This window comes from Eublepharis macularius, chromosome 15, assembly GCF_028583425.1.
Source record: "Eublepharis macularius isolate TG4126 chromosome 15, MPM_Emac_v1.0, whole genome shotgun sequence".
NCBI lineage: Eukaryota > Metazoa > Chordata > Lepidosauria > Squamata > Eublepharidae > Eublepharis > Eublepharis macularius.
The window spans coordinates 43,670,761-43,959,118 of record NC_072804.1 but is presented as its reverse complement, the minus strand read 5'-3'; the positions used below and the strand labels follow the sequence as shown (position 1 = coordinate 43,959,118).

The window sequence follows — 288,358 nt, the reverse complement described above, 5'->3', positions numbered from 1 at the left end:
TGCACATTGCTTGTGACCTGTTCTTTGGCGAAGCAGCCATTCCATGGCATCCAGCTTATGGCGGAGCTTTTCAATGCATTTTATTTATTTCATTGAGATATTATATCCCACTTGACTCTCCAGTGGAGACCCCAAGCAGCATACATTTGTGCTGCTCTTTTCCATCTTAATCCTCACAACAATCCTGTGAGGTAGGTTAGGCTGAGAGTTTGCGACTGGCCCAAAGTTACCCAAGAAGCTTCCATGTCCAAACGAGGATTTGAACCAAGAAGCACTTCTACAGGGCAGTGCATGCTCCAATCAGATTCTGGGGAGAGGGAGATGAGGAGATTGGGGAAAGAAAGGGATCCGGTGCTGCCAAAGGACTTCATTCAACTCAATTGTGTTTTTATTGTACTCTTCCTCCAAGGAACATAGAGTGGCATCCCTTGTTCTCTCACCTTCCGGCTTGTCTCCACAACAACCCTGTGAGGTAGGTTAGTCTGAGAGCCAAGCTACAAGTGACGCCTTACACAGGTTGGACACTTGTCAGCTTCTCTCAAGTTTTGATGGGAAATGTAGGCGTCCTGGTTTTACAGCTTGGCTCTCCAATACAGCTGCAAGACCAGGATGCCTACATTTCCCATCAAAACTTGAGGGAAGCTGACAAGTATCCAACCTGTGTCAGGCGTCACTTGTAGCTTGGCTCTTAGACAGGGCTTTTTTTCAGCGGGAACACAGTGGAATGGAGTTCCGGAACCTCTTGAAAATGATCACATGGCCGGTGGCCCCGCCCCCTGATCTCCAGACAGAGGGGAGTTAGTGGCGTGGAGGGCATCTAAATGCCCCTCTGTCTGGAGACCAGGGGGCCGGGTCACTGGCCATGGGACCATTTTCTCTTTATTTAAGAAATTTGTATTGGGTGAGTATAAATTGCAATTACAAATTTTCCATTAATACCCTTATTTCTAATACCCCCACCCTTTCCCTCCCCCCTTTATCTAGGACTTCCAACAGTTTTCCAACCCTCTGTTAAATTCTATTACCTACATCTCTATTCTTTTATTACATATCCTAATATATTATTATACTGGATAATATCTAATAACTTCAGCATATCTTAACCTCCATCTAATAATAACAATTATAGTTTATCATTCTTCTTCTCTGGTAAAGATCTATATCTCTTCCATTCTACAAAATTAATAATTTTCTAACAACCATAATTTTCCCTTTACGTCCCACTTTTTCTCTAATTACTGTTTTAGTCTCCCCCAGTCATTAAAAAATTCTTCTGGATTCTGATCTCTTAACCTTCTTGTCATTTTGTCCATTTCTGCCATGTACAGCAATTTTTGTATCCAATTTTCAATCGATCATGGGACCATTTTCTCCAAGGGCAACCCACTGAGTTCCACCACCTCTTTTCCCAGAAAAAAAGGCCTGGTCTTGGACAGAGTCACTGGTCCAAGGTCATCCAATGAGCCTCATGGGTGAGCATTGGTTTGAATTTTCAAAGCGCTACAGTAGACAGGCTCTCTCAATGCAACCAACTCTTCTTTCATTGCTTCCCCCCTCCCTTCCTGCAACTCAATCTGTTTTTGCCCCCCTCTCCTTTTAGCTGGGTAGGGCGAGTCCTTGACCAGAGACCTTCCTTTCTAAGACTTTAACTTCTAATGCTACAGGTGGCAGAAATTCAGCAAAACATGGACTGGGAACAAGTGCTTCTTGAAGAAGCTGGAGCGTTTCATTTCCTGCTTACTTGGAGCACTAGAAGCTAAGCACCACTTGAGTCTGAGCCAATGAAATCTCAGCTTTTCTGGCTGGCTTTTGAGTTGCTCTCTTTTCTATTATTTTTTAAAGGACCCAGCTCCTACACTGCCCAATATGCATGAACTCATCAGGTGTTGCTTTCCCCGCTGTTTTTCTCCTTTCCAAGTAATGCTCACCTGCTAAATTTGTGTGCTTTTAAATGCACAAGAGTAGGGTCACTGGCGTTGGATCAGCCCGATGCTTTGGCCAGATTTACATTTGCAGAAGAATGCGGTGGGAATAAAGGAGCCGAATGCTGAGGTGGTAGTAGGCGTGCCATTTTCCTGCCTGCGGTGGGTAAACTGCCAACCTCAGTCCTCCCAATCTTCTGCCCTTGAGAAGCTGAGGAGCAGGGGGGGGAAATGACTTCCATAGTTATGCTCTAGGAATTTCCCCATGTCTCTATAGTCTTTTATACCATAGAGATTAGGGCAATTTCCTAGGTTGACTTTTGGAAGTGATGCCACATCCTTCCTAAATTCCACCCTCCCACCCATTACCCTCAAAATCTGGCATTTTCTGAGGCAGTGCTGGCAACTCTAGCTAGGCTGGCCAAGCACCTGCTTATGGCTGGCAACCTCCCAGCTATCCTTGGCTCTGCCCCACCAATCACTAGCTGATCTTCAGGAGAAGGCAGGCTGGCTAAATGGGGGAGGAGGCATGAACCCATCATCCCTGGTTGTTAGCTCACTTCTGGTGTAACCCGGAAGTGATGGTGTTGCACCAGGGCCAATTCTTTAACAATCGACCCAAATGCTATGTTTTTGGTGGATTGTTAAAGAATTGGTCCCAGCATGACACCGTCACTTCCGGGTCGAACAAGAAGTGGCATCATCAGTCAGGGACAACGGGTGTGTACACACACCCTGATCAGTTCCCGCCATTCCTCCATCTCCCGCTGGTTGTTAGGGGAGACTGGCAACCCTGCACCATTTCAGACTCATCAAGGAGGGTCACACTTTTTGTATGCTCCATTAAAAAAAACCCCTCCTTGCAAATAGAAAATGAGCACATCAATTAGGGTTGCTAACCCCAGACTGAGAAAGTACTGGAGCTTTGGTGGTGGAGCCTGGGGAGGGACCTCAGGGGTGCACAATGCCGTACAGCCCACTCTCTAATGCCGCCATTTTCTCCAGGGGAGCTGATCTCTGTCACCTGGAGATCAGTTGTAATTCTGGGAGATCTCCAGGCCCCATTTGGAGTTGGCAACTCTACAATCCTACCCTCATTTTTCTGGCATGTGTGAGCCAGCCCTGTCTTTGAGGATTACAGGAATTCAAGATTGCCCTCAAGTCCATAATCTGGCCCTTCATATTTATAGGGTAGGGTTTCCAACCTCCAGGTGGCAGGTGGATATCTCCCAGAATTACAAGTGATCTCCAGACTACAGATATCAGTCCCTCTGGAGAAAATGGCTGCATTTGTTGGGTGGGTTCTATGGCATTATACCCTCCCCGCAGGTGTCTTTCCTCCACAAATTGTGTCTCCCCAGGCTCTACCTCCAGATCTCCAGGATCTCCCGGGCTGGAATTGACAACCCTACGTAGAGATGAGTCAGGTCAGACTATTCTGAGCATTTTTCAAGAGAAGATACGGATCTTTCAAGGCTCTTGGGTGGAGAGCCAGTTTGGTGTAGTGGTTAAGAGCGTGGGACTCTAATCTGGAGAACCAGGTTTGATTCCCTACTCCTCCACTTGAAGCCAGCTGGGTGACCTTGAGTTAATCACAGCTCTAGGAGCTCTCTCAGCCCCACCCACCTCACAAAGTGTTGTTGTTGTGGGGATAATAATGACATACTTTGTGAACCGCTCTGAGCGGGTGTTAAGTCGTCCTGAAGGGCGGTATATAAAGCTAACGTTGTTGTTAAAAATAGGACAGCCCATAGTGAGGTGTGCTCTCTTTACTTCAGATGTAGGTTTGTTTCTTAGCTCAAATATAATTACAGTATCCTCCTCTAACAGTATCCTCAAATGTCAACTTTCTATATTTATTTTATATATCCCACACTGTCACCCACTGTGGTTCTCCAGGTGACATAGAATAAAAACAAACACACGCAACCCCGCCCCCTGACAACAGACTCACGTAACTTAAACACTTACTAAAATCAGGAAAAAAATCTTAAAATCTTGTCGAACTGTAATCTTTCATATCAGCAGATCTGACAACAAACTGGTCTACACTAGAAGCAGTAATAATATCATAGTAATAATGTCTTAAAGTTATCAGGGCCGTTTTCACACGCCCTAACCCTCCGGAAAATGCACGAAACTCATGGCATGAAGCGTCTTCCTAGCACGATTTCCCGGCACAATCCTGTTTAATGGCGCATTTTCTGACGTCATCGCACCATTAAAGGGGATCGTGCTGGGAAATTGTACTAGGAAGACACTTCATGAGGTGAAGTTACTCGTATGTGTGAAACCAGCTGAGGTTGAGTAGCATTGGATGAATAATAAAAGCAAGTAGCATCATGCAAAACAGTAACAAATGAATAAATGCCTGGAGGAAACAGTATATTTTAGTTAGTCTTGAAACCTCAGAAGACTTGGAGTCCAGGGAATTCCTAGCTGTGCAACAAAAGATACCTTGCAGACTCTATCATACTTGTGCCATGTATGAATGTTTGTAAAATGAGCTAGAATGTAGATCCATTTTGCTAGTAGAGGCACTTTTCTCCGATGGAACTTCCTCTTGATGCAAGATGCTCAAAGATTTCCTTTGACAGAGGAAATCTTCCCTACCAGAGAAATGGATTCATGGAATTCAACCCATGACCATTTTGTTGTATCCTGTTGCATTTTCCAGCAGTGTTCTTTATGGTGCTTTTACAACACTTTTACAACGCTGTTGAGCTGGCGAGTTATGTCTTGTTTTTCAGCCATAGCCAGTTGCTACTCCTCATCTACAGGAGGAGCCCAGCCCCCCAAACACAAATCAGAATAAAAGGAGAGCTACATTGTTTGAGTGCACCAGTTTCAAGTTTTGCCTTGGATCTTCCAAATAGCTTTTGTAGACGTTAGCATGGAGGGTGTCAGATGGTGTTGGCTGTTCTCACAGCGCAATAGGGTTTCCGCTTGCATTACCAACTAATGTAAGCAGAAGTGGATTTCTAAGCCTTGTGTATCAAAATACTCAAAGTCTCCCTGGAGCAATGGTCTCCACCAGCTGCCAAGTCTCTCTCGGGGGTTCTCTTTAAAATACATTCTGGGGTTGTCCTAGTAACCTAAGACTCTGATTCTGTTCCGCTCCACTATGGCTCCCCTGAGCCATTGTTAGGGGTTTCAGAAGTGAGAATCCAGAGAGGCAATGAAGACGAGAGTAACACTTATCATGTTCTCCATTACGTCTTTGCCTCTCCCTCTCTGTGTACAAGGAATTCTGCTGTGATCTTTATTTGAGCGTCCGTATTCTGCTCCTGAAAGCTCAAGTAATCACAGACCAGGTTTGCCTTTTAGCAGCGACATTTAGAAGATGAGAGGATTTTCTCCATCCCTTCCTTTGTCCTTGGTTTATTTGTTTATTCAGATCGTTTTGACCCTGCCCTTAGGCTCCAAGGAGCGCTGGAAAGTAGCCAATTTAGAAAATAAGTGTGTATGTCAGGCAAACCCCAAGCCTTGACATTAAAATAAATGAAGGAAAAAATATATGAAAAGGAACAGGTATGCAGCAAAAATGCAGAAGCGGCAGTCAGTAGGCTAAAGTACACCATTCAAAAGCAGCAAAGAGAATAAAAACCATCCAAGTGTGTTTCCTGCATGGATGGCGGGAAGCCCCTGATTTAAATGGGCAACATCCACATGATAACCTGCTCATTTTGAGCATGACTTTGGGCCTCCCTGGACCTTCCCCTTTAAATTAGGCCAAAGGAAAACTCTTTTGATCCATTTCAAAGGAGGAATTGTGGGGTGGCTGCAGACGGGGCAGCTAAAGTGATCGTCTCCCAGAGCAGCTGGGGTGGCACATGAGGACATCAAAGGAGCCCTGATGGATTAGTTTTGTGCCCGCCTAGCCCAGCATTCTGTTTCACACAGTGGCCAACCTGTTGCCCTGGAAAGCTAGTGAACAGGGCACAGAGGTCGAGGCCTTGCACTGTTATCCAGAGATTTGCTGCCTCTAGTTGTGGTGGAGGTTCCCTGTAGTTACCATGGCTTGTGGTCATTGATGGGTGTCTCCTCCAAGGATCTGTCTGATTCCCTCTCGAAGCTATATATGCTCATGGCCATGATGACACCCAATGGTAGTGAATGCCACAATTTAATCACTTGTTGGGTAATTAAATTGTTCCTTCTCTGCCTCCCCTTTCCACTGTCCAAAGTGAGAGGGCATGGGGGACGTGCCTAGAAAGGGCACATAGCACAGGGTATCTTGCTAAGCTTCCCTCCTGCTACCAAATAACACCTCTGGTTGGCAGGATATCTTTTGCTTGGGAATACATTCGCTGTAAGGCTTCCTTCTTCCATGGGGTAGTATCAAATAATGATGCTGCTGGTGGATGGCTCTGGACCAGCACATGTATCCCACCCATATGGTAGTGGGATACTGGTACCAGCAATCCCACTACCAGCAATGGTACTGGTACCAGCAATGCTGGAAGGGCTGTCCCTGAGCAGTCAGTTTGGTGTGGTTAAAAATGGCAGGAATCTAATCTGGAGAGCTGGGTGGTTAAAAATGGCAGGACTCTAATCTGGAGAGCCAGGTTTGATTCCCCACTCCTCTGCTTGAGGCCAGCTGGGGACAGTCACAGCTCTCTTGGAACTCTCTCAGCCCACCCACCTCACAGGGTGATTGTTGAGAAGATAATGATAACACACTTTGCAAACCTCTCTGAGTGGGCATTTAGTTGTCCTGAAGGGTGGTATATAAATCGAATGTTATTGTTATGATTATTATTATTGTTAACAACAAGTTTTCTCTGGGCTAATTATTCATCTGGTTAAACAATCTCAGAAGCTGGCCATTGCACAGGCCCCATTACACAGGTGTCTTCCTCCTAAATGGTAAATATTAGGAATTCTTTAACATTAACTGTTTCAGTTCATATCCTGTTCACCAGTTGCAAAGAGAGAGTGGATTTTTCAGTTTGCAGTTAGTATGTTTGTTGACCCATTTGGGGCTGTTTGGCAGGCTGTGGAATGGTCGTGGTGGTACAGCATCCCCTTGGCATGCAGGAAGAACCAGGTTCAATCCCAGGTATCTCCAGTTAAAAGATCAGGTAGCAGGTGGAGTGAAAGAATTTTACCTGCAGAGCCACTGCCGTGAAGAGTAAAAAAAAAAAATTGAATTAGATGGACAAATGGTCTGACTTAGTATAATGCAGTTTTGTATGTTTATAAACAAGAAAATCCGTGACCCAGTTGCGGATCCCATGATTGGCACGTAGAAGGTCACAGGTCCATTCTTCAGCATGTCCACTTAAGATCTCGGTTTGCAGGTCCTAGGAAGGCATTTCTCTGCCCAAGACCTTGGAGAACTACTGCTAGTCAGAGTAGAGAATTCTGAACAAGATGGACTAATATTTTGATTTGATACAAGGCAGTTTCACATATGTTTCACCCAGTAACCTTAGGTCTGCAGGGAGAATAGAAGGGCAGCTAAATCTCCAATATAGTACGTGACCGTTCCATCTGATTGTTTCCAAATAAAAACTAGAAATGCCACACATTCCTTAGGGATCTGTAGAAATAGTTACTGAAATAAAATGTTTCTTGGGCTGACCTACAACCCCTTCCCCCTGCATCGCAGTCAGGTTTCCTAGACAGTTTTGCAAGTTGCCCGTCAAAGCTGAAATGTATAAATCCATTTCTGAATTCTCGAAGGTTATGTGATCTTGAAGCACTCAGCAGGAGATCTGGGTTCAGCGCACCGTTCTAATGTGTAGAGAACAGGCACTGGCGTAAAAACCTGCCCCTCAATTTACCTAAAGTCAGTGGAATGAATGGCATCGCTTCAGTTCATAGGAATTATTAGAAGCTGATCCTTGGTAGAGTTACGCCCTTCTAAGTCCACTGAAGTCAATGGATTTAGAAGGCTGTAAGTTGGTGTGGGGTTGCACTATAAATGTGAGCTAAGCAAATGTGAAAAGTTCTATTAGTAAGAGATGAGATGAGTGAGTGAAAGAAACATGGTTAGAGAAGCCTCGAAGGAAAAGGGGGGAAACCGTCTGTTCCTGGTAGCTGAAAAATATATAGATTGCATGGAAGAGGCCCCCTTTCCAGGAAATTTAACTAGCTCTATAGCAGGTAAAACAAAACTATACTGAAAGAGAATGGACAGCGCAAAGAAGTTGCCCGGACCTTGCTCACAAGAATGGGATTATTATGTACACCTGCCATGAAACATACCACAGTGCAGGGGGCACGGCCAGTCCTCTGGCGCAGGGCCTTGAAGCCGAGTCTTGCCAAGGCGCCACATAATCCTTGGCAGTGCCCTCTGGATGGCCTCCCCTTGCACTCAATGTGCCATTGTTGATTATAACGACATCTCGGCTGGCTAATAATCTCTGCGCTTGGCTCCCAGTGGAGGCAGTTAATACGATCAGGGATCATAGCCACTGTTGTCTTTCTAGAGGGACCCGCCTGCATTTGCCTGTTGCTTCTTCCCAGGAAATGTTTTCTTTATGTCATATCAGACCTTCCCCAGGCTGTCCCATGCATGCTGATCCATGTACTAGAATCTCCTGCTGCCAAGGCACCCTCCATTGACTGCACTCCTATGAGAACTAGCATCATGGGACATATTTGTTACGGATGAGCTAGTGCACTACAGTGCTTAGCAGAGGCGGATTAGTCATAAGGCTGACTAGGCCGAAGCCTAGGCACCCCGCAGAGACTAGGAGCCCGTCAATTTTTTTTTTGCTGAGGCTCACCCCACATAAATTACAATTAATGGATTCTCTTACATAACTTCTATTGATAAGATAATTAACTGCTTCTTTATTGAAGTGAAACAAATTGTCTTATAGTAAAACAATTATCCACAAATTATATATTTTTTATAAATAAAAAATGTTATTCATTTCAAAATATTACAGTACTGAACAGTTATACTGCCAGAATGTACTTTCCTGAAGAGTTCTACTCATGCAATAAAAATATTTTAAAAATTGTGAATAGAATTCTTCAGGAGACCCTCAAGATGGATACAGGGCTATGTACTGCGGCTAGGGTTGCCAACTCCAAGTTGGGAAATTCCTGAAGATCTGGGGGGTGAAACCTGGAGAAACCTGGAGAAAGTGGGGTTTGGGGGAGGGAAAGGACCTTGGCATGGCATAGTTCCCATAGAGTCTACCCCCCAAAGTAGCCATTTTCTCCAGGTGAACTGATCTCTGTGCCCTGGAGACCAGTAGAAATTCTGGGAGATCTCCAGCCACTACCTGGAGGCTGGCAACCCTAACTGCGGCCTAGTACCTACCGTACCAGGTTCAGGCTGTCAGTTGTAGTAGAATGAAAGATTGAAGTGCCAGAGGGAGCCCAAAATACCTGGAAGCCTAGGGGTCTGGCCATGGGTTAATACAGCCCTGGTGCTTAGAGTTCCGGAGAGGTAACCGTGTTAGTCTGTGGTCACAGAGAGTCAGACAAGGATCGGGGAAACCCAGGTTTGAATCCCCACTCTGCCATGGAAACTTGCTGGCTGCCCTTGGGGCAGTCACTCTTTCTCAGCTTGACCTACCTCACAGGACTGTTGTTGTGAGAGGTAGGCTGTTTCCACACAGCTGGTCTTTTCTGCATTTTGTCTGCTTTTTGTGTGTGTTTTGTGGAGTCGCTTCAAAAATGCAGCCTCCACACACACTCCCACTTACTTTGCAGTTTGGGAGGTGAGGTTGGGCACTTTCTTCATTGTCACCCACCTCCCTTTCAATTTTTTTTTTTTTTTTGCTCTGCACATGTGCGATTGCATACTGAGAGCTTCAGGGGAGGAGCTGGGCTGTGACTGAACAATTCCTCAGAGCGCTTTAACCATTCACAAGAAAGCCGAAGAAGCACTTCGTCAGCCTGCAGCAAAAGAAAAGACATGGGGAAGTGCATTCCCAGAAAAGGCACTGAAAAAATGGAAACCAAACACCCTCCAAGCGTTTTGCAAACAGAGATGTCTAGAGTCAAGGTGAAAAGCTGCCAGCATTTTGTGAACGGGCCATCCCTATAAGGACGTGTGGAAATGGTCGAAAAAGAGATTGTAAGCCACTTTGGTCCCTGTTTGGGAGAAAGCAGGGTATAATATCTAAATAAGTAAATTCAGAACAAACCTACGCTCTCATTAACGATCTGCTTTCTTGGCTTTGCTCCAGAGTTCAGAGGCACGGTTGTAAAGACAACACTCCCAACTTGACTGCTGCTGCCGCCAGACCAAGTTTATCCAATCTGAAGCCTGAGACGCTTTTAATATCCTTGGGCATAATCCATGCCCTCCAACATTTCACAGATGAAAATAAGGACACGCTTGTTACGCCTCGCGTTCATAGCAAGGATTACCGCTCCATCCCGCTGTACGCATTGTCAAAGTCTGGCTTTGCCTGCTGCCTTCATTGACTCTGCTACAGCCAATCCTGCAAGTATTTTAAAAGCTGAGAAAAGTGTTTGCTCTTTAGATTAAAGAGAGTTCAGAAAAGGAGTCAGCAATTGGGTACAAAAACAGCCTCGGCAGCAAAGTAAAATGGAGGGCAGCGTGCTGCAAAGCAGTGCTGTATTGATGTGCTTTCATTTACATTTATTTGTTTATGTCCTTCATTTGTCCCCCTACTTTCTCCCCCATAGAGGCTCAAAGCAGTTTACACCATTCTCCATTTCATCCTCACAACAACCCTGTCAGGTAGGTTAGGCTCAGAGGGTGTGACTGGCCTAAGCTCACCCAGGAAGATTCCATGGCAGAGGAATTTGAACCGGGTCCCTCAGATCCTAGTCTGACACTCTAACCACTACACGGTACTTTAGAAATGCATACCCCCATCCTCAGAAATGTAACTTCTATAGACCAGGGGGGCAGGGGTGGGGTTAGACTCTGAACAATGATAACCCTTGCTACTCACATTAATATAATTTAGTCAGGGCATTCTCAAAAGCTAATAATAGGTGCAGGGTTTTACCAGGTTCCAGAAAAAAGGGTCTCCCTGATACAGTTGGAATGTATTTTATTTTCGTCAACCTTCCTGCGTTCATCAATATTTGGTTGGTCATCAGTGGAGAATACAAAGGCCCCAGTCACATCTGCTGAAGGCAAAAAGTCTTTAACAATGAGAACCAAATTCAGTGCTGAGGCTGTTCTCCTGTAGAATGTTAGGACCAGAACAATCCGTTGATGACATCTTTATCTTCTTCTTCAGCTCTTCTTCTAAAGAGCTGAAGAAATTCTGATATCTCACAACAATCCAGTGAGGCAGGTTAGGTGAAGAAATTACCACACGATGAGAAATACCATACAATGAGTTTCAAGGCTAAGCTGTGATTTAAATTGTATTTTCCGGGTCTTAGACTGCACATTACATATTCTTTTGGAAAATATGTATCCCCAGATCCATATTTGTTGTGTATCAGGGGTACTGTGACATGTTTTCAGGGGAGAATGGGAAGACAAGTAGGTGGCCTTTCATTCACCCATTGCTTTCCCACAGCAGTCTCTCTCCTTGGGATATTTTATTCCCCATCATGTTTATTCCCAATGGGATGAGGAAATAGGAACAGATGGGGAGGAAGAACAGGAAGAAGTAATAGAAGGGGAAAGATTATGTGCCACTTTCCATTTAGCACTCATCCCCAGGGCTTCCTACCATTATCAAGCACATAGGAGTCTGGGAACAGCCAGTGTACTGTAGAATTTAGAGTGTCAGACTAGGATCTGAGAGACCCAGGTTCAAATTCTGACTCTGCCTTGGAAACTTGCTGGGGGACCTCAGGCCAGTCACACCCTCTCATCCTAACCTACCTCTTAGGGTTGTTCTGAGGATAATCTGCAGAAGAGAATGATGTGAGCTGCTTGGGTCCCCACTGGGGAGAAAGGCAGGGCATATAAGTAAAATAAAAGAACAAACCATGTGGATTTGCTGGCTGGAAATAAAAGAGCTTTTCGAGACTCTTGTGTGATATTCATCCCACTTGAGAGCAATTAATATAGGAAGAGAAAACAATGCAGTCCATGGAAGAGAAAACAATGCTTACATTCTAGCCACCCAAGGTGTTGCGTTAGTATTTATAGATCTATTGAAGCATAAACAGATTTGAGCATCCCTTGTGAAAATGCCTCCAGGCCTGGTACTCGGTTTTGGTAATCGGGCTGTGAATTACGTGGGAACTGCGCACATTGTCTCAGTAGTGGCAGAGTGATTTGCGTGGCACGCTGACTTGATATCCCTATGGATTTGTTCGCCTTCTTTTTTTCTGTGTCAATCGTTTAGTGGAATATGGGAGTGGTTCCAAGTGGAATCTGATCCGATTATGACACCAACAGCACACTTGTCAACAGTGGGCAGGAAACCACGGAGAGAATGATGGGATGACGCATTTCCACGACAAGAACTGGATTGCTGGGAGGTATGCATTCGTTATGAAGTGTGCACATTTGTAATGACAAATAAAAGACCATAAATGCAAACACAAACAAGTGAAAACCTAGATTTTAAAAAAAAGATGCATGGATGTCTGACAGCACTAAAAACTGCTGTAGGGGAATAGGCACTGTTTATGTATTTAGATATTTATACCCTGCTTTCTCCCCAATGTAGCTAACAACATTGTTCTCCCCTCCTCTCACCACCACAGTTCTGTGATGTAGGTTAAGCTGAAAAAGTGTTACTGGTCTGAGGTCACCCAGCAAGTTTCCGTGGCAGAACAGGGATTCAAACCTGGGTCCTCCATTTTATCCTCCCAACAACAACCCTGTGAGGTAGGTTAGCCTAAGAGACCGTGACTGGCCCCATATTACCCAGTGAGCTTTCATGGCACGGTGGGGATTTGAACCTGGGCCTCTCAGATCCTAGTCCGGCACTCTATTCACTAAACCCAACTTCAGACATGCTGGAGAACGAACTGACATTATACCCAGCCGAGGTATTCTCCAGGAATTTCCCCACATGGACCTGGCAACCTTAAGACAATGAAGTGCTAAGTCCTAAGGTGGTTCCACTTCTAACAGCAAACGCTGCATGAAATTTGAACATCCCCTTCATTTAAAAAAAATTCTCTGCATACAGAAAAGTAGTGCAGCAGGGTGGAAAGATTCTTCCCCTCCTATTTGCTTGCAGTGGTGGTTTTCTCTTTGCAGGGAGTTTTTAACATAGAAGGAACATTCCAAAAGGCAACCCACGATCTGTCCTGGTACAGTCTATTTGTCTCTTCCCATCTCTACTGCCTCATTCTCCGCCGTGTGTGAACCAGTGTTCTGGGAGAGGGAGAAAACGGTCTCTCTGTTCCCCATGCCTAATTTTATAATTTTATGTTCCTCTTTAGTTGTGTGCGTGTGTGTTTTTAATGAGACAGTTTAAAGAGTGAGGATAGAGAGTTTTGTTTTTGAAGGGTAGGAAACCTATTGATCTCTTTCTCTGCTTGCCGGGATTAAGTAGGTAACAGGTGGGTTGTGCGTGTGTGAGGAGGGGAGGTGGATTCTTGACTAATGAAAAGTCACATTACACAATCAGTCCCTGGACAAAGTCCAATATTGTTATCCTCATGAGCTCAGCATCTCCCTTCTGCCGGAGCCCTGCGGGTGTAATTCTGCTGGAAGAAAGAGGAAAGGCGAGAAGGAGGGAAGGGGGGGGATGCTTTTGTTTAACAGCATCCCTAACTGAAATGAAAAGAAAAATCCCCTCCTGACTAGGAAAAACGATGCTTTAGAAAAGCAGCCCCAGGTCCTTCCTCCTGCCGTTTTTCCCCACTTTATCCTTTTAGGGGGTTGCTTACAGACCGAATCAATAGCCGAAATGTCTGCTTGGCATGTGCCTCGCTGCAGCCCGAATGTTAAAGGGATGTTTGTCTGCGGGACAGGGGACCCCCAGCAGGGAGACAGATGGCATTTTACTGCCTGGCTGGAAAGTCAGATTTCTTTTAGAGGAGACTGTGAGCAAACAACTTGGCTTTGCACGTTGTTCTTGGCTGAAATCAGAGGCAGACTTGCAAACAGCCACTCTCCTGGTCGCCTGTGGCAAGTACGGAAATCCTCCAGGTGACCAGGCAAGGTGAACTGGAAAAGAATCTGCTCATTCTACCCCCCCCCCCCCGGCTGAAGGACTGAATTTATTTATTTTTATATACTTTATTTACTGAATTGTTGCACCCTTACTACATATATACTCGCAGGGATTTTTTTCAGCTGGAACGTGGTGGAACGGAGTTCCCGCACCTCTTGAAAATGGTCACATGGCCGGTGGCCCCGCCTCCTGGTCTCCAGACAGAGGGGAGTTTGATTGCCCTCCGTGCAGCTCCAGTGGCACGGAGGGCAATTTAAACTCCCCTCTGTCTGGAGATCAGGGGGCGGGGTCACTGGCCATGTGACCATTTTCACCAAGGGCGATTTAAACTTTAAAAAACTCCCCCCTTGTTCCAGCTGACCCAAAATGACATCATTGTGTGGTCCTGAGTTCCACCACTGAGTTCCACCACCTCTTTTCCCAGAAAAAAAGCTCTGTATACTTGTAACAGTGTAGCTGCAGCCAAGGCCATGCCGTGGAAAAAGGCTATATTAAAAAGACAGGACATTTATCTTATGTCCAGTTGGCAAGTTCTTAATTCTGACTGGCCCATTTAGCTTGAATTTATGATCATATGACATTGTCTTATACCCAGGGCTTTTTTTCTGGGAAAAGAGGTGGTGGAACTCAGTGGTGGAAGTCGGGGACCCATTCCGTTTCTTGTCATGCCGGGAATGACATCATTCTCATGTGACAACAAGGGTTTTGGAGCTCATAGGGGTGCATTCCAGAGCTCCCGGGCCCATTCCCTACACCTTCCTCTCCCGCTGGCCAAGTAAGAGGTGGCAGGAGGCAGAGCCAGGGAGCAGGGAATCCCCCGCCCCCACCAGGTGACTTGGAACTAGGGGTGTGTACGTCGGGAATCCGATTCGGGTAAACTACCTGAATCGGACCTGATCCGGAAAGAAATCTTGAAGCAAAGCTTGCCGCTTCGAAAATCCAGAAGCAAAGCTTGCCACTTCGGCTTGCCGCTTTGGATTTTGGGAATTTCCTAATGGGTAAACCCAAAGCAGGAAATCCGAATATTTTCAGTGTGCACACCCCTACTGAGAACCCTAGATAAAGGGAGCTTTGGCTCTCAAAAGCTCATATCCTGAAAGTCTAGTTGGTCCTTCAGGTACTACTGGAGCACAATCTTGCCCTTGGTACAGTTTGTAACCCTTCATGAAACCCCATAGCGATTCCAGCTAAGATGGGATGACAATCTGAAAAAGGAACACCCTGGAAGAAAATATTCTGGCAGCCTCTTTGGCTTCCATCCTCACTGTCTGCCTTATGCCTCCAAACACCATTGATTGGCCAGATGGTCAGAAATGTCATGGCCTCCCCACTTGCTATTGGTTCAGCTACTGTGATGTCACAGAGGCCTGGAGCTGTTTGCTAATGAGTTCCAGGGAGACAAATAGCATAATCCTATGCAGAGTTGCTCCAGTCTAAATGCCATTGAATTCAATTGGCTTAGACTAGAATAAATCTATATAGGATTGCACTGATTGCAATTCCGAGCACATACGTTCCATAAAATTCAATATGACCTTTCTAAATTGACATACTGAACAGTCCAGGCTGCAAAAAGTTTGACATCAAGGTTCAGGAAGAGGCCTTTGTGAAATGTAACTGCTTTGTCATTCCTAGGTCCCAGATATGTTCCCCTCAAAAGATGAAAAAACAACGAACCTTTTGATGAATCTTGACAGGCAGCACTTGCTGTTTAGGGATGTGATAATAGACTTGAAAGGTGCTTTATGGAACACTGGAACATATTAGCTGCATTCTTAAACATTAATTAAATTTAGGTATATGCCTTTCCAGTTCTTGGCATTGATCCACATTCACTGAGCTGGTTAGGAAGCATCTTTGTTCTTTTCTTTTTCCACCCAGAGTGTTGTGCACATTGTGTGGAACATTCTAAGAGCATTGCTGTTGTGCCAACTGGGAACCCACCCTATTTGTGGCAGAAATTTTGGTCACGTCTGATCTACCATGGGAAGTTTAGAGCCATGACTGGAACACCAGATATTTAATCTGACCCTAAAAATCAGCTATGAGACCCTCCATCTGGGTCAGGGCCATGGCAGACGAGAAGGCAGATCGAAATCTTCTCCCATGTGAAGTTCCATGATTTCAAAAATGCATGGGGAAAAAGACAGGCACGATATGGGTTGCCTGTCTTTTCCCCCCTATAGGGGCTTATCACAGTCTGAAGCAAGGTCAGATTTGGTCAGGGAAATGCTGTGGAATTAATACCCCTTCCCCACCATTGGATCTCCAGTCCAGATAAGGGCCCCATGGCTGCATTTTAGGGCCAAATAACACATACAACGTTTATGGAACTCTAGCATGCTGTGTAGTTTAGTTCTCATAGGAGACCACTTAAGATGGCAGCCATACTCTTTATATGGGGTCAAGGGAAAGTCCCTACTCAGTCCAAACAATAATGATAATGTTACCCAGTGGCTAAACCATATCATGACCATTTCCTCCTCCTCCTCCTCCTCCTCCTCCTTTACTTTAATGTAAACAACAGTTAAGCATTGCAACAGACGAGGCAGTTCAGGTGATCAATCAAGGTGGCTTCTGGATCAGAACAGGGTTACTGTTTGCTTACTAATATCACTGTCAGTTTTGTCAGTTGGCTCTGATGAGGTGAACTTGGGTTTTAAAAAATGCCGTATCTCTATCAGGTGATTAAAAAGGGGACGGGAAGACAATGCGCTGCATCTCAAGTTAAGCTTTCCGCTTCCGGTTTCTTGACAGAATAGGTGTTTAATTCCCTCTTGAAATGGTAACTTGATGAAATTTGTGGAATAAAAATAAAGGACTATTCATACAAGGTCAGAGCATTTGCGGATGACATAATGTTAATTGTAGAGGACCCATTGGAGAACATGCCAAGAGTGATAGATAAGATCAAGGAGTTTGGAGACTTGGCAGGTTTCTTCATTAACAAAAAGAAGTCAAAGATATTATGCAAAAATATGACTAAGCAGAAACAACAATTGTTAATGGAAACAACGGATTGTGAAGTAACAAGTAAAGTGAAATATTTGGGAGTCGAATTAACTGCAAAGAACATAGATCTATTCAAAAACAATTATGAAAAACTATGGACTCAGATAGAGAGAGACTTGATTAAATGGAATAGATTGAATTTGTCATGGTTGGGCAGGATTGCAGCAGTTAAGATGAATGTGTTACCAAGAGTAATGTTTTTGCTACAGACAATACCAATCATCAGAGACTCCAAACAATTTGAAAAATGGCAGAGGAAAATATCAGATTTTGTTTGGGCAGGCAAGAAGCCTCGAGTGAAAGTGAAAGTTTTACAAGATGCAAAGGAAAGAGGCGGAATGCAACTGCCCAATCTGAGACTTTATCATGATGCAATCTGCCTAGTTTGGTTGAAAGAATGGATGACATTAAAGAACAAGAAACTATTAGCCCTAGAGGGATATAAAAAAATATTTGGATGGCACGCATATTTATGGCATGACAAAGTAAAGGTCAACTCGATGTTCCTGCATCACTTTGTTCGGAGAAGTCTATACATAATCTGGAAGAAGTACAGAATTTATCTACAAGAAGGAACCCCTTTGTGGGTGGTTCCATATGAGGTGATAGACCCGAGAGCTGTTGATAATGAACAACAATGTTTAACGTATAAAGAAATAACTAAAACTGAAGCATCCAAACTTAGAATAAAGACACAAGAGGAACTATCACCTAACTACGACTGGTTCCAGTATAGACAGATCAGAGACTTATATAATTCGGACTCTGTAAAGGGAGGTATACGAACAGAGAATTCGGAACTAGAGCAGACCCTTCTTAAAGAAGATAAGAAAAGAATATCCAAGGTATACCAAGTACTGTTGAAGTGGTATACCGAGGATGAGATAGTTAAAACACAAATGGTGAAATGGGCTATAAACTTTAATAAAGAAATAACAATGGAGGCATGGGAATACTTGTGGAAAACTACAATGAAGACAACGACATGTATTAATATCAAAGAGAACATTTACAAAATGATCTATCGTTGGTACATGACACCAAAGAAGATTGCGCTAGGGAATTTGAATACTTCTAATAAATGCTGGAAATGTAAGAAGCATGAGGGCTCCCTCTATCATATGTGGTGGTCGTGTGAGGTAGCCAGGCAGTACTGGGGGGAAATAATAAGAGAAATGAGTGAAATTTTACAATTTCAAATTAATAAGAACCCAGAACTCCTGCTACTGAACTTGGGAATGGAGGGAATTCCAGCCCAACACAGGACGTTGATATTTTATATGACAGCAGCAGCTAGACTTTTGTATGCGCAAAAAAGGAAAGTACAAGAAGTGCCAACTATTGAAGATTGGACTTACAAATTGCTGTATATGGCTGAAATGGACAAGATGACAAGAAAACTGAGAGATCTGGACTCAGGGCAGTTCAACACAGACTGGGAGAAGCTGAAACAATACCTGGAGAAGAAATGGGAGGTGGGAGGAAAACTGTGGCAGTTTGAGAACTACTGAAGTATTGAAGTAGAGGGGGGAGACTTTACCGGGGGGAGAAGAGATAAATGTGAATTAATAAGCAGTCAGATTAATAGATTGACATATATATAGATATATATAGGTTAACAAACAGAACATAGAGAAAATAATTAATTATAAGGACTAAATATAAGGAGCGATTAACTAACAATATTTTCTTTTTTTTCTGACAAGTTTTGTACCAAACTGAATGTCTGAAGATATAGATGGGTCAAATTGATTGACTACGTGAGGAGAGATATATAGAACTATTATAAAAAGATAGAATGAGTAATATATATAGAGAATAAGTCAAATTGTTTGATATAAACGAATGTATGATCTATATGGTTTATGATATATAGAAATACCTGAAATTGAAAAATTGGGATAAATTGTTTATCTAAGATGGAAACAAAGGCTTACAGTTTGGGCATATAATGTTAAAAATAGTTAAGGATGTACTGCTTAGAATAATGGAGAATATATATTTGTTTTAGATAGAGGAAGCTAATAAAAGTAAGGGAAAGGGGACAAAGGGTTGGAAAGCTGTGGGAAGTCAACAAAAAGGGGGGGGAAAGGGAGGGGGTTAGAGATGAAAAAATTGGGGAAAATTGAATGTAAATGTGGAAATAATGGATTCTAACCCAATAAAAATTTTTCAAAAAAAAAAAAGAAATGGTAACTTGGCTGTGCCATGTTTTGTAAGAACATAGGATCAATCTATCTACTTACTTCATTTATACTTCATTCAATGGTGCTTACTCCCAAATAAGTGTTTACGGGGTTACAGCCATAGTGCCTATTCCATTCACAGGCAGAAGAGAAGAAAAATACCCCTAATAATCTGATTCTAGAGCAAAGGTGTATGGGATCTTTGCAAAGCATACAGGCTGGACTTTGTTCTGTTTGGCTGCTTAAAAAAGAATTCTGGTGAAAGTTAAACAAATCATGTTGATCTGACTGGCTCCACCGTGCGGGCCGGATTCTTTACCATCCCTCTTTCTTTACTTTACTGGCTTACCTCCCAGGTGAATACAGACCCTACAAAGGCCATAATTTGACACTCAAACATATTGTTATAGACATTTAATCATTATCACATAAAAGTAATATATTTTAAGCTATGTAACGATGCCTCTTGGAGCCATCCAAGTCACAGCTCTTGCGTTTCCAACAGCTACTCAACAAGCAAAAATTCAACCGAATAATTCAACCGAAAAACCATGTCCCAACACAGAAGCCAATCATGGAGAAAACCTGTTGAATTTCAGCCTGTCACACAGCTGTACCATGTGCACGAGCTGCCTTCGAGATCAAACTTGGCAGGAATCTTTATAGATTTGTTTACTTCATTTATACCCTTCCTTTCTCCATTTAATCTAAAGATCCTCTCACAAATTGGCATGTATTGGTCCTATGGCTTTAGACGTCATTTTAAACAGGGCCCAAAGGGTGTGTAATCAAAGCAGAAACACGTACAAAACAATTAAATATGCACACAAGCGCACAGCAATGGATCAGAGCCAAAAACAAGACCATTCTTGTGCATGTGCATGTTTTGGAGTGCATCGTATGAAGCACCCACATCGTAGGTACTTCTGTTATTTCAAAATTCCAGTACCGAGGGATCTTGTCTGCAGTTTGTTCGGAGGTAAAATTTCATAGCACCAAAGGGGGGTGGAACCATTGCTTCTTGTAATTCCTCACCCTTCACAAGTTGGACTCTGGTTTTACTCGAAAGCAGGAGGGGACGGGGAGCTGTTTCTCCTGCTGCCTTGGCAGGTTAAAGGGGGCTTGCATCTTTAAGCACCCTCCTACTGTGGAGCCGATTTCGTTCCTGGAGTCAGCAGTCTCTTGGGAACAGCATAGCAAATTTACAATTTCAATGGATTTCGAAGAATATACCTCTGTTAAGTCTTTTCTGGACTCAGTTTTTTTTTTCTTAAGCAGAATGGACTTCAACGGACTTTGAAGAGGGTCGAGTTTAGGCTCTCACTGTTAAGACCACTTAAGTTTACTTAAGAGTTGGTCATTTCCACCAGTTCTCCTCTCCCTGGGCACAATACCGCTATGCTGTTCCAGAGAGTCCACTGATCCCCAGGAACAAAATCGGCTCTGCCGTGGGAGAGGGGATCGGCAGAAATTGCCACCCCCTTCAGCAAAAATGAAGGGTGCTTAAATTTTCTTAACTGGGTGATTGGACACAGGCCACAGTCTCCAAGTTGCAATCTGGCAACCTTATCTGAAGGATAGATATTCTTTGATAACTGTTCAGTGCAGTGTCTTACTAGAGTTCCAGCAAGTATGAGTCAGCAGAGATAGACTGCTATCAGTTTCAGCCAGTTTGCTACAATGATCGGAAAGAAATCCAGAGCTGGGCTGAGCTCCAAAGTAAGTAAGGCCAGATACGTATTTATTTCCTTTTCATAGTCTTTGACTGAATCTAGTACATAGACTGCTATACTTTAAGTGTGGAAGTGTATATTGCTGCGCTGTTCTCACAGCACAATATTCAGAACATGGAAGCAACGGAGATATATAGGGGGACAACCTTTTAAAATGGGCTTTACTCCTTTGCCTTTTTCAGTACCCCAACCTCTGGAAATTAAGAAGGTTCAATGACTGGGAGGTGGGGAAACAATTTTGCTTGCCAGATGTAAAAAAACAAACACCACAGCCACTTTTTTCACATGGGTCGTTTCCACACACACTTTTTTATTTATTTATTTTTAATTAGTTTTTTTCCACACGCTCTTAAAGGGATAGCCCACTCACTGAATGCTGGCAGCTTTGTCCCAGGAATCCACACATCTCCGTTTGCAAAATGGCTATGAGCCGTTTGGCTTCCATGTTTTCCGCTCCTTTTCTGGGAATGCACTTTCTGCGCTCTCAAAAAGGCGCCAAAAACAGGGAACCCAAATGGAAACCAAACAGCCCGCTGCTGTCTTGCAAATGGAGACGTGTGGATTCCTGGGGGAAAGCCGCCAGCGTTTCATAAGTGGGCTGTCCCTTTAAAAACATGTGGAAATGGAAGACAGGTGCTTCAAAGTTTAGTCTAATGCGCCATAGGATGCAAGTTTTTGTGCACTAGGACATGTGAGGTTTAATAAGGGAGCTAGGTCCTTTCTTAAATAAATGAGAAGATGGGAAATGAAGATGCATAGCCTGGCTCAGTTCAGATGTCGTACACATCTACGGTCAGTGTGAATGCAGGCTGCTCCATTTACTTTAAGACGTGTCCAACCAGAACCTGAAACCTTGGTTTGCACGTGGCGTATTAACCCTAGTTAAATAGGATTTTGTGCGAAGCGTCCATCCCTCCAATAGACAGCCTCCTCTGTAGCTCTGTTCTCTGTGGTCTCACTTGCAGTCATGAGGTGGGGGAAGATCAGGGAAAGGATATTTTCAGTGGTGGTGCCTCACCTTTTGGGCTCACTTGGCACCATCTCCCATGCCTTTGGGTGCTAGGCTAAAAACTTTATCCAGTCTTTTAACTAGGGAGGCACCAGTCTTATAAAGCTGTTTTTATGTTCCGTTTGGGTAAGTCCTGCCACTCTCCCAGTGGCTATCTTGATGGCTGTTTCCATTTTATGGGATGGGTTGTTTAAGAGGTGGAGCATTTCAGTGATGAGTTTGATGGCCCTTGAGTGGAGGCCAATTATTAGAACAGAGTCAACCACTTGCTCTCCTCTTGTTACTCACCTTGTATTTTTATGAAATGAGTGTTATTTATTTTATTTTTATTTTTGTTCCTTTCTACCCCACCTTGTTCCCAAATGAGGACCCAAAGCAGCTTATGTTATTTTCTTCTTCTCCATTTTTTCCCCTCACAACAAACCCTGTGAGGTAGGTTAGACTGAGAGTTTGTGGTTTACCTCATCAAAACCAGGTGAAGCTCACAGAGCCAATGTGGTGGTATAGCTAGAGTGACAGACGAGGATTTAGGAGACCCAGGTTAGATTCCCTGCTCTGCCATGAAAGCTTACTGGGTGACCTTGAGCTGGAACTTTACCCAGTTTCAATGATATAAATCCTATAGAGTTTCATCGATCGGGGTAGAAATAGTTTCAAGAAATGTCCGGTCACCCCTAAATTGCACACCGTTTTCAGAAAAACACCACGAATTAATCCTTGCGTTTTTCTCCGATCTGAGACTCTGTGTGGGAATTCTTTGTGAACAGCGGTCAACAGCCCTGTCAGTTGGTCTCTTTGGAGATCATTCCAGCATGCTCGGAGTGAAGGCCTTTGCTTCCTTAGGCCAAGCTCAATCCTGACAGCCAGACTTCTTTGAATAGGCGGCATCTAGAGAAGCCAGGAAGTCAGCACATGCGGCTGTCAGAACAGGCACCTGCTACTCTTTCCCGCTGATTAATGAAGACGAAAGCAAGCCTTCCTTACCCCCTGCCCCGCCGGCCTCTCACACACACCCCATGCGCAGTCATATTATCTGCTTTAAGCACATTTTTATGTAAATGATTTGGGCATTCTTTTCAAAAGGCACCAAGCGGGGCCCAGACGAAGAGCCAGAAAGGGGACAACACATTGATCCTTGCCTCAGCTGCTCTGGCAGACAGGCAGAAGTGTGGCTCTGAACAAAAGGGTATGGAAATTGTGAAGAGACGAGACAAGAGGCTGTTTTAATAGCAGCAGCAGTGCCAGGAAACACCCCTTCCCACCAGTTCTTATGGGCACAGAAGGCCTTGGTGCTTGGGCCTATACACAGGGTTACCAACTTCAAGGTGGGACCTGGAGTTCTCCTTGAATTACAACTGATTTCCTGGAGGAATTGGTGGCTTCGGAGGGCGGACTCTGTGGTATGCTATAGAACAGTGGTTCCCAAACTTTTTTGAGCCACCTTGGTTCCATAAACTCATCCTACTATATGAAAAGCATTATTTGGAATAGTGGTTTGCACAACCCACTAAGGAAAACAACAACAATAAATTTCAACAATAATAACAATAAAATTCAACAGATATGGTGACAGCAGTTTCTCAAAATGTGGTATACTGGTCTGACCAGAGGTTTGGTGGCGGGTTTACTGAAAATTCCATAGTTTCCACCAGATTTCAGTGCCACGCAAGGGAGAAATTTGAAGTGAGAAGGGTGTTTTCCTGGTCAATTGTAGATAAGCAAACAACGTGCTTGGAGGGGTCCACCTCCAGTGCCCCCTGCCACCCCCTTGCTGCTTAGGGCCCTCCTAGGTAATCCCACCACCCCTCAGAGGGCAGTTCCACACAGTTGAGGAACCACTGCTATAGAGTCTAAGAGAAATGGAAACCCTAGAGTGGCCCACGTTCCCATTGAGCTCCCCTCCCCAGGCATGACCTCCCCCCAAATTTCCAGGAATTTTCCAAGCCACAGCTGGCAAACCTAATTCAGAGAGGCCTTGGTTTACGTGTGTGTGTAGGTCCTTTGTGTTACACAGTTCTTATACAACTTCAGAGTTGAAAAGTGGATTGGGCCCTGGAGTGTATGGCCACTGCTGTTCTGCCCGCTTTTGTGTGTTTCTTGGTAGAGTATAATTAGATTCCATCTCTGCCTACTTTTTCTTAAATCCACTCCGGATCCATTCTTGTGCCCCTTTTTGTAATGTGCCCCCAACCACCACTTTCTGCTGGGTATTAAACCAAGCCTAATGGATGTATACTTCTATGCACCTGGAGACGTGAGCTCTGATTCATGGAAGCTTATGTTGAAATGTTAGTCTTTAAGGCGTTACTGGACTCCCGTGTAGTAATGCAGTCCTATGCAGAGTTACTCCAATCTAAGCCCATTGATTTCAAGAGATTTAGACTGGAGGTAACTCTGCAAAGGATTGCATTGTAAATAGACTAGGGATTTATAATGGAGGGCATGTGTACCCCCATTTTTTGTGATTACAAATATGGGCGGGGGGCATTTTAGGATTTTGGGGACAAAATGGAGTTTTTACAGAGCTGTCTCTCCCCATTTGCAATAGCTTTACAGACCGCACAGGAGAGTTATTGTAAAGATCTCAACCTGTCCTGAGAATAAAATCCTAGACCACCCCCCAGACACTTAAATACGTGGTACCCTTGTGGCGCAGAGTGGTAAGCTGCAGTACTGCAACCCAAACTCTGCTCGCGACCTGACTTTGATCCTGGTGTAAGCTGGGTTCAGGTAGCCGGCTCAAGGCTGACAGCGTTCCATCCTTTGGAGGTTGGTAAAGTGAGTACCCAGTTTCCTGGGGGTAACGTGTAGATGACTGGGGAAGGCAATGGCAAACCACCCCGTAACAAAGTCTGCCAAGAAAACATCATGATGTGACGTCCGCTGTCCCCCCGCTCCCCCATGTGTCAGTAATGACTTGGTGCTTGCACAGGGACTACCTTTACCTGTGAAATAGAAACCAAATATTAAGAAGTTGATCGACAGTCGTTGGATACAAGGATCTCTTTGAGATTACATGCATATATCATAAATATATCCATATAAATAAAGTTGCCTTGTCTGGAATGCTGCTTTGATGTCCCAAGTTTTTACCCGTGGCTTGGGGCGGGGGTCATTTGATGGTGCTATTGCATATTTGGTGAATGGTAGCAGATTTAAGTTTAAGAACCAGAGAAACAGACCACGGTTTCGATCTACCAGTTTTTACAGTGTGATCCTAAGCAAGACCTTCTTCTAAGTTTGTTGAAGTCAATGAGTTCTGAAGAGTGCAATTCTGTTTAGGGCTGTACCATTAAACCTGTTTCCTGGGCAGGTCAAACGCCTGTTAAATCTACTCCAACAATTTCAACCCCTGTGATGAAAGATCTACAGAAATGTGTTCTGCATCACTGTAATGAATGCGTGAATTGCAATTGACTAATAAAGATCCATGAGGTTGCCGGTAACAACCTCTGACTCGGTCGGTACCTGGTAGTAGATCTCTCCAACCATGACGTCTAAGATACCTTTGCTGCTTTGTTTTCACTTGTGAAGTCATTTGGCAGGACTGCAGAAATGGAAGTTGTGTAAGCCTGGATGCTTGGAGGCAGGGTGTGTATTTGTGCAGAAAGCTGATGCATACAGCTAGATAAGGAATTTACCAAAACATAGTTGCATAACCCTGTTTTGCTGAAACTTAAGCTTTCCCCCTTAGATTAGTCTTTCCTTTTGTTAGTTTTCCTCCTTAGTTGACCCATAAAATTCTTTAATGTTCCAGTCACCCCCATCACCTCATAGCAGGGTTTTTCCCCAACCCGTAAATAACTATTAACGAGTGGTACATGAGTTGGTGAAGTGGCTGTCAAGGAGCGCTGTGGGGCACATATGTTTAAAGTGGCTTTAGGCAAAATGTCTGAAATCCTTAGACGCTCTGCTAGTACTACCATAATTTGGGGTGGGGGGAAGATTCTTTGTGGCATGGATGAACAGCTCCAGAACAGCGTGTGCATGCATATGTGTGCGTATGTTAAAGACCCTTCTCTCCTCTAAAAACAGCATTGGCCAGGCAGCAAGCATTTGGAGACTTCCAGATCTTAAGAACCATTAGTTTATTCTAATCATACAAAGCTAGGCAAATTGATTGTCGTTGACCAATCAGAAAATGGAGGTGGGACCTCTGCAAGTGTTCCTTCCTAAAAGGTCCGGGCCAATGAACTGTTCCTGGAGATCATGTGGGTTTTGCACTCAGCACTTTTGGGGCTGTGTGCAGAGCTACAAGCTGTATAGATATTTCTTGGGCTGTGTGCACCAGTGTTGGATTGGACAAGACTTCCCTACAATGGGCCAGGAAATATGGATGGATTTTCTATAGTCCTTCCCCAGAATGATACCTGGACAGCTATCTGGTCAAAACCTTTGAGGCTTATGCAATTGGTATTATTTATATTATACTGTGTTTTTAGAGCAATGTTCTCTTATTTTGTGTATGATCGCTATCACATTATTTTTGATTGTTCACTTTATGGTGTTCATACTGTAGCCTAGAGCCAAGCTACAAGTGACACCTTACACAGGTTGGACACTTGTCAGCTTCCCTCAAGTTTTGATGGGAAATGTAGGCGTCCTGGTTTTACAGCTTGGCTCTCCATTACAGCTGCAAGACCAGGATGCCTACATTTCCCATCAAAACTTGAGGGAAGCTGACAAGTGTCCAACCTGTGTCAGGTGTCACTTGTAGCTTGGCTCCTAGCGGTTAAGTGGTTGGGTTGCAAATCAGCACTCTGCTGGTTTGAATCCCACTACTGCCATGAGCTCAGCAGGTGGCCTTGGGTAAGCCACTCCTCTCAGCTCCAGCTTCCCAGCTGTATTGTGGGGATAATCACAACATTGAGTGGGGCATTAACCTGTCTAGAAGTGCTGGATATAAGTGCAGTTATTATAATATTAATATTATTTAGTTGTAACCTATTTTGAGTCTCTATGAGAAAAGCAGACTATAAATGAAGTCGATGAATAAATAGAGGTTTGGTCAACACCTCACAACATTGGGCTTTCCTACACAGCATAAAGAGTATTTATTCATTACACTGGCTACATCTATCTCATTTTATTCTACTCTTTCTCCCAGAAGCTCTGGGCAACATTTTATCCAACTGAAAGATAAAGCTTCAGTTGGTGTCTACCTAGACCGTTTTTGCATGAGTGATTTTTGCCACGTTTGGTCCCATACTTCTTCAGGGTTTCTTCTGAATTCCAGACAATTAACTCTGCCTTCAGATTTCAATATGGCATTTCAAGGGTTCTCTTCTGACTTTTCTCCCCGCACAGAAAACGCACAGACAGAAAACTTGGAAGAGAACCCTTGAAACGCTTCATTGAAATTTGAAGGGGGAGTTAATTGTATGGAATTCGGAAGAAAACCCAAAGAGGTTTGCCAAATGTAGCAAAAATTGCCCATGCCAAAAGGCCATATCCCCTGTTCCAGTGTCCCATCAACCCACCACACTAGTGAGACCAATGGAGCAATTCTAGTCAGGTGCATTCGATGGGACTTATTCCAAAGAAAGAATTCATAGGATTGCATTGTTAAGAATGTTGAGACTTGAGTCTATAATGCAGGTGTCACCCTGGGCAGAGAGCAAGTTAGAGCCATGGTGCCATAGTGTTTAGAGCAATAGTTTGAAAACTTTTCTAAAATGGGGCCCACTATCAAGCTTCTTCTTTACAGATCCCCCTGTTCACTGCTTCCTAGCATAAAGCATCTAAATCTCTCAAGTTTAAATTTTATATTTTATATATAGTTATACTTTCTTAATTAACCTAGAGATTTTTTTTAAAAAATACATCCTAGATTGGTGAGGACTAAATATGCCCCCCAAGGGGTGGAATGTTGAGAGATGTTGTCAGATAAAGGCTAAAAAGGTGGCAGAAATAGGAGCCAGCCTCTGAGAGTTTAGAGAATCCTGAAGTGGGAAATATCTTGAGGAGTAGGAGAATTCCAAATCATTCCCTGCCCCATGATTCCTTGCAAATCCCCAGTATGTCCACTCCCATCGGAAAAGTGCTGCACCATACGAGTTCATCTTCACTGTTGTGTAGTGGTTATAGCTTTGGTCTATGACCTAGTTTCCAATCCCGCATGGTCATGAAGCTTTCTGGATGACCGTTAGCTTTCACTAGTCTCTCTACACAAGACATCTTACATGGGGACGCTCAAGGGACTTATTTTCTGTGTGGTCAAGTACACTTCATCTCCCTAGCAGTGCATGTGTATTCACAATGGGGGGAAAAGTGTAAGATCTTTCACTTGAGCGACCCCTGAAAGATTTCTTATGTAGAAATGCTCACTCTTTCTCAACCGTGAGCAGGTTTTCTGGAGGGGCTCGATAGAAATGTTCTAAATGAGTCTAGCATACCTCACAGAGTTGTGAGGATTAAATGGTATGTACTGTTACCACAGCTTAGAAAGCCTCTGTGAGCAGAATCACAAGTGTCAAAAGGCACAGATTGGACACTGGTCAGCTTCCCTCAAGTTTTGATGGGAAATGTAGGCATCCTGGTCTTGCAGCTTGGCTCTCTGACTGCTGTCCAATGGACTTTTCAACTGTCACTTGTCCAACATTCCGTCAAGCTGCCTACATTTCCCATCAAAACTTGAGGGAAGCTGACAAGTGTCCAATCTGTGCCTTTTGTCACTTGTGGTTCTGCTCTGTATCTGTGTAGTCAGAACTATGTGCTGTCCCTTTAACAATTGGTAGTCATGGGAATTGTAGTCCCCCCTCCAACATAGAAGTTTGTTGTAGGTCTTCCTGTTAAAAGTATAGTTTTATGGTCCTCTTGCCTCCTTTGTTCGGCAACTTACCCCCTCAAGCAAGGATGCAACAGTCATCATGAATTTACCGCTAGTCTACGAATAGATCTAGAGCAATAAAGATGTACCTGGCTTCTGACTAAACCGTGTCTTGTTTACTGGCTCCAACTGTAAGTAAGGATTCCTTTAAAATCTGGGTTGGAAGAGGCAGCGGGTTAAAACTACCTGGGAATCAGCCTTTCCTTTCAGCTGCTCCGAGAATAGTAAATTCATGATGACTGTTGCATCCTTGCTTGAGGGGGTAAGTTGCTGAACTACCAGGTGGGAAAGGGTCAGATTTTTTTTTTAAAAAATGTGCTAAATAAATGAACTTTTCAGTGAACACAAACATTTGCCACTTTCCCTTGACAGTGGACATCTTAACCAAATGCCGCCCCCCCCCATGGCATGCCTGCAAAGTAGAGATTCTTCTTCTTTGCCTATTGTTGTGGCTGTGGGGATGGGTGCGCATTTTTGCTGGTGTAGATATCATGAAGACCCTGACCTGGATAGCCCCAGGTGAGCCTGATGTCATCAGATCTCAGAAGCTAAGCAGGGTTGACCTTGGTTAGTAATTGGATGGGAGACCTCCAGCGAAGACCAGAGTTGCAGAGGCAGGCAACGGCAAACCACTTCTCTTGCTCTGAAAACCCTGCCAGGGGTCACCATAAGTTAGCAATGACTTGAAGGTGGCGCTCTCGACCACCAGATATAAAAAACATCTCTTCTCTTTCTAGATTTCTTCCCCCGTTCCCTCTACATGCTGGTGCTGGAAAGTGTTGTCAGGTCATAGCTGACTTACAGCAACCCCTGCTGGGGTTTTCAAGGCAAGCGATTAACAGAGGTGGTTTGCAATTGCCTGCCTCTGCAACCCTGCAGTTTGGTGTAGTGGTTAAGAGCACAGGACTCTAATCTGGAGAACTGGGGTTGATTCCCCACTCCTCCACTTGAAACCAGCTGGGTGACCTTGGGTCAGTCACAGCTTCTAGGAGCTCTCTCAGCCCCACCCACCTCACAGGGTGTTTGTTTTTGTGGGGATAATAATAACATACGTTGTAAAGTGCTCTGAGTGGGCATTAAGTTGTCCTGAAGGACAGTATATAAATTGAATATTATTATTATTCTTAGGAGGTCTCCCGTCCAATTACTAACCAAGACCAACCCCGCTTAGCTTCCGAGATCTGATGAGATCGGGCTTGCCTGGACTATCCAGTTCAGGCCCCCAAACACATACACCTGCTAAAAGACTGCACTCAGTGTTACTTGTTTTTTTAAAAGGCGCCTGCATTGATTTGCACCAATTCTCCCCTCAGGACTTGGGAGAGCCCCTCTCCAAAGGGTCCAGTACTCAGTGTCACTTCAGCCACCACGCACGCACACGCACACACACACACACAGCCCTGGAACCGAACAATTCATTTCCCATGAATAATGCAATTATTCTCAAGGAATCAAAATGTGTTTGACTCTTTGTGGGCCTTTTGCTGACAGATGCCCGTTTCCCATTAAGCCTCCCCCCTCCAACTTGCAGAGAAGCGAGCAATGTTTACTCTGATCTGTGGCTGTTTGTCATTCAAGCTGTGTTCTCTGGTAGTGATTGGTCAGCTGCCACAGGCCCATTGTTCCTGCCGCCCGATTGGAGGAGCAGGTGAGTGCTTCTGCTGCAAAATACCTGCGTGTGTACATTGAACATTCCGTTGCCATAGCTACGCATTCATGCTGCTTTGAAATTCACTTTCCACCAACACAGGTGCCAATAAAACTCACTTTCAGTGTTTGTTAGAATGCTGGTACCAAAGGAACTGGAGGAGACATTTGCTGGCTGTGTTGCCTTTGTGAACTCTGAATTTCCCTTTGCCAAGCCCGCCACATCCGCCCACTCCCATCTTTTCTGTTGCTTGTAATTTTTAAGGACAAATGTATGCATCTGCTATGGGTGAATACTCCATGCATCTGATGAAGTGAGCTTTGACTCACAGAATGTTTATGCTGGAATCAATTTTATTAGCCTCTGAAGTGCCACTTGGCTTCTTTTTTGTTGTGCTGTGACAGACACCTCCTCATTTGGAATTAAAATACAGCACGGCTCCTATTCATTGACTTTTGCTGCACACTTTTTTGGACAACTAATCAGCCATCACTCATGCATGAGTTGTTTGCCTCAGCTTAGATGCTGTTAGGCAACTTGTTTTTTTCCTCTTCTCCACAGGTTCTGTGTATCTACCAGGTTTTCCCTATTTTTCCTATGAACTTTCCCCAACCTGTGTTTTGGGAACGATCACAGCAAATGCTAGAAAACGGGAAACGCTGGGTCTTCCCTGATCAGCACCATCTTTAAGGCTGTAAACTTTATGATTTTATCATAGAGATTCTGGCAATCCCTAGAGAGGTGTGACGTTGAGTCGGGGTTTTCCCTAGACGTGACATCACGCCACCTCCCCCATGTCCCTGCCTTCCCAGTCTCCCACTGGCAACTCTTCAAGGGCATGGAAAGGCAGCCTCCTTGCCACTGAGAAGTGGCAAGTGGTACAGTAACGGGCAACAGGGGCGTTCACACTGACCCATGCTGCTCACTGCCGCCGCCATTGTCCACCCCCTGTTCCTTGCAACTCCCATTTCCTCTTACTTTTCCTACATAGTGCTTGGCAGGGAAAAGGAAAAACAGTCCTTTAAAGGGCTAAAAAAGATGGGGAGTGGAGGGTGCCAGGGACCTGCCATGTGTCAATTTGATGAGCACGTTTTAGCTCCTCTCTGTAGGGGTGACAGAAGCAGCCTCCACACAGACATTCCTCTGCAGCCCTTCAAACTGAAGAAAAACTGCCTCCCTGTCCTAGTAATGGCATGAATCTTACTTGGAATTACCTCAAAGTCATGTGGATCTTGAGAGTTATTACATAATGTAGCTGTGCTGTTATATACATTGAATATATTTTTCTGTTAGTTTAAATCTAATTCAAATGTAGTTCTTGTATAAGCTTCTATGCACTTCCTATTGTTATTCATATCTTTTCTCTTAAATAAAATCTGTACTTTATAAAAGGAAATGTCATGTGGATCTTCCCTTCTTTGCATGAGTTTCCTGCTTTCCATATATAAAAACCCCAGCTTTGGTCAGAGCTGAGAGTTTGGGAATCTATGCAAAACAGTCGAGATTCTGCATCAGGAGGACCGGCAGAAGCGTCCAAGTAAAGAGCTAGATAACATCACATATACCAGTTTGGCGTAGTGGTTAAGAGCGCGGGACTCTAATCTGGAGAACCGGGTTTGATCCCCCACTCCTCCACTTGAAGCCAGCTGGGGGACCTTGGGTCAGTCACAGCTCTCTCAGAGCTCTCTCAGCCTCACCCACCTCACAGGGTGTTTTGTTGTGGGGATAATAATGACATACTTTGTAAACCGCTCTGAGTGGGTGTTAAGCCATCCTGAAGGGCGATATATAAATTGAATGATGTTGTTGTTGTTATTAAAAGCTTTGCAGAGCAAACTGAAGCGAAGGTCTGATCTGTTACCTCTGTGTCACTCTCAGTTTAGAAAATCACGTAGGCACCTGACCCACGCTGTGCGACTGTCCATTCGGGTGCTGTGGAAGGAATTCTGCTTTACCGCATGACGTTATATTAGGTGACCAAACTCATAATGTTCCTTTCCAGTCCTCTAATTTTGTGAAACCTATGAAGTCTTTAAAAGCAGAGAGTGCTTTCCTACGTTGATTGAAAGGGAGGATTGGTCCTGTGGTTGTAAAGTTTTTTTTTAAAAAAATTAATCTTTCCCCCAATGATTAATTTCAGTGCAAGGAAGGTGTTGCTAGATTTGCAAAGATGTTGCAAAGATTTGAATCCAGAACTCCCAGGGAACAAGCTTTGGATCCAGAGAAACATCTGAACTGCGTTTAGAAGTAACACACGGTACCGCACTGAATCCCGCTGTGCCTTTTCAGACTGTTGGTGAGCTATTGTTTATTCACAGTTCTCCCTTGTAACTCCATTGACCTCGATGGACTTAGAAAAGTGTAACTCTGCCTAGGATGAAACTGAACTGGAAGAAGGGCCTTATAAATCATTTAATCTATCTCCTTGCTCACTGCAGGAGATTCAAAGCCAGGAGTGTTGCTATACAATACATGTGACATGAGCTGGGTCTAGGGATCTCAAATCTGACTTGCAGTCACACGTACCACCAGGAGACTCGCTTGCTGAAATGCCCATTTCTCCCAGGAGCTTCTGAGAACTGCCAGGGGGGAGGAAGGGATTCAAGCTTGCCTCCCACACTGTTTTTGCCAGTGGGAATGGCCAGAGGGAGGCTGTGTGGCCCATTCTCTGGCTCCATGTGTCGTGGGATCATGTGCTCAAAGCTTTACTCAAAAACAAAAAACCAAGTATACACTGTACATGGACTGTGTGTGTGTTCACTGTGACGTGTGTACATGGCTGTCTCTTCAGAGCTGTGGATTTATTTATTTTTTTGCCCTTAATTGCTCGAAACAAATCAAAACCTTGCTGTAAAAGGGTTGTCTTTGTCTGGTATGGTGGCTGATGGGCTGTGTGGATTGCTTTCTTTTTTGTTTCTTTCTCTTTGTTTGGGGGCGGGGGATGGCTGTCCTTCGAGCAGATGGCTCTTGGACTCCAGACATGCTTTGAAAGGCAGGTTGTGGAGGAGGGGAATCTTGGATTCCTTGTGTGAACGTGTTCATAGATGGACCCCGGCTGGCCGCAGGGGAATATTTTCTCACTGTTCTTTGTAAAAGTGGGGCTTCCATGAACAAGAATGATTTTCTTGCTCTGTTTCCAGAGCAAGGGGGTGGGTGAGGTGTGTATGGAATTGCTCTGACTCACGTATCATTTAAATTATATTTGGACAAAAGAACCCACCCTCTAGCACAAATAAACAAATCTCTTGTTGCACTTTAAGGAATTACACCTTTTGATTCCAGCATTTGGGGATTAAGAGCTCACTTTGTCACATGCAACGAGTGGATTTTCACTATGCAGTAATTCTACATAGGAGGTTTGAAAAAACAAACAGCCGGACCAAGGGACTGTGAAATGTAATGCACAGAGTGAAATGTAATGTAAAATTTAAACTTAATCCGGAAATATACAGAGTGGGTTATGCTAATACCCATCAAGATTTGCTCAGTTCATTATATGGTGGCAGTGCTTAAGCATCATTTCCTGGCCCCGTACAAATCTCTCTGCCCAAATCTGTTCCATACATACAAACGTATGAATAATGACAGGAAATGGACATCAGTAGGCCGTACCATGGTATTTCATTTGTTGCCTGGGAGAGAGTCCTTTGGACCAGAGTAAAACGTATCAATACTGCTCCCCTTCCTTGCTTGGGTCTTACGGGGTGGGGTTGCCAATTGGCCAGAAAAGAGCCCAAACTGGCGGATGCCTCTATCTAGAATCCAAGACTTATATGCAAAAATCAGTGTTGCAAGGAGAATAAAATAGTCACTGCACAATTAGTACCAACCAAATGAAACAATGCTGCAGTTAAAGGGACAGACTGGTTCAAAAGTTGGTCGCAAAGGAGTAACTGTATTTGTCTGTTGTAGCAAAAGAAAGCAAACATCCTTAAAGACTAACAATGTATTTGTTTTTATTTTATTTATGTCATTTATAGTCCGCCTTTCTCACTGAGACTCAAAGCGGATTACACAATATGAGATTAGTACAGTCAATTTCAAGGACATTTCCATAAACAATGCCATAAACAAATACAATTTTACAAAGATGTAGCATTAGTAAGAATCAAATACAGAGTTGAAGAAATGCTGAAACAGAAGATAAGCAATTCTAGGGCTGACATTAGACCACATGAAGCACAAGTAGCTCATATTAAAGATATCAGGTAGTATGTAAAACAACATAGTGTGATTCCGCACACGTTGGATAATGCACTTCTAATCCTCTTTATAGATAATTTGGAATAGCTTTTTTTGTGTGCGGAACAAAAAATCCATCTAAAATGATTGATAAAGTGCATTGAAAGTGCATTATCCAATGTGTGCGGAATCAGCCATAGTCTATGGTCCTTAACTCATTAGCAAAGCCTCTGAGAGCCCCTCCCTACAATATAAAAGTCTTTTTGAATAACGCTTAATTCTATATCCAGAGGAGTTAGCCGTGTTAGTCTGTAGTAGCAAAATCAAAAAGAGTCCAGTAGCACCTTTAAGACTAACCAATTTTATTGCAGCATAAGCTTTCGAGAATCAAGTTCTCTTCGTCAGATGCAAACTGGTCAAATACAGAAGAGGAGGGGAGAGGGGAGAGAAGGAGAGGAGGGACAAGATGAGTCAGTGCTCACTTCTTCTGATATGTGCAGGGAAGATCATACTGGGAATTCTTCTTATGCGGGTGGTTATGCGGGTGGGGTGGAGACATGAGTCAGAGAGGTTTGGTGTGAGTTGCATTTGGCAGCCTTGTTACGGGGAAAACCCCGATTCTAAACACTTTGACTCGGAATCATGGACAAACGAATTGAAGGGAACTTTATTTCCGAGTGAATGTTTCTAGGGATGCCATTGTTAGGGCTTGGCTGGATGTTGGATTGGAAACCAAGATGTATAATTTGGTATTTAAAAGTAGCTGGAGGGGTGGAGAATCTGAGTCAAGGCTGCAGTGCCGCGGAAGGTTGTGTGTGTAAACTCTGCCCCTACTGTGTTTTCCCAGTCAAGAATCCACTCCCCTTGTCAATGTGAATAAAATGTTATATAGATGTGGTGTCTGGTGAGGTTTAGTGCTTAGAGTGTCTGACTAGAACACAGAGTGACCCAAGTCTGAATCCCCACGCTGATAAATAAATCGTATGTTGGCCCCAGAAGCCTAATTAAAGGATTCCATAGTTGGGCCTTTAGCAGAGTATATTGTTTATGGTGGTGTGAACTGGTTATGCTGGCTGGTGTGAGTGTAGGAGAGAAAATAATAAACCATACACTTGCTTATATTTAGAAAGGAAATAAGAGTTCTTTATTGTAGGAACTCCTGACTGTGATAGGAAAGGAGGTGAGAGAGATCCCATCTACCAATCTAATCTAAGGATGGACATGGATGCCAGGACAAGTCCTGCATCCATGGTTGTAAGATGGAGAGAAGAACAGGTGTGAAGGGGCTGTGACAAAGCCAGGAAGAGAAGGATGTCACAAGGAGAAAGTCTTGAGAATAGCAGTCTACGCATCAAAGGAGAGTCAGAGCAGTAAACAGTAAACAGATACCCTGACCTCTCTAACTTTTTCATTTGAAACTTGAGGAAAGGGACTGCGCTCAGTGCTCCTCTTCTAACACACACTGCCGTGGAAGCTTGTCAGTCATTCTCTCAACCTAACCTACCTCAAGGGTTGTTGTGAGGATAATGTACTGAATGATGCACACTGGCAGCCAGAACTTCTGGGAGGAAGGGCAGAATAAAAACATACGAAATAACCAAATAACCTGTTTTATGCTGGTCTCCCACCACCCCTGTGTTTAAAACAGCCCAGGAAGGGATTTCTGTTTAGGGAGAAGGTAAGTTGGAGCCAGACTAAATTTTCTACTGACAGGAGGCACTTCCATCGGCAGAAGAGAGCAGAAGAGACCTCCCCTCCTCCCACTGCAGTCCACAAATATGTGAACACACATTAAACTGTCCTGTACTGAATCAGAATATCTGTCTTTCCATGGAATAAGCAGTTTTCCAGGGTCTCAAGTAGAGGTCTTTCCCATCACCTACTGCCTAATCTTTTTTAATTGGAGATGCCAGGGATTGAACCTGTGACCTCCGGCATGCAAAGCAGATGCTCTTCCACTTAGCCACAGCCACTCCCCTAATGTTCTCTTCAGGGCTTTTTTTCTGGGAAAAGAGGTGGTGGAACTCAGTTGGTTGCCCTTGGAGAAAATGGTCAAATGGCTGGTGGCCCCGTCCCCTGATCTCCAGACAGAGGGGAGTTTAGATTGCCCTCTGCACCTCCCAGCTGCACGGAGGGCAATCTCAACTCCCCTGTCTGGAGATCAGGGGGCGGGACCACCGGCCATGTGACCATTTTCAAGAGGTTCCGGAACTCCGTTACACCGTGTTCCTGCTGAAAAAAAACCCTGGTTCTCCTTGAAATGCTGCTCTTGGAAGACAGAGGGCCCACAGGAGTGGCATGAAGGGCAAATTGGGCGGTTTGTAGCAGGAAGGGGTGGTGGTGGTGGACAGTGCTCTCAAGTCATAGCTGACTTACAGCAACCCCTGGTAAGGAAATTGGTGAAAATGGCAGCTGCCCTTCTGTTAGTAGAAATTTTAGTTTCGATCCAAACAAATGTGTGGGAAGGAGGGAAGCGTTCAAACTGCCCTTTCCCCACATGGGGGCCCTGATCCAAATTCTCCCCCCATCCGGGTGGCTGTTTTTTACATTCCAAATTAGACATCCATCCGGATTTCTAATTGCAGCATTCCGACACAATCTATAGTTTGACCCATTCGACTTCTTTGCATTTTCCAAACAGGAAGTGTTTCTGCAAAAGACACTAAAGGCCTTTTGTTTTTTCGGTTTATGCATTGCTGCAAACAGATTTCTCCGCTGCCGTTAGCCGTACCGTTTCAGGAGACCACTTAACCCTTCTCACCCGAGGAAAGTTGAGCGTCTTGTTGCAAAAAGTTACCCTTCTAAACTCTTTCTCTCTGCCTTTTATTATTTGGTAGGAGTCAGCGGGTCTCCCAAGAATGCTCTTTAGCTAAGAGTGGGGGAACTCTGCTAATCTTTGGATAGATAATAGAGCTCTTTAGAAGCAGCAGAAATAGCTGGCTGGGTCCCCTTTGTTAGCTATTTAGAGTGTCAAAAGCCGGGAACAACAGAGAATATTGTGTCAAAAAACCACAACAAAACACCCTCCTCCAAAGTGTTTTTATGAGGATGGGTTATAAAGTGTGGGGTCTGCAGCACACAAACTCCTCTAGTGCCCCAAAGAAGCGTTTAGATGTCTTTGTTCAGGAAAAAATAATGTTAAAAATAAAACCTCTGGGAGAGTTGGTCTAGTGATTCTTTATTTTATTCATTGTAAAGCACCAGGAGGTCTCTGAACACACAAATTAAGTTTAAAAAAAATGTGGCAAAACCTGCAGTGGTCTTGATGAGATATTCTTTTCCTTCCTCCTTTATATTGTGATTAGGGCTGAAGATTAGCCTCTTGGGTGACTGGATGTAAAAGGAAGATAGAACTTCTTAATGTGTAATATGTTGACAGACCCAGTGATGTGGTGGTTGGGGTGTCAGACTAGGAACCCAGGTTTGGAAACTCTGTGGGTGACTTTGGGCCAGTCATACACACTCAGCCTCACCTACCTCATAGGGTTGTTGTGAGGATAAAAGGGAGGAGAGGAGAATGTCGTAAGGCACTTTGGGTCTCCAGTGGGCAGAAAAGTGGGGAATTTCCTAGGCTGTGGGGTGTGGATTTGGATCATGACGACTGTGACATATGGGAAGGGCGGGGGGGACCTTCCTCCCTGTGTAATTTTCCCAACCTAAAGCATCCTGTTGTGTGTGTGCATGCTATTTCTGATACTGGAGAAATATATGTACTGGTCCTCAGTACACAGACATGGTTTCCCCAGCAACAGGGAATCTTAACCATAGAGTTATAGGTGAGTCCTAGAGCACCATACTGGCATAATGACATCATTTCCAGCACATGACATCACCATATTCCCGCTCCCTCAATTTCTTTTGCTGCCTTTGCTCCTGGGGAAACTCAAGAGGTCCAGAGCAGGAGGTCTTCTGCTATAGTGAGAGATCTGGCTGCCCTAGACACAAGGAAAATATTAAGAGCAATTAAGACTATAGTTATACCTTCAAAGAGGAGCAGGTTGGAGAGCCAGTGTGGTGTCGTGGATGGAGTGTGGGAGACCTGAATTCGAATCCCCACTCTGCCATAGAAGCTCACTGGGTGACCTCAGGCCAGTCATACACTCTCAGCCTAACTTATTTCACAGCATTGTTTTGAGAATAAAATGGAGGAGGGGAGAATGTTGTAAGCTGCTTTGTGTCTTCAGTGGGAAAAGTGCAGTATAGATGAGGTACATAGATAAAACGTTTTCTTCTCCTGAAGGGTAAATGGTGCTTACTCCATCATAGTGGTTAAGTGGTTGGGCTGCGAATCAGCAGTCTGCTAGTTCGATTCCCACTACTGCCATGAGCTCAGCGAGTGGCCTTGGGTAAGCCACTCCTCTCAGCCCCAGCTGTATTGTGGAGATAACAATAACACTGGCTTTGTTCACTGCTCTGAGTTGGGCACTAATTTGTCTAGAAGAGCAGTTTATAAGCACGCAGTTATTACTACTCAACTGTTGACAGTTAATATCCCCAAACCCACCTTTACCTGGAATGGCAGTCTGACGTGAGGGTTAGCAACGTGTGCAGCTGGTCCTGGGAAGGAGGGACCTGTAACCTGACAGAAAAGCCAGCCAATCACATGATCAAATCTGTTAGTGTTTTAAACTAGAAAAACAGTCTGCTCCTTGGAAAAAGAGCTTACAGAGGAGTTAAACTGGTATTATTATGACCAGGTTGTTCTGAATTTAGTCACTGTGTCCACTCACTGGGCCAATCACACACTGTCAGCCTAGCCTACCTCACAGGGTTGTTGTGAGGACAGAACGGAGGAGGGAGTGAATCATGTATGGTGTGCTGAGCTTCTGGGAGCTCCTAGTTGCACCAGTGATGTCAGCGAGAACTCTTTTTGGTTTCTTATCTTGTGGGCTAAAATTCCAGGAAACCAGCCTTTGAGTTTGAGATGGACTTTATCTCACTAGAGAAGATATAAATAGCAGACTTCCGGGTTTAAGTGTTGTTCTGCAATTTAAGGTGCAACAGGCAGAGAAGCAAAAATTGACTCACAGCTGGGACTTTCACAGAAAGAAATTTCTAGGCAGGGCGAAGGAAAACAGATTGTTCTGGCACACGCTCGAAATAGAACCACCAGCAGCAATACACAACTGAAACCTTGTGACCCAAGAAGAGGCATCTGCCTTCCCCATTTCTGCCAATACCCAAAGAAGGGACTGAGTTCTGTTTTGAAAATGATTTCAGCCCCGCCTGCACATAACTATATTGCTAGACAATTGGAGGAACAGGGGTGGACTGGCAATTAAAGCCACCAGGGAGAGTCTGGGTGTGTGTGATGGCCTGCCCCCCTACCACTGGGGCTGCCCTAAACTCTGGGCAACCCTGGATGCATGGGATAGGAGCCAGCACTGCTGCCAGCTGGTGCCCCTTGTCTAGTGTTGCCAACATCCAGACGGAGCCTGGAGATCTCCTGGAAAGACAGCGTATCTCCAGACTACAGAGATCAGTTCCCCTGGAGGAAATGGCATCTTTGGAGAGTGGTCTCTGTGGCATTACGCCTCATCCTTTCCAGACTCCACATCCCAAATCTCCAGGGATTTCCCAACCTAGAGTTGGCAACCCTATTTTCACCCCACACTCATCGGGGGGAAGCTCAGGAGAGTCTGTCTTTCCAGGGCCAATTTTTCTCTCCGTCTGTCCCTGAATTGGAGCGACACCACTTTATCACTGGTGGTTTTGATCCAGTCACATGAAATATAGGAAACTGCCTTATAATTAATCCAGCGATTGGTCCTGTCTTGCTCAATATCATCTACTTTGATTGGCACTGCAGCAGCTTCCCAGGGCAGAGCAAAGTAATTCTTTAGCACCCGATTCCTGAGGTCTAATCCCCTAATCTGAACTGGACCCATTTACTTCTAGGAAGCATGTAGCTCCTAAGGACGTACCTGGGAAAAGTGTATTGTGCAGTCAGGTCCTAAGTTGGATATGTGTCGGGTGTGTCTTTTGGATTCTTCCTGGTCTCAGGCCAGTTTATGATACTATAGCATACTTCTGAACATTGTAATACACACTTTATGCTGAAATCCTCAAACTTCCCAGGACTGATGGTGTTAGAGGTAAAGGTGGTAAATCTGGCCCTTGTTCAGATTTCTTACTCTGCCGGGCTGCTTTTACCAGTCTGTCCACCTTTCTTTGCCATCAGAACCCAACAGACAAGTTCTGCATTTGACTGGGACAAAAATATTTTTCTGCAAGCTAAGAGGATTGTGTTCATTACATAAGAAGCCATATTCCGTTGCCATAAACTGATTTCTTTCTCAACCACGATTATGCAAGTATGGTGTGGAATGTTAGCCTCGTTGAAAGAAAGAACATGTCCGGTCATTGGCTCCCTTCAGAAATAACAGTGTTTGTGAAAGTAACCAACATGCTGGCATGTTGACGTGCCAGAGATGTTCAGATTACGTAACAGTGGTGCCAGTCTCTCTATGGTCCTACCCAGGGCTTTTTTTCTGGGAAAAGAGGTGGTGGAACTCAGTGGGTTGCCCATGGAGAAAATGGTCACATGGCTGGTGGCCATGTGATGCCATGGTCCCATGGCTGGTGCCAGGGATTGAACCTGTGACCTCCGGCATGCAAAGCAGATGCTCTTCCACTTAGCCACAGCCACTCCCCTAATGTTCTCTTCAGGGCTTTTTTTCTGGGAAAAGAGGTGGTGGAACTCAGTTGGTTGCCCTTGGAGAAAATGGTCAAATGGCTGGTGACCCCGCCCCCTGATCTCCAGACAGAGGGGAGTTGAGATTGCCTTCCGCGCCGAGGGCAATCTAAACTCCCCTCTTTCTGGAGATCAGGGGGTGGGGCCACCAGCCATGTGACCATTTTCAAGAGGTTCCGGAACTCCGTTCCCCCACGTTCCCCCTGAAAAAAAGCCCTGGTCCTACCAACCACCCCTGTGATAACATATTCCTTTCTTATGGGGTAGTTCCTGCTTTGCTCCTGGTTTTTGTGGCTACTGCTTCTGCGGAGCAGGGGTGACCCATGTGGCAAAGTGTAGTAGTTAGAGTGCCAGACTAGGGCCATTTCCACACTGCTTACCTTGGCCGTTTCCACACGGCTTACCTTATTCTGCGAAATAGGGAAATCTTGCGAGAAGATGCTGTTATCGTGCGAAATCATGCGAGAAGACGATGTTATTGCATAAGAAGACGTGATAACAGCATCTTCTCGCAAGATTTCATGCGAGATTTCACTGTTTTCTGGAACAAGGAAAGCAGTGTGGAAATGGCCTAAGTTTGGGGAGGTGAGGGGTTCGAATCCCTCCTCTGCCATGAAGCTTGCTGAGATGACCTCAGGCCAGTCACACTCTCTCAGCTTAATCTATCTTGCAGGGTGATTGTGAAGATGGAATCATGTATACCTCCTTGAGCTTCTAGGAGAAAAAATAGCATAAAACCACGCTAGAGATATCATAGTCACAGATTCAGGGCTGCTATGGGTGACCCATATGGCTATTACTCACCAAATTGCTCAAGAGCACCTTTTAACATTACAAAAGAGACCTTGGGCCAGTTGAGTTTCATGCTGAGGTCTTACAACACCACCCACCCCTTCTTTCATGGGCAGGGTGTGGCGATTCTAGGGTTCAAAGTGACATAAGTCAATGTACGCCTGTAAACAACCCCTTCCCTTCCTTCTCACAGCCTGTTGTGATAGTTGCATTCCCCTTGTGCACTGAATGTGATGTTCTCACGCACCCTTCTTGCCTCTGCAAATCTAAATGGCAAGGCATTGCGCATCAGTTCTCTTTCCATTTCAAGCCATGTGATTTCCAGTTTGTAGAAGGGAGTTTACTTGTTATATGAGCTTCCAGGTGTTAAGGTCCGTACATTTACCATTTCCCGTACAACTCATGTTATTGAAAAATAAATCCTGAGGTTGCCAAAATATGCGATTCCTTTGTCCAGTATAGACATCATTCCAGCTAGTAATGCTTGGTTGTATTACAAAACATGCCCCATTTCCCTGAGAAGCTCTTCTTTGGCTCAGAATGTTAAATGAGAATCGAAGCTGCTTTGGTTTGCACATGTGCAGAAGATCTTCGCTCACATACACTTGGAGAAAATTCCCACCGATGTCTGTGAACTGCATGACCAGACCATTTGGCCAAGTGTGATGGGGTCAATCAGTTCTCTTGATTGTGTCTTGCAAATGTTTTGTGTGGTTATCTTCCACCACCCAGGCTGCTTCCTCATCAGGAAGATCCTCCATTGTGCAATTGTTGCCCCTGCAAATGCAGAGGCATTCATAGTGACAACAGAGCATCTACATGGGGCGATTCTCTGTATTTTCCTTGCTGTTCCTTATGCCTACCCAAACCCACCCCACTACTGCTGAAGGACTTCCTTCTAGCTTTTTAAAGGTGGTAGCTGTTGTGGGCTCTAAGCTGGATAGTCCAGGCTTGTCCTGTCTTGTCAGATCTTAGAAGCGAAGCAGGGTCAGTACTTGATTAGTACTTGGATGGGAGACCACCAAGAAAGGCAAAGGTGGCTATGCCGAGGCAGGCAATGGCAAACCACCTCTGTTCATCTCTTGCCTTGAAAGCCCTACGGGATCGCCATCAGTCGGCTGTGACTCAACGGAGGAAAAAAGGCTATATAGTGATATATAACAACTACCATTTCTTTTTTGAAAAGCTGACAAAAACCTTGCTGGTGATGTATGTGTGTGTGTGGGGGGGGGCTGGAATGCAGGGGGAAATGGTGAGTGTAAAGGGATACTGAGAGAAGATGGTATGGGTAGGGAGTTTCTAAAACCTGCACCTTGCTATCCATATGGTTCTCAGAAAGATCATACCAAAGCAGGTGTGCAGTGAGGGAAGGGAAAACCTGGACAATTCCATGACTGTGTGTGCCAGAGCTCAGGGAAAAAGACAACGTTCTTGCAGTGTGGGAGGTGAGCTGGTGCTCAACATCTCTGCAGAGGCAGCCTTTGGTTTTTTGTTCTGAGAGGGTAGTTGAATTTCCAGGGCTCTCTCTACTGGTGCTGTAGGGTGGGTGCAGTGGAAATGGAACAGAACCAGGGTTCGATGTGAATAATATGCGATAATATTGTCAGCACACGTATCCCAATGAATGGACAGGAAACCAAGTCCTTTGGAACCAAGGTTTTTTTGGAACGCTCGCCCAGAAAGCTCGTAAATTCCAAACGGAGGCAGGGTGGGGGTGGATTTACTCATCAGTAAAAAAAATAGGAAGCTGCAAAGAAAACTGTTTATGACTCTGCTGTAGTTGCACTCAACAACAAGTGGCCCCAGATGGAGGGGGAGTGTCACCATGCACAGCGGAAATTCAGTTAAGTCTGGAATGTGTGAATGTGCAAAAGATTTGCCTCTGTGATGGTCGAATCCTGCATCCGTGTGCAGATCCCCTTTGCTGGACTGCAAGCAGGAGATCTGGGAGGACTCACCTCAGCTCGTGGGGTGTTTGACTTTCCAAACCCCTCCCTGCTACTCAGAGCCAAGCTACAAGTGACGCCTTACACAGTTTGGACATTTGTCAGCTTACCTCAAGTTTTGATGGGAAATGTAGGCGTCCTGGTTTTACAGCTTGGCTCTCCATTACAGCTGCAAGACCAAGATGCCTACATTTCCCATCAAAACTTGAGGGAAGCTGACAAGTGTCCAACCTGTGTCAGGCATTACTTGTAGCTTGGCTCTTAGAGAGAAAAGGGGCCGCACTGTCTCTTTTTCAAGGGAACTTTCCTGGGCCCACAATTAGTTGCTCTTCCACACCCCTGGGCTACTTTGACCTCTCTGCGTGTGCAGTTGATGAAAGAGTTTCTTCCTTTCCTCTGCAAATTGGGAAACCCCTTCAAAGCTCTTTTTTACTTTGGAAAGGAAGCTATTCCTCAGAATTTCTGAATGGAATCGCCTCTGCTTCCCCCTTTCCCTCTCCAGCATGCTGTGAATGACTCAGGGACTCCAGGTCACTTCAATCCAAAGAGGAAGTCCCAGGACTGAAAAAGAAAAGAAACTGCTATATAATTTCAATGTGTGTGTGTTTTGCAGCGGCTTTGATTATGATTTGGAGGATGGCTTGTGTGTGTGTGTGTGTGTGTGTGTGTGTGAGAGAGAGAGGGGGGGACTGCATGAGTGGTGTGGAGGTGTGGATGAATGGTGTCAGTACTTGCCTCATTACCTCTATGTCTTGTTTTCAATCCGTACTGATGACAAAGGTCAGCACAGATGGGGAATAAGCTCTGAATGTGGGTGTATGAATCAGAAACACGGATTGCTCAAAATGTGTCATAGCCAGGCCTGCTGATGTCCGCCTCAAAAGTTATTCATGTGGATGGTTCCTCCAAGAGGAGAACAGCCCCAAACAGCTGAGCATCGCCCGAGCTCTGTCATGTATGGTGCGTTACCAGCACCTGGTGAAGCCACCCAAAATGGTGGCTGCTCATTAGGGTAGGGGCTGGTGGTTCTGTGTGATCAAGTGGAGAGCAAGTGAATGGCAAGTGAACAGGGAGGAATACTCGTGAGTCTGTTCACTTGCCAGGCGAGTGTCATTTGTCACTTGTAGCTTGGTTCTTAGACTGGGCTTAGATTCCAGTCTAAACCTCTGGCTCAGACTGGAGTAACTCTGCTTAGGATTGCACTGTAAGGGTCTGATTCAATATAAGGCAGCTTCATGTCGCTCTAAAGGGGCGACCCAGCAGGTGGGTCTTCATGACCCACTGTAGGGCCCGGATCCATGGGTTGAAGACCCCTGTTCTATTACGCCAGGCTAGCAGCAGCTGAGATGATAGAAGCTTGTGTATGCCATCCATTATTGATCCCCAGTCCTTAGGATCTTTGTCATGGAGACAAAGGTGATTGTGACACTGAGAGATCTCTGAAGATGCCAGCCACAGCTGCTGGCGAAACGTCAGGAACTACAATGCCAAGACCACGGCAATACAGCCCGGAAAACCCACAACAACCATCGTTCTCCGGCCATGAAAGCCTTCGACAATACAACAAAGGTGATTGTATTTACACGCATGCAAAGTTCTGGTTTGATTGTTTCCAGCCAAAGTTCCTTGGCTTGTATAAATCAAACTTAACTTTTATTGCCGGCTGTTAGATGGCAAGGAAGAAACGGAAAGGATCAAGGAAATCCAATCAACAGAAGCCTCCCTATGGTTGCAGAGTCACATATGGCTCAGAACAGAACCCAAGATGGTGCTTTTAAAAAACAAAACTGAAATATTTTTTAAGGTCCTTTAAGACAAGGTATACTGGAGGGGTAGGTGAGATACTAAAATAACTAATATGTGAAGAGAACGGCAGGTAAAGATTTAATGGGACTAGAGGGCTTCTTAGAGATGCTTTACAGAAAGAGAAATGATAAAAGGTGAATCTCTGGCTGATTCCGCACACGTTGGATAATGCACTTTCAATGCACTTTAGCAATCGTTTGAGGTGGATTTTTTGTTCCGCACATAAAAAAATCCATTCCAAATTATCTATAAAGAGGATTGGAAGTGCATTATCCAACCTGTGCGGAATCACTCACTGTCAGGATTCCAATTCAATGAGCTGGGCCCCCACCGGCCAAACAGAGGTGAACACCCTCCCTACTAGAGGCACCCACCATCAAATTTTTTAACCAACTACGCAAGTAGTTTTAATATGACGGAGTAGGTGGCGGACTGATTGATTAACTGACGACTCCTGCGCTGCTTTCTTGCACCTTTTAAAATATTTATATTGCCCTGTTTTATATGGCTGTTTTAAAATTGTAAAATGTAAGTTTTTTTAGTGTGTTGTTTTGCAGAGTGTAATCCGCCCTGAGCCTGCCTGTTCGGGGAGGGCGGAATAGAAATCGAAAGTAAATAAATAAACAAACAAACAAATAAAATGTGCAGATTTATGGCAGTGCACTAAAACAATCGCATAGGCTGCTCTTGTGTATATTTCTGACTTATTGTGAAATCTTGCATGTGCCTAACAAAGCACTTGCAACATGGGTTCTGGTTGCAGAAACTTTTTGGCTTATTAATCTGCATGTCAATCATCGGTAACATTGTCTAGTTTCAATTATGCAAACTTGCTTTTTTATACTAGTTCTTTGTTGATCTTTTGCTCTGAATTTTGTCATAGTTTGGTCTTCAAGCGTCAAAGGTTGCTGACCCCTGCTTTGACCCAAAAGACAAACACTTTTCTTGGCTTTTAAGTAAGCAGAAGGCAGGCTGTTTGCAGAATGAAGGAATCCCAAATAGAAGTCTTGCAACCACGTCCCTACTTTCATCTGGGAAATGTTGGCGGTTAGGAGGCGGGTGGCGGTGGTTAAGCTATCCTCAAGGTTGCTTCAGATCTTTTTATGTCAAGGCTACAGACTTATCGTGGATCTTGTGAAAACAAGGCAACCCAGTTGCGAACGATTGCTATGTATATTGTCGAAGGCTTTCACAGCCGGAGAACGATGGTTGTTGTGGATTTTCCGGGCTGTATCGCTGTGGTCTTGGCGATACAGGCAATATACAGGTGGTCTTGGCGATACCACGGCGATACATCCCGGAAAATCCACAACAACCATCGATTGCTATGTAGTTCAATAACAGTGCCATACCAAACTGCGAGTGAATAATTAGCAATCATAAGAAACACACACACACTCAAGCTTTTTGCAGAACTTTGGGTATCCTGCTCTTTGAGTGGCATTTGGCCAGAGCCTGTCAAGGGGGAAGGAAGTGGTTCTCCTCCTAATTCAGCCGTGAGCTTTAAATCGGTTTGTCGGTACTTCAGTCCTGTTCTCTTGCAAAAGCTGCTCTGGTGTGGAGGGAAAGAACAGCCACTTCTTCCTCTCCGTGCTCAAATTGAATTCTAGGAATGAATAAAAAATGGCCTGCACTTATGTGCCATCTCTCATTTTCCATTTAATCCAGAAAACAGAACTCGAGTCACAGAGAGGTTCCAAAATGACAAGAGTGCGACGTTTGGAATGAGTGTCCCTTCTCTCCCATGCCGTTCTTTACTTTCTTACTCACATGGGAAATTCTCATCATCCTGGGATCTCAAAATGAGCACCCCTGTCCCAAGCCATTGAAGTCAGTAAAAATGGAAACCTGAATTTGTGGAAACTTGTGGAGACCAAATGCTACATAAGCATGGCATATAATGGCTCAGTTCCAACGTCACACAAAAAACCCTGCTTTATTTTAATGATGGCTTGTTTGTAAAATTCAGTTGCAGACGATGAATCAAAACCTGGCTGGCCTTGACAAAATGTGAGTTTGGTGGCCTTCTGTCTGTAGCCTGGGAAGGTATTGCCACTATACTATGTTTTCACTTGTGGTAGGAAATCTCCCAACGGCCCCCTGCTGCCTGCTACTCAGCTGAGGGGCGAGAGGAAACTGGCTGGTAAAATGGCAGGGGCAGAACTGTCACCCCCAATGTGACGATGCAACTTCTGGTGCGACCTGGAAGTGATGTCACCGTGCCACGGGTGACAGTCTAGCACTCACCCCAAACTCGGCTTCAGATGTTCCGTCATTACACTGGGGATGACGATCACATCCTCTCATCAATTCCTGCCTGCCCCATCTCCTACTGGTTGCCAGGCTTAAGTCAAGAAGTCTCCATTCACACATCCTGAAAAATCATCGGCCATCACACGGCAAAGAAGCTCTGTATAGACCTCACTGCCACTGCAAATTCAGAGGCCTTTGCAATGGTAATGGCAATCTGCCCTGCACTTTCTTTACCCCATCACACACACACTCACCCCAGTGACCATCTCCCTCTTCGCCATACCAGATGGCTTTTTCAGGCTTAAAAAGACACCCAGCAATTGCTATATCACAGCACAATAATGATCAATTGCCACAGTCTACTAGCTCCTCAGAAACCCCAGCTTTCTTTTTAAAAAAGTATCTGCAGCCATTTTCATTGCAGATTGATCTCTCCAGAAACAAGTTGCTGGCATTTGGAAATGCTCCCTGCTCAGCTGAGATTGGTTATATACAATCCAGTAACTAGTGCAAGGTCATCCAGTGAGAACAATGGTCAAAAAAGAGGGATTTAAACCCAGGAACCCCAGTCCTAATCTAGCATATTAACTATCTTGGCACTCTCCTTTCCAGTGCAAAATACATAAAAGTTTCACCAAAAAGATGCCGAAGCCTAGAGTGATGCCACTCTGCATCCATAGAGAATTGGGATCCACAGAGGATTTCAGCAGAGCATGAGAGAGTTCAGGCCCTGTTGAAACTTAAAAGCTCTACCAGCAATTTCAATGTGCCGTTTGAAGTTTTGCTTTGTGGCTACAGAGACAGCCCAAGGACGATAGAAAGGCCAGCTGAGATGAACCTGCCGTTTGCTGAGCCAAAGAGACGGGGCTGCTTCTTTTTTTTTCTTTTCAGAATCCGACCGGTTCTGCTGCTGGAGCTCAGCTGTTTTTGCTCCTTTCCTTCAGCTCTCGCCAGCCACTGGCAGCCCAGAAGCGATAACTTTTCTTCAAACCATGCCAGTAGCTTGAGTGCATCGACACAGGAAACGGCGGTGTGGTCGGTTGGGCTGCAGTAAGATCCTGGAGAACTTCAACAAATCACAAATAACGCGGCTGCTTTTCCGGTGAGGCAGGCACGAGAGGGCCTGATGTGATCAGCCTGCTGACATGGAGGGGAAATGGATTCCTATTCCATGTTTATGAGAGAGCTGTCAGCCCTATGGCTCTGTGTAATAAGTAGGTAGGCTTCCCAGTTTCCCACTGGTGGTGGACAATCTCCTGTGGTTTGCCCAGTTTCCCACCAATCACTGGCCATCAGCAGGAGGTAGCAAACCCCCTGGCAATTGCCCACCACCAGTAGGCAAAACTGGAAAGCGTGCACTGGGTGCACTCCCAGCAGGGTGCAATGATGTCACTTCCTGAAGTGCCATCATCGTGCCGGCTGCAAGTGTGCTCCTGCGTTTCACCGGGGCATATTTTAGCCCCCAGCAGGCTGAATTGTCCCCGTGCAAAGCGCAGGAGCATGGCCACGGCTGGAGTAATGATATCACTTCCTGGAAGTGATCTTATCGCAGGAGCGCTGGGTGGATCTAAGGACTTGGCAACCCTATTAGTAGGTGATGTGAAAGGCCTTTTGCCTGAGCCCCTGGAGAACTGCTGTCACTCAGAGTAGCGAGATCGGGCTTGAAATGCCAGGGTCTGAGGCATCTTTGTGTATTCCTGTGAGGGGAAGGGCTGTGGCTTAGTGGTAGAGCATCTTTTGGGTATGCAGAAGGTCCCAGGTTCAACCCCTGGCATCTCCAGTTAAAAGGACCAGGTAATAAGAGATGGGGAAGACCTCTACCTGAGATGCTGGAGAACTCCTGCCAGTAGACAATGCTGATCTGGAAAGACAAAGGGTTCAGCTTTGTGTGTGTACTGTTTGCCTGTGCTTTTGCAGTAAGTTGGGAGGGCAATGTGAGGGAGGAGCTTGGAGGAACAGAGGGATAAAAATGGACGATAGAAATAAAGCTGGAGATCAAAGCCAATGTGAAGAGTTAGCGAAGGTTAGCTGAACTGGACCAGGATCAGGGAGACCCAGGTTTGAATCACCACTCTGAGCCAAGCTACAAGTGACGCCTGACACAGGTTGGACACTTGTCAGCTTCCCTCAAGTTTTGATGGGGAATGTAGGAATCCTGGTCTTGCAGCTGTAATGGAGAGCCAAGCTGTAAAACCAGGACGCCTACATTTCCCATCAAAACTTGAGGGAAGCTGACAAGTGTCCAACCTGTGTCAGGCGTCACTTGTAGCTTGGCTTTCTGTCATGGAAGCTCACTGGATGACCTTAGTCCAGTCTCTCTCTTTCAGCCTCACCTACCTCACAGGGTTGCTGCGAGGATAAAATTGACAAGAAGAGAACGATGTGAGCTGCCGTTGGAGAGAAAGGCAATGTAAAAAATAAAGTAAAATAAATTTTAAAATAAAATGTGCAATAAAAATAGGGCCTCTTTTATTTATTTTTCCTCTCGTTCCTTTCTTTGTCTCAGATGAAGAAAATGCTAGAAATAGCATGCTTAGAACAGACCTCCCCCCATTGCTGAATTGTGGCGCTCAGCAACTCAAATGACCTGAAATATTAGCTGCATCTCGTAGCGGGCAAAATGCTCCGTTCAGGAATTGGTGCTGGCATCACCTCAAGGGCTTCCATGTTTTGTCAGCTTTGGCACCTCAATTAGATTTTGGATAGGGTGCAAATAAGGCAGATTTAGTAGATATAAAAAAAGAAAATCAGTTTTGTGCTCAATGTATCGAGGTCTTTAGAGCAGGGGTTTGTAGAACAGGGAGGCCTATGATTCAGAAACTTCTAGAAAAGAGAATGTTGGAGGTCCAAATTAAGCAGAAGTCTAGTGGCGCAGGTAAATACTAATAAAATTATACCCTCGTGAGCTTTTGTGAGTTAGAACTCACTTCGTCAGGTGCGTGGAAGTGAACATTCATAGGAGATACAGCTAGCTAGCTAGACAGACAGGGGAGTGGGGGAAACAGATGTAGGACTGAGGGCAGAAGGACTCTTTGGCTAATGGGAAATACTAGTTTTGCCAGCTTTCAGGTAGTGGCTGGAGATCCCCTGGACTTACAACTGGTCTCCAGGCCACAGAGATCAGTTCACCTGGAGAAAACGGCTACTTTTGGGGGTGGACTCTATGGAATTATGCCATGCTAAGGTCCTTTCACTCCCCAAACCCCACTTTCTCCAGGTTTCTCCAGGTTTCACCCCCCCCCCCAGATCTCCAGGAATTTCCCAACTTGGAGCTGGCAACCCTAGAAATACCTCTGAAATACATTGTCAATGGAATTTACTTTCTATACTTAGAAATTGGGAGTGGGGGAGGTTTCTATGATGGCTTTAGAACACGTACATCTGCTTGTTTGGCATACTGTTGGTGTTAGGGCAGAATCTGTGTGACAAAGAAAACCTTGTTTGTTATGTAACAGTAAGGGCGGGGGGGGGGAGATTTGTAGGTATGTGGGAGAGCGGTTGCTTAACCTTTACATCCTTTCTGGCCCTGCAGATTCTCCCTTGTAAATCCCCATGATGGTTTTTGTTTTCTGCTGCTATCCAAGATCCAAAATCAGAATAACTCTAACTACAGGGGGAAAGCCCAGAAATTATTTGTACGGGAAAATAGGAGGTGGTTATGGGAGTTTCCCTTCCTATTGATACTTCCCTGAAACCCCCTATGGCTGTTTTCCCCTCTCCAAACTTCAGCCAGGGTCACACAGAAGAAACCTGTCTTTGGAACATTTCCTGGAGACCGTAAGTGGGTGTCAGAAGGGCATTTTCCTGCCTCTTCCCCCATGTAAATGCCTCCAACCAGGGCTTTTTTCTGGGAAAAGAGGTGGTGACGGAACTCAGGACTGCACAATGACACCACTTTTGGTCAGCTGGAACAAGGGGGGAGTTTTTTAATGTTTAAATTGCCCTCAGTGAAAATGGTCACATGGTCGTTGGCCCCACCCCCTGATCTCCAGAGAGAGAGGAGTTTAGATTGCCCTCCGCGCCACTCGGCGGCGTGGAGGGCAATCTAAACTCCCCTCTGTCTGGAGATCAGGGGGCGGGACAAACGGCCATGTGACCATTTTCAAGAGGTGCTGGAACTCCGTTCCACCCCGTTCCTGTTGAAAAAAAGCCCTGCCTCCAACCCTCCATTTATGTCAGTCTACAACTGTAGGAACTCTGCAAAACAAAGCAGTCCTCTGTGTCCAAGAGGTAAAGTTAAATGAGAGCACTTTACTCTCAGATTACCCAGTGACATAACAAGGTGGACTTCCAGTGGAGCCAAAGCAAAGAGTCCCCAAACTGATAAACTGCTAGAACCTGGAACCTCCATTGAAAGTTCATAGAAGTGAAGATTTTTTCCAGAGATCTGCATACCTGGGCCATATGGCGTTGTGATAGCAGTGTTGTGTATTATTGTTCTTGTTATTCTGCTTTCTTATTGAGAAGCAAGGCAAATTACATTCTGCAAATGAATACAATATAATCAATAGCTAGGACATTCACAGACCAAAAATACAATATGATCAACAGGACATTAAATGAAAACAGATACAATAGGGTAGGCAGCAGCAAATTTCAAAACTAGCATAAAGCCAAACACATAGATAAAACCTTTCTGAATTAAAGCGTAAGTAATTGACATGACATCTCTAGCAATGCCAAACTGCTCCGTATGAGTGTATCTACATCAGCAGACAGTACCCAATAGCCTAGTCTATAATCCTCTCCCTTACCAAGGCTTCTCTTTAAGCTATTTCTTATGACACAGCCCTGTAATCGGAGTAGAAAGCCCTCCTGAATAATTCAGTCTTGCATAGTTTGCAGAAAGCCATGAGAGCGGGGCTTTCCTGACCTCCTCAGGTAGGCCATTCCACAAGGTGGGGGCTACCACAGAGAGAGCAGATGTACGAGCAGCTGTTGATTTTGCCCAATTGCAGGGTGGTATTTGCAAAATGCTCCAATCAGATGAGCGAAGCTGCCAGGGCGGAACATAAGGGGGAGAGGTAGTTGTGCAGATATAAGGGGCCAAGACCATGAAGGCCTTTGAATGGGATAGTTATGACCTTGAAACGTATGGACGTTTTCCTGTGGTGTGCCGAGAGAGAGGCCGTTTCCACATGGCTCACCTTGTTCTGGAAAACAGCGAAATCTCGCACAAAATCGCGTAAGAAGACTCTGTTATTGCGCGAAATCATGCGAGAAGACGCTGTTATTGCGCAAGAAGATGCAATAACAACGTCTTCTTGCACGATTTTGTGCAAGATTTCACTGTTTTCCGGAACAAGGTAAGCCATGTGGAAACGGCCAGAAAGTGTTTGAATTTTGATTGAGAATTATTTCGAATTATTATTCACTTTGGTGAACCAATCTATCTGGCCCCGCTCCCACCCATCCCTGCATAATGGGAGCGTAAGGTGGGGGGAGAGGCAGGCGAACAAGTAGGGTTGCCAGCCTCCAGGTGGTGGCTGGAGATCTCCCGGAATTACAACGGATCTCCAGGCCACAGAGATCAGTTCACCTGGAGAAAATGGCTACTTTGGGGTGTGGACTGTATGGAATTATACCATGCTGAGGTCTTTTCCCTCCCCAAACCCTGCACTCTCCAGGCTTCTCACTCCAGAGAATGTAGGCTTGTCAGATACCCTCACTGGGCGGGAGGCAGAAAAACTTTCTAGACATCTTCATGTGCATGCTATGTGCATGCGTGCTCCCTGGGCTGCATGGTGATGTCACTCCCGAGAAGTACAGGGCCTTGTGCCACCCTGTACTCCTCAGCGGGCTGATTTTGGCCTGTTTGGGGCCTAAATTGGCCCATTGTGAAGCGCCGGAGCTCTCCAGGGCCCTCCCAGCAGAGCTCCTATGCTCCGCAGCAGGCCTAATCGTGTCCATTTGGGGCCCAAACTGGCCTGCTGTGGAGCCTGGGTGTGCCCTGCACCACCTGGGAGCATGCCCCAGGTGAAGGGTTGACAGCTACCAGGTGGTAAGCGAAAAAACAAGAGGCGTCCCTGAATTTAGAACTGAACAACTGGGTGGAGCAACCTCAATCGGGGGTAGAAATAGTAATCCAAGACAATAATCAAGTTTTAAAATATTTTATAAATATCTTGTAAACATGTTTCAAAGTGCAAAAGCATTGAGGGAACAACAACCCTAGTCCATGCCCAGTGAATCATCTGAGAATGAGGCTTACCAACTTCAAGTCAGGCCTGGACTTCTCAGAATTGTAACTGATCTCTAGTCAGATCATGGCAACTCCAGAGGGTGGACTCTATGGTATTACCATAGAGCCCAGGAGAAATGGAAGTCCTCGAGTGACATCACATCCCCACTGAAGTCCCTCCCCTCCGCAGACACCACCCTCCTCAGGCACAGACCCCAAATCTCTAGCAATTTCCCAAACTGGAGTTGGCAGCCTTACTTAGAAAAAGCTTTCCCGCCTAAAAGCAAGAGACAAACTTCAGAGAAGCAGCAGCTTTGATTGGGAATTATTCCTCATCCAGATTCCGCACATATATCATTTTGGCAGGGGCGGGGAGGTGGGATATTCTGTGACCCTGAGTATGCTATGCATGGAAATTAGGAGCATGATTTGCAAGCTCTTCAGCAGGAATGAATTAAGGATCTTTATGAGAGGAAATAAAACCTGATTCTGGGCAAGACATTTTCATAACAATTCTGTCCCTCTGCCTGTCTGAAGAGGTCAAGATTGGTGGCTCCTTGCTGGTCAGTTAAGGAGTAATGGATGTAGGTTTCAGGCAACTCCCCCCTCCCGCCCTGTTTCTCAGCATAATTTCCTCCCCCCATCCCATAATGTTAATTAGATCTTCAGGAGAGTCCTGGAAAGCTGATGAAAGAGTTGAAATCCTCACAGAGAAATGGTTGCGGGAAGGAAAGACCAAGAGCTAAAGGCAGCCTGGGCAGGTTTTATTGACAAGCCACAGGGCTTGAGTTCTTGGCTTTCATTTCCCAGCATGGCTTTTCTGCCACACCATGATTTTACATATTACAGGGCTGGAAATTAATTAGTGCCAGTAATTGTCCCCTTTGTGGTGTATCCCGTCCTCTGATGTCCTGTGTTTTGGACAGCTTGTAATAATTAAAAAACGATGCATTGCGCTTCTTCACCTCTGATTGTGTGGAAGGTAGGAAAGGCCCACAGGAGCTTCCTGGAATCCCTTCTCTGCCGAATTTGCAAAAGTCAGGAGCGCTGAAGCGCCAGCAATGCTGGAGCAGAGGGCCCATATTTTATATGTCGAAGATCCTAGGTATTGCCACTTGAAGATTTTCTTAGGGCAGGGCCTGCTTCGGGGAGAATTGCCAGTACAAACTGGAAAAAGCAGAAATAACCGGAAACCAGAGTTGGGCTGTTTCCACACAGCTCCCCGCTGCTCGTAACAACCTGGAAGATCGCGGAAAAAACCCCGGAAGATCGCGCAAAGGTCGCGCGAGAAAACTCAATCTTCCTCATTTTTTGCGTGATCTTCCGGGTTGTTACGAGCAGTGGGGAGCCGTGTGGAAACGGCCCTGCTAAGAACTGGAAATCAGAATCGCTTTGGGGATTTCAAAGTGCTGATAAATATTGGGGGGGGGGCTGCCATCTGCCATGTGCTTGTTTCTGCAGCCTTGTGACACTTGCCTGATGGACGACGTATCTCTACAAGCAAACAGATCCCATTAGATTGGGGCTGTTTCTCAAAACAGTCATAGAAATGACTGCCGGGAGCTGACCAGTTGGGGTTGTGGGTGAGAAAGGAAATTCAGCATGAACTGGTTTGGGTAATGATGACTTGAGTATGGGCAACAGACATCAGTACTACTGCAATGTACTCTACATAGGGCTGCCCTTGAAGCCAGCAGCAAAGAGTGAACTACCAAAAGTTTGGCCTCGGTAGGGCATAGAACTCCAGACGCATGGCACCATTCAAACATCCAGCAGACTGAAAGTCATTCTGCTGTGACTTCTCGATCAAGAGTTGCAACCCATCTAATGTACACCTGCTATTCTCTCCCTTTCATCTCTTTCAAACATACACACACCACGAAGGTCGTGTTTGGTTCTGAGGTGGGAGTTGGGTAAGTTTAGTATTGATGTCCTGTTTCTGTAATCTAATAATAAACATAGTGAAGGTTGTACGGCAGGTGGGCAGTTTGTGTGCGACCTGAGGCCTTGGATGCTTTTGCAGCTTCCTGAGCGGCTGCAGAGACGGAGGCTTTTCTTCTGCTGTCTGCTCTGATTAAGCGTATGCACTTTGCCCTTTTGCTTAATGCCAGCATTATCCTCTTCCTTCTCTCTTTTCTGTTGCATCCGACAGTTTTTCCGTCTCATAACACATAAAGGAAATGAGGGTGTTGCATGTCAGAATCTTCCCACTTTCATTTTTTGTACTTACCCACAGTGAATGTTTTCATCTTCTTTTTCTTAGTTTCCTCCATTTCTTACATTTTAATGCCATTTCCCACTATTTTTATGACACTCCGTTTCCATACCACTGTAATGCCAACTTATGGCCTTTAAACAACTTCCCCCCACCGCCATTTTAATGCCCTTTTTAGACAGTATGCTGTACACCATTTGTACACGAATATAGCTGCCAAAATAGGCATCAATTTTAACATCGGTTTTATAATCTGATGTTATTTAGGTTGGGAGGAAAGGACAGCCACAATTTCATCTGGATCGCTAATTAACCATCCTAGAAACTCCATATTTTTGAAACTGTCACCACAAAATTCAGTAACACAATCTAGTAACACCAAATGAAATAACTGGGCATACAGACGTTGTCAGTATGTGGCCTGTATAGTCCCCTGCCTCTCCTCCAACAAGGCAAATAGCAGCACTAAAAGTTGTTTGAAGCAGGGTTTTTTTTCAGAAGGTACGCAGTGGAATGGGGTTCCGGAACCTCTTGAAAATGGTCACATGGCTGGTGGCCCTGCCCCCTGATCTCCAGACAGAGGGGAGTTTAGATTGCCGTCCGCGCTGCTCAGTGGCGCGGAGGGCACTCTAAACTCCCCTCTGTCAGGAGATCAGGGGGCGGGGCCACCAGCCATGTGACCATTTTCTCCAAGGGCAACCCACTGAGTTCCACCACCTCTTTTCCCAGAAAAAAAGCCCTGGTTTGAAGTATGCCTTTATTCCCTAAATTGGGTTTCTCCTTGGTGGCTCCTATTTACCAACAGTTTGGGAGATTCATCCATGGCTTTCCCTGCGTCATTACGTCTAGCTTGGTCCTTCCAGTGAGTGCGAGCGTAATAAGGGAAAAATAAAATAATGATTTTTTTAGAGGGATTATGTGTTCCCTGGGTTGGATTATAAAATGTTACCAAACATACAGAGATGCAGTTTCTGAGGTGAGTTCGAACTAGTAGGATAATAATAGCCTACCTTTGATGAGGCAAAAGGCAATGATAAACATGATTTGCATATACTCGCTCTGTGCAGGGCTGCCCTTGTGACTGACCTGGAAACTGTAGCTGGCACGTGTCCTTACAGGGACACCACTCAGAGTGTATATCCATCAGGTGCTGAGTCTGCTGAGTCAGATGCATTGGCTCCCAGTTGAATTCCTGATCAAGTTCAAGGTTTAGGTTTGACATTTAAAGCCCTCTACGGACTGGGACCTGCATACCTACGGGACTGTGTCTCTCAATATGTCCCTCAGAGGACTCTGCGTTCTGCTGATCAACCTCTGTTGGTTATACCCTGATCCAAAGGATGTTCACTTGGCCTTGGCCTGAGCTTTTCCAGCTCTGGCGTTAGCCTGGTGGAACATTCTCCCAGCTGAGACCTGGGCCCTGAGGGATTTATATTTATAACAACAACAACATTCGATTTATATACCGCCCTTCAGGACAACTTAATGCCCACTCAGAGCACTTTACAAAGTATGTCATTAATATCCCCACAACAATAATCATCCTGTGAGGTGGGTGGGGCTGAGAGAGCTCTGAGAGAGCTGTGACTGACCCAAGGTCACCCAGCTGGCTTCAAGCGGAGGAGTGGGGAATCAAACCCGGTTCTCCAGATTAGAGTCCCGCGCTCTTAACTGCTACACCAAACTGGCTCTCTGTTTTACAGGTTCCTTTGGGACTGTAAAACAGAGAGGTTCTGCCAGGGCTATGGCTGAGGCGATGGCGATTCTCTTACTGGCCCTTCTTAGATTTTGGCAGATCTCTATTCATTTATCTGCATTGCCTGGATTCTAGTGTTCTTATCTGATTGTTTGCCAGATGCCATAAATTGGATTAGTACTGCTTAATTGGTATATTTTTATATTTAGATTACTGTTTTTACTGTGATTGTATCTTACATTTTTGTATGTTATTTACTCCTATTGTAACCCGCTCTGAGGCTGTTTGTGAGGAGGGTGGGCTAAATATAGAAATAAGTAAATAAATACAGGTCCTGAAGCCAAGCTGTTTTATTCTGTGCAAATTTGGCCCTTCCACCCATATGTTTAGGGAAGCCAACACACAAAACCACAATTTCATTGGTGTGACCTTATGGACACCTATAAGCCTTCTGCCAAAGAATCGTGCCTTGGGCGAACTATTCTAGCAGAAGAGAAGAACCAAAATTTGTACAGTGCCAACTGGCTGGCCCATTTGTCAATCATGTAGCTTATTGCTTTCCTTCTTTCTCAAATTTCCCTGGGCGTAGTGCTGACTGGTTGGTCCTTGTGTCAATCATGTAGCCACTCCTAATTCTCCTTTTAAGACCTGCCTGTGCACAGTGCTGATTGGCTGGCCCTTCTGTCAGTCAGGAAGATGCCTCCCCTTTCCTTTTGGAGGCAGTTTTTAAATGTGAATAAATCATGGGCAAAGTTAAGAACTAAAATCCTGAACAAACATTAAAGTAGATTTTAAAATGCTGGGTGCTTGGGGGTTGGGGGGCTAAAATGCTGTTGGCAGCTTGCTTGGTGCGTTGGAGAGATCTTCCAATCCAGAGACCACATATGTGATCATTGATTAATAAACGCTGAAAAAGTTGCCCTGGCTCTTCTTCGAAAGAATAGCTGTCTTCGCTCTCTCCCTCACTCCCATTTTATCCTCATAATAATCCTCTGTGGGAAGTTGGGCAGTGAAAGAGCTAAATGATACATTGTGAATGTCATGGGTGAGAAAGGATTTGAATGCCCTAAATCCAACAGCACAAGTACACGTTGGGATTAATGCATATATAAATCTTTTCTTGGCAAGTATTTCTGAGCATCAGCAAATCTGTGCATTCGTTGGTGATCCATAGCATTTTGGAAGTTGAGGAAGGACGCTCACATCCTGCCCCAATGTGTCAAAAAAAGAGAAAGTGCTTGGTGCCAATCTGCCCTCCCTATCTATACTAATAAAGCAGAATCCATAAAACTAGAGGCTGGAGTTCAAGAATCTCCGTCGCTGATTGATTTGGTGTTCTTTCCTAACTGCCTTCCCTCAATAATAGGTTAGTGTTTTGGTGAAAAGCTAGAAGGAAAGATCCAGCAACAAAATTCACTCAAGTCCAATGTGCGGCTGAGACTATTAGTCTATTTCCTTCTGTTCTGATCAGCATCGACTTGTTCAAGGACATTCAGTTCTTACTCTGGGACATGGCTGGGTGGATACAAAAGGCATTCTAACAGGAAACGGTATTCTGAGAACTGTGCCCTACTTCCAAAGAGTGTCCTCCTGCGTTCTGCTTATATAAAGGGTTGTATAATCCCCTTTAAATCACTGGGATTGTATTTATGTCATCTGATCAGGGAAAGGCAGTTCCCAAAAGGTAAGATCTCTTAGGTAGACTCTCAGTTGAGCTTAGAGAGGTAACATTTATGGAGGTGTTTTAAATGGCATTCCCACCCCTAAAGGAGCAGGTTTGTAGCTTGGGGGTGCCTGTGGCCCAGGCCTGCAGTTGGATAACTGGAGGCAGAGGTGGTCAGGGATGCTTTTCACCAGTTTTGGCTGGTGAGCCAGCTGCAGCTATTCCTGAGTAGGAAAGATCTTGCCACTGTGGCGCACGTACCGGTAACATCTAGGCTAGATTACTGCAATGCAGTCTACATGGGACTGCCCTTGAAAACTGTCTGGAAGCTACAATTGGTAAAAAAAACGTTGTGGCTCACTGGAGTAAGTTGTAAGGACCACATCACTCCAGATTTGTTCCAGCTATACTGGCTCCCAGTTTGCTTCTAGATCCAAGGCACTGGTATTGACCTTTAAAACCCTTTAAAGCTAGGAGCCAGCATAATTGAAGGATTGCTTACTTCCATATCCAACCACTCTGGTCATCTTTAGAGGTCCAGCTTTGGGTGGCCCTGCCCTGTGAGGCTAGATGGGTGGCAACCCAAGTAAGGCCTTATCAGTTGAATGCCAGAACTTTGCACCTCCCTCCCTCCCCGGGGAGATTAAGCTGTCTCCCTCTATTTTTGCATTCCACCAATGCGTGGAGAGTAAGACTTTAGTTCGGCGTTCCCTCTCTAAACTCTTATTAGCTATCCTCTCTGTTTGTGTGTTTAAGTGTGTTCATGTGTTTTATTTGTTTTAAATATTTTATGTATATTTGTGTATTAAACACTATTTTAATGTTTGAAACATTTTAATGTGCGAAATATTTTAATGTTTGCTACCTCGAGGACCCTGAGTCGGGTGGAAGAGCAGCATAGAAATGTTTTTAAATAAATGTATGATTTAAAATCTAAACACAAAACTGTTGAAGGGGAAATTGCTCTTTTGCATGCAGAGGGCCCCAGGTTCAAACCTCAGCATCTCTTGAATCAGATTTTTTTAAGGGGGAAAGGCTATGAGAGAGTCAGAGAGATAGAGAGGTCAAGGGGTCTGTCCATCCTTCCTTTCTACTGTCCTGCAGCTATTCCTTTGAAGTGTAGATTGTTTTCTCAGGGACTTCCTTCTCCTTGCACCGCACCGTCCTCTCTTTGTCCTTCTCCATCTTGCCATGATGAGAGCAAGACATGCTATCCTGCATGCATCCCTTGGCATCCTAGACTATGTAGACAGAACGAATACTCTCTCTACTCTTTCCTATCCTCAATGGAGTTCTTGCAATAAAAGTTCTTGCAATTTCTTTTCTAAAGTGTAAGCCAAGCTCTGCGCATGAGTTTGTTCCTCTGCATCCACTCTGCCTTCACACCTCGTACGAACTCTGCTGCACATACGCTGCTAACTATCTACAGTTCAAAGGATCAGGTAGGAGGAGATGGGAAAGACCTCTGCTGGAAACCCTGGTAATTGGCTGCCTGTCAGAGTAGACCAGATTAGCCCCGATAGACCCATGTTCTGACTTGGTGTAAGGCAGCTGTGAGATGTTCTGTTTGCATGCGATTTTTGCAGGAGGTTCTGAAACCTGTCTTTTGCACACCCGAGAACCGAGATTCGTCATCAGCCTGAGAAACGAAATTCAGTACTTGTTTTTGTGGGAACTTTTGAGGAAGGTAATCAAAGATTGCTCTGAACAGAGGTGGATTAGGAGGCAATGCATCTGTGTGCTATTTTGAGATGCATACCTTGTCTGGCCAGCGTTACTGACCCAAATGTTACACCTGCTGAACAAAAGGTTCAAACAGTGACACCTTGTGACAGAACGCAGCATTAGCCTCCCTAAGACAAGAGACAAACTGGAAATAGGGACAGTATGAGGAAGAACATGGTATTAGGATTCCTGGGTGTCAAATTATATAAGAGGCTAGGAAACCCATGAAGAGAGCTACCCTGCATTTAAAAAAAACTTACAAATAGTAGTTGTATGTGCCCCGCTCCCCTTCTGATGAGGACCAAAGAATACAGCGTGGTGTTGTGGCTGGAGTGATGGACTTTGTGTCTGGGCAACCCTGGTTTGGTTCCTTTCTCTACCATGGAAGCTTGCTGTGTAATCTTGGGCCAGTTACAAACTCTCAGCCTAACCTTCCTCGCTGAGTTTTGTTGTGAGGAAAAAATGGAGGAGAGGAGAATGATAGAAGCCGCTTTGAGTCCCCACAAGGGAAAAAAGTGGCGTATATATGAATGTAAAAAAAAAAAATACAGCATTGATGGGTGGAAGAGAGGGTAAACTGTTTTCCCCAGGGGCCCTTTCGTAGAAAAAGAGCTGGAGGAACTCAATAGCATAACTCATTAGCATATGCCACACCCCTTGACATTGCCAGAAATGTGTCATTAGCATAACTGATTTGCATATGCCACACCCCCTGACATCACCTATCCAGGCTGTTTTGAACCTAATCCTGGCCATTCAGGGCCGAAAATGAGCCCAAAATGGCAAAAAGGGGCTGAAAATGGCCATAAAGGGGCCTAAAATGGTCAGGATCGGGCCACTGCTGAGCGGGAGAGTGATCCACCACCCGTCAGAGGCCCGATCTGGGCCGTTTTGGCCCCAATCCAGGCCGAAACGGGCTCAAAATGTCCAAGAGTCAGGTGGGGCCACCTGACATGTGACCTCTTTGGGGAACTACCGGAACCACGTTCCTGCGCGTTCCCCCTCAAAATGAGTCCTGGTTTTCCCCATTCTATTTTCACAATCTCAATCACTTTATCAGGCTTGGGTTAATAGTACAGGTCTGTTTCTCCCAGTGAGACAAATAAGGATTTAGAGGGTGGGGACAGCATTAAATCCTCCACCTGAGTCATTCTGAATCAGGGTCCCTTGCAGTTATTATTTACTAGCAACCATCCCCCACAAGCGGTCTCCCAGCATCTCCTTTCCTTTGACCCTAAATACCATAGACAAACCACAGAAAGAGTTATCTCCACTTAACAGCTGGTCAATCCAATATTACCTGTGCTATGAGACAAAGCTGCCTTGCCCTGTGGGAACGAACTGCCAAGTTCAAGCAAACCTTCACAGGGAGATGCCAGAACTGATCCAAGATCTTATGGAAAAAAATTAGTCAACAGTGCTGTCAGAGGCATTTTCATCCCACGGGTGTGTAATACAAATGATCCAAAGCCCACATGGCATAAAGAAAAGGGAAACAACAAACCATATGTGCCTTTGATGGTGTGAACTCGTACTACACCGAGGAGGAGTTTGTGAACAGTGTGAGTTTCAAGTTGGTGAAAACGGAGATCCACAGGCCAAAACAATGTGTAAGTCACTGAACACAATGTCTTCCCTTAAAAGTAAAGCATGCCTTCAAGTCACAAGTGATTCTTGGCCACCTTACGAAATTCCACCTCATGAGGTTTTCAGGGCAAGAAATGAGAAGAGGTGGGCCTATTCTGCACGGCTTACCTGAAGCCAGGACGTTGTGGAACATGCCGGAAAAAACGCGGAAGATCGCGTTTTCTCGTGTGAGTTTTGCGTGATGTCATGCAAAACTCGTGCGAGAAAACGCGATCTTCCGTGTTTTTTCCGGCATGTTCCGCAACGTCCCGGCTTCAGGTAAGCCGTGCAGAATCGGCCGCGGTTTGCCATTGCCTTCTTCCTCTGCACTGCAGCCCCAATCTTTCTTGGTGGTCTCCCATTTAAGCACCAACCCCAATTAGCTTCCAAGCTTTGATGAGGTCAAGCTAGCCTGGGCTACTAGAGCTGCTACAATCTCTTTTCTAAACTAGTCTTTAAGAGGGAGTAACTCACTACATCTTCCTACTCTTGAAAGAGATACTGGCACTGACAATTCTTCTGGGTCCAATGACCATTATTATGAAGACATAAATCCAACCTTTTTTTCCCACAGTAATTCATTCCTATCATTATATTGAAAACCCTATTAGACTAATTATACATAATCCCAACAGTGTACAAATGTTAAATACAGACTGACGTTAATTTGTGGTTCCGTTTTCACCTTTCATAATCAGTTGTATTGGGAAAGGCCTGGTTTGGAAAATCTTGCTGCCAAAGCAGATCTATTTGTCTGATTTAATCCATACTTAGGCTCTTCGTTATTCTTGTTTCCAGAATGGGCAAAAGGGAACTTGTCATCTTTGGTTCCAGTTCCTTAGATGGAGTATACACTGCTATACCCGATAGCAAATCTTGCCACATATGATAAGTATTTCATACAAAGAATGGTTTTGCCCTTAGAGGTCAGTTGATATATAGTGAGAGAGAGAGAGCGTGGAATATTGGTTAGTGCAGTGTTTTCCAACCTTTTTTCCGCAGAGGACAAGAGCCCTAAATTAATTTTTCAAATCCTGAGGAATCCCTACTTATAAAAACATTTATAAACCAGAAAAAGTTGATGTCAGGGAACACCTTTTAATTACTACTAAATTATTGTTAAGAAACTTTATTTGTAAAGAGATGCTCTCTCTCTCTCTCTCTCTCTCTCTCTCTCTCTCTCTCAGGGCCAAGCTACACATGATGAATGACACTTGAACGGCAAGTGGATTGAGTGGAGGGCAAGTGAACAGGGAGAAATACACTTGCTGTTCAAGTGTCATTCGTCATGTGTAGCTTGGCCCTCAATCCACTTACGTAACCTTAATAACCCCGATATTTCAAGGGATATTTGGAATTTTTCGCAGAATTTCAACATTTTTATTTATTCCATGTCTTATGGAACCTTGGTTGGGGAACACTGGGGTGTGTTGGACTAGCCACCAGGAGACCTAAGTTCAGTTCCCTGCTCAGTTATGAAGCTTGCTGGGTAATTTTGGCCCATTACTGACAGGTATTCAACTTTCTGTGAACAGTGCGGGACTATCTTGCTTCCTCCCGCTGCTGCTGCTGGAGCTCCCTGAAATTTTGTTCCAGGTATGGGGGGGTCAGAGGAGCAACATAGAGTGCACAAATTTGGGACAAAGTAGGGACAGTGCCTGACAGTGGACTAGGAAAGAATGATTGTCCCTGGTAAATGGGAACAGTTGGAATGTATGCCGATGTGGCTCAGTGCCCTTTATGTCTAATAAGTACCATTTGCTTGCTTTACTAGGAGGGCTGCCTGCCAAGTGCCAGCAACTGGTGGGAGGCTTGATGGAGCAGGGAGATTCAAACTGCTGTTACTCCAGTGTGGTGTCGCATCAGGGCAATGCTCTAGCATTGTGCAATAGAATCTTAGAGCATCACTCCGGTGTGATGATGTCACTTCTACAGTTGTGCCTGCAAGCCCTATTTACTAGACTGAATAATAAAGTAGGTAGGTAGGTAGCGTTTATTCTATGGGTCAACAGGGCATCGTAGGACACACAAAAAGGAACTTAAACAAACTACAATAAAATTTGGAGATCGATAAAAATGGGTAAACATATTAGTTAGTCTGTAGCAGTAGAAAAGAGCAAGAGTCCAATAGCACCTATAAGACGAACAAGATTTGTGGTAGGGCATGAGCTTTCGTGAGTTCATACCCTACCACAAATCTTGTTCGTCTTATAGGTGCTGCTGGACTAGAGTTGCCAGGTCTCCCTACCCCACAGGCAGGAGGTGGGAGGCCTGGCACTTACCTTAGGTGGCCTCCTTGCACACAAGCTCCCAGCCTGCACAATGATGTCACTTCTGGGAAGTAATATCATCATGCAGGTCATGTGCCACCCTGGGAGTGGCCCTGGGGCACTGAGGAGCACAGGAGCTTCGCAGCCATTTTCTTCGGGGGAATGGATCTCTGTTGTTAATTGCATGAGTGTGTGGGTACAATAAGCTTGGTAGGCGCCACAAGACTGTTTGTTGTTTTGGCTTGCAGTGGATTAAGACACAGCTTTATCTTTGCAGAATTTTTAGTGCTTCAGGTTGCAAAATGTATAGGTTTTTTTTAAAAAAAAATCTGCAGTCAAACCGAGGCCCTGGTTACTGCAAAATGAAAAGGAAACAACTGGAGCCGGTTCGCATGATGATGAGGAAATCAAACTGGCTGCCTTTTGCGGCTGAGCCAAAAATGTGCCCTGTATTTCTGCTGAGCCAGCAGAAGTTGTTCTGCTCCCTGAATGAGCAGCTAATGAGAAATGTTTCAAGCTGCAATCCGCACTCCTGGAGATTAGGAGAACGAAGCCCGAGGGCCTGATCTCCCCTCTTCCTTAAATGCATCAGGTGTGAGCATTTAAGCACCCCCAACAAGATTACACCCAGAGGAGAAACAGGCCCTTGTTCCTGCCCTGGGCAGGCTGCTCCACACTTTTTGCAGTAGTGTCTGTGCCAGGGAGAGTTTTGGAGGGGCAACACAATCGGTTGGAGGTGGAGCATTTCAGGACTGTAGGACAATGTGTTGGATTATACTGTGTACATGTAACATTGGGTACAGTTATTTAGCTAGTTTGGTGTGGATTTCCAGTCAAAGATTATAACTCACAACCAGATACAATCGCTTTACAGCAATGTCGTTGTAAAGAGCTAAAACGGAGTTCGCGGTCCAGTCCTTTTGAGAGTTTTTAAATAGCAAGGCCTTGGGATGAGGGGGTTTACCCACACACTGTTTTTCTAACCTTTGTGTGAGAGGCCATGGCTCAGTGGGAGATAGGGCTGCCAGCCTTCAGATGGTGGCGGGAGAGCTCCTGGAATTACAACTGATCTCCAGGCCACAGAGATCAGTTCACCTGGAGAGAAGGGCTGCTTTGGAGGGTGGACTCTATGGCATTATACCATGCTGAGGTCTTTTCCCTCCCCAAACCCTGCACTCTGCAGGCTTCACCGCCCAAATCTCCAGGTATTTTCTGAACTGGAGCTGGCAACGCTACACTGGGAGAGCACCTGCTCAACATGCAGAAAGTCCCACGTTCAATCCAGTTTAAAGGATCAGGTCATGGGGTGATGGGAAAGGCTTACACCTGAAACCCGGGAGAGTGGCTGCCAGTCAGAGTAAACAATAGGGATCTTGCAAAATAGTAAAGTCCAAGAGCACCTTTAAGACTAACCAGGGCTTTTTTTCTGGGAAAAGAGGTGGTGGAACTCAGTGGGTTGCCCTCAGAGAAAATGGTCACATGGCTGGTGGCCCCACCCCTGATCTCCAGACAGAGGGGAGTTTAGATTGCCCTCTGCGCCGCTCAGCGGCGCAGAGGGCAATCTAACCTCCCCTCTGTCTGGAGATCAGGGGGCGGGGCCACCAGCCATGTGACCATTTTCAAGCGGTTCCGGAACTCCGTTCCACCGCGTTCCAGCTGAAAAAAAGCCCTGAGACTAACCTTTAAGACCTTGATAGACCAAGAGTCTGAGTCAGTAGAAGGCGGATTCTACTGATCTGAATCACTGCCCCAATGTTGTTTCTGTGCGTGTAAACGTTTCACCCCTGTATCACAGTCCTGATCTGAGTGAACTCCAGACTTGGACTCTCCCATCATGCCCCGAAACAGCTTTTTCGAGCCCTCCTTAGCATCAAAACTTATGAGGAGTTTTGTGGGATTTACTTTTAATGAAACTGCTCCTTTGGCCAACAGGCCTTGAGCAATGCCACATAGGGTTGCTGGTCCCCCAGTAGGGGTGGGGATCCCCTGCGCCAAGCCTCCTCCCCCTGCCACCACTCATCTGGCTGGTGGGAGAAAAGTCATGGGAATGGGCCTCCTGGGATGCATGCCCAGTGACGTCATCGCGCAGGCCCCGGGAGTGCTCTGGGCTTCGCGCTGGGCTGATTCGGCCCATTTGGGGGCTAAAATCGGCTTGGTACAATGCCTGGAAGCACTCCTGGGACCCATGTGATGACGTCACTCCTGGAAATGGCATCATTGTAGGGTTACTGGCCTCCAAGTGGTGGCTGGACGTCTCCTGGAATTACAACTGATCTCCAGGTGATAGAGACCAGTTCCCCTGGAGAAAATGGCTGCTTTGGAAAGTGGACTCTATGGCATTATGCCATTCTGAGGCCCCTCCCCTCCTCAAACCCTGCCTTCTCCAGGCTCCACCCCTTAAATCTCGAGGAATTTCCTGAACTTGACCTGGCAACCCTCTTGTGGTGCACCAGTAGGACATCCCACAGGCAAATGTCAGGTCCCCCCGCCGACCCCTGCTGGGAAGGTAAGGGGGCCTGGCAATCCTAAAGCCACGCTGAATATTAAAACAAACAAATAATCATAAAATGGCCTAACATTTACCACACTTAAAATCCTTTCCATTTAATTACAGAGGCGAAAAAAAAATTGGCAACAACCAGTCTAATGTTCTATAGGACTTAGAAATTGTGCACGCACCGTGCTGTGATTTTTTTGTACAAACCAATGACGTCTCTGTGGTATTTTCAATGGGTTTTTTTAATGATTATTTTTCTGCTGCTGTTTTTTAAATATAATCTCTCCTCCCTGCCATTCTGCATTTTAGAAAGTTTATCTTTATTTCTTGATTGTTTAGTTTGTACAACTTGTTGCTGGGCTCGTAACTGGCCATGATTTCCTGTTTTTTTTAAAGCGGTTTATTTTGTACACAATTATGAGATGGTTTAAAACTAAGTTTTGTACTCCACCACGAGGTGCTGGGAAAATAAGTTATACATATAAATATGTCAGTCACACTCTCTTTTCCTTCCTTTTCTGTCTTAAGAGATGAAGAACAAATGCACACGTACTAAAAACCCCAGGAGGCCCCTTTTTATAAGCAAATGTGACACAGGGAGAGGCAATTGTGAGTGTGGAGTGTGTAACTCTCCCCTTGCTCTCTGTTTTCCTACTTCAGCTCTCCCCCAGCCATCCCCTTTTCATTCCTTGTAGGGGGTTTCAAATTTTATTTATTTACAATGATATGTTTACTGACTGCCTTTTGGCCATAATGGCTCCCAAGGAGTTTTATAATTTTTTAAAAAGAAGACAAATGAAAAGCAATTAGCAATGAAAAGAGTCAAGTGAATCAGTTGCGGTGGAAAGAGGCAATTTGCGGGGTGTGTGATAATGAAGTTTCTCTTTCTCTCTCCAGCCCTCTAGAAGGTATTCTGGCTACCTGGGGACCTTTTGCCAGAGTCTGGATAGCCATCTGTGGGGAATATTCTAGCTTGTAGGGGGGTGGATTAGAGGGCTTTAAGATCCCTTCTATTATTTTATGACTCTATCTAGGATGGAAATGGGAGGCAATAATCTGCCTCTAATAACTCAATTACTTTATACGTTCAGTGTAGAGTTAATTTCCGTAGGATTTTTAAAAGAGTGTGTGTGAGAAAGAGTAAGGTGAATAGTTTATGCCTCTGTTACTAAGAATACACCCATTCACATTTGGGTGTATTCTTAGTAATAGAGACATTGGGAAGAGTCAGTTTGGTGTAGTGGTTAAGAGCATGGGACTCTAATCTGGAGAGCCGGGCCGTTTCCACACGACTTACCTTTTGCTGGGATGCAGTGTGTTCTCATGCAAAATCGCGCGGTAACAGCATGATCTCGTGCAAAATCATGTGATAACAGAGTCTTCCTGGTGTAATTTCACGCGCGAAGCGACAAAAGATAAGCCATGTGAAAACAGCCCCGGGTTTGATTCCCCACTCCTCCACTTGAAGCCAGCTGGGTGACCTTGGGCTAGTCACAGCTCTCTGGAGCTCTCTCAGCCCCACCCACCTCACAGGGTGTTTTGTTGGGGGATACTAATGACATACTTTGTAAACCGCTCTGAGTGGGCATTAAGTTGTCCTGAAGGGTGGTATATAAATCAAATGTTGTTATTATTATCATCATTATTATTATTAATTGCTATGAGTTACACTTCCTAATAGAGTGTGGAAGACCTTTTGTTATTGTTACTGCTCCATGTGATATCACCAGGTCACTCTCTAGGGTGGTCAGGCACAGCAGGACACCCAGACGGGGGCAGGAACAGGGAGACCACCTGTAGTGCCTGTATGACATCACTTCCAGGGAAAACCTGGAAGTGACATCACTCCTCTCTAAGAATTATCAGGAATTCTATGGTTTCAGCAATTCCTGGAGATACCCAATGGCATTTCATTTTTTCCCTCCCACCTCTGCTTCAAGTGGCAGCAGGAAATGGGAGTTGGGGGCAGAGCATCTCCTGCCCTCAGTGGAGCTTGGCATCCCTGCCTCCACCTCATAATTCTCAGAGCTTCATATCCTATGGCAACTCTATGAGGAGCAGAGGCCCTCAGCACCAAATCTTCCCTTATAGGTGGAGCCTCTCCTTGCCTGGTCACCAATGGCAACATGACTCAAGTTCTGTTGACAGTTGCAAGAGGCATTGGGAAGTTCAGCCCTTCTCCCCAGCTTTGGCTGCTGCTCTTTCAGACGCATTTTGGTGACAGTAAACATGCATGCCTGAAGTCTTGTGGCTGGAAATCCCAGCACCCCTGGACCTGAAATCAAAACCTTCTGTCTTAGGGTCACTCTAAACATTAATTCCTTCTCAAGTTCTTCATGGAGCCAACGTGAACTTGTGCAGACATACGGCAGCATTGAGGAATGGCATGATAAAAGGAGAGTCCAAATGGGCTCAGAAAGCTGCCATTGGGGAGAGAGAGCTCCTGCCTTCCTCCTAAGCTTCCCCCCCCCCCATGCAAAAAGAGTATTTCCATTTTCTTCTGCTCCACATGGAGATATTTTGGGCATGTGAGGCAGCAGAAATGGGAAAATTCCCCCCCCCTCACTGTTTTTGCATGGAGGGGAGCTTGGGAGAAAGGCAAAAGCTCCCCCCACCCCCGCCCCGGCAGCAGTTTTCCAAGCCTGTTTGGGCTCTCCTCTTTTTAAAAGAAGTCATCCCCCAAAGCTGCTGTGTGTTGGCTTCGTGGAGAACTCGTGAAGGAAGTAACATTTAGAGTGACCCTTAGATTTTAGTTGATTTGCAGGGGGGAAAAGCAATAGCACAAACCGCAATGGGTCGCTTCAACATCAACCCTCCAGCCCTGCCCCCTGCATTTTTTTTGGTTCAAGCATGGGCCAAGAGTCAGAACTGCAATGTCCTAAATATTAGGCTACTCACATTTTGCACACTGTTGGATAGCTGTGTTTGTGCATGCTGCTACCAACGCTTGCGCAAAATGGGAATCGTTCATGTGCAAACATCATTTGTGGGCAATAAGCCCTTTGCTGCTTGTTGGGCAGCCATGGTGGTGTACTGTTGCTTCAATGCATATCCTCTTTCCCCATCTCTCATATCTCTCCCATCCAAGATATTGCCAAAGCCTCAATGTGTGTGCAAACATGTTTAGCTAGATTGCTCTCCACCTCTGTTTCCCTTTTCCTGGAGGGCAGGAGACATAACTTATCCTTGACAGCTGCATCGCATGCAAACAGCCAACCTGCTGTTCATCTTTTGCTGAAGATGGGCAAAAAAACCCGCCTCTGCTTGCTGATTGTTGGCAGGGAGTCTTTCAATGCATCGTCTCCGGACAGACCATGGAAGAACATGAGCAGTCATGACTACTCAGGCTGATGTTCAAAATTATAAACAAAGCACAGCTAATGAATGGGAAATGAAACTTCTCTGGTTGTGTGCACTGACATCACTAACGGAAGCTGAAGGAAGCACAACCCCGCTCTTCACCAACGTCAGGGAAACGTCAATATCTTGGAGTGTGACTCTGGGGAACACATCAGGTGGACCGTTTGGTTCAACAATGTGGTGGTGGTGGTGGTGGTGGTGGAGAGTGCTGTCAAGGCATAGCTAACTTATGGAGACACCTAGTGGGTTTTCTGGGCAAGAGACTAACAGAGGTGGTTTGCCATTGCCTCGTCCTGCAACCCTGGTCTTCACTGGAGGACTCCCATCCAATTACTAACCAAGGCTGACCCTGGTTAGCTTCCAAGATCTGATGAGATCGGGCTTGCCTGAGCCACCCAGGTCAGGCATGCTGGTATGTAGGGATGCCCAGATACCTGACGGATGGGCTGATGCCTGTTTGCTAGTTGTGAACAAGAAGCTGGTTTTCCAATTGTCTATTCATTAATCTGTTTTTGGTTGTCCAGCAGGTTGAGATGTTTAGAATCAGAAGTAAGTATGAGGGGAGGTGTGTTGGACTAGTTCGAACCATTCCCCATGGACCAGACTCAAAAGGTGGCCATTGGAGATCACTTATTTTCATTTATTTATGTTATTTAGTGTTGGCCCTTCTCACTGAGGCTCAAGGCGGATTACACAGAGGGAGTCAGTATAGCTAATTTCAAAGACATTTCAATAAACATGTAAAAGACTATACACGTGCAAATGTGCAAAGATTTAAATCCAGCAGAAATCCAATATAGAGTTGAGAAATGCTGAAACAGAGCACAAGCAATTCTAAGACTGAAATATTCAACAACATAGAGACTACGCAGTTATCATTAGCACGAGAACTATCCTTTGAGGGTTCCGCAGGGTGCAATCCTATCTCTGCACTTTTCAACCTCTGTGTAAAGTTCTTAGGACAAATCATTCATAGTTTGGGAGCCTGGCTGATTATACCTAGCTCCGTAAATCTCCCAGTGAGGTCCTGAATTGCTCCCTGGCTGCGGTGGTTAAACGGCGAAGAGTGAACAACTTGGAACGAAATCCTGGAAAGACTGAGGGAATGCTGGTTGGGAAGGTGGAGATATTAAAGGACATTGTGCTCCCTACTTTCAATGGGGCTCAGCTGATCCAACATTACTGCTGGAGAAGCAAGTTAACGCAGCTGGAAAAAATGCTTTCTTCCAACTCTGTCTAGCCCACAAAATGGCCCTCTGCTTTCACATAGTTGACCTGGTCACTGGATCCACACCAACAGAACTCCTCCTGGAAAACATTATTGTATTTATCAAGTTGATTCAATTGCCCATATCCTTTTTAGATGTCCCCGCTATATTTCACTTTGTAACCAATACATTACTCCCTGGACTGACCGGCTACAGAACATTTCAGAACAACAGAAACGAAAGATGTTACTGTCAGGCAAGATTAAAAAAGTGCACATGTGATTTAGCCATATTTACTTATGCAGTCATAAACGACTTATAAAATACTTTGATGTATGGCTTGTAGGCTGTTGAGTTACAGGGAAAGGCAACATTGAGAGTAGACTACGGTAATGTACTCTGCATACATCTCCCCTCGAACACTTCCTGGTTTGGCTCACGTCTGTTCTCCAGTTGCGAATCGGGGAACAATTTTTTGGACTGTCTCTGTGCCTGTTTGTCAGCCTGCTCACGGCTGTTTGGTAGACTGCTTCAGCTTATTCTTTTCTTCCTCTATAGTATGGCTGATGCACCAGCTATGGCCATTCCTCTAAAACTGTGGCCATGCTTTGATCACATCCAGGTTAGATTACTGTAACGTGCTCCATGCTGGGCTGCCTTTGAAAACCATCTGGTTTAAACCCAAAGCAGCATATATCGTTCTCCTCTCCTCGATTTTTTTCCTCACAATAACCCTGTGAGGTAGGTTAGGCTGAAAGTGTGTGACTGACCCAAGGTCACCCTGCAAGCTTCCGTGGCACAGCAGGGAACTGAACTTGGGTTGCCCAGATCCCAGTCCATCTCTCTAGCCACTACAGCACACTGGCTGTCATTAGTTTCCTTGGACTCGGGAAAGACGGGGAAAGATTATAAGTAAATTATTCTCAATCAATTCTCAGAGGAAGCTGCCTCATACTGAGTCTGACCATTGGTCTATCAAAGTCTACTTTCTGGCAGTGGCATTCCAATATGTCAGGGAGAAGTCTTTCCCATCACTTACTACTTGATCCTTTTACCTGGATATGCTGGGAATTGAACCTGGAACTGTTTGCTGTAGAAAAAGAGCTGGAGGAACTCATTAGCATAACTCATTAGCATATGCCATGCCCCTTGCCAGCACCGAAAATGTGTCATTAGCATAACTGATTTACATATGCCACACCCCCTGACATCACCTATCCTGGCTGTTTTGAACCCAATCCTGGCCATTCAGGGCCGAAATTGGGCCCAAAATGGCAAAAGGGGGGTGAAAATGGCCGAAAAGGGGCCCAAAATGGTCAGGATCAGGCTGCTGCTGAACAGGAGAGTGATCCACCACCTGTCAGAGGCCAGATCCGGGCCGTTTTGGCCCCAATCCAGGCTGAAACAGGCTCAAAATGGCCGAGAGTCAGGCGGACGGGGCCACCTGACGTGGCCTCTTTGGGGAACTGCCAGAACTGCATTCCTGCACGTTCCCCCTCGAAATGAGCACTGGATCCTCTCCCATTCAACCACTCTCCTTTAACTGTATCCTCACTCAGTTCTCCTCTTCCCTCAGTTATATAGAAACTGGTCAATTGCAAAATTGAAAATTCCCCAAGAGAGCCATTATTTTTCAAGAAAGCCAGATGAGGCCGAGATAGCCATTCTTAATGAAATGGTGTGCTATGGCCAGCACTGGTTTCTCACCCATGTAACAGCCTGATTTAAATCCGTTACAGCATCCTGTGCAAGAACTGTTTGTGTCAGGTTCATGCCTAGTATAGTGAACTTTAACAGCAGGACTGGGATCTGAATGGAGGCAGGGGGTCACAAACGCTGACTTTTTCTCAGCCTCTCTTTATTCATTATTCTTTTCTCTGCAGGAAGATCCTTTTATATGGCTGTTGCAAGCATTGGCTTTATACTTCAGTTGAATTCTTGCCCGGCAACAATAACAAGACAGATAAGGGCTACACGCAACGGTGAGATTAAGTCTTTGACATACTAGCTATCCTTGTGTTTAAAGAAGCCGTCACTGGATCATGACCCCCAGGAGATATTCCCGTCTTCCTTTTTTTCTTGCATTAACTGAGCCGCAGCGGCTAAGAACATCCACCCTGTACATCTTGAATAGCTAGGAGAATTTTCAATGCTATTTTGAGCTAGCAAGAGCCTACAGTGTCCCACGAAGGATTTTAGAAGGGAAATCAGAAAACCAACCTGCACGGGTGCTTCCTTTTCAATATCGTCCCATTGGTTGCCTCCATATGGATGATTTTCTCTGCTTTTCTTCCCAACTTCTTCATAACCCAAAGAAACTTCTAGAACCCTCTTGTCTAGTCCATGTATTTGTGCCTAAGAATTGTTCCCTGAAAACCTGTGTGCTTGTGTCTAAGAGCCAAGCTACAAGAGATGCCTGACACAGGTTGGACACTTGTCAGCTTCCCTCAAGTTTTGATGGGAAATGTAGGCGTCCTGGTTTTACAGCTTGGCTCTCCATTACAGCTGCAAGACCAGCATGCCTACATTTCCCATCAAAACTTGAGGGAAGCTGACAAGTGTCCAACCTGTGTCAGGCATCACTTGTAGCTTGGCTCTCAGAATTGTTCCCCAAGAGCTACTGTGGTTGTGTAGTTTGTGTTTGTTTGTGTTTGGCCCACGGCTAGAAAGAGCAGGTTCACACCTTCTCTCCTTGCCATAAAACTCAACAGATGTCCTTTGGCCAGTGAGTCCCCCATGCTTAAGCCTACTGTTGGGAGAATAAAATAGAGGGGTGGGAAAGAGAACCACTGACAACATCCTCAGTTCCTTGGAGACAGGATGAAAGAAAGATGTGATGCATGTCAGAAATGTAAATGCTGAATAAGGACAGTATATCCTTGGAGTATGGAAACACATTCAGACTGATAAGGAACACCTGCCTTAAATAAATAAATACACACCTCCCTTTATGCACCCTGCCACTCTCTCAGTCATGGTAGTTAAAGGGGATTTTTTCCAGACTTTATTCAGCATGACAGAGAAGATAGTGATCTCGAAAAAGATCTGGGTCGGGGAAATTTGGGTAGGCAAATCTGGGCAGGTTGGGTGGATGAAGCTTAAAGAATGAGAAATGGGGGTGGGGAATTGTCAGCTGCTTCTGTTCCTCTAAAACCACACCCGTAAAACCAGCTTTCCTTCCTTAAAAAGGTAATTGCCGTCAGTAATGAGAGACCCTGTCTTTTGAACAAGGTGAGGCCATCCAGTGGTCCAGGTTACAGGACACCACCTGCCTGCATCCCTGTTGGCTTTTCGAAGGCAAGTTTGTGGCAAGCCAGTGTTCACTCTCGAGCTTTCTCTTTGAAAAAATCAAGAACGCAACAGGCAAAATCGCAGGTATCTCAAATAATATTGAATATATTGACTCAGATGCTTGGCCACTGATGAAAAGACTTTTTGTTAGCGGAATGTAAATTTCTCATCTCCCGCCTCCTGCTGCAGCCTACAATGTCCCCCCCCCATGCTTCTCAGGACCTCCAGGAGTGGGGTGGGGGGGAGTTGGAACCCTGCTGTAGGAAAGAGGAAGATGGCAAACCTTACCCACCTTTCTCCCACTAAAATCTGAGGCAGTCCATTATAAGTACACAAATTTAGGTGATACTTGTTTAAGATATTAAAAATCCACAAAAGGTTTCCTGAATTCTAAAAAAAAGTCTCTGTAGATTTCACCCTCTATTGGCTCTATCAGTTTTGCTGTTGTAGCACATTCTAGATCTTTATCAGCCATTCTTTAATCTTTGAGAGGCGCTGCAGAATCACTGCAAGAATATTATCTGAGAGGTGATAGTGGAATATAGTCTGTTAATTTCTATTGTGCTGCTGGACTCCTAGAAATTAGAAACTAGAAAGCCAGTCTCCTGAAGCGTGCAGCTTACAAAGTCATAAAGCAATGGTTTTTTTTTAAAAAAAAGAATATATTTAGGCATCACTCCCAGTAACTCAAAGGGTATTGAATAACACACTTTCAGTTGTATAGTGTAAGATTCCCCCCCGCCTAAAGATACTATTTTTGGGACAGTTCCACCATATATGCATAAAATTTGCATTTGACTGCGAACTCCACCAGCAAATATCTGACCCATTTCCACATATCTTCCAAATCCTCTGGAGAGTTAAATACCAAAGATAAAGAATCAAAAGTTATCTCATGAAAATTCATCTGGAGAAGTGAAGTTTGATTCATGAAAGCTTATAGCGGAATATATTTGGCTAGTCTCTAAGGTACCACTGGACTCCTGTTTTACTTTGGCACTGCGGATGAACACAGCTACCCATTTGAAATTCGAAAGCTAGCCTTTTGAAAAATCCATAGATAGGATCAATCTGTGCTCCAGGGCTTTCACTTAGATCTGTCACTGAATGCTTTCACATGAACCTGCCTTATACTGCCATGAGTCTCTCTATACAAGACATTTCAGCGCATGTTGGTCAAGTGTAGGGAGATGCAATGTTAGACAGGAAGGGAAGTTTAAAAAAACAGAGCTGGCAGAGATCGCTTCTCAGAAGGTTTCTTAATTTTATCTTTGTCTCCTTGAAGGCTTTGTCAATTTCACCTCTCCAGTCTAAAACTGTGTGGGATCGCAACCAGAGGGCAGTGAGGAATGGAAATGGGCTGGAGCTGCCTTCCAGAGCCGGGCTTGGACCTGGAGAGGTTATAATGAGCTGAAGTTTCCCTTCTGGCATTTCACAGCCCCTTCACACATCTCCAGTGTATAGCAAAGCCTTTGCCCTGCTGCCTGCTCTGTCCTTTTAAACTACCCTTCCTGGCTAACATTGCATCTCCCAACATGTGTTCTTCATGCGTCAGATGTCTCATGTAGAAAGACTCTCACACTCTTGATCTATTGAAGTCTGTATTGTTTACTCTGAGTGGCACCGTCTTGGGACTGAGGTCTTTCACTTTACCCCCTGCCTGATTCTTTTAACTGGGATTGAACCTAGGACCTTTTGCATGCCAGGTCGATGTTCTATCACTGAGCCATAGCATCTCCCTATTGATTCCTTCGCTGCTGACTTTTCAAAGGCAGTCTGATTGGCTACACATTTGGCAACTCATGCTTTCTCTGCCCTGCCGCCTTCCTTTTTCATTCATGGATACTTCTTAATGGTATTGCAGGTTGTAATTTTGTAGGTTTTTAAAAAGACGTGGTGATTTGATCCTTTTCGTCTGTCATTTTGCAAAGTCATCTTGAAAAGCACATCAGGATCTTTTAGAATCAATTAATAACTACAGATGATGTTTCTGAGGAATCGCTGTGAAAAGCCTGTATCTTTTCGTTGTAGTTAACCTTGTACGGCATCCCAGGAAGCTATCCTGAACCCACTTACTAGGGAGTAAGTTCCATTCAATTCAGCAGGGCCGTTTCCACATGGCTTACCTCTGCCCATAACGACCCAGTAGATCGCGCAAAAAATGCAGAAGATCGCGTTTTCTTGCGCGAGATTTGCGCGACTTTGCGCAAATCTCGCACGAGAAAACGCCATCTCCCGCGTTTTTTGCACCATCTACCGGGTCGTTATGGGCAGAGGTAAGCCATGTGGAAACGGCCCAGGTCACAGTCTATCAGAGTCAGAAACCATACATTCTCGGAGAGGGGAGGGAAGAATACAAAATGAATAAAGTCCAGCAGTGCTAAAAGAATGAAATGTGACAAGAACCAAATTAACTCTGATTGCATCTATTTTCTAATTATTTCCTTGGCAGTATTCTCCCCCCCACCCCAAGTAGAACAAGGACAATTTGAATGGGAACTTTTAACGTGCACAAGCTTCAGATACTTAAAACAATAGTTTAATTAATCTGAAACTAACAAAGCTGGATTGTTTGGTGGTTGCAAAAAACGTACTATGAAAGGAAATGCCAAAGATTAAGCAAACTTCTTTTTCAACAAGCAACAGAGAGGTGACAGTGTTTATAAAATTAGAGGCAGGAAAAATACAATAATAAATTTGGTGGAGGGGGGAAAAAGGGAAAGAACAGGTCATATGGAAAAACATATCTAAGTTGACAATCTTTCGTGCAGATATGATTTCCTATTCATTATTCATTATATTTTGATACAAAAGCTTTTCTGTTAGCCTGTGTGCCTTGTCTTTAAAAAAATTTTTTTTTTAATGGAGATTGAAATGTTTTCAAAGAGAGTGCATTCATTTAAATGAGGGGGAAAATCTCCAAACACAGATGCATTTCTTCAGACTCTGATATAAAGGTTGAATGATGCTAAAGGGAAGGGGACCCACATTTAATTAATTTTTTTTGCCATACATGGGAATCCTTGATAGCCACTGCCTGGAACATTTATGTGCAAATTGCAGAGAAGGAAGACACAAGGTCTAATTACTCATTCAGAACTGCTGTTTATTATTCCTTGAAAAGGAAACTCAACACGTGAGTAGGAGATACAGAATGAAAAGGCGCTCTTCTGATTGGCCGCAGCTGATCATGTGCTTTAAAATTGTGGTCTTCAACCCGCTCATTGGGACTAAGGTTGCCAACGGGGTCTGGAGAAAAATGTCCTGTCCCTTTTAATAGAGGTTTAATGGGTGGGAACGGGTAGATGATGCTTTTCAATGACATAGAGGTTAATTAGTTCACCTGGTAAATAACAACAACAGTCAATTTATATACTGTCTGAGTGGGCATTAAGTTGTCCTGAAGGACAGTATATAAATTGAGCAGTTTACAAAGTGTGTTACTATTATCCCCCACAACAAACACCCTGTGAGGTGGGTGGGGCTGAGAGAGCTCTGAGAGAGCTGTGACTGACCCAAGGTCACCCAGCTGGCTTCAAGCGGAGGAGCGGGGAATCAAACCTGGCTCTCCAGATTAGAGTCCTGCTGCTCTTAACCCCTACACCAAACTGGCTTCCAATTAAGCCTCTATTAATGGGACAGGACATCTTTTCTAGAGCCTTATTGGCAACCTTAGTTGGAACCCTCATGTGAGTCATTGAGCCCCATTGTTTGGGTCCTGCACCACTACACAGCTGCCGTATTTTGTTGTCTTTTTGAAAGGCTGTTTCCCTCCTTATCTCCCACAGACTCAAGGCAGCGTCCAATGCAACACCAGGTTGCAAGGACACAAAACACAATTGACAAGATTTTTTTTTTTAAAATACTGATTAAAAACACATGGGGTTTAAAAAGAAAATACACAGTATACAGATTAGAAAGATTAGAGCGCACAGAATTTAAAAACACCGTGCTTCCTGTCTCACTTTAAACACACACGGAGAGGAACAGCAGGCTGGTGAGGTGAGGTCAAGTGATGGTACAGAGCATCACCGTTTATATCATGCTCCCCCTTTTCTGCTGTTCTGCTGCAGATGGGGGACTGGAGGGTGGTGGAGACTGCCTGTTGCCACCATAGTAATAGTAAATCTAAATCTCCAGATCATGGGATTTAAACCATTTTTAACCCCCCTCCCATGTATTCTTTTAAGCTTTCTGATTTTCTTGCAAACTCAGGGCTGCCCTCAGGTTTGAAAGAAAGTCCTCTTTGTCTGTCCCTTGTGTCGATTGTTTGATCCACACTCTAGGGACAGGTTCAGAATTGGATCTATTCTAACAGTCAGCAGATCTCCAAAATCTTGGGAAGAGAAAGGTATGCCCCAACACCTTTAGCTGGAGATGACAGCCGTTGAACCTGGTTCCTTCTGTCTGCGTGCTGCCAGTCAGAGTAGACAATGCTGACCTCAAGAGTCCAGTAGACTGACTCAGTAGAAGGCAGCTCCATGTTTCCAAGGTTGGAGGTGAGCAAACTTAGACTCTATAATACTAGAGATTCTATGACTGCTGTCATTTCCAAGGGATTTTAATTGTACTGAGTCGCACATTTCCAGGGTATGAAAAGGGGCGGTATTCTTGCTGGGGTTTCCTTGGGGTGAGGGGAGAAAGCAAGTAAAAATAACTTGTGCAGTATGGCTGGCTCCTTCAAGTTCCTTCCCCCCGCCCTGCATGTAAATGATTAATGGAGGATATTGTGCAAGCAGATGTACTGTTGCCACAGTAACCAAGGTGAATAGGGAGGAAGGCACAGCCAGAATACTGAAGCGGTGTTCCTGCCATGTAATGCAGCTCTTTTTGCCATCATAAGATCCTGGTTAATTATTAACACCAGAACGTCCTTGCCTAGAGAAGCATTGATGAGCAAGACCAATTTTATAATAACCTCCCCTTTCCGTATTTTCTGTTCTGATCTTCCCACTTCTGTAGAATTGGGGGCGGGGGGAGTGTTCTAGCTGAAGGATGCCCTCTGCTTATGGTTTTAGCAGTGGTAAGTCCTTGAATGTTTTGGAAATTAATAATAACTTATTATAATAGAAGGCACACAATTCTAAACTGTGACGTCTTTCTCTGCTCTGGAGGCTGGCTAGCTCGGCTGTTTGGGCGAGTTAAATTTCACAAGGAAAGTATCACTGGGTCAAATCAAGATTTATTGAATTTAAAGGGCAGCTCTTCCTCCTGGAAGGTGAACTTTGTTCGAGCAAAGAGGTGGTCCCCTGAGAGCTAAGCTACAAGTGATGCCTGACACAGGTTGGACACTTGCCAGCTTCCCTCAAGTTTTGATGGGAAATGTAGGCATCCTGGTCTTGCAGCTGTAATGGAGAGCCAAGCTGTAAAACCAGGACACCTGCATTTCCCATCAAAACTTGCGGTAAGCTGACAAGTGTCCAACCTGTGTAAGGCGTCACTTGTAGCTTGGCTCTGAGTTGGCTCTGGATGGATTTAATGCAGGCCTCTTGCGGTTCTAAATTTGCACCGGGGTGGCATCTGTGTTGGCCCTCTTCATTCACCCTGCATTGGTGAACTGGATGAAGAACGGTGTGTTACCTTCCACTTTAGAGGGTTGAGTGGCAGCGTGCGTGCTGATCTCAGGTTCAGTGCATGGCATGTCCACTTTAAGTATCTCAGGTGCTGGGAAAGACCAGGAGATGAATGTAGTAGATGATATGCAGGGCTTTTTTTCTGGGAAAAGAGGTGGTGGAACTCAGGACCGCACAATGACGTCACTTTGGGGTAGCTGGAACTAGGGGGGAGCTTTTTTAAAGAAAATGGTCACATGGCTGGTGGCCCCGTCCCCTGATCTCCAGACAGAGGGGAGTTGAGATTGCCCTCTGTGCCGCTTCAGCGGCGCGGAGGGCAATCTCAACTCCCCTCTGTCTGGAGATCAGGGGGCGGGGCCACCAGGCACATGACAATTTTCAAGAGGTTCCAGAACTCCGTTCCACCGTGTTCCAGCTGAAAAAAAGCCCCGATGATATGTATTTCTTCTATAGCTTTGAGCTGCTCCTTTCCTTGAAACTGGAGAAATAGCAGAATAAGCTAGGAAGAAAGCATGTGGACACACAAAACCTGCTTTAAATAAACACGGGTCTCTCCCTAACCTGCTGCTGGGAGGGCTCTGGAGAGCTCCTGTGCTTCACCGCAGGCCAATATACTCCCTGGAAGTGATGCCATTGTGCAGCCCTGGGGCATGCGTGCATGCAAAGACAACTTCAACGGTGAGTGCCAGGTCTCCCACCTCCCTCCCAGAGGATGAGGGGACCAGGCAACCCTACTGTGTACAGGTAATGGCTTTTCAGAAGTACAGAATAGTTGTTGCTTGTGGTACACATTGCATCTTTAATCCTCTTTGGCTCTCCAGTCACCCAGGGTTTGCTGCTCTCTCAAGCACTACAAATGTTGTGCTTGTCTTTTCAAAGAAACTGGGGACACTGGTTGGCCTGTAAGCCTATCCTCGTAAGGCCAGTTCCCACAGTTCATTCCCCTGATTAAAGGAAGCACAACCATTACTGTCCTCCGTCCTGTTTCTACTGCAAGATGATGCCTGCCAGACAGTCCCAAGCAGACGTTTTTCCTCCAGGCAGCTGCAGGTGAGATTTTATTGCCTGTGGCTCAGTTTAAAAAAAAAGACAAGGAAGGCAGCCTACTGAAAACCTTTGCTGAAAGTTCTATTATTGAAACCCCAGGTATCTCCTGTCCTATACCCCTATCATGTTGTATCTAGGCAACAGTGGGTGTTTTTTTTTGACCCACAAAGGGAACACGTTTGTGCAAAATGAGCAAAGGACTGCCAGGTAGATTGTGCATGAACCCTTGGGAGGGCACTGTGGTGGGAACAAGCCGGAGGAAGGGATTATTAGCAGGCTCTGCAGTTTCTCCCTGATCACCAGCATTTAAGATTCACCTTGCAACTGGCTCAGGAGGGTGGCAAGCAGCCAAAGGCCACTGTCCACGTGCCAAGAGGTTTACCTACTAAATGTAAGGCCATGGCCAGGCTATTCTGACACCTGAAGGGAGAAGAAAAGAAACTGCTTGTTCTTTTTGCTAGGGGTAGAAGCAACTGGTTCATTGACACACACACAAACACAAACACATGAAGCTTTTATACTGAATTAGACCATCAGTCCATCAAGACAAGCAGGGTTTTTTTTCTGCTGGAATGCAGTGGAACGGAGTTCCGGCACCTCTAGAAAATGGTCACATGGCCAGTGGCCCCGCCCCCTGATCTCCAGACAGAGGGGAGTTTAGATTGCCCTGCGTGCCCTCTGTCTGGAGATCAGGGGGCGGGGCCACCGGCCATGTGACCATTTTCACCAAGGGCGATTTAAACTTTAAAAAACTCACCCCTTGTTCTAGCTGACCTAAAGTGATGTCATTGTGCGGTCCTAAGTTCTACCCCCTCTTTTCCCAGAAAAAAAGCCCTGAAGATAAGTATTGTCTATTCAGACTTGCAGTGGTTTTCCAAGGTGGAGGCATTTCACATCACCTAATACCTGATTTTTTTAACTAGATATGGCTGGGGATTGAACCTAGGAATTTCTGCGTGCCAAGCAGATGCTCTGCCAATGAGCCACAGCTCCTCCCCCAAAACAAAATACTTCTGCCATCCCTTTCAGAGAGATTTAGCTTCTAAAGATCTTGGAGTGGGAGTGTGAAGAACTTTGCAGAATGAAAAAGTTAGCAATTCGCACTCATAGCTTTTAAGCAAGGCATTTCCCTGACCAACCTCCATGCCTCCCAAAGGATAAAGTAGAGATACGGATTTAACAGGAACAGGTACTAAAAATTAGAAACTCTCCCTGCTGAATAGGGAAAGATGGAATATATTATACTTTACCATCCCTGTGTCAAAGAATGATTCAGAACTAAGCCTCTGTTTTGCACTGCAGGAACGGAACACATACAATCCCCCTTTGAAACAGTACTAGAACCTCAAAAATCTGGCGATGGTCTCCTAAGAATACACAGAGGATAGCAATAAGGAAACAATTCCAATGAAACAGCGAGGTTTGAGAGTTCATTGAAGCTGGAGAACCTACATGCCCTCCCCCCCAATCAAATAGGAAACGAAGGAACAACATCGGTACAAGGAAGTGTAGCAGGCATGATCTATTTTGCAGGGGAATTATGATGGACTCTAATGAGTAAATAGCATAAAATTCACCAGAAGTATTATTAGAGCCAGGATGGGTGGAAAAGCAGGGGATGGGTGAGGCCCGAAGGTTAGCTTGATTTTAACAGTTCAGGAGATTAAGAAAGAACATTGCTGACAAAGTAACTGATTTTCTTGACATCAGTTTGTGCTGGGAAGATGTCTCCATTGAGACCCTATTTTTCTGGCAATAAAGCTATGTTTGCGAAACTGAGCCTCTCAAAGAGTTCCAGCAGAAGAAACAGACAATTTCCAGAGGTAAAGAGACGCAGCTACCTAAGAAAGAGGATGGAAACAGACAAAGGACAAACTTGGGGATTAGATATATGACATTTAATGGCCAAGCTAGGCACATCCAGCCATATAATAGTGCTACCCAGGGCTTTTTTTCTGGGAAAAGAGGTGGTGGAACTCAGTGGTGGAACTCAGGACTGCACAATGACGTCACTTTGGGTCAGCTGGAACAAAGGGGGAGTTTTTTAAAGTTTAAATCGCCCTTGGTGAAAATGGTACCATGGCTGGTGGCCCCGCCCCCTGATCTCCAGACAGAGGGGAGTTTAGATTGCTCCCCGTGCTGCTGGAGCGGCATGAAGGGCAATGTAAACTCCCCTCTGTCTGGATATTAGGGGGCGGGGCCACCGGCCATGTGACCATTTTCAAGAGGTGCCGGAACTCCGTTCCACCATGTTCCAGCTGAAAAAAAGCCCTGGTGCTACCTAACCCATACTGGATTCCTTCAGGTGGGTGACCATGTTGGTCTGCAGTAGAAGAGCAAGATTCGAGTCCAGTGGCACCTTCAGGACAAATAAGATTTCAGATATTGGATAAAAATTCATGAAGAGATGCCACAGATATTAAAGTTTCGCTTTGTGCTGCTGAATCCTAAAAATATGTTAGTAAATATCTTACCTAGTAATATTACAAAAGTACATAGCAAATTTTTTAAATATATGGTAACGGAGGCGAGGGTAGTATTTGCAACAAAATGGAGGGCAGATTCTTGTCCGGATGTGTCTGAGTGGATGAACAAATGGTGTGAATATGCGTCTACGGCTAAATTAACTTCCTGTATGCGTAACAGACCAATCTTAGAATTTCAGGAAAAACGGAAAGTCCTTTTTGACTATGTAGCTGGTAATTAAGAAAAACAAAGAACAGTTTTTATGGAAGCAGACTAATTAGAAAATTAATATTTTAAAATGTTGAATATAAAATATTGAGTAGAATGCTGAATATAAAATGTTGAGTATAAAGTAAGTAAGGAGATGGAGAGGAGCAATATTTTCTAGCTTAACTGTGCTGTTATGTATTCTGTTTATATTTTTTATGCATTGTTATTGTATTTTTCTTTTCCAATAAACTTTTTATCTGGAGGGAAAAAGACGAGATTTCCAGGGTGTAAGCTTTCAAGAGTCAAGCTCTCCTTCATCAGATATCTTGTATCTAATGAAGAGCACTTGACTCTCGAAAGGTTATACCCTGGAAATCTTGTTAGTTTTGAAGGTGCCACTGAACTCAGATCTTGCTCTTCCAGTGAACATCTCTCAGTGTGAGGTAGGCTGGATGGAGATGTACACTGCAATCCTAAGCAAAGTTACTCCAGTCTAAGCCCACTGAAATCAATAGACTTAGACTGGAGTAACTTTGCTTAGGATTGCACTGTTAGTGAGGGGCACACGGTCACATCATGATCTTCATGGCTGATCTGAACTCTCGTCTCCAGGGCTGGTCAGACCCCGTAAACAAACTAGGCAGTGGCCTAAGGCACCAGACTTGCAGGGGCACCAGATTAAGAAAACATGGATTTCTTTTTTAAAAACTATTCTCTGTAGACTTTGGATTTTTCTCTTTGTGTGTGGAGGGAACAGGGAGAGAAATCATGGTTTGCCTAGAGAGCTTTGCTGGTCTCCTTAGTCTTAATCCAATACCATGACGCTACACGGGCTTTCTTCATTGTCTGAGCAGGGTCTAATGACAGGCTGCAGGATATCATGTGGACTTCACTTCTGCACAAATCTATTGAAAATTTGGAGATCTAGATACATAAAGCTGCTTTCTGCCCAGTCAGACCAGCAATCTATCAAGGCCAGTATCGTCTGCTCTGATCAGCAGCGACTTTCCAGTATCTCAGATAGAGATCTTTCACATCACCGACTAACTGGTGATGCTGGGGATTGAACCTGAGACCATCTACATGCAAAGCAGATGCTCTGCCACTGAGCCACCCCACCTTTCCAAGACAGGAATCTTGAAGTTGGGCTTTTTTAAAGAGGACATGTGCTAGCGGAGGTGTCAAATATATGGGAGAAAGACTGACATCTCTCAGAATGGGGTCAGAAGGCTGTCAGAGCCGAGATGGTTGCACATCTTTCACTGCTTTGAGTCTTCCAATCCAACCCAATATACTTTCTTGCTTCAGCACAGCCATAGCAAATAACAAAAAAAGTATAATACTATTAATACAAATTACTACATGCTAAAATTTAAACCGAAGTTAACAAAACTCCATCTAGAACTCTAAATCCATAAAATCCATACAACATATAATATAGTGTAATAAGTCCTACTAAGAGGAACTTATTATTACCTTTAGGATAAAGCTTGCTTCAATAGTCTTAACTATGGTTGTTGTGGGTTTTCCGGGCTGTATAGCCATGGTCTTGGCATTGTAGTTCCTGACGTTTCGCCAGCAGCTGTGGCTGGCATCTTCAGAGGTGTAGCACCAAAAGACAGAGATCTCTCAGTGTCACAGTCTTTGTCAGGGCTTGCCGCGGCTGCCGCTGGGCGTGGCACTAGGCGGTCAGCTCCTGACATCACAGGGGGGCCAGGGATTCTGCAGGACCCTGCTCTGTGGAAGGAGGGGCAGTATACCTCACCCTGACTCCCTCTCAATCCACTCGCTGGCCTGCTCAACCTGGCCTGCTTACCCCCTACATCTTCCACCATCTCTTCCTCCCAGGACTCTCCTTCAAGCCTCCACTCTCCTTCTTGCCTTTTCCTTGGCTTCTCTCCACTCCAACTCCGCTCCATCACTCCCACTCAAACCCACCACCCCAGAGCTCTTCCCAGCCACCCTTTATAGGGTTTCCTCTCTCTGCCCCGGCCTCCTTCCAGGCTTGTTCCTTCGCCTGACCAGGCCCAGCTGTGCGTTCCTCCAGGTGTTTCCCTCCAACCACTAATCCCTCCTGGGCTCCTTTGCCTTGCTGGTAGGGTGGGGTTGAGTGCGAGCCATCCCCAGCTGAGGGCTCCTTGGCCTTGCTCACGAGGAGCTGCCCCAGCCAGCTTCTGTGCTATTGAGCTTGCCTGGCCTTGCTCATGAGGAGCTGCCCCAGCCATCCTCCGTGCTATTGGGCTTGCCTGGCCCTGCTCATGAGGTGCTGCCTTAGCCAGCTTCTGCGCTGCCTGCTCAGCAATGCTGGGTGGGGCTACCCATCTCCTCCCCCAGAATGCCTGTGGCAGCCCCGCCCCTGGAGAGGCTTGGCTTCTAGCAACTCCTGAGCCAGGCTGCTGTCTTCTAGCCATGGTGTGGCTCTGGGCTGTAGAGGCTGCTTCCTCTCCCTGCCAGGTAAGGGCTCTGCTTGGGCTGCTGCTGCTGCTCCCACATTCCCCCTGCTGTGGCCCTTTCCCTCTGGCCTGCTTAGCCCCTTTTCTTCCCCCTGGAAGGTGGGACTGGCTGGCCTCTCCTTGCCCCCTCCACCCCTCTGAGGTTCTGGCCTTTTGTCCCTTCTCCCTGGAGTAGGTAGGTTCTGGCCCTGGTTGCTGGCTTGGGGGGTGGGGTTGCTGACACCCTTTTGTCCCCTGCTGTTCCCTCTTGTCAAGTCTGGGGGCTGGGGCTCAGACCCTGGACAGTCTTAACTATATTTTGTTTACCAATGTTACAAACTTTGCCTCTTTCATTGTAATCCATTTATCCTTATCTGCCAGCAGCTCCGCTAATTTGTCTTGCTCTGACCTCCCTGGCACCTGTTGCAGAATATTTCTAAGATACTTCTCCTGAATAGTTGCAAATCTCAGGCTTTGAGTGTTTGTGTGACCAGACTTTGAGCAAAGACTCCTTTTTTTGAGCTGCAGTGAGATGGATGCCAGCAGTGGGATCAGATCAGCAGTGCCCACAAACGAGCATGGCTTCCTGTAGAAGGCATGTTGATTTCTACTGATCAGGAAGAAATGAGAGAATCTGTGTTGAAGTCAATCAACGATCTGCAGTGAGATGGGCAAAGCCAGTCCTCTTTCAGAGTTTAAGAGATGTCTGCCGGGCCTGTAAGCAGGTCAAAGTGGCCCTTCCTCCTAACCCAACAGTAGGGTCTGGGTCCAATGGCACCTTTGAGACAAGATTTTCAGAGTGTAATGCGTAGGTTGGGTGTTTGTGTGTTTTGATAAAACACCAGAAACAAAGTAATCTGATTTGCTTTTCTGCAGTGTTTTATCGCTGCTTTCTAAGAATCTTGTTGGTCTTTAAGGTGCCGCTGCTCTCAAACTTGCTGCTGTACTACAGCAAATCAACACAGCTACCCATCTAAAACAAACCCATGCTGAAAGCTGGTAGCATATTAACTAGGTCCTAAACTAGACGTTACATCTGGCTGGAGTTAGATTCTGATCTTTGCTCAGCCAAACATGACACTGGGGAACCAAAGTTCCAGAGTGTACTGGGGCCCCATTCAGCTCAGGACCATGATGTTGAGGAAGGACAGGCTTCAGCCTGTACATTTGGCTGTACAAAGATCAAGGTTGACTTGGGGTTCCTGTGCCCCAGCTCATGTTCAACTTTATGTCTAGCTTGAACCTTCAGAGATCCAGCATCTGAAATTGGCTTCCTTTTGTTTACCTGGGCATAATTCCTTTTCACAATTACCCTTAGGAATGATTCCAGAATTAGTTCCTTTCTCCACTTATTCCTGTTGGTTATTTATTTAAAATATTTATATCGACTGTCTTTCTCTCAGCCGTCTCAGGACCCAAGATGAGCAACAACAATATTAAAAAAAAATTGATAAATTAATAAATATGAAAACAACAGGGTTGTATAGGAGAGCTGTACTGTAGCGAGGGGATCTCAGATGATCCGCAAATGAGTTAGGAACCATAGACTTCACCACTATGTTGTACTGGATTCCTGCTAATGCTATGTCTTTGTGAACTTGTAACTGTTTACCCTATGGCATTGTTTATGGAAATGTTCTTGATATTGACTGTACTAATCTCACATCGTGTAATCCGCCTTGAGTCTCAGTGAGAAATGCAAACTACAAATGACATAAATATTTTTTTAAAAAACCATTCAAAGGGAATCTAAAACAAAATTATGCCCTCATCAGAAGGGTATTCCAGCTTTACTCAGGCGCAAGTTGTCCTAACAGTCCTCTGAAATTATTCAGTATTATAGCCTCACTGGAAAGATAGGAGGTTAGAAGCTCCCTTGCCCTCCACCAGAAGGCGATTCCACATATATGGGGCAGCCACTGGAAAAGCTTCAGCTCAGAATGTTGATAAATGTGTGTGATTCAGAGGGGGTGCTGGCGGGGCCGGCCCATCTCCTAGACATTTGCCTAGGATGCCAGAGGGCAGGGAGCGCCACAAGGTCAAGCAGCAGCCCTGAGCAATGCCCTTAGCCCTGGTGCCAGGACCCAGGTAGCCTTGTTCACCCCCAACAAGCCAAAAAGCACTTCCCCTCCTTGGACCATTTCAGGGCAGGAAAACAGTGAGAAGAAGACTGAATTCTGTTCTTTATGTATGTCACAGTTGCAATCTGAATCGGGCACCATGACATGTACTGAAGAGAAGCCACAATGCATGTGTGACTGTTGCACAGGACACGGGTGGGGATCCCAGACCCAACCTGCGTACTCCGTAATGTTTGCATTAGCAGACCTGGCACAACTTATAATTATCCTCCTTGTTCCTATTCCAATGTTTAGTTGGAAAAATGAATTCAGGAATTATGATTTTTGCTAGGAGGTCATGACGCAAGTCTGTTCCTTGCCCCTCCCCCCAAATGCTGAATCCACAATTTACCTTAACAGCAGTTTACCAAATGCAATTGTTTGAGGAGGTCAATTTTAGTAAGCAGGATCAAATTCAGAAACATATCCATATGGCTTTTCTAATCATATGTTAGTCAAAATGACCAAGTTGATCACAGAAGCTCTTATTTGGTTATGGAAATAGACCTGGAAGATGGTATACAAACCAGAACAGACAAATAAGCTTTAAACATACCACTCCCGGGATATGAATTCATCTCCTAAAGGTGCTTGTTAAAGTTATTTGCTTATTCAAAATCCACCCGAGTCAATATGGTACTGAGAGGCCAGCTTTGTAATCACTAGCACTGATTTAATTTTATCATTAATATGGTTTGCAAACTTCTATTCTTCGGTATAAAGCAACAAGGGTTTTGCGGATGTTTGGAGCACACCGTGTCCTTTCCTGGTACCCTGAGTTTTTAGTGTGGTTTTATACACTTTCCACTGTGTGAAAAGGAGCTCGGTATTTTTGTTCTTCTTGTTGTTGAAGATTTTTCCATTGGCAATGGTTGGGGAGTATGGTAGAATGTGAATCTTCACCTACACGTTACGAAGTCCTCATGGTTATTGTGGAACAGCACAAGCACTTTGTATCACATGTGCAAGGGGAATTTTGTTCTTCCCAGGTGTGCACTTGCTCTTTTCTGTTTGGAACTGCAGTGCACAGGAGGAAGCAACTTTAGCCCCCCCCCCCCGCCCCCATGTTATTTTCATGTCCTCAGACTCCCCTATGGAACTGCTATTGGCTCAGCCACGTAAATAGTAGGACGAGGTTATCACTGCTTCTTCCCGCGTGCCAAACAGAAAAGAGTCGGTGTGCTTTGTGGAGGTCCCAACACCCATTGCTCATGAGATACAAAGTCTTTGTGTTGTTCCCAACAAACATAAGGACTTCATAATGTGTAGCTGGAGCTTGAATTTTTCTTGGTTCATTGTTCATGAGGTATCTGATGACAACCCTCAGTTAACCACCTCTGGAGGTTGCTTCAAATAGCTGCAGCATGAAGGCTAACTACAAACATGACTGACACATCTGAGAAGTGACAAACTAGAGGAATTCACTTGAACACTGAGAGGGGAGGGATTTTGTTCTGTATTTTTTTGGGGGGGGGGTCAGGAAATGGAGTCTGCTGCTGAGAAGTTTTAGCCATAAACTGAGGGCCTAGCTACACAATACGCTATTCCCTGGGCCCTGTCAACAGATGTACTCTGGAAATTCCAAGCCTGGAACTTAATTCCCAGATGTGTGGGGACTCAGTTTGGATTGGGACCATGATGTCTGGGAAAAGAGGGGTTAGTCATTCCCTGCATACCGTTTTCTGGACCTGAAACAGTCCTGAGAGCAGCTATCGGCCATGCTGGGTTAACTTGTGTGAAGCCCTTAAGTTGCCCAGAACTCCCAAAGTACACTTGTCAACAGATGTGGGGATGGCCCCAGAAGCAGTCTATTGTGTAGTTAAGCTGTCGGTATATGATTAAAACTTCAAGTGATAGCTTGCATAGATCAAGCTATCCCTCCCAGGATCTTTTTTTCCCCTCAAAAACTTCCTTGAAGTATGAAAGTTTCCACTTTTCTGTTGCAAGCTACAGGATATGGAGACTGTTTTTCCCTCGCCCTGAGAACAGTAAGCACCCTTTTTGTAAAAGCAAGCAAATTAAGTTCATAAAACTGACAGACAGCTAAAGATGTCATGAAAACCACAGGCATGAGTGTGCAATGCCAGCTGGTGGCGCATGCTGGCTTCCTGACAGAGTGTATAAATTAAATTTGATGCTGGAAATAATAAAAAGTGTGATGGGACCCCATTCACTTTAATGGATTGGCGGCGATCTTATGGCAAGGGATACACTGAAATTTTTTGCTTTGTTTTGCTGAAAATATCTAACAAAACTTGCAAAAGCTTTGTTCACATTGTGTGTGCGCGTGTGCGTGTGCGTACAAGGTGTTCTCCAAAACATTCTTCATCAGGCAATAACTGAAGTTGTGGCATGCAGCCAATGGGAACACAGGTTATCATTGCAGAGGTAAGTAGCCAAGGCAGAGGCTGTGGCTGAGTGACAGATCATCTGCTTTGCCTGCAGAAAGTCCCAAGTGCAATTCTTAGCATCTCTCATTAAAAGGATCAGGTGATATGAACAACCTTGAGCCAAAATCTTGGAAAGCCACAGCCAGTCCGGGTAAACAATGCTGACCTTGATAGCCCAAATGTCTGGCTGAGTATAAGACAGCTTCATGTGCTCTTGGCTCAGTGGCTGAGCATCTGCTTTGCATGCGGAAGGTCCCAGGTTCAAGCCCCAGCATCTCCATCTAAAAAGGATTATGTTACAGGGATAGAAAAGATTCTTCTGTGTTTGAAAACCTGGAGACTTGCAGCCAGTCAGAGTAGACAATATTGACCTTCATAGACTAAGGGTTTGACTTGGTATAAGACAGCTTCATGTATGTACAGTGGCTTGGCGAAAAGGAGGAGGAAGAGAGCTATATCCAGGGCTCATTTCGAGGGGGAACGCACAGGAACGCAGTTCCGGCAGTTCCCCAAAGAGGGTCATGTGTCAGGTGGCCCCACCCACCTGATTCTCGGCCTTTTGGGCCCATTTCAGCCTGGATTGGGGACGAAACAGCCTGGATCGGGCCTCTGATGGGTGGTAGATCACTCTCCCGCTCAGCAGTGGCCTGAACCTGACTATTTGGGGCCCCTTTTTGGTCATTTTCAGCCCCTTTTTGCCATTATGGGCTCAATTTCGGCCCTGAATGTCCAGGATTGGGTCCAAAACAGCCCAGATAGGTGATGTCAGGGGGTGTGGCATATGCAAATCAGTTATGCTAATGAGTTCCTCCAGCTCTTTTTCTACCAAGTGACCCCTGGCTATATCCATAAGGGTTTTAGCTGCAAAGGAAGCCCTGTTCCTGGCAGCACTCTTGATCACTTTTCTTCCTGCAAAGATACTCACAGAGCCTGTAGCTGGACTCTTGATGGCTTATTCACGTGTCCCCAAAAGCTCTGCACAGGCTGTCTTATTTTGCTTTTCTTTATTCTTCAAATTCATGGCATGTTTACTTGCCCCCACCCCCACAAGCACACAAAGAGAGAAACGGTTTAACAAAAGAATACAAAACTAATATTAAAATATTTCAAGGAGCTACGCAAATCACAGCAGCTGTTCAATAACTATCAGCAGCAAACTTCATTTAGCGCCACCTGATACCCCACACTGTCTGAACCAGCCAATGTCTTCACCAAATGGTGACCAGCACACAATGAAGGAGCTTGTCCTTTGGGGGACTTTGCAAAGAGGTGGAATGGAATGTTTTCAGTAAATAACCTAGGCATTCTTATACCGAAGGCCTTGTCTTATGAGACCATCTCAGATGATAAGGCTCGAGGAGGATTAAAAAAACACACACAAAAGCAATGCAAAAAAAAAAAATCTAGTAGAAGGCACAAAATAAAAATGTAGTAAGACGGGTTTGCAGAATCAAATAAAAACCAGTGTAAAACACAATGTACCACAAACAGCGCAAAAACTGCATCACAAAAGTTAGAAAACAAAAGGGAAAAACAAGACCATAAGTTGGAGGTAGGTTAAATCGCCCACCAATGAAAGGCACTTTTATCAGCGGAAGAGAACTTCCCTCCCTCCCTCTTCCCCACTGCATCCCACTGATGTTCCAAAAGTGCTGCTCTTGGAGGGCAGGAAACTCTCAGAAATGGCATGAAGGCTAAATGGGTAGGGGGGCTCAGTAGAAAGGGGGAATTGGAGGAAATTACACCTCCCCTTCTGTCAGTCCGGATTCAGCCCCCTGACAGCCATCTTCCCTCTATCAAACGGCCCACTTGAATAATTCTGTTTTACACATTGTAAAGAATGATAGAACTGTGGGATGGCAGCTAAAAAAAAATAGAACTATATGTTCTAAGTCTATGTGGATGTTTTGCATTTTCTCCTCTTGCTTCTGTTTCTCCCTTAGGGGAATCAAATCCACAACTCTTTCTTTCTACATTGTATGTATAAATAGCCTATTAAAAAAAAAGTACAAGACGTGTACACAATATCAATGAATCTGCACAACCAGCTGTGAAAAGTGGAGAACCAAAATAGCCGGCCCCTAAAAACTCCTCCATAAATATAATAAAGAAACAAAGTAGGAAACATCAGATTATCCCCAGTATGTATCGGGGCATTCGTACCATTGATGCTTGACTAATAATTATTAAGCTCTACAACGCTCAGTTAGCAACATATTGGGGACTGGCAGGAGCTTCCTAAAGGAACAAGAGATATTGACTGTTGAAAGAGGAGGATTCAGCACTGTTCCTTTCCTCAGGTTTCAGAAGGGGACAAACCAAAGAGAAAGAGAGGTCAGGGCACTCTGTTTACTGCTTTGACTATCCTTTGATATGTAGATTGCTATTCTTAGGACTTCCTCCTCCTGACTTCCTCCTTCTCACTCTTCTCTTCCTAGCTTTGTTCCAGGCACCATCTCTCTTCCCCCCCCCCTCTATCTTGCTGTCATCATGAATGCTAGGACTTGTCCTAGCATTCATGTCCATCCTTAGGCAGATAGGATCTGTCTCTCTTCCTTTCCTATCAGAGTATGGAGTTCCTACAATAAAGACCTCTTATTTCATTTCTCAGTATAAGCAAGTGTATACTTTGTTATTTTCTCTTCTGCAAACACCCACACCAGCCAGCAGGACCAGCTCACAACTACCTATAATCACGCTTCCTCTGCTAAACAATAGACTCTGCAAATGGCCTAAACATGGAATCCTTTAATTAGGTTTCTGGGGCCAACTTATGATTTATTTATCATTGACATCATTTGCTAAACTTCTGAGAAGTATTATGAAAAGCTCCCCCCGCCCTGCCCCAATGATATAGACTATTGGTATTGGCAGGCCTTTCCAAAGACAGAGAAAGCTGTCTTCAAAGAGGTGGCAAGCAAGATCATCTTTGCATCTCCAGAGAGAGATGAATGAATGAGAAAGTTGAATGGTAACATATATATAAAATAAAAACACTTTGGCAAATGAGAGTCTGTTGCTAGACCTCTCTCATGCGTCTGATCTTTGACAGTCTGAAATAGAGCTGCCATTTCTAAATAAGTAATGAAGTTTTTCATGCACCTTTCTGTCCTGGAGAGAAGGGTGATGCAAAGGCCTTTCTCAAAACTATGGCAAAGGTCTTTCCCTTTCACATTTATTTCTCTTCTCCTGACTCAACTGGGTATGGAATTAGAAAGGACTCTTGTTGAAATTCAGGGGAGGGTTGCCAGCCCCTTGCTGGGGGTGGGGGGTTCTTTGTCCTCAGCTGCTGCTTCCTACCACTGCCCAGCTGGCTGAAGTGGGGGGAAATGGCAAGAAACGGGGGGAATTATGGGCAGCACAGGCCTTTCCCAGCAATGTCATCATGTGATGTGCTGACATCACTTCCTGTATGCCTGGAAGTGTCCACATCATGTCACTCAGTGAAGACCTGGTATTTGGGCTTTCTCACTAAGGTTTCCAGGCCCCTATATCCTCACAGTGGGAGGGGGAAACCTGGCACTTACCTGCACGTCTCTTTGTGCGCATGCTCCTGGCACCAACATGATGATGTCATTTCCAGGAAGTAATGTCATCACTTCAGCAGCAGGAGTGCTCCTGTGCTTTGTGTAGGTCCAAGTCAGCCCACTTGGGGCAAAAATTGGCCCCTGAGAAGCGTGGGAGAATGCCCGCTAGCAGTGTAACGAGGTCACGTGAAGAAGTGATGTCATTGTGCCCTGCTGGAAGCATACCAGCTGTGCACCTGCCTGGGTTGCCTGCTGTTGGTGGACAATTGTCGGGGTGTTGCCACTAGAGATGGGCATGAAGCAAAATACGAACCAAAATTAAGCATGAACCAGGCTGGTTTGTCGTTCGCAAACCAGTGGTTCATCAGATCCCATTTCTGACGAACCGCCATGAACTTTAGGCTGGTTCATTTGATTTGTTTTTTGGTTTGTCTCTGCAGACAGCCTGGTGCCAATTAATCAGTTTCTTAGGCAACAGGGGATGGACTTCCTGCAGACCTTCTGCTGACCCGGAAGTGACCATCTGCTGACCTAGAAGTGGTGATTTTCTGCCCTGGATGTGCTGTTTTCATGAACCAAATGAACCAGTTCACGAACCAGGGGCAGGTTCGTGAAAGTTCGTGGTTCGTGAAATTTGACGAACCACAAACCACATGGTTCATTTTTTTTCCGGTTCGTGCCCATCTCTAGTTGCCACCTCCTGATCACAGTTGATAACAGTTGTGGGAAAAAAATCGAAAAGTTTGGATAATTGACATTGCAATTCCGGGGGATGCCAGAGTTGAAGAAAAAGAACAAGAAAAAATGATTAAATATAGAGATCTGGCAATAGAAACCACCCAACTATGGATGAAGAATACAACAGTAGTCCCTATTGTCATTGGGGCACTGGGAACTATTTTGAAAAACTTCACAACTTATATGGAAGAACTGCAGCTTTCTGAAATAACACCTACAGAACAGCAAAAGATGGTGTTACTTGGAACAGCGTACATTTTACGCCGATACCTGACAGGTCTCTGGTGGAACCTTATATCAGCTCAGTAAGGCCAATCAATGATAACATGATCTTTATTTATTATTGATTGCGTTGTGTGAAATTTGAATAATAATAATAATAAACTGTGCTTATATATCGCGCTTATATAAGTCTGAAAAGGGCCCCGTAGCGCAGAGTGGTAAGCTGCAGTACTGCAGCCCAAGCTCTGCTCACGACCTGAGTTCGATCCTGGCGGAAGCTGGGTTCAGGTAGCTGGCTCAAGCTTGACTCAGCCTTCCATCCTTCTGAGGTCGGTAAAATGAGTACCCAGTTTCCTGGGGGTAAAGTGTAGATGACTGTGGAAAGCAATGGCAAACCACCCCGTAAAAAGTCTGCCAAGAAAACGTCGTGATGCGACGTCCCCCCATGGGTCAGTAATGACTCGGTGCTTGCACAGCGGACGACCTTTACCTTTACCTTTACCTTGCCAAAGTCTATCCCAAACCAACATTTATACGCCACTTTATCCCTCCTCCCCCTTTCCTCCTCTTCTTCTCCCCTTTAAACAATCCCTACGACTTTGCTTTATTTTCTTCTCATGCCTGCTGTGATGGAAGTGCTGCCAGGGTTCTTTCCAAAGAGAGGTAGTGACTCCTGTGGATAAACATTAGCAAGGGAAGACTGAAGATTCAGAATGAGAATCGCAGCTCTTCTTTGTACAGACCAGTGAGTGATGGCATGGCCTTGTCAGCATTTTGTAAGTGGAGGGTTTTAATATATCGCCTCTTGGGTCAGAGTTTGGGGGGGGGGGGATTGCCTGCTGTCAAGAACTGGTATTGCTGTACAAAGAGTTGCTGAGCTTCAGGCTCTGGTCTTGAGACTCTGAGTTTAGGGCTTATTCTCAGAGCATCAGGCTAAAATTTCAAGGCCTAGAGCTGCCCCACATACTTACAGTGAAATCCTAAGCAGAGGTACTCCAGTCTAAGTCCATTGATTTCCATGGGCTTAGACTGGAGTAACTCTGCTTAGGATGTCATTGTTAGTGGCTTCTTGCCAAGACCTTGGCAGGCCTGTTTGTGGCAACTAATGGCAGTTGTAAACTGGAGGCAATAATTGGGCACAAACTATCATGGGTGAAAGTAGCTTCCAACTGGAGACCCAGGCCCAGCGGGACATATTATCGTTCCGCCGGGCCTGTAAGTCAGAGCTGTTCCGGCAGGCGTTCGGTGGCTGAAGGGGGCGGTGCCATGTCGGCCTCCCACCTTTGGGGTGGGGTGGGTCTCCCCACCATTGCACTTTAATGTATTTGGTTAATTTATTTTATTATTGCTTATTGTATGTTGATTTTAGAATTATTGTTTTCTTGTTTTTATTGATTTTAACTGTTGTTCACTGCCCAGAGCCCCTGAGGATAGGCGGTTTATAAATCAAAATAATAAATAAATAAATAAATAAATAAATAAATAAAATACATACATACATACATACATATATACATACATACATACATACAATCTCTGTTGGTGTTGGGGGGCTCGAAGGAGATGACAGGAGACACCACTTTGGACACTTTCTTACTGATGCTCTATAATGGCCTGCACTTGTTTACTTTCACCCTGGTTCACTATATTTTGCATTTAACAGTTAGTTTCAATGTTGTTGTCTATTTGTGTTAAGAGTTGCTGGATGGGCTCTGGGGAAATACCGGACCCTGGGAGGGTAGCACTCATCCCAGGGTTGATCTTTTGTGTGTGCAAAGCTCATGTGCACTCCCAGCTCCAGCATAATTATGTCACTTCCAGAAGAGATGTCATCGTGCCACTGTCCCCAGCAGTACCCCTCCCTGCCCCAGCTGGCAGCCTCCACTTCTCCTTCCTTCCTTCCTTCCTTCCTTCCTTCCTTCCTTCCTTCCTTCCTTCCTTCCTTCCTTCCTTCCTTCCTTCCTTCCTTCCTTCCTTCCTTCAAGCTCGCCTCCTTTGCTGTGACACCCTCAGGGCTGCCCCTACCTGGCTGGGGCTCCATCTCAGCTGCCCCTTCATGCTGTGGGTGGGGGAGAGTGGAGGGGAATGGTGCCTCAGAGTCACCTGCACCCTCTCTCTCCTCTGCTGTGGCAAAATGAAGGTGCATTGATGGTCTCTCCCTTCGCCACCATGGCTCTTTCTGGGCTCTCCCTCTGCTGCTCCCTCCCCTTTCTCGCTTTCCCCTTCCTCTTCTTCTCCTCTCTCCCCTCCAAGAAAATACTGGATGGTTCGGGTGAAAACCGGACACCTGGCAACCCTAATTTGTGTGTGTGAATATTCCTGGGATAGTTTCCTACCAGCTTTCTCACGAGTGAAAGCTAAAGGAGTGGCCCCTTTTAACTACCCCAAAGGCTGTGTTGGGGATCAGTTTGGTGTAGTGGTTAAGAGCGCGGGACTCTAATCTGGAGAACCGGGTTTGATTCCCCACTCCTCCACTTGAAGCCAGCTGGGTGACCTTGGGCTAATCACGGCTCTCTGGAGCTCTTTCAGCCCCACCCACCTCATAGGGTGTTTTGTTGTGGGGATAATAATGGCATACTTTGTAAACCACTCTGAGTGGGCATTAAGTTGTCCTGAAGGGAGGTATATAAATCCAATGTTGTTGTTGTTGTTGTTGTTGTTATAAACCCACAAGAACAATCAGTTTGGTGTAGTGGTTAAGAGCGCGGGACTCTAATCTGGAGAACCGGGTTTGATTCCCCACTCCTCCACTTGAAGCCAGCTGGGTGACCTTGGGCTAATCACGGCTCTCTGGAGCTCTTTCAGCCCCACCCACCTCATAGGGTGTTTTGTTGTGCGGATAATAATGGCATACTTTGTAAACCACTCTGAGTGGGCATTAAGTTGTCCTGAAGGGAGGTATATAAATCCAATGTTGTTGTTGTTGTTGTTGTTGTTGTTATTATTATAAACCCACAAGAACGAAAGCATCAGCAGACAAAGAATGGAGGAGGAGAATCGTGTGATTAAGGTGAGAGAAAGTTGGATCCAGCCACATAATTTAGGGTGGGTCTCGGCCTATGTTCCTCGTCTGTTGGCCCTGTCGGGGAGCAGATTGGCTTCTTCATGAAACACAATGGTGGTTGAGATGGACCACTGGTTTGATTCAGCAGGCCCCCTCTACTATTCTTGAACGCTGTGAAAGAAAAAGGCAGTATGTTAATGTTTCAAAGCAGTAAATACAGGTGGTTATGATCTGATGCTCGTCTGTTCGGGAACATTATCACCTTCCCCCTTCCAGTGCTGACGGCCTGCTCTTGCTTCCACATAGCTGATTACTCTGATCATTGGCAGGAGAAGGAGCCTCCTCAGAGCAAATTCTTGTGGTGTGGCAATTACCACACTGTCAGGGCTGGAACACGCAGGGAACAGAAACCCAACGGGAAGCTAATGAGGTCAAAAGATGGCATGGAGCCGTCCTCTGAACAAGAGATAGCGGAAGAAGGGGAAAACCGCCTGCCTGGAACATGCCTCAGGAGCTATTGCGTTAAATGGGAGATGGAGCGAAATTTGTTTTAGAGGCCAGACTTCAGATAGTTAGCTTGGTTGTTGACGGAGGAACTAATTAGGTCAAGCTAGGCCTTGTCAATTGGGGAACGGTGCCTATCTTTGTTCTATTTAACTACTAATATTCCACCAGGTAGGAAAGGATGAGATGAGTGAAGTTCATGGCTCCTGTTTTGTTTCTGATGCTTTCTTGTTACAGTGTTTGAACACTCTTGGAAATCTGTCCTTTTGTCTCATCCAGGCTTGAGTTATCTTTTGAGCATTGCCTCCAAGATTAGGGAACGCACAGCACTTCTTGCTTCTCAACCCAGGCCGAGTCCTCATTGAGAGTGTTGTGCTCAGTTTCGTGTACCCTCCTTTTAGAAGACGTGCTGGGAAGGATTCTGAGGAGAGCATTTAGGGAGCTCTGAAAGCTAAGTCAGATGAGGAAAGACACACTTATCCTGCAGAAAAGAAGATTATGGGGCAGAGGGTGTGTGGGAGGATCTTGACGGTCGCCGATCATTTTAAAGTCTGTCAGAAAGGAAAACATGGTTCATACCTACTTGCTGTTTTAAAAACAAAACTATGAATGCAAGAAGAGGAAATAATTATACTTAGCATTCATAAAGTATTCAATGCACATAATATACATCATCTTGTCTGTACAAGAACCCTGTAGGGTAGACCAGCATCATCACTGCCATTTTGCAGCTTGTGTCAAGTTCATAGCAGACCAGGTCTGAACCAAGGAACTCCTTATTCAGAGTTTGGTTACTATGCTAGACCAGCATGCATATAGCAGATGTACTGTGATGGATCTCTCACCATCCTGTTTGGCACTCGCTCTGGTGCCGTGAAAAGAGAAAAGGCAGAGGCCAAAAAGCCCTGTGGTGACTGACGCCACCACTACGAACCTGAGCTTACAAATAAGGCCAGTGTAGTATAGGTGGTCAGCAGCTGTCTTCCTGCTATATGAGATGTACCACCAGAGAGTTTCACGGTGGAATTTATAACCTGGGTGTTTCTGTTGAGCGACTCCTGAGGAAGGGTCATGAAACAAGTCATTAGCTGGCTCCTTGTCGAGTCGCTAATCGTGGGTCATGGCAACCCTTTAACAGCACCTGCAAAAGAAAAAACGAAGACGACCATACTAATAAGATTACTTTTGGTTCGCTCCCAGATTGTGAATACTTACCTTATCTTTATTGCTTGATTGCTGCATATGCTGGAACGCTGACGCCGCTTTCCTCTTTTTTCTTTTTGTAATTGACACAGAGAGGTCTAAGCTTGGTGTAAACTTAATGAATAATTGTTGTTAACTTATTCATTATTCAATGCTGTTAACATTGTTCATTAACTGTTGACTGATTTATTTTGGATTGTTTCTACTATTGACATTTTGATATACATATTGTACATGAGGTTGTTCTTATAAAGTTGTGTAGCACTTTGCACTTTTAGAATTGTTTCATAATACACTTTTTGTAAGACATTTGCATAGTTTCTTTGTTGTAGGTTCCCTCTGCTTTTTTTGCTTTGTGTTTCTGATCTATTGAGGGTTGCTCCTTGCTACAGCTCAGTGTAGTATTGTGGCTAAAATCTTGGGGTGGGACCTAGGAGTCCCAAGTTCGAGTCTCCACTCTGCTACGGAAGCTCTCTGGCTAACCTTGGGCCAGTCACACACTTTCAGCCTAACCTATATCTGAGGGTGGTGATTGTGAGGAGAAAATGGAGGAGGGGAGAAAGATGTGAGTTGCTTTGGGGCCCTGTTTGGAGAGAGCAGTGAGGTATAAATAGCTGAATCAATAAAAAGGACATCTATGACAGAAAATAAATAGCCAGTTGGGCACCTAAGAGTTGTCTTTAATGTAAGGGCGGTGAGAGAGCATCATGGCGTCTGCCAGTGCAACAGTAAGGAGCGCTTTCCTGAGCCAACCTCCCCAGTCATATTCGGCATGCAGAACAGCGTATGGAGGAACTGTGGCAAACGCCAAACGGAGAGGTAGAGTGGCCTGGCACAGACAGCAGAAGGCACGTGTCCAGGTGGTTCTTTGTTCAGGGATTGGCGTCCTTGCTTCTCATCCTGAAGTCCGGATGCTTCCAGCCTGTGCCTTACACAGCTCACAAAGGACACTTGGGGCTATCAGGTGGCAACGTCCGCCAAGATGCCTTTCTGTGCTCACCACAGGAGTATGCTGAGGGAGAAGCACAACCATTTTGTAGGAATGTGTATGAAGATCTGAAACTGCCCGATAGTGAGGTTGCTGGTCTATCTAGCTGAGTATTGCCTACTCTGATGGGCGGCTGCAGCTCTCTGGCAGAGGAAGATCTTTCCTAACTCTTGGTTGTTGAGGTGCCAGAGTGCTGAGGGAGTAGAATGGGCAGACTGCTGGTGCAGGATTACATTTTCAAAGCTCCTCTACATGTAGGGTTGCCAAACTCCAGGTGGTGGCTGAAGATCTCCTAGAATCACAACTGACTCCAAGCTACAGAGACCCTGGAGAAAATGGCCGTTTTGGAAAGTGGACTGTATGGTATTATATATTTCTGAGATTTCTCACCTCCCCAAACTCCACCCTCCCCAGCTCCCCCCCCCCCAAATCTCCAAGAATTCCCCAACCTGAAGCTGGCAACCCTACATACATGAATAAGGCTTGTGGAAAACTAGCACAACATGCCAAGGGACGAGGTTTGAAGTAGGATGCCAGGATTCCACCTAGCTCCCTCGGGAACTTTGAGGGTGGGACAAGGGGTGGACATTAAGTTGGATGTGATGCAATACCCTATTCAAGAGTGTTGGCTGACATGTTGATGTCATGTCCCACTTTTCACCCTGATGTAATGTCGACACATAGTCCATATCTGACCCCGTTTCCCACTGTCCCCAGAAGGAAGGGCTGGGGAGGGCAGCTGTGGGAGAATGCCTGCCCAAAGTGGACGACTGGCACCGTAGCTCAAACCTTTCTACCTGATGTACTAATATTTTAATTGCAAGGAGGTTTTTTTTTTTTTTTACATGAACGAGCCTTAGAAATGTGGCACCTCTCCACCTGTAGTGGTATATCCCATTTTCTCACCTTTTGTTTTTACCCTTCATCATAAACTGGACCTGAGACTCCCAAGCTACAAGTGACGCCTGACACAGATTGGACACTTGTCAGCTTCCCTCAAGTTTTGATGGGAAATGTAGGCGTCCTGGTTTTACAGCTTGGGTCTCCATTACAGCTGCAAGACCAGGATGCCTACATTTCCCATCAAAACTTGAGGGAAGCTGACAAGTGTCCAACCTGTGTCAAGCGTCACTTGTAGCTTGGCTCTACTACTGGAGGTTGAACCCAGGTCTTGCCCTATGGAAAGCTTGAGTTCCACCACTGAGCCATGATCCCTTTCATTTGCCAAGGCTCCGGGCTCTTCTCAATGCTCCCCCCCCCCAAACTAGGCTTCTCTCGATTTATAACCATCAGAATGTGAAAAGGAGCCACATGGCAACTTTCACACCGTACATGTGAAAAGACCCTAAGCTCCTCTCCAGATAGTATTTACTTGAACACATCAAGCCACTTTCTCTTGAGTCAGAAGCTTGGTCTATTAAGGTCAGCAGTGGCTGCTCTGAGGGTCACTCTACACGTTACTTCTTCTACAAGTTCTCCATGGATCCAACCCGTGCTCCGCGCAGACACACGTCAGCTCCAGGAATTGGCTTCTATAAAAAAATGACAGTGCAAATGGGCCCAGCACACTGCTGCCAGGGGAGGGAGAGCTCATGCCTTTATTCCAAGCTTTTTTCCCCATGCAAAAATAATGCAGAGGGGAGACATTTCCCCATTTCTGCTGCTCCATGTGGAGATATTGTGTGCATGTGCAGCAGCAGAAAAAGGGGAAATCCCCCCCCCACACTGTTTTTGCATGGGGAAAAAAGCTTGGGAGAAAAGCAGGAGCTCTTCCTCCCCGGCAGCACCTTTCCAGGCCCATTTGCACTCTCATTTTTTTAAATGGAAGTCAGTCCCTGGAGCTGATGTGTGTCTGTGTGAGCATGGGTTGGCTCAGTGGTGGTGAACACATAAAAGAAGTAACGTGTAGCAGGACCCTGGCTGGCAGCAGCTTTCCGAAGTCTCATGCAGTCTTTCCCATCACTTGTGAACTGGAGATGTCGGGAGTTGAACCCAAGACCTGCATGCCCAGCAGTTGCTCCTCCGCTGTGACACAGCCCCTTCCCTTGAAAAGATTACATGAAGCTACTTCATCCTGGGTCAGAGCTTCGGTCTATCAAGGCCAGCATACCTTATCCTCACTGGCAGCATCTCTCAAGGACCTTAGGCAGACATCTTTCACATCGCCTGCTTCCTGATCCTTTTAACTGGAGCTGCTTTGGATTGAACCTGGGACCTTCTACATGCCAAGCAGATGCTCTACCACTGAGCCATGGCTCCTTTACCTAATGGCACGCATTGTGTTTTAATTTCAAGATCTTCTTCTGCTTGAGGGCCAAGCTACACATGACGAATGACACTTGAATGGCAAGTGGATTGAGGGGAGGGCAAGTGAACAGGGAGAAATACACTTGCTGTTCAAGTGTCATTCGTCACGTGTAGCTTGGCCCTGAGTGTGCTCAGTTCGGTGACCAGGTGGTTGAGACCGCTGGCAACTCTCATCCCCAGGGTGAATTTACTTCACCCGCCAGAGTTCGTGCCAGATCACATCCCCACCCCTACTCCCCCATTCACTGTGGGCAAATGATTCCCGGACCGATAGTGGATGACAGCCTGACGCCTGCTCCTTCTTTTCTTCTTCAGACAGAGGACGTTCAGCCTCCGTCCCATACTATTACTCGATAATAATGATTTTTTTCTCCCCAAATTTCCATTTCATTTCCTTCCTCCTCCCCAGCTTTGCTTTTGTCTCTTGATTCCCTTTACAAATGTTAATTCGAGCTAATATCTCATCTGTAGTCATTTGAGTGCATTGTCATCTCCAAGAGGACTGACTTGGGGTGGGGGATTCTTTTTTTAAAAAAAATTGTACAGAGTGAGCAACATGCAGAAGCAGCTGTGCCGCACAGAGGAGGACTTCAAATAATAAATGATGATGCGGATAATAATAATCTCGTCTACAAAAAAAAAGAAAAAGAAAGAAAAGAAAAATAATTGCTCTGAACTCCAGAGAGTTGCCAGCTGCTCTGAATCTGATTTTGTCTCCGGTGTTCCCACTGTAGGACTTTCTAATATGCTGGAGTCCAAAGATGAGAAAGGTTGCTTTGTCCTACAAATGATTCGGTTGTCCCTACCGACCTCTTTTCTAGAGACGTTAGCTCCTACATCCATACTTGGAGCCTAGCAACCATATGAATACTGAGCTCGCACTGTCCGTGATGTTCCTGATAAGTGTGGTTGCCATGCTATCTGAACAGAGGCACATTTGGCATGTTTGTACATCTACGGTATGCACATACCAGGGTGCTGGAAAAGCCCGTGGCCACTTCATACATATGTAAGTGCAAAATAAATACGTGGACCCTGTTCAGACAACATGGCCACTGCGCATATCGGGATCCGCCCACAGTGGTTGGTCTCCCAGGACACAACATCTGCAAGGGGCTAATGTGTCTTATAATTCTCAGTCCTGGTTTGTGCCTCTTGGGGGTATCTTGTGTTGGGAGATATTCTTAAGACTTAGATGAGCTGAGTTTAGCAGAAATGCGCACTAGATTTAATGAGAACACACGCACTCCAGAGTTAGCTCTACAAAATAGTTTACTACATAAAGGATACAAATAGGGTTACATTGGAAGAAAATAAGCAATGCCTTATTAGCTACATCTTCCTAGCTTCTAGACTCGGAGACTGAAAAAACAACTGACTTGGACTGAACAAAGAGCAATAAAGTTCTGCATATCTTTCTATTTAATTGCCTCCGCACAATAAACTGGTTGTCCAATAGAGAATCCCAATTCTACTTCATTAGGAATAAAGACTCCCCTTTCTATGGCGGGAAACTTAACTTGCTAAGTGGTTACATGCAAATAAGTTTTCTAGCTAAGTCATACAAACAGTTTAATTCTTTCATGACTGAACGTAAACACTTGTTCGTTCCCAACATTTTGCTAAAACTTTGCTGCCATGAGCTGCTAGCATTTTCCCTTCAGGGTTTGGCTCCCTCTCCTGAGGGAAATCTCAAAATGGGGAAGGAAAAATCTCAAAATGGGGAATGGAAGCATCTTGTCTCTAGAGCACATCCCTGTAAATGTGATCGACAAAATGTTGATGGATTTCCCAACTAGGGAGAGCCCTGTGGCGCAGAGTGGTAAGCTGAAGTACTGCAGTCCAAGCTCTGCTCACAGCCTGAGTTCGATTCTGGAGGAAGCCGGGTTTAGGTAGCCAGCTCAAGGTTGACCCATCCTTCCGAGGTCAATAAAATGAGCACCCAGTTTCCTGGGGGTAAAGTGTAGATGACTGGGGAAGGCAATGGCAAACCACCCAGTAAAAAGTCTGCCAAGAAAACGTCGTGATGCGACGTCCCCCCATGGGTCAGTAATGACTCGGTGCTTGCACAGGGGGGTTGGGAAATTGCTGGAGATTTGGGGGTAGAGCCAGGGGAGGGTGGGGTTTGAAAGGGGAGGGCCCTCAGCAGAGTATAATGGCATAGAGTCCGTCCCCCAAAGCAGCCATCTTCTTCATGGGAACAGATCTCTATACTCTGGAGATCAGCTGTTATTCTGGGCGGTCTCCAGACCCCACCTGGAGGTTGACAACCCTATTCCCAGCCCTTCTGTTTCTCTCTGAAAAGCAGCTGGGATGGCCCCTATCCAGGTCAGGGCACCCAGCACAAGGCAAGGAGGCAGGTTGAATGTTTTCTGTTTTGAACTATTCCACCTCCATTCTCCAAAGGTGAGCCTCCTCTCATCAGGTCTCAGAAGCTAAGCAGGGTTGGCCTTGGTTAGTCATTGGATGGGAGAGCTCCAAGGAAGTCCGTGGTTGCAGAGGCAGGCAATGGCAAACCACTTCTGTTATTCTCTTGCTCTGAAAACCCCACCAGAGGTCACCATAAATCAGCTATGACTTGAGGGGCACTCTCTACTACCGGGGGGAATAATAACAAGAAAACAGTTCCCAAATGTCAGGTGGAATAAGATCATCCATTGTTATCTCCAAGGAGCTCAGAGAAGCATGCATGGGAGTCCCCACCTCCATTTTATCCTCACAACAACTCTTAGGTCAGGCTGAGAAAGAGTGAATGGCCAAAGGCCACCCAGTGAGTTTCATGACTGAGTGGGGATTTGAACCTGGGTCTCTCAGCTCCAGTCCCCCATCACACCGCAATAGCTTAGAGGCGTTTACCGAAGGTCTTTACTTTCTTTGAAAAAGAGGTCATAGAAGAGGACACAAGCTTCCTGATGGAGAACATTTCATAGCCCTGGGGCTGCAGCAGAGCAGGCCCTGCTCCTGGAGCAGGATATGCACAGAGAGGAGCAGCTTCAATTACTCTCAGCGGCATCTGCTAATCATCTCACAAAAGGATAGTGCCAGTGGCAGAGCATCCTTGGCAGTTTTTAAAAGACTGTTGGGACAAATCAAAGGGGGCAACTTGGGGATAATGGCAGAAGGCTGAACAGGGCAGCAAAATCAAGCAATTTAAAATATGTTACAACTTCATGTATGCGCATGCATACTATGTGTGACGTTGGTGTTCCGTAAGCAGACCTCCTGATGTGTGTTTTAGCATGTGCAATATAGCCACAAGGGAAACTCGGTCTAGACTGGGGCCATGGCTGTGGCAATGGGGAAAGGGGGTTTAGCTTTTCCCTTTGTTTCATTCTTGATTGAAATCCCAACTGCCTAAAAGTCTCAGTAGGGAAAAAAGACAGGCATAATATAGTTACCTGTCTTTTTAACTTACTGGGATCAAAAAGAAATGTAAACTGTGCCTCTTCTCAGTGCTGGAGACTGCATTTTAAAAACAACTTCCTTAAGCTATGGTCGTGGAAAAAGACCGGCACCATACAGATACCTGTCTTTTGTCACTACAGGGGCCTAGACTGAAAGTTAACCATGCCTCTTTTCTAATGCTGTGAATATCTTTTTAAGACACCCCCCCCATCCACATAAGGAGTTCCAATCATGGAAATGCAATATCACATATTGGAGGAGCCGTCTGTGCAAATCTGAAATTAAAGAGATCGAATCAATTGATATTTTTCTCCATTTGGATCTGCAGAAAAGAAAGTGTGTGAAAAGGGGAACATTTTGGATAATTTGCACATTCTTGCTAGAAGCACAGCAGCACCTCGGGGGGACACTGGGAGATCTTAAACGATTGGATTAGCCACCTCTGTGACATGCATGAAGAATAACTTTGCCTCTCAGCTAATTCAATCGTGGGCTCATTTGGCTTGCTGTTTAATTTGATCAAGACTCCTGGAAGCAGCCATTTGCATTTGCAATATCAAATGGGTCTCACGGCACGGTCTGATCTGTTTAGGGCCTAATTCACTTTTCAGCATTGTCTTAGTACAAAGCCAGGCAGCTGCTGTTGCCCTTATCTTTACTGCACTTGTTTGCACTAACTGGATAAGACTAAGGAAGGTACGTTACAGTGCAATCCTAAGGAGAGTGTGGTTTTTTTCTTTGCTGTCAAGTTGCCTCCAACTTTTGGTGAACACACAGGTAGGGTTCCCAGGTGCCTGCCGGTGGCGGGCAAGCTCCTGGGGGTTTTCAAGCTTGCCCGCTGACCTGCCAGTGGTCAGTGAGAGGTGGCAAGCTCCTGGAGGTTGGCTGCCACTGGCAGGCACCTCAGGAACACGTGCCATGTGCATGCTCCCAACAGGTGCGGCGACATCACTTCTGGAAGTGATGTCATTGCGCCAGCTGCAGGAGCATTCCTGCTCTTCGTTTGGGGCTGATTTGGAGTGCGGGAGCCCTCCTGTGGCCAGCACAATGACATCATTTCCAGAAGTGACACCATCACACAGGCGCTGGAGTGCGCACCAAGAGGACCTCGCCACTGGCACAAAGTAAGTGCCAGGTCCCCCCTCCTGCTGGGAGGGTATAGGGACCTGGCGACCCTACCCACAGGGTTTTCAGGGCAAGAGACAAACAGAGGTCGTTTGCTGTTGCCTGCCTCTGCGTAGCAACCCTAGACTTCCTTGGTGGTTCCCCATCCAAATGCTAACCAGGGTTGACCTTGCTTACCTTCCAAAGTTTATGAGATTGAAGTAGCCTGAGCAATCCAGCTCAGGGATAAGTAGAGTTGCCTACACATGTGCTGGCAAGTCATAGCCATCTCATGGTAGCTTTTGGAAGGGGCTTTCAAGGCAAGTGGGAAGCAGAGGCGGTTTGCCATTGCTTTCCTTTGCAGAGTCGTCCTTGCTGGTTCCCTGTCCAAGTACCAACCTTGCTTAGCTTCCAAGATCTGATGAGATCGGGCTAACCTGGGCTAACCAGGTCAGGAATAAGCAGAGTTACACCCTTCTAAATCCATTGGAGGCAATGGGTTGGATACACACTAAATTTTCCCCTAAAGGAAGGAAGGTGGAATTTCCACCAACTCCCCCTTTCTGCTGCAGGCACATGATTTATCCCCTCAGGACATTCTAGAGGGTTCCTCCCCAGCAGCAGCATTTCAGGGAGATTGGTGGGCTGCAGCAGGAGGGGGGAGTCAGGAAAGTTCTGTTCCAAAGATGGAAGTGGCTTCCGTTAGCCGGACATTTAGTCTGGATCCAGCCCAATAGGCTTAGAAGGGTGTAACTGTGTTTAGGATCTAAACCACGTGCCTCGTTCATTTGTTCGTTTGTTCATTCGTTCCTTCCTTCCTGCCTTCTTTTGCTCACTCGCTCGCTCGCTGTCTACCTTTCTCAGGCCATTTCCACACTACTTACCTTCATCTGGAACGCTGTGGAACGTTGCAAAAACCCCCGCGGAAGACAGCGTCTTCTCGCACGAGTTTTGCGCAACGTCCACAGCGTTCCGGATGAAGGTAAGTAGTGTGGAAACAGCCTCACTGAGATCCAAGGCAACTTACACAGCACAAATCAATACAATATAACCAACAGCTAGAACTTTCACTGAGCAAAATATAATATGATCAATAATTAGGACATGCAATGAACAGATACTATATGGTGCGGGAGCAGAAAATTTGAAAACAAGCATAAAGCCAAACACAGAGATGAAACCTTTCTGAAACAAAGTATAACTAATTAACACAACATCTTTAGCAATGTGGAAAGTACCCAATACGAGCATCTCTATATCAGCAGACAGTACCCAATTGTGGGCTCATTCAGCTTGCTGTTTAATTTGATCAAGAGTCCTGGAAGCAGCCATTTGTATTTGCAATATCAAATGGGTCTCACAGTACAGTCTGATCTATTTAGGGCCTAATTCACTTTCTAGCATTGTCTTAGTACAAAACCAGGCAGCTGCTGTTGCCCTTATCTTTACTGCACTTTTTAATTATAGCATAGTCTATAATCCCTGTCCCTTACCAAGGACTCTCCCTGAGCAATTTCTTATGACATAGCCCTGTAATCCGAGTAGAAAGCCATCCTGAATAAATCAGTTTTGTATAGTTTGTGGAAAGCCAGAAGAGCGGGCGCTTTCCCAACCTCCTCAGGCAGGCTGTTCCAGAGAAAGCACATTGATTTTGCCCAACTGCAGGGTGGTATCTTCAGAAGGCCCTGTTCCAAAGGACCCATTCACAATTCTAAGTAAGCAGGAGGGTGGGCACAGGAATGAAGTGAATTGGGTAACTTTCAACAGAGCTTGCCTGTCCATTAGACAGATCTAGGTGATTGCCTAAGGTGCCGGGGCAGGGGGCACCGTTAGAGACTCAGGACAGGTCCCAGCCAGAGATTAATCAACATGGCATGTGGCAGCCTTTGACCACAGTGCCACCGCCCAAGTGCACTGTATGAGTCCTCCAATGAGTGCCCCCCATTGGAGGACCTGTGTGCTTGCCTGGACTGCACCCCTAACAGAGAAGGGAAAAGGAAAAACAGGCAGCTACCAACTTCACATGAACAACGCTTCCCGCATTTGCATAGCAATTTCCAGTTTCCTAAATGAGCATTAATATTAAACGCCCCCTCCCCCCATGATCTTCTCTCATGCAAAAGCGATTCACTGATGACCAGTGGAGGGGGTCTGAGAGCCAAGCTACAAGTGATGCCTTACACAGGTTGGACACTTGTCAGCTTACCTCAAGTTTTGATGGGAAATGTAGGCGTCCTGGTTTTACAGCTTGGCTCTCCATTACAGCTGCAAGACCAGGATGCCTACATTTCCCATCAAAACTTGAGGGAAGCTGACAAGTGTCCAACCTGTGTAAGGCGTCACATGTAGCTTGACTCTGAGCAACCAGCATTTGAGGTGAACCCATTTCCGTGAACAGGGCGGCACACACAGTTCTCCGCTCTTCCAGTTTATCCTCACAACCACCCTATGAAGTAGAAGAGTGAGATTTGGGTCCAGTAGCACCTTAAAGGCCAACTAGATTTCCACAGCTGAGCTTTCCAGAGTCAGAGAGCACCCTTTGCCTCTTCTTCGACAAACCAATATGGCTACCAACCTATGAAGAACGTTAGGCTACCAGAGAATGAGCAGTCTATGAAGTCATGTAGCCCATGTTCTGCCACTCTTAGTCTAGTCACTATACCTTGTTCACTAGGGGAATAACTTTGAGCTATGTTACTGATTTAACAAAACATGATTATCCACTAGAAAAGAGCAAGAGACCAGTTTGGTGTAGTGGTGAAGAGCACGGGCCTCTAATCTGGAGAGCAGGGTTTGATTCCCCACTCCTCCACTTGAAGCCAGCTGGGTGACCTTGGGTCAGTCACTGCTCTCTCAGAGCTCTCTCAGCCCCACCCACCTCACAGGGTGTTTTGTTGTGGGGATAATAATGACATACTTTGTAAACTGCTCTGAGTGAGCATTAAGTTGTCCTGAAGGGCGGTATATAAATCAAATGTTTTTATGTTATCTTGTAGGTACTACTATAATATAAGACTAATAAAATTTATTGTAGAATATGAGCTTTCATGAGGTAGCTGTATCTCATGAAAGCTCATAACCTACAATAAATTTTATTAATCTTATAGATGCTACTGGTCTCTTGCTCTTTTCTACTACTATAGACTAACATGGCCACCTATCATAATCTATGATCATCCACTGTTTATATTACCCTGGTTAAGGGTGCCTTCTTTTTTTAAAAAAATATTCCAGGCAATGAAGACAAGAGTTTAGTAATAGCATTGTTTAGTACTAAACAGTGCATTAAACAGTATTGTTTAGCAACAGCGTTGATCTTCTTATACCCCACCCCCGCTTCCACTGGAAAAAAAATCGCTAATTTTGCTTACAATTACAATGGTACTTACAGTGTGTGATGTTCTATTAAAGAGCTGGGTGTTGTTGTTATGAAATCTAGCTAATTATCCATGCTCCTTGCTACTCTTTAGTGCTGTGATCTTCTTGATTACATTATATGGCAGTTAATTTTCTGAGCAGTTCTTTAGAAACATGGGTGGGTCCCCCCCCTATTCCTGCAAGAGAAGGTTGAGGTTTATATGCTATTTATACATCCAAATAAGATAACTGCCATTTTCTTTACTATGTGGTTCTACTTTCCACATTTTAAATACCTGCCAACTGAACGGACCCACTAGAGATAGCAGGTGGATGGTTGTTGACTGCCTCCCTTGCAAGGTGAAAGCTAGCATATTGAGGAGTAGGCTAGAACCTAGTTGAGGCAGCAGGAGATATAAAATCTCCTTCTCGGGTCTTTGTCAAACATTAATAGATGCCACACTGGGCAAGGACATGCACACAAAAATGGTATTCGTATGATTTCCGAAATATCTGAACGTGGAATGTGCAGCTGGAACATCTGATGGCAGATAAAGCACTCAGGCCTGGTTGACCCCTGCAGGAGAACAAAGCGATACAGCGGGTTGCATCCTTCAGACTGTGGGTCAACAAAAGAAAACTGATATGGTGGGTAGAGACATTCGAGTTCAGCTGGCTTCCTGCTCTGCTAGATTTCTGCTTATGGGGAGATTCTCATATAAAGGAACGCTCCGAAGTGGGATCCCTCCTCATTGTGTCTGAAGTGGTGCAGTCCATCCAGCCATCTTACTGTCCTGCATACATAGACAAACCAAGCCTGACTCCCGTTGAATGTGCCTGGATATCATGGGGGATAAATGCAGTTTTAGTACCTAGTGAAGCTTGGTCTACCTATATGGCACAAGCCTTTTTCAGACATTGCAGCCACAAAAACTGGGAGCCTCCCAACTAGAATAGATCCTTCCAATAAGCGTAGTCACAGTGTTGTCTGATGTCAGTCCTAGGGTGGTAGTCACTGGCAGTTAGATCCCCAAGCCCTCCACCTCAAGCACTCAGGTGCATTGGTTGAAGAAACTTTATTTAGAGATCCATAAAATTCAGGTATGCACTCAAAGGTAGCAGTTGGCAGAAGTGATTATTCAAACAATAGGACTGCTAATTATAGAGGATGTTCTCCCGCCCTTTGGGACGTTTGCATTCAGTCGCGAAAACCCAAAAAGTTACATGGGAATAAAGTAGTTTAGTCTAGACAAAGTACAGAGTGGAATCATTCTCTCCTGTGAAAAAGAAACATTTCAGTACACAGCTGCAGCTCCCGTCTGAGGACACTCAGAAGTGAAAGTGCATATTTCTTAGAAATAACATAGAGGCCGCTGGCTCCTCTGGAAATTAGTATTAGCAGTCTAGACACCCTCAGGTGACTAATATAAAAAGCATAAGATACAGTATTTAACTTTGGCATTATATCAGTATCAGTGTAAGATGCAGTATAAGATGCAGAACACAATAATAGCATAGATGATTATAACACCCTCAGTATAAGATGCAGAACACAATAATGGCATGGATGCTTGCATACATGACATCCGAACAGGGGCAAGGCACATATTTTGTATTTTACTTTTTTATTCCGCTCTCCCTGCAAGTGGGCTCAGAGCAGATTTATTTTATTTTATTGCAAGTAAACCAACCATTGGATCTTTCAAAGTTCTAGTCCATGTGTGCCAAAGTTATACGCATATGCAAAATACATGCATTTCCCTGTTCAGGCAGCATGGCGACTGTGTGTACCTGGATATGCGCTGTTGCATGGCTTATGGTATGCGTGGATGCAACATCTCTGAAAAGAGCTTGAAGGAGGTGGTAATGAGGTGGCAGATTGCTGAAATGAAAATAAAGAGAAATCAAAATAAGAATAAGTTATCTTGTTCAGGCTGCAGGTGGGTAATTCCTCCCCCAATGTTCCCATGTATTAGGAGAAAAGAAGTAAAAAAATATCATGAACGAATCAATTAATTGATAAAAACCTGTAAGTAGAGCTAACCTAGAACCTTTCTACCTGCTAATTTTGTATTTTCTGGATGTGTTCAGGAAGCAGTAATAAAGACGTGGCCCCGCCCACCTGCAGTTAGAAAGTATACAGTTATCCAGAACCAATGGGTTGAAATTAAATCAAAAGAGTTTTCATCTATACATTAGGAAGAGCTTCCTGACACTTAGAACGGTCCCTCAGTGGAACAGGCTTCCTCGAGAGGTGGTGGGCTCTCCTTCTTTGGAAGTTTTTAAGCAGAGGCTAGATGGCCATCTGACAGCAATGCTGATTCTTTGAACCTGGGCAGATCATGAGAGGGAGGGCAGGAAGGGTTACATCAGTGCTTAGTTCTCGCGGCCCCTTCTTACATGCCCAGGGTAATGCCGATCACCACTTTGGGGTCAGGAAGCAATTTCCTCCAGGCCAGTTTGGCCAGGGATCCTGATGGTGTTTTGCCATTTTCTGGACATGCAATAAGGGTCACTGGGTGTGTGGGGGGGGGGAGGGAGGGGAGAGGTAACTGTGCATTTCCTGTATTGTGCAGGGGGTTGGACTAGATAACCCTAGAGGTCCCTTCCAACTCTATGATTCTATGACCTACTCCTTGTCTGTAGTTCAGGCCTGGGAAAGCTCTAGTGTGAATGCACCTGACTTGACTTCTTGCCAGAAGCAGTGTGCTTTCTGATGGTATGGACAAATGGAACAGCCTGAATCCCAGTAGCCCTTCCAGAACAGCGAAAGAGATTCGGATGAGGCATCAGTGCCTTTGGCAAGCTCTGATTTATTCTGCATAGGAAAATTGGGATGAATGTTTGGTCAGCTGAAGTTAATTGCCAAGCTGTTTGGCTTGCAAGCCACCTAACAGGACTCCTGTTCTATACAGCAGCCACACAGCAAGTTCGAGACTAGCTTTGCTGTCAGGTCTGTATTTGGTTTCTGCAAGTTACATACTGCAGAAGGCTTGCTTGGAAAGTGGAAGTGCTGAAAATTGTCTCTCTCCCCCCCACCCCGCCGCTCTTTTTTTTACCGAGCCAGATCTGCAGCTGCAACTAATTTGGGAGCTCACGATGAGTTCTGTTTTTGTTTTTTTGGGTTGGGTTTTTTTTTGGCAGAATGAAGATTTTTATCTATTGTTTTCTGAACACATTTCAACCCTGCTGCATTTTCAAAAAACAACAAAAATTGGTGCTGTTAAAAAGCTTTCTGTAAAATTAGGCTGCGCGGGAGCAGGATGTACGTTGGTCGCTGATGAGATTTGGCAACCCGCTTGACAGACTTGAGTAAGAGTGGTGCAAAACAGCCCCTTGTGTGGTGGCAACAAAACCACAACCCCATTTGTGGCAAGATGATTTTAATTTTTTTAAGCGACTTAAAATAGATATATCCTGCCTTTTGATTAGAAAAGCTCTCCATGGTGGAGATCTTAACAATCCTAACTGAATAATGCAAAAGCAAATCTCAAAAGAGAAGAAAGCAAACGTAGCCAATTGTCTGAACTGATTGCAGCGACCATTCCAGGGTATCAGGGATAAGCTAATGGGCGCCCAATTCCTTCTCAATCACATTCATAGGTGTGGTGCCATGACAAAAAAGGCCCCGTCTTGCACTGCATCTCAGATGGTGGAGAGCACAGAGCAAGACTTATTGATCCAAAGGTTTGGGTTGGAACAAAGGCAGTCCCAAAGGTGTCTTGTTGGTCTCAGACTGGGGAGGGGTAGTTATTTATTAGCCATTATTTATAGACTGGTATGTGAGGAAGAGACAGCAAGAAGGGAGTAGGATAAAAGCGGCAGCCAACAAGAGGGGAGGGGGAAGAAGTAGAAGAACAGCCATCAGGGTGGGAGGAAGAGACAGAAAGATGAGGGGAGTGGGAGGCAGAGGCACAGCGTGAGCGCTGGGAAAAGGGTAGCGAGAGGAAAAGCGAGAACTAGCAAAGGGTTAGGTATGCCGGCTCCAGCTCGGGAAGTTCCTGTAGATCTGGAGGCAAAGTGTGGGAAGGGTAGGCAGCTCAGCGGGAATGTAATGCCACAGAAGTTGCCAATTCCTCCAGGGAAACTGTAGTCTGGAGATCGGTTATAACTTTAGGAGAAGTATCTGGAGGTTGGTAACCCTAGCATGTTGATAACCCTAGCAAGAGGGAAAGCAGGGGAAGAATCCGTCTTCCTCCCGCTATGCATCTTCATGGATCCCAAATTGTTATGACGCACAAAGCACTGTACAGCTTTCCAAGCAGTTTGTAGCCCTTTTTGTAGCCTGGATGTGAGCGAGTGATCCTAAGAAGATTTTGAGTTTGCTGTTAGGCCAGACCTTTCTGACCACAACTGCATCCAGAGATCGTAACAAATCTGATGGGCACAACCACAGCTTCCTTGTCATGTTCCCTTTCCCTCCTTCCCCTGTGCACAGAGTATGATTGAAAGCCCCTGGGGGTGGGAAGCCTTGACTCAAAGGAGCTATGGCATCCGAATTCAAGCAGTTGCTCAACCTGGAATTTTGTTTCTTCCCCACAAACCGAGATTCAAAATTCCCTCTAGTTTTGATGGGAAATGTAGGCATCCTGGTCTTGCAGCTGTAATGGAGAGCCAAGCTGTAAAACCAGGATGCCTACATTTCCCATCAAAACTTGAGGGAAGCTGACAAATGTCCAACCTGTGAAAGGCGTCACTTGTAGCTTGGCTCAATTGACGAGAGGAGGAGTAAAGAAGAGGACAAGGGGAACGTGTGCATGAACACACCAAACAAGCGGTGTTTGTCCCTGGGGAATTTTCTGGTCGGTTGACCTTGGCTGCTTTTATCTGGTTTTATTTGCCGCTCAATTTTTTGAGGTCCTGCTTTAATCGTTTGCATACCACTTTGGGTATGCCTGTGTAGAAAAGTGATCTATAAGTGTTACAAGTAAAAAGCCTTAGTTACTCAGAAGTGCCATTAAGTTCAATGGAGTCTTGGTCCCAATTTAGCGTGTAGAGGATCGCAGCCTTGGGAAAAGACAGCGGAGGAGATGAGAAATCTCCACATGTGCTTCAGTGAGTGACCTTGGCCTAATCTACCTCACAGGGTTCTTGTGAGGGCTAATCTACTTCACAAGGTTGTTGTGAGGACAAAATACCCTGTTCCAAACTTGCAGAAAGGGGACGATCACAAGATGACTGCAATGGGGAATAATAGCTGCTGTCCATAATAAAGCCATGCTGACCTAACACAATTTCTATGATGAGTTTCCACTCTACAGCTCCTAGATTAGAAATGAAGCCTTGACCTTATGCAGACCAGTGGCTTTAATTGGCTAATCCTCCTGGCTCCTATCTGGATTTACACTCCTGGCATGACTAACTGGGTTATCTACACCTGGAGAACGCTATTACTAGGCTGACCTCTTTGTTTAGCACTAGCTGGGAGTCAGTGATGTTTTCTTGTTTAAGTTTGCCATCTAGTGGTCTGATCTACCCATTGCACCTTTACAAGACGAAAAGGCGCCTTGTGTTCGTATGTACATCAGGAGTCTGCAACCAGGGCCAGAGCTGGTATATTGGATGCTAGAATGGTAGGCAAACATTTTTATGGGGGTAAAAGGCTTCTTGCCCTGACCTGGAGAGCCTGATCTTGTCAGATCTCAGAAGCTGAGCAGGGTCAGCCTTGGTTAGTAATTGGATGGGAAACCACCAACAAAGACCAGGGTTGCTGAGGCAGGCTATGGTAAGCTACCTCTGTTAGGCTCTTGCCAAGAAAACCCTGCCGGGGGGAGTTGCCATAACTCAGCTATGATTTGAAGGCAGAATTTCATTTTTTATTCAAAGGGCTTCTTAGAGATGCTTTACAAAAAGAGGTGAACGATTACTGGTAAGCCAAACATGATCGATGAGCAAAAGTATAGTCAGTGTACTAAAAGAACTGCAAAGAGTGCACCTGTGTATATTGATGGAATTATTGTAAGATCTCACATGCCACTTCTTTAGAAGTTTGAGCGAGACAGGCGAGATTATACTTCTGGTAGAATTTATCAATGGAAAGAGGACAGGTTTCTGAGACCACGTAAAAAAGTTTCTTGGGCGCCCAACATTGCCTCCAACTCTGAGTTGGAAACTACGGAACCCTCAGAGACTGATACCTCTGGAGATGAGGGCATGAGTACCCGTAGTCTCAGGCCACGGAACACTCCATCTAAGCCTTTTTTAGGCAGGGGCCCCTATCGCCAAAGACGCCCATACAGGAAAACTTAGTCTTTAATCTTTCCTCACGGGCTCTCACTGGCTTTGAACTTGCAGCTTTGAATAAAGGTATTGGTTTTGTCCCCACTCCTGGGTATAGTGCTTTTCGCACTAGAGTAGATCTTTTTAAACTGATACGCCTGATTAAATTAAGGCATCTTTTTGGGCCAGGCGATCCTCCTCCCCCTACCTCTGGAATCATTTACAAATCTTCCTTTTGCCCGACAGTAACGGATCCAATGATCGAAAGTTTTGAAAGGGTGGTCTTGCGGGATGTAACCAAATTGGAATCCACACGTTGTTACAAAAGATATAATCTTTCTAAGATGGAATGGGAGGCTTTGCAAGGGCTCCAAAACGACCGGGACATCGTGATTAAAAGGGCAGATAAAGGGGGTGGTATAGTTGTCCAGGATACTGTAGACTATGTACAGGAATGTGAGAGACAATTGGGAAACGAGATGGAATACAGGCGAGCGCCTTATAATCCCACGGTACAGATTCAACGAGTTATTAAAATAGTACTGGATGAAGGTTTAGCAGATAATGAAATAGATAAGAAAACTAGAGATGCTTTAATAAATCCTTCCCCGAGAATACCAGTGTTTTATACACTTCCTAAAATCCATAAAAGAGAACGCCCTCCCTTGGGTCGCCCAATCGTCTCTGGCTCCAATTCCATCTTAGAACCCCTCTCGAGATATCTAGACTATTTCTTACAACCTTTAGTTGCGAGCACTCCTGCCTATTTAAAGGACACTATGACATTAATCTCCCTTATCGAATCCTTAGAGATTCCACCAACAGTATATTTGATGTCACTGGATGTTAAGTCATTGTATACCTCCATTCCACATGATGAGGCAAGATCGGTGGTACAGGATGCCCTTTTACAACGAGAAGTACAACAACCTTCCACCCCATTCCTACTTAATATTCTGGATATCATCCTAGAAAAGAATTATTTTAAGTTTAATGATAACTATTTTTTTCAGCTGAAGGGAGTGGCCATGGGATGTGCTGCGGCCCCCAGCATTGCGAATATTTTCATGTCCGCATTAGAAAAGGAATGGGTGTTTAACAACGAAAAGAATCCCTTTAAAGACCAGTTCATTCTATACCGGCGGTATATAGATGACGTCATTGTCCTTCTAAGACAACGTGAGATTGCTGATGAAGTCGGACAATGGTTTAATTCCTTGCACCCAGACATTGAGTTTACCTGGAATGGGAGCTCCAGCAACCTGGACTATCTTGACGTCACCATTTACCGTGAATTTAATGGATTATCAGTCCGCCCCTTTAAGAAACCGACGGACAGATGCTCCTATTTGCATTATCAGTCCTTTCATCCTAGAAAACTTAAAGACAACATCCCCCTAGGGCAGTTTCTACGCCTAAAACGGAATTCCACCAGTTCCCATTCCTACAATTCTAGTGGTCGGGAACTGGAAGCGAGTTTCGCAACAAGAGGTTACCCCCAGCGTGTGATTGAACGGGCTAGATTGAGCTCAGACGCCACGGATCGGGCAGTCCTTTTAACACCCAGACACAGGAAGGGAGACAATAAGATCAAATGGGGACTGGAATATACCCCACTGGCCACAAAAATAACATCTATTATCAGACAGCATTGGCATCTCATTAGGGACATTCGTGGATGTGAATCAGGGCTGTCAGTCGGATTCAGACGCACGCGATCCATTGGGGATATGATAATGAAATCGGAATTCTCCAGTCACCAGGCTCCCAATAACTTACCTAAAGGCCACTTTGCCTGTGGCTCATGTAACATATGCAGCCATGGTTAGGGCAGAACAGATACTCCCCGATTATCGATTTAATAGACAGTTTTTTTCAAACTGTAAGTCAGAAAATGTGATCTATGTCATCCAGTGCAAATGCCCCTTATTGTATGTGGGGAGCACCACTCGCCCACTAAGGATCAGGATACAAGAGCACCTATCTAGAATAAGGAATCAGGTTTGGGAGGCACCCCTTGTTAGTCACTTTCATGAGTTTAAACACCATCCTCATGATTTTAAAGTTACAGTAATAGACATGCTGGAATGCCCTTTTGCCGCTGATCGGACTAAATTATTATCTCGTTTAGAATCCAAATGGATCTTTCAGACACACTCTCTGTCCCCACATGGTTTGAATTTCGACATTAATTTTTCCTGTTTTTTATGAATGTCCAAATAAAATCCTGTAAGTTTTTCAGCTCTTGCAAAGCCTTTCCTTTACCATGTTTGACTCCTCCCACGGTGGTTATATTAGTAGCAATGGTTACCTTTATGGGCACACGTCCGTGAATTGCGTGTCGGAGGAACGGTGGGAGAACTCGTGGTGCTATTTTCATACTGTGAGTGTGTGGTTTGCTGTTTTAAATATTTATTAAAATTAAATTGAATATATGTTCGTTTATTGTTAATTTTCCTTCACAGTATGTACAGTCCGAATTGCTACACGCCCAGGAGGAAGTGAGGGGTGATCCTCACGAAACGGGTTAATGTTATTTGCCTGCAAGTCCCCGTCGGCGTTTTCTTCTGTATATGTACCTTGACTATATGGACTGCTAATATCCCTTTGGCGCAAGCTCCCACCTACCGATTCTCCTTTGACTTTTTTGGCATTAGCACTTTAATGGATAAGACTTGTTCCGGACAGTGATATTTTGCACAATTATATTTGCTACTTGCTACTTAACTGTATCTATGCACTTGTGAATTCTTCTATATAAATTGGTTTATAATCCATGTATGTATTTTCAGCACTTTTGCACTTTGTATTGTAAACAATAGATTATACTCCAATAATTAACTATATTGTAGCCCTGGTTTGTTGTTTCTGCTAATTTGCACTAGGGTTGCCCTTGGTATTTCTTTTTTTTTTTTACTTCTTTAGAAGTGACAACAGCCAGTGTGTGGACTGCAGAATTTTTAATGGATTACTAATCAACATGTCAACAATCTATAATGTAAAGCAGTACACTTTCAATTACACAAATGAGTTTTCTCATATTGGCTCTTTGTTGATCTCTTGCTCTGAATTTTGATGTGATGGTTCTTTAAATTACAAAAGGTTGCAGACCCCTGATATAAACATGGACTGTATCTGTCTTATCCCACTCCCTTTTGTGGGTTACCTCTGCGGCAGAGCATGCACTTGGCATGCCGCAAATCCCAGGTTCAAGCCACAGCTGCTCTTATTTTAAAAGAATCAGGATGCAGATGATGTGAAAGACTCTGGAGAACTGTTGCCAATCAGGGTAGAAATGCTGCCCTTGATAGACTAAGGCGTGCGTGTATATCAGCTACTGTGCTCAGTTCAGGGTATTGGTTATCACATACAAAGCTCTTCACAGCCTTGGCCCTGCACACCTATGAGACCACTTCCCTCCCTCTGTTCCTCCATGGCAGCTTCGCTCATCTGAACAGGGTCTCCTGCAGGTGCCACCCTGAACATGGGTGAAATCAACAGCAACCCATATGCAGGCTTTCTCTGTGGTGGCCCCTACCCTGTGGAACGGCCTGCCTGAGGAGCCCCCACTCTCCTAGTTTTCCACAACAATGCACAACCGAATTATTCAAAAAGGCCTTTGTATTGTAGGGAGGGGCTCTCAGATGCTTCGCTAAAGAGTTAAGGACCACAGACTTCACCACTATGTTTCCTTACTATCTTAAATACGTGTTCCTATGAGCTACTTGTGCTTCATGTGGTCTAATGTCAGCCCTAGAATTGCTTATGTTCTGTTTCAGCATTTCTTCAACTCTGTATTGGCTTCTTACTAATGCTATGTCTTTGTAAACTTGTGTTTATTTACCCTATGGCGTTGTTTGTGGAAATATCCTTGAAACTGACTGTACTAATCTCACACTGTGTAATCCACCTTGAGTCTCAGTGAGAAAGGTGGACTATAAATGACATAAATAAAATAAACAAGTTCTCCACCTGTATTTTCAAGGCTGTACAAATGTGTTAGCAGATGAGGGATAAGCAACAGCAAACCTACTCAAGCCTTCCCATCTGTCATCACCTCCGTCCTCACTCCACCAAAATCCTGGTTTCCTGAGCTCTCACTTTGCCTTTATCTAAAATGGAAGGAATCAAAGCATGCTCATCGCCTCTGGATGTAATTCTTCTTTATACAACCCTATAACATAATTCTGTTAGCGTGTTTTGGACGACGCACATTTATCCTGGTGCACCTGCACGGGTGCACAAGGATAAAAAGGGTGCCATGGAATGCTGCCTCCAGAGGGTGCTGGTGGTGGTGGAGGGCCGGGCGAGTCTGCCCGGCCCTCTGTGCCGCAGGGCTTTGTAGCCCAGCTGGAGGAGGAGGAGGAGGAGGAGGAAAAGGGCAGCGTGGGAAGGGTGGCAAGGGTGGCGTGCCTGCAAGCCCTGGTGGAGCTGGGGCGGGGGCAAAGTGCCCGCCGCCCTCTGACCCCTGCTGGAGCTACGCCGCTCTGCTTTCGGCAGAGCCAGGGCAATAGTGAGGCGCCTGCTGCCCCATCAGCCCTGCTGGAGCCGGCCACACCACTCTTCATAGAGCCGGGACAACGGGAGTGACGTGGCCCAGCTCTGGTGCGAATCACAGGGCAGTGGGTGCTTCGTCCCCTCCGCCCCGTCCCCCCGGCTCCGCCCAGCAGGAGGAGGAGGAGGGCAAGCCCTGGTGGAGCTAGGACAGGGGCAAAGTGCCTGCCGCCCTCTGAGCCCTGCTGGAGCCGGGGCGCACCCTTCCAGCAGGGATCACAGGGCAGCGGACGCTTTGTCCCCCTGCGTCTCAGCCCTCCCCAGACCCCCTTGCCACCCTACCTGCTGTCCCTCCCCAGACCCCTCCTGCATCTCAGCCCTCCCCAGACCCCTCTTGCCCCCTTACCTGCCATCCCTCCCCAGGCCCCAGATGACTGGGGAAGGCAATGGCAAACCACCCCGTAAAAAGTTTGCCAAGAAAACGTCGTGATGGGACGTCCCCCCATGGATCAGTAATGACTTGGTCCTTGCACAGGGGGACTACCTTTACTTTACCTTAGGGTATATACATGCACGTTTGCAAAGATTTAAAACCAGCAGGAATCCAATACAGAGTTGAACAAATGCTGAAACAGAGCATAAGCAAGTCTAAGACTAACATATTAAACAACGTAGAAGCTACCCAGTTGGATCATACTTACAGCAACAGTAGTAAAGTCACTTAGTAGTAGCAAAGTCACTTCCTATCTCTTCACTGACGCATCTCTTTGAAGCCCCTACCTTATCTTACAGCCCTCCTGAGAAAAAAGCCCTCTTGAATAATTCAGTTTTGCATCCTTTGTGGAAAGCCAGGAGAGCGGGAACTTTCTTAACCTCTTTAGGTACGTCATTCCATAAAGCAGGGTCTCACCACAGAGGATGTGCCGATAATGTATTTAAGACACTACATTATATTAAACTAATAGACACGATTTATATTATTTGAGACAATGACATTATATTAAACCAATATACACTATTTATAGTGAAATCCTAAGCCGAGTTATTCCAGTCTAATACTACATTGTATTAAACCAACAGATACTATATTATCTGAGACAATGACAACATTAAACCAACATACACTATTTACTGTGAAACCCTAAGCAGAGTTATTCCAGGCCAATACTACGTTGTATTAAAGCAGCAAACACTATTTATATTTGAGACAATGACATTATATTAAACCAACATACACTCATTAGAATCTTTTAGATACTACACTGTATTAAACCAATAAGACACTATTTCTAGCACTTAACCGCTCACACGCCCACCCCTACTCCACAGCAATTCCGACCCAGAACCAACACGAGGCCTCTTTCATTCATTCATATTCTGACCCCGCCTCTTTCACCGCCTCCTAGTATAAGCCCCTCCCTCCATGTATCCCAGCCTATCAGACGGCTGGCGTCGGCCGCCGGCTCGCGCAGGCGCACTCCTCCCTCCCCCTCCCGTTCCGTGCCATGCGTTGTCCCGCGCGCGCCGGCTTCGCCCGCTCTTTCTCCCGCCGTCCTTCTTCTCTCTCGGAGATTCTCCTCGGCGGCGCTTTCCTCTCTTTCGGCTGCCGGGCTTTGTGCGCGTGCGCGCCGAGCGGGTAGGCTGAGCGGAGGCTTGTGGCCTGTCCGGGGGGGGGGGGCGCGTCCTGTCAAGCCTGTCGCGGGAAGGGGAGCCCGGAGCTGACAGGGCTGGGGAGGAGAAGGCTGATGCTCAGCATGAAAGGGGACGAGAAGGGACACATTTGCCCATCTTTCCTTCCTTTCCAACCTCAGAATTAGGGTTGCCAACTCTGGGTTGGGAAATTCCGGGAGGTTTGGGAGTGGGGCCTGGGCCTCCAAAGAAGCCATTTCTTCCAGGGGGACTGATCTGTTGTGTGTGTGTTTAGAACCTCTGTGTCCAGAAGCAGTCTACCTCTTAAATACCAGTGCAAGGAGGCAACGTTGGGGGATGGCCTTGGCTGTTCTGTTTGTTGGTCCTCTAGGGTTAGGGTTGCCAACCTTCAGGTGGTGGCTGGAGATCTGAAGTTACAACTGATCTCCAGGCCACAGATGTCAGTTGCCCTGGAGGAAATGGCTGCTTTTGGAGGGTGGACTCTGTGGCTTTATATTCTGCTGAGGTCCCTTCCCTACCTAAACCCTGCCCTTTCCAGGCTCGGACACACCCCAGATCTCCAGGAATTTCCCAACCCTATCTAGGGCAACTGGTTGGCTGCTATGTGAAGCGAGGTGCTGGACTGGATGGAACACAGGTCTGATCCGGAATGGCACTTGTGTATATAAAGCAGACGATGTGATTTGTAATAGATTCTCATCCACAAAAAGCTGCTGTCATAATGTATCCATTCCTGGAAGCTTAGCAGGGTAGGTCAGCAAAACAGCAGAGAGCCCTGTGGTGTCATGATTTTATTGTGGGCAGAAACTTCCGTGAGTCAGCTGGCCTCCCTTGGATGCAGCTGCATCTGATGAAGGGAGATAAAAGACAAAGGGAAGAACGTACGTGAATCCAGTTGCAAGTGAATCCAGTTGCAAGGACGTAGGCTTGGTTTCAGAAGGGGTAAAGTAGCAGTGATTCCTTTTGTAAATTTAAACTTGCCATGTGGACTCCTGACTAGAACCTGATGAAGATCAAGTAGAAGAATCAAGTTTAAAATAAGTTTCATTTGACAAAATTTGCACAGATGTTTCAATAGAAACCTGCAGCTAACAGGGAGTTTCTTGTGCGCTACTGACAATTTAGGTAAATTATTTATGTGTAATGATTTAGAACATTTCCCGTCATTCCAAACTGTTGCCATGTTTAGGATGGTGGGGAGATATGTTTATATTTATTTTTCTCTCGACAAAAGATGTTTTACTAGCTATTTATAGTTACCGTTTTCTTTTTCAGAAAAACAAATGAAATACATCTTGGTAACAGGTGGTGTCATCTCTGGGATTGGGAAAGGGATCATTGCTAGCAGCGTTGGAACGATTCTCAAATCATGTGGCTTGCATGTCACGTCCATTAAAATTGACCCGTACATTAACATTGATGCAGGGACCTTCTCTCCTTATGAGCATGGTAAGATGGGCATAAAAATCCTTTCTATATAGTACTTGTGTGAGATAATTTTTATGTAACATTTCAATTTTAAGAAAGAAACAATTCTGAGGATGTAATTTGTAATACATGTAAAATTGCATTCATACCTTCTCCCTGGAGATGGGTGTTTATATATGTATATATTTGAAATTGCCAGGCACTGACCACAGATTAGTGACAGACTTTTTTCTAGGTAAATATCAGGTATTCTGTTAGTGCAGAATTAAACTGGGGTGCTAACAATATTATTAACTGACCAAGGGGGGAAAAGGCAAGAAAAGATTCATCCCTAAATCTTTTGATATATACTGTCATGTACGTGCTGACAATACTCAGTTATTCTTTTCTTTAGTCAGTTGTCTTTTTGTCAGTCTTTCATCTTGTCATCTTGTCTTTGTAGTTGCCTGTTTGCCTTTTGAATTGTATTTATATAATTGTGTGTTTTATGAATGTTGTACCCCGTCCTGAGCCTGCTTGTGGGGAGGGCGGGCTAAATACCTAATAAAGTAAAGTTTTGAAGCTAAATCTTTCAAAGACAGTATTTCTTATTTTTTCTTCAGGACTCTTCCTGTTCCTTCTGTCAATTTTATAATTGTTACCTTTTTCCTTTTTCATCTAGCTAGAGTTTTTGCTACTTTGAGCCTTCTCTTTAGTTTTTATAATTAAGACTTTACCCTATTCCTTCCCATCATTCAGTTTGTCTCATTATATCTTGATCTGATATACTGAAACTTTTTTTCAAGTCATCCCTCTTCCTAACTAGCCTCTGGTTTCTGTTTGACTTCCTGCTGTATTTTTTTTCTACATATAAATATGATCAAGTTTCTCTGCCCTTGATTTCTTTCTACTGATCTCACCTTTTAATGTGCAGCTTAAGATTCTATTCCTTATCTTTCAATCATTTCCATTCTCTAGCTCTAACTTGTTTGTTTCCCATTTTTTTTTACTCTTTGCTTGTTGAAACTCCTTTTTCCCTTCTGTTTCCTATGAATTCCCGCCCCCCTGCCACACCATCTCTAGGGGAGCATAGCTTTTGAGATACACTCTTTTCTGCATATAGACTTGTCGAATGGACTGGCTGCACAAATAAAACAATTAAGGGAGTTTGATAATGACGTTACCTTTTTTTCTTTCTCAGCAAAGTGGTCTTAGCAGATGAAGGGGACATGGGGGAGGGAGTAGTGACTGTTTCCAAGCATGTCTCCTCATCTTTGTGAGTCTCTGTTCACTGCAGGTGAAGTGTTTGTGTTGGATGATGGTGGGGAAGTGGATCTGGACCTGGGGAACTATGAACGCTTTCTTGATATCCGTCTCACCAAGGACAATAATCTGACGACAGGGAAAATCTATCAGTCTGTCATCAACAAAGAAAGGAAAGGAGATTATCTAGGCAAAACTGTTCAAGGTAAATATTGGAAATGGATCCACTCTTTTTCAGCATTTGTTCCTCAGAGTCATTTCATTTCAATTACGAAAGCAATGTTTTGTTCTTTGTGCTCTTAAGTTAATTTACGGCATGCAATTTTTATGGTAGAGTATTTTATAATTGATTTTGTTTTACCCTGAAGTACTCAGCCCGCACAGGGTTTCCACAACATCCACAAACATTTTAAAAATCTATACAAACGAAAAGATTGCCATTTAAGTGATCAATGTATACAGTATTCAAAGCAACAACAGAGCTAAAAATTCTACCTTAGCAGTTTTAAAACCGCAGAAGGCATTGCTACCCGGTGGTTTATAGATCAAAGGCCTTTCTGAAAAGTTAAGTTTTTGCTTGCCTGAAGAAGCTAGGCAGGGGGTTGGTTACATCCACCTCTCTAAGGAGAGAGTTCAAAATCGAGAATCCTACAGCAGAGCAGTTTTAAGATCTTTTTGCCCCCACCCCCACCCCTCAGAGGAGGTATCTACCAACAGGGCATTCTCTGCAGAACTAAGAACATGTAGTGCAATCTTAACATTGATCCAGAGGAGTTAGCCGTGTTAGTCTGTAGTAGCAAAATCAAAAAGAGTCCAGTAGCACCTTTAAGACTAGCCAATTTTATTGTAGCATAAGCTTTCGAGAATCACAGTTCTCTTTGTCAGATGCAGCAGTTCTCTTCGTCTGACAAAGAGAACTGTGATTCTCGAAAGCTTATGCTACAATAAAATTGGTTAGTCTTAAAGGTGCTACTGGACTCTTTTTGATTAATCTTAACATTGTTTTAGCTGAAAATGCACATTACCTCCGCTCTTAAGCCTGGGCTTACTGAAGTAATGACCTTTGTAATCACTGAATAATTGAATATCTGTAATTTAGTCTAACGATACTTTCCGCTAAGTTTAAACCTGGCTTGGGATATGTTGTTTTCCATTTACTGAGCCCTCTGCCTGGGTTCACTAACCGTATTCTCTTTTTTCTTCAACATTTGTATGTGTTCTTTCCTCATCTAGCTGATCCTTTCTCACTGCCCTCTTTCACACTCTTCTACTGATTAATTGAACAATAGGATTTGCTGCCATGATCATCACATCATTTGAATTTTGGGACACAAGCATTTATGTGCCCCATACTAGTTACAGATGTTCCTTAAGATTATGTGTACAGAGCTGGTATTGTGTCTCTCTGTTCTCTGTATGTGTGCTAGGAGTCTGTGTTTCCAAGGCAACATTATCTCCAGGTACAGTGGATTTTAAGGCTGGTGCATATGCTGGGAAACAGGGCTCCAGTGCGAGGTGTCATCTGACATGAAAGTTACAGCAAATCTCTGTGGGTTAATAGAATTGTGCAGATGTGGAAAAAGTTCTCTCTTGGAGTATGAAGAAAAAGAAGCCTAATAAGCGGAGAAATGCAAAACTCTGGTTTTGTGACGTATTATAGGTTGAGAAGCAGTTTGACTGTATTCCTGATACTTTTTCCCCCTTTATTTTTAGTTGTGCCCCACATTACAGATGCTATCCAGGAGTGGGTAATGAGGCAGGCTCGAATCCCGGTAGATGAAGATGGTATAGAGCCTCAAGTCTGTGTGATCGAGGTTTGTATTTCTTCTCTCCCTCATCTGTTACTTTATAATGGTTCAGGACAGATGAACCTCCTAGAATCATTTTGTCTAGAAGCAGTATTCTGTCCTGAGTTTGGATAGGGATGCTTGAGAAGATTAGCAAAGCACTTGGTGAATATCCAGGTGTTATTCACCTGGTTGCTGTATCCAAATTATGGATCCAAATTATCATTGACGGAAATAAAATTTATGGTCTCTAGCTGCAAAAACTAGTTCTGGGAAGGTAAAACTTCTTTTGCAATCTAAGAGGAAATTTAAAGGGAAGGGTATAGGATGGGTGAAAGCAGAAGCATAAATATGTCAGGAACTTAATCTCTCTGGAATGGCCTTGTTTGCCTGTCTGAACGGGAACAGAAACTACCATAAACGGCATCACCCAGCACCGTGACGTTACGCTCTTAAGCTTATCTGCTGACAGTTCCACAAAGTAACATTGACATGGGCTGTGTGGCCTAAGAACAGAGTACGTGCTTAATTCTAGATATCTTTATTTTAGCTTGGAGGAACAGTAGGAGACATCGAAAGCATGCCCTTCATTGAGGCATTCCGCCAGTTTCAGTTCAAAGTCAAGCGAGAGAACTTCTGTAATATTCATGTCAGTCTGGTACCCCAGGTAAGGCTCTGGGAAACTTTTCATTGTGTGTTTGTTCTAGATCAGTGCCTGGACGTATAAAGCCAATCCACCAAAGCAATTGGGATACAGTTGAATAAAACTGTATAAAAATACTTACTGAATCATTGTGACCCCTTTGAACTAGTTTAGGAGAACTATCAGATCAGCTTAATCCTGCTACAGTTGAGATGATGAGAACTATCCTTGTAAACTGCAAAAAGGGGTTGACATTAATACAATATGAAATAGATGTAGAGGCATAATGGCTTGAGTGAAATCTTCTTTAGGTGGCTATACATACTTGTGAAATACAAAAAAAGAGTTTATTTTAAATTATGCAGATTTTCACCAGGGAAGTCATTTGAGCAGTCAGATTCTATGAAACTGCATTTAAGTAGTGTGATAAGGCTACCCCACTTGATGCACTTCTTCTGTTGCTTAGGAATGCTAACCAATAGGTTAAAATTCAGAAGAACATATGGGATATTTCATGTGTCCTGCTCACTGGAGTGAAGTGGTGGTTATACTGGAGTGAGGAGGTGGGATTCCTAAAATATTAAATATTCAGTGTGCTAGCAGTGGGTCCTGAAATTAAATTATTATGATATATCAGTGAACAGCCATGACAGCAAGACTACAACTTGACAATCTTATCACCTTCCACTTGGGTATTAAAGATTAAATTTGGAAGAGCTTGACTTCTAGCTGAAGGAAACCACAGTATATGTGTTTCACTTATGTTCCATATAGAAGCAATAAGTCACAATCCTGTGTATCCTGGATATACTCCGTGTGTATGTGTGTGTTAGGTGTGTCACACAGAATTATTGCAAAATGCAACTTCTTCATTTGGCTGTTACTGCTGAACATTTCCTTTTAAATGGGTATTTGTTAAAAAATGATTAAAATCTGAATGTGGCATTGTACTTCAGAGAACTTTGATTTGACACACCAATCTAATGTTTTTGGGTACTTATTTACTAGCCAAGTTCTACCGGAGAACAGAAGACGAAACCCACCCAGAATAGTGTTCGTGAACTCCGGGGCCTTGGTCTTTCACCGGATCTGGTAAGAATTGCACGAATAGATAGAAATTGCACACGCTGGTCATTCTGGGAGTTGGGATAGAAAAAGTTGTAACTACACTCAAGGCATTGTAAAAAAATAACCATGCAAGATACATAGTACTCTGTTTGTAGAAACAAAACAATGTATAATTTGGGTAACTTAAGAAATGTCATTAAAAGTTAGATTAAAAGTTGGTGCAGTTTGCTTTACAGTTTCATTGTCTTTGTTTTCTTTACAGATTGTGTGCCGGTGCTCCACTCCTCTGGACACCTCAGTGAAAGAGAAGATTTCCATGTTTTGTCATGTAGAACCAGAACAGGTAAAAACAGATCCAGCATGTTTTGATACCATCAGAATTATAATTGCTTTTACTAGACTTCATGTGTCCATGGTTAGGTTATGGGAGTGGTAGTGCGTGTCCGACTCCTGTATGTGCTTTCCTGCCTTGTCAGATATCCTTTATATTAGACCAAGCGTATCATTTCCTAACTGAAAAAACAACAGTACATCACATTTGTGAATGTGGATTATGTGGATTGTCCACTGCTTCTTAGACAGTACATTTTAAAATGGGCATCAATATGAGATACTCATCAAATGTAGTTTGATGAACCGACAACACAATACCTTTGTTCGATCTGCTGGATGTTTAAAGTTTTGCAAGTTTTTGAACAGAAGATTTTTCTTCACTCTGTTGATCATTTGGACGATCTGGGAACATGGGGTGTCTGAAACGTTGGCTAAATTGTAGCTTGGTTCTTTCACATGTAAAACCTGTCACCTCTTGCTTTCGTCCTTCCTTTATTTGAGCTCCAATGTTAGATTTTGAATTTTTTTTTCATTTTGAGAAGTGGAATTATAAAATAGATTCTACAAATTTCCGGACTTCATGGTTTAGGAATAAACCAGGTATTTAATCCTGGGAGGGAAAAAAATGTATGGGTGTATGTGGGGGAGAAATCCCATCCATTGTGTATTTCTTCCCATCTCTTATAGAAGTTAGCTGTGGGAATAATATGTAAAGTTAACTATTGAAATAAGAATGCTGTAGATTAATATTGCCACATTGTAGTTTGACATCTGTCAAGTCTGTGAAAACAACATGCAAGCGATATTAATTTTATAAATGGCCTGTAGTTTGGTTTGAGTGTTTCATCTCATGGGAAAGTAAAAAAGGTTTTGTGATAGGGAAGAGCTGTTTTTTCCCTTTTCTTTTTACTTGTCTCAGAAACGGTATTCTGAGACCTGGCTCTAGATTCCTCCTCTAGCCTCCTTTCTTCATACCCTCTTAAGTACATTTCACTTCCTAGCTAACAGCACCCACATCACCTTTCAGTGTGGTCTCATTAAGTGCCTTGATTCTAATTGAGCCGGGGGTTAGGAGGAGGTCTGGCCAGTCCATCACCTGGAAGTTCCCTGCCAGCAGGTGTTTTTTTTTTTTTTTGCCAATGTGGTCCCTAAGTAGCATTTCCACTAGTACAAACTGTAAGGGAGTCTCCATACTGCAGTTATATGCAATGAATACTTCAGTCAGCAGAACACTTACAAGGAGTTAAACCCCATGGAATGGGAATTATTCTGAGTAAGTCTGCTTAGGCTTGTTCTCTATGTCCGTGCTCCCAAGCAGAATTACTAGGATTAAGTCCCATTGAACTCTGTGGTGCTTTCTTCTGAGTATTTACTGCATTTATACCCTGCCTTTCTCCCCATTGGGGACCCAAGGAGGCTTACATTGTTCCTCTCTCCTCTGTTTTATCCTCACAACAAACTTGTGAGGTAGGGTAGGCTGAGAGTATGTGACTAGACCAAGGTCACCCAGATCCTATTCCAATACTGTAACCACCACGCTGGCTCTCAGTTAACATGTTTTGGATTTGCAACCTTTTTGCATTAATTGTAGCTTTCTAGTACAGCATAGTGTTGGTTCTACCCTAATAAACATGTCAACCTTTTTAAAGACTAACTGGAATAAAGACAATGAAATTTGCTACCAGTTGGTTTCACTAGTCTTTATTTATTTTAAATATTAACTTTGGAGGTAGCCATGTTGCTAATAGAGAGTGAAGTGTTTTTTTACATCAGGGTGCGGTACAAAATGCACGCATAGTTCTTCTTAGACAATTCAGAATTTATATAGTAAATATTCCGAACTGGTAGCAAAGCCTTGCAATCATGTTCCACAACACAGTTATATTTTGTGGATTGTGATAGTGCCTCTAAATCTTGAGAAGTCAGAGCCACACTTGATCAAGTCTGCTCTGAACTGCCAAGAGAGAGGAATTCAGCTTTTCCACTGGTCTGCTAGAACAGACCTAACTAAGGCATCATTCATAAACCATGCTTTGATCAAACTCCAGTTAGCTGTGATATATAAATGCAGATGAGTCCAACAAACTGGGTGTGTGAAATGGGGATTTCAACCGAGGCTTGAAAAGTCAGAGCCACGTTATTTTGCTTATCACATAACGTTGTATGATCCTATTTTTTTTCTTGTTCTTACTAAACAGGTCATTTGTGTCCATGATGTATCTTCCATTTATCGAGTGCCTCTGTTGCTAGAGGAGCAAGGGGTGGTTGATTACTTTCGACACAGACTTGACCTTCCTATTGAGAAGCAGCCTAGGAGAATGCTGATGAAATGGAAGGAGATGGCAGATCGGTGAGCCACCTTCTGTAGGGAGTGAACTTGCTAGCAGTTTGTTTCACTAACGTTGCTAACAGAGATTGTTTGTTGCTAATGGAGATTGTGCATATGTTTGGATTTCCCGCATTAGTAGTGAAACGGCTAACCAGGAGTGCCATTCCTTTAGACCTCTCAGCACCATTTCTGTGTTGATGAGAATAAATCCTGTTTCTAGCTATTTACACACTGAAGTACTGTAGATCAATTTTACAGGTGAGTTTCGGACTGAGCAGATGTCTGTGCAGCCTGGGCCGATTCCAGACAACTAACCTGAAGGCGCTGCATGCCGCCATGTTCCGGATCGCGACGGGGAAAATATTTCGCGTTTTCCCCGTCGCGATCCGGAACATGGCGGCATGCAGCGCCTTCAGGTTAGTCGTCTGGAATCAGCCCTGGTTTCTATGTTAAACTATACTGCTTGCTGTACTGATTGTGGTGGCCACTGAAGAACTTGTAGTGAAGCACCTGTAATAATAGGTGGATGGAGTTTGTTTTGTTGTAAAGAGAAATGTTGGTGTAGGTAAAAAAGGTTAAGGTAGTCCCCCTGTGCAGGCATCGAGTCATTACTGACACATGCTGGGGAGGTCGCATCACGTTTTTGTGGCAGACTTTTGTTACGGGGTGGTTTGCCATTGCCTTCCCCAGTCATCTACACTTTACCCCCTGGAAACTGGGTACTCATTTTACCAACCTCAGAAGGATGGAAGGCTGAGTCAACCTTGAGCCAGCTACCTGAACCCAGCTTCTGCCAGGATTGAACTCAGGTCGTGAGCAGAATTGGGCTGCAGTACTGCAGCTTACCACTCTGCACCATGGAATTTGTTATGGAATTTGTTGAGGTTTTAGCAAGCTTCACTTCCTATGTAGTAACAGTGGAAGATATCTTTGAAAAAGGGATTTAAAACCTCCTGAATGAAGCCTCATGTTTTGGATAATTACACTAGGAGAGATGTGGGTGGGAACATACAAGCTAGCTGTTGGAGATCCTTGCTTCAGACCATATTTGTGTGGTATGTTTCCAGCTGAAGGCGTCATGCTGACTAGGATTGCTCATTCAGTGTTTAAACTTGGTATACCTAGGTTCTAAACGTGTACCTTGTATTGTGTACTTTTGTTGTTGATGATACAGATATGATCGTTTATTGGAAACCTGTTCTATTGCTCTTGTTGGCAAATATACCAAGTTCTCAGATTCTTACGCCTCTGTCATTAAAGCTTTGGAACATTCTGCCCTGGCTATGAATCACAAGCTTGAGATCAAGGTATGTTTTTTTTTTCACCAGCTTCAGCAGAAGCTTTGTGGCTATGTTAGCCGTAAAAATTAAAACATAGCAATAAATTACTTGTGCATCTTTGAGTTGAAAATGATATTGAAGTTGAGGCGGGGTGCCAATAATTTCTGGTTTTGCTCAAAGTTTTGGTCCCTCTGGGTTGGGGGTGGGAATTGTTTTCTGAAAATAGCAATAGTTGAATTTTCCTTGAAAGGTCATGACTGTGATGTTCTTTGGTATAGTTTGCCGTGAGAAGATCCTATTTTTTTTCAAAATAAACTTTTGAGTTTACATCCTCTTTAGACTGTGTATGCATGGGCTTCATAAAAATTGCTGAAATGTTAAAAGTTTTTGTTCTTTAGGATGTGTGAGCTGTGTTCTCCTTTAGAGGAAGTGGTTATCCAAGAGGACCTAGCTTCTGCTTCTGTTCTTATTTTTGTTTCTTGTGGTGGTTGCATTGACAGGGATGGCAGAAGAACTAATTCTGTGGATTCTTGGATCTTGTGAAGACTGGTCAAGGCTCTAGATTGCTAAAATGCATAAATGATTATAGGATTAACTGTTGCTACTGAACAGTTCACATGTACTTTGCCAGCTGGCTGTGAACATTCAACGTTCATTAGCAGAACAAACATTAAAACAATGCTTGAAGTTTCCATTGTCTTTCTACAGACATATTTGTTCGGATGCTAAAATGGAGCACAGAACCTCCCAAACTTTATGATTAGTGCAGGTTTCAGGGCCCTGTTTTCACACGTAGCTTAAGAAAGCAGCAAGCAAGAACAGCAGAAAATCCTTTTGGTAGTGTTCATTCTCTCTATAGTAATTATAAATGTGGAAGGAAGAATTGCATACATTGCTCTGAGCTCCTTGGAGGAAGGGCAGGATAAAGATAGATGGATAAAGTCAGTGATAAGGGAAAAGGGAAGCTTTCAAGGTTCCTTTGATTCTGCCGCAGTCTCTCATATTTCCTTATGGATTTCTTCCTAGTACATTGATTCTGCTGACTTGGAACCCGCTACGCTGCAAGAGGAGCCAGTTCGATACCATGAGGCCTGGCAGAAACTTTGCAGTGCTGAGTAAGGCATTAGCAACCTTGCTCTTCTCTGACGGAACTGCTGACTTTAAGGATAGCGGCTGGCGTTGGTGTTGGCTTCTCTGAATGCTGTTTCTTGCTTGTCCTCCACTCCCTACTTAGGCTAAGCCCTTTTGAACATAGTGTTAAAAAGATATTCTAGTCTTGCCTTTATCTCAGAGTTTCACGTTCTTCTTTATGTGTTTATGACTTCTTTCCTGTGCTGCCGTTGGCTGATCTATGATCGTACCAGATAAAACTTAACTTGACACTATCTTACGGCCCAAGTAAGCTACACATGTGGTTATTCAATAGCTGCGTGGAAGAGGAGAGAAACTATGTGCTTCCCTTGCGTAAGTGGCAAGGAATGTTGATAGGGTGACTAAAACAAGTGAGGATTTTAAATGGGGGTGAAGGTCAGAAAGTCTGAGTGCTGAAGAAGAAAGGGAGAAGAGCATGTCATGTAGGTAGACAAATGAGAAGAAAGGAAAGGGAGTGTTAGGAGTGGGATTTAACAAGCATCTGGAGAGGTGGCATGTAAATTCCTTAAATAAATTTACCATCTGGTGGCCTCTTAAAATCCTTTGGTGTGGAGAAATTAGAACACCCGCCTCAAGTTTTCCATTTTTCCTCCTGGGCCATCACTGCTCTAATACTTAGTTGGCACATCTACTTTGACTAACAATCAGGGCTTTTTTTCTGGGAAAAGAGGTGGTGGAACTCAGTGGGTTGCCAGCACAGGGGGCAACTCTTGGTGGGAGGTGGTGCCCCTCGTACCACATGTGTGCGCACAAAGTGCACGCATGCTCCCGGGGCCAATGACGTCACTTTGGGTAAGCTGGAACAAGGGGGGAGTTCTTAAAAGTTTAAATCGCCCTCAGCGAAAATGGTGATATGGCCAGTGGCCCCGCCCCTGATCTCCAGACAGAGGGGAGTTTAGATTGCCCTCCACGCTGCTCCAGCGGCGAGGAGGGCAATCTAAACTTCCCTCTGTCTGGAGATCAGGGGGCGGGGCCACCAGCCATGTGACCATTTTCAAGTGGTTCTACCACGTTCCAGCTGAAAAAAAGCCCTGCTAACAATGCTACCAAAAAGGAACATATCACAACCATAATTGGCTCTCTCTGAAGCTTACATTGCTTTTTATGAAAAGTGTCTGTTGTCTGGCACATACTCTCTCCCTACCCTGCCCTATATATTGTGGGTTTTTTTTTTTAGCAGAGCTAGAACGATTTCTGCAGAGGTGTGTGTGTATGTATAGGAAAGCTGATTTAAAGGGGAGAATTGACAGGCAGAAGAGAGGATTAACTCTTCTCCTTGCTGAGTTTCCTGAAGTGTGTGTGCCACATCATGGGGAAAAGGGGCAGTGAGTGGTTCCATACCATTAAGCATACCCTGCTGTATTTGTACTCCAAATCCTGCACCCTCTTTGTTTAGAAGATACCTGGGGTTTGAGATTCTGGGTCTCCATCTAACTTCCAGTCCGGCCCTCTGTGAAATATATTAATATTTATGTAGCTGGGTGTATGGAAGGTTAAAATACCCATCTGAGTATTGAAATAGAGAGAGACTGTGTTTTGGGGGGCGGGGGAAGGATAAGGTTGAAAAGCACTGGCTTGGCTGAATGGACCTTTTGCTCTTTCTGTAGCGGAGTTCTGGTTCCAGGTGGGTTTGGTGTTCGAGGGACAGAAGGGAAGATACAAGCTATTTCTTGGGCAAGAAAACAGAAAAAGCCATTCTTGGGTGAGAGAAATAATGGTTCTTAATGTATGTAGAAACATGGGAGCAGAATTTTGATGTGCTTTCTGGATTCATGCTTTGATTATAAGGCCATACTCTCAGTATGAATGCTGGGTATACTCTCAATATGAACGATGGGTATATGAAGAGCCTTGTAAATGATCTAGGAGCCTACTGGTACATATTTCCCATGGCCTTTTGTGTGGCACCATGGTGATGGGAGGGAGTGGTAGAATTTGGCTAATATGTTTTGCCTGCAAGATCAGAATTGCTAGGGATAGACCACAGAATCAGTGGCCTCTCCCTAAATATTCCTCTTCACCATTGACCCTGGTGCAGATAAATACTGGGAGTCTTACTAGGGAGTTGCAGACTGGAATGAAGGAGGGCGTCCAGCTTTTTTGCTCTCTGTTGCTGTCTATGTACCTTCATTAAATTGTTTCCTCTGATTTTTCCCCCCCCTTTTAGGGGTGTGTTTGGGAATGCAGTTAGCAGTTGTGGAGTTTGCACGCAACATCCTGGGTTGGCAAGGTAAAGGCAATGACAGAAATGTCTCTTGTTGAGGGTTAAAGATACTGATATCCAAGGGGTTTGGTTCCGTAGATTGTGTTCCACTAATGCTGGAACCTTCCTTCAGAGATTTCTGGGATGCAAGGGGCCTTCCGTAAGTGGAACGTGCTTCTTCCACCATGGAAAGATTCTACTGTTAGTGAATGGAACCTTTTAGGTTAAGCCTGTTGTCACAAACACCTGGGTTTTTGCTGTGGATTGGCAAAAATAAAGTACCACTTTTGAAATAGACAAGGATTAGCCATAAAGGAGAACTATCTTAATTATTCCAGTAAAGTCGAGCTACCCACAAGCAAGGCAAGGGTTTCTTTGTACTCAGGAGATCGCCAAGTATGCCTTCCCCAACACTTCTAAAATTAACCAAAGGGAAAAAGCTCCCCAAAATGGCCTGATGATTAGGTACCTAGCATAGCGTGTTGAGAGCAACTGAGTCAATTTTAGAGGGAGGGGGAAACAAACAATGGAATGGGCTTAGTTTCTTCGTGTTTCTGAAGTTTATGGTCTAGTGTATATTGGGCAAAAGGAGGCCACCCCCAGACAGAAAAGAAGTTTCTGCAACCTCTGCTACCCACTGGCCTGATGAAAAACGAGCGTACTCCAGGGGCATGGAATTCTGAGCGCAGCTGAGCATCAGCTAAAGACAGGGATGGAGGGACTGAAGGGGAAATCGGCCTGCTCAGAGTCTTAATAACTTACAGTAGGCTGGAAGGGGAGTTTTAGGTCAGAGGGACTCTCATTCAGTGGTATTTTGTGGACCGCTGTTATCTTGGCTGTGAGTGCTGGGTGGGATGGGATAGGATGGGCAATGGATGGGAAAGACACCTGGTCTTGTGGACAGAATAAGGATTTTTTTTTAAAAGCCCTCATTTTGCTTAGCAAGTGATACTGATTTTTATGTACTCCTGTCTTTAATGTACAGATGCCAATTCTACAGAATTTGACCCCAAGACTCCGCATCCAGTGGTAAGTTGGTTGATTTTATGCCTTGCAGGCCATAACAGCAGTGACACTGTTCGCTAGGAAATCAGAAATATGAAATGAATTAGTCAGTTTGAAAAGGAATTTATCGTGTTTTTCTAGTGTGAAATGTTCTCCGCTGTCTTTGGTGGATACAAAATAGAGAACAGTTGTTTTGACAGATCTCCTTTGCTTTATAATATTGACATCAAATGTGATAAAATATCATCATTGAACATGTGAACTGGTTCTGTGTCGGGAAAGCTGAAGACCTTACTCTAAAGTAAACCTTGATGCAGTTGTTCTGGAGCTAATTTTATTTTTCACTTGTCAAATATCAACTGTTTAAGAATGTGCTTATTTGTCCCTTGAAAAGTTGATGATGCCAAAAAGAACTGTGTGTTTTTCCATGTCAGTTTAGTAGTGTTTGCCCTCTTAGTTCTTTTTCAGTTACAATGCACTCTTCTTCGCATTATCTCCTTTAGGTAATAGACATGCCGGAACATAATCCTGGTCAAATGGGTGGAACAATGAGGCTTGGCAAAAGGAGAACTGTCTTCCAGACAAAGAATTCAGTCATGAGTACTAGACTTGTATTTTTTTTCTTTCCGTCCTCTCTCCTCTTTTGGTTACTTACAGGCTTTGCAAGAACTTTTAGGCTAGGTGTGTGGTAACGAAGTTCAAAATCTCTGTTGGAAAGAGAGGGCTTACTCAACAGACTATCTCCAGGGGTGGAGTTGTATACACTAACAATCTGTTGAGATACTTCCTAATAGAACGGGGGCTTAATGGAGGCATATCATTACAGAAGTTGGATTAATTTGAGCCTCGATGATGGTATTAGGACAACTGTGACATTATCTGAACTGGTTTCTTGTAAGTGAAGGGCTGTATTTTCTTCTTGGTTAGGGAAACTGTATGGCGACGCTGACTATTTGGAAGAGAGGCACAGGCACAGATTTGAGGTACCATCTGCAGTGTTCTGATCTCCCTCCCCGCCCCCCCATACTGAGTTCTCCAAAAACAAGAGATCGAATGATAACAGTTTCCTTTCCATAGGTAAATCCAGAGTTGAAAAACGCTTTTGAAGAGAAAGGCATGAAGTTTGTAGGCCAAGATGTTGAAGGAGAGCGAATGGAGGTGGTGGAGCTGGAAGGTGAGCATTTGAGTTAGTCATCAGGGTCGGGGTGTGGGGGAACTGATAATAGGGTAATGCTTTTATGGCAACCAGCAAAATTGTCACAGAGTAGAAAATAAACTTTTATATTCCCCAGAACTCTTTCTTCACCTGGATGCATCACAGAAAGCAAAACGGGGGGAGGTGAGAGGAGTTGCCAGGCGTGATGGAAAAAAACTTCAGTCCCCTCTATGAAATAGCCTTTAAGAGCAAGTACAGGAAGTCTTTTGCAGAGTTATTTAGTTCTGATTTCTTTTTGCTCCTGGCATGATTGACAGTTGCACCGAAGGCTAACTGGAACAAAGAAGCAATGGTTACTTCCTTTTTGGAACTGTTGAAAAAATGCACTTCTTTGCCCTCTCTCTTAGAGCATCCATTTTTTGTCGGTGTTCAGTATCACCCGGAGTTCCTTTCCAGACCTATCAAGCCGTCCCCCCCGTATTTTGGTCTCCTCCTGGCTTCTGCAGGAAGGCTCCCGCATTATCTACAGAAAGGTTGCAGACTCTCCCCCAGGTGAGTTCAACTTAGTGTCCCAGCTCATTGTGAGGCTGCTAGGCAGGTGCTTTCCACACCATTGGCTGTGCTAGTAAGATATGATCTGTAATGCTAAGCATAAATGCTTTCAGGCTATGCAGTATCACTTTTCCTTGAGCCTAAGGTGCAGGATGCTAATTCCAGATTCCACAGTGAAGCAAGATACTATCATAAAAAATAAAATCATTAATATTCACAACCATTAAAATCCCAATCAGTAAACCCCCAGAACATATAAACTCAGAATACAAAATCAACAGCTGCCCGTACAGTTGCATTCTCTGTGGTGGCCCCCACCTCATGGATAGTCTACCTGGAGAGGTCATGAAAGCTTCCACTCTCCTGGCTTTCTGCAAACTATACAAAACTGAATTATTCAAGAGGGCTGTACAGTAAGGAAGTAGCCTCAAAAACATGCATCAGTAAAGAGATAGAGACTATACACTTTACTGCTGTGTACTGTATTTTGCTGTTTCCGTTTAATATAGCAGTCTTAAAATTGCTTCTGTTTCAGCATTTCTTCAACTCTGTATTGGATTTCTGCTGGTTTTAAATCTTTGCAAATTTGCATGTATATACCCAAGTACATTGTTTATTGAAATATCTTTGAAATTGACTGTACTGAGTCACGCTGTATAATCTGCTTCGAGTCTCAGTGAGAGAGGCAGGCTACACGTAATTAAATAAATAAATGAAATGTGTAGCCATGGTCATCTGTGTCAGCGGAGCAAAACAGTCTAGTGGTACCTCTAATAAAGTGAGCTCTGGATCTCAAAAGCTGGTGGTGGAATGCATTTTGTTAGTCTTTAAGGCGCCCCGGGACCTCTGCTTTACTTTACATAATGACAAGAGTTTCACTGTTTGCGGTGGGATGGTAAAACTGGCACTTGGGCTTTTTCACAAAAGCAGGCACCAAATTGGTCCTTAGGTACCAGTAGTGTATTGAGTCACAGTTGGTCTACAGAGTGCCCAGAACACCACTTTCCTCCTGGATTCTTGATAGCCCTTGAGTTGTTGGGCTTTGCAAAGTGCTCTGGAGACACACACACGCTCTCTCGTGTGTGATGATTCGGTGTTAATTATTGTTTTTAACTAAGTGTTGTGCAGGATATAAACCTTTTAAATACACACCTGAAAGGGGTGTGTGTCTGTGGAGAGAAACTGTGTCTTTTGCTTGGTTCAACTGGTTGTTGCAGGCTATCGTAAGGAGTGGGCTACGGTCACACACTCCTTAATTGACCAGTGACTTGAACAAACATCACTAACAAGCCAGAGACTATTTGGAAGCATATGTGGTTAAATCCCTTCTTTTTCTCATGAAATCTGGATTTTGCAGGGATACGTACAGTGACAGAAGTGGAAGCAGTTCACCAGACTCCGAAATCACGGAATTGAAGTTCACGACAGTTAATCATGAGTAATTGCTGGTAATGTTTCTTTTTAAATGTTCTGATTCCCCTCCCAACATCCCCTCCTCCGAGCATTTCTCACACTAGAAAATAATTGCCCAGTCAAATTCCTGCACCTTTTCTGGTCTGGAGGAGGGTTCCTTTGCCCCAAGCCATGTTGCACTGGGGCAGATAAATCAGATTTAAGTACAACTGGTGTCCTGCCTCTCTGAACAGCGAAGCACCACAAGTACCAGGGAATCATTTCTGAGAACGCTGTTTTTTGATAATGGTGAAATTGTATATTGCCTTGGGTACTTTTGTGGTGACAGATAAATGTGATAATTCCTTTTGTTTGTCGCTTCTGCCAGGGTACACCGTGCAAGCCGAAGACCCATTTATTGTGGACACTGCAGGCAATCTCTCAGCAATAGCTGGGATCCACTCGCTCTTTGGAGTTCCTTAAATCATGTCATCACAGTTTAATTTTGAGGAATCATGTCACGCTTTTGTTCTTTTAATCTATTAATCTATATTCTTTTTCATGTCTGGTTAAGTCTCAGAAGCTGACGCTGGTGCCTAGCGTCGCTCACATGCTTTGTGACTTTTGAAACGAGAACTTCAGGGATCTTGGATTTCTGAAGAGGCTTGAGTTTTGCCAAGAAGAGAGCTTTGCATTTTCTGTTCACTTCTGTTGTAGGAGGCTTTAAATAAGATGTTCCCTTCTTTTAGGGAATGCTGGATGAGAAGCTACACTTAATCCTGGCATGTATTTTAAAATAAAGCGGTGGATTTGGTGCTTCATCGCTACCCTTTTTGTTCCAGGCGTCCTACTTCCTGCTTAGGAAACCTTGGGACCATGGCTTCTAAACGCATCGTGTAACAATGCAATTACTGTATTGAAAGATGTGTCAATGCCCCCTATTTTAGAAATTTAAGTGAAGTCCCGACCCCCCCCCTTTTAAAGTCCTTCCTGGAACTGAGAGGTCTCCTTGCATCAAGGGGGCTGTATATGCAAGGAAGTGACTTTAACAGAAGATGCCTTTGAGACTCTCATTGAGGGATCTGCCTTGGACAGGAAGGTCCGAGGTCCTTATTTTCGTAAGGGAGGCCCTCCTGTTTCTTCCCCTGTTTGCCAGGGTCCTATAGGATGCCACACATATTGCCAGTTTCTGCAGGGGGTGTTCAGCAATGCGTATTTCAGTATTTGCTCCATCCCTTAGCAGAGGAAAGGAAAAGGGGTGGAAGCTTCTAGAAACAAGTGTTTGTAATCTCGCCTTTTGCCAATGTAGCTTGTAAACTGTTACCACTAAATTATTGGGGACTTCGTTTGCTATAGAAAATGTACCATATGTCCATACTGTTTTCAGTTCATTAAAATTTCAGGAAAACGGTTCGTCTCTGTTCTGGTCATCTGTCGGCCTTGATGGTTCTCCCCGCCGCCGCCACCTCCTTTTACAGTGTTGCATCTCTTATTAGTTAGCAGAGAATGAAAGAAGATATAAACAGTTTGTCAGGGAAATTGTGGGAGAAATTAACCCCCTACACTTCATTTGAAGTGAGAATGTGGCACCAGTTGCCAAAGGAAAGAAATTCAGCTTGGCCAGTGCTCCAGTAGGAAGAGAAGCAGGGGGGTGACAATAGAGCAGTGGGGAAAGAAATTTTATTTGACTCCAAGATAACAAAAGTAAAATTTCTTTTCCAACTGTACCATTGAATCTCCCCCGTGCCCTGTCTCTCCCTTACCCTGTCTTCCTTGATTCTGCATCTGTGTGGCTTTCTTTTCTGTAGTGGTCTAGTCGAACAGGTCTAACGCAGCATTCATAAATTCGATCAAGTTGTGATGTATAAATTCAGATAAAAAGAGCAAGAGTCCAGTGGCACCTAAGAGATTAACAAAAGTTGTGGTAGGATGTGAGCTTTCGTGGACCACCACTTCTTCAGCTCATACCCTACCACAAATTTTGTTAGTCTTCCAGGTGCTATTGGACTTCCAGTCTTCCAGGTGCTATTGGTTTGACCATAGGCTGCGCAATAATTGTGGTTTATTGTGATGTCTGAATTCATGAACCATAGTTTTTTTGTGTGAGCATCGTTTGCTCTTCAGACCTGCCTGGCTGCGTAGCCAGCAGAATAGGGACGATGTCCTTCTTGTGAAGAAATAAAGAGGAGGCAAGAAAGACAAACTGGGATTTGTTACTTGGTCTGGTAGACGAACCATGAAGTCTGAATGCAGCTCTAGTGGTGGAACCGAAGCACAACCTGCTTATTGATGGCCGTAAAATCTTTGCTGCAAAAGCACCATCCTGCTGAGACACAAAAGACACAAGAGCTTGGGCTTGAGCTTCTTCTTGGCCTTCATTTCCTTCCAGGATACATGCACGTAACTATTTCGTCTGGTTTGTTGTCGTGCTCTGCGGTCTGTTACACGAGGGCACAGCATCCGGAGCTGGTATCCCGGTGCACGTGCTGCTGCAGCATCTCCTTTTCCTTCAACACGCTCTCTATTTTCTCCTCCAACTTCTTGATCTCCTCTTTCCATTTCTGGGGATTTTACAAAAGGAGAGTCATCCCCTTTCCACCGTAGTAGCAGTCAAATTACTTGTGGTTGGAAAATTTATTTTCTTCATTTATACCTCTCCTTTCTCCCCAGTGCGGACCCAAGGTAGCTTAGATGATTCTCCACTCTTACCATTTTATCTTTACAGCATCCCTGTGAGGTAGATTAGGCTGAGAATATCTGCCATAAGATCACCCAGCAAACTTCCATGGCAGAGTGGGGATTCGAACCTGGGTCTCACAGATCCTAGCCTTTCACCCTAACCACTATACCACACTGGCTCTCTTACTGGAAGGATTGATGGATCTGGGAAATTGACTAGTATTTGGTCAATTTAAGAGCAAGGACAGCGGATACCAATTTTGTATCTGCTGCCTGAAGTCCGAATTCACTATAAAGGGGCAGAATATGTAATGAATAAAGTCCATTGACCGAAAAGGGAACATCAATAGTTAGTAAATGGTCAGATTTTTTCCCCCCTGAACTCCTTACCTATCAGTGTTGGTACTATGGTAGTTGCAGAGGCAATTTACCCAAGGGGCACAGAATCACCTGAAGCTGCTTCATAAGCAGATGATGATTCAAGGTATTTTCTGTTTTGACCAGCAATATTAGGGTCTTCGGCTTTGTTTCACATTTCCTACTTGATCCTTTTAAGTGGATATGCTGGGAATTGGTCCTGAGACCTGCATCCAGAGCAGGTATTCTACCACTGAGCTGTTGCCCCTCCCACCAGCAGCCAATATAAATAGTGGGTAGGGGACTGGGTGAGAGCTGCTGCTTGTTTTCCGCTGACTACAGAGCAAACAAATTATGGAAGTGCCGATCAGTGGCTAAACTACCCTTTGTTTAGCGAAATATAATGTGGAAGAATTCCCCTTGTCAATTTCTGTAGTTTATCAAAGGCCTATCTGAAAACAAAGAAGGCAGTAAAACCTACTGATGTAAAAGAAATGTTTTTTTAAAAAAATTGAATGTATGTTGGACTGATATAAATTGAACAACCATGAAATGAGAAATATCATTGGGAGCAATTTCCAGCTTACTTCCCTGGCAATGAAAACACATTCATGTTGCATTCTGAAACTCTGTGGGTTAGCTTTTAAGCAACCACCCAACCAGGTTCCGCAAGACAATGTTAAAAATTTACCTGTCGACACCACTCTTGGATGGCACTCCCAGAGAGAGGGCCTTGAATACTGCCATCTCGCCGCATGTATACTTCCCCTTGGTCTGTTTCATAAAGTAGTGGCTCCCCGTGTTGTTTGGGAGGATGAACAGTTAACCGGATAACTTTCAGGAAGATGCCGGTGTCTTCAGCTTTGATAACAGGGATGAAACTCAGTGTATATGCTGCTGGAAAAACTTGAGGCTTGAAACCCTTCAGAACCGAGTCGATAAGAAGGCGGACCCTGTCTTCGTCTTTGTGGTCGCAGTGGACTCCCAGCACCAAGCCGTTGTCTTCTACCCCCACAAAAAGGCTTCCCCCTTCACTGTTGAGGAATGCGCACGCATACTTCCGCACATGATGCTTCAGAGTGACTGTCAAATATTCCCCCCCACCACGCTTGAACTCTATGTTCCGTGTCTCATTACCCATGGAAGCTCCATAGAACAGCTGCTCCTTGCCTACGATCTCTTTCTGGACAATGGCGCTGTCTGAACACGTGCCGCTCAGAAAGGCTCCTGGCCGGTCCCTCAGTCTCCAAGTGTGCTGAGCAACCTTTCTGCTGAAGTTAGTCTGGGTTTCACTGAACGGTGGCTTTGTCCGCCTCTCTGGCACCTGCAGCCCTCCTAGACGAGATTCTGACCTGCTTCCTACAGAGTCAGTCTGCAGATGTGACAGAGTAAAAAGGTACAGGGTAAACTTACAAGTGCAGGAATTTGTTGCACAGCAAGGGAGCCTTTGACGCACAACCCATGACAACTGTTAGGTATATAGGGAGAGTGTTATTGTAGTGGCCTATGCCGATGAACCTAATTCTAGATGTGGGTTTGCTGCTGGACAGGGTAACGAGTTCTGTGATGTCTGTTTCTGCCTTCTGGCGTGCCGAATGACTGGATTTAACCCAGGCACTGCCTACGGGTTAGTTCACAGAGCCTTTAAGTATGGGGGAACCTAAATCAATTGCTGAGATTGAGGACAGATCTCATTCATTAGGTAGAATCCTGGGATTGTTGGAGGTAATCAGCCTATGGTGGTGGGAAGTGCCATCAAGTCATAGCTTACTTATGGTACGCCCTGTTGGGGTTTTCAAGAAAAGAGACTAACAGATGGTTCACCATTGCCTGCCTCTGCAACTCTGGACTTCTTTGGAAGTCTCCCACTCCAACTACTAGCCAAGGCTGGCCCTACTTAGCCATACAAGACCTGGCTGTGAGTGGGGGGGGGGGGAGAACCAAAACCATTTGCTCCCCCTCCCCCTTTCTGTTAGGTTCAGGAAAAGAAAACTCAAGGCCACTCCCCCACTCACTGGAAGAAGCGACTTTCCAAACAGGGAGGACCAGAAGCGGACTGAGAGGGCAAACACCTTATGTACAGGCTAGGATCTTTCTTGCCAGTAACGGATATCATCTTTTCCTCTCCGATACCTTGTGGGGATATCAGCGCTGCTGGCATGTGCTCTTGTGTGCTTCTTGCCATCTGCTTGTTAGCTTTGGGCAGTGAGTAGACTCACAACAATTTCTGCCTAAGGAAAAGCAGCAGGAGGATCCTATGCACGTGACACTGCCTGAAGCTTCCCAGCTACCTTGCTGTGAGTTCTGCTGCAATAGTTTCAGAGACTCAACCAACACAGCCTTTGTTGAACAGGCACACGTGCTCTCACAGCAAATATAAACAGAAGTGGGAATGAGTTACGTCTGCTCCCAGAAGTGTCCTAACGGCAGGAAGTAATTCTTATGCGCGAGCAACAGAATAGAATGGCCGGGGAAGACTGTTGAGTAGCCTTCCCTGGAAGTTAGAAAAGGACCATTGGACAGCTGGTTGCTGAGAACGCTTGAGAATAGCATAGCAGCAGCAGGGAGAATTGGATTCAGTTGCTTGGTTTCTTTCGGTGTCATACAGGAGAAAGTATCTGCATGTCTTCTTATAAAAGGGACTGCTAATAAATAGAACAACAATATATTCTCAGGGGCTTGGAGCTGGCCTAAAATTCTGTCCATGGAATATGATTTCACTGCTTCCCCTCTACTGTTGCCTCCAATGCTGCTGTTTGGGGGTGGTGATCAGAGGTCTGCTGTGGAATGGGGAGAATTAGCAAAAATCATCACATGCAGAACTTTTAGGTGGGATCCAAGCCAGAGTGGTTATTTCCCTCCGGCAATGCCTTTAAAATCTTATCATTGTCATTCCCCCAGCCTTATGCAGGGCTCAGTGGGATCTGATGGTTCCAGCCCACACTACAAGACCGTTACCATGACATAGGTTAGTTGTCATTTCAGAAATAAAATAGAACATTTTCTTTCATTACTCATGAGTGTGTCTATATATGGATGTGATCATCTATATGCAAGAAGCTTATATGTACTATGTGCTTATATTGCCAGTTTGTATCGTGTCCAAGGAAATGAGCTTTTGGGCCCTGGCCTTACCTCTCTGCCATCGTTGGTCCCAAACGCACATTTCTTGCCTTCTCCCACAACCAGATTTTTGCCTTTCTTCACCAGCTCCTTGACAAGGTGTTGCTCCGATTCAGACGTGAGCAGCAACTGTTTTAGGACATGCTCCAAGCTGACTTCTGTTGCCACCTGCACGAAAGCATAGGCCTGCCTGCGTTTCCGGATCACTTCGATGTTGTGCCGCTGGAGAGTGACACCGGCCATGCCTAAGATATCTTTTAGCATGCTGCAGATAACTTCCCGTGAGTATTTGGGATTCAAGTTTCCGATGTATAGGACGTAGGAACATGTCGGTCCAGAAGGCTGGTCTTCTTCCTTGTCCGCTGTTGCTTCTGCCGAAGCAGCCAACTCCAGCACAGACACTGACTTGCTCACTGGCACATCACATTCTGTTGCCTCCTCAGAGACCGCTTCCATTTTCAGATCTCAAAACTAGACTCCAGAAGCAGGCTTGGTGATTGCTCCTCTTCTTCATTGGCTGGAGAAACGGGCACGTTGTCTTCTTAATTCTTCACTGGGCTTGTTTTGTCCTTAGTGCATGATCAGAGCTTACTTGGCCACTCCTTTCCAGTTTGTTACTGTGGGTGAAGAAGAGACTGGTAGCTTCCCCTAGAGGAGCTGTGGCTGATAAGGCCTTGGAGCAGTACCATAGCCTGTGGGGAAAACAACCCATGAGAAATTTGAACAGTCAAGATAACGTCCTTCAGGTGAGGATGGTGATTTGATATCAGGACGTTGCTGCCCGTTTGCAAGTGACTGCAACCTGGCTCTCTCTCCCAGGCAGCATGTTTATAAAAATGCACAGAGTTGCCTTTCTGCTACACAGGCCTGTTTGAAACAAGATGCTAGCTCAGGCAAAATATCTTACGCATAGACGCTTGTAGTGTCTCATTTAAATGGTTTTGCTACCCGTGCAAAGTGTGTACTATGATTTTAAATGAACTATATGAGTGCACGGTCCCACTGATGAGGTCTTTTGCCTTAGTCATTCGATTTAAAGGGGATGCTGCCTAGGTGGCCTAGCATTGTTTCCAAGTGTCCATTTATGCATGTGGAAATTCACAAGGGAATGCAATGATGTTTGTCTGCCGCATCTGGCCATGGCGCTATTGCTGCTTCCGAACTGAAGGGGTTTCATTTAGCTGTCATAGCTACTAGGCAGATTCAAGTAGGCAAAAGCCTATTGATCCTTAGTGCGGCATCTTGGAGTAGTGAATTCAAAAACTACACATTTCATAAAGGGATAGCGTCACATAGTGGTTAGAGGGTTGGACTAGGACCAAGACTGGGTTCAAATCCCTGCGTTACCATGGAAGCTCACCAGGTGATCCTAGTCCCGTCAAGCCTAACTTACCCTCACAATGGGTTGTTGTGTTGTGAGGATTAAGTGAAGGAGGGGAGAAAGATGTGGAATGTCGCTTTAGACTCAACCAGGGATAAATCTGTTGCCTATTCCCGGGAGATCCTTGGCACCTATTTCTCTTGGGCGTCGTCATCTGGGAGAGGTTAACACCGTCCACAGATCTGGCTCACTCGTCATTCCTGCTTCCAGCTCACTAAGGAGCAAGTTAGACTGCTTAGCTCTGGGTGTGCAGCAGCTCCAGGAACACATAATGGGCCCAGCAAAAGGACTGAGGTGGGCAGGAGCCCTGCCGGAGATACTGAAGAGCTGCTGCCAGTCACCCTAGATAATACAGGTCTAGGTGGAGTCAGAATATCCCTCTGTAGAAAGCAGCTTTCTCTGTTCAGCACAGAACCCTGTATTTTATTTACTGCTAGCTGGGAGAATATGTTTATGACTACTCTCTTCTTCCTTAAAAAAAAAACACAATAAACGGATTGTAACAGGTACTAGGTACTCGTTATTACCTCAAAGCAGAGGCTCCGTGGCTGTCAGGTTGGTGGCAGCAGACTGTCCCCAGATTACTAAACCTACAACACAGTTTCAGCCAAAGCAAAATTCTTTTCTGCCTTCTCATCATTCCCACCCTCAGAAAATTTCCATTCCCAGGAAATGAAGTTACCATGAAAAGAGCTGCCGTCATGCCAAACTGAGCCGCTCTAGGTTTGGTGTTGAGAAACCTTGCTGACTCCTGCAAGGGCGTTTCTTGCCCTTGAGTCTTTTTGATAGAGCTTTAAATTATGAGGTCATAGATGTCATTGCTACAATTCTAACCTGGGGCAGGTGATGCTGGGCTTGGGAATGGAGACTACGCCTTCCAGGGACAGTCAGAAGTCGATCCCCCTCCGTTACCACCAGAGCAGTAAAGACTACAGCATAGGAAGTGAGCCATGGCGAGTGACGGAACTCCAGGAAGCTCCTACCTGAATCCCAGCAATGAGGGGCGGCAATATCAACTAAACACCCAAGGAGGCCCTTTGGGTCTTACTTAAATGGGACCTCCTCTATTGATAATTAATGCCAAATCAGGCACGAGAGAACAGGTTGGTGGGGAAGCCATATTTGGCCTCCAGAAAGGGGCTGTGATCCCTGGGCAGAGCAGATGCTGTAAACCCATGACTCCAGGCTCCATCTTGGGATTTCTGCTTACAAGCCTTTCAGACAGCAGGTAATGAAAATGACCTTTCTCCTCATGAGAACTGGGAGCGCTGCTGCCAGTTACAGCAGACAGTGCTGAGCTGGGTAGCCCCAGGGAGCTGACATTGGCCTAAGGAGGCATCCATCCCTCAAAGGGGGCAAGCCGGCTCCTATTTAGTATGTTTATGTGGTTTTAGAGGGAGAAGCTTCTCCCATCTTCACAGAACACAAAGCACTGTGCTATAGCACACAGCAGTCATACTACACTGCATGTGTGGGTGAGTTTCCTCCACAAAATTTTTCCCAGTGCAAACTTCCCTTGACTCGAGATGGAACAAGAGACCAATAAGCAGGCACGGTCACAACTGTTGCCACATCTCAGACAGTGTTGTTGCTGAGGGTATGGGAGAGGGAACTGTTTTTTCCCTGTGAAGGCCACAGCCTTTGGCATTTAAGCGCCTGTACAGAGCTGAAAGGCATTGCTGATGCTTGGTGGTAGGGCTTTTTTTCAGGGGGAACGTGGGGGAACGGAGTTCTGGCACCTCTTGAAAATACTCAGCAAGTGCTTGAAAATAATATGATTTCAAAGAATCCCATGTGCTTCTTCCTCATTTTCCTCTTGAGAGTTCCACCACCTCTTTTCCCAGAAAAAAACACTGCTTGGTGGCATATATAATGTTGGAAGATGAACAAGTGAATGACCCTGAGATGGTAAAGCTGGTGGTGTTGGGACCAGTGATTGTGTTGTTGGAGTGAATATCGGAGTAGATTTGACATCTTGGTTTATTGCAGGCCCTGGTCCTAGTGTTTGCACTTACCACCACCAGAGTCTGTTGGCGGTGGGCATGAGCCCTAAATTCCCCCCTCTGCTGGGTGCATGCCATTGGCTTCGGTCTCTTAGTTAGGAGCAGCACCAATCACCACACAGCCACACTACCCACCCTACTTTTTTCCTTTATTTATAAACAAAATCAACAGAATAAGTGCAGGAAAAAAAGACTATGGACAGGGCCTTCCCTGCTACTGCAGGAGGCAGTGCTCACCAAAACTGGTGTTCTGCACCCAGGCAGTCCTATGAAAGAACAAGTAACCCCTTCTTTCTCTCTCCTCAACAGAGGACCGCTCCCTTCTGCCAGCTAGTGGCCAAGCAGCAGCATGCCGTTGCGCTGTACATGAGTTCTTGCTCCTTCCCTGCCACTGGCTTATTGCCAATGAATTTTCATTGCTTCAGCAGAGGCTCCCCCCACCTCAATTCCCCTTGCGTTCTCTTTGATCTTCCCCGCTGGGTCAGTTCCAAGACTGCATCTTATGCAACAGCCTGGAGGAAGAGAGGAAGAGCTATCCACAGGAGAGTTCGCTGTACACTGGAAGGCTCTGAAAGAGCTGCACCATCCTCCCACTTCAAGCTTATTGATAAGCAAGAGTCACACATATCAGCCTTAATGGCTGCAGGATCTCTGTGGCTGCATTCCTAGGAACAAGATGACAGGTGGCTCAAAACTGAGTCTGGGAAGAAAGCCCCTTTGCGTTCTCACAGCCTAGAAAGAAGCTGCTGAGGACCTGGGGCAAAAATGTCAGGGGAGTGCTCACTCGCCACATCTTTTCCATTCTTGCTCGCTGGTAGCAAAACGTTTTCTGCTATGGGGTAAGGGCAGCCCACTGCTCAAGTGCATAAAAATACATACATACAAAATAAATACATCAAACATCCCCCCTCCCCCCTGAAAACATACATACAAAAACAATTCATGTTTCCCATTTGAATTTTTGGAAGGGCAGGCCCTCCCCACCCCCCGCATTGCTGTTTGTGTCTCCCTCCATGAATGGCAACCTGAAGAAGGGCTCTGACAAAGTTAACTGGAGGAATTGGTAGCACTGTGAAGTACAAAACATTTCATTGCCGAAGAAAAAGTTGAAAATGGCTGCCACTTCAAAAGTAAAAATGAAAATATTTCGATGCGGGGAGGGAGAATGCACAGAAAAGAAGTGTGTGTGGCTGGTTGTGCGTCCCTGTCATGTGACATCTGGGTAAAGAGAAACCTGCAGTTTCTTTCTGCCCCACTGGTCTTGGCTCACTTGGTGAGCTGAGAAAAAGGACGGTTTTTTGCAACATGGATGCAGATCCACTGCTATGCGTCTAATTGTCTTCCCTTCCTTATTCCAAATAAATATTAATGCTTTCTGCCCTTACACCAGCAACGTGGGAAACTGTTCGCTTGTACTTTCAATGGCAGAAGAGAAGTTCCAGCACCAACTGAAGAGAGCTCTTTTCCGAGGCGGGTGTGCCTTCCACCCTCCCTCCCATGTACCCAATGGAGTGAACAATCTGGTTAGCAGGAGCAGCACATTTGATGCCAGAGCCGTCCCTGCGGACTGCTGGTCTGTCCTGTATGGCACTAAAAGGTTTTTTTTTAAGGGAGGGGGAGCTCCTGGCACTGTAAGCTTTGAGTTCAAATCCACGCTTTTCATCCAGGGGGATGAAGATTTATCAAAGGGAGGTGGGCGAAAGGACAGTACAACGTGTATCTGACGAGGAAGATAGGTCGAACCACCAGTTCCAACACAAGCTTGGCTCCAGCGAGATCTGCCAGAGTCCCATATGCACAACGGAAAGCATCTTCAATGCTGAAAGGTGGACTGCAGGCCCCAAGTGCCGCTGGGTGACGGAAGGGAAAGCCTCCATCCCTTTTATACCAACCAGACAGGTCGGGCCGTTCAGGGGCACTTCCCTCTTCTCACTGGCAAAGAAGCTCCCTGATGTGGCAGCTGAGGAACGCAGGCACGCCCACCTGCCTGCAAGGGTGAGGAAAGAGTGTGGCTACAGGGGCCAAAATAACACCCGGAGGCTGGTCTCTCTCTCAGAACTTGCCCTGCTTTAGCTTGTCAATGTGGTAGGTGAGCTTCAGCGCTGGCCCCAGTTTCAGGCCCATGTACTTCATCATCATGTCGCTGCGCAGCAGGAGCAAGGCCTTGCCGTCGATCTCCTAGTGCAGCACATAGCAGAAGGAAGGACGTTAGAACAGGACCCTCTGGACACTCTCACTCATCCTGCTAAACCCCTGAGCAAGCATGGCGAGCACTGCGGATTTCGGGTTCCCAGAGGCTCAGTGCCCTAGGGTGTTGGCCACCTTCTAAAAATGCCCCCCTTCTTTCCAGTGCTCATCTCTGCCACTTCCCCCCACCCCCTCTTCATGTCTCCCTTTTCCTATCCCAAAGGTCTCTCTTCCCTTTTAGGTCATAAGCCTGTGGCACAGCTTCCTTTCTCTCATTTCCTGCACAGCACCTTGGTTCCAAGATGCTTTATAAACAATAGTTTTAAAAAGACTATTTTTGAAGAGGAAACTTGGCCAGTTGCTGCTTTTCAAAGTGTTACAGCACCATGACGCAATAAGCTGCACCTTGCAAAAATTTCTTTATTTACCACCACCATTAATGATGGCTGGAATTCTCACGTTAAAAATGGCAAAGCCTCATGAGTGTTTGGGTAAAACTATTAAGTTCAAGCTCTAGTTCTGTTGCACACCTTTACCCAGTGGATCAGATTTTTCTCTTTCCAGGACACTGCATGCTAAAATCAAAACTGTGGCCCTCCCAGTAAAAGCCTGGGACCCAAATTAGGGAAAAGACAGCGGTTCAGTGGGAGAGTTTACATGTTACACCTGCAGACAGTCCCTATAAGGAAGGGCTGAAGAGTTGGGTGCTTTTCAGTTTAGGGGGAAAAGTTGACAAAGAGGGAACACAATAATTAAGTGCCACTAAGTCCCAAGTGACTGATGGAGAGCCCTCAAAGTATTTTCAAGGCAAGGGATGAGGCATTGCCTGCCTCTGCACAGGGACCCTGGACTTCCTTGGCTGTCTCCTATCCAAGCACTAACCAGGGCTGCCTGCTTGGCTTCTGAGCGCTGATGAGCTTGGGCTAGTCTGTGGATAAAGTGTATAGAGAAAACTTTTTCTTCTTTTTCATAATACTTGGGGACTCCCAATAAAGTTCATGGGCAATAGATTCCAGAGGGAGAAAAGGAACTAGTTCCTTACTGAAGGAGTATTTGAGCTGCGGAATCCACTAGCAATGGAAGCAGCAACGGCTCCTATCAAAGATGGCTGTAAAAGGGGGTTCAACAGATAGAGGCCCATCAATGGCTACTAGCCATAATGACTAAAGGAAGAGAACCTTCATTCACATGCTTGCTTTGTATAATGTTACTTTGCCGAATCACAAGGATGAGAAACTATGCAGAGTGGCCCAACCCTGCGCTCCTATCCTTTGGGAGATCTTATTCACACATCTTTCAGCATGTCTTCAGGACCAGGAACCTTACAAAAATGAAAAAGCCCTCGTCCAATAGCTAATTCTATTTACATGTTTTCGGAAGAGGTCAGCATGGGGCCCGAGTTGAGGGTCAGCTTCTCTCACAAACTGCATGACATCTTCCACTGTCCAAGCGGAGGGGTCCCGGGTGCCCAAACGTGATGTATCTCGGGGTCCAAGGTATCTGTCTGAGCCTAGAGGGTAAAGAATAAAGGCTTTGATCTAGGAGCCTTGAGGCAACAGGGCTGTACTTCTAGATATCCCCCCTCCTCTAAATAATCACTTTCTACTGGAAGGGTGTGGCAATAGAGCAGCAAAGATATTGCAATCCTAAGACTGAGAGATCTCTGTCTTTTGGTGCTACACCTCTGAAGATGCCAGCCACAGCTGCTGGCGAAACGTCAGGAACTACAATGCCAAGACCACGGCAATACAGCCCGGAAAACCCACAACAACCAAAATTACTCCAGTTGGCTTGGACTGGAATATCTACTGCACAGGAACGGACTGCAAATTTCTCCCAAGCATATGCCTCTCTCAATGTTAACAAAGCAGGTCTGGAGCTAATGAAGGCATTTCTGCTCTCTTACCCCCAGCACTGAGCCTGTGCAAGGCAGAGGGGCCGCACTGTGAGAGGCTGGAAGGCTGGTGCAGGTGCCTGTATCCCTGCAACCGATAGTCTCTTGCGCTCCTGCTGGGACTGGATGCATTGACAGCATTCAAGGCAGAGTCCATGGGGTCCAGGCGAGGCTCCAGGGCACCTGGCAGTCCATCGCCCAGGATAAATGTTTCACCTGGAAGATACACAAGCAACTGATGGGAGGAGGACAACAAAAAGACAACTTCCCTCCAACTTGCTATAATGGCACAAATGTTTCTGAAACTGTTGCTCATGCGGCATCTTGGAGTGCTTTTTGCCTGGACATAAAAGACAGAAGAGACGAAAACCAAACAAGACTTCCCTCTTACAGTGGCCTGCAGGAGTTGGGTGAGTTCTACCTTCAAGCAGCTGCCTTTTCCTCTGTGGCAAAAGCCAAAGGATAGGGGAGAGCACAGGTGATATTTTTGGCACACCATAGAAACTGTGGCTTCTCCATTTCCAATCTTTGTCTTTAATGCGAGAATTTTGGCAAGCCAATTCAAGATTCTTTGGGGGGGGGCATAAAACAAAATATAAATTTTCAATGAAATAAACCAAGCAGCAATTCTTCTGGTCTGATCTCCCCTTCCCCATTAAAGATGCATTTCATCAGCTCCGAAATGCCAAGCAATTTGCATTTACTATATCTGAACCACTCCAGACATATCCAGCCAGGATGACCATAGAGGTGTGTGGCCATTTTGTTTTGGGAGGGGGCAGGGCCAAAAGGTAAACTGGAAGCATCAAACCACACACTTTGCTAAGTTCTGCATGCCTCTTTTACAATACGACTAGCACAAGGGAAAAGCTCAAAAAGATTCTTTTTGGCCTACCAAGTTGAGTTTTGATCTGCCACAGTGGAAAGAGGGAACAGTTGAACCTTTGAGGGGAAGCTGCCTTTTGCTTCCATGAGAAGGCATCCCATAGGCGTTTACCTATTTACTTCATTTATACCCCACCTTTCTCCCCAAGGGGGACTCAGATTGACTTAAATTGTTCTCCTCTTCTCCATTTTATCCCCACAAAAGCCCTGTGAGATAGATGAGGCTGAGTGCATGCGGCAGAGTGTGGATTTGAACCTGGGTCTCCCAAGTCTTAGAGCCGAAACAGACGTGACGAGTTACCTCAATTCAACCTGGGTTTCCTTGCCTCAAGGTTTGACGGGAAGTGTAGGCGTCCTTGCAGGTGCATCGCTGCATTTCTCCTTCCTCTGCTTGTGTGGCCCGGAGCTACATAGCCGCACGTGCTCTATGGGGCTCTATGGGGGCTCGGCCAGGCGAGGGGGGGGGGGACTGAGCATCACTTCATTTAGTGTACCCTAAGCATCACTTAGTGTACCCTGAGCATCACTTCATCTCCCCCCCGCTCGCCTGGCCCAGCCCCCACAGAGCGACACCAGGCTGCACCGGGTGAGCGGGAGGAAAGGCTCCCGGAGCATGCTGCATCTCCCCCTCACTCGCCCGGCCCCCACCAGAAGCCGCGCAGCCCAGAACTGCAGGGACTGGGCCAGACGAGGGAGGGGGGGGAGATGAAGTGACACTCAGTGCGACGGGCGGGGGGGGGGGGGAGGCAGAGCACGTGCGGCTATGTAGCTTCGGGCCACGCAAGCAGGGGAAGGAGAAATGCAGCGATGCACCTGCAAGGACGCCTACACTTCCCATCAAACCTTGAGGCAAGGAAGCCCAGGTTGAATTGAGGTAACTCGTCACGTCTGTTTTGGGTCTTGGTATGATACTCCTACCGCCACACCAAACTGGCTCTCAGGTGTACAGGAAGCTATGAGAGGATTCCTTCTCCCGCTCGCTGCATTTATTGATATTAAGGTCTGCCTGATGCCATTAATTCAAGTCCTCTTGCCCTCCTCCTTCCTGATAATAGAGGAAGAGTCAGCCCAGAAATTATCTGTGCCCCAGCTACTTTCCCATTATGAGTTTACACTTCTCTGGCATGATACAACATCATCACATGGTTGGTTTGTAGAAATTTTCTAGGCTGCTGTTCCACTGAAGGAACAGAAAGTGACATATTATAAAATCAAAATTAGCAACAGATAAAACAGCTTCAGGTGGGTAGCCATATTGGCCTGCAACAGATGAGCAAGGTTTGAGCCCAATAGCACCTCAAAGACCAACAAGAGTTTTAGGGTACACTAAATGAAGCAAAAGAATAATGATTTTAAAAGACCACAGGAGCAGAGCATCAGGAAAGAACCAGCAGATCCTACATTAATACATAAAGACTATGGACAATTTTTTTAAAAGGCCTTAACTCTGCAACTAAAAATGAGATCAAAGCAAGTGCTTCACCTCCACTGCAGGCCTCAAAAACCAGGCAGGTTTATGTTGCACTGAAAAGATGTATTATGTTGACATGAGGGATATAAAGCAGGGCAGCTGATCAGGTCATGGATGACTATTCAAGTTCCCTTGCTATTCTCTCTCCGCGAGAAATTACTGTCAGGGAACCTCAAACATCTCCAGAGTTTGACAGAGGAATACACTCTCCAGTACACAAGACACATGAACAGATCAGGCAAACGTGGGACTGCAAAAGAGATAATGATTTTTAAGCACAGTGTTCGGGCTCTTTGGAAAAAGAAGGAAAACTCCACTCTTCAAGACATACAGTGATGTCTGGAAGGGGTATAAAAGAACACCTCCACCCCCCACCCCTGGTTTGATTTCAGAAAAAAAATCAGTAAAAGCTGAACAGATAACTCTTGAGCGCATGAAGCAGCTCTATCCTATCATGGTCACTACTGTCTAACTGGCATTAGCTTTTCTGGGTCTTTCACATCACCTACTACACGATTCTTTTAATTAGAAATACTATGGGTTAAACTTGGCACCTTCAGCAAGCAAAGCAGATGCTGTGCCAACTCAGCTAGGACCCCATCTGATTTCAAGGTTCAGAAGCGATCCCTTCAGTTCATATGTATGGGACTGCTTCTGCTTTCATTGGTGTTCACAGCTGATGGGGACCCACACAGCCCTGTACAGCCAGACCTGTGGGAATAACTGCATCTTTTATGCCACCAATCCTGGCTGTGCATTTATGAGTTAATCCAAGTAAGCCGCTGTCTGGTTAAGCCCTAAGCAATGAATGGCCAGACTGGAGGAAGAACACTGGATTTGAACCTGAATGTGTGTCTTCAGAGTGATTGTGCTATGGGCCTCAGTTTCCTTAATCAGTAATCCTCAAAAGCCGAGCTAGGGACCAGACACTGTGCTCACCTTCCAAAGGGTGACGGTCATTCTTTGGTAACTTGGGGGAGAGAGGAGCACTGTATGGAGGGGAATCTTGGGAATATCTCTTTGTACCTCGGCTTGGTCCCTGCAGAGAGCCGTCTAACGAAATGCTTCTGTCTAGGAAGAGAGAACAAGCCTGCTTAGGCATCTTCCTGAGAAATTCAGCCCTGCCCTTAAAAAAATTGCCAGAAGTGCTGCACAACACCACAGCCCGACAGATACCAGGGTTGCAGAACTATTGGAGTTTTGCACTCATATCTGGTCAGAAAAAACCCCACCTGCATGGGCACTTCCTTTCCAGTCCAGTCAGTTCCTCAGAAAGACCTGCAGATGCTTAGTTTCATTCCCTACACCCTTATTATAGATCCTGATCCAACTACAATTACTTCTTGTTCTTACTTCACTATTTCAACAGTAAACCATTCATAATGTTTAAGCAGAATTATGAACGTCAACGCCTCCCAAACTTGTCCTTAAAATGTTGATGGGCAATTGCTGAACAGCCTCTCACAAGGGCTCATTTTTTCTAATTCTCTGAGGTGGTCACATTTTTACCTTCTGTATTTCCTGACAGCATTGCCAGGTCCCCCCACCCCCGGCAACCAGCTGAGGATGGGGGTAGGGGGAAGACTTATCTGATTACAGGGAGAAGACCATCACTGGTGACATCATCACATTACTGGCAACATGCAAGTGATGTCAGCACGTTACTGGGGGTGCTCTGGTATTTGGGCAAAACTATGATTTAACCATAGAGTTTTGCCCAAATCCCAAGATCACAAAACAACCAGAAGGGGGAAACCTCCTATGGAGACTAAAGAGAAATGTTCAAATAACTCATATGAGTCTGAGTTGTTTGAATGTTTCTATTTAGTCTGCATAGGAGGCTTCCCCCTTATGGTTATTTTGTGGCTTTACGGAGACTCCCCTCTTAGCGTTTTGCAAATCCCAAGATACCCTGGCAACGAGCTCATATTGCTTCTGGGAGCACCAGGGAGTGACATCAGCACATCAGGACACTGCTGATGTCCCCCCATTTCCTGCCATTCCCTCACCCTACTGGCCAGCTGAGAGGCGGCAGGAAGTGCCCACTAGTAGTAGGGGAACCCCCACCCCAACTGAAGGAATGGTAAGACTGCTGCCTGAAGAGGGAATAGACATGTTTATAGTTCATGGCACAAACCCTGTGCCACTCACAGAAAAAGTAATCAAATCTATTGTTGAGTGTGATTCCCCATTGTAAATTCATGTATAGCTTACTATCCAGTGTTGATTTTAGGCAGAGGTGCTTTTCAGAGTAGTTTGGAATACAATGCCAGAAAACGTGGTAGGGGAAAATTGAGCTCCTTGGTTCCAGGGCGTATGTTTGAACATAAACGTTGTAAAGAGAATTACTGCCTTTTGAAGAAGGGTAAGAGGCAACATTTACAAAGCAGATCAAAACTACACAAATCTGAGCATTCAAACGTTGCAGGCATTTTGCTACCCATCCCCAGTCTTCTCCCCCACCCGTGACATATATACCTTGTCCCTGGAACTACGTTCAAGATGATGTGTGCAACTGCAGAGGGAAGCATGTACAGAATCTCCTGCCTCACCAGACAGGGCCCTGGGGCAATCCTTCCTTTCATAAACAACTCACACCCCAGCATCAGAAAAAACAGGGTTTCTCACCTGTAACTGTTGATCGTCGAGTCTCTTCTGTGCAGACACACATTGGGACTGCGCAGGCGCAGGCCAGCCGCGGAGAAGATTCTTTTAGCTTCTAGAAATGTGACGGGGACGTTCGGGCCCACCGCGCATGCGCGCCGGTGTTCCCGCCAATTTCGAAGTACAAGTACCCGAACGTCCCCGGCATTCCCTCAGTTCACCTGAGCCGCCTGAGAAAAAACAGGGTTTCTCACCTGTAACTGTTGATCGTCGAGTCTCTTCTGTGCAGACACACATTGGGGACTGCGCAGGCGCAGGCCAGCCGCGGAGAAGATTCTTTTAGCTTCTAGAAATGTGACGGGGACGTTCGGGCCCACCGCGCATGCGCGCCGGTGTTCCCGCCAATTTCGAAGTACAAGTACCCGAACGTCCCCGGCATTCCCTCAGTTCACCTGAGCCGCCTGAGAAACAATGGAGAAACCAAGCACTCACAGCGGGGCAGGTGGGAGGGAATGTGTGTCTGCACAGAAGAGACTCGACGATCAACAGTTACAGGTGAGAAACCCTGTTTATCGTCGTCGTCCTTCTGTGCAGCCCCACATTGGGAGAATAGCTAGCATCTCACCAATGGGGGCGGGTGTGAGTGTCTATGAGAACAGAGAGTGCAGAACAGCCGTGCCAACAGCGGATTCACGGCGTGCATTCACGTCTATGGAATAATGTTTAATGAAAGTGTCAGCGGTAGACCACGTCGCAGCTTGGCAGACGTCTTGGAGTGGCACTCCTCGCAGGAAGGCAGCAGAGGCAGCTTGTGCTCGAGTAGAATGAGCAGTAATCGACAACGGGCACCGAACTCCAGCTTGCTGATAACAAAGTTTAATTGCAGACACAATCCAGCGAGAAATGGACTGGGCAGAAGCTGGCGAGCCCTTGCGAGGGCCAGAGTAACATAAAAACAAGGCAGGAGACTTCCTGAAACACTTGGTGCGATGTAAATAAAACAATAAAGCACGTTTCACATCCAATGTGTGTAGAGTACGTTCCTCTGGGGAAGAGGGTGTAGGAAAAAAGGAAGGAAGGATCACCTTTTGACGCAGGTGAAATTTTGAAACCACCTTGGGCAGGAACTGCATACTAGTGTGGAGCATGACCGTACCGGGGAAAAATTGCAGGAAGGGGGGGTCACACCTCAGAGCAGACAACTCCCCAACCCGCCTGGAGGAAGTGACTGCAACCAAAAAGGCCACCTTCTGTGTGAGCAGAGGCAAGGGACAGGTAGACAGGGGCTCAAAAGGGGAGAGCATCAGACGGGAGAGCACCAGGGTCAGGCTCCACTGAGGAATAGGATGGGCCCTAGGAGGAAAGGACTTTAGTAGGCCCTTCAGGAACTGTTTGGACAGCCAATGTGCAAACACAGTCCTCCCATCAATCTGCTCATGGAAGGCAGAGATAGCAGCCATGTGCACCTTAACACTGGAGAATGCCAGGCCCTGGGAGCACAGGTCCAGGAGGTACTCCAGAATGACAGGCAGCGGGCAAGTGAAAGGGGAAACCCCTTTGGGGGCTAACCACCTAGAGAAACGTGACCACTTCCTCTGGTAGGACAACCTGGTAGACGGTTTTCGGGCATTCAGAATCACATTAAGCACCCTAGTAGAGAGGCCTAGTCTGGGGCGCAGAGGAGCCAGGCAGTCAGATTTAGCACTGCCACATCGTGATGCCACACTCCGTCCCTGAGTAGCAGGTCTGGGGCGTGTGGCAGCGGGAGACACCGCCCCTGTGACAGGGAAAGTAAAAGGGGGAACCAATCCTGGCGAGGCCACCGAGGGGCAATCAGGATACAATGGGTTCGGAAGGCCCTGACCCTGGAGAGGACCTTGTGAAGGAGCGGGAAGGGCGGGAAGGCGTAAAAGAGCCCTGGAGACCAGGGTATCTGGAAGGCATCCCCCAGTGAACGATGGCCAATCCCGGCCCGGGAGCAAAACAGCGGGGCTTGTCTGTTGTGGGCTGTGGCAAAGAGGTCGACCAAAGGCGTGCCCCATGTGCGGAAAACCTTGTGGAGATAAACCGTGTTGAGGGACCACTCGTGCTGGGGCAAAAACACCCTGCTCAGCGTGTCTGCTGCCGTGTTGTTCTCCCCCGCAATATGAATGGCCCTGGGCAGGACGTTGTTGGCAATGGCCCAAGTCCAGAGTGTAGTCGCCTCCTTGCAGAGCTTGAGCGAGACCGTTCCTCCCTGCTTGTTGAGGTAATAGCAGGCTGTGGTATTGTCCGACAGGACCTGAACCCTCCTGTTCCGAATGACATCTGCAAAAGAAGCAAGGGAGTAACGGATCGCTCTAAGCTCTAACAGGTTAATGTGCATGCCCATTTCAAGGGAGGACCAAACACCTTGAGCAGACAGGTGTCCACAACGCCCTCCCCAGCCTAGATTGGAAGCGTCCGTGAAGACGGTGACCTCCGGCAGGAAGGGACCAAAAGGACAACCCTTGGACAAATTCTCTGGGTCAGTCCACCACACCAATGTCCGCTGTATCACCCTCGGGACGGAAAACCCACGGTGTTGACTCATAGTGAGGGGGTTGAAAACCCGAACAAACCAATTTTGTAGAGGCCTCATGCGCAGGCGTGCAAAACACACCACCCCTGTGGAGGAGGCCATAAGGCCTAACAACGTTTGAATCAGGAGGGCAGTTTGGAACCGGTTATGCACGAAGTGGCGGGCCAGGGAGGACAGCCTGCTCAAGCGGTCCGGGGGTAGATAAGCCCGGCCCAGCAGAGAGTCAAAGTGGACCCCAATGAATCTAATGCTCGTACCAGGGGACAGGACCGATTTCCCCAAATTGACCACTAGCCCCAGACCGTCTAGGACGGACAAGGTGAGGGCGATAGAGGCCCGGAGGGAGTCAGAGGAGGGACCCACCAGGAGCCAATCATCCAAATAGGGATAAACAAAACAGCCACTAGACCGTAGATGTGCCACCACGGTGGCCATACATTTAGTGAACACCCTGGGCGCCGAGGCCAAGCCAAAGGGCAAGGCCGTGTACTCATAGACAGCGCCTCCACAGGTAAAACGGAGATATTTCCTGTGGCCCTCAAAGATGGAAATGTGGAAGTAGGCGTCTTTGAGATCCAAAATGGCCATCCAGACGCCTGACTCTAAGAGTTCCAACACCCGGGACAGGGTAAGCATCCTAAACTTCTCCACCTTCAAGTAGGTATTAAGGGCCCGAAGGTCCAAAATGGGACGAGACCCCCCATCTTTCTTATCCACAAGAAAGTATCTTGAGTAAAACCCCCAAGGGGAAGTAGAGACATTGACCACCCGGACAGCACCTTTGGCAACCAACTCCAAAACATTATTTTGTAACACAACATTACAACAAGAAGCACAACGGGGTGGGTGCGAAAGAGGGGGTGCAGTGGTAAACGACAACTTATAACCACGGGCCACAACAGAGAGGACCCAGGTATCCGTAGTAATGAGTTGCCAACGGGGCAAGAAAGGCCGTAGCCTGTCCAAGAACAGGACATTAACAGCGTCCTTGGAGACCAACTGGGAAGCGTCCTGGTCTAGTCAGAAGACCGTGGGCTTCTGCGCTGAAGTCGAGGGCTTGGGCGAAGGAGGCTGCTGTCGTCCCTTGGACCGGCCGGAGCGTCTCGAAGAGTGGCGCTGCTGGCCAGAGTAGGAACGGTGGCCATAGGATTGACCGGAGGGGAACCGTCCTTGGCGCTGGTGGAACTGCTGGTAGGGGGACTGATAGGACCGGAACCTGCCGTACCGATATCTCGGACCCGTCTGCGGAACCGAAGGCGCAACCCCGAGCGACTTGGCCGTCTGCTGGTTCTTCTTCATAAGAGAAAGGGACTCATCCGTTTTCTCTGAGAAGAGTTGAGGACCTTCAAACGGAAAATCCTCGACCTTGGCCTTCTTCTCGGGGGGCAGGGCAGTAGATCGAAGCCAGGCGTGCCGACGCAAGAGCACTGAGGATGCCATCGCACGCGCCGCGGAGTCGGCAGCGTCCTTGCCAGCCGTCATCTGTTGCTTCGACAAACGGAAAGCCTCAGCCTGGAGAGCCTTGACCAAGTGACGGCGATCGTCGGGGAGGTCAGAGAGGTAGGACGACAGACGCTTCCACAAGAAAAGATTGTAAGAGCCCATTATTACTTGGAAATGGGCGATCCGGAACCCCAGGGAAGCTGAAGAATACACCTTCCGACCAATTCCATCCAGCTTTCTCCCCTCCCGATCCGATGGAGCCGAAGAGGAGCCCCGTCGGAACCGAGCCTGACCCTCCTCGGCCACGATGGAAGAGGGCTTCGGATGGGCAAAGAGGTAAGGGCAATCTTCCTGTTTGAGGCGATAATATTTCTCAACCTTCTTGGCCGTAGGCGGTACAGAAGCAGGGGTCTGCCAGAGTGCCAGGGCATTGTCGACGAGATCTTCGACAGGAGGAAACGCCACCGAGGCAGGAGAGCCCGAATACAACGGCTCCAACAGCTTACTCTTGGGTTTGGAGGTCGTGGAGGCGACGTCGAGCTCCAGTGCTGCGGCCATTCGGACCATCTGCTCTGCAAACACCCTGTAATCGTCATTAGGGGACGATGAGCGGAGCTCCCCCACAGCATCATCAGGGGAAGGGTCAGAGGCCGCGTCCGACGAGTACTCAGAAGGAGACGCCAAGCCCTCATCATCCTCGGAGTCGGAGAAAGCTGCAGGGGTCTGCGTCGGAACCGACGGGCGGTCAGCCGGAACCGAGGTAGAAGGCTGGGGTGCCGAAAGATGGCGACGCGGCTGAGTGGCAGGCGGAGCTGGAGGCAGAGTGGAGGGCGCCGGAACCGTGGCCAGGGGCACCGAAGGACCAGGCAGAAAGGAAGCGGACTGCTGAATCCAAGCCACAAAATCCTGCCAGGAGGCCACGTTCCCTAGGCCCGGGACAGGCTGCCAAGGAGGCAGAGCAGCAGGCAACGGAACGGACCGGTGAAACGGCGCTGGAACCGAGAAGACTGGCTGCGATGGAATGGAGACCTCCGCCGGAACCGGAGCACACGGCAGAGAGCGCTCAAACTCCTGGAACGCGTCCGAAAATCCACGGATCGACTCGCAGTCGTCGGGAATCACCGGAGGAGGTGTGTGAGGAGGCGACGGGGTATGGAGGAGACTCCGGACGTCCTCAGGAGGAGGGGCCGGTCCAGGAGAGGAACCAGCCAACGAGGCCGGGGCCGGCGACAGAGCACGGCGCTTGGCCTTTGACTTGGCCTTTGCCTTTTTCGGCGGGGGCTCCGAAGAAGCCTCGGTGGCCACAGGTTTCGAAGAAGGCTTCGAAGAAGCACGTTTCTTCGCCTTTCGACTGGACGGAGCACTCACGGAACCGGAGGCGATCGACCCGTCCGGAGCGGACGCCTCCGTCGGAGCCGAGACGAGCGGTTCCGACGAGTGATGAGGAGCCGGCGAGGGGGCGACAGAGCTGGGCTTGCTCCCGGACGACACAGAGGCTTTGGGCGGTAGAAGGTTGGCGTCCCAAAGAAAGGCCCGGAGCCTGGCCTTGCGGTCGTTCCGCGCTTTCGGAGTGAAGGCCATGCAAAACTTACAGCGCTCCACGACGTGCCCCTCGCCCAAACAGATGAGGCAGAGGTCATGACCATCAGAGTGGGTCATTTTAGTGCCACACTGTTGGCATTTTTTAAATAAAGCGGAATGGGACATAGTGGAGGCGTTTCCCAGTCAGAAGGAAACGGCAACTCACAGCTAGAAGAAAGTTGGAAGACACAAGCGACAGCTGAAGAACCTTTTCGAACGGCGGCGAAAAAGGAACTGAGGGAATGCCGGGGACGTTCGGGTACTTGTACTTCGAAATTGGCGGGAACACCGGCGCGCATGCGCGGTGGGCCCGAACGTCCCCGTCACATTTCTAGAAGCTAAAAGAATCTTCTCCGCGGCTGGCCTGCGCCTGCGCAGTCCCCAATGTGGGGCTGCACAGAAGGACGACGACGATCAATGGAGAAACCAAGCACTCACAGCGGGGCAGGTGGGAGGGAATGTGTGTCTGCACAGAAGAGACTCGACGATCAACAGTTACAGGTGAGAAACCCTGTTTATCGTCGTCGTCCTTCTGTGCAGCCCCACATTGGGAGAATAGCTAGCATCTCACCAATGGGGGCGGGTGTGAGTGTCTATGAGAACAGAGAGTGCAGAACAGCCGTGCCAACAGCGGATTCACGGCGTGCATTCACGTCTATGGAATAATGTTTAATGAAAGTGTCAGCGGTAGACCACGTTGCAGCTTGGCAGACGTCTTGGAGTGGCACTCCTCGCAGGAAGGCAGCAGAGGCAGCTTGTGCTCGAGTAGAATGAGCAGTAACCGACAACGGGCACCCAACTCCAGCTTGCTGATAACAAAGTTTAATTGCAGACACAATCCAGCGAGAAATGGACTGGGCAGAAGCTGGCGAGCCCTTGCGAGGGCCAGAGTAACATAAAAACAAGGCAGGAGACTTCCTGAAACACTTGGTGCGATGTAAATAAAACAATAAAGCACGTTTCACATCCAATGTGTGTAGAGTACGTTCCTCTGGGGAAGAGGGTGTAGGAAAAAAGGAAGGAAGGATCACCTTTTGACGCAGGTGAAATTTTGAAACCACCTTGGGCAGGAACTGCATACTAGTGTGGAGCATGACCGTACCGGGGAAAAATTGCAGGAAGGGGGGGTCACACCTCAGAGCAGACAACTCCCCAACCCGCCTGGAGGAAGTGACTGCAACCAAAAAGGCCACCTTCTGTGTGAGCAGAGGCAAGGGACAGGTAGACAGGGGCTCAAAAGGGGAGAGCATCAGACGGGAGAGCACCAGGGTCAGGCTCCACTGAGGAATAGGATGGGCCCTAGGAGGAAAGGACTTTAGTAGGCCCTTCAGGAACTGTTTGGACAGCCAATGTGCAAACACAGTCCTCCCATCAATCTGCTCATGGAAGGCAGAGATAGCAGCCATGTGCACCTTAACACTGGAGAATGCCAGGCCCTGGGAGCACAGGTCCAGGAGGTACTCCAGAATGACAGGCAGCGGGCAAGTGAAAGGGGAAACCCCTTTGGGGGCTAACCACCTAGAGAAACGTGACCACTTCCTCTGGTAGGACAACCTGGTAGACGGTTTTCGGGCATTCAGAATCACATTAAGCACTAGGGGTGTGCAAGCCAAAAATTTTCGGCTATAGCCGAAAGTAGAAAGCCGAAAGAAAATTCTCTATCGTTAAAGCTGAAAGCCGAAACAAGAATCTCTTTCGGGATTCGGGATTCGGGATTCTTTCGGCATTATTTCGGCATTCTTTCGGCTTTTTTCTATGGGAAAATGCCTCCGTCTTCCAGGACGCCTGGAGGAGGCATTTTCCCACCGAATAAGCCCAAAATTGGTGGGGACCTTCCTCTAACCCTTCTCTAACAACCACCCAAGTTTCAGACAGATTGGACTTTGGGGGGCCATGTTATGGCCCCCCAAAGCAGGTCCCCCCATCCTCCCATAAAGGAGCATCTTCTTCATTATTTCCTATGGGGAAAAAATGAAGAAGCAGGCTTCCTTTGCCAGGGGTGGCATTTTGCATGCAAAATGCCCCCCAGCCCTCAGGGGCCCTTCTCCCACCCCTCCTCCCACCCCCCACCAAGGCTCAGCCTGCTCCCACTTGGGGGGGGCCATTTCATGGCCTCCCCAAGTAGGTGCTCTAATCTCTACCACTGACAGCTGGGGGAGGCTTGTGTTGCCAGGGGTGGCATTTTGCATGCAAAATGCCCCCCAACCCTCTGGGGCCCTTCTCCCACCCCTCCTCCCACCCCCCACCAAGGCTCAGCCTGCTCCCACTTGGGGGGGCCATTTCATGGCCTCCCCAAGTAGGTGCTCTAATCTCTACCACTGACAGCTGGGGGAGGCTTGTGTTGCCAGGGGTGGCATTTTGCATGCAAAATGCCCCCCAGCCCTCTGGGGCCCTTCTCCCACCCTTCCTCCCACCCCACACCAAGGCTCAGACTGCTCCCACTTGGGGGGGGGCATTTCATGGCCTCCCCAAGTAGGTCCTCTCAGCCCCTAAAGTCCACCCCTTACAGCCCCACACAAACCCAATTCCCCCCCAGCTGCCGCACACAGACCCAAATCCCCACATTAGCCCCTCACAGACCCAAATCCACCCCCACCTGCCCCACACCCATAACCCCAGGAACAGGCTGGCAAAGGCCAGCCCTCTCCCTTTGTTCCCTATGCTGGGAACTTCTAAACTCTCTTTCCCTGGGCAATTCTGCACAGCCCAGGGGTGCCACAATGGTGGGCACACTTCTGAGTGCCAGCTGGTCCCTGTGAAAGAGCACCTGAACCACAGACACCCTCCCTCAAATTCCCCCACCACCTACAGAGATAGCTGGCCAGCCAGCCCCATTGTTCCCTATGATGGGAACCAACTGCACAACAAAGAATAAAACAAGAACAACACAAAATAAAGTTTTTAAAAAATTATTTTCTCCCTTCCAAAGTACAAGTAGGCAAAGCATTATGACACATTACACCAGCAGTCCCCCACACAGAAAAATAACACAACTCACTTAACATCAGAGAATCACAAAGCACGATTCCTGTCAAAAACACTTTATTTCTTGAACAGCTTTAGGTTACACAGCAGGGGGGAACACCAAAGGGCTTGGCAGCAGTATCTTACACAAAAATAACACAACTCACTTAACATCAGAGAATCACAAAAGCACAATTCCTGTCAAAAACACTTTATTTCTTGAACAGCTTTAGGCTACACAGCAGGGGGGGGACACCAAAGGGCATGGAAGCAGTATCTTACACAAAAATAACACAACTCACTTCACATTAAAGAATCACCCCAAAAAATTGCTGTCAAAAGCACTTTATTTCTGTAACTGCTTTAGGTTACACAGTAGGAAGGCACCACAGAGCAGGAAAGCAGTGTACTACACAAAAATAACACAACTCACTTCACATCAGAGAATCACACAAACACAATTGCTGTCAAAAACGGTGAAGTGGGTTGTATTATTTTTTGTAGTACATTGCTATCATGCCCTTTTGTGCCCTCCTACTGTGTAACCTAAAGCTGTTCAAGAAATAAAGTGTTTTTGCCAGGAATTGTGTTTTTGTGATTCTCTGATGTTAAGTGAGTTGTGTTATTTTTGTGTAAGATACTGCTTCCATGCCCTTTGGTGTTCCCCCCCTGCTGTGTAGCCTAAAGCTGTTCAAGAAATAAAGTGTTTTTGACAGGAATTGTGCTTTTGTGATTCTCTGATGTTAAGTGAGTTGTGTTATTTTTGTGTAAGATACTGCTGCCATGCCCTTTGGTGTTCCCCCCCTGCTGTGTAGCCTAAAGCTGTTCAAGAAATAAAGTGTTTTTGACAGGAATCGTGCTTTGTGATTCTCTGATGTTAAGTGAGTTGTGTTATTTTTCTGTGTGGGGGACTGCTGGTGTTATGTGTCATAATGCTTTGCCTACTTGTACTTTGGAAGGGAGAAAATAATTTTTTAAAAACTTTATTTTGTGTTGTTCTTGTTTTATTCTTTGTTGTGCAGTTGGTTCCCATCATAGGGAACAATGGGGCTGGCTGGCCAGCCATCTCTGTAGGTGGTGGGGGAATTTGAGGGAGGGTGTCTGTGGTTCAGGTGCTCTTTCACAGGGACCAGCTGGCACTCAGAAGTGTGCCCACCATTGTGGCACCCCTGGGCTGTGCAGAATTGCCCAGGGAAAGAGAGTTTAGAAGTTCCCAGCATAGGGAACAAAGGGAGAGGGCTGGCCTTTGCCAGCCTGTTCCTGGGGTTATGGGTGTGGGGCAGGTGGGGGTGGATTTGGGTCTGTGAGGGGCTAATGTGGGGATTTGGGTCTGTGTGTGGCAGCTGGGGGGAATTGGGTTTGTGTGGAGCTGTAAGGGGTGGAATTTAGGGGCTGAGAGGACCTACTTGGGGAGGCCATGAAATGGCCCCCCCAAGTGGGAGCAGGCTGAGCCTTGGTGGGGGGTGGGAGGAGGGGTGGGAGAAGGGCCCCAGAGGGTTGGGGGGCATTTTGCATGCAAAATGCCACCCCTGGCAACACAAGCCTCCCCCAGCTGTCAGTGGTAGAGATTAGAGCACCTACTTGGGGAGGCCATGAAATGGCCCCCCCAAGTGGGAGCAGGCTGAGCCTTGGTGGGGGGTGGGAGGAGGGGTGGGAGAAGGGCCCCTGAGGGTAAGGGGGCATTTTGCATGCAAAATGCCACCCCTGGCAAAGGAAGCCTGCTTCTTCATTTTTTCCCCATAGGAAATAATGAAGAAGATGCTCCTTTATGGGAGGATGGGGGGACCTGCTTTGGGGGGCCATAACATGGCCCCCCAAAGTCCAATCTGTCTGAAACTTGGGTGGTTGTTAGAGAAGGGTTAGAGGAAGGTCCCCACCAATTTTGGGCTTATTCGGTGGGAAGATGCCTCCCCCAGACGTCCGGGAAGACGGAGGCATTTTCCCATTGAAAAGCCGAATGAAAGACGAAAGAATCCCGAAACGTTTCGGCTTTTTTCTTTCGGCTACCCGAAACGTTTCGGGATTCCCCGAAACGTTTCGGCATTCCCTGAAAGAAGCCGAAACACTTTTGTTTCGGCATTCTTTCGGCATTCTGAATGCCGAAACGCACATCCCTATTAAGCACCCTAGTAGAGAGGCCTAGTCTGGGGCGCAGAGGAGCCAGGCAGTCAGATTTAGCACTGCCACATCGTGATGCCACACTCCGTCCCTGAGTAGCAGGTCTGGGGCGTGTGGCAGCGGGAGACACCGCCCCTGTGACAGGGAAAGTAAAAGGGGGAACCAATCCTGGCGAGGCCACCGAGGGGCAATCAGGATACAATGGGTTCGGAAGGCCCTGACCCTGGAGAGGACCTTGTGAAGGAGCGGGAAGGGCGGGAAGGCGTAAAAGAGCCCTGGAGACCAGGGTATCTGGAAGGCATCCCCCAGTGAACGATGGCCAATCCCGGCCCGGGAGCAAAACAGCGGGGCTTGTCTGTTGTGGGCTGTGGCAAAGAGGTCGACCAAAGGCGTGCCCCATGTGCGGAAAACCTTGTGGAGATAAACCGTGTTGAGGGACCACTCGTGCTGGGGCAAAAACACCCTGCTCAGCGTGTCTGCTGCCGTGTTGTTCTCCCCCGCAATATGAATGGCCCTGGGCAGGACGTTGTTGGCAATGGCCCAAGTCCAGAGTGTAGTCGCCTCCTTGCAGAGCTTGAGCGAGACCGTTCCTCCCTGCTTGTTGAGGTAATAGCAGGCTGTGGTATTGTCCGACAGGACCTGAACCCTCCTGTTCCGAATGACATCTGCAAAAGAAGCAAGGGAGTAACGGATCGCTCTAAGCTCTAACAGGTTAATGTGCATGCCCATTTCAAGGGAGGACCAAACACCTTGAGCAGACAGGTGTCCACAACGCCCTCCCCAGCCTAGATTGGAAGCGTCCGTGAAGACGGTGACCTCCGGCAGGAAGGGACCAAAAGGACAACCCTTGGACAAATTCTCTGGGTCAGTCCACCACACCAATGTCCGCTGTATCACCCTCGGGACGGAAAACCCACGGTGTTGACTCATAGTGAGGGGGTTGAAAACCCGAACAAACCAATTTTGTAGAGGCCTCATGCGCAGGCGTGCAAAACACACCACCCCTGTGGAGGAGGCCATAAGGCCTAACAACGTTTGAATCAGGAGGGCAGTTTGGAACCGGTTATGCACGAAGTGGCGGGCCAGGGAGGACAGCCTGCTCAAGCGGTCCGGGGGTAGATAAGCCCGGCCCAGCAGAGAGTCAAAGTGGACCCCAATGAATCTAATGCTCGTACCAGGGGACAGGACCGATTTCCCCAAATTGACCACTAGCCCCAGACCGTCTAGGACGGACAAGGTGAGGGCGATAGAGGCCCGGAGGGAGTCAGAGGAGGGACCCACCAGGAGCCAATCATCCAAATAGGGATAAACAAAACAGCCACTAGACCGTAGATGTGCCACCACGGTGGCCATACATTTAGTGAACACCCTGGGCGCCGAGGCCAAGCCAAAGGGCAAGGCCGTGTACTCATAGACAGCGCCTCCACAGGTAAAACGGAGATATTTCCTGTGGCCCTCAAAGATGGAAATGTGGAAGTAGGCGTCTTTGAGATCCAAAATGGCCATCCAGACGCCTGACTCTAAGAGTTCCAACACCCGGGACAGGGTAAGCATCCTAAACTTCTCCACCTTCAAGTAGGTATTAAGGGCCCGAAGGTCCAAAATGGGACGAGACCCCCCATCTTTCTTATCCACAAGAAAGTATCTTGAGTAAAACCCCCAAGGGGAAGTAGAGACATTGACCACCCGGACAGCACCTTTGGCAACCAACTCCAAAACATTATTTTGTAACACAACATTACAACAAGAAGCACAACGGGGTGGGTGCGAAAGAGGGGGTGCAGTGGTAAACGACAACTTATAACCACGGGCCACAACAGAGAGGACCCAGGTATCCGTAGTAATGAGTTGCCAACGGGGCAAGAAAGGCCGTAGCCTGTCCAAGAACAGGACATTAACAGCGTCCTTGGAGACCAACTGGGAAGCGTCCTGGTCTAGTCAGAAGACCGTGGGCTTCTGCGCTGAAGTCGAGGGCTTGGGCGAAGGAGGCTGCTGTCGTCCCTTGGACCGGCCGGAGCGTCTCGAAGAGTGGCGCTGCTGGCCAGAGTAGGAACGGTGGCCATAGGATTGACCGGAGGGGAACCGTCCTTGGCGCTGGTGGAACTGCTGGTAGGGGGACTGATAGGACCGGAACCTGCCATACCGATATCTCGGACCCGTCTGCGGAACCGAAGGCGCAACCCCGAGCGACTTGGCCGTCTGCTGGTTCTTCTTCATAAGAGAAAGGGACTCATCCGTTTTCTCTGAGAAGAGTTGAGGACCTTCAAACGGAAAATCCTCGACCTTGGCCTTCTTCTCGGGGGGCAGGGCAGTAGATCGAAGCCAGGCGTGCCGACGCAAGAGCACTGAGGATGCCATCGCACGCGCCGCGGAGTCGGCAGCGTCCTTGCCAGCCGTCATCTGTTGCTTCGACAAACGGAAAGCCTCAGCCTGGAGAGCCTTGACCAAGTGACGGCGATCGTCGGGGAGGTCAGAGAGGTAGGACGACAGACGCTTCCACAAGAAAAGATTGTAAGAGCCCATTATTACTTGGAAATGGGCGATCCGGAACCCCAGGGAAGCTGAAGAATACACCTTCCGACCAATTCCATCCAGCTTTCTCCCCTCCCGATCCGATGGAGCCGAAGAGGAGCCCCGTCGGAACCGAGCCTGACCCTCCTCGGCCACGATGGAAGAGGGCTTCGGATGGGCAAAGAGGTAAGGGCAATCTTCCTGTTTGAGGCGATAATATTTCTCAACCTTCTTGGCCGTAGGCGGTACAGAAGTAGGGGTCTGCCAGAGTGCCAGGGCATTGTCGACGAGATCTTCGACAGGAGGAAACGCCACCGAGGCAGGAGAGCCCGAATACAACGGCTCCAACAGCTTACTCTTGGGTTTGGAGGTCGTGGAGGCGACGTCGAGCTCCAGTGCTGCGGCCATTCGGACCATCTGCTCTGCAAACACCCTGTAATCGTCATTAGGGGACGATGAGCGGAGCTCCCCCACAGCATCATCAGGGGAAGGGTCAGAGGCCGCGTCCGACGAGTACTCAGAAGGAGACGCCAAGCCCTCATCATCCTCGGAGTCGGAGAAAGCTGCAGGGGTCTGCGTCGGAACCGACGGGCGGTCAGCCGGAACCGAGGTAGAAGGCTGGGGTGCCGAAAGATGGCGACGCGGCTGAGTGGCAGGCGGAGCTGGAGGCAGAGTGGAGGGCGCCGGAACCGTGGCCAGGGGCACCGAAGGACCAGGCAGAAAGGAAGCGGACTGCTGAATCCAAGCCACAAAATCCTGCCAGGAGGCCACGTTCCCTAGGCCCGGGACAGGCTGCCAAGGAGGCAGAGCAGCAGGCAACGGAACGGACCGGTGAAACGGCGCTGGAACCGAGAAGACTGGCTGCGATGGAATGGAGACCTCCGCCGGAACCGGAGCACACGGCAGAGAGCGCTCAAACTCCTGGAACGCGTCCGAAAATCCACGGATCGACTCGCAGTCGTCGGGAATCACCGGAGGAGGTGTGTGAGGAGGCGACGGGGTATGGAGGAGACTCCGGACGTCCTCAGGAGGAGGGGCCGGTCCAGGAGAGGAACCAGCCAACGAGGCCGGGGCCGGCGACAGAGCACGGCGCTTGGCCTTTGACTTGGCCTTTGCCTTTTTCGGCGGGGGCTCCGAAGAAGCCTCGGTGGCCACAGGTTTCGAAGAAGGCTTCGAAGAAGCACGTTTCTTCGCCTTTCGACTGGACGGAGCACTCACGGAACCGGAGGCGATCGACCCGTCCGGAGCGGACGCCTCCGTCGGAGCCGAGACGAGCGGTTCCGACGAGTGATGAGGAGCCGGCGAGGGGGCGACAGAGCTGGGCTTGCTCCCGGACGACACAGAGGCTTTGGGCGGTAGAAGGTTGGCGTCCCAAAGAAAGGCCCGGAGCCTGGCCTTGCGGTCGTTCCGCGCTTTCGGAGTGAAGGCCATGCAAAACTTACAGCGCTCCACGACGTGCCCCTCGCCCAAACAGATGAGGCAGAGGTCATGACCATCAGAGTGGGTCATTTTAGTGCCACACTGTTGGCATTTTTTAAATAAAGCGGAATGGGACATAGTGGAGGCGTTTCCCAGTCAGAAGGAAACGGCAACTCACAGCTAGAAGAAAGTTGGAAGACACAAGCGACAGCTGAAGAACCTTTTCGAACGGCGGCGAAAAAGGAACTGAGGGAATGCCGGGGACGTTCGGGTACTTGTACTTCGAAATTGGCGGGAACACCGGCGCGCATGCGCGGTGGGCCCGAACGTCCCCGTCACATTTCTAGAAGCTAAAAGAATCTTCTCCGCGGCTGGCCTGCGCCTGCGCAGTCCCAATGTGGGGCTGCACAGAAGGACGACGACGATCATGCAAGTTCCAAACCCAGGCCAGCTCCTCAGAAAAAAGCAACGGCATGTCCTACAAATGTGCTGTGATGTGTACTGAATGGCACTGCTATCGTACCATTTGAAGCAGGTTCTTTAAACTTACTGTAAGGATACTGCTGTATTTTCCATAAGGTATGCACGTAACGCAGAAACTGAGGCATTTACCTATACAGGACCCCCAGCCCTGCTTACAAAGGATGTCCCTAAGGTGCATGAGCCCTGACCTGGATAGCCCAGGCAAGCCCCAACCTTGTCACATGCTGGAAGCTAAGCAGAGTTGGCCTTGGTTAGTAATTGGGTGGGAGACCACCAAGGAAGGCCAGGGTCGCTATGCAGAGATAGGTGATGGCAAACCACCTTGGTTAGTCTCATCTCGAAAACCCCAGCAGGCATTGCTGTAAGTTGATTACGACTTGATGGCACTTTCTATCACCAAGGTGTATGTGTGAAATGCTTTGTCCTGCTTGACACAGACTATTCTTCTCTCTTTTGCAATTCATCACAGGTCGGCAATCGCCCACGCCCACTCTGACTGGATCACTTACTCTTTTGGCATAATCGTATTCTGCAGTTAATGAAACTTGCTTAAGAATGTGGGTAGTTTCCGGCATGACCTGATTAATTGCTGGTTGTACTGTTTTTGTAAGTGAATTGGGACCGTATTGCTGGTTTATCTTGCACATGTGCCGCTACTTCCTTGTTTTCTCTTTTTGCTGCTTTTCTTTGCATCATACTAGGTTGGAACGAATCAGTTTTTCTGTTGGTGAGAAAAGGAAGGAGGGGACCCTAAAAAGGCTAGGATGAGAGTCACGAGACCTGCATATACAGAAACCATGTGGGTTGTAGGTCTTTAATATGGAGGCGAATTGGGTGAGACTGATGGAAAAAACAGATTGGATCAGTTCATAGGCTTGTAAACTTTACACGCACACCTGTCACTGTCAGTTGAACATGTATTTGATGGTGGGTTTTGGTCAATGAAAAAAACTAACTCATTTATTGGGGGTATGCGTTAACTTTAGTTTTGGTTTCAAAAGACGGCTGACCCTCTGGAGTTCAGGAGTGTTGCAGAAACGAAGCCTGCAAGCAGAATGCTGTAAAAAGGGAAGGGGGAATTTGTCATCCCGCACTTCTCTGTAGGCTTGGAACTTTGTTTGGTGGGAACGTTCTCCATCTGGGTCAATGACTGTGTCACAATTCCTCTCAGCCCCAGCTCCTACCTGGTAGGTACCTGTCGTGGTCGTACTCGCGGGAGTGCTGCATGTGGTGCTGAGTGAATGGCTGGTTGCCAAAGAGGTTGTCACTGCGGAGGTTGTGGCAGAGTTTCTCGAGGAAGCGGAGGACATACGTGATGCTATTCACAGCTGGCAAGTTCAGGGTGTGCTGCTCATGATCAAACATGGCTGGTGAGGAAAGAAAACAAAGCCAAACCTCTTAGAGCTCACCAATGACAACCTGAAAACTCTGCATCATACAGTGCCCTCTTGCCATTGGTGATGCACCTGGAGTTCATACGTGAATTTGTCCAACGCAATACAGGACTGTATCATGAACTATTCCTTCTCTCCCTGCCCAATCCCCCAAGTCCTTTACTGGCTTGCAATGTTAAGTTGTTTACAGACATGATAGTCCAAAAGTAAAATCCAACAAACCAAGAACATAATCCATAAGATATCAAAATGTGAGACAAGCGCATTGGAGGCTTTATTTATGCATATTTTCATTTTGCAAGTAATTCTTCATAATGCCCGTTTCAGGGTATAACTAGTGGAATTAAAACTTGCAGCTCAAAAAAAAATTCCCCTAAAAATCAGGCCATAAGTTTGGGTGGTTCAAATCAGAGGATCCCAGATCAGATCTGGAAAGCTGGGTACTGATAGGATGGATTAAACAGAGTTTATTCAGATTAATCTGACAAATGCAGCAGGTTGGCTTCTCCAAGCTTTTTTCCCCCTTTCCAGACATGGGGGGTGGGGAGGGAGGCAAGACCATCTCCCTCAGCCTGTGCTCTCATGGTTCCCCATGCTCTCTCGGCTGGCTTCTCTCCTAGCCTCTGCCTGCTCTCTCCAGTCCCTGCCTGACTTGTGCTGCTCTCCGGCCATGGAGCTTGCCTCACTGCTTTGAGCCATTTTGCACTGCTGCCCTGCCTCTGCTGCCTGCTGTTCTCCTCAAGGGCTGTGCATTCCCATCCAACCTCCGTCCCTGCGCTCCAAAAGGGCACTTCAAGCTGCCACTGGCTACCTTTTAAACTCCCACAGCTTGTCCAGTAAGCCTCACTCCCCCTTGCTTCACTTTGGGATTCTCTGGTTTGACACTGATTCCCTTGCTGTAGTTTGGATCTGTTGGGCTTTGCTGGGAGTGGGACCTGCATTTTGACTGGCTTTTGGCCATGGGATTGCCTTTGTTTAAGTGTTCTCTCTTCCTGGAAAGCCTTGGAAATGTGTCCCCGATAGGAAACAATGGAGAGTGGCTGGGAACACCTTGTTTAACAGCCCACAGAATTGGATACCTGGGTCCAATCTTCCTGAACTTTTTGGGGGGGGGGGTCTTTAGTGGACAGGAAGAAGGTTTCTTGCAAATTTGGTAGACTGCTCCCCCCCAACTCCCTGGATAGTTTTCCCCATAGGGAATAACAGCTAGATAAATTTGGGAGTCTCTAATCTTACCAAAACAGATTAGAGAATCTGATCCAGGAGTACCAAATTCTTATGGTATTCCTGATCCCCAGATCTGGATCAAACCCTTTTTTATGCACACCTCTAGTGGGAATGACCAGCCCTCAGGCTTCTATTTTGTACTGGTGCCAGTTTGATTTTTGTTAGCTTCCTTGAGCGAATTGATGGAACAGAGTCAAATGTAACAATAAAATAAATAATGCCTAGCAGTGAAAATCCAATTACTTCAATGGAGCAGCCACAAGAGCAAGTGGCCAACATTTCTATAGTCTTCCAAAAAGAACATGGTGGAGGTTTTATTACTAAAAGTACTTGCTGTACGTGACATTAAAACAGAAAAGTATTGCAGTCTGCTTTGGCAGGCAGATAACATCACTATACAGGCTCTCCTCTTTCACTCTTTTGAGACAGCTGCAAGAACACAACAAAATCATGAGTTGTTGAAATGTTCTCATGGAGGATGTAGCTGAAAACTGGGCAGACCGGCTGCTGTGGAGCTCTTTACCTGAAATGATCTCGCCCCCATGGCCTTGCTTCAAGAATGAGAAGACAGTTTTCTGATGGTAAGCACAATCGATGCAAGCCTGCACTGCCTGCTGGAGGACAACGGATGCACGAGCTGGTCCGAAATGGTCAGGTAGTTGCTGGACTTTCTTTTTGTCTAGGTGAGGCCCGGTGCTCCCATTCTTATTCAAGTAGATGCAAACTACGGAGAAAGGCAAGACGCTTCCAGCAATTAAACTGAGAGAAAAATGAAGACACCTTTCCTGCAACTGCAGCTCCTGCAGAGTCACTCTCTCTGCTACAGATACTGTATTCTGGGTTGAATAAGGTGGCTGAGCCTCGGAGGACTGGCCCTAGTGCTTTCATTGACAAACACGCGCAGAGGGCCTTCAACCCCCCTCCCCCCGCTAAAGCAACTGCAACCGAGTTCCAGGCTGCCTAAGGAAGAAAGGCTTACTCTTTCATTAATGTAACCCAGTGTGTCAATTACTACTGTATGAACAATTCCAGAGAAGCGGCCATGTTGGTCTGCTGTAACAAAATTACATAGGCGTCTGGTAGCACATTAAAGGCAGAACAAATATTTATTTCATCTTGAGCTGTTGCGAGTCAGAGTTCGCTTTTTCAGATGTATCAGAAGAAGTGACTCCCGAAAGCTCACGCTGAAGTCCATTTGGTGAGGCTTTACACTGCAACTGAATACCTGAAATAATGTTCATGCAGCTCAGCCACAATGAAACCCAAGCTGTGCCTCAGGGGTAGGCAGGCTCCTCCCTCACCTGCAAAGATCTTCCCTCATCCAGATAGGAGAGGGAAGTCCAACCCTCATCTGGCCAATGGCCCCACTGCTCAGCGTGGATGCAAAGAGGGGAACAAGGAGTAACAGGAACGGCAGGAGGTTAAGGATGAACACTGGCATCAGTCCACCGGCAAATCACTGAAAACTGCCATGTGAGTATCTGCAAAAGACTTGCTCTTTTAAAGATGCTGTTGGTTTCATGGCAGATCTTTCACCCACGGTGGTAGAAGGTATTTCTAGGCACAAATGTTAAGAGCGCTCAACTAGTGAAGCTTTCTGGACAAGGAGATGGCAGTGTGCATACTTGTGATTACCAGCGAAGACGGAGACCTCCAGAGCAAGTGGCAAGATGGCCAACTAGGAGGTGAAGCAGGAATGGTCGCAACAGCATCAAGTTGCTGGTGGTACAGCTTGAAATGTGGATGGGTGTGGACAGAGCTATTGAGAGCATGCACTGAACCAGCAGATGGCATTTGAGAGAATTTTCTGGACTACTCTCACTGCAGGCCAGTATTTTTTTGAAGCGATACTGTCAAAACGGGACAGCGTGGATTTGTGTGTTCACTCACCCTCCTTAGTATTTTGTTTTTCTTAGGTGTTTTTTCTTTCATCACATACACAGCCAGAAGTGCAAAAGAGGGGCATTTCTCAGAACAGGTATTACTGTGCAACCCAAAAGCAGCCCCACTACGCGTGTTACCTTAAAGCCCTTCCATCTCCATGCCGCATGGGGACACATAATGGGGGAATAATATTCTCTGGAGACGAGAGGGAAAGAAACTCAGACTGTTTTTATATGCTGCAGGCATGTGTAAATCCACTCTCTGTGAAAGTTTCTTTAGAAGGAGAACAAGCTGACATCTGAACCGCTGCAGCATGTGGTCTGGTCCCCTGCCCAGGAGTCTAATTCAAATGCTGCCTCATGATTCCAGGATGAACATTGTGATGAAAAGCTTACGGGTCATTTTCAAGGGCTTCCGACAGTTCTGCTGCAACTCCAGAGATATACGAGCACACACTCCAAATGGAGAGATGAAGAAAAAGGGGAGGGAGAATCTTTTCTCTCTCGTAACCCTGTTTTCTTCTTTTTCATCACCCTAGCTTCCTGCTCTCATATTTATGACTGCCATTGCACAAGTATCCCTTATTTCCTCTTCACTGAACCACTACGGCCAGAGAGGACAGCGGATAACTTTCTGTACCTGTAGGAGCCTGCATTGCAGAACTGGGGATAGTTGCTGCATCTTGGGGCACTGTACTCGTATCAGGTTCAGGAGTGCTGGTTGTAGGGGAGGTGGGCGCTGGATTCAGCAAAGCTCGAGGCTTTCTCTGCAAAAAGGAAAGGAAGAAAGGATCATATTAATAAACCAGAAAGCCAGCATGGTGTATTCCTTAGAGTGTTGAACTAGGAACTGGCAGACCTGGGTTCGAATCCCCACTCAGCTATGGAAGCTCACTGGGTGATCTTAGGCCAGTCACCCACTCTCAGCCTACCCTACCTCACAGGTTGTAGTGAGGATAAAATGTAGAACACGGGAATGATGTAAGCAGCTTTGGGTCCCAACGGGGGAAATGTGGTATCTAAATAATTAACTAAGTAAGCTGAACAGGAAAAAATCCATCAGGCAGAAGGAAGATATAGATAGCATAGCATGGAGAGCATCGCTCATGAGGAAATCAGGAGCAAACTGGCATTACAGTGCCGTCCTAAGCAGAGTTCCATCTTTCTAAGTCCACTAAAGTCAATGGACTTAGAAAAGTATGATTCTTGCAGAGGATGGCATTGGTAGAGATCAAGTTTCCAAAAAAAGGCAGGGGATAAAAATTACCCAGTACAACAGTAATCAGTAGGAGGGAATGCAGAGAATTTAGTTAGTGATAATGAACTGAAGTTTTAAGCAGGACTGACTGATTTAAACGTGTTTGTTACCCTTTGCATCCTGAGCTTCCTCTACTTCTAAGCAACCTCCTAACTAGCTATTGGCCTGACCAAGACCTGCTTAGAGAGAAGATTGTATCAGGTGCCTTCAGATGCGGGTAGCTTTGTTGGCCTGCAGTAGGAGAGCAAGGTATATGCTTTTGAGAGTCAAAGCTCCCTTCATCAGATACTTTGACTCTTGAAAGCTTATATCCTGGAAACCTTGTTATCTTTCAAGGTGCTACTGGACTCCAATCTCGCTCTTCAGATCTCCGTGGCACTTGTTGCCACCTGGAATCCTGAAAAGCATTTTAAACATCTGAGTTATGGCTAATGCCAAATTAGAGCATGAGATGGTACTTTGCCATCTCAGTAAAGTGGTAGAGGTATAAAACACCTATAATATTAGAACAGCCACAGCAAGCATTTCTCAGTGATAGGACCATTTTGACAGAATGAACTTGTATTTACTTATTAACAGTATTTATAACAAAGGTTCACTAGAAGCATACTTAATAATTAAAAATTATTTAAAAAATAAAATCCAATAAATGTAGTCAAGCGAAATGTAAAACTAATTTTAAAACAATACAAAAATAAGAAATCTATACAATCTCAATTTCCAAGCGCCTGGCAGAATAAATGGCCTTAACCAGTTTCCAGGAAGAGGCCTGCTGCCTGAACTGTATGAAATAACAACAACAACAACGTTCAATTTATATACCGCCCTTCCGGACAACTTAATGCCCACTCAGAGCGGTTTACGAAGTATGTTATTATCCCCACAACAAAACACCCTGTGAGGTGGGTGGAACTGAGAGAGCTCCTAGAAGCTGTGACTGGCCCAAGGTCACCCGGCTGGCTTCAAGTGGAAGAGTGGGAAATCAGATTAGAGTCCCGCACTCTTAACCAATACACCAAACTGGTGAAAGAAGAAGAGGTGCACTGGGGTGAACCCAATTTAAATTTATATTATGATGAAATTTGTTTAATTTGAATTTCCACATGGACTTATGGTTAAAATGACGACATTAAACCTTTCAAAGAAGACTACACAGGCAATGATTTAAGCTCTAGACTCAGATAAAACATTAATTATAAATAAAGGACAACAAGCCTTTTAATATTTTAAGATTATGTGAAAGACATATGTGGATCTTAACTCTCTCTAAATTGCCAGTTGCATTTGTGGCAGACAACACAGAATAAAATTCATCAAGGAATATAGATAGCTTTGACAAGAGAGGAAAAAAGGGGGGGAAGTATGGTGTATCCTATTATAAATCATTAATTTTTGACATATGACAATCAGGCACATTTGGGCAAGTGTGGAATATAAAATTCTAAATAAATAAATAACAGTTTGAATTGTAATGTTAGGAAATGCTCTTCTAGAAAGAGGCCTTTTACTCAAAGTAAGTTTGAGTTGAACCTAGTACCGAAATCTAAGTAACACTTTGGGAGTTAATCAGGTCACCTGTATAATATTCTGAGTTGCTTAATATTGATGCCTGGCTCTAGTGTTAGCTCTTGTGTGGGATAGTTTTTATAGAGGAATGTATCAAAAGCACAAATGTTCAGCCATGCGCATTCATCACCTTACCTTACTGCCAGGCTTTGGCCCCCTCTTTTTGGGGAATTTCAAAGGTTCTGCTGCCTTGGAGGGGGCAGAGATGGGATGGGCAGTCAGAGCCTTGGGCGTCCGGCCTCGTTTCCGACCAGGTTTGCGACCCCTCTGCCCGGGATGATGATCCAGCAGGGCCTTTGTGCTGCTGTGCATACTGCTCTTGTCAGAGATCACATCAGGGACAGGGAATGGGCTCTTTGGAATCACCACTGCCACAGAAGAGAAGATGAACAGCATGTCGCCACGGCCCCATGCAAAAAAGCATCACTCATGACCTAGGTATCCAACTGCCACAAACAGAGATCTTGAAGCAGAGGCACTACTCTCAAAGTGAAGTGTAATAAACATGCAATCAAAGCCCCTATTCACAATGTAAGAATTATCCTTACGACTACTTTTTTCCTCTTTCCTACAGAGACAGCACGCCTTGGCCTAGCTGGTGGACAATTCTTTTTGCACTGTATTCTAAGAGGAAGATTTAATGGAACAATTCCAAAACAGAAGTTTAACATTCTACAAGGCAAGGGGAGACACAATCCCAATGTGAACCTTTTCAGCAACTGAGATCACTCTGTGGCTTGAATCCTACGCAGTGTGACTGGAGTTGCGCCACAAACTTTTCTGCTTTCTTTCTCCTGTTGCAGGTCCGTGGATCCCCAGAAACATCATGGGAGATCAAAATGGATGGCAGTAAGGTCAGGGAACTGGCAAAAACAGCCCATCTCCTCTTCCATGTGGGGAAAGGGCACTTAGGACCGAAGCCCATGCCTCTGAGGAATAGTAGGTGGTTACATGGTGCAGGACCTTCTCTCTGGTTGCCCATTTATTAAGGGGCTCTGTTCCCCACAAGGCAACCTTGGTACCATCGTAATGATATTTTCTCTCGGCTGGCTACTCTCAAGGGTTTGTCAGGCCTGGGAGGCCCAACGAGTGGGCCTGAGGGTGATGGAACCGGCAGTCAAGCTCTGGAGGGCCCGATGGATGAGGCCGGTCCATCGTCGGGTGATGGAGGCCAGGCCATCCAGGTGGTATAGGCTGTGGTTTTTCATTTTGTTTACGCTTGCCACGGGTTTGTGTTCCCTGTGATAAAGCTACTCTGTCCTATGTATTTCTCCGTAGACAGTTTATAAAAACAACAACTAATGTAATGTAAAAGAGCATAATCTCATATGTATTTGTTTATTTTATGTGGTGGTTAGCTGCTTTGAGGGATATAAATATGAATCAAGCCATCAATATGGAAACAGATATGCCTGTCTTTAAAGTTTTGAGCTTAGTTAGATCTCAGGGTTCCTTGCCTGTGATATTTTCTCAGGATACAAAAACAGAGACCCTTCCAAATGAAACTAGAACAAAAAGTTGGGACCCACAATTGGAAGGAAAATATAAGTAACCCAATAAATTTTTTTTTTAGAATTTAATGAATAGTAAAGTGGCTAGTGCTCTAATAAGTTAAATAAGTTAGCAAGTATGGATAAATATATCATAAATACAGACTATTCCTATAAACAAGATGTAAACAACAAGGTAGTTTTGTATAGCCGCCAGGCAAAAAATGCTCAAAGCTGCAAAGTGCCAGGAATACGGTCTATAAATACTTGTGAGTAACGTAGTTTTTTCTTTTTATAGGTGCAGCTGCAGAAACGATGTGAGAAGACCATCCAAAGGGTAAGTATCACAAAGGTCAAAGGTACAAAGTAATAAACTGCTTATCTCTTTTTTCTCTTTAGGTGTCCAATGGGGCAGAAACCCCTCCGCCTGATACAAGGCGGATATCCGCCACAAGAGAGAACCATTGTACTGTTTGAGAATTCCATGCTTTATGCAGTGTTCTATTAGCTGAGCCTAAAACCGCCCCTGAGGAAGTCCAGCTGACAAAACACAGAGATTTACCAACATGTGCTCATTTCTCTGTCTGGTTCATGTTTCCTCTCTCTCATTCCTTTTATGCGAAGGAGCAGTAACGCTCTGCCACGAGGCTTCAAGTATGTGGGAATACTCACAACTGCTACAGTTCTGTAGGCAATTTTTAGGAGGTGGCTTTTAGCACAAGATAAACCATTGCTGTATAAGCCACAAGGTAAAAATACAGATATGGTGACAGCCTATGGTCTGCAGCCTGAGCCGCTATCAAGTGCAGCTTAGATAAGCCTGGATAGCTGGCCACAGGCCATGTCCAAGATAAACACTAAATACTTCATACATAACCTGAGGCAAGGGTAAAGTGGAATTCCTAGTAGCAGGTGTTTCCTGGTGCAACATGCTCATTAAAAAGAAGTGAGGCAAAAATGGAGGCACATGGGGGCAATTTCAATTACTTGTGCACATTAGAACAGCTGGTTTTGAGTCCAGTGGCACCTTAGAGACCAACAAGATTTTCAGGAGTGTAAGCTTTCGAGAGTCAGAGCTCCCTTCATCAGACACATTAACTTTATCTAGTGCTATCTACTGGGGTAGTGTAGTGTAGTGTAATCTACAACCCGATATATGATTATTCCCATTTAAGACTGGGCATTAATGTGTTATTTTGTGCTCAGGGCAGGATCGGAAATATTTGCCCATGTCACACTCAAGATGCTGCCTTCCTGTTTTTCCCCCAAGGAGGCAAGCACTGCTTGGTTAGATGGCAGCCCCTTCCTTGTTACTTCACACTCCCTGTTACTGCTCAGATTGCTCTTCGTGAGCTGTGTCTGGGGCCCTAACTTCTCCCAAGTTAAGTTGCTTAAAGCAAGCTGACTAAAATCATAACCAGCCCTACTGCAGCCAAAATGCAGCACAACCAGCTCTACTGCAGCCCAAATAACTGCCGTTCTTCATTCCCAGATACACATCACCTGGCAGCGACCAGTTTCTTTTCCAAAACTACCTCGTGCAAATTGCCACTATTTCAAGGGCATTTTGTATGTGTTGACAGGGCAGAGGTACACAAGTGGAGTGTTGCACATCAGGCATGTACATTCAAGACTGCCTGGAGGGTTTTGCTGCTCCACAATTCACCAAGAACAGGGTGTGTGTGGGAGGTGGGGCGGAATCCACAGATTCAAGAAATGGGTAATCAGCAGACTGTTTCTGGCAGGATTTTTTATGGGGTAAGAGATAAAAAAATAGGGATAAAAAATACCCACAAGTGATTGTGCTCCATAGCAGCCTTTTGAGCACACGTGAGCCATACAACCTCCTGCCATTCTCACGAAGATCCTCTTCAGTATCACAGTCCTAATTTCTGGCTGCCTGCTACGTTTTTAGAAGGCTACAGGGTCAACGCTCTAAAATTTGCTTCCTTTGCATGTTTTATTACAAAATCTTGCACTTCCTTTTCCCGCCAACTTTCCTGCAGATCTAAGGAAGCAAAGGATGAGACACTTTTTCCACTCTTTGACACACAGGAGAGTAACGGCAATTAGCACCAAGTACAGTGATCCATGCTGTACTAGATCCAAGTCTGTCTGGTTCATTTCCAACAATAATTGTGAAGCGAGAGGCATTTCCAGCTCATAGATTCTGTGATTTCTGGAGAGGAGAAGACTGCACAGAACATTCCTGGACGTGTGCAGAGTCTGCCTCCATAATTCTAACATGGCTCAAGGACATAATTGCCCAAAGTAGCCAAACGGGAAAGAGTACAGAATGACCTTACTCAACACAGCTTCTCCACGTGGTTTGGGAGACCTTCCCAATTCACATTCATTTTTAAAATAAATTTCTTGGTCTTAACAGTTTGCTACCTTCTCTTCGCAACAAGAACCATGTTATTTCCTACATAAAGTATTCTTCTGCCTCATCATAAGATAGCCAGGCATCAAAGATGCTATCTTCCCTTTGAAAGAGGGAGAAAGAAGTGAGCATTAGAGAGAGAGAAGACAAAAACAAACCCTATTACCTTTGTGTTCTTAGAGGAAACGTTACAGGGACCCTGGGGGTTATTTCCACCTAACAGTCCAACTTCAGGCATGCTACAACCTGTACTTGCTTGCAGGTCATCTTCTAGAGATCCCCAAATTTCCTGTGGATACCTGAAGCTGAATTTTCACTTCCTCCTGGCAAACTGAAATAAAGCTTGTCGGGCCCTTAATCTGTACAGAATTGTTGGGAATAATGGCTGACAAGTACAAAAAAATGGATGTATGCCACTTAAAACATCTCCATGGTAACTTTTTTTAAAAATTAACTTTTGCTGGCTTGCTGAGCAAAAGAAAGTTGTCTTGAACAGTCTGACTGCATTAGTAGGAACAAAAGAAACTGGGGCAAGCGTCTACAGTTAAGATTTCTGCTGCGCCCACAGTAACGTTCACTGCCCTTGGCACAGGATTCAAGAGGGGGGGAAGCACCCTTTCTTAGTTGCTTGGCAGATCCTTGGCACATTCTTGCCAGCTGGGATGGAGCCAAAGGAGAAACTCCCCTCCTTTGCATTCCAGATCTCTTGATAAAGCAGAAGATTGCCTCTGGCTCACACTCTTGTCTAAACCCAGTTAACTCTTAGGGTACTGCCACTTGGCTGTGGGTATGAAAAGGAACTTCCAGCTCCAGGAGAGCTTCTTGTAAAGTTGAACCCAAGTGTAAGGAGCAAAGCATGAAGAGCTGGCCCAGTAATACATGTTTTAGTCAACTGCCGAAACCTCCAGGTGCTTTCACACAGATGGTTTCCTCCGGTATGGCACTCAAACAGGACGGTTTTATCTTTTTTAAAAAAACTACAAAACATTGTCCCCTAATCATCCACTATCTGAGTTTCCTCTTGCTTTGCTCGGATCTTTCCCAAACCTGGCTTGATACAATCTCTTAGGAAAGATCATAGTCAAAGTGTGCATACTGTGCGGATACAACAATATTGACTATAGTGGTGACATTTCCTTCTGCTAGCTGTCACCAGAGAGCTTTCTCGGTCTTTTTTTTTGTTACTAACATAAATATCACTACAGCAATATTTCAATTACCAGTCTTAAACTATAGTGATATCTCTATTATGATTTAAAGAACAAATCCTGAAAAGTCCCTCTGGAAGGGTGGCTGTGTTAAGCTAAGTGCAGGGAAAACCATTACAGAGACACTTCATTGCTACTATGAATGCAGCGGTATCAAAATAGTTAGGGTTGTCAGCTTCCAAGTAGGGTCTGGAGATCTCCTGAAATTACAACAGCTCTTTAGACTACTGAGACCAGTTTCCCTGGAGAAAGCGGTAACTTCTGAGGAAGGACTGTATGGCATACTATCCTAGCTGAGAAATCTCCTTTCCCTGTACTCCACCCTTCCCAAGCACCACCCCTAAATTTCCAGGAATTTGCCAAGGTAAAGTTGGCAACCTTGGCAACAAACCACACTAGACAGTGCAGATGATGTGCTGTCTCCCTCCAAAAAATGTATCCCTCCCATGGCTAGAGATAAGGATGCAGAACAACCCACAACTGATTAGACTTTTAATCAAAAATATATATTTGAAGCACAGCGTGTGCTTGCTTAAGAGAAGGAGGTAGACGAGAGGAGACCAGCAAAAGTCCAACTGCTTGAAAGAGTAGCACCACCTGATTCCCGAACTGCTAACTCAGAAGCGAAAGAAAGAGGCGGAGAGACCAGCAGCTGCAGCTGCAACTTGGAAGACCAGCCAGTTACTCCTATTTGACAAAACTAGATGCAGACCAGAAGAGCACCAGATCATTACTGAAGGCACCTGGTAGTTCTCAATATTCATATAAATGTCAGATAAGGGTCGTTTGGGATGTTTGTCAAGCACCTTGCTGAATGTCCATAGGTGCCCAAAAGACGAGATGAAACCACATAGGGCTTTCCCCAAATGCTTAGACTTCAAATTCACCAGAAAACATCAAAAGTTTTCTGACATTTCCCAACAACCTCCCAAAGTGTTAAACTTATTGGCGAGACCCACATTCACTGAGATTGTTATTTATCAAAATGCACACACAAGACTGGAAGCAACGATCACCAGAACCACAACACCAGCTGTGCATGTCAGAGCTCTCTTTTAAACACTTGCCATGTTGTCTGTTATCTGAAGCTAGTGGCTCCTCTAAACTACAGGCAGACAAGTAGATTCTCTGCTCCCTCTAGTGCTAGAAGAGTTCCAAAATTTTTTGTTTGCTAAACACATTCTTGGGATGGGGGGGGGGGGGGGACTAGAAAGCCATTTAAATAATGAAATAAATCTATAGAATATAGATCCTGCAGAACCCAGATTCTTGCTTTGTAGCCAAAGAATCTTTAGAGTTATGTTACTGGAATATTCGTTACTGGAATATTAGCTCTCTCTCTAACAAAAGAAGTACTAGAAGAACAGCAGGTCGCAGATACCTAACATAGGTGGTAATGTAACCCTTCTCTTGCATACAGCACTTCATTGGTATAGGAAATCTCAGTCTCAAAAAATCAGGGACAGAGAGTGCAACTGAAGCACCCGCACACGACATTGAACAAAGCTTTGAATTTATATGAGACACACACAGCCAAATGAAAACATTGGTCTTATCATTGCCAATTCTGTCTACTGTGTCTACTGTGACCAGCAGCAATGCTCCAATGTCTCAGGTGGAGGTCGTTCACAGCATCAGCTACCTGATCATTTTTTAGCCAGAGATACTGGGGACAAAACCTGGGACCTTCTTGAGCCAAGGCTTCTATCCAGATGAATTTTCACAACTGACATGGAGCCTATCAACATATGAAGCTTGGTATATGTTGCTCGAGAGACTGCCTGTTCTTGAAGAAAGGGGAGCTCTTGAATGTCAGAGGCAAATGAACCAATAAGCTGGGCAAAGATAAGTCATTCTGGTCCCTGTGCTGCATTCAGGCTGGGGGATTGGTGGGGTCAGTATAGATGACATAGTACAAGCAACGAACTGTGGTGCAAAGCCCTGCATAATCATGAACTCCCTCAGTATGGAACTGAACACTATACTCCCCCCACAAGACTTGGGGGATGGAAGAGACCTGCATTGCTTCTGCCTACTCTGAAGTTCAGCACATGACATACCTTGCACCTCTTAAGGTGGGGTGACGACAAATAATGGCTATTAAGCCAAACCGAAGTTTGCATACCCCAGCTTCCAGCATAGTACAATTTTGACTGTATGGAAAGGACTCTACATCACGAGTCCCTATTCACAGAATCCAATTTGACAAGATAAAAAGGATACAGAGAAGGTTTCTCAAAGAGACATGCTTTACAGTCTACCAACAAAGTGCTGCCCAAAGTAAATTACCATAAAACCCTCTATCTTTTGGAGTGATTGCCCAGGTAGCTGGAAGGTACCTGTCTTCTGAGCAGTGAACGCAGGCAAGAAAAACTTGTGACTGCAGGGGCTGTTAGAAATAGACTAGAAATGAACTGACCCACTTTGCTGAAAATTAGCATCCTTTTAAAAAACCAGTTAAGTCACAATAAACAGTCTGAGACAGATGTTCATCATAATGTTGCCATTCTGCATTCCTTTATTTTTCTCTTTGCAGGGATAAAGCTCAGGTGGAATGTAGTGGCATGGTATGATGGTGCAACTCTTACCTTTTGTTCCAGGTGGTTGCAAGTTGTCTCCAGTCATCGAACACCAGCCCACAGGAAAAATGTCTCGTGAATCATAGCGGCACCAGTAGTCAAAGGCCCCCCTCCAGCCATCAAAAGTGATGAGGACCTCAGAGCCCCGCACTTCACCGATGGTAGCCGGGCAGATGAAATGTGGGTTTTTCCTGTCCACAGCCTCCAGTTTCATCCCCATCTTAAAGAAGTTCTGGGATGGAGATGGGGGCTCCTAGAGGAGAGGATCCAGAAGAAAGGCGTGAGCAACAGGTCTCCTAAGCACCCCCAAACACACAGAGAGTTGGTTCCACACCCCCGATCTGCTGACCTATAATGAAACAAACCCATAACTGACTAGACTGCTTTTGAGCTCAATAGTTTACATCTCCCGGCAGCCTTTGCAAAAGGAAATGGCTACTAGAAAGGCTGATCTACAGCTCTCCTTATGAATAACTTAGCTGCTTCATAAGCTTGGTTCAGATGTAACACTGAATTGGAGCTTATTTTCCTCACATATGATATATGAGGCCCAAATAACAGCAACTGGAATATTTTCAATTTTTGGTCTAGTTTGAGAAACAAAATGGTAAATGGATTCTCCAACCATGAGAGTCTTGCTAGACCTGGTTATCTCCCAATCATGCTAACCGCGGTTAAGGGCTGGTTGACCTGGTTAAGGAAGACAAGGCAGAGCTGTACAGAATAGTACCAGAGGACTTCTCAGAAATGAGGATAGACAAACATTGAGTAGCAGAGGCAGACCTCTAGTCAGCAAGTTGGATTCAGACTTAATTTTCTGCTATAGTGGGTAGGAAGGGGTAATTTCCATTATAGCCCCGATTTGCCCCTCATGACGTTCCTGAAGGTCCCCCATTTCCCAAGAGCAGCATTTGGGGGAGATCAGTGGGCTGCACTGGGAGGCAGGAAAGTTCTTTTCTGCTGAAACCCAGTGTCTTCCATGAGCAGAAAATTTAGTCTGGATCTTATCCAGCAAAGTTCACCTAGATGTTTACTTTACATTAGCTAGATTAAGAAAATATTCCAGATTTAAAATAGCTAAAGTGCAGTGTTAGATTTGAAGGGGGACAGAGAGTGTTATAATGGCCTCCCAGCGTCAGACTGCCTTGCTTTCCCATGCCTTGTGTTTGCTACTGCCTTACAATCCTATTCCCAGTCTTGCTTCCTCACCTACTACTTATCTCTCTACCCTCGTGTTCATGGATTAATTTTTATCTTGCCTTTACCTGGAACCGGGTTGTGCTTTGTCTTGCGCCCAGTCATACCCAAGACTTACCTCCTGGGCATGCAAATGCTGCTCATGCACCCCACTGGCCTCTCGTATAAACATCTATGAAGTTACTGTGCATCATTTGAGACATGCCCTCATCAAGAATTATGGGCCTCACCCAAATATTCTCTTGTCTTTAAGAAACACAGGAAGTTGCCGTTTATATTCCCCTCTCATATACTCAACAGTGCTGTTACCTTCCTTTAACAGAACAAAACTATTATCCTGCACTTTTTGCACAGAAACCAAGGCTGATGCCACATTGTGTAGCGTCAAAGTTTCCCTGACCTGACTTTGAGACTCCCAGAGGTCAGGTGTGGAAGAACTTATTTCCCAAGCACCCAGGATCTCAATTCATACAGGGGCAGTGGTATGGGAGGAGAAGGCTTTCAGCCCCCCATGATGTTGTCCTGAACCAAAATGGCTTGGGGAGGGGAGTACACATGTACTTATGGGCTACATGCACAGCCCCTACCCCATCTGGGCAAACAGCATCCACTGGAGCCACCAGGTCAGGGAAACCCAGCTGCCACACATTAAAAATTGTAATGCCCTAAGTGCCAAGCACACAGACAACCAAATTCTTATCACATTAAATACAGAAACATGGAGTTTAAAACAGGGATCAATACAAACCCCACACTGAAGTACCTTATGGAAGATCCGAACAGGAGCCATCTCTGCTCCATTCAGAGTTTTCAGGAGAAACATGGGCCAAGAGGATGCATTCAACCGGAATCCTGAAAACAAACAGAGATTAGGGGGAAGGCATTAAATGTAGCAACAGAACTCAAAGACCTCCATACATGAGAAGCTCTTCCATCATGAACACACCTGGACGTTTCCAGGTAAATTCTCAAAGACTCATGATCTAAAAATTAAGGGATTTCAGATCTCTGTTTTGGGCAGATTCTACCTTTAAAAAAGAAAAAAGTTTATGCCCTGTTGTTGCCTGCTTCTTTGAATATGGTATAAAAAAGTGTACTATAATTTTTCGAATGGGTAGCTGAATAGAAATTGGAAGGCTTTAAGCACTGCAAACTCAATAATGCTGGAAGAGCCCTTGAATATGGTAGAAGACACTTGGGTAGTCTTTGAGCCCCACAGTTCTCTGGTAAATAAAACAATCAGCAGGTGGTGGCTGCTGTTGATTTACAGTGTTTTTTGGTTGGTTTAATAAAGCTGTGCATTAAGACTTGCACAACTGCCCCCCCCCCTGTAATTTGATTTATCACTGAACTTAAACCCCTGGGGGAAGGAGGAGGAGAAGAACTCTACCAATAAACTGCTGCACTTCTATCATTATTCATATGAGAGTGCTTGAAGACAAGCAAGCCCCATGAGCATTTTGAAATGCAGCTGTATGGTAGATTGTATGGGGTGCTCTTTTGAATGTGTTTACTTTAGACTTGCAAATAACCTCTAACCTGCCTACCTATGGTAAGTAACACTTGTTTAGTGGTGTCCGGGCAGGGAAGCTTGGCACCCAGCATGATAGGGTGAATGTGGGAAGAGATGTTCCCAGAAGTTATGCTCCTGCATGTGCAGACACCAGGAACAGGAAGCTTCCAATCTGTAAGCCAGCTGGTAAGAGACAGGGCAAAGTTAAGAAGAACCAGCAGCAGCATTTTAAAGTGCACAAACAGGATTGTTATTCTGACCAAGCTTGTTCCTTCCCTGCTGAGACTCAGCTGCAGAAGCTACTATATTAACAGTTAAAGGAGAGAGGGGGTGGTATTGTTCTGTCAAGGCCTTGAAAAAAACTGCAGCCATTCCTCTCCCTCTCTCTTACAGGCTACAAATTAATACAGCATGTGAGTACTGAATAGGAAAGCAAACCTACTGCCATCGAACTTGTGGTCTACTAACTCTCATGGACGTTTTCCGGACTGCATTAATAACTTTTGGAATACCTGCATCCCCAGATGTAGACAGGCTCAGTAAAGCAGTCAGAGAATGCACGGGCCAGATAAAACTACAATGTTCCTTTCTAACTCTGTTTAGTAGCTTTGAGGCTACATCATGATTATACCTCCTGCCCTCTAGTGGCTACGAAAGGGAACAGCAAAGCATTCATTTCCAAGATTATCATTTCCAGGAGATAATTGGGTAAGCAAAACTAGTGCATTACACATAAACAAGAATCAGCTACTAAGTATTGGCCTCAGCTATTCTACCCAAAATTACTGGAGGGTATTGGAACAAAGTCAAAAAGGATATTGGCAAGAAGTGACAAAGTGATTCTAAAACTATACTCTCGGAATAATATGATTATTTTAAAGTGGTTCTTACACCCAGGGTTCCATAAACACAGTCCTGCAGGGATCATAAATCTATTTAGTGCGTCTGAGACTCTCCAAAGAATGGCACACAGTGAAAGACCAAGGGAGCTCCAGGAAAAGAGATAATCAAATAGTTGCTGGCTATCAAGGCTAGCTGTGACTGGCAGACCCCAGTTTATAGCCAGAGTTTGTCTAGCTTGTTAAACTAAAGGCTATGGGAAAATCTGATTGGGAAAGCACCAATGGAATGTCTTTCTTGTCGAAAAAGCAGGAATTCCTCTCCTTGACCTTCTAGGAGAGAGGTTGAAAAAGCATTGCTGGGAACTAAGTTTGAATGAATTAACACTGGAAATAATGCATAGTTTTAACAAAGAAAGATGGATTTTATTTTTTAAAAAGACCCTTTTTATGGAAGATCTGTGCTGTGCCCAAGTATTTGTGGGCTGGACATAGTACTAAAAGGAGGGCATGGCTTACCTATGCGGTGTAGATCAGACTCATCTATGTTAAACTCAACATGGATTTTACACAGTAACCATGTCCGAGTTCTCTAATGTAAAAACCTGGCTTTGTTAAACGTGTGTAAAGCTAGATATTTTTTGAAAAAGGCCCCTGTAGCTACCAAGTCATCTGGGGTGTGTGTGTGTCTCATATTCATTATAGTTTCAAACCTGAGGGCATTACCGCAGCAAGATTTAATTTCCCACATGTCAACAGGGATGCTGTTTTTAGCCACCAGCAATGTGCAAAAAATAATTCATCCAAAGCAGATAAGGAGAAAAGGCGGTGCTTACTGAAGGGGGGGAAATATGTCAAGCAAGAAGTAGTCATTCCCAAAGTGGGTTAAGGGGTCATAACGAAGGCACTGTCTACAAAGAAAAAGCATCTATTTTCACGGATAATCTGGGCCAAGGTCGCCATATCCTTCAAAGAGCATGAGCAGGCACACACATGTACCTCCCCTTCTGTGTAGTGCTTTATTCTTTGATCTCACCTCCTTGGCATTCACCACCATTCCTAAGCAATTTTCTGGATAACATGAACAGTAGAAGGAATAGCTCTCTCAGGACTGAAACCACAACATAAACATGCTCCTTGGAAGATAAAAAGTTTCTATTCACCCAGTGGGGGCTGCAGCATCCCTCCGTCCTTTTCGCAGTTCCCAATAGGCTGGATTTCCGCAGAATCCACCAGACGCCAAAAGTCATTCTTATTGTCGCTCCCATCCAGGCGCAATCGGAGACGAGCACCTGTTAGTCCCACCACGGTGGCAATGCAAGTTGAAGTGGTGTTCCGGGGGTCCTGGGCCTCTAGCTTCATGCTGATCTTGAATTCATTGGTGGGTGGGGTATATGACTGAAGAGAAGTAAGATCTCAGTAAGACTCGGTACTCAAACCTCACATCTTCCTTCCTACCCAACCCCCTTCATTCCCTGAATTGCTTCTCTTTATCTTAAGAACAGCGTCTTCAGAGCTTGATGTCCCAACTGACAATTGGAGAGAATCTAGAATAAGGGATGCAAATACAGACCCCAACATAATTTTAACTGTTCTCAAAAATGCTTACCATTGCACAGTTAACCCCTCCAATCATTTTATCTCTGAGGATTCAGTGGAGGAGAGGAGACTGATGCATGCTACTCTGGGTCCCCAAGGCGGGGTATAAGCAAACAAACAAATAAAATAGGGGGTTTCAAGTTGGCCAGTTTTCTCTGTGGTTACTCTGACACTTGCTGTCTGCTCCTATGCATGTGTGTTCAGAACAAATCCCAACAATTTCAGCAGGGCTCACTGCCAAATAAGTGTGCAACTCTGTTCACACAATCAGGTGATATACTATTAAGAAGTTTAAAGGATATCCAAATTTATTGCCGCACAATTTAAATTACAGGTTCTTTGAAAATTTTCCCATCTAAAATACAATTTTCTTCTGCTCCTCCCCCTTTCCAAACTGGGAAAATGGAAGACATACTTCAGGGTGGAACCGTTTTGCAGCTCCATAACTAATGCTGGATAACTCTGTAATTAACAGTTGGCTAAGACTAAGGGATTTATACTTTACAAAATACCAAATGGTACAATTTCACAAACCAGTTATATGCAATACTTTCCACACTAAGCAGTAAAGTTAAGTTTACACGTGTTAAGAAAGATTATATACATTTCAATATACATTTCAATTTCCAATGAGCTAAACTACACAAGACGCCGGACACGTGGCAGGTTCCTGCAAGTTTACCTGGGAAGTGTAGTTGGGCCAGCAGCAGCAGGGCCAGAAGGACAAAGATTCAGAGAGGGGAGCCTGAAGCTGACAGGCGGCTAGCAGCGGCAGAAGGAGCTGCTGAGGCTGCTGCAGCCACTGCTAGACTCAACCACCCCTTCTCACAGAGAGGGGAAGGGGTGTTTGAGTTTAGCAGTGGCGGCAGCAGCCTCAGCAGCTCCTTCTGCCACTGCTAGCTGCCTGTCAGCTTCAGGCTCAGCTCTTTTGGGGCTCCCCTCACCAACTCTTTCCTTCCCGTCTTTCTTGCAATGCTGCTTTGCAAAAATCCGCTCCTCTCAGGTTTTCCTCTAGGAACTCGGGTGCGGAGGGCATATCAGAGCAGCAGCAGGGCCAGGAGGACGAGAGGAAAAGAAAGAGTCAGTGAGGGGAGCCTGAAGGGAGCCGAGCCCAAAGCTAACAGGAGACTAGCAGTGGCAGAAGGCTCTCTTCGGGCTCTCTTCACTGACTCTTTCCCTCCTCATAGATGCAGAGAAGTTAGCTGTGTTAGTCTGTGGCCCTGCTGCTGCTGCTGCTGCTGCTCTAACATGCCCCCCTTCGCCCCCCAGAGGAAAACCTGAGTGGAGTGGATTTTTGCAGAGCATCAGGGCCAGAAGGACAGGAGGGAAAGAGTTAGCAAGGGGAGCCTGAAGCTGACAGGTGGCTAACAGCAGCAGAAGGCGCTGCTTTGGCTGCCACTGCTAGACTCAACCACCCCTTCTAACAGACTCAACCATCCCTCTGTGAGAAGGGATGGTTGAGTTTAGTGCAGCAGTGGCAGCAGCCTCAGCAGCTCCTTCTGCCACTGCTAGCTGCCTGTCAGCTTCTGGCTCCTCTTGCTGACTCTTTCCCTCCCATCCTTCTGGCCTTGCTGTTGCTGCTGCTGACCCGACTACACTTCCCAGGTAAACTTGCAGGAACCTGCCACATAACAAGTGTCTCGTGTATTTGAGCTCTGAATTTCTGTGGAGTCTGGAGGTGTTTCCACAGCTTCCAAATTACAGAATTTTTGCACCTCTGTCCCTCAGGAAAAAAAATGTGGAAGAGTCTTTCCCATATTTGTCCGTGACCTGACTAAAAGCAGACCCTTTCTCCCAACTGTTTTAAAAAATATAAAATGTTCCCATTACCTGCTTGAAGCAATGAGAAGGGGCTGGGATCGAACATGTCTCTTTCAAGTATTTATCCCAGGCAAAGTGACCTATATAAAGATGGAGGGAAAAAAAGACTGAGCTCAACGGAAGTTTTGAGAACTCTGGAAAACTATTCACCTTCTGTTAGAATCCTAATGAAATCCATGGGATTATACTGGCTGCCACCACACTGAATGTCCCTCCACCATCACAACACAGTGCTAGTGGAGCAAACCACTATAGAAGCTGATATCATCTCTGGCTTGCAACAGAAAGCTACAGCACACAAGAAACAGACAGGGGAAAAGACAAGTAATCTTAAGGCTGAGAGCCAAGCTTGATGCTCCAACCTTTAGCCTATTCTTTCCCCCCCAAAGAGAAAAGAAGTAACATCTAAGTAGCTATTTATTTCAGTTATTCCTTTTACTGAGGAACTGCCATACAGCAAAAGAATGCTGGGCAATGCATATACAGAGGGGAAAATACGCAACCAGTTAAAAAACCCACCACTCAGGAAGGCAGGCCCTAACACCATCAACCTAAACAGAGTTACACCCTTCTAAGCCCACTGACTTCTTTCTTCTTCTATATCTTGTACATTACAAATACAAACTTATACACAAACTAACCTAAACTTACAATAAGACCAGTGACTTCAATGTATTTAAAAGGGTTTAACTCTGCTTAGGATGGGACGGCACTGGGAAGTTAAGTCCCACAAAAATCTTCAGCAAAACATTGGTATTTGGATTTATAGTGGACATTTTTACTTCTACTATTGATGGCCTAGGCTGTTCTCTCTCTCTCATTGTTGCTGGTTACTTACATCTGATTTTATGGTTCCATAGTTTTTATATTGTTATAAACTACCTCAGGCAGCCTGCTTTGGAGAGGCAGTGAGAAATACTCTATAAAGACAATACTTATTTCTCTTATTTTTAAGAAAACATGCTTTAGAGCACCCTATTAGATGTCTGGGTAATTAGAATGAAAATCTCACCTCCTACAGGCCTGTCCTTTATTAGCTCCTGCATGCCTTAAATAGCAAGAGACCTCTATCTCTCAGGCTTTAGGAGAACACTAAAGACAGCAAAAGCAAAGAGTCATTAACAGCTCTCATTTGACTATTCATTTTCAGGTTTTCAATCAGGGCCCACCAAATGGAGCAGCTATAGGGTTGCCAACAGGTCTAGAGAAAAATGTCTTGTCCCTTTAACATGTGGAAATGGGCAGCTGCTGCTTTTCATGGCATTGGAAGTAAATAACACCCCCTGGTAAATAACACCCCATTAAGACTCTACTAAAGGACAGGGACAATTTTTCCTCCAAGCAGCTAGCAATCCTAAGCAGCAGGCATGCACACAGATTATTTCATGCTGCCTCTGCAGAATGTTAGAAATGTGCAGCTTGACTGAGAGGTAAAGAAGTCTTAAGCCTTACCAACTGACTTTTGCTAAACTTTCTTTTTTTCCTCATCGATTCAAAAACAACTTAGGTCAGGAGCTGGCTCAATGGAAAAGCTTTGTAGCATCTAACAGCTTACATCACAGAATCACAGAGTTGGAAGGGGCCATACAGACCTTCTAGTCCAACCCCCTGCCCAACGCAGGATGAGCCTAAAGCATCCCTGACAAATATTCATCCAGCCTCTTCTTGAAAACTGCCAGTGAAGGGGAGCTCACCACCTCCCTAGGCAGCTGATTCCACCTTTGAACTACTATGACCATGAAAAGTTTTTCCTAATATCCAGCTGGTACCTTTCTGCATGTAATTTAAGCCTGTTGCTTCGAATCCTATCCTCTGCTGCCAACTGGAACAGCTCCTTGCCCTCCTCCAAATGACAGCCTTTCAAATATTTAAGGAGAGCAATCATGTCCCCCCTCAATCTCCTCTTCTCCAAACTAAACATTCCCAAAGCCCCAAGCCTTTCCTCGTAGGGCTCAGTCTCCAGATCCCTGATCATTCTTGTCGCTCTCCTGCACCCTCTCAGTTTTGTCCACATCCTTTTTGAAGTGAGGCCTCCAGAACTGCACACAGTACTCCAGATGCGGCCTGACAAGGGCAGTATAGAGGGACTATGATGTCCTGCAATTTCGATGCAATGGCCCTTTTGATACAACTCAAGACTGAGTTTGCCTTTTTTGCTACCGCATCACACTGACTGCTCATATTTAGTTTACAGTCCACTCTTACTCCAAGATCTCTTTCGCATATACTACTACCCAGAAGTGTATCCCCCTATCCTGTATTTGTGCTTCACATTTTTGTGGCCCAGATGTAATGCTGTGCACTTATTTATGTTGAATTGCATCCTGTTCACAACCGCCCACTTCTCCAGAGTATTCAGGTCTTGTAGAATTTTAACTCTGTCTTCTTGGGTGTTTGCCACTCCTCCCAATTTGGTATCATCACCATCATATTCCAACAATGCCTAAATGGGCCCATTAAAAGATACCATTGGGCTTGTTTTGTTCCCCTTAGGAGGCGCAGAGGAACTGCCATTTACAAATAAGGATGAGAATGGAAAAACAAGACGGATTTGTTTCTTACCTTGATACTGAGAGGGAGGTTCTGACAGGCGCCCGTACTTGTGCTTTTTGCCATCTTTCCAGTCTATTGCTAAGGCAAACAACAACACCACACAAACCCGTAAGTGGGGAATCAAGTTACTACAGCTTTCCCTTCATGAATAAGCCATTATACCTCCTGTTGCCCTCTACTCATTACTCTACCTGCTTGCAGCCAACAGAGTAAATGATGCTGGAAGCAGCTGGAGCTTCCCTCCATTTTGATTGAAACATATTAAGCTAAAAAAATAAAACTAATCCAACTTCATATATTAAAATATCGAGAGTATGGTTTAATGAGCTTTAGAGGCCAAGTCAAACCAGAAGATCTGCCCTTTTCCAAAAAAGTCATCATGACAGCCAGTAACTAGTGTCTGTGTGGGGAGGGGGGAAGGAAATTGTTGTTTCGCTTTATGTCTCAGAGTCCCATCAGCTGCAAAATCCAGGGAAGACTCTGCTGAGAATTAGGAGCACTGTGATGGAAAAGGCACAGCCCCTGCCCCCCATCCCAACTCCCACCCTGAACACCATTTAAGTTGCCAATGTATGATCCGTCCAGTGCATCAACATATAACTTTGCTTGTGGCAATGTGATCTAATTGAGGGAGAAAGGATCACACTTTAATTTAGCTTTTTCCCCATGGTGCATTTCATAATTTCTTACCACACAGGTTCCCCAGGAAACTCTCAATCTTACCAAATAAAAGTGATAGACAATGCCTGTAGGATTAATTCTGCTTTCCTCTCCCCATCTGCGTAGCTCCACAATGCCTGTCTATGGGGACTTACACAGAAGCTGCTTGGATGGCATGGGGTGGGGAATCTTATGCTGCCCCCCAATAGTTTATCTAAGAACACTAGTGAGCCAGCATTTATCTTGTGCCACCACTACAGACAATATAACCTTACTAAGCAGTCTGTGATCACAGTGTAGCATCTCATAAAAGATCATGGGCCAAATTGCAAAACAAGACTTCTTAATCCTGCTTCTTGACATTCCAGGAGAGTCAGGGAAATCTACCTTTATTCAGAAGTGCAATAATGATACACACATGATAATACTATTTCATGCTGCTTCCAAATAGGAAAAAGAAAGAGACAGGAAATATTAAAACGTGGGACAAGTGTAAGATATTGAATGATTTTTTTAACCCCGATTTCTTGCATATTTTCAAACCTTGTTTCTTCAATACATGCTGTACATGTGAGATATCCAAGCATAATCAAGTTACTTGTATCCACCCCTTTCCTCTAAGCAATGTAGGAACGGGAGAGAGAAACGGGCTGAATTTTCTTGTTACAAGAAAAAAAGAGATTCTAAGAATAATTTCTGATATTTACATGGTAGAAACTCTGTTTATTTTATAGAAATGAAAGTGAAGGGGATGGGTGAGAGAAGAGAGTTCAAAATAAAAATTAAAATCACATGCAAAAATTGTGAACCTTGTTCTTCCTCTCTTCCCAGCTCCAACTTGGAATGGAAATATTTAAGATGCATATCTATCTCAGATCCAAGCCTTCTAACACTACATTGTACTCCTCCAGTTTCTTTTTCCTTTCAGCTTCCAGACATTCTTCAAAGTGTGCGAAAGTATGTAATGTCAGGGCTTGCCGCGGCTGCCGCTGGGCGTGGCACTGGGCGGTCTGCTCCTGACGTCACAGGGGGGCCAGGGACTCTGCAGGACCCTGCTCTGTGGAAGGAGGGGCGGTATACCTCACCCAGACTCCCTCTCAGTCCACTCGCTGGCCTGCTCAACCTGGCCTGCTTACCCTCTGCGTCCTCCTTCATCTCCTCCTTCCAGAACTCTCCTCCAAGCCTCCACCCTTGCATTCTACTGCTCTCACTCCACATCATCACTCCTCACTCACACCCACCACCTCAGAGCTCTTCCCAGCCACCCTTTATAGGGTTTCCTCTCTCTGCCCCGCCCTCCTTCTAGGCTTGTTCCTTCTCCTGACCGGGCCCAGCTGTGCGTCCCTCCAGGTGTTTCCCTCCAACCACTAATCCCTCCTGGGCTCCTTTGCTTTGCTGGTAGGGTGGGGTTGAGTGCAAGCCATCCCCAGCTGAGGGCTCCTTGGCCTTGCACACTAGGAGCTGCCCCAGCCAGCCTCTGTGCTATTGAGCTTGCCTGGCCTTGCTCACGAGGAGCTGCCCCAGCCAGCCTCCGTGCTATTGGGCTTGCCTGGCCTTGCTCATGAGGTGCTGCCTTAACCAGCTTCTGCGCTGCCAGCTCAGCAATGCTGGGCGGGGCTACCCATCTCCTCCCCCAGAATGCCTGTGGCAGCCCCCCCTGGAGAGGCTTGGCTTCTAGCAACTCCTGAGCCAGGCTGCTGTCTTCTAGCCATGGTGTGGCTCTGGGCTGTAGAGGCTGCTTCCTCTCCCTGCCAGGTAAGGGCTCTGCTTGGGTTGCTGCTGCTGCTGCTGCTGCTGGTCCCACATTCCCCCTGCTGTGGCCCTTTCCCTCTGGCCTGCTTAGCCCCCTTTCTTCCCCCTGGAAGGTGGGACTGGCTGGTCTCTCCTTGCCCCCTCCACCCCTCTGAGGTTCTGGCCTTTTACCCCTTCCCCCTGGAGTAGGTAGGTTCTGGCCCTGGTTGCCGGCTTGGGGGGTGGGGTTGCTGCCACCCTTTTGTCCCCTGCTGTTCCCTCTTGTCAAGTCTGGGGGCTGGGGCTCAGACCCCGGACATGTAAGACAATATAAGCTTTGGGCAGCCTATGCTCAAATAAGGATTTGTCAAAAGTTATTGTTTTGGGGAGTGAGAGTCTTGCATAAGCTTTCTAATCCCCATGTTAGCTGGGGGGCGGGTGGGTCGGAAAGCATCCTACATTCTAGAGCAGCCAAAAGTTAAGGACTGCCAGAAGTTAGATGCTGTCTATTGGGGGGAGAAAAGGTCCTTCTCTTTACAAAAATAAGAATTTGGAGCGGTGCCTCTGAGTACAGAAGATGAAGAAGACATATTAGCAATGTCAAAACATACTCCCCCCAGCAGAACAGTATGGTGTTCACATGCTAGTTACCTCTAGCAACCAATTACCTGGCTTTCTACAGGAGAAGCAATATTAACTGTCATTATTAACTTTTCAAAGCAAGAGCCCTTTTTAAAAAGAAAGCTATTTAAAAAGCAACAAAACAGAAGAAACCTGCAGAAACTCTGTGAATAAGCATCTATGTCAATTACAGCTAATATATATATATATATGTATATCTTCAGCTGCTTTCTAGAAAACCCATCTGCAATGACAGGAAAACCGCTGCCTTACAGGCCCAGGTGCGGATTGGGGGGCATATGGCAGATGGAGTTCGTAAGCGGCAGGACTTGCTCCATGAAGTAAATGAGGACAAGCTCCAAAGGCAAGAGCTGGAATCAGCCTGCCAAGGCCAGACCACCACCCTGCTGACTAATCAACCAGCATCTTCATTATCAGGCTCTCCGACTGCCTCTCAGCAGGCTCACACGGACTTCTGTTTTCCTCCATTTACTCTCGTTTCTGTTAAAGGACAAGTGGTTCTAGAGGGAGGCTAACTCTCCCTAGGATGAACAAATGGAGATGCAGGAGGAAAAAGCTATTTAAAAAGTGCTTTTTAAATTAAAAAGCGAAGTGGTGATGGGGAGAAAGAACAGCAATCAAAACATAGAAATGTCCTATAATAACCCTTGCAAAAAAAGATTTAAATATAGAGTGATATACTATCTTCTTTACTGAAATTCCCTCCCCCTCTGCTTTGGGGTAGAAAATTGCTAGTCAAATTTTCAAAGATTGGGCGGGGGGAGGGAACTGAAAGGAGGGGAAACAGAGCTGTAATGAAAAAAATGCACTTTAACCTAGAATCCCCAGACAGCCCATTCGTGCTTATATGTGTTGAATGCAAACTGTATGGAGCATTTCCTGGGACTGAAATCACAGTTGCCTTGCAGTGGGATGAAAGATTATGGCCGCTAGAGGAAAGTGCCATGAGGTAGGCTGGTGGTTGGTTTCATGCCTCATTAAAGGGAAGGGTGCATCTGCTAGCATCACACCAGCTTGTACCGTGCTGAGCGTGTAAGCAGATGGTGCCAAAGCAGCAGCGTAGGGTTACACATGCTCCCTTCGGCTGGCCTTGCAGGTTAACAGAACTGCAGGCGAGGCTCCCCTTAAAAATAATTAATTGCCAAAATTCCATTTGTTCACAGCAAAGCAGACTGTAAATGATGGCAGACAAAACACTGCCTATTACTAGACAACATAATCTAGGTAACTGCATCATTATCATATACATTTATATACTGATATCTTTGTACAAGGAGCTTTATGGCGTAACACTGGCTGCATCTGCACTGTAGTGCTTGCTGCTACCCCTGCCACTTGCTCCCTCCATTTTCTCCGGCACAAAAGCACATTCTCAATGGCCATTTCACCAGACTCGCCCCCCATAGCCTCCTTCTCCTCGCCAAACTATACTGTAATTCCACAGTGCAATTAAGTAGGGAAAGGGGCAAAAGCCCTTTAATGTTTTCCATGCGCTTTTTTAAGAGGGCCTCTGTAGTGGCTGGTGGGGGGGGGATGATTGTGCACACACACCCCTCTTGGTCTGCGGTCATGTGGAGACAGGGCTCTAAAAGTGGGAGGATGTCCATCCCATTGCAGGATGAAATTCCATTTTGGTTGAAATAGCCCTAAGCGCACACACATATCAGGAAAACAACATTTAAATATGGCTTCACTGATTACAAAAGAGGAAAGCAAATGGACTAAAGACAAATCATATCCATCTCTTCAGACTGGAGGTGGCTTTCTTTGCAAGGAGACCAAGATCTAAATGTAGGGTACAATCTCAAAAAAAAGGTCCCATCTCTGGCCCCACTAATGCTCATTTACTGAGCGTATAAAGAGCTGCCTTACACACAGTCATGACGCTTATCTGTCCAGCTTAGTATGTGACAGGAAGTAGCTCTCCAGGAAGAGAAAGGGCTTTCCCAGTGCTTCCTACCCAAGATCCTTAATTTGAGATGCTGGGGATTGACTCTGAAACCCTTAGCACACAAAGCAGCGCTCTGCCACAGCTCCTTTCCAAAATTCTGATTGACCAACACATCCCAGTTAATGAAAGGGTCCTTACAGCTGAATAGCAGTGCTTACCTTTCTGAGGGCTTGGCTTCCGCATTATACTGCTGATTACAGGTCCTCACCCTGGAATTGGCTCAGGTTTACTGAAGGAGAAAGGGACAAAAAAGGGGAAGGGGGATAAATACAAAATTCCTGAGAGAAGGTAAAAAAAAAATGTTACGGAAACAGCACACAGGAAAGTTTCCTTTTGTTACACACTCAGTATCAAATATCAGCTGTAAATGTTGACAAAACATAATTTGTGCCTCAAAAGCAAGCGATTCCTAAAAACAAAACAGGTGGTTTTTAAATCAAACTGCACGACCGTAATGAGCTTTCTTGTTTCTGGGAATTCACAAAGCAACAATGCTTTTAAGTTTTCCTTTCTGAATTTATGAACAACAGAAATGGAACCTAAATGGTCTTGATTTTCAATTAGACTTGTGGTTCCGTGATTAAAACCTAAAACGACTGTCCTGTGAAACAACTACGGAGCCAACCTATTGACAAACACAGTATAATCCTAAACAGAGTTACACCCTTCTATGTACACTGAAGTCAGTCGGCTTAAGAAGGGAGTAAAAATAGTGTTCAGGAGGGCACTGAGAGTCTGCTTACTTTAAGAGTTCTATGCTTTTTATTGCCAACATTGAACTTATTTTCTCTAATATACCACCATTTTCTTCAGATTTACAGCTGAGGTTAGTGAGAGCACAAATTCAAAGAACAGCACATGCCTGCTTTAGTAGGTGGAAGCCCAACTGTTTTTTCCCCCTACTTGGTCAGTCACCAACAAGCAAACTGACCCAAGGAGTATGTGATAAAAGAAAAATAAACCTACCAAAGTTATAGAAACCAGGCCGTAAAGTGCACAAAATATTTTCGTGCTCCCCTACCCTCCCAGCTCTGGCATCGTCAAGACGCTCAATCCTTTAAAAATTTTTTGGAAAGGTCGTGCCAATTTCAACAGGATTGGCACTTGAGCAAACACACATGGCACCACTGCCTTAGGGCCAAGCTAGATGAGATGGGGCGGCCCTCTGCATTTCTTCATGCACCTGCCCTAATCATGTGTAAAGCAAAGAGGGTGGTTTAGTTTTTTTAAACACTCACAAACACAGAGTTGTCACTCTCCTTTCCAGCTACTGGCATTCCCTTAAAACTGCAAAACAATGTGGGGGGAATATTGGATGGGCAGAAGAGGGTTAAGAATTCCTAGCAGGCAGCCAAGAAAGGTACTAAGCTAACATGCGTGCCAGGAAGCAGCAGACAGAGAGCATGTGTTCCATGCCTGTTGAAAAGTCTCTTGGCTGAATAGTCCAGAACCTGGAGTCAAGGGAAAGGCAAGCTAATGTACTTGACAGTGAGTAAAAGAGAGGAGACTTAATTCCAAGATAGGAAGGGAAAAGGAATCCTAGAACTGAGAGTAAGTGAATGGGAAGAAGAAAAAAGGAGGACAGTCTTGGCTTATCTCTTCCCGCCTTGCCATTCTAAGAGCTGAAGGAAAAGAATTTCGCATCGAAGACCACCAGTGAGAGGCGTAGGACAGATCCACAGGATTAACAAGCAAGTAGTAGGACAACTTGTTTCCTGCACCAGCAATTAGCACAAAATCACCTCTATAATCCTTCCCCCCCCCCCCGCCCCGCCTCCATTATGTGGAGTCTCCTAAACACTAGGCATCAAAAATACATTCAGAGGAAGCCCTGCTCCATGTCTGATCTTAACTTGCTCAACAGGAGAACAGCAAACTGTTCCAGCAATTCATGAATTGGAACGGCTCCCGAGATACTGTTATCATAAAGGAGTCGGAGCCTCATGCAGTTTCTGGCACAGAGTCAGTTATTTCAACAGCAGAGCAGCGTGGCGGTATTTCTGAATGGGAGAAGAAGGTAACAGCCACACATACTTGCAAAATCACAGCAGCGTTTCCAAATTATGGAAGGAAAAAAAATCTGGATTGCTCACACTGTTGCAGGCATGAAAGCAAACTATTGGAGGAACCAACATTTTGGATGAACGCACAAGAAGTAACCAAGGGCAGGCAGCAGCCTCAGAGACAGTGTATGAACTGAATTTAAATTAACCTGATGTCTTCTAATGTGACCAGGATAGCTAACCATTTTCAGTGGCATTGTGGAAACAAATGGGAGAGTTCCAGTCCAATCCTAACCATCTCTCCTGGAAAGCAAATTCCAGTGATGTGAAAAAAAATTACTCTCATGTAAGCACACTTAGGATTGTAGCTTTAAAGGCTACAGCTTTGAAAGACAATATATTGCATCTCCTTAAGTGCAAATATGTTATTAAGTAGGTCCTAATGCCTTCATCTGGGATGAAGAAAAACACCTTCTCCATGCTTCCCTAATTGAACAGGGAAATAACATAGAACTCTAAAAGAAGAAAGCTGTGAGATTTTCTGTCTAATCACTGAAATTACATTTACTTCATGCCAGAAGTACCTAAGGAGGAAGCCCCCTCCCTTAAAAGGCTGATTCTCCAACATTAGGCAACTCAACAAGGTCGTTCATTAATTTATACCAACCCTGATAGCGGCCACTGTCTCAAAGGAATCATCTCCTATATTTCTACAATACAGGATAAAAAGGTGGTTGATGGTCAGAGAATTCAATGAGCATTCTGCTTTTAACAACATATTTTAGCCTCTCTTTTAGATTTTCTTTCTAGAGATAGGTGGCTAGTTGGTTCCCCAAGTAGCTCTGAAGACATTCAGTGCAGAAGGGGCTTTAAAATCCAGGCCAAGGCACACCCCTGCAGGCTTCCTCCAGCACTGTGGTTACTTGCTGCTTTCTCTTGTCTCACTTGGCTAGAAACAAAACAAACCTCCAAGGCGCAGGAAGTTGGAGCACATGTTAGAGTGAAACTCTTCACATGTTTTGGACTTGACTTGTGGCACCCCCCTCCCTGCACGGCCCACGACTATACTGGAAGATAGAATTCAGCACTTGGAATTACCACTTCTGCACAAGTTTAACTCTCATATTAAGATAAAAAGAGCCTGGAAGTGCTCTCAATTACGGAAGATTGCAAGAAAGAATGTCTGACAGCCATCTTCTCTGGTGGCTTTAGCAAGTGATTCTATGAAAATGGATCTGCCATTTTCAAAGGGGGGAAATACCCCTTCCTCTATTTTTAAGCAAGGTGTCTCACATGCTGGCAGGAAAACGAAGCAACGAAGCAAACGAAGCAGCCTACTTGTGACAGAAGGGATGTGCTACATACTTGAAGGATGGCTGAGGCGCGTGGGAAAATCACATTTTGTGTGTGCCTGTGTGTGAGCACACCACGCAAACGCACGATGAGTTCAGCATACGCCCTGCCCTTGTGTTACTGGTACATAGCGGTAGCATAGGGTAGTGCAGGCACAGGTGCAACACTTGCGAAAGGGGGCAGGCTGTGGCCCAAAGGTGGAAAAGGAAGCGACCATGGAGAAGACACTGTCTTATGTACATATCCTCCAAGTTAAAGGAATTCCCCTTCTAGCTTCTTTAAACATTAAAGTGGAGGAGAAATCTGAACTAATCTCTCCTCTATGTTAATTTTTTAAAAAGTGCCGTCAAATTGCAGCCTACTTATGGCAACCCCGTAGGGTTTTCAAGGCAAGAGATGTTCTCAGGTGGTTGCCACTGCCTGCCTTTGCATAGCTTCCCTAGTCTTCCTTGGTCTCCCATCAAATTACTAACCAGGGTCAACCCGGTTCTAAGATTTTAAGATCAGCCTAGCCTGGGCCATCCAGGTTAGAGCAGGTCAAAATATGGCCTGGCAACTAGCAAGAGTCTCAACCACGCAGGAAAGCTTTAGTAATCACAAAAGCCAGCTTTTTTTTCTTCGAGGCGCTCCAGGCATCACAAATGGTAAAGCTAAGAACAAATGATTTTCTTTTCATTGCATTTGAGGAAAGCAAGCCTTGACTCATGAAAGTGCATGCTGTAATAAATGTTGTTACATCCCTGAGGAGTCACTGGACTTCTGTTTTGCGAAGCTAGGGACAGGCAGACTAGCAAGAAGTTTTACGGACTTTGCCCTGCAAGTAGCAACAGCCATCTTATTAAAACCGAAGTCCAGTGGCACCTTAAAGACTAACATTTGTTAGTAATCTTTGCAGTGCTACTGGACTTTTGTTTTATTTTGCTACAACAGGCTAACACAGCCGCCCCTTTGCAATTTTCATATTATCATCATCAGGGCTTTTTTTTGCCAGAACACTGTGGAATGGCGTTCTGGCACCTCTTTAAAATATTCACGTGTCCGGAGGCCCCACCCCCGATCTCCAGACACAGATCAATTCCCCTGGAGGAAATGGCCGTTTTGGAAAGGGCTGGGGAATTCTATTGCATCATACCCCAGGGGCGTGCGTGCGTGGTTCCAGCTGGGCTGTGGCTTGCTGCTGCAGGACCCAGCCTGAAGAGCCATGGAGCAATTATGCGCAGCCCCTCCACTCTGGGCCAGCTCTCTTCTGCTCACTGGCTGAGCCATGGCTCGCAGCTGCAGAGTGATCACGCGTGGCCTCGCTGCACCTGGCTGGCCTCTCCTCCCTCGCTGCCTGTGGGGCAGGCGTGCATGGTCCGGGTTCACCCGTAGCCCACTGTTGGGGGCCTGGCAAAAAGGCAGCACTGCCAGGCGCCCGGGCCAGCTAATCCATGGCTCACAGTTGTGGCGCCAGGCCAACCTCCCGCCCCACGCTGCCCGTGATCTACAGCTGACAGCTGTGGCACCTGGCCGGCCTCCTGTCCCGCACTGTTTGGGAGGGCTGCTGGAGGACACACACAACCCAGCTGCGCCATGGCCCGCCACTGCGCCTGGCCTGCTGCTCACCTTCACACTGCCCGGGAGGGCTGCACGGCAGGCGTGCGTGGCCCCCCTGCTGGGCCATGGCTCACTGCCTTGGCATCTGGCCGCGAAGGCTGCAGAGTGGGCGAGTGACAGCTGCCGGATGGCCTCCTGCCCCATGCCACCCTGGCCCAGACAAGGAGGGGGAGAGTGCCTTGAAGGTAGGGTGGGGTGTGGATCTGAAACCTCATCGGAGCCATGAGGCTGCCTCTTTATATGCCCCCCAACAGAGTGAAGGGGGGAGGCATCTAGTGTGACCCAGCACGCCATCCGCCCCCTCCTTACCGTGTGTGCTCTCTCCCCATGTTTTGGAATCCTGTGTGTTTCTCTCTTTTTCCTTTTGAGAGTTCCACCACCTCTTTTCACAGAAAAAAAGCCCTGCCATTAATGTTATCAGAAATGGTGTTGGCATGGATCCATGAGGTCATCTCAAGCTCAACTTTGGTTCAATGCTACATCTTACTCATAGCACACAGGCAACACCATTTAGAAAGCAGGCACCCCTGAAGAAAAGGAAGCTACTTCTTATCTTATCATAAGTAACAAGAAAAAGTCAGCTTCCAAATATCTGGCACTAAAAGATAAAGGAGTTTCCACATCAGAGGGTGTATTCTTCCAGGAACGTTTGAACCCAAACATTGATTTCTTTTTAAAGAAAGTAAACCACAGATAAAAACCAAAGCTTTCCTCTGAAATCTCTAAGGATGGCTATTCTTCTCCCTTATGAGGCAGACTGTCCTACAGTTGAACTCCCCCCACACATAAGGATGCTTTCCCTACTGCTGTAACTCAACTGGTTTCTCTTAATTGTTTCTTCCTGTACTAACTATGCCAAGTAAGGCTAGAGGAATCATTGTTCCTCCTCAGTAGGGTTCCACATAGGTATTCACCCTTGTAAATCCACATTTAGAAGGGCGGATGAGCAGTGGGGCGCTGTGGAGACAGTCATTCTAAGCTGGAAAAAAGAGCCACTAGAAACGGTTTAAGCACTCCCTTGTTCCATGCTTCTCCTCCACTCCAAATCACAGCCTCTCAAGGCTGCTTTTCATTTAAAAAAAGAAAAGAAATGCATGCAATGATCCTCCAGTAACATACAGTTTGCCCATGAGCTTCATAAGATAGACAACATTTCTGCCTTGTCTTGTTGGAAACACATGATGCAGTCTTACTTACATAGGTCACTGGCTACTCTCTCTCTCTCTAGGTATGTGCATGCATCTACGGTGCAATGAAAACAACATTGCATAGTTGAGCACATTAATACCAGAAAGCACAATCCCTTTGAAACTAAGTAAACAAAACTACTATGGGTATAACACATTCCTTCCATTTACATTCACTTCTGTTTCTCTCTGTTTCGCCTTCCATCCTGTACAAAATTTTAGATTGTCAGCTCCTGGGTGCAGGGACCTCTCTTTTTGTATATTATAAATTGCCAAGCTTGCAAATGTGTTACAACAATGACTAAAATGAAGCCAACGCTTTTACGCCAGTACCATCCAATGGCTGCATTCAGATGGCTGGTTCTCTCCAATCTTCTCCAATAAATGCTGAAGGAATCATCTTTTAGTGAAGGGGTCAAAATTGTTAACTCCTGATAAGCAAGACAAGATTCTGGAGTATTTTTGCTGAAATACCAAAGAAACAGCGAACAGGTGTCAAAATGCAAACAGACATCAAGGTAAGCTAGCCTACCACAGTCTGCAGTATACTTGGTTCAACAGCACTCAGAAACTAGACTTTAACCTATTCCCCAAAAGGAAACGGTGCATTTTATCCATGAGACTCTCACATTTGGGGAGGGGATGCCTTTTATTTTAAACATAAATTTATGAAGCACTGGGAAGAGAAATCAAACACCTAAAATCTAACTACACCTTGTGTTGGCTTGCAAAAGAGGTTTTCAAAAGTATGAGGTAACACGCAAGTACGCATCTGTTGACAACTAACACAATACTGTACATGCAAACACAAGAGACCTGATAACATTCCTGCATCTAATAGTAAACTGACTGGCCCCTATGTGGACCCCCTATGGCACAGGGGGTCATGTACTGACAAAGAAAGGCATCTTGACATGCTCAAAGAACTACCTAGGTACGCAAAAAAAGACTTTGTAAATTTACCAAAAACAAAACAAAAATTGGCCCAATGAAGAGCAGAAAGAACAGAATGTAGAAAAAAGGTGTGTGGGCAGAAGTCACTCTGCAGAAGCCCCTGAGGGCTAAGAGAATCCGGCAGGGGGGAAAGTCCAAAATTGTCCCCCTCCTGAGGCATGATTCCTTGTTATGCCCTCAGCTTGTAATAATCATATCCCGCTTATAGTGTAACACAATAAATGACATGCTGTTTCCTAGATCCTTCAAAATATCCTGCTACTAGACACAAGATACAGAATTAATCCTCACTGGTTTCAGTGGAACGTGCCTCTGGACAACAGGTTTGTGATCGGGGTGGGGGTGTCAGATGCTGAGGAACAACTGGTAGGATCATCAGAACTTCAGTTAAGAAAAAAAATTGAAGGCGCTGCTTTTCTAATAAAAAAAAGTTTTTGAAAGAAAAAAAGATGCAAACCAGCTTGCATCCACATGCCACCATATCAATTTCCTACAGTCTCAGTCATTTCAAAAATGCAGACCAATATAAGAAGTTATAATGTAACATAACAGATAAATCTGATGAACACTAATATAAAACATGTTATAAAGACAAGCTGTAGGAATGGGGGGAGGGGAGGAATAAGCTTGAAATGTACACTTTTGACAGTTGCTGGTCTACTCTACTGTATAGCCAGAATTCTTAGGGAGAGTTCTTTTTCAGACAGCAATGCCTGAAGCCAGGTGGAGAAGGGCAGGAGGGGCACAGGTGATGAACCCTAAAAGTATAAACTGGAGCATCTTTTCTATTAGGAAAGCCAAAAGCATTTGAATATTTTTGCTGGGGGTGGGGGCGAAAACAGAGGGGATGAGGAGAGACACAGATCAGAGGTTTATAAGTTTATGCACAATGTGGAGAAAGTAAGTAGAGACAACTTTTTGAAACTAGTTTTTTCCTTATTACTCTAGAATTCAGGGGCACCCAATGAAACTGACAGACAGTAGATTCAGGTGAGACCTGAGGCAGGTGATATAGCAAGTTTGCTGAAACTAAACAGTTATGTGCCTGGATGGGACCTATGCTTTTCCCTTGAACTCCATAAAAAACAGATGGGATATACATAACAACACATAATAAATATGCCATGCCATGCATTGCTAACTGACAGAATTCACTGCCACCAGATCTGGGGGTGGCCACAGTCTTACCTAACTTAGAACAGAGGTTGGTTTTCAAACTCTTTGCAATGGATCCCACTTCTAAACTTACTGTATTTTACAGGACTCTCTTGCAAAGTAACTTCGTATGACTTCCCCATGCCCCAGCATAATACACAGGAATCTCACAACACTGAACAAGCATATAATATATTTTTCATGTATTTAAAATATTTTTAAGTATTTATATTGTATATATTTATAGCTATGAGCCATGACAGTATACCTCAAACACTAGTTACTGAAGGGAAAGAGCAGGTGGCTACTAGGGAGTAAACAGAAGGGGGGCGGGAAATAGGGGTCTTCATACCCAGCTGGTGGGCTTCCAAGGAACACTGACATCGGAAAGTGGATGCTGGATCAGCAGTACAGTCCTATGCCCACCATTATGATTATTCCAAATAGGCATCTGTGTCAATCAGAAATAAAATAAGAGTCCAGAATTTGTTCCAACATAAGCTTTTGTAAGTCATAGTTCACTTCATCAGACAGAAAAAATAAATAAATAAGAGATTTATTAATTTCATTTATACTCCATTTCTCTTCCCAGTAGGGACCCAATGTGGTTTACAATATTCTTCCCTTCTCCGTTTTATCCTCACAACAATTCTGTTAGGTAGATTAGGCTGAGAGAGAGTGACAGGTCTAAGGTCATCAAGCAAGTTTTCATGGCCGGAGTGGAGATTTGAACCTGGGTCTGCCAGATCCTAGTCCAGCACCCTAACCACTACACCACACTGCCTTGTAAGGCACCCCTGGAGGCACCCTAAAGACTAACAAAAGCATATTCCTTTCCAGCACATGCTTGTGTGAGTCAAGATGAAGCCGAGCTCCCACTGGCAAAAGCTTATGCTGCAATCAATTTCCTTGACCCGCAATCTTAAAGACACTCTCCTGGAAGTAAGCCCCACTGAATAACACGGGACTTACTTCTGATTAGACCTGCTTAAGATTGCTCTCTTGGCCTTTAAGTTACCCCAGATTTCTGTTTCACCCTATTGCCCAGTCAAACCCATAATTGCACCCTGAATAAGAGTGCACTGTAGCATCCTTAGCCTGCAGTGCTATAGACCCTTTCCTGGAAGCAAGCCCCACTGAATAACATGGGACTTACTCCAGAGCAGACCTGCTTAGGATTGCTCTCTTGTTCTTTAAGTTACCCACGGATTTCAAATCCAACTGCCTGAAGCCACCCTGAATAAGATTTCACTGTAGGATCCAGCCAGGAATCCTGATGGATGTCATGCAAGAGGATGCTCCAGAGAAGGCCTCTGGGCGAGGAGGAGGAGGAAGAGGGCAAAGAGAAGAGGCCAATTAATGATGATGATGATGATAATGATGATAATAGAGTGTGTATGAGCACAGGAGATGGGTAAGGCCACCCTAATGGCAACGGGGCACCCGCTACACAATGACAGTCTCAGGCCCCACCACTACCGCCCCAGGCAAGGGCTGCCAGGAGGAAGCGCGGGCCGGTCCCTGTCACTCCGCCAGGGCTGCCCCCCGAGGGCCGGGCCTGCGCTGGCCGGCTGTGCTGGGAAGCAGCCCGGCGGACCCAGGCCGTCGCCCGGCTCTCTCGCCCCTCCTGCCGGCGCCGGCCTACCCGGCTGTCGGCCCGAGAGGGACCCGCCGCCGCCTCCTGCCTCCTTCCCGCCCGCTTCTTCCCGCTCACCTGCGGCCGCCGAAGCTTCCCTCACTCCCTGGCCACCGTTATCGCCGCCATGTTCTGAAGCGCAGTGAGGAGGAGCGGGGCGAGGGGGGGAGAGAAAGGAGCCTGCCCGGCCCAGCCTAGCCGAGCCTGGCCCGGCCCAGCGCCGCCCCCTGCCGCCGGAGGACGCGCCGGGGAGCCCGGCCTGTCAGGAAGAGCGGGAAGGAAAAGGGCCCAAGCAGTTTGGCGGGAGCAGCGCCGCCGCCTCTCCCCGCCGCCAGCCACCGCCTCCTCCCAGCCTCCCTGCCTGCCTCTCCCGGCGGGAAATAATCCGTCGCCTCGCTCCACATCCCTCCTCAGAAGAACCGCCATGGAGAGCCGTTAAACGGTCATTCTCTCAGAGGACTCCTAAGCAGGTCCACTCAGAACCTTATTCCAGTCACTTCGATAGGGTTTACTTCCACGAAAGCCTTCTTACAGATTGCACTCTCTCTCCCTCGTGTCACATCTTAAAATTGTCTCCCAAGTTAAGGGGTTTCTTAGCTCCTTCCTGAGAAAATAAAGACTTTAAATTTCTTGCAAGGCAGTAAGGAAGTGCCCCGGTTGGGTGTAATTGGTATTTTCTGTCTAGAATGTCATGACTTTGTGACCTCTTCCTCATTAAAAAAAATTAATCAATCTGGGAGTTCAGGGTCAGCTTGGCATTTATCATCTGAGCACAAAGCAGAAGCAGATAGGCTAGCCAGATTTTAAACTAGTCCCTCTAGTTATCCCTTTTAATATCCTCTGATCTGCAGCATTTACCAGGAAATGAAAACTTGAAAGCCTGCACATTTTCTAATTATCTGGTTGGTCCTTATGAGGATTGTATTCTGGGGTTTTCAATCTCCCTTCAAAGTTTGGGTTCAGTAGCACCTTAAAGACCAACTAGATGTCCAGGGTACGAACTTTTGAGAGTCAAAGGAAGTGAGCTTTGACTCTCCAAAGCTCTTACCCTGGAAATCTAGTTGGTCTTTAAGGTGCTACTGGACCCGAATCTTGCTCTTCTACTACAGACCAGTACGACTACCCATCTGAAACTTTTCCCCTTCAAACACACCCGCTAAGGAGATAAACCAGTGCCATCTTTTTTTTTTAATTTATTTTTTTAAAACCAAACAAACAAACAAAAACAATGTACAGAAGTAAAATAGAACAACAACAAAGTCTTAGTGAACTATATACAATAAATGTCATGCCAATATAGTTAAAACAAAGACAACTAGCATTTTTTTTTCAATTATTTGATAGTCGTTGCTTCAAATCTGAGTAACAAAAAGTAAATGCTTAGATGGAGAGTGATTTGTATTGGAAATGAATTCAATGAATGGTAACCATTTTGCAATAAAATCAGTTTCTTTCAAATAGTGTTCATTCTGGTATAATTCGTCATGTATTTTTTCTTGTATATAGTGGTTCCATATTTTTTCTAACCATTTTTCTGCTGTGGGAACCGTCTTTGATTTCCAATGTAAAGCTAGCAAGTTCTTAGCTACAACCAAAAGGTTGCAACCAGTGCCATCTTGGAAGTAAGCCCCATCCAATACATTTGAATAGGTTTCTGATTAGATCTGTTTAGGGTAGTTCTTAAAAGTGAGAACTCTGGAGGGCAAAATCTGCATGAGAATTCACAATTGTTGAGTCTGAAGAAGGGAGCTTTAACTCTTGAAAGCTGATACACCAACATCTTGTTGGTCTCTAAGGTGCCACTGGACTCAAATCCTGCTGTTCTACTACAGACCAACATGGCTACCTACCTGACGGATAGCCTGTGTTAAGTCTAGCAGCAGAATAAAACAGGAGTACGGCCATACTGGACAGTGCCATCCTAAACAGAATTGCATCCTCCCAAATTCATTGATGTCTGTGGGCTCATTCTGCTTAGGATAATAAAATGGAAGTCCAGTCACCCCTGACAAACTTAACAGTATCATCCTGAGCCCCGCTCTTTTAAGTCCGTTGGAGTCGATGTATAGAAGGGTGTAACTGCTCAAGATGACATTGTTGACAGAATGTATTGATTGTCATGCATCTCATGAAAGCATATGCTGGAATAAATGTTGCTAACTCTGAACTCCTAGTTTATTCTGGTCTTTGGATCAATGCCTCAGTAACCATCTTCATAGACTAAGGATTCTAACTGCAATGCTACACAGAGTTATTCTAGTTAAAGCCCATTGAAAACGTTAAGTTCCCTTTAACTAGAAATTGCAGGCATTGAACCTGGGGCCTTCTGCATGCAAAACATATCCTCTGCGACTGAGCCACCACCCTTCCAGCTTAGAATAGAGCAACTATATGGGATTGCACTGGAATATACATATACATGTGTGTTCATCCATAGACATGCACATATTCATGGGTACATATGAAAAAAATATAGTCTAAACAAGAGACAAGGAATATATAGGCATTTTAATGAAAACAACTACAAAAGATAATCTTCCAAAACACTCCTCTTGACCTGCAAACACCATAAGAACTTCAAAAGGAGATGCTGATTCTAAGGAGACTCTAAGATTGCCAACTCCAGCTTGGGAAATTCCTGGAACTTTGGGGGCAGTTCCTAGGGATGTGATGCCATAGAATCTGCCCTCTGAAGCTGCCATTTTCTCCAGGGAAAGGGATCGGAGTAGTCTGAAGATCAGCGGTAATTTGGGGAGAACGCCAGGACTCACCTGGAGGTTGGTAAGTTTACTCCGGCATACGATTGCTGAATTCGAGCTGCTCAGAAACTTTGACTTTTTTTGTGTCTCGGTTTGAATCCCAGTGGAGGTTTTCTTACCCCGCCCCCCCCCACCCCCGGCCAAGGATGTTACATTTAGCACTGCAAAACTAAGAAGATCTTAATCCTGCCTGCACAATATGTATATGGAGAAAAATAGATGCATATAGCCTAAAATATAGCAGTTTGGGATTCAGCATGGATCAGGGGTGTGAAAATGCTGAAGATCGTTGAATTGGATTAAGCTAAATGTGGTGGGTGAGTATACTTTGCCCACTGGCATGATAGGATCCATTAAACAAAATGTAATCATTTCTTTCCTGACTCATGATGAGATTGTATGTGGGACCCATCTTGCAAGTTTGTACGGGGTTCCAGGGAAATAATGCCAAGGCGGTTCCCACATAACCATCTCTCTGCATAGCAAATTTCTGACTGCATTGCAACTATTTAAATGCAACCAGATTCATTTCGGGATTAATCAGTATATTAAAGATCCTTAATTGTTTTTTTTTTTTGTAAACAAAACAACCAACAAACCTGAACTGGAAGAAGTACAGTGAAATCCTAAACAGTTACACCTGACTAAATCCATGGACTTAGAAGGAGAGAACTAGACTTAGGACTGAAGTGGTAGTGGTTTAGAAAGCGGGGATTGGATCCATGCCTACAGATTTGGCAAGGAGAGACAACTTTGAGGTTTAGGGCAGGGACTGGATACACAGTGCAGGCATGAGTACAGAGATAAAAACATTAGAGCCATGTTTTGATTTGGGAAATCCCTGCAGCCAAGGGGGGAAAGTGGCACAAGACGATGGGTGGGGCCAGCTGTGATTTGTGGTGCACAATGTAAACATGGTGGTGCAAAGGCCCTGCTGTGTGTTAACTAGGGTAGTCTTAGAGCTAAACTACAAGTGACGCCTGACACAGGCTGGACACTTGTCAGCTTCCCTCAAGTTTTGATGGGAAATGTAGGCATCCTGGTCTTGCAGCTGTAATGGAGAGCCAAGCTGTAAAACCAGGACGCCTACATTTCCCATTAAAACTTGAGGGAAACTGACAAGTGTCCAACCTGTGTCTGGCGTCACTTGTAGTTTGGCTCTTAGTGATTAGGGAATATGAGAGGGGTGGAGGACAATTAGCTGTGGGGTTGGTGGGCCCCTCTACTGCCCTACAGTTGCTTGTCCTCCCACCTATGCTGCCCGAGTCTCTAAGACAGCCCTTATGTGTTAATTAAAGTTACACTTATACCATGTTGTATATTGATCTGGATGGCCTAGGTTAGCCTGGTCTTGACAGATTTTGGAAGCTATGCAGGGTCAGCCCTGGTTAGGGCTTGGATGGGAAATCCAGGGTCTGTACACAGAGGCAGGCAAAGGCAAGACACCTCTGTTTGTCTCTTGCCTTGAAAACCCTACAAGGCTGTCATAAGTTGGTTGTGACCTAATGGCACACTTCCTATCATGCCATGTTGAGGCACCGTTCACGAAAACATTTGTTTTGACTAGCACTCGCAAAGAAAAAGAGCACTCAGGAGCAGCTGAGAAATCCACTACACATCTCTTGCTGCGCTGTTGTTTCCATCTGCGTCTACGGCTGCTGTGTAGAGATTCCAAGCTCAAGGTGGGGCCTGTAGAGCTCCCAGAATTACAACTGATCTCCAGAAGACAGAGATCATTTTCCCTGGAGAAAATGGTTGTTTCAGAGGGTGGACTCTATGATATTATACCCCACTGAGGTTCCTCCCATCAAACCCCACCATCTACAGGTTCTAACCTCAAATCTCCAGGAGTTTCCTAACCTGGAGTTGGCAACAGTACTGCTGTGTGTTTGTGGGGCCCTCTACTTGAATTGTGATGCTGGTGAGAGGCAAAAGACTGTACCCATGTGACCTTTTGCGTCTTGTTTATGTCTTTGTGAAACTGATATGCCACCTTCAGAGAATACGCTTGAGGTAGCTTACCAAACAAAACACAATGAAAAATCATTAAAAAATTTTTTAGAAATTAAAATCTACATCCATTAAGAACCCAGTCATAACATTATACACAGCATAAAACATTTAGTGCCCTAAAATAAATCTAATTAAAAGACTCCTCAGACTGTAAAAACAATGAAAAGAAGATCAACTGCTGTAATTAAACGGTTGGGTAAAAAAAAAGAAAGAAAGAAATGTTCTAGCCTGTCACCTTAGAGTCAAGTAGCTGTCACATGAACCCCAAGGGGAAACACAATCTGCACATGCGGTGCCACTCCTGAAAAAGCCCCGTCTCTGGTCTCTACCCAAGTCACTGCTAAAGGCTGGGATACGGAAAGCAGGGCTTGTGTGGAGGACCTCAGCTGGCAGGCTGTATCGTACAGGAAGAACTGGTCCTTCAAATTCACTTCTTGATTAAATTGGGCTGCCACCAGTGCAAAAAAGCAGCTTCATGCATACACTAGCGCAATGCACACCCAGGCTGCTCGCTTCTGATGTCCTAACTTAAGCACGGACAGCTTCGTTGCATGGCTTGAGTGAAGCAACTACGAGATTTTGCACAGGTTCAGAGTCCCATTTAATCTGTGCAGCAAACCACGCAAAGCAAGGACATGTGCTTAGCTTTCACACCAGAGATCTGTAGCCCTGATGGGTATTGCTGTGGAGCAACTGGAGCCACAGAAACAGCCATTGTTCTGGCAACGTACTAACTAAATGCACACAGCAGCCTTGCCTAAATTATAACTTGCAACACACGTTTTAAAATGGGGTCTATGCAAAACTGAATGGGGAAATTTTTATTTTTTAAATCTCATTGCAATATTTTTACTCCCCCCCTCAACGGTGACCCAGAACACCTTATTTATTTATTTAAAACATTTATATGTCTCCTTTCCTCCCAAATAGGGTCCATGAGGTGGCAAACAACAGACATTAGAACATTTAAAACATTAAAACAGTATCTAAAATGTATATATAAATATTCAACCATAAAATAAACATGTACAGACACAAGCACAGAGGAGGACTGGTAAGAATTTATTGGGGGTTCGCCAAATGAAATGGAAAGTCTTCAGTTGGTGGCAGAAGACAATGACAGAGGTAGACAGATGAATCTCTCTGGGGACGGAGTTCCAAAGCTTCGGTGCCACAACCAAGAAGGCCCTTTCTCAAATTGCCATCCATCCAGCCTCTAGCTTCCAACACAGTTCACTCCACCCTCTCAACAACAACCCTGAAAGGTAGGTGAAGCAGAGAGCAAGTGACTGGCCCAAGTTCATCCAGCAAGCTTCCAATGACCTGGGTCTACCAGATCATAGTCAGGCCCTCTAACCACTACATCACTCTGTCCTCACCAGCCATATGTTTAAATCAGGATCTTCCTTTGTTGTAGGGGCCACTGCGTCTGCTGTGTCTGTCTAGCACCGTTGCTGTCTCAGTGTATATCTTTGAGCTCACAAGACTGACTTTGGCTTTAATTGGTCATAATTCACACAAAGTTGTATGTAGCTTTTGCATTATGTCTGGGGTCTCCAAGCACCTTGGTGCATCAGGGATCAAATTATTTTGTTTATATGTCTTGATCCCCTAGTGCTCCACAGGGAAATATTTAGCTATTGAGATCTGCAGCTTGCCTGTCCGAAGGGAATCTGGATCAGCAATATTATTATGCAAATATGCAAATACGGTTCATCCCAAGGGTTCTGCAATAGAGGATGGAGTGGTGTGTATGTCTTTGGGGAGGGAGAAAAAAAATGAAGAGGATAGGTGGGAAAGAAGAAACCATGCCACACGAACTTGTTCCATCTCTAGCAGGTGCCCTATTTTTTCCATCAAAAGGAATTCACACTTTCCTGCCACTATTCCCTACGGAGAATAATTGCTTTTCGGCTCTCCTAGGAAGAAGCAAGTCTGCAGCAGGGGGAAAAAAAAACCTCTTAAAAATGACAAGCCACAGATGTCCCTCATGCAGCTCTTTTCTCTCCCTTTTGAGACAAGTGTTAATTTTCTACGTTTTTGGCTCTGTTATGAAAACATAGGAAGAAACATATTGAGTTGCACCCCCCCCACACAAAATAGTTTCCAAAGGCAAAATGCTGGCTTGGGGGGCTGCTTATTATAATCTATTTGTGGCTTGATCCTACACATATTTATTTACATGCTAGGCTGATCTCAATGGGGTGTATTCTCAGGAAAGGTTGTGTACAAGCATATTTTCTTCCAGGTGTATTTTCTTGCTGTGATGATCCTTCATCTACTGCCTCATTTACCTTTCTCCAACTTTAGGGTGCATTTCCTCCACCTCAGTTTTTCAGACAGGTTTCCCCAGTTTCATTCCCCAGTTTCTCTCCCTCCCCTTAACTGACTCAACATTCCAAGAGCAATGAGCATGCTCAGTCCTGATGGGGTTCCTTTGGATGCGCTCCTCTTTAGAAATAAAAATTATCAACGAATCATTTCCTGCTTACCTAGGGACTCCCCTGAGTATCCAAAAAAATCCAACCTTATCTACAAGTGAGCCCCACAATCAATCATTAGGTTTGCCATTAGAGGAAACTATAGCGTTGCCAACATTGGTTTGGGATATTTCTGGGTGTGGAGCCTGGGAAGGGCAGGATTTGGGGAGGGGAGGGAACCTCGCCAGAGTATAATGCCATAGCATCCGCCCACTAAAACATCCATTTTTTCCAGGGGAATGATCTCTGTTGTCTAGAGATCACTTTTAATCCAGGGAGATCTCCAAGCCCCTCCTGGAGGTTGGCAACTGTAAATCCTAGAAAACAAGCTGGAGCCCTGCAATGAACTGTGGCATGGGGGGAGGGGTGGATAAATCATCTGGAAACTCCCCTGTATCCTGCAGGATTTTCTTTTCTGGGGTTGAGCAGGCCAGTTTCCACACCTGTTTTTCCAGGGCCAGCCCAACTACTGGACAAACCTGGGCAATTACCGTGGTGCTAGATTTGGAGGGCTACTAGAATCTCCATATCATTTGACTCTGGTCTTCTATAGCTGCCATAATGAAATATGGAAAGGCTTTGGAAGAGCTTATTGGTTTTTATGTTTACTTTGTTCTTTTTGGACATCCTGTAAGTAAAACATTTATCCCGGACTTCTCACTTTTCTCTTGATTGAATTGGAGTGGGGGGTGCCAAATTGATAGTCTGCCTTGGGCACCCAAAAACTCTTGGGCCTCTCCTGTGCTGCCCCTCCACAATTAACTGGCTCCTGTGCTCACTCCACATCTGGTAGAGGTGTTTTTTTGTTTGTTTCCCTTTTTCTCTTGGTTAATTTGCAGCCTCATACTTTTCCGCAAATCTGGGGAGTCCCTCAGGTACATAAAAAAACGATACCTTGACTGTGAGTGGCCTTTCCCCCTGCTAACGTGATTGACATGAGCCCCCCTCAAATTATTTTAAAATAAAAATAAAAATTTCAAGATAAGCCAGTCCAGAACAGCTTTTTTTCTTTACCTCATGTTAAAATGAACAGATTCCTCAGCTACAAAAGGCCAAATCCAAGTAAGTTACAGTGTTTCCAGAGAGGGCAGTTTCTGGCAAAATCCAGAGAGAACAAGCTTTACAGATATCACAAAGAATTATCTGTTTCCTATGCAAACTTGGGCTACAGATGACACAGTCAAGAAGGTGCTGTTAGTTTATTTTGAAGGACCATTGGGGGACATGAAGTTTCTACTGGATGAAAAAACTTTTTCTGGGGCGGGGGTGTCCAAAAATCTGAGTCCCCCTCCTAACCAGCTGCTTTAAAGCAAAACCCAAAATGCTGGGAGATCTGAGGATAGATTTCCGATGCCGCATGTCGTCTGGGCCTTGGTATCAGATATGGAGTTCAGGACAGAGGGTTATATTTTTCTGTCTGTGCTGGGTTCATGATCTTGGTATTCAGGAGGATCAGATCAAGGGAAATTTTATCTGTTTCGAGTCGCATTTTGATGTTGTCCTTCTGGTTGTGATTCTTTGTTGTTAATTAGAGTAACTACGATTTCCTTGGAGACTGTAGTGGGGGCAGCATCAGGCTATAATTTCAGTCCCCCTGAAAGTTCCATTCAATTGCTTTTATACGGCAAATGGCTCTCTGCAGAGATTCTTGTTTTGAGAAATACGTTCGATGTTTTGATCAAAGGCCTCCTTTTGTGAAGAGTGAGTTCCGCGATAAGTTATCGAGTTGCTGGGGCAGAGCTCATATCATCAGAATATAAGAAATAACTCCTAAATAAGCCTGCCCAACTCTCAAGGATGATTTCCATTGTGGAACATTGCAAGTAATTCATCTGTTCCAATTAGCTTTCCTCAGGGCTGTTGCATCTTTTGCAAAAAGATTTACAGCTCTTAGTATTTTGCTTTGGCACAGATATTGGACCGTATCTACGCTTAGTATTTAAATACAAAATCTATGTCTACAAAACCAAGGTATCAAGCAGAGAAATGATGCTGGAGATGAGAGGAACTGAACTTGGGATCTTCCACATGCAAAGTGTCCATCCATCTTGTTTTGCATTATCTACTTTTACTGGCAGCTGTTCTCCAAGATCTCAGAGGGCCTTAACTTGGGTCACATCAAGCAGATGTGCACTGGGAGTTCCTGGCTGAAACACAGATTATCAGGTTTGGGAGGGAGCTTATTGGGACCATAATGCTTGGGGAAAGGCCTCCCCCTGCATAATTTTCCTGACCTGGAATAGCCGTGGAGAGCTGTTATGTGCCCTGCTGGAGAAATTTACCTGCAGCCCATCGATATCTGTATCAGAGTGCCAATGTACCATCAGTCCACAAGCATCAGTACATGTGTAGCTCATCAATATGCTAGTGGGGCAAACAGTGGCTCTCCAGAACTATTTTGAGTTGGAAAAATGGCATGGAGAAAGGCTGGCCCCTCCCATCCCTATGCACTGTAGTCCTGATCAGAATCAAGCTCGTGTGCACTTGAGAAGCACAAGACATCTTATACAAGGATGCTCAAGTGCAGGGAGATGCAGTGTTTGCTGGGAAGCATAGTTTAAAAGCCTAAGGCTCTGTCATTTTCACCTCTCTACACAGATCTGGCAGAGATCTCCTCAGAGGGTTTGTTAATTTCATCTTCCCCTCCAAGAAGGAGAGGTGAAATTGTCAGAGCCTTCCCTGAGGCGAAAATGAAATTAACAAATCCTCTGAGGAGTGATCTCTGCCAGCTCTGTGTAGAGAGATGAAATTGACTAAGGTTCCCGACTAAACTAAGGTTCCCGACTAGCATTGTGTCTCCAGACTCTTGAGCTTCCTTGTGTAAGATGTCTCATGTAGAGAGACTTTAAGTTTCAGCATGGAACTCTCTACATCCATTTACTTAACAGAATGCAGGATGGACCTTGAAATGTCTTCTTGTTTGGCCCTAAGAAGTGAGTTTCTCCCAGGCCTGCTATTTTGAGATCCTTTTAACTGGAAATACTTGCTTCTGAACATGCTATTTCCTAGGCATTCTGTAGAATTATAGCCTCTCCCCTATAGTCACTACCTGAGCCACTTGTAGCTTTGCTTCAGGAGGCAAAGGCTAACTGTTCTGCAACTCAGATCAGGATCTTCAATCAGTTCCTTTCAAGATGACCATGTGGAGAGAGCCTTTTAATCTCTTTAGGCTTCAAGAGTAGTTTCAGACAGCTGGGAATAGTGCCTGGATCACCCTACTGTTGAAAGGGAAAGTTCCTTATTTTTATATCAGTTGCCTAGGCCTGGTGTGGAATTCCAGGCCCCAGCTGTGATCTGCCACCCTCTAGAAACTGAAGAGAGGGAGAAAAAAATGGCCTCAAGAGAGACTCTCTAGGAATTTCCCCTGGTCTCAATGGTCTACCATAGAGATTCAGGGGAATTCCTAGACTGTCACTGAGAAATGAAATCTTCCTCCCTCTTGCTAGGCACTGCCTTTCCAGATCTCACGATATTAGCTAGGCAGTGTTGGGTGCTCGTCCTGAACCACTAATACGCACATCAAATCCTGGATGGAATCCACCCGTAACTTTATTGGCTGTTTGGTAACTTCTTTGAGTAGTGATAAATCTTCCAAAATCTCACAGTGTAGATAGCTGAAGATTGCACGCATTATAGGAAAAAGCTGTTTGTGTGTGTTTGTGAGTGTGTGTTCGAGGACATTCGCCTCCCCAAGCAAAAAGGGGCTGCTTGCAAGCGGACTGCCTTTCATGTCAGTTTCAAAGGCACCGTGGATGTCTGAAGAAGGTGATTTATAAAAGTACAGAGTTTTTCCAAGCATGCAAGCAGACGCGGTTATCATCAGAGGGCAGAGGGTGGTGTGGGGAGACTGGAACCACACTCACAGAGTAGCATTCTCTGGAGAAAGAAAGATGCTCACCCCCAGGTACAAGAAAGGCTATGCCTGCACAAATGAGCTTTAGTGCACCTTCAGGCTGATGAACATATATCTCTCTGTAAAGAAAGCATCATGTCTGATTTATAGAGGCAAGAGAACGGGGCAGTGAATAGCAGGGGTGGTAGAAAAGACTAAACCACATCAGAATGCAAATAGAGGATCACATTTTGGAATGGTCCCCTATGTTGAAAACTGCCTGCCAATAGAAAACCCAGCACAGCAAGCAAAAAGAGGCTTTGCCCTGTGGCGCTAGTTTTCTATTTGCATGGACTTTTTCTTAAACAAAGGAGCATTTGGAACTGGAATGCACCCCTCTGCAGTCTGCAGTAGTGAAGTCCATTCCAACGCTTAATATTCTGTCACCTCATTGACCTGCATGTCTAAACATCAGAGAAAAATACATCTACTTGCTATTTCACACTTGCAAACAAAATTTGGAGAGAGAGTCTGGAGTTCTTCATATTTTCTCTTTTTAAAGGTATATTTTTGCATTGGTTGCTTCTCAGGGTTGATCCTAGAAACCACTAATACACCAAATCCTGGAAGGAGTCCGCCGTTTTATGCTGCATTTTTGGAGTTGCTTGCAGTAAAAACATGGGCCAAATTAAACACTATGGTGGTCGAATTGGGCGTGCCCCCAAGTCCTTGTGAAGCACGTATGGCTGGGGCAGGACTGACACCACTACCACCTCTCCACAAAACTGCTTCTTCTCAGCTGTTTTCCTCCCAGTGAGGCTTAAAGAACAGAGATAACTGCTTGCTGAATAGGAAAAAAATTCCCAAGAGAATAGAGGCAGGGTTCCATAGTGGTTATAATGTCAGACCAGTGGTTAGAATATCAGATCAGGAGGCATGCTGTGCTATCATTGCCATATAGCATTCTTAGCCTACTGGATTGTCTTGCGCCCAAACACTTTTGGAATGATTTGCTATACCACAAGTTAGAGCAATCCTATCCAGGAAGGGAGCTTTGACTCTCAAAAGGCCACACCCCGGAAATCGAGTCAGTCTTTAAGGTGCTACTGGACCAGAATCTTGCTCTTATCCAACAACATGTATGTGCTGTGTAGAAGTGGGGAGACCCAGGTTCCACTCCCCTCTCAGCCATAAAGTTCATTGGGTGACCATGGGCCAGTCATTTTCTCTCCTCCTAGCCTACCTTACGGGGTTGTTGTGAGGATACAGTAGGCGAGGTGAGAGCAGCATGCCTCGCATTGCATTCCTTGGAGAAAAGATGAAATAAAATGTGATAGACAGGAAGCTGGAGGGAGTCTGGGCAGGCAAAGGATTTAACGTGCCCTTCTCCGCCCAGACTTTGTGCCATTGCTCCTTGTTAGTTTGCGGCCTCCACCGAATTTCAATTGGATATTTAATGTAACACTCTTTCATGGAGGAAACTTGGGAAACCTTCTGCAGTAGTGAAGGTCAGTGAGACAGCTGGCTAAATGAATTCATGCAGTGCAGAAGGATCAAGTGAGCATTTAACTGCCGATTCCAACGCTTGCGTTTCCTGTCTTAGTCATTTCTCTCTTGCCTCCCCAGCAATAAAGGAAGTCCATGCCACGCCAAGGCACTTCCTACATGAAAGAGCACATTCAGGGCTGCTGGTTGGACCGTTTGACTCGTGTTGCAAGCCCAGCCTATCCATAATCAAAAGAGATTCGACTTGTGAATCTCACACCATGTGCCCAGCTCAGCTGCAACCAATTAGCTGTCTTTCATTTTTCTAGTAAAAGGAAAGTCGGGCCCAGCAGAGAGGATGGTTAAAACTGGCTTAGGCCAAAGCATAGTTGAGAAAAGGATCTCCAAGGCAATGCCGGGGAGATTCTAGGGTCCATGCAGGCAAACAACATCTCTGCTTGGGGGCAGAGCAAGCCAAGGGCTGTCCAATGCACAGCATGCAAATCTGGTTTCTTGTTTCAGTTTGCAGCAATCCCATGTGGGTGGAAAGTGTGCTCTTGAATTCCCTGCAACATCATAGAGCATCCCTGCAGCGCAATAACATCTCCCTCTTTACCACTCCATCAAGAATGGCAAAAAAATCCTGGGAGCTTCTCTTCCTATAGTGGGGAAATGGACGAGACTCCAGGAATAGAAAAGGAAGACACCTGTTTATCTGTGCAAATGGAAACAGTTCCACTGTGGAGATCCTAGAAAGTAGCCTTGTTATGGGGATTGGAATCTTTTTTTCCCAAATTCATTTTTTTCAACCATTGATTCCTCTTTTTCTCTTTCAAAAGAGGAATTCCTCTTTGATTCCTCTTTATAGTTTTCTGTCAATGCACTCTTCTGCAACTTCAGCCATTGCAGGGCTTTTCTTTGATGTCACACACCATCGGGTGGTTCTCTAGCAGGAGGATAGGAAGGTCTGGGAAGAAATTCCCTGCCTCTGAGCATCTGCAGAGTGAAATTCTGAACTTTTGCAGAATTTCCCTTCCTGCCCCTCCTTTCTTCAAATTTCTCATTTGACCAAACCAGAATCGATTCAAAACAGGCTCCAAATCACTAAAAAGAGGAAAAGGAACGGATTGTTGGATTTTAGGGATAAATTGGATAAATAGGAATTAAGAGAATTTCTCTTAATAATGCTACCAGAAACTAAGAAAGTGAACAGGTGAATATGGTGAGAAATCTGAAGCCATAGACCTGGTGTCCCCAACCTTGCAGCTCCTCTGATGCCCAAGGAGCCCCCACACTCTCTGCCCGCAGCAGGAGTCGGTATCTCTTATGGCCTTCTTCTGAAATGCCACACCCTGAAGTCTGGCTTTTTGATAGTAGTACTGAAATCAGGCCCTGACCTGGATGACCCGAGCTAGTCCAATCCTGTCAGATTTCAGAAGCTAAGCAGGGTCTGCCCTGGTTAGTACTTGAATGGGAGACAGTCCTCAAGGAAGTCCAGAGGCAGCCGATGATAAACCACCTCTGATTTTCTCGTCTTGAAAACTCAACAGGGTCACCACTTCACAGCACTCTTTATATACACACTGAAGTCAGGGGGCAAAGGATACTACAGATTCTTTCAGGCGAGTAGCCGTGTTGGTCTGCAGTCAAAGAGCGAGTTCCAGGTCCAGTAGCACCATGAAGACCAGCTAGATTTTCAAGATATGAGCTTTCGAGAGTCAAAACTCCCTTTGTCAGATTCCATATCTGAGGAAGGGAGCTTTGACTCTCGAAAGCTTATACCTTGGAAATCTAGTTGGTCTTTAAGGAGCTATTGGACCCGGATTTTACTCTATGGATTCTTTGCAACACCACAGTTTCAACCTGAAAAATCCCTGCTTCTTTTCTGCTTCTCCCTTGGGTGAATCAAACCTAACAATCTTTATTTTTGCATTGTTTTCTGAGTCCATTTCATTTTCTGGTTGGGACTGCCTAAGGGCTGGAGTGTGGACATTTGGCCCCTTGATGCTACAGTACTTCAGACATGCTGTACCAGAAAGTGAAGCAGATAGAGCTGCTTTAAGGACTGTGGGCTAAAGAAGGAGAGCTCATCCCAGAGACTGTTAACATATGTTGGCGAGGAAGCTTGTTCTCTACTTCTGGCTATATCCAGTACACTGCAACCTCTAAAGCAGGGCTCCCCAACTTTTTTGAGCCTGGAGGCATCTTTGAAATTCTGATATTGTGGTGGGAGCAACAACAAAATACCTGCCTCAGAAGTAGGTTTGCCAGATGCCCTCTGGGGGTCAGAGATGTCCTGCCCCTAGCGGGCATTCCAGTGACCAGTGGGAGAAAAAAAAACCCATAGATGGTGTGAGATTGCCGGTGCTCCAGGAGTTTGGTTCACAGTGGAGAGCCAGCCCTACACACCGAGCAAAATGGATTGGTATGCCACTGTTCAACAAGCATACTGGGGATTGTCTATCTCTGGCACAGGGCCTTTTCAGTGGTGGCACTCAAGATTTTTCTTTCTGAGTATATTTGATCAATTCTTGGTATTTGTGTTTTCATTCGAACGTGACTTTCCAGAAGAACAAAGGTGCAACTTGATACTAGTTCCACTCAACACCCATTTCTTGAAATCCACCTGGCATTGTACGCAGAATGCAGTTTTAAGAACATAAAAAGAGCCCTGATCGATCAGACCAGTGGTCCATCCTAGTCCAGCAACATGTGTCACACAGTGACTGACCACATGTTTCATACAGCCAAGGTCTAGAGTATCTTCTCTTTGCTACTCCTACCTTTAAACCAAAACCAAACCCAGCTTGGCAAACAGTTCTAGAGAACTCTAAAGCTTTCACACACTTTTATGTTATTTTGGTAGGAAGATCGTTGCTGGGTTTTTTGTTTTTGTTTTTGTGTGTTGTTGTTGCTGGTCTTTTGTGCCTTAATAAAAGATATTCCATGGCTTTTTGGTTTTGGATTTTGGCCTGGACTTGGGCAAGTATCTCTGACCTCTTTCTGTCATTAAACATGCACTTGGTTATTTTTGTTCTATATAAAACAGCTCACAGTTGGGAGGCCCAACTGAGTAAAATGCATACATTTCACTTTAAATTGGGATTAGGTCTCCATCCTTTTTAAAAAAGATACAAATAGATTAATATCAAATTACTTATGCTGATTCATAGCAGCCATTTGCAAAAAAATATATATATCTAGCATTGTCAGGGACCTTTAAAATCTTGTCTACGCTTGTTTGAAGGAGTTTGAAGATGATTTCTAGAGTTGAATGGCACCACTGAAGTGGACCCCCCCCCCCAGTTTATAAGGAATATTGATTCTCAGCAGAAAGAAACCTGTCCTCACAAGGCAAATGGGGCTGTAAGAAACTGCTGTGATACTCAATTTAGTCAGCTATTAAACATCATTTCTTGCACCTAACGGCTTGGCTTGTATTGCAGGCAAAACCAAGGAACAGATAGCTGTCCACTCTGAGGGTGGCTTTTCATGGAACACTGTGTGTTTGTGTACTGAAACTCAATTACAAAATGTATACCTGTAATATCCATTGTGAAGGGTACATCTAAGTTCTGAATGTATCTTGTTCAGATTTTAATAGTCTCAAGAATATGCGTGAATCCATTCGTAGCGGATACAGTCCACATGTGTTCTGTACATGGGAATTTGTCTTACCCCCCCCAAACCCCCAAGAAGGGAATCTCTTTAGAATTGGGGGCAGTGGTGTGTGACTTTCCCCGAGCCTGTTCTGAGCTCAGTTCGGTGGAAGATTTTTATATCTTTCAGCCTGCTCCCAAGTCTGAGACGCTGAAGACTAACACCGCCAAAGTAAATGCTCCTAACGCGATAAAGAGCAGAACGCATGGTTGCCTTGGCAACAGAACCGAATGGGGGATTGTAGTGATTTGGTGTTTCGGCAAGCAGGATTTCCTCCGGTGGAGGGCGCTGGGTGCTCACTTGATAGTCGAGTCTGCCTTTCCCAGTTGGAAACAAGAAGTCCAGGCATTGTCAAGAAAATGTCTACCCACATCTCTGGTCCTACCATTCTGTGACTGGCTCATATCCTTTATGGTGCAATCCTAAACAGAGTTAAACCCTTCTAATCCCATTGACTTCAATGGATTTTGAAAGCTGATAACTCTGCTTAGGATGTTTATTATAGATTTTTTTTTTTTGCAAATGACTCTTATGAATCATTAATCCGGCATTAATCCGTTCTTTTTTTTAATGGAAGGAAACCTGATGCTAATTTGAAATTATATTTATGCACGCATTTCTTTTCATTGCGCCTTTCAACGAGCAGGTGCTTTATGGAAAAAGAAAACAACAAGGGTACATTTAAAAACAGATAGAGGTTGAAGGTAGTCGCATTTGTCTGGGGCAAAATTCAAATGTGAACAGCTGCAGAATACCCTTGATTAAGACCAGCCAAAATAACACAAAAGAGTGTGTCAGTTTAGAGTTCTCCAGAACTCTTCAGCAGGAATCATGTTAAGGAAAAAGGTGGGTGGGTGTTGTATGCCTTCATCTTAAGACTTGTTGCCTGCATCCTGTGGATCAGGTTTATTATTACAGTCTGCGACCAACACATATAAAACCATTTGCAAATCAGTTTAAAAACAGTTAAGACTGGATACAGGAGAAGAGTGATACATAAATATAAAAGAAAAATAAGATCATCATAAATTAGTTGTTTAAAAGGTTAAAATACGTTCAGTCTGCCTTATGCGATTTGCGTTGCCTGTAGACGTGGTCACAGAATCTTGCTACCTGACGTGTTGTCTGGTGACTCCGACCAGACAAAAGATAATCAAGTTTGATTTTATTTGAACTTCCAGGGAATCTTTCTACTAACGGACTGATGGTTTCCGCTCTAATTTTACTGTGACTTGGGCAGTTGAAGAAGATGTGCTCCATTGAGTCAATTTCTCTTAGGGGACAGGAGCAAAGCCTAAGAGAGTAAGGGACTGCTTTAAACTTTCCTTCCAGAATGGCAGAGGGTAGAGTCGAACTTCTAGCTAAAGTAAATGCCCTTCTGGAGTTACTGGATTCAAGAAAGTAAAAATAGGCTGCAGGAGCAGCAATATATTTAGTAGATCCAGAAGAGTTAGCCGTGTTAGTCTGTAGTAGCAAAATCGAAAAGAGTCCAGTAGCACCTTTAAGACTAACCAGCTTTACTGTAGCATAAGCTTTCGAGAATCACAGATGCATCTGACGAAGAGAACTGTGATTCTCGAAAGCTTATGCTACAGTAAAGTTGGTTAGTCTTAAAGGTGCTACTGGACTCTTTTCGAGTATATTTAGTAGTATCTGAAGAAATAAACCCTGGTGCTCTAAGTAAATCTGTTTGTCTTTCAATGTCTATCACTCTCTGCTTAATGAGTGATTTTGCCCAGTCTAAACCCATGACTAGCAAACTTTGAGGGGAAAAACCCATTTTCCCCAGGGATTTCAGAGTTACCTTTTACCAATTAGATTGAGATTTGTCTTGGAATAACTGAGGGAGCAGACCTTGTGGGTTTAGACTTCCTGACAGCCATTTGAAAATTGATTCTGGCCTCAACCCTTAACATTCCTGTTTCCAGTCTAACCCATGAGTTAGACACACATTTGGGCAACCTGCGTCCTGTGTAGGATGCCAGGTGGGTTTGAATAGGTGGGTGCTGGGTGAAGAAGCTGGTATCAGAAGGATTCCTTTGTCCTTCTGGGAAGAAGGAAAGGCTACGGCTGACTCCAGATGTAAATACGGTTAACCTGCTGGTTAATCACAGGTACTCTTTAAAAAGCTGTTTTTAATTACTCCCCTCCCCCCCCACAAGCAGACATGGGTAAAAAGATACAAAAAGGGACCACTAGTGAAACCGCAGTCTAAGGACAACTGGGAAATGAAAATGTTTTTGGACTCTGCTTAAAGGCAAGGAGGGGAAAGTTGATGGCTGCTGAGATTATTGTCAAGATTGTTCCACAGCAGAGATTTCATCTCAAATTTATACCAAGGGGGTGAGAAAATCTCTGAGCAGCGACACAGCAATCAGAGGTGAACACATATCCATCTGGATAAACTTCCAATCCATACGGTACCAATTTCCCATTTGAATATAGTTCTTTTTGTTTAAAATTGATTCCCCCCTTCGCTCTAAAGAAGAGTCTCTGACGACATTTTATTAATTTAAAATATTTATATCCCACCTCATCTGCTTAAGTCTCAAGGCAGCTTTTTGTTGCATATGTCAAAAAGGCAGTTAAAAAGTGGCAGGGAGAAATTAGCCTGCTTTGTGAGTTTAGAAATTCCCTGAGAGGGAGATTTTGAAAAGCTCGATAGGATTGCCTAATTGTTTCCCCCTTTCCTACGATGCCTCCCAGACTTCCATTCTGTACAGCAGAATAGTGCCTAGAGTGGCACCCTGATAGTCCTGTGCCCCCTCAAAGCTTGGATGTCTCAGCTGATAGAGCATTATGGCCTTGGATTTAAGTCCAGTGTCCTCCTCTTGCTTAGCCTGGCAGGTACACGCTCAAGGTTGTGGCATTCTTTTTGAACACTTCCATGAGATAGATGGGCTAGGACCACCTAGACCCAGGTTTAAATCCCCATTTGGCCTTATTCAATAGATAGGCTAGCTAGTCACTCACTACCTCTAGGTCTGTCTCCTCACAACCACCTCTAGGGTGGTTGTGAGGAGAAAATGGGAGTGGGGAGACTGAACCAGATATACCTCCTTGAACTCCTTACTGTGGTAAAATTAGACCAAATACTTTGGAAGGGCCAGTCAAGGCTGAAGTCCTGATATTTATTTTATTTATGTCATTTATAGTCCACCTTTCTCACTGAGACTCAAAGTGGACTGTGTGTGTGTGATGCCCTCAAGTCATAGCTGACTTATGGTGACCCTTGGCGAGGTTTTCATGGCAAGAGACTATCAAGGGCGGTTTGCCATAGCCTGCCTCTGCAAACCTGGTCTTCATTGGAGGTTTCCTGTCCAATTACTAACCAAGGCCGACCCTGCTTAGCTTCTGAGATCTGACGAGATCAGGCTCACCTGGGCTATCCAGGTCAGGGCCAAGGCTGATGATTACATAGTGTGAAATTAGTACAGTCAATATCAAGGACATTTCCATAAACGACACTGTAGGGTAAATAAATACAAGTTCACGAAGACATAGCATTAGCAAGAATCCAATACAGGGTTGAAGAAATGCTGAAATGTGAAAATGAGTTGAATCCTCCTTAATAACAAGTCCTTTGGTGCTGTTTGGAGGGAGCTATGCAATCTCCAGAGGCATCGTTTGGTGTGGCTCTCCAAAAGGCTGAAAACCTGCCACAGTGGCAAAACTACTTCCCTATGAACAAGGACCTGATCTTGATTCCCTTAATGTGGTACAGATCATAAGTATCTCACCTCAGCATTTAAGCAATCCTTTACTCGCAGCCGAACACCCATCAGGGCCGCTGCGAACATCGCTCGGACAAGCCCTCCATTTATATACTTTGAAGCGTTAAATATGAATGGTGGTTCACTTCTCAAGAGGATATTTTGCTGTTTCAGCAGAAATGATGGCAATTCAGTCAAAGCAGCATATGAAGTACTGCCCCCACCGCTTCTCCTCAAATGACCCTTGATATGGGTACCCTGAAGGAAATTTTGGCGCATTTTAACATTGTGATATGTGAGGTCTGCAGGTAAGTTTGTGGGTATTTGCAGCGTAAGTATCCACTGAAAAACTCACCAGGCAGTAGTTTTAACCAATGATTGTTTGCAGGAGGTAGATATAGAGAGCACTGGGTCTGAGGGAAATGGGACCCAGACCTAGGAGTTGCCACAGGGGCAAGAATGGGCAAATACCACCCCCTGGAAAATCCCTTGCCCCGCTTTGCTCCCCTAACTAGCTAGCTGAGGACCAAGGGAGGCATTATTTCCATACCCCTGGTTGCTGGCTCAAATTCAGGGCTGAGGGACAATGTAACAAGTGGATTATGAACTTGTGGGTTGGATCCCGATTAAAATTTCCAGTGGCAGAATGGAACCTCGCAGCCTTTCCCCAATCTCCACAAAATGCTGTTCCTGGAGAATGGGGGCGGGTCTGCAGCGGGAAGGGGGAATCAGTGGAAATTGCCAATTTAGTTTGGATCCAACCCCCCAGTTCCTTTTTGTTGTCAGTGTCTTGGTATGTTCCGCCTCCATTCCTGTCAGTCAGGGAGACTTGCTTCTACTCGGAACAACCAGGACTCCGGCAGGATGGTTTGTGTTGAGCAAATGGTTCACTCCCATTACAGGCATGGTTGTCTGAATTGTGAAGTTCCTTTTTTTACCCATATATCCAGAGGAGTTAGCCTTGTTAGTCTGTAGTAGCAACAAGGGTCATTTTGTAGAAAAAGAGCTGGAGGGACTCATTAGCATAACTCATTAGCATATGCCACGCCTCCTGCCATCACTGGAAGTGTGTCATTAGTATAACTGATTTCCATATGCCATGCCCTCTGACACCACCTATTCTGGCTGTTTTGGACCCAATCCTGGCCATTCAGGGCCGAAATTGGGCCCAAAATGGCAAAAAGGGGCTGAAAATGGCTGAAAAGGGGCCCCAAATGGTCAGGATTGGGCTGCTGATGAGTGGGAGAGTGATCCACCACCCGTCAGAGGCCTGATCTGGGCCGTTTCAGCCCCAATCCAGGCCAAAATGGGCCCAAAATAGCCAAGAGTCAGGTGAGCAGGGCCACCTGACATGTGACCTCTTTGGGGAACTGCTGGAACTGTGTTCTTGCACGTTCCCCCTCGAAATGAGCCCTGAGTAGCAAAATAGTAAAGAGTCCAGTAGCACCTTTAAGACTAACCAACTTTATTGTAGCATAAGCTTTTGAGAGCCACAGCTCTTTGTCAGAGAGAGCTGTGGCTCTAAAAAGCTTATGCTACAATAAAGTTGGTTAGACGTAAAGGTGGTACTGGACTCTTTCCTTTTTTTACGCCGCCTTTCTTCAAGAAGCTCCTCCTCCATTTTGTTTAATCAACTATCTTGTGCAGTAGGTTAGACTCTTAGTGAATGGCTGGCCTAAGGTCAACAAGGTGAGTGCCACAGCTTAACAATGTGACAGCTGAACCTGGGTCTTCCCAGTCCTGCTCCAACACTCTAACCACTACACCATAGCAGAGTTTCTCACACACACAGGAACTGTGTGTGTGAGAAGTACAGAAACTGAAGATCAATGTCTGAGGTCTAGATCCAGGTATAGGAAATTGGTGGGTGGCTAGGGAAGGGGGGTTGGTTAGGGCAACGTTCTCCACCAACCACTTCTCTGCTGTCACTTGGCCTGTCTTCTAGAAGAGGATCTATAGCAGAGCAGGGACATGGCTCAGAGGCAGAGCACCTGTGTAGCATGTTGAGGATCACGGGTTCGATCCTCGGCATCTCCAGTTCAATGGACCAGGCAGTGGGTGATGCGGAAGACTTGAGACCTTGGAGAACTGCTGCCAGTCAGAGCAGACCACGAGGACCCTGACAGGCCAAGGGTCTTACTCAGGGCTTTTTTGGGGGGGAAATGAGGTGGTGGAACTCAGCGGGTTACCAGCACAGGGGGCAACTCTTGGCAGGAGCTGGTGCCCCTGGTACATGTGCACGCGCAAAGTGCGCACATGCTCCCAGGGCCAATGACATCACTTTGGGAAAGCTGGAACAAGGGGGGAGTTTTTAAAAGTTTAAATCGCCCTCGGCAAAAGTGGTCACATGGCTGGTGGCCCCGCCCCGATCTCCAGACAGAGGGAAGTTTAGTTTGCCCTCTGTGCCACTGGTGTGGAGGGCAATCTAAACTCCCCTCTATCTGGAGATCGGGGCGGGGCCACCAGCCATGTGACCATTTTCAAGAGGTTCCAGAACTCCGTTCCACTGCATTCCAGCTGGAAAAAAGCCCTGGTCTTACTCAACTGAAGGCAGCTTCATGTGTTCATGTGGATCCTTGCTTATGCTGCTCTGCTTTGCACCTTGGAGAAGAACACACACACACAGCTAGGGCAGAAAGAAAGGAGCAGATACTTTTCTCACTTCCACCCAGATGTCCTCTGCTGATTCACAGTGGACCCCATGTTCCTGCTGCAGCTGCTCACATTCCACGTGGCTCTTCTTCCTGCTGCTCCATATCGGACCCTAGTCCAAAAAGAGAGAAAGATGAACCACACCAGCACGAGCCCTGGAGGAATGAAGGGACAGCACAGGAAGACTGGGCGGAGAGGGGAAAAGATTGCCCAAGTCACACATGCCCAATAGGGCTTCCTGACATTGAGAGTTTGGGAAGCCGGTCCGCTGTACTAAGCTTACCAAACTGTGTTTCCAGATGCTTCGGGATTGATGAGGGAGGAAGCCAGTTCTCTGGCTTGAGAGAACTGGGAATGGCAAGAGGCAGGGGGTACAGGTGGGTGATGGAAACCTCTGACGGCATCCCTGTCGAGCCACCACTCGGATGCCGGAGGCTGGTAACCCTTGATGCTGCATTTAGCACACAAATTGCATTCCTATCTAGCTGGTTTTGTGATTGCTTAGCCAACCTGATGCAGTGGTGCAACTTGGCCTCTAGAGGGACCCAATGGCCAACCCAATTGTAGGAAAATTGAAGGTAAAGCCCAGATGGTATCCAGTCATTTTTCATGAGCTCAAACAGTAGTAGTAACCTTTTATTATCACCCCAAGTTCCTCTGCTGGAAGGAATGGGGACTACTCTGGCAGTGTTCCTGAATTCAGGAACTCCTCTGGCAGTATAAGTGTTCCTGAACCAGGAGCAATTCTAAGCACAGTTACGCCCTTTTAAGTCCATTGAAGTCAATGGGCTTAGACGGGTGTAATTCTTCTTAGGAACACTGATAACATCTTTGCGTATTACCCCAATATGTAAAAATAATCAGGTCATGAACTAGAAAGAAGAAATCTTGAGAATGTTACTGTAATATCTTAATCTAAGAAAGGATATACATCAGAGGCAGCGCTAACGTTTCAAATGTATTATCTAGCTTTTCTAATAAGCGTGTATTGCATCAACATATATAAACATATCTCTTCTGTAGTACCTATATAATATAGCACTCTCTCTATTAGAAATCTTTTATGATTAAGGAGCCAACTTATAGCAAAATTTAGAACAAGAGATCAACAAAAAAGAAAGCCTATTTGCATAGCTGAAAATATACAACATAACCTTACTGATCATTGACATTTGGATTCATAGTCCATAAAGTTTCTGCAACTGGTTCATGCAAGTCCTTTATTAGGGAGTGGCACACGTAAGATCTCATAATAAGGTCTCAGGATTGTACAAACAGAGGAATCGTGAAATCAATGGGCTTAGACTGGAGTACCTCTGCTTAGGATTGCACTGTATGTCAGAAATAGACATTGGAGTATGCTGGGCAATCGATTTAGTCCAGTGACCAATACACGTCCTCACGTCTTCTCGACAGGGGCTCTGCTTCTGTGTGGAACGATCTTGCTGGTGTAGAGATCTCTCTGTTCTTGTTGCTGCAGGCTTTCTAACGAGTATTTAAAACGATAACCATTTCAAGAGGCATTAGAAATGATTTCTTCAGTCTGTTAATAGGAGCCATTTATGAGTTTATTTGATCCATGTATATACCACCTTTTTTCAAGATATCCAAGGAAGCTTACATTTGAAAAGAATGAAACAATAAACAGAAAAAAAATACCTCGGTTCTGAGGAACTGAGGATATGAATTCCGTGGTCTGAGTTTCTCTTTTGCTTTCTCCTCACAGGTTTTGAAATAGCCTTAAAAGAAAGTATCTGGTTTCTCTCACGCCCTTGGTAGTCTCTTCATGAGCTGATGACACAAGGTCCCCGGCATGAACCTGTTGTGCTAGTGTATTTATTTGCCTGATGAGTTTTAAATGGGTATTTTATCTTACTACGTAAAAGAGTAAGCGTGTTTGAGATGACTCACCTCGATTCCAGTGGGCAGGAGTGCTTGTGCGCCCCTAGTGCGGGGATAAAAGATGAGTCCTTGTGGCTGGCAGGCACAGGAATGCATCCGGCTGCCTGCTCCCCGCCCTGTGCCTCCAGCCACCTGGTTCAGCCTGAACAAGGTTGGCAGGTACAGGCAGGAGTGCATCAGGTTGCCCGCTCCCCTCTCCCTGCTGCGCTCCCTGCATCTACAGCTGCTCGAATAGGGCTGGCAGGCGTAGGCAGGAGCACATTATGCTGCCTGCTCTTCTTTTCTCCCCTGTTGCACTCCCCGCGCCTCCAGCCGCCTGAATGGGGCTAGCAGGCGTAGGCAGGAGCGCATCAGGCTCCTATCCTCCCCCCTGCCGTGCTCCCCGTGCCTCCAGTAGGGTTGCCAGCTGCAGGTTGGAAAATACCTGGAGATTTTGGGGGTGAAGCCTGGAGAGTAGAGGGTTTGGGGAGGGAAAGGACCTCAGCATGGTATAATGCCATAGAGTTCACCCTCCAAAGCAGCCATTTTCTCCAGGTGAACTGATCTCTGTGGCCTGGAGATCCATTGTAATTCTGGGAGATCTCCAGCCACCACCTGGAGGCTGGCAACCCTAGCCTCCAGCCACCCAGTTTGGCCCAAATGGGGCCAAAGCAGGCAGTTGGCAGGCGGAGGAGTATGCCAGGGTGCCTGCTCCCCTCCGGCAGCTGTGCCATGCCAGCTGCCTGAATGGGGCCAAACCGGGCAGCTGCCAGGCGCAGGAGGGCACCAGGGCACCTGCCCCCTCCCGGGGTGCTGAGGAGGTGTTAAAGTTTAAAAGCATGCTGTTTTGTGAGTATATAAAGAAGGAGATGGCACAGTAATGGCTTATGCCTAACTGGACCGTAGAATGTGTATTATGTGCTGTCAAGTCACCTCCGAGTCCGACCTATGGCGACCCTATGAATGAAAGACCTCCCAAACATCCTAGCATTCACAGACTTGCTCAGATCCTGCAAAGTGGAGGACGTGTCGACAGACTAACAGGATATTAATCTGTGGAGTGGAATCGGTGTGCAAGTTCCTAAAGGAAAACACAGTCCTTGGTGTAGGTGGACTTCCAGCTTGTGTTTTTCTCATCTGTTTTTAGCCCCCTTGGGATTTTAGGAAGGAAGTGGGCTATAAAAGTTTTGAAATTAAAACAAAAACACCAGTCTCCAAAGCGGAGGTTTATTCAGCTTTGCCTCTTCCAGCATACGCCGAATCTTTCTAACGACGCCCGATTTATTTCTGTCATTAACAATGACAGTGCGAGTAGAACATTGGAATGGAGAATGTGCTATTGGCAAGTCGAGTGACAGAAGTTTATAAAATTATACACCTGTGTGGAGAAAGTGGGCAGAGAGAGCTTGCGCTCCCTCTCCTATAACAGTAGAACTCAGGCACACTGGCTGAAGTTAATGGGCAATAGATTCAAGTTAAACAAAAGGGAAGACACGTTCACTCAAAGAGTAATTAAATTGTGGAATACATTGCCAGCGGAAGTAGTAGCCAAGCATAAATGGATTTAAAAGGGGATTAAACTGATTTATGGAGGAGACGCCCATCCATGGCTACTAACCAGGACTTTTTTTCTGGGAAAAGAGGTGGTGGAACTCAGGACCGCAATGACGTCACTTTGGGTCAGCTGGAGCAAGGGGGGAGTTTTTTAAAGTTTAAATCGCCCTTGGCGGAAATGGTCACATGGCCGGTAGCCCCACCCCCTGATCTCCAGACAGAGGGGAGTTTACACTGGTGTGGAGGGCATGTGACCATTTTAAAGAGGTGCTGGAATGCCGTTCCACCACGTTCCCGCTGAAAAAAAGCCCTGCTACTAACTATGGTAAGTTAAGGGACGCTCCCTATTCAGAGGCAGGAAACCTCTGAAAACCAGAGCTAGGAAGCAGCACTAGGGAACGCCTCCATGCCTTGTTTTCTGGCCCTCCAGGGCAACTGGCTAGCTGCTGTGTGAAAGAAGAGACTGGCCTAGATTCTGGTTCTGATCCAGCAGGGTCTTCTTAGGCTCTTAAGCCCTTGAATCTCCCTGAACTAGGGTTGCCATCCTCCAGCTGGGGCCTGGAGATCTCCAGGAATCACAATGGATCTCCAGGCGACAGAAATCGGTTCCTCTGAAGAAAATGGCTGCTTTGGAGGGTGGCCTCTATGGCATTATATCCTGCTGAGGTCCAGCCCCTCACCAAAACCCACTCTCACCCTGAATCTCAGCTTGGAGTTGGCAACCCTGCCCTGAACATTCTCTTTCTCCTGGGGAAGGGCTGTGGCTCAGTGTTAGAGCATCTGCTTGGCATGCAGAAGGTCCCAGGTTCAATCCCCAGCATCTCCAGTGAAAAGGAACAAGAAGGAGGTGATGTGAAATATCTCTGCCTGAGACCAGGGAGAAAAGCTTCCAGTCTGAGTAGACGATACTGACTTTGATGGACCAGGGGTCTGATTCAGTCTAAGGCAGCTTCATGTGTTGTATGTTTCCAAAATCTGGTCAGATGAACTGCCTGTGACCCTTAGCTTGGCCTTGAATCTCACAGATCAAGTGGCCGGGATAGGATTGTTGGGACAGCAGGGGCTTTGTTCCATTCCTGGTGCTTTGGCAGTAATCTGAGAGCCAACCCACAAGAAAACGGAGAAGGGACATCTGGGAAGTTCTGGCTAGGCTTGGATTTGTTACGATGCTAATTAGCAATGCAGAAAATCCAAGAGATGAGCATGTGCAATGTGTGTGCGATTGGCACCAGGGTACGGCTAGAGCGTATTGTTTCCTGTTACATTTCAGCTTGCTTTCAACTTTGGCAAGGGCTCTTGGCTCTTGGCTCTGAATCACCAGGAAGAGAGCGTGCTTTTTTCCCCTTACACATCTGCCATTCAACTAAAAATAAAATCCAGTCACCAAATGACTTGGCGGGAGTTGTCTTGGGGAATTTTACCGGTCTGATTACCTGCCATGTGCCGATAAAATCTGATCACCCTGCAGATGGCTAGAGAACGGCGAGGGTGGCTCTGCTCGCAATTGTTTAAATCTCGGTGGAGGGGAGAAACTGCCTTTCATCTGACGTTTCATAATCATTGCTCCATCCTGACCTCACGCTTTTTGCTACTCATGGTGTAAGAGCCTCTTCCAATATTCAGTTTCATGGCTGGGGGTTTGTTTTACACTGTCTTCCTATATCCCTCCAAGATTTCCATTTTATTGTAGGGCGATTCCATTTTTCCAAACACTCAAGTCACAACAACAGGTCACTTTCACACTGATGTTTTGTTCATATGACATAGTGCTATAATGCTATAGCAATATTTTAGTTGCTGATTTAAGGGGGGAAATAAAAAACTCTGACGGGGCTGGTGTGCATAGAATACAGGCCAGGGGGACCTGGGGCAAGAAAAATGGCACTGATGTGTGTGGGACCAAGAAGGGTGTGCTCTTCCTCATCCAAACAGCAGCCATTCCAGGGATGCTCTCCAAAAACATTGTAGTAAAATAGAAGAAAAGATTGCAGCCGGGCACAGGAAAAGTCAGAAGATGCACAAATGCACCAAGGTGTTTTGAGGAAGCGGAGCACATGGCGCATTTAACTACTACACAAGAGGGAAAATCCAAAGAAGGAACTGGAATTTCATTCCAACCATTATTAACTGTGCGACCCTTTGCAGTACCATAGTGAGGCCCTGGGCATCTGCCAACTCCTGTTTCAGAAACGCTCTGCTAGGTAGACAAAAGGTCTGTCTCAGAATAAGGTAGAGTCATACATATCTGGAGCACTGAATAGTTTGTACCTAACCCACTGATGGATTTCCATGGATTTCCTACCCCACTGATGGATTCCCATGGATATGGAGATCCATGGATATGGAGATCTAGGAAATCTAGGACATAATAAGAGGGGCTTATTCAATCAAATTTCAAACAAAAGCTGAAATTCACATTACTGTAAAGCTTGGGAAGGAGGAAATGGATTGTACACCTGGCAAAGACCTCAGAATCCACCCTTATCATGGAACTTCAGCTGTTGTAAGAGTTCAAATTTGCGTGTGTAGTTAGGCTTGTCAATCACCACAGAGTAGCCACAGTGGTCTTTTCGGGGCAGTGGGCAAGATTCCCAAATGCCTTTAGTTTTTGCAAATGGTGCCCAAACAGGTTGATCTAGAAGCCACTTAAGCCGGAGTAAGCCACTTCAGTCCCATTAGCATCAATAATAAACATTTCCCACAATTAAAAATAAAAATAAATTGCATGGAGGCATCCACATGGAAAACTAAATATACCTCTCAATTAACCTCTCACTTGGCACCAAATTACTCATTAGCTTTAGAAATCCTGTTCTCTGAAAGGCAAGGCAATGGGTCTCAAGTCGGCTCTGGCAGCTGGATTCTTTTTCGGCCTTTTGGCCTCCTGGAAATGCGGAAAGAACACTGTCGCTTTTTGTACGGTGTGCAAGCCAAGCTACTGTGTAGCCTGACATGCAGGAGGCATACGATCAAAAATGCAGACGGTGTGTGATCAAAGGACTAAAAAAAATGGGAATGAAATGGATTCAAAGCAATGCAAACGCAAAAAAACCTGAGCGAGGCACAACGCAAGCTTGTTCCGATCTATTTCTGGTCTGTTTGGTTGTTGCAGTTAAGGAGTACAGTGACTTTTTGCAAGCCCACATTCCATCAAGGAGAACATAACCATCACCACGCCTGACCACCTTTGCTTCCCTTGATAATGAGAATACAGGGGTGAGCATAGGTTTTACTGCTTCCAACCATGGACAGCCTCTGCCAGTCGAGAGTACACAATAATAAGCTAGATGAGTCAATGGTTCATATAAGGCAGCTTCCTATGAACAGTCTTGGTGAGGGGCTGTGAGTGCGGGCTTTAGAGGCAGAGGCCATGGGGTTCAATCCCTGGCACGTCCAGTTAATGGAGCTCAGATGGTCAGTGCTGGGAATGATCTTGTTGGGAGAGACTTTCTTGAGAACCATTGCTAGGAGTAGCCATCTGGCTTGGCTTGGCTACGTGCAGCCAGTGTGCTATAACGGTTAAAGTGTCCGACTAGAATCTGGGAGACTTGTTAGAAGAGCAGCACTCTCCGCTGTCCCTTTCCTCAGGTTTCAGAGGGGGACAAACCAAAAAGTTAGAAAGATAGAGTGATCAGGGCATCTGTTTACTGTTTACTGCTCTGACTGTTCTTTGAAGTGTAGATTGCTATTCTCAGGACTTCCTCCTTGTGACATCCTTCTCTTCCTGGCTTTGTCACTTCTCTCCCTTCTCTCTATCTTACAGTCATGGATGCAGGACTTGTCCTGCCATCCATGCCTATCCTTAGATTAGATAGGTAGATAGGATCTCTCTCTCCTCCTTTCCTATCAGAGTATGGAGTTCCTGCAATAAAGAACTCTTATTTCCTTTCTAAAAATAAGCAAGTGTATGGTTTGTTACTTTCTCTCCTACCCTCACACCAGCCAGCATAACCAGCTCATCCCCATGATCACGCTTTCACTGCAAACTCTTCTAAAGGCACAACTTTGGAATCCTTTCTGTGGCCAACATACGATTTATTTATCAAGATCCAGGTTCAAATCCATGCTCTGCCATGGAAGCTTGCTGGGTGACCTTGGGCCAGTCACACTCTCTCAGCCTAACCTATCTCACAGGGTTGTTGTGAGGATAAAATGGAGGAGAGAAGAATGTTGTAAGCTGCTTTGGGTCCCCATTGGGGAGAAAGGCAGGGTATAAATGAAGAAAATAAATACAACTTGGTGGTGGTGGAAAATGCCATCAAGACATAGCTGACTTATGACGACCCCTGCTGGGGTTTTCAAGGCAACAGACTAACAGAGGAGGTTTGCCGTTGCCTGCATCTGCAACCCTGGTCTTCGTCGGAGCTCTCCCATCCAATTACTGACCAAGGCCGACCCTGCTTAGCTTCCAAGATCTGACAAAATCAAGCTCCCCTGGGCTATCCAGGTCAGGGCAAATAAAAGTTGGAATGTTATAATTTTTTTGTAGAATTATACTTGAGGGAGGGTCTATGACTCAGTGGTAAAGCATCTGCTTTACATGCATACTGTCCCAGGTTCCATCCCCAGATTCAATCCCCGGCACCTCCTGTTTAAAAGGACCAGGCAGGAGGTGATGTACCTGCAACCCTGAAGAGCGGCTGTCAGTCTGAGTAGACCGTGCTGACCTTGGTAGACCACGGGTCTGATTCAGTAGAAAGCAGTCCATGTGCACTGAGTTATGAAACACCTGCGGGAATATGTTAGCATCAGTGCCATCCTAAAAGGCTGTAACTTAAAAGGGTCTAAGTCTGCTTAGGATGGCACCGTAAACATCTCAAATAGATAGCTAGCAGAACCAAATACAGATTCATCAAAAGATTACAATTAATCTTCACACATCATTTCTGCAGTGCATTTCTGGCATCCAAGACAGGGCTTTTTTTCAGCTGGAACGCGGTGGAACGGAGTTCCGGAACCTCTTGAAAATGGTCACATGGCCAGTGGCCCCGCCCCCTGATCTCCAGACAGAGGGGAGTTTAGATTGCCCTCTGCGCTGGCGTGGTGGGCTATCTAAACTCCCCTCTGTCTGGAGATCAGGGGGTGGGGCCACCGGCCATGTGACCATTTTCTCCGAGGGCAACTCACTGAGTTCCACCACCTCTTTTCCCAGAAAAAAAGCCCTGATCCCAGATCATGTGGCTGGAGATGTAGGGAATAAATGGAGGATCTTGTTCGGGGGCAGAGGTCGAGATCCAATGACCCCCCCGGGCCGTCTTTTCCCCATTCTTAGTCTTTTCCCCATTCCTGTTTGCGTGGCGGCGTGTTAAAATGAATTGGAGTAACGGCTGGCTTTATGACAGCGCTGAGCGTGCACAGGGAACACATTATGCTCTATCCCCTCCTGACAAGCTGGGCTTGCACAGACAAGATAACACACCAGGCGAGTGGGGAGATGCTTGAATCCCCTCTCCAACGCTCATCCGATCAGACGCTCGTCACCTTAAATCCTCCGTTTGTCCCAGGTCACGTACCACGACCGGTCTATTCCTAATATCATTAAGAACCCTTTTCTGGCGCCTAAATAATAAGCAAAGGCGGGGATGCTGTGATTAATGGAGGCTTGATGGATGAAACCCCCTGTCACCATTTAATACCTGTAACAATAGATTCATTAACTAGGATTAGTTTCAGACATAAGCTTTCTATACCCGTGGCTATTACTCACTCAGTTCATTAACAGGACAGCATTAGTTCTGGTACCTTTGAGCGCGGATACATCCTGCATACCAATTACACTCGCACTCTTTAACTTTCAGGGAATTGGAAGCAGGGTCTATTAAAAAAAAAGAAAGAAAAAGAAAGCTGGAATCTCTTAATTCAGACCTGTCAGGAAATGCAGCCCAGCTCTGATTTTCTACCCACTTAATTTCTTAAGGTGGAGGATGTGGGTGACGTGCCAAATGGAGACAGCGGCTTTCCGCTTGCCCTTGGCTCTTGCCTTTGAGAATGAGAGGCATGTTAAGGCGTTTGTCCGCCTGGAACAGGGGTCCGCATTGGCTTGCGTTTGGCACTGGGTGTCGCTGTTGTTTCCTATGAAAGATGTCCAAAGTGTTTTGTTTCTGTGGCAGAGAAAAGGGCTCCCCCCCACAGAAGGATTGGTTAAATTGCTCTATGAATTGCCTATACCTATAAACCAGACTTTTTTTTTTGTTATTCTACCCTTCCTCCAAGGAGTTGTGGACAGCACAGACGCTTCCGTCCTCTTCTGTTTCACCCTAACAACAATCCTGTGAGGTGGGTTAGGTTAAGAGAGGGTGACTGAAGTCATGCAGTGAACATCATTGTGGCAGGTGGTGTATTATGTATTTATTTAGACATTTATATTCCACTTTTCTTCTCAATGGGGTTCCAAAGTAGCTTACAACTTCCACCATTTTATTTATTGATTTATAGTCTGCCTTTCTCACTGAGACTCAAGGCGGATTACACAGTGTGAGATTAGTACAGTCAATATCATTTCCATAAACAATGCCTTAGGGTAAATAGATACAAGTTCACAAAGACATACCATTAGCAGGAATCCAATATAACATAGTGGTGAAGTCTAGGGTCCCTAACTCATTAGCGAAGCATTTCAGACCCCCTCCTTACAATACAGCCCTCCTATCTGAGTAAAAAGCCTTTTTGAATAATTCAGTTTTGCATCCTTTGTGGAAAGCCAGGAGAGTGGGGGCTCTCCTGACCTCCTCAGGCAGACCATTCCACAGGGTAGGGGCCACCACTGAGGAAGCCCGTGTACAGGCTGCTGTTGATTTCGTTGATGTGCAGGGTGCCACCTGCAGGAGACCCTGTTCAGAAGAGCAAAGCTGCCATGGAGGAGCATAGGGTGACTGAAGTCATACAGTGACTGTCATTGTGGCACTTTTCTTCCCAATGGGGATCCAAAGCAGCTTACAGATTCCTCCAGTTTATGCTTACAACAACCCTGTGAGGTAGGTTAGGCAGAAAGTGCCTGTCTCGGGATCATCCAGAAAGCTTCCATGGAAAGAAACCGCTATATGCACAGTCTATTCCCAGATCTTTTACCTCCAATTGAATCATCCCGTTGGTGTATCAGTATGGTAATGGTTAGAATATGGTATGGTGTAGAATGTCAGGCTGGGACTCAATGCCCAGGTTCAGATCCCTGCTCTGCCACAGAAACTCACTGTGCAATCTTGGGCCGGTCACACTCCCTCATCCTAAATTACCTCACAGGATTACTGTAGTGAGGATCAAAGGAAGGAGAGAGAGAGAGAGAGAGAGAGAGAGAGAGAGAGAGAGAGAGAGAGAGAGAGAGAGAGAGAAAGATGCAGGTATTTCCAAAGTAGAGATCTTTCACTTATGAAAATGTCCACCGTGTCTCCTGTTGATGCACTTATTTTTTTAAAAAAGTATTTATATTTATTTATTTAAAATATTTATACGTCTGCCTTTTTAGTGAGCGTCTCAAATGCACATTGAGATCTTCACTTGAAGGCTCTGTCAATTTCACCTCCCCTTTGGGGAGGCGAAGATGAAATGAACAAACCTTCTGAGGAGCAATCTCTGTCAGCTCTGTCTTTTTAAACTACCTTCATGTAGAGAGATGAAATTGACAGAGCCTTTGCATCTGTCTTTTAAAACTATGCTTCCCGGCTAACATTGCATCTCCCTACACTTGAGTGTCCCCATGCATGATGTCTCATGCAGAGAGACTCTTAGTAAATGACAATTTTGCAATAAAATCTCAGGCCTTCTGGTGCTTTCGTGATGCTTCCGTTCCAGCTATGGCTTGAGTAGCCTGCTGCAACCTCCCTAATTACCACATCTATTTATTTAAAAATATGTATCCCTCTTCTCGGAGATTTTTCAGAGCTGCTTCCAAGAAAGGAATGTAGGCATGTAGTACATGTGGGTGTCAGGATGGGAAAGGCATTGATTTGTACATCTGATCAAGTTCTCGCTGCCTGTTGCCTCCACAGTTCATCGTCATAGCTGGATTATATATGGATTTAGTATATTTTTCAAAATCCCGTCCTTCTTGCAACGAGCTTAAGGCCGTCAACAGGACGCTCCCTTTCCCAATGTTATCCTCACAGCAACACTGCAAGGTAGGTTAGACTGAGAGGGCAATTGGTCCAAGGTCTCCTGTGAATTTCACGGCGCAGGGAACCTTGATCCTAGGTTGACATTCTAACCATTGCACCACATGGCTAATCCGAAAGATCTTTATTCTGCAGGACAAAGACTTGCTCTCTTAGACGTTCCCTACAAGCCCCTCTGTGTAATTTATCAGCCATTTAAATGAGTCGTTTTTACAAACAAAGCAAAAACAGGCATTTTTGAGTCACTGCAAGTGTAATTCAGATTTAACCCGCACGCTTACTAGAACATGTTAAATCTGTGTGGATCTTGTGTGATTTTAACAGTGCTTGCCTTCCACAGGTAACTTTGAACCATCACTCACTCTCAGCTTAACCTACCTCACAGGGTTGTTGATGTGAGGATAAGGTGAAGACTGGGAGAATGATGCTGCAAGCCATAAATATCTATTACAAGTGAGCCACATTCCTAACCCTGCTTGCGAAAATGCTCTTATTGAAGCCCATTCAATCTTATGGGATTTCAAGTGATTTAAATGCAAATGTTCTGACTTAACTGGTTTTGCAAAGCCACCCCCCCCCCCCCAATTCAAGGGATTAACCACACATCATTTGCCAGTGCATATAAAGGCACCGTGGTGTTATTTTTCAAAAGCAAAGCACCTGGGGTGGGGTGGGGAGAGATTTAGAGTGGAGAGGGGGGTGCGCGGGGAGGGGGGACTGCCTGGCCCTTCTCTTGCCTACTATTTCTCTGTCCCAAAACACTGTCCTCTGAAAGGTGCCAAGTAAAAGTTTGTATATTCCGTAAAGCATATTCTTAAAAATTGCAGTTGTACAAAGGGATTCCTCACAGCTTGGAGGTGGGGAATAGATTTGGAGGGAAGAGAGCAAGGAGGTTGTTAGCAGCTGTGCCAGTCCAAAAGTAAAACCCCCAAACGCAGAACACAATCCACACAGTAGCATTTATCAGGACCCACCAAAGGACACGTAACAGCGTGCCAAAGCAGCCCCCATGTTGTTGATCCACTAGAGGCTGTGCTGCTCCTTCCTGATGAAAAACAAGGGCAAAGACCCAGTAGGAGTAAAGTGTTCGCATTTTACATTCTTTGAAAAAAAAATGGCTCTGTCATGGGGGGATGCTTGGCTTGCAATCTCCTAACATTTTAGGTATGACTCATTTTGTGGATGGTTGTGTGCGTTCCATCCCCCTTCTGGCAGCCATCTTGTGGTGGCACTCTACCTGTTCTCAATATTCTTTGAGTGTCCACAGGCTCCGCTACAACATGCAAGTGAAGGGAGTCGTAATGGTAGCTGGGAAGCTGAGTTTTAAAAGAGATTGGCTTTGTCAATTTCCCCTCTCTACAGAGCCAGGGAAGATGGCTCCTCAGAGGGTTTGTTAATTTCCTCTTTGCCTCCTAGAAGGGGAGGTGAAACTGACAGAGCCTTCCAGAGGCAAAGAGGAAATTAACAAACCCTCTGAAGAGGGATCTTCCCTGGCTCTGTAGAGAGGGGAAATTGACAAAGCCTTCCGATCTCTTTTAAAACTCAGCTTCCCTGCCAACATTGCGACTCTTTTCACGTGCATGTCCTTGTGTGATTCATCTTTTGTAGCTTGGCTCTCAGTACGGTTGGGAAACCCTGGGTCAGGTTGCTAGACAAGGACTGAAGAGGCCCATGTTCAAATCCTCCCACATTCCTAAAGTCACTTAATGTCCTTGGGCCAATTATGGTTTCCAAATCTAACCCATCTCTCCAGGGTTGCTAGGACAAAATATAATTCCGTGTTTAAGCTCCTTGGAGAATGAAATGGAAAACTCCTCAACAAATCATCTATCCAACTTGGTTGATACGAGGTACACTTCCTTTGGGTATTCTGGCAAACTCTAGCATCCTAGTCTCAAAATACTTTCCCCTCAATTTGCATCTCATCTCCTGAGCCTAGGCTCCTTTATGTGGATCGTAAGGACACACTGCTAAAGGATACACTCTGCGGGGAACAAACATACCATGCACACAGGAAGATATACTGTCCTAGGGCTGGGATACATGGACAGTTTCCCCCCTATATCTTGCCACTTCCCAGCTATGCCAGCCTTATGCAGACAACAAAAATCTGAGAAAAATCAATAGGTGGAAGGAGAGTATGTACCCACTGGCACACCACCCACACATTAAAAATGGGGGTGGGGTGGGACAAGAGCCTATTTGCACACCTGGTGTATGTACACTGGCTCTCTCTCTGCACATAAAACTTGTATACACATAGAGCTGAACTAGATGAGACAAAATACACGAGTGTCTAGAATCGTGTCTGTTCCTACCTGCCCGTGTCCATTTTGACCAAGATGAACACATGTCCTGTAGTCCCGGTCTGCTATACATGTATTGGCAAGTATCTGTGGTCCATATCATCGAATCACCGTTGCAGAGTGGCGATTCTGTTTTGCTTCTGCTTTCCTCTTCCTGCATAGAAAGGCAATAGTGGACAGGGGACGGTTTAAGCATGCGCAAACTAGCGATGCATGATGGGATACCATTCCTGCATCTTGGAGGAGCACAGAAGAAACCCACGCCAGCATGAACACGGGATCAAGTGCAGTCTGGCCGCACTGGTGAGTATGTAGGAAAGGAACAGGGAGACATGTGTAAGTCCATTTGCCTGTCATTCACGCGTAAGTTGTCTTGTGTAGTTTGGCTCATAGGTTCTGTGGCCCTGGCTCTGATGCAGGCAGAGGGGCCCTCCCACCTGGGCGGCACCTGGCCTACTCCGTGCCTGGACATTCAGTGATCTAATCCATGTCACACATTTATAGTGATTTGGAGCATCCGAGCAGATTCCCACTGGGCCCAGCACAGTACCCTGGCTGACAAGTGAACTGGGGGCTACGTCCTATATGCCATAAATTCAATTTGGCCTTGGAGATTCTGGATGCCAAGGCATAAAGACTCAAATATATGGGGATATCTTCTGCACATTGGAAACCTCTTAGTGTTTCTTAAAGAAGTGAAATCTGGCTGAACCCAAGTGAAGAAAAGACCTGTCCTTACATTTCCTCTGTTCCTCCCCACTGCCTCAATGTATTAAAGGCTATTTTTTGCATGTTCCAGGAAACTGCGGTGTCTGAAGGAACGCCACCTGCGATGATCGAGGGTGAAGTTGAGTTCAGCTGATGCTAAAGCAAACCTGCTTTTCTTGAAGTGAAGAACTCTTGAAGAGCAAGTAAACAAGCCAAGCTCTGATCAACCCAGGGCACTTATAGTGATTTTAAAAAAAGTGTTTTCTGCTGTGAAAAGTTGCAAGATTGGAACTTTTTGTTTTTGCCCCAACATACTTTCTTCTTTGCCGCGATGAACCATCCCAGTCCAGCGGAGGTAACTTCGGAGAGTATGCAGTTCCTGATTACCTACAACCCAACCAATGCAACCCTCAACAAATTCACAGAGGCGCTTAAGAAATAAGGAGTGACAACTTTGGTGCAGGTATTTAAGGCTACCTGTTGAAAAAGAAGAAATCCAAGTTCTAGACTGGCCATTTGAGGACAGAGCAACCCTGTCACCAGCGAGATGGTGGAAGACTGGCTCAACTGGTTGAAAACCAAATGTTACAAGGAACCTGTTGCTGTACACTGGACTACAGGAGTGGGAAGAGTGGTTACCTTCGCTCTCATTGAATGTGGAATGAAGTATGAGGATGCTCTGCCATTTATAAGGCAGAAGAGGAAGAAAGCTTTCAATTCCAAACAGCTGTTTCACCTCGAAACATACTGACTGAAGATACAATTACACTTCAGAGATGTCAACTGCTAGGGGAGGCCCTCTGTGAAGTTGTTTTGAGTTTATCTATTTAGTTTATTTATAACCCATCTTCCTCTACAATATGAAACCAAGGTGGCCTACATAATTCTCCTCTCCTCCATTTTATCCCCACAACAAACCTGTGAGGTAGGTTAGGCTGAGTGTATGTGGTTTACCCAAGGTCACCCAGCTAGCTTCCATGGAAAAATGGGGGATTCGAACCTGGTTCTCCCAGATCCTAGTCTGCTCTAGTTCTTGATGCTATCATGGCTGTCTTTCTGGACTTGTGGACTCTGAAAACATAATTCTGGAAGCACGTGACATCCTCGCCAAGGTAATGGAGTTAATGCTCCTCAGCCATTGTCCTAATGACGATGATTTGCAATAAAAGAATTAAAACATTCCAGTGAAGGATAGTCTTCTCATTTATTTATTTATGTCATTTATAGTCCACCTTTCTCACTGAGACTCAAGGCGGATTACACTGTATGAGATCGGTACAATCAATATCAAGGACATTTCCATACAGTATCAAAGACATTTCCATAAACAATACCATAGGGTAAATAGATCCAGAGGAGTTAGCCGTGTTAGTCTGTAGTAGCAAAATCGAAAAGAGTCCAGTAGCACCTTTAAGACTAACCAACTTTACTGTAGCATAAGCTTTCGAGAATCACAGTTCTCTTCGTCAGATGCGGGTAAATAGATACAAGTTTAAAAGACATAGCATTAGCAAGGATCCAATACGGAGTTGAAGAAATACTGAAATAGAACACAATCAGTTCTAGAACTGACATTAGACAACATGAAGCACAGGTAGTACATAATACATATTTAAAGCAACTGATAATATGCAAGGCAACATAGTGGTGAAGTCTACTGCCTCTAACTCATTTGCGAAGCATCTGAGACCCCATCCCTACAATGCAGCCTTCCCGTTTGAGTAAAAAGCCTTTTTGAATAATTCAGTTTTGCATTGTTTGTAGAAAGCTAGGAGAATGGGGGCTCTCCTGACCTCCTCAGGCAGGCCGTTCCACAGGGCAGGGCCACCACAGAGAAAGCCTGTGGACGGGCTGCTGTTGATTTCACCCGTGTGCAGCCTGGCACCTGCAGGAGACCCTGTTCAGATGAGTGAAGCTGCCGTGGAGGAACATAGGGACGGAGGTGGTCCCATAGGTATGCCAGACCAAAGCCGTGCAGAGCTTTGTATGTAATAACCAATACCTTGAACTGAGCATGTTGCAGTCTGATCCTCAGCCAAGAGAAAAAAGAGTTCCTTGAACTTTCTGTATTTTTAACTTTTTGGAGGGAAACCCCCCCCTAATAAAATCAATCTTAATGTCTCAAGAAAAAAAAACCCTGGTAGGCACAAATGTTGGGGAGAGCAGAAGCCACGCTAACCCTACCTATCCACATTCCATCAGTCAGACCAGTCACTGAAATACATTTTCATTCTTTAGGAAATGCCTAGCCCGCTGCTTTTCCATTTTTGAAAGCTCCTCAATGCTACCTATCGACTGCAATGCAGTATATGAATATTTTAAAAATCCTATATATTTTTAAAACGAATGTATGCCTGAAAGGTCTGTTGACCATATAATAAAGCTGTTTAAAATCAAAACATGAAAAACTCTCAATGCAAAAGTAATAAAAACACAGCCACAAAACGGGAAACAGCATCAGTCCCTTGCAGACTTGGCCTGGAGCCTAAACAGCAGTAAATCTCCTTAGCCAAAGAGGTTTCGAATCGGGGGGGGGGGGTGCCAGTGCAGAAAATACTTCCTTTTTGGTAGCTTAAGGAGTTCATCCCTGGGCAAGTTAACATGAACACATAATAGGAGTCCAGTAGCACCTATAAGACTAACCAACTTTATTGCAGCGTAAGCTTTCAAGAACCACAGTTCTCTTCATTAGATGCATGGAGGGTACGAAGAAACTGGCCAGAGATATACAGGTATCTCTCTCTCTCTATATATATATATCTATATAGTAATATAGATAGTTTCTTCATACCCATCATACCCTCCATGCATCTGACAAAGAGAACTGTGGTTCTTGAAAGCTTATGCTGCAATAAAGTGGGTTAATCTTAAGGGTGCTACTGGACTCATTACTATTTTGTGACTACAGCCTAACACGGCTAACTCCTCTGGATCTATGTACACATAAAGCTACCCTATACTGACTCAGACCATTAGTCCATCAAGGTAAGTACTGTCTGCTCAGACTGGCAGCTCTCCAAGGACACAGGTGCGGGTCTTCCACATCCCGGGATGCCAAGGACTGAACCTGGCACCTTCTGCATGCCAAGCAGATGTCCTAGCTTCCAGCCATGTCCCCTCCCAAAGTTTATAGGGGACAAGGCAGCCTTCCAAATGCTAGATGTTCTCTGAGGGGCAGAATCTAACTGCAAGATAGAAGGAAGGCAGTCTGTCTTTGTAGGGTTGCCAGGTCCAGGTTGGGAAATTCCTGGAGATTTGGGGGGGGGGAGATGGAGCCTGGACAGGGTGGGATTTGGGGAGGGGAGGGGCCTCAATGGGGTATAATGCCAGAGTCCGCCCTTCTTAGCAGCCATTTTCTCCAGGGGAACTGGTCTCTGTTGCCTGGAGATCAGTTGGTAATTCTCGGAGATCTCCTGCTACCACCTGGAGGCTGGCAACCCTGGCCGTTTCCACGCACGTTGGATAATGCACTTTCAATGCACTTTAGCAATCCTTTGCAAGTGGATCTTTTGTTTCACGTACGAAAATCCAGTTCCAAACGATCACTAAAGAGCACTGAAAGTGCATTATCCAATGTGTGTGGAAGCAGCCCCTAGTTGGGAGTCAAGTGGGAAAGCAGTGAAAGTGACCATGGGCAAAAGTTGTCCCCCTGCCTTCTATTTAGCAGTGTGGAGACAGGTTGGAAGGGTGAAGAAGACAAGCGGGAAAGACAGTTGCCAGCCAGTTGGGAAATTTCTGGAGAGGGTGGGGTTTAAGGAGGGACCCCAGCAAGGTAGAAGCCACATTCCAAAGCAGCCGTTTTCCCCAGAAGAACTGATGTGTGTTACCCGGAAATCACTTGCCATTCCAGATCTCCAGCCACCACCTGGAAGTTGGCAACCCCGCCATTTTTAGACGTCTGCCTCCTCTCCTAGGAGCTTTCATTGCATGTGCAGAGGGAGGAACAAAAAAAAAAGCGAATGTCTATAAAGAGAGGGACAGTCGACCTACTAAAAATTCCCAAATAATGGATTCGGTCAAGATTTTCAATGGGGCCAGGCCGTGTTGGCGGCGAAGCTTCTTTCTTAGAACCAAACTACAAGTGACGCCTGACACAGGTTGGACACTTGTCAGCTTCCCTCAAGTTTTGATGGGAAATGTAGGCATCCTGGTCTTGCAGCTGTAATGGAGAGCCAAGCTGTAAAACCAGGACACCTACATTTCCCATCAAAACTTGAGGGAAGCTGACAAGTGTCCAACCTGTGTCAGGCGTCACTTGTAGCTTGGCTCTTAAATTTAGGGATCGGGCACCCCCCCCCCAAGGCATGGGCCATGTGGAGGGCCTTGGGGAGCGAGGGGTGTGCCAAGGAGGGGGTGGTGGCGCGCCTTGCTCCGCCCGGGCCTCGCTCCCTCTCGCCGCCGCCGCCCCGGGGGCTGCTCCCGCGCGGCCCCCTCTCCGCTCGGCTCGCCTGATTCGGGCTGCCGCGCGAGGAAGCGGCGGCGTCTCCCTGCCAGGCGCGAGCGGTTTTTGTTCTCGAGGCCTCGGCGGTTCAAGCGCTTTGAAAAGGGCAGCGTCTCTCCGCGCCTCCAATGTGGGGGCTAATGATAATCTAAATTAGTTATTGGAAATAATTACCGCGGCTTTTATTGTGCCAAGCCGAGCAGAGCCCCGGAGAGGCGTCTCGCGCAGACACGGCCGTGCAGCTAAAAGCTTTGATGCTTCATTAATATTCCAGGAGAGGCTCGCCGGGCCTTCCCTTTCCAAACCCCCTCCCCCCTTCCCTAATATCCTCCTTTCCTCGTCCGTCCCCCGCCCCAGCCGGCGTGGCCAAGTTCCCGAGCAACCCCTACCCATTGCTATTTTGCAAAGGGGCGTCGGAGCCCTTGCCAAGCAGAGGCATGGGAAGGGGGCTTGCAAAAGGTCGGATTTTTTTTTTTGGAGTGGGGGAGAGCAACGAAGGGGCCCGAGGCGGCTCCTCCTGGAGAGCCGAGCGTTCTTCCGGGCTCCGATAAGGGGAGTGAAAAGGAGCGGCGGCGGCGGCGGCATCTCTGCTGGCCTGCAACGACCGGCTGCTCTTGATGGGGTGAACGAAAAGCGGGCTGCGTGATTCGTCGCCCTCTCCCTCTTCCCCATTTCTTTGGAGTCCTAAAACAAAAAGCGACCCCCCCCCCCCATCCATTGCAAAAGATCTCAGCCAGCATTATGAGTGCATTCGAGTGGGTCTGCTCAGAAGTAAGACCTAGGTTATTCAACGGGGCTTGTTCCCAGGAAAGGGTTCTTAGGATGGCAGCCTTCATCATGTCCGTTCCGGGGGGGGGGGGGGGTGATTGTAATTGGCTCTTTTAAAAAAATATATATCTTTCCCCTGCAACACCGGTTCTTGCTGATGAAGGAAGGAAAATGAAGGGATGGAAGAATCCTTGCTCGGGCCTTTTTATGCCGCTACTACGGCATCACGCTAAGCTCCTTGCATCTAAAAAGCAGCTGCCAGGGACTTCCTCCTTGCTGTACTAGCTTTCTCTTAGCATGGGATTTTGTGTGTGTTGAAGATGGAATGCAACCCCCTCCCCCAAAACCTGCAAGTCAGCCCTTTACTCCAGGGAAGCTGATTTCTATAGTCTGGAGAGTAGTTACAAGTCTTCAGTAAATCTCCGGGCAACCCTAGTTGCTCATAGAAGAGGCAGGCTATGGAGAGGGATTTCATCTGGAGTCTATGGTATACCACAGAGGTTTCCTTCTGGAGCTGCCATTTCTCCAGGAGAACTGATCTGTGTAGCCTAGAGATCAGTTCTAAATCTGGGAAAAATCCAGTCCCCATCGGAAGGCTGGCAAGCTTGGGAACAGTTCATTTGACCACCTCATTCTCTTGCCCAGGTGAACCAGCCCTCATCCTGAAAAGCAGTGATAATACCGTTAAGTAAAATGTATGGCTCAGCAAGGATTTGTACCCAGGTCCATCCTCTCCCCGCCCCCCCCCTAAAATTCTAGTCTCAGGGATATTGCAAGGTGGGGCTGCCCCATTTCCAAGCCGGACTTCAAATCAATCAGTGGAAGTTCAGTGGTTTCTTTTTCTCCAACAGAACTGTCTATAACCCAGCCCAAAGGTCTGTATTTTCCTTGGATTTTTACAAGCTCTGTTTTTTTCCATTTTGAATAATTCTTAGGTGGGTCAGTGGGTCCCATCTTGGCCAGGGCCCTGTCTAGCCAATCGGCTGGTCCAAACTGCAGGCCCAACCAGTCCAGCATCTTTCCCCCCACAATTGCCAACCATCTGCTTCACAGAAGCCCTGAAACACAGCAGGTAGCCCTGAGCCCTTCTTGACGGGTCGCCCCCCAGCAACAACTGGCGTTCAGCGACGCACTGCTTGTGAACATGGGAGTTCTATTTCATGAGGTGCTGTACCAAAACAAAGGCCCCACCCACAGTCTTGCAATCTAAAATTCATATCATTAGCAAGGGAAGGAAAGAAGGATCAAGCCGGTAAAGCCAGACTCTAGTTGAAGGAGGCACTTAACTGTAATAGCAGAGGAAGGGAGTTGGAACTCAAATGGAAGAGCATTCAAGAGCAGCAGCCAAAGGGAACAAGCTGGGGAATTAAATACACAGAGTGTGAGCCTGCTGGATTAAAACAAAGTTGTGGCCTGCCATGCCACACATAATCCGCTGGCAATGTTTTGTGGTTTGCCTGGTGCTTAATCTCTTTGTATTCAGAGTCTCAGGCAGGCAGTGGGAAATAGAGGTTTAGCAACCCTTTGGGTGGGCTTCCATTCATAGTGGGTGCGTTGAATTTGTGCTAGTTCAGAAGGGAGATTACTTTTTTTAATGCTTCCTTGCAGAAAATTCCCTGCAGGTAGAAGACTAGCATGTAAGGGAATGGGAAGAACTAGCATTTTTCTTCCTGCTGAGCTAGGCTTTTTTTTTTAAACTCATGGAGAGTTTTTTAATAGATAGGTGAGTGTTCAAAAATGGCACCCTTCACCTGCACTTTCAGGTGATGCAGTCCACTCTAGCCACCTCTGGGTTTCACCCCTTCATTCTGCTGCACAGGTAGACCTGGCCCTATTTGGGAGACTTCCGATAGAGTTGGTTTCTCCCTCTTCAGGAAGGGAGGTGGTAGTAATAAATTTGCTTCGGGATTCAGGTCTGGCAGCATTATGCAGATGTTCCTTCTGATTTAGAGTCTGCCAGAGCCCCACCTATGTACAGACTTGGCAGTGCAGAAGTTTTTAGTACTTTAGGCTAAGTTGACGTTGCTTGGAGAGCTGCTTTCTGAAGATCCGTTCTTTCTGCTGCCCCATCAACCTTCTGCTCTAGTGACCTGCCTCACCGATCCATAAAGCTGGCACTAGGATCCTCTTTGCAGTCACACAGATGGGACTATCCCTAATGTGAAACTGGATGAAACTGCTGTTCTGATTTAGCACGTGCTATTTCCTTGCCTCGGCTCCTGAAGTTTCATTTTCCAAGTGCCGGAAAGAAATGCAATCTTTCGTTCAGGTGTAAAAATGACACCCTCAAAGAGGTGTCGTTTTTGCCACAGGCTCAGGATTTGAGGGCGATCTCATGATATCCTGCACAGATATCCCATATCGGAGGGTGGGAACCCTACATGGAGGCTGTGTGTGCCCTGTCGTGTAAGTATACGTATAAGGCACATAAGCATTTAGAAATCTAAGAGTAATGTTAGTTTCTCACCCAGTAGACTTCCTGTCCACACGTAACAGACAGCATCAGAGTAAAAGACACCACTGATGAGTGTATCAAAAACTTGCAAGTAGATGAATTTATTTATTTATCACTGAGACTTGAGGCGAGTTACAGAATAAAAGCAATGTACTCATACAAGACATCCAATGAACAATGCTATAGTACAGCATAAAAAGACAATGTGAACAAGAAACAGCAAGGCATGTTATGATTTATAAACAATGTGGTGGTGGTGGTGGTGTCGTCAAGTCATAGCTGACTTACGGTGACCCCTGCTGGGGTTTTCAAGGCAAGAGACAAACAAAGATGGTTTGCCATTGCCTGCCTCTACAACTCTGGTCTTCTTTGGAGGTCTCCCATTCAATTACTAACCAAGGCCGACACTGCTTAGTTTCTGAGATCTGATGAGATCGGGCTTGCCTTTTTCCCCAATGGGGACCCTGAACTTTTTCCTCAATGGGGACCCCATATCATTCTATGCTGCACTGGTCAGGCCCCACCTGGAGTGCCGTGTGCCGTTCTGGAGGCCTCACTTCAAAAAGGATGTGGACAAATTGGCGTAGACAAGCGCAACCAGGATGGTCAGGGACCTCAAGACCAAGCCCAACGAGGAAAGACTGAGGGACCTGGGAATGTTCAGTTTGGAGAAGACAAAATTGAGGGGAGACATGGTTACTCACTTTAAGTTTTTAAAAGGCTGCCATTTAGAGGAGGGAAGGGAGCTGTTCCTGTTGGCAACAGGGGATAGGACTCGAAACAATAAGTTTAAACTACAGGAGGGAATGTACCAGCTGAACATTAGGAAAAACTTTACACAAAGTGGAATCAGCTGCCTAGGGATGTGGTGGGCTCCCCCTCATTGGCAGTCTTCAAGGAGTGTCTTGATGAATACTTGTCGGGGATGCTTTAGGCTGTTTCTGCATTGGGCAGGGGGTTGGAGTCGATCTTCTGTAAGACCCCTTCCACCTCTAGGATTCTGTGACTCTTCTCCATTTTATCCGCACAACAATCCTGTCAGGAAGGTTTGGCTGAGATTGCAACTGGCCCAAGGTCAAACAGCAAGCTCCTGTGGCAGAATAGGGTTTCTGAACATGGGTCTTCCTGATCCTAGGCCGTTTTCACACACCTAAAAACTTTAAAAAATCGCACAAAATTCATGGCATGGCAGCATCTTCATAGCGTGATTTCCCTTTTAATGGTGCAATTTCTGATGCCATTGCACCATTAAACGGGAAATTGCACTATGAAGACGCCGTTAAGCCGTGAGTTTTACATGATTTTCCGGAGGCGTTTACAGGCATGTGAAAACGGTCCTATTCTGTCAGTCTCTCTACATTGTCCCTCAATGCAGCAAAAGCAGCACGATACCTAGAATAATGACTGCAATAGACTACAATCCTATCCCATTATAAATAAACGCAACATAGCTGTTAAAGACCTGAGCTCAAACTTCCTGCTGGGCTAGTTTTCTGCTTGAAGGGAATTTTTGTTAGCTTAGAGGAGTATTCCAGACAGGCACTCCCATTTTTCTACTGTCTTAGCATTCCTCCATCTCATGCCCTCTCCACACATACATTTCTCCCTGCACACGTTTGGTGCATAGAGTACCTTGCAAAAATGAGAAACGTAGGAAATTGTCACGAATGAACCAGCCATGACGGGATGGGTCTTGGCTACTGAAGGAAAGAATCTGACCCCCGTTGAGGGCTGTGAGGAGTAGAGCAGAGCCTCCTGAACATGCTGGAGTCATTCTGTACTTTCTAGGTTGCATGCTGCTGAGTCCCATTTGGTCTCTGAGTTATGGGGCTTCTCATCTACTGAGGGGGCACAAATCACAGAAGCCTGTCAGGAGTCAAAATGAAGTGGGCCGGCTGCAAAAGTCCACCCTAGTTCTTTAACAAGATTGATGCCCTGCAGCCTCCCCAGGTCTGAGTTCAAGAATCTATATTTTATTCTTTTCCTCCCTCTGCCTGCCCTGTTAACGCTGCCTCACAAACAGGCACTTATAATTCCTGGTCAGGTCTGTGTGTGTGAGCCAGTAATGCGTCTCCCTGGGAAGGGAAAATGGTTTCTCGAAAAAGATTTATGAGGAGTAAATTATTTAACCTAACATGACTGGCTATGCTGGCTGTTGCCCAGCAGCGTATAGTAAACTCTTTCTAGGAAAGAGATGGACTTGGCCTAGCTTGCTATGGACCACTCTGTTTTCTACTTGACTTCAGGTGTGTTGCGGAACATTTTGTGGTAAGGGGGTCTATCAAGTACACCGGTGTGTTTGTGTGTGTGCTGGAGTATGGGGAGAAATCGATGCAGGAAACTCCTCAGTCTACTGTGTTTAGAACAAGGTAATTGCTTTGAATATCAATGAAATGGAGTTTAATTTGCCTAGTCCTTGACCGTTATTTTGTTGGCCAAAACGTTGGAAGGCGGGAGCAAAGTTTACTTCTGTGCGAACAGTTGGGTAGAACACTGTCTGCCTCAGCATTTTGGGTTGGATCCAATTGGCTTTTCTGCTGGTGAAAAAGGGACAGCTTTACAATCCAAAAAGGGTATTCTGAGAATCATTGGAGATGAATGTATGTAAGTCATTTTGGATGGGGACTGTAGAAAGAGAACAAGGAGGAGAACTGGAGTGAAAAAGCTGGCTGGATCCAACCCTTTATAGCTCCACAAGGAAAAGGCTAGATATTTAATTGTAAAGTTTTATTGGAGGAAGGGACCTAATCTATTCCCGAGGGAGCCAGACGCTCTGTAGTGACAGTGTGGTCTTATTTCCTCCAAAGATTTTGTTTCTATAGCATTCTGGTTACTTGTGGGTAGAAGCTGAGGGTTTTCAGGCCATGGATCATGTCCTGTCCCCCCACCCCAGAGATACCAGAGAGCTGCTATTTTTGGAAAGACCTGTTGCTTAGGGCACATGCATAGAGCACAAGGGTGCCAACGATGCCAGCTTCTCTTTACACACTTGCTGAGTAGAGCAGCAAGATGATAGGGTTGCCACCTGTAGGTTGTGAAATTCCTGAAGATTTGTGGGTGGAGCGTAGGAATGACAGGGTTCGGGGAGGGGAGGGAACTCAGTGGGGTATAATTCCATAAAGTCCATCCTTTAAAGCAGCCATATTGTTCAGGGGAACAAATTTCTGTGGGAGATCTCCAAGACACGTCTGTCGCTTGGCAACCCTACTTAGCAGGTGGAATCATAGAATCACAGAGTTTGAAGGGGCCGTACAGACCATCTAGTCCAACTCTCTGCCCAATGCAGGAATGTCCTGAAGCATCCCTGACAAGAATTTGTCTGGCCTCTCCTTGAAGGCTACCAATGAGGAGGAACCCACTACATCTCTAGGCAGTGGATTCCACTGCTGGATTACTCTTTCTTTTCCCTTCCAGCATTCTTGTCCATGGAATAACTCTCATCATATCCCTAAGTTTATTAAAGCTTGCCCTTTTAAAATCTAACCTACGAGTTTGGCTACAAAATCCCTTGGTATCCCGCAGCAAAAGGAATTCTAGGACAGGGTCGGATCTAGGGTTGCCGGCACACAGGGCAACCCTAGCCCTAACCCTTGCGCGAGGGCACAGCGCGCGCGCTCCCAGTGCTGCGTGATGACATCATTTCGGTGACATCATCACGCAGGGTGGAGCGGTGGAGGCAGCGTGTGGGGCTGGGAAGCTGCCCATGCCATTCGGCTCCCTGCAGGCGAATGGTGCGGGTGGCCTTGCAGCCTCCGATGCTGTCTTTTGTTTGTCCCGCAGGACAGGGGGCGACTGGCTGCCCCCTGTCCTGTGGGGCAGGCGAATGGCGCGGGCGGCCTTGCAGCCCCCCCGCGCTGCCTTTTGCCTGCCCTGCAGGACAGGGGGCGCGCGGCAAGCCGACCACCCCCTGTCCTGTGGGGCAGGCAAGAGGCAACGCGGGGGGCTGCGAGGCTGCCCGCACGCCCCGGCAGCTGGCAGCTGCTCCCGCTGCCCCCTCCCTGGTGGTGCTGGGGGCGGAGTACCCCCCTGCCCCCCCTCAATCTGGCCCTGTTCTAGGAGGCTGTAGCCCTTGGCTTGTCCCTCACTACAGTACATTGTGTTTCCTGCTCCCAGCTGTTTTAGTCTTCCTGGCTTTGACTCTGATGAGATCTTAATTCTCTCCTGTCATGTAACCTTGATGTCACACAATTTCCTATCCCATGCTTGTGCTTCATATCCCATGCCGTGAACTGGTGTGTGTATGTGTGTGTGTGGTTAAAGATATGTCTGGAAAGACTGAAGACCACTGGTCTAGAATATGAGCTGGGCTTTCTTGGGGATGTATGGTTGGCTAACCCAGGTGAGCCTGATCTCATTAGATCTCAGAAGCTAGGCAGGGTTGGCCTTGGTTAGTAATTGGATGGGAAACTTCCAATGAAGACCAAGGTTGCAGAGGCATGCAATGGCAAACCACCTCTGCTAGTCTCTTGCCATGAAAACCCCACCAGGGGGTCGCCCTATGTCAGCTATGACTTGAGGGCACTTTCCACTTCTCAATGGATGGCTTACTACAACTCCAAACTTAACATAATAATAATACTATTCGATTTATATACTGCCCTTCAGGATGACTTAACACCCACTCAGAGCAGTTTAAAAAATATGCTATTATTATCTCCACCCCAAACACCCTCAGCCTATGGGGCTGAGAGAGCTCCTAGAAGCTGTGACTGACCCAAGGTCACCCAGCTGGCTTCAAGTGGAGGAGTGGGGAATCAAACCCGGCTCTCCAGATTAGAGCCCCACGCTCTTCACCACTACACCAAACTGGCTCTCATTAAATACATTAAAACACGAACAATCAGTGCATAAAAAAAAAACCAGTACAAGAGGCAGCAATTCTTCACAGCCGCCCGTAAGCCAAACTCAACCTAGTGTGCATTGGTCAATTTCAATAACCTTTTCGCCTCTTCTTGTAACTTAAAAGAGAATAAATGAATATACTAGAATTTTTCAAAACTTTTCCGGCTGCCACAGATGGTTGTATAAAGATCTCGTTTTAAAGAGGGCTGTTAAATGCATAGCCGCGCTCACGTGTTTGCAGAGCATTTGGGAGTTCCATTCACTCCACTCTTCAAAAGCTCTTCATCATGAAGCAGCCCTGTGGCTTTAGTCTATGGACTGCGTAAACAGAGATATCAGGATGGCCAGAAATGTGCGAACGCCGAGCCGTCCCCACTGCAAGGGTTATATATGCGACGCACGCTGTGAATCCAAAACAATGCGCAAAGACTCACACAGTGATGCCTCCAGCTTTCAGTTAAAACTAATTTTAGCCATCGAACACCTGCCAAATTGATTTTATGGGCCTGACACTAGTTAATCACTTACATTTCAAGCTTCAGCAACATTTGCATTCTGCTAAACCTGAGACTCCTTGGGGGAAAAAATTCATTCGAGGAGTATTCCAAGTCCCCAAAAGTCACAGGTAAGGCAGAGGATGAATAACAAAACTTCCTACTGTCCCTACAAGCCAAACCTACCAGACAACGTGTGACATAAGAAGTAAAATCAGCACAAGGTAATATAATCTTAAAAACCATAGAATTAAAACTGCCAGCAGAAAAACTTTCTCTAAGAAGTCCCACCGAGACCTGTCATTCAAGATACTCATAGAGCAATTATCTTAAAATGAGATTTACTCTGCAATCCTAAACAGAGTTACGCCAGTCTAAGCCCATAGGCTTAGACTGGTGTAACTCTTTTTAGGATTGCACTGTTAGTTTTCTAAACATTTATTTCTTTTTCTGTTATGTTACCAGGGTTGCCAGTCTCCGAGTAGTGGCTGGAGATCTCCCGGAATTACAACTGGTCTCCAGGCCACAGAGATCAGTTCACCTGGAGAAAATGGCTACTTTGGGGGGGTGGATTCTATGGAACTATGCCATGCCAAGGTTCTTTCCCTCCCCAAACCCCACTTTCTCCAGGTTTCTCCAGGTTTCAACCTCCAGATCTCCAGGAATTTCCCAACTTGGAGCTGGCAACCCCATATGTTACAAAGCAGTTAAATACTGAGAATCTACCAGAAGAAAAAAGTTAAATTTTACCCACAACAAGATGATTTTTTAAAAAATATGTATTTACACACCGCCTGTCTCTCCAATGGGGACCCAATGCGGTTTATATCATTTTCCTCTCCTCCATTTTATTTTCATAGCAACCCTGTGAGGCAGGTTAGGCTGAGAGCATGAGACGGGGCCGCGGACACTTGACGGTGGGCCCACTCTTTAAAATATTAGGCTGGGTCCACCCTGGACTTCACTCCTGCATATAAACACAAACATATATGAACACACAGTGACTCTGAAATGTCTGTCTGCCTTTTTAACCGGCTAGTGAGACTCATTTTGAGTTGTTATCTGTAGGCGAATTACAATATTTCTAGTTTATCTAAAATTAAGCCCGTTCTTGACTTGAAGGCAGAGTAAATGAATACAGCAAACTGAGAGGAACTTTCCGAACAGTTTAATGTGGGGAATGGAGGCATAAATCCTTGAGATGTGAATAGAGGTTAGCGTATTCTTATTTTTGAGTAGAAAATATTGGAGGGTATGGAACAGCAGGTGCGGTTGCCTTAACTTGTTCCAGGGTACAAACAAACTGGCATTGTGAGAAACTTCCTTTCATAAGAACCCTGTTTCAAAAGCATCCTGTTTTATAATTAGCAGGTTTTAAAATATCCTACTTATGACAAGCCCTATGTGTGTGTGTTTCTAATATCTATAATCCACAGGTAAAAACCTAGACTGCCCTCCGATTTAAAACGGTTCTCTTCCCACATTAGCAACATTGACACGTATCCACAAACAGTGCCAAAGAGATTCTGAGGTACTTTTTGGGCGTTGAGTGAAAATGGCCCATAGCGATTTAATTGATCTTAACATGTAATTCAAATAGGATTTTAAATTTGTTTTTGTTACCTGCTTTGAGCCTTCCAGATTTGGGACGGTGTGTGTATGTGAGAGAGAAAGCTAGAAATTTAAATAAATGAATAAAAGGATGAAAATGTATTTATGAAAGGAAATCAACACACTGGGTAGCGCTGCCTGATAGGCTAAATTTCTCACCTTGTGCCTGATTTTTCTGCTATCAAACGTGCCAGCCAAAGGACAGGTGACGCCTCTTTTTGGTCCTAATCAATGTTATGGAAAAGAAACTTCTGTTGCTGCTGAGAGGCCTCTTGGCTTGAATTTTTGTCTCTGCTATGAATTTGACAGGTGACCTTCCATTTGAAATGCCTGATCCGGTGTCGACTCTGTAATGAAGTGATCTGTGGTGGTTGCCTCAGGGAGCAGATTTTGGGGGCGTCAGCCTCCCTTCTTGACCCCACCACTCACCCAGCTGCTAGAGGATATCTTTCTTGCCTTCTCACTCCCATGGGTGTCTATAAAAGCAGCACACCAATCTACATAGACCTGTCCCTAAACTCTTGTGAGAAGAAAGTGGCTGATTCTGCACACGTTGGATAATGCACTTTCAATGCACTTTATCAATCGTTGGAGGTGGATTTTTTATTCCGCACACAAAAAAATCCGTTCCAAATGATCTATAAAGAGGATTGGAAGTGCATTATCCAACGTGTGCGGAATCACTCATTATCTCATGAGAGTTCAGGAAGTGAGAGGTGCAATGGTTCAGTGGCAAGAGATCTGTTTTAGTAAGCAGAAGCTCCTACATTTGATACTGAATGTCTCCAATTAAAAATGATCTCCTCATAGGTGACGTGAAAGACCTCTGCCTGAGACCCTGGAGATACTGACATCAATAGTATTGTATATTGAGATTAACAGCTCTTTATTATAATAAACATCTTTATTGGAGACTGGAAGCAGACAGACTGAAGACTCAGGCTCAACAGTAACCAATTTATACTTGTAGAAACCACTCCCACTTTTACAACAACCAATACAATGTAAGTAGTTAGGATCCTTCATTTGCATGAACTATATACAAGTATCTACTTTTGAGCAGAGCGATTGGACTACAAAGCAACAGTTCTGATTGGCCGTCCCGGCACCCCAAACTCCAATAGTGTGTAGGCCTCAGGACAGAGCCTTCGTTCTTCTCAAGCAATAAATAACAAATAGACCAAGGGTCTTTGGGATAAGGCAACTTTAAACGTTCCTGTGAAGCTCTATAGGGTGCACGCAGCTTGCCCCAATATTTTTTAAAGACAGCAGGACTTGCAAAGAGAATCCACCTGATCCTGAAGAGGACCGAAGCAGTGAAGTGCAGAGGTGTACGTGTGCGTGTGCATGGCAGTAGCAGCCATTGCTAATGCCTCAAGTGGCAAAACATCTTGACCAACCGCATACCTGATCTACCTTACAAGGATATTGTAAGCTTTAGAACAAGATCACATGAAGTTAGATGAGTGGCAATCCAAGACAGCGCCTTTTCAGTTGTGGCCCCAAGACTGCGAAACTCCCTCCCCAGCAATAGTCGTCTGTCCCATTCTATTGCTGACTTCTGCTAGTGGGTGAAGATTTGTTTGTTTGGTCTGTCATTCTTTCAATAATCTCTCCTGCCTGCCATTTGTTTTTGACGTTTCTCTGTTTTTATACATATGTATTTTAGTCCTGATTTTTAATTTGTTTTATGATGGGTTTTTATCCTACTCTGTTTTTAGGTGTTAGCTGCTTTGGTGGCCCTGGTTGGGCTGAAAGGCAACTTTATTATTATTCTAAAAGAATAATAATAAAACACACAATGTCTTTTGAATGCTATGAAGAGCTCTGTGCTAAATATTGTCATTCTGAGATCCATTTGTGGATGCAGAGCGAAAGGTGGGGCTACCTTGGCTGTGTTGCCAAAGTCTGGTAGTTTCAACCAGTTTTGAGCGCACCGCCATTCAAGAGCTCCCAATCTCCTTACTCCACATTCCTTCCCTTTGTGGGCTTGAGTGTGGAGTTAGTGTGCGTGTAGGTGGATGTGCACACCTGTGCATTGCATAAGCCCTTCTCCCTCACACGGTGCCAGTATAAACTCTGGATGTGCTGATTCGGCATGAGTGGTGCATGAGAGCATGTGTGGTCAAATCCGACAGTTGAATGTCCCGTGCAAAAGGCTATACGAACATTGTGCAAAAGGATATATGAATGTTGGGGCGAAAGGGTTTTGCAGTACGAACTCTTCTCTCTCCCTCCAGCCTCTCATACAACTGGAAAACCTTCTCAGAAAAGATTCAAGCTTCTTTAATCAAGTCTCAAGTCACATCCACTCTCGTTTTGTGTTTTCTCTTTATTTTGTTAGAAGACCGCAGCTGGATCAGATCCATCTAGCCCTCCATCCTATCTCACACAGTGGCCAAGCTGTTGCCCCTTAAAACATTAAAACCACAAAACCCAATCATATTAATCAATTACTGCAAATAAAAGCTATGGAAAACGTTTTGATTTGGTTTCAGGTAGAGAGCCATGTTGGTCTGTAGTAGAACAGTAGGATTTGAGTCTAGTGGTACCTTGGAGACCAAAAAAATGTCCAAGGTATAAGCTTTCCAGAGTCAAAGCTCCCTTCTTCAGATATATAAAGAAGAAGGGAGCTTTGATGCTCGAATGCTTATACCCTGAAAGTCTTGTTGGTCTCTAAGGTGTCACTGGACTCCAATCCTGCTGTTTCAGTTCAGCACCATGATCTTTGCAAACATTGTTGCTGACATAAAAAATAGCCATACAAACTTTTAGTTAAAGGAGTCCCGGAAGGGAAGGAGGGGGAGAAAGATCCAGTCAATGAGCTGGGTAAAAAAGAAACATTTTAATCTGGCACTTCAAATTTATCAGATTTGGTGGTGTGGATGCTTACGGAAAAGGTCTTCCACAAGCCAGGTGCTCCTACCTTTTGCTCCCTGAGGTAATTTTTCCCTAGGGGGACAGGAGAAGGTCCAGACAATGTCAGATCCAATCTGGGCAGTTTAGGGTAATAAGGGCAAACGCAATATAATAATTTTTAAAAGCTGCTCCAGGAGGGGGCTCTCAGAGAGGAGAGGCTGAATGGCTGGCTTCTTCCTCGTCTGCCTCCAGCCCCGCTGATGGCAGCTGGGAACTGGGAAGAGCAGAGTGTGCCAAACGTCCCTTAATGACAGGACAGATTGCATATTGCTTTGAATTTCTGATGAATTTTGAATTATGCAAAAGATCGCCTTCACGAAACGCTTTATATTATAACAGCTTGCATGTTTGCATGATATGTTCGTAGAAAGGACTTCCTCCAGCATGGGCACCTGTGAGTTAATTTGGACATGGGTATGGAAAAAACATAGACACACGCATTGTTCACAAATTTATTATTAACAGTGTGTTTAGGATTACTTCCACCTTTTTCCTCAAGAAGAAATTGTTTAAGTGGAGTGCTAGTTGGCTTTGGTCCCATCACAAGAAGACAAGATTCTCTGGAAAAGTCAATAATGCTAGGAAAAGTGGAAGGGAGTAGGAAAGGAGGAAGACCTAAAACAAGATGGATTGACTCAATAAAAGAAGCCACGTCCTCCAGTTTGCAGGATCTGAGCAAGTCAATCAAGCAGGGGAGCGCAGCTATTATATACCCTTGACCGAAGAACAGTACACTCCTTCTCTCTGGGATGGTTGTCCTCTTCCACTGAGTGTGCAGCTTCAGGAGGGACGCTCATGGAGCGGTGAGGGAGGAAGGAGACACCCGCCTAGCCAGCCAGATCAGCTGAATCAACCCTGGCGATCAATGGGGTGACTATTGTCGCAGCCAGATCACCCTCACATCCGTTAATGATAGGACATTTTGGAGGTCTTTCATTCATAGAGTCGTCATAAGTCGGAGGCGACTTGACGATACATAACACACAACACGGTTGATAAAGATTTAAGCATGCTTTTCTTATTTTAATTCAGGTGGTTTCCGAACCTACTTCCTATCATGTCATTGCATTCTATGAAGTGTAGCTTTATTCAAGCAGCTGGTAGGCACAGTGCTGTTTGGCCAGAGGTATGAACACAGCCTATGGGCCTTAAAAAAGCAAAGGTAGGCTGGAGTCAGAGGATTCTCATTGAAACTAAAACGAGATAACTGCTTGGAGGTCCTTGGTGCAAAGAACGGATACCAATCTGATCAACAAATGTACATCAAGGAAGTTGGAATCTCAAGCCGGGGATTTTAGAGACGGAAGGACAGATAATGTACACCTAGTGCCAGTTTGTAAGTGAAAGTGCTGACCGATCTCGGAGGCTCAACAGTGCCATTGCTGCAGGTGGCTGGAGGGGGTACTGCAGCTTCCGACCCAGCAGATCAGGGGATCTGAAGAGCCACTTGGGTCTAAGGTTGCCAACCTCCAGGTGGTGGCTGGAAATCTCCCAGAATTACAACTGTTCTCCAGACAACAGAGATCAGTTCCCCTGGGGAAAGTGGCTACTTTAGGATATGGACTCTATCTATGCCGTGATACCCTGCTGAGGTCTCTCCCCTCTCTATACCCTGCCCTCCCAGGATCCACCCCCCACCCAAATCTCCAGGAATTTCTAAACCCAGAGCTGACAACCCTACCTTGCCTTCTGTAATGTGGGGTACTGTTTAGAGTGTTGGACTAGAAGTGGAGAGACTCAGGGCCAAACTACAAGTGACGCCTGACACAGGTTGGACACTTGCCAGCTTCCCTCAAGTTTTGGCGGGAAATGTAGGCAGCTTGGCGGAATGTTGGACAAGTGACAGTTGAAAAGTCCACTGGACAGCAGTCGGAGAGCCAAGCTACAAGACCAGGATGTCTACATTTCCCATCAAAACTTGAGGGAAGCTGACAAGTGTCCAACCTGTGTCATTCGTCACTTGTAGCTTGGCCCCCAGATTCCAATCCCCACCCTGCCAGCCGTCGTCTTACAGGATGACCAAGGCCAGTCACACTCTCTCTCAGCTTAAGTGATTTTACAGAGTAGATGTGAGGATAAAGGGGTGGGAGAAACTGTAAAAGCTGTCCTGAGCTCCTCAAAAGAAGGGTAGGATGAAAAAGAAATAGACTCTGGCCTGCTTCCTCAACATTCATTCGTTTAAAAATTTACAACCTACCTCTCGGTCAAAGGCATTCGAGGCAGCAAAATTAGTAATAAAACAGCAACAAAAGGCAAAACCAGCACTTTGAAACATCTTGCAAAGCAAAATCAGCTCAAATCCTGGGTGGATGAAGAGATCTTAGCCTGGTGCCTCAGGAGAAAATTGTCAGGCAAGCACAGATCGCATGAGGGTTTTCTTGTTCTGTGCAGGCTTCTTCGGCATACACACAGGTTCATACAACTGCCACACTCAGAAGACAAGAATGCCAGTAAAGCAAGGATTGGGGATGGTTCTGACTGTTTTCCATTTTCTTGCACCGGCGTCTTCCTTTTAAAAAGTATGCATTTTAGAATATTTCTGTGTGGGCATCAACAAATCAGCCTTATACTGAAGAATACAGACCACCCAAATTGCATATAAAAACCATAAGACATGTACATGCAATACAAAACCAAGCCAAGAACCAGGCAGCCCTAAAAAGAAACAAAATGGAGAATGTTTGCTTATCCCCTGTGAGATGACCATGCATTAGAAGATCACTAATGTTTGTATTTTTTGACTGGATACTATTGGCATGGGTCTGCAATTTTCCTTGTAACAGAATTTGCAAGAATAAAAAAATCTTATCTATCTATCTATCTATCTATCTATCTATCTATCTATCTATCTATCTATCTATCTATCTATCTATCTATCTATCTATCTATCTATCTATCTATCTATCTATCTATCTATCTATCTATCTATCTATCTATCTATCTATCTATCTAGATTGCTTTGGATCTGAATGATTATTGGCTGGTGCACTCTGCAATGCTGGCAGCCGCCAGAGTCCATTGAATGCTCCACATGCGCCTGCTCCTCTTGGCCTGCCCCTCCTCTCCCTTTGAAGGAGAACATGTGCTGCCTTCTGTAGACTGCCTGCCTGAACCCATCACAGCCTGGCTCTTCTCTCCCAGCGAACTGAGCCAGCCAACTCTATCAGCTGAACATGTGGCATGGCCATAAGTGTGGGCAGGGAGCAGATCATTACTGGGCATGTCTTACATGTGAGGCTCATGCTCTGGCAGCCCCCTTAGGCAGCCGCTTTGCTTCACAAGCCAGGATTCATGCAGGAGAGAAATCAGCCCCGGAAACTATATTTCAGAGCTCTGTGAAAGTGAACCGTTGAATATATTGGCGACGGCATTCTTCTGGTTAAAAAAACAACTCCTTCAGCTCGGCTGCCAGTTGGCTGGGGAGGGGTGGGGGAGAACAGCTTGGCTTGCTGTTGTGCCTTTGAAAGAAGTTTGATGGGCAGAAATCAGCAGGTGAGACTGTGTCGTCGCATGGAGCTCAACATTATTCATCATCATCACCTGCTAATTGCTGCTGATCAAATGCCTATTAATTAGGCAGCAATGGTGGAGGTAGGGGGGGAGTCAAGAGTTGCCATTATCGCTCCCCAAACTTTGCTTGTGTACATTTCATCCACAGCCAGGCATGGTTCTGGGGGGGGGGGGCTGCATAAAATTAGCATATGTCCATGTCATGACAGGGCCATCCTTCACAGGTACGATCACATAGAAAGGTGGGCTACAGTTGTTCCTCAGGTGGGCCTGAGGAGGAACCGTGGCTCAGTGGTAGAACATCTGCTTGGCGTGTAGAAGGTCCCAGGTTCGATCCTCAGTGTCTCCAGTGAAAAAGACACTGGAGGTGAAAAACCTTAGTCTGAGGGCCAAGCTACACATGACGAATGACACTTGAACAGCAAGTGTATTTCTCCCTGTTCACTTGACCTCCACTCAATCCACTTGCCGTTCAAGTGTCATTCGTCATGTGTAGCTTGGCCCTGAGACCCTGGAGAAAAGCTGCCCATCAGAGTAGGCAATACTGACCTTGACAGACTAAGGATCTGACTCAGAATACAGCAGCTTTATGTGTAAGGTCCATCAATATTTTGGCAGGAGTCTGATGTTAGAACTGGAAAGTTCAGATATCTTTAGGAGTCACAAAGAGCTGATGTGGAACCCTACCGTGCCTGGACCAAGCTCAGGCTGAGAGCTCGCCTTCTTTCCATTTTCCAACTGGGAGTGAAAGATGTTTCGGAGGTGTTGCTGGAATTTCTCTTCTCCCCAAATGCCAAGGAGCTCCAAAATCTCCGAGTGTTGCCGAGACATACCTCATCCGGTCCCTCCCTCATGAGAATATTGCCTAATGTTACTAATATAAATGATGCCAATTCTCAGGGGTGTAAATGCCAATTTTAATTTTTTTTTTAAAAAATGGCAATTTTGGCAAACGTTTTAGAGGTGAATTGCTGGAACGAAGCTTTCCTGTCACAACACCAAGCCACGTGCACCAAAGTACGTCATCGTCAAGACGTGGGAAAAGTATAGAGCAGAGACGATTCAAACAGCACAGACATTTATTTACTTACTTCATTAGTACTCTGCCTTTCTCCCTGTTGGGGAGTCCAAAGTGGCTTACATTGTTCTTTTCTCCTCCATTTGATCATCACAACAACCCTCTGAGGTAGGTTCAGGGCTTTTTTTCTGGGAAAAGAGGTGGTGGAACAGTGGGTTGCCCTTGGAGAAAATGGTCACATGGCTGGTGGCCCCGCCCCCTGGTCTCCAGACAGACGGGGGTTGAGATTGCCCTCGGAGGGCAATCTCAACTCCCCTCTGTCTGGAGACCAGGGGGAGGGGCCACCAGCCATGTGACCTTTTTCAAGAGGTTCCAGAACTCTGTTCCACCGCGTTCCAGCTGAAAAAAAGCCCTGGGTAGGTTAGGCTGAGAGTGTGTGACTGGCCCAAGGTCCCCCAGCAACCTTCCATGGCAGACTGGAGATTTGAATTTGGGTCTCCCAGACTCTAGTCTGCCACTCTAAACACTACACCATGAATTTTAATACTGCACCAAGACAAGAAAAAACCTTGCAACAAATCTGCTCTTAGGAAAAACTTGGGACCATTTTAGGGAAAGAACAGGACAACTGTGGATCGAAGACAATGTTGTTTGGAACTACCACTATAAATGCATGTATGAATGGCAGCAACTGTTTGCCTGTTGTGGAACCACACAGTTGTTTTATTGTGCAGTGATTGCAGTTTGCTTGTGATCCGTAGGTTATGTGCGGGCATTGTTGCTGTTCCAGTTTCAGCTGGACCCCTGCAGACTAGGAGTGCCTCCTTTTTTCCTGAAAATGTCCTTGACTTTTTAGCATCTGTTAGTTGTGTATGAACAGCTGCAGTTTTTCTTGCTATACAGAAGAACAAACCCACAGTAATAAGGTCTACAGACCCATACAATAATTATGCAGTCAAGAGCGCAGTGCAATTGGTGGTTGTGCAGTTCTGCAAAGTTACATTCACTCCTCCAATTCCATATGGATCCCAGATATCAGGGATCCATATGGAATTGGAGGAGTGAATGTAACTTTGCAGAACTGCGCTTGAAAAAGAGATTACGAAACAGGAGTTCAGCTTGCGCCCTGTTGAGCACATGGTGGTCTGCTATCTTCCCCGAGGGCTGGACGTCTCAGCTGTGGTTTCTCCCGATGGGGAATTGGTCTAAGGAACGTTTCAATCGTAGACCACTGTATACAAGAAGAAAGGAATACCTTCTACAACATTTGAAAGTGATTTTTGGGACGTTTACACCCTGTCAGGGGAGGACTTTTGGTTTGTGCATTCTCTATAGTGCTTACTTAACAGCTGTGAACAGCAGCCCGAACTTATATATATATATATAAAGTGTTTGGCTTATTTTGTTACATTTGTGTGACTGCATAATTATTGTATGGGTCTGTAGACCTTATTACTGTGGGTTTGTTCTTCTGTGTGCATTCTGGTTACCACACAGTATTGCCCTTCCTATTTCACATTGTTTTTCTTGCTATGGCAAATAAAAAGAACATACCTGTAAGAAGAGCCGTGTTGGATAAGACGAGTGGCCATCTAGTCCTGCATCCTGTTTCATACAGAAGCCAGCAATTTCCTCTTGAGGGCCAACAAATAAAGCATTGAGGCCAAGGCCTCTCTCTGATGTTGCGTCCCCCTGCTAGGTTTCAGAGGTTCTCCATGGCTAATAGCCACTGAGGGACCTTTCCTCCATGAATCTGTCTAACACTCTTTTAAAGCCATTTACGGATGGAAAAAAGGGGCACATGTCACTTATCAGGAGTGTTAAGTTGTATAGTTTCAGTGAAGCAAATGGGCCTTCTTATGCTCGCAATTTTTTTGATCTCTTGCTCTGAATTTATTTATTTATAGTCCACCTTTCTCACTGAGACTCAAGGTGGATTGCATAGCGTGAGATTAGTACAATCAGTATCAAGGACATTTCCATGCAGTGTCAAGGACGTTTCCACAACAATGTCATAGGATTTTACAAAGACGCAGCATTAGCAAAGATCCAATACAGAGTTGAAGAATTGCTGAAACAGAACATAATCCATTCCAGGACTGACATTAGATAACATGAAGCACAGGTAGTATAGGAGTACATATTCGAGCAACAGATATTATGCATGGTGACATAGTGGTGAAGTCTATGGTCCCTAACTCATTAGCGAAGTATTTGAGACCCCCTCCCTACAATACTTCCCTCCTATCTGAGTAAAAAAGCCTTTTTGAATAATTGTTTTACATCGTTTGTGGAAAGCTAGGAGAGTGGGGGCTCTCCTGACCTGAATGTTGATAAAGTCTCTCTGCACGAGACATCTGACATGTGAAGAACACATGTTGGGAGATGCAATGGTAGCTGGGAAGGATAGTTTAAAAAGACACAGCCGGCAGCAGGGCAAATGCTTTGCTATACATTGGAGCTGTGCAAAAGGGCTGTGAAATGCCTGAAGGGAAACTGCAGGCCAGCTCTGGAAGGCAGCTGCAACCCATTTCCATTCCTTGCTGCCCTTTGGTTGCGATACCACACAGTTTTAGACTGGAAAGGTGAAATTGACAGAGCCTTCGCGGAGGTGAAGATGAAATTAATAAACCCTCTGAGGAGCGATCTCTGCTGGTTCTGTCTTTTAAAACTACACTTCCCAGCTAACATTGCGTCTCCTCAGGGCTCATTTCGAGGGAGAATGCACAGGAACACAGTTCCGGCAGTTCCCCAAAGAGGTCACATGACAGGTGGCCCCGCCCACCTGACTCTCGGCCATTTTGGGCCTGTTTCAGCTTGGATTGGGGCCGAAATGGCCCAGATCGGGCCTCTGACAGGTGGTGGATCACTCTCCCACTCAGCAGCGGCCAGATCCTGACCACTTTGGACCCCTTTTTGGCCATTTTCAGCCCCTTTTTGCTATTTTGGGCCCAATTTCGGCCCTGAATGGCCAGGATTGGGTCCAAAATAGCAAGGATAGGTGATACCAGGCGGTGTGGCATATGCAAATCAGTTATGCTAATGACACACTTCCGGTGATGGTAAGGGGGCGTGGCATATGCTAATGAGTTAAGAACATAAGAACATAAGCAAAGCCATGTTGGATCAGGCCAGTGGCCCATCCAGTCCAACATTCTGTCACACACAGTGGCTAGAAATCCAGTGCCATCTAAAGGACTGTCAGTGAGGCCAGGACACCAGAAGCCCTCCCACTGCCTTCCTTCCAGCACCAAGACAACAGAGCACCACCTCCCCACAAAGAGAATACCATCTATCTCCTGTGGCTAATAGCCACTGATGGACCTCTGCTCCATATATTTGTCCAGTCCCCTCTTGAAGCTGGCAATGCTTGTAGCTGCCACCACCTCCTGTGGCAACGAATTCCATGTGTTTATCACCCTTTGTGTAAAGTAGTATTTTCTTCTATCTGTTCTAACCCGACTGCTCAATAATTTCATAGAGTGCCCACGAGTTCTTGTATTGTGAGAAAGGGAGAAAAACACATCTTTCTCTACCTTCTCTAACCCGTGCATTATCTTGTAAACCTCTATCATGTCTCCCCTCAGTCGTCTTTTCTCCAGGCTAAAGAGCCCCAAGCGCCTCAATCTTTCCTCATAGGGAAAGTGTTCCAACCCTTTAATCATTTTAGTTGCCCTTCTCTGTACTTTTTCCAGTGCTATGATATCTTTTTTAAGGTGTGGCGACCAGAACTGTACACAGTACTCCAAATGAGGCCTCACCATCGATTTATACAGAGGCATTATGATACCGGCTGATTTGTTTTCAATCCCTTTCCTAATAACCCCTAGCATAGCATTAGCTTTTTTTATGGCAGTCGCACACTGTGCTGACGTTTTTAGTGAGTTATCTATCATGACTCCAAGATCTCTCTCTTGGTCAGTCTCCGCCAGTTCAGACCCCATCAACTTGTATTTATATTTTGGATTTTTGGTTCCAATGTGCATTACTTTGCACTTGGCTACATTGAACCTCATTTGCCACATGGATGCCCACTCTTCTAGCCTCGACAGATCCCTTTGGAGTGCCTCACAATCCTCTCTGGCTTTCACCACCCTGAACAATTTCGTGTCATCTGCAAATTTAGCCACTTCACTGCTTAATCCCAATTCCAAATCATTAATAAACAAGTTAAAAAGCATTGGACCCAATACCGACCCCTGTGGCACCCCACTGCTCACCACCCTCCACTGTGAGAAGTGCCCGTTTATACTCACTCTCTGTTTCCTATTAATTAGCCAGTTTTCGATCCACAAGAGGACTTGGCCCTTTATCCCATAGCTACTGAGCTTACTTAGGAGCCTTTGATGAGGAACTTTGTCAAAAGCTTTCTGGAAGTCAAGATAAACAATATCTATCGGGTCTCCCTTTGTCCACTTGTTTGTTCACTCCCTTGTCCACTTGTTTGTTCCTCCAGCTCTTTTTCTACAAAATGACCCCTGCGTCTCCCTACATTTGACAAACATGTACCGAGGTGTCTCGTGTAGAGAGACTCAGAGTTTGATTCTTATACAAGAATGCTGACCTTTGGTGTGCTGCAAATCTTTAATAAATATGATCAGGATAACTACAGTGCCACCTGTTGGAAATGACAGCTTGGCTATGAGGAAACTTCACTTCAGACCCAACAAGAGAAGCCAGCCAGTCAATGGAAAAATGGAAAGATCCCATCGCTAGCCTGACTCTCCCCTCTAATGAATACCAAGACCCTTTGGGAACAGCCCTTTTCTTCCAAGCTTCTGGAAGCTGTTTCACAACTTCCTATCTTGTCCCTCATGCAGGCACCACCCAGTGCTCCAGCAATTGAGTAACATGCCACACATCTAGGTCAGATGAAAGATTTCTCTTTCCCGCCTTGAAACACACCCAAGGTATGCAAGTGATTGCCCAAGACATCTCCCCCATCTTGCCAACTCTAATTAGCCAGACCGAGGGCTTGCAAATGCTTCTGTGATCTTGTTTTACCAGCCAACTGTTATTTGTGTGGAGAACATTTCTTGAGGGATCTCTGCTGAACCATCGTTTATTTGAGGCAGGGGTCTTATTGAGCCCATGAGGCAGTCCTCGGATTTTGAGAAAGTGTAGTGGGCACCACCATAAAATGGCTGCCACGGGGAGGCCAATTATAAGATGCTGAGAAGTGCCAAGCCATGCATCCTCTTATAATGGAAGAAGCTGTTTCTGAATGGGCGTTCCCTGCAAAGATGATACCTCTTAGGCTCTTTTGAAGCACTTTCGGTTTCAGTGAAGTGGAAGAAAGCCAGGACTGGCTCTTTGCTTTGGGGAAGAAATATATTAGAGAAGAAGCAACTGGGAACCAAGAAACCTGCTGGGTGGGCACCATGGTGCTCCTAGAGGCCTCGCTGGGGATCACTGATTTGTGGCAAGCCTTCTTGGCTAGGAAATTACTATCCCAGTGAATGGTTAGAAGGCGCAGTCCTTTTGCTGAATCTAAGAAGGGCTCACTCAAGTTAGGCCTGGACAGGAAACCATCCTGGGAATCATACACAAGCCACTATAAGTTCCATGAATGAAGACAGCTAAAATGTAAATGCAATAAATAAATGGAGTCTGTTGAGCTGCCACCCTCCCTTAACTCGACCTCCATCTTCTGCCCTTCTGAGGCTCATGCCTTTATTGACATCTGGGATTGCTTTAGGTTTGCTGTTTGCTTGCTGACAGTGGGCATCCCCCCTTGCCTTCAATGACTAGATGAGTGGGACAAAAATGGGTGGTGGTAGTGCTGCTCTAGGAATTTCCTAGACCATAGTGATTGAAGGGATTCCTGGAGCATCATCCAGAAATGGCATCAAGTTCTCCAAACCTCCACCCGGGAATGACATCACATCCTCCATGACACACTAGGAGTTTCTCCAGTCTGTACATGTCTCTGCCATAGAGATTGGGTACATTCCTAGAGGGTCTTAGAGGATGTGTCATCAGTACCCTGAAATGCCACCCTCCTCAGGCACCACTCAAAGATCTGGCAGTAGCCTGTGTAGGACTGGCAACTCTTGATTGCTTACCCATTATGCTTTTTCTTAGCACCATCTTTGGCAAGATGCAGGGTGGGAGCAAAGCAAAGTCCTCAGCTGCTGCCACAGGGGCTTTTCTGCATAAGAAGGATGCTCGGCTTTTAGTAGAAGACTCCTCTTGCCCCAAGGAATATTAATTGAACAGAAACCTCATGGCATTCCTGCTGGTGTCATTGGGAGAGCTGTAGGATGTCTGAATTCTTTCTCTACTCTCCCCTGAGCTCCCGCCTTCTTGAATTCCCGGCTACCTCCAGCAATTCCCCAAACTGATAGCTGCATTAGTGGCAACTGAAGTGATGCTTGACACAGGTTGGACACTTGTCAGCTTCCCTCAAGTTTTGATGGGAAGTTTTGATGGTCTTGCAGCTGTAATGGAGAGCCAAGCTGCAAGACCAGGATGCCTACATTTCCCATCAAAACTTGAGGGAAGCTGACAAGTGTCCAACCTGTGTCAGGCGTCACTTGTAGCTTGGCTCAACTGAATGGGCAGGTTGGCTGGAGGGAAGAGTGTCTTTTTCTGTCCCCCATTTTTCTTTCCCTTCTAGAGCCCTGCATGCCATTCCTGATTCCTGGGAAATGTAGTTCGAAAGGCATCTTAACTATATCCCCCAGGATTCCTGGGGGCTGGGATGAGAACTGTGCCTTGGCAGCCACTACCAGGGCAGAAGGGAGAGCGAATTATTCTTCTCCTACTGGCAGTGTAATCTGAGCTAGAGAAGAACTCTTGGGTTAATGCTTGATTCAAATAGGATGTAAGCATTTGTGAACCATCAAAGTTTGTATTCTGAGCCTAGGAATTGTGGTAGTATCTTTAGCTGCATCATTTACAAAAAAGTAAATAAATACAGGGAGAGAACGTGGCATGGTGCACCCTGATCTCATCAGATCTCGAAAGCTAAGCAGGGTCAATGCTTGGATGGGGGACCACCAAGGAAGACTGCAGAGGCAGGCAATGGCAAACCACCTCTGCTTCTCACTTGCCTTGAAAACCCCTTGCTGGGGTCACCGTAAGTCAGTTATGACTTTATAGCACAGACTTACACATGTAAATAAATATAGAAGGCTAACGGGCTGGTTCTCAGCAACAAAAGTGTTGGCAACCCTGAATCATTACTGGTGCAGCAGGAAGAATAAAATTCAGCGCCTAAAGTGTGCTCAGCTTGAAATGGGTTAGGTCTCTTGATAAGGCACCGGGCTACAGAACTGTGTGTTTTAAGCAATGCCGCAGCCCTGTCTGCTCCAGTTACCTACTTAAGACCAAGCTCTTGTGCTCTAAAACCAGGGCGATTGCCCACACTCGCCTTTTGAGAAGCATGTTTCGCAAGGCTGGCTGAACCGCCAGCACCGTGTGGGGTGTCATTAGAGGGCTGTTGAAAACTTACCCTTTGGAATGCCAGCGAACACAGATAACAGCGTGGTGGAACATGCCAATCGTGCCCAGACACTGTTTCTCTCAGTAACAGGTTGCTGTGCCAGTGACACCCATTGAAATGAGTATACATGGTGGGGAGGGGACCCTTAAAATAATTGGCGATGTTGATGTTGTTTGAGACAACCGTTTCATGCTGCTGGCAAGCTCAAGTGGCTAGAGGCCAGTTCTTATTTCTGTGGTTTTCTTGCCAACTTGCAGTAACTTTGCATGTCTAAGGACCTAACTACATGTCACAAAGTCCTAGTATCCTCCATGGCTCTTCCTTGCTCCTGTTGACCTGTCAATCACTGGAGGGGCCCGTGCTTGGAATTTTATTTCTAGTAGCACAGGAGCCCAGTTCAGAATGGGACCACAGCATGAGGCTAGAGGGGGATTAAGCCTCCCTCCCATCTTATATCCCTGACCTGAAACACCCCCAGGGAGCTGTTATTCGACCGGCTGGGCTGCACATAGATTTCCCCAGTGGGACAAACAGATCCTTGGGGCCCTTTCAGGCTGGGAAAATGATGCAATTGGGAGGACTAATCCCTCTCTCCTCACTCTTCATGGTCATGGCCTGAATTGGGTCCATACATTCCTAGAGTTGCCAGGCAACTGGCTGGAGAATGAGAGGGCAGGTGTGTGTGTGCGGAGGTGCAGTACTCACCCTTGTAATCACCAGCAATTGGTAGGCAGAGGGGCAAACTGCCAGGAGTTTGTCTGCCACTGGGGGGCACTTGGCAACCCTATGCATGGGAATTAAATCCCAAGCATCAAACTCTCAAATCACATGTAGTCAACTAGGACTAGGACTAGGACTAGGACTAGGATAGGTGGGGAACATGAGGATTTTGTACTCCTTAAAGTCTCAGGAATATCCCTGTACTCATGTAGTAACCCAGACTTGGATTTATTCATCTGCCTGACAAATCAAAGCCAATGTGCATTTTAGAGTTGCCAGCTCTCGTTTGGGAAATTGCTAGAGATTTGAGGTGGAACTTGGGGAGGGCAGAATTGGAGACGGGGCGGCAGCAAGGTTTCTGGCACCTGAGGCTGCCCCTACGTGTGCCTCGGACTGCGTGATGATGTCACGCAGCAAGCCAGCCCCATTGGGGCAGCGGGCAGCTGGGACAGCATGTGGAGGTTGCCCGTGCTTCCAGTTGGGCGCGGCGGGTGGCTGGTGGCTGGTGGCTGGGGAGGTGCACGTGTGTCCTCCCAGCCCTCCTGCTCCGTTGTTCTGCACACTGCCCGACACCTGCTGCGCCTGGCCTGCGGCTGCTGCACCTGGCTGGGGGCGTGTGTTGGCGCTGGTGGTGGTGAGGGGTGGGAGGGCTGGCAGGCTGCAGCAGCTGCAGGCCAGGCATGGTGGGTGGCCGGGGTGGTACGTAAGTGGCTTCCTGTCCCTCCTGCTCGGCCGCCAACACTGCCGCTGCCAGCTCTGCAGTGTGCCCCCGCCCCCAGCGCCCCCTCTGGTGCCCCCTCTGCTGCCTCAGCGCTCAAGGCGGGGGCCAGACCTCCCTCAATGGGCATGCCAGCCCTGATTGGAGAGGCGAGGGACTGTCATACAGTTCACCCTCCAAAGCAGTCATTCTCTCCAGGAGAAATAGTCTCTGTTGTCTGGAGATCAATTGTAATTCCAGGGATCTCCAGGTCCCAGCTGGAGATTGGCAACCCTAGAGATCAACTCCCCCCACACCACATATGGAGCAGGCATGAGGGCTTGTCCGTTGCTCAATGCACGTAGCGGATGAGGTGATACATTCAGCCACAAGCGTCACGGACATTACACCGAAAGGGAATTGACAGTAATGTGGCTTTGCGGCCCCTGCTGCTGAGATCTTATCACAAAGATACGCCGAACCGAGGCCTGTGCAGATTGCACAACACTCAAGGCCTTTGAAGTGCATCCAGCCTACGGTCTTCCACGGACAGGGCGGAGACCAATGCGATTTCCAGGGCCTTCCCCAATTGGCTGTCTCCCACCTCCGTCATGAGCAGCAACATGAAAACAGGGTTGTGGCCTGTTGTCATTTTCTCACCAGCCAGAAAGATCTTCCCTAGAGTTTGGCGCAGGTCGGTTGACCCCTGAAGGAGCACGAGCATTCCAAGAATTCTGCAAGGTTCAAGACTAGCCATGCAGGTTCTTTGGAGAAGAGACAAGTGTCTCTGTCTTCCCCAGACACAGAAGAGGTGCCACAATTTTCCACAATTCCAGTAGATACTTCCTCACCCCCAATTTTTTTTATCATAGCTTTTATTAAGAAAGAGAACACTAGTCCTCATAGAAACATATCTTTGGGTTGCCAAGCTCAGGTGAGTCCTGGAGATCTCCCAGAATTTCAACAGATTAGTTGAAATTCCAGGAAATCTCCATTCTCTTAGAGAAAATGACAGGTTTGGAGGGTAGAGTCTATGCTATCACTTCTCTGCTGAGTTCCCTTCCCTTCCCTCCCCAAACCCTGTCCTTCCCAGCCTCCCCCTGGCAAAATATTTCCAGGAATTTCCCAACCTGGAGTTGGCAACATTATTTATTCTATACTGCCTCCAGGGAGCTCAGCGTAGCATATGTGGCTGCACAACAACCCTATGAGGTAGGTTAGGATGAGCATGTGAAACTGACCCAGCAGAGTGGGGATTTGAATCTGGGTTCTCCCAGCTCCTGGACTGACACTTGGAACATTTTATAGAGTTATCAGTCTTAAGGTGGAGTCTAGGTCCCCCTGGAATTACCATGGATCTGCAAACCACAGAGATGGCACAGACTCTATGGTATACTATAGAGTCCAGGAGAAATGGAAGTCCTAGAGTGACATCACATCACTGATGATCTACCACCTCAAACTCTGCTCTCCCCTGGCACCGCCCCAAGAATTTCCCAAGGCAGAGTCGGCAACCCAGCCACTACAGGAGTCTGGGAGTTCATCCTGGCCACACCCAAAACCGTGTAATATTTTGAGTCTCTGAGAGAGAGTTCTCGAATGAACACCCTGCCACAGGCTAGTTACTTCACTTACCCTTTGCAGATGTTCTGAAGAACAGTGGAAATTTTTTTACTGTTTTTAGTAATTAATATATCTATCGTTTTTTAAAATCCCACCATCGCTCCACGGAGGAGCATACATGGCTCATGCTTCCCTATTTTCTCCTCACAATAATCCAATTAATTAGAATTCAAAAACAAATTCCTTATAATACCTTTCATTAGGACCAACCAAACTGACAGAAAACAGGGAGTTCTCCAGAACTGTTCTTCAGGCATGATATTTAAAAAGGGGGCTGGGGTGGGGAGATGTAGGCTGTGAGGTAAGTTATGCTGAGAGAGAATAATTAGTCCAAGCAAGTTTCCATGGCGGAGTGAGGATTTGAACCCAGGTCTTTTTCACTTTGTAGTCCAACATCCTAGCTACTATTTATTTCATTTACACCTTGCCTTTCCTCCCAATGGATAATCAAGGTGGCTTGCATCATTATTCCCAGGGCTCATTTCGAGGGGGAAAGCGCAGGAACGCAGTTCCGGCAGTTCCCCAAAGAGGTCACATGTCAGGTGGCCCCGCCCACCTGACTCGGCCATTTTGGGCCCGTTTCAGCCAGGATTTGGTCCAAAACATCCAGGATAGATGATGTCAGGGGGTGTGGCATATGCTAATGAGTTATGCTAATGAGTTCCTCCAGCTCTTTTTCTACAGAATGACCCCTGATTATCCCCTTCTCCATTTTATCTTCACAAAAACCCTATGAGATAGGTTAGGCTGAGCATGTGTGGCAGGCCCAAGGTCACTCTGCAAGCTTCCATGGCAGAGTGGGGATTTGAACCTCGATCAGATCCTAGTCCGACATTCTAACCACTATACCACACTGGCTGCCTTTAATAATTTCCTTCCTTCCTTCCTTCCTTCCTTCCTTCCTTCCTCATCTCTGTTGTCTTGGTCTTTATCTGCTTGCTTTGGTTTTTACTATTTGATTTTTTAAAAAATGTTTTTTTTATGATTGATGCATGCCAGTTTGAATTGCAAGTCAAATAGAAATGTTGCACTTTTTTTTTTATAAAAGTCTCTTTGTTTTTCAGCGAGCTTTCAAGTGCCACCTTGAAATGCTGCCCGTCTGTGTTCTTCTGGATGTTCGTCATTGCTGAGAAAGGCGTGCAAAAGCCCCCAAAGGATATTTTTTAAAAGGCTCCCCCATAAAATGTGCAAGTTTTGACATGAAAATCAAAACTCACAAAAATTTGGCTCTGTGCTAGATGATGAAATCCCAGAAAACAGATGGGAGTGGGATAAGAGGCTAAGCGGGATTTTCCATCCAAATGGTAGACGATCTTACAGATGAAGCTGCATTTTACCATCAGACCACTGGCCCATCATCCTTTATATAATTTATTCTGACCAGCAGTGGCTTTGTGGAGACTCAGATGTAGAAATGTCTTTCCCAAGACTTGCTTTCTGTGACCTTCATTGACCTTGGGACCTTCCATATACAAAGCACACACTGAGCCAGTCCACTCTCATCTGCACCTTTCCTAGCTCTTTAACCCTTCCCTGTATCTAACAGAGCAGATTAAATTATCAAAGGCCGCAATCCTGTACTTCCAAATGAACATGCATAGGATCGGGGACTGTTAAGAGCAGTTTTGCAGATTTAAACTGGATAATTTATGTATGCCACAAAATTATGATGTTATTGGCATGGAATTTGGGTTCTTTTGGAACAAAAGATTAAGGGCAGAGGAAAAAATACCACTTCTGAGAACAGGTGGGACATAAAGTTACCAACCTCCAGGGGGGAGAGGCTAAAGTTTCCCCAGAATTACAACTGATTTCCAGCCTACAGTTCTCCTGGAAGAAATGGCAACTTTAGAGGGTAGACTGTATGGCATTTCATCTCTGTTTTGGTCCCTTCTCTTCTCAAACTCCAGCCTCTCCAGGCACCACAAAATCTCCAAGAATTTCCCAGCCAGATTTGGTAACCCTAGCTGGGGCATGGTATTTTTATGAGGTCTGTTAATAAGAAACTTCTCACAAATTGAAAACTAGCCCAACAAGTATTGGTCTGGACTATAGGTGGTTCATTGTGGTTCGTGGTTTGTGGTTCGTCGCATTTCATGAACCACGAACCAGCATAAAAGTGCCTGGTTCGTGAACCGGTTCGTTTGGTTCATGAACACATCACTTCTGGGGCAGCAGGAGGTCTGCAGAAAACCCTTCCCCTGTTGCCTAGGAAACTGATTGATCAGTGCCAAACTGTCTGCAGTGATGAACCAAAAAACAAACCAAACGAACTGTGGTTGGTCAAAAATGTGCACCATGGAACCACCAGTTCATGAATCAAAAAATGGCCCAGTTCATGATGAACTTTGGTTTGTATTTTGGTTTATGCCCATCTCTAGTCTGGACTACAACCTCTCTCCCTACTGGAAGTTTTTTTTGTGCTGGTCAGATTTTAAAAATGACACCCCCACCAATTATCTGACGTGGTATAGTCCTTTCAGACTGTATCACCTCATTCTTACCTGCTTGTCTACACCAGGGCTGAATTGTGGGTATTTAGCTTATAGCATAGTCTGCTCTGGGCATAAACAAAATGCTCGTCATTTTTTATTCAATCATAGTTCCATTAGAGCCCATTTGTATTATAGGGTGGGGGCATTTTTTTACCAAGGCTTTTACAATTTTTTTAAAAAAACTAAATGACAAAAATCTTCACGAAAACATTCATTTTGGTGCAATTTTCTTGTCATCCTCGTGAACAGGATAAACAGTCAGTTCTCATTGTTTTCTTTCTTAAGATGCATTCATGTGATCGGAGGGTTTGGTTCTCCCCCTCCATTCCAGTTTTTTAAACACTTCAGCTTGAATTCATTCAAATTACATAAACATGGATATGCTGTTCGGGTCTTGTGAATACTTTAGCAGATTCCCAAATTGCAGGCAAAACCGATCTCTCTAGCAACACTGGGTGGGTGGTAGGTTATACCATGGAAATGCAGCTGGAAGCATTTACAGAAGACTAGATTCTCAGATCCAGTCCTGGTATCTCTATTCAAAAGACCTCAGACTACAGGGGCAAAGAGCTTTCGGTGCCTGAGACCAAGGCAAATAGATAATATTGAGTGCCCCTGACATGGATGAGTCAATGTTGTGGTTCGGTACGCATTACCAGAATACACAGTTGGGATACAGTCCCCATTCTATATGAGATGCAACACAATCACATGTGATCTTGAAGTTCTCAATTTCCTTGTGTGCAGTGCCCAGATAGAATCAGGAACTAGTGCCCATGGAGAAGGAGCTTTAATAACCCCTCCTCTG

General features: G+C 45.8%; 3 protein-coding genes and 1 pseudogene across 11 annotated transcripts; 2 read left to right on the top strand and 2 right to left on the bottom strand.

Moving 5' to 3' along the window:
* The first annotated feature begins 87,481 nt into the window (after nt 1–87,481).
* CTPS1 (CTP synthase 1) lies at nt 87,482–143,731 on the top strand. Of its 4 annotated transcripts, none has more exons than XM_054999899.1 (19): nt 87,482–87,538; nt 126,024–126,197; nt 127,453–127,623; nt 129,132–129,232; nt 129,756–129,872; nt 130,857–130,940; nt 131,179–131,259; nt 133,448–133,599; nt 134,753–134,885; nt 135,885–135,973; nt 137,618–137,712; nt 138,178–138,240; nt 139,199–139,242; nt 139,722–139,818; nt 140,146–140,201; nt 140,296–140,392; nt 140,782–140,926; nt 142,284–142,374; nt 142,707–143,731. In XM_054999899.1, the coding sequence occupies exons 2-18, from the start codon at nt 126,032–126,034 to the stop codon at nt 142,366–142,368; spliced, it is 1,776 nt and encodes a 591-aa protein (XP_054855874.1). In that variant the 5' UTR covers nt 87,482–87,538; nt 126,024–126,031; the 3' UTR covers nt 142,369–142,374; nt 142,707–143,731. The 4 variants fall into 4 exon arrangements, with proteins under 4 accessions (XP_054855874.1, XP_054855876.1, XP_054855875.1 ...); XM_054999901.1 differs by lacking the exon at nt 87,482–87,538 and adding an exon at nt 124,609–124,734; XM_054999900.1 differs by lacking the exon at nt 87,482–87,538 and adding an exon at nt 125,372–125,497.
* A 1,028-nt stretch (nt 143,732–144,759) lies between these two features.
* SLFNL1 (schlafen like 1) lies at nt 144,760–148,933 on the bottom strand. The gene is made up of 3 exons (XM_054998887.1): nt 148,490–148,933; nt 146,046–146,726; nt 144,760–144,879 (listed from the first exon to the last, which is right to left on the bottom strand). Exons 1-3 carry the CDS (start codon nt 148,931–148,933, stop codon nt 144,760–144,762), a joined length of 1,245 nt encoding a protein of 414 aa, XP_054854862.1.
* Nucleotides 148,934–152,007: 3,074 nt separating this feature from the next.
* On the bottom strand, nt 152,008–215,527 carry SCMH1 (Scm polycomb group protein homolog 1). 6 transcript variants are annotated; one of them, XM_054999144.1, is made up of 16 exons: nt 215,438–215,527; nt 214,076–214,174; nt 205,634–205,704; nt 200,501–200,569; nt 197,948–198,018; nt 195,682–195,916; nt 192,930–193,018; nt 190,979–191,222; nt 183,445–183,677; nt 181,126–181,252; nt 179,126–179,326; nt 177,166–177,348; nt 159,238–159,369; nt 155,955–156,158; nt 155,416–155,558; nt 152,008–154,039 (listed from the first exon to the last, which is right to left on the bottom strand). In XM_054999144.1, the coding sequence occupies exons 3-16, from the start codon at nt 205,656–205,658 to the stop codon at nt 153,914–153,916; spliced, it is 2,082 nt and encodes a 693-aa protein (XP_054855119.1). In that variant the 5' UTR covers nt 205,659–205,704; nt 214,076–214,174; nt 215,438–215,527; the 3' UTR covers nt 152,008–153,913. The 6 variants fall into 6 exon arrangements, with proteins under 6 accessions (XP_054855119.1, XP_054855121.1, XP_054855123.1 ...); XM_054999146.1 differs by having other exon boundaries at nt 159,238–159,365; nt 177,177–177,348; XM_054999148.1 differs by lacking the exon at nt 159,238–159,369.
* A 37,314-nt stretch (nt 215,528–252,841) lies between these two features.
* Nucleotides 252,842–253,300, top strand: LOC129342928 (protein tyrosine phosphatase type IVA 2-like; annotated as a pseudogene).
* Nucleotides 253,301–288,358: the final 35,058 nt, after the last annotated feature.

Coding starts and splice junctions, on each gene's coding strand:
- SCMH1 (XM_054999144.1), bottom strand. CDS start 205,658: ATGCGGAAGCCAAGCCCTCAGAAAG. Junction 198,019..200,500: donor ACCTCCCTCTCAGTATCAAG/GTAAGAAACAAA, acceptor ATCTTTATATAG/GTCACTTTGCCTGGGATAAA. Junction 191,223..192,929: donor CTGTTCGGATCTTCCATAAG/GTACTTCAGTGT, acceptor CCTCTCCTCTAG/GAGCCCCCATCTCCATCCCA.
- CTPS1 (XM_054999899.1), top strand. CDS start 126,032: ATGAAATACATCTTGGTAACAGGTGGTGTCATCTCTGGGATTGGGAAA. Junction 131,260..133,447: donor GTCATGTAGAACCAGAACAG/GTAAAAACAGAT, acceptor CTTACTAAACAG/GTCATTTGTGTCCATGATGT. Junction 139,819..140,145: donor GACAAAGAATTCAGTCATGA/GTACTAGACTTG, acceptor CTTCTTGGTTAG/GGAAACTGTATGGCGACGCT.
- SLFNL1 (XM_054998887.1), bottom strand. CDS start 148,933: ATGGAAGCGGTCTCTGAGGAGGCAACAGAATGTGATGTGCCAGTGAGC. Junction 146,727..148,489: donor GGACCAACGATGGCAGAGAG/GTAAGGCCAGGG, acceptor TCACATCTGCAG/ACTGACTCTGTAGGAAGCAG. Junction 144,880..146,045: donor TCCAAGAGTGGTGTCGACAG/GTAAATTTTTAA, acceptor TAAAATCCCCAG/AAATGGAAAGAGGAGATCAA.